Genomic DNA, 288,358 nt, shown 5'->3' with positions numbered 1-288,358 from the left:
TAAACGTCAGACAGACTATACATGTATATACTGAAATTGTGACTTATTCCAATAGGGTATACAAGTCTTGTCACATGATTTCATGGCGTGGTTCTCATTTTATGAGAATGGGTCCTCTTCTACCATTCAAAGGCATGGTGATTCGTCATAAACATTGCCTTGAGTGCAATATGTAAGAGCACAAAATACGTTCGTGTAAAGATACTGATAAAAATGATTAACATAAGGTTCTACATGATGAAAATGATGGTACGAGAATACAATTAATTCCCCTTGGTTTTCGTTGTATATGAATATAGTTCCAACTTTGGTAGTAGGTACCTTCCACATTTTTTCATATTTTTACTGGAAACTTATTTGCTGAATTTTTGCCTCTAATTGGTAGAAAATAGGTTAAAATTACATGGGATTTTTTTTTCATTAATTAGTTCTGACTAAAAGTTGTGATTTGGTTCAGTGGAAGAAGGTTAAAATTTAGGACTTTTAACTCAGTTCATTTGTCATGTTTACCCCATCTCCGAATTATATGTATTAATTTCAGAAAATGATGGTAAAATTTTCTACAATTTATATATAAAATCCTGTTTGTACATATCTTTAGGCCAGAGAAGTTTTATTCAGTTTGCGCCGGTGGAATTTTTTTAATCTGCTCAAATGTGTATATTGAAATGCACTTGAAAATTAATTGCGGTCTCGTGCCTGATAAGCATTTCGAGATCCCGGAAGTAAACAATAAAATTCAGATCGGACTTCGGATTTCCATACGTTCTACACCGATAATTCCAGGAAGAAAAATGGAACTAGAACGAGACTTACAAACCCTATAAACAACTGCGATATAGATGGTAATGCCTGTCTCCACTACCCGGTGTAAAAAATGAGAAAAGAAAACTAAGATAATAAAAAGCCAAGAAAAAATCCCTATTACAATATATGTTTTATTGTACGACTTGTGGACGGGTGAGCAGACGGACGAAGAGCGGTATATCATTATACGTCCGCCAACAGACCAATGTATTAACTTTTACCTTTCGTTCCGGTCTCGGTGATGTCAACATACTGATAACGGCCATAGCAATAAAGCTAAATATTGCTAGAATTGCCGCAAAATGTAAAAAGTCGACATCCTTGACGATAGATGGTCTGTTGTCAGCCTCGCCGCTACCACAGACTGGGGCTAAATAAGTAAAATCTAGAGCCATCCGAACTATACCTACGACCAAGCTTAACATCAAGCCCCAGAAAGCTCCCTGTAAATAACGAAAAATTAAAATGACTAACGATTTTCAATATCGATGTAGAATAAAATGGTTTGCAACATTTACAGATTTTATCCTTATTCATTTACTTTTATCAGGTTGGATATAATTCAATACAGGACTTAAAGTGCGATATGGTAGAAGCCTACAGCCTTTATTTTGTTTTAATTTCAGTCCGAACATTTTTACTAAACAAGAAAAAAGATAATGTTTGCAAAAAATATATGTCCATTTGGGAAGATATAGAGACGGTGTGCATTTTATTATTGTTTTGCTGTTTCATCTACATGTATACCACGGTTTTATAGCAAGCAAAAACATGGCATGTTTAAACAATTACACAAAATTAACAACCTGTTCTGTCAGTCTTTTCCAGAAAAATGCTAGAAGGAATAGAACACACATTGGTGGAATCAGATAAGACCTCAAAGCCTGCATATAAAACCAAAACATTCCTCCCTCAACGGCCTCCAGTATCGGCAGCCAAATGATACTGACCGTCACCAGTACCAAGACAGTTATCCTACCAACGATCATCAGCTCAGCCTGGGAAGCATGCTTCCTAAACTGGCGCCAGATATCCATAGTCATTATAGAACTAGCACTATTTAGTATGGATGTTAATGAACTCATTAAAGCTGCCAGTAATGCCGCCAGCATCAATCCTTTCAGACCTGTTAAATATACATATATACTAGAAAAAAACTACCATGAAAGGGCTACATCTACCTTATAAATATCACCAAGACTATAAAAATTGATTTTAATATACAATCTGCGTGAATAACGCAATAATTCTATAGCCCTATCTATTCTAAAGGTTCGATAATATTTTCAACCTGGATATTCGGGCTTTCCTCTTACACACCAGTACTGTTTGATGTCCTTGGTATGTCTCAATTGGCACACACTCCCCCGCCTACCTAATATGTGTTCTAGGATTTTGAATTAAATCAACTATCAAAGGAGATAAATGGTGTATCAAAGGAAATGTAATGAATATCAAATTAAATTAGGAAGGGTAATCAAGGGAACCAAGGTTACAGCGGTAATCAAAAGAATGTAATCCAGGGACAAAGACCAGACATGGAAAACAGACATATACAACAAAGAACATAAAGTAACTAAAATCATACATACAAAGTAACAAAAGTAAATGAGCAACTCGGACTCCACTAAAACCTGGGAGCATGGACCAGGTGCACCGGTAGGGTAAGCGTCCTCTGCTTTTCTAGAAACACCCGCCGTGTTGCTCATAAAAAGTCAAGTCCGGGGTAGACAAACGAGGAAAGGAAAACTATGACTCGTCGAATACATCGGTTTTCATGGTGCTGATGGATACACCATAACGATCCACGAGTTCATGATGATGACCATAAAACTTCTGTAGTGATGACTGTACAGGAAGATATACAATAATAAAAAACACCTGTTAATGACAGAACATGCAAGAATTGCCCCTCTGGTGAAACATTTCAATGCCTTGTGAAAAATATGTAGCTACAAGACAACCCTATATTGATAGCGGCTATAATAAGAATATTACAATACTTAATAATGATAGTAAATTTATTTGGCTGATGAATAATGAAGAGGCCAGTGTATACAGAAATATTTCCAGATTTTTATGTCCAAGTATATTTAACGAATGTGATGGCAAGGAAACTGAAAATTGCATTGACATTACTTGTGTTCGGTCATTGATTCTTCTATACATGTATACATAGGAACTGGATTGTCTTCCTTGGTATGTAGTCTCTATTGACTCTTTTGTGTCAGCTATATTCTCAATATATATGTATATATGCTTTGATATTGTTCTCTTAAGCTCCATGTGAGTTTTCTTTAACAAACTAATTTGAATTTGTGATTTCATCAAATACCTTTTGGTAATAGCCTCAGTACCAGTAGAGGGTATGCAAAGTTGCTACATCCGGCTTCATTATTGCAGAAATCTTTACACTTCTGAGGATCAGCACAAGCAATTTCATCTGAAAGGAGAAACGATGTTATTGATATGAACTGACAATTAAGTGAAATCATCACTACAAATGTTTTATGGTCGTCATCATGAACTCGTGGATCGTTACCGCGTATCCATCTACGCCGTGAAAACTGATTTGTTCAACGTGTCATACTTTTCCTTTCCTCTTTCGTCTACCCCGGACTTGACTTTTTATGAGCAACTCGGTGGATGTTTCTAGAAAAGCAGAGGACGCTTACCCTACCGGTGCACCTGGTCCATGCTTCCATTGTTTAGTGGAGTCTGAGTTGCTCATTTGCTTTTGTTACTTTGTATGTATGATTTTAGTTACTTGATGTTCTTTGTTGTGTATGTCTGTTTCCCATGTCTGGTCGTTGTCCCTGGATTACATTCTTTTGATTACCGCTATAACCTTGGTTCCCTTGATTACTCTTTCGAATTTCTTTATTTGTTTTTTTTACATCTGCCGCTGTACCTTTGTATGTAATGAATGATTTGTATCTTTATACCATTGTTCTACAACGGTTCATCATATATTAGTATTATAGTTCATTCCCAGATACACATTTGAGTTTAATTCTGATATGAACGATTTCTTTAAGTAAAGAACGCTCCTTTTTTCACTGCGAACATAGACAGAAGGTAACTTGTGTTTTTACAATATACCAGTTAACATGTACATAAATTTATTCATTTGGTCTCTACCCAGCGCTCAGACAGCAAAGTACTCCAAAACATTACAGTGTCGTTTAGCACGGTATAATTGGCAAAATGGAAATCCAGAGACTATTAACTTAGTTTATGTTTATAAAATGTTAATGTGTTAATAGACATTTACACAATCATAAACAATCTATACAATTCCACATATTAACAGAAAATCTTGCAAAGAGTCAATTTCATACATGTACACATTTCATATAATTTCATCTCAAAAGTACATACCGAATGACAAACTAACACTATGTGGTCTGTTTTTATATTAGAAATAAAAGTGCATTAATTTGGTAGGTTTTTTTACTTAAATCGCCTCTAATCATGAATTTGGTGGGTTATTTTTTACTTAAATCACATCTAGTCTATTTATATAAACAGCTACTTAACGGTAGTAGAGTTTAGAGCAGTTTATCTATTATAATGTACAAACTTGGATATAATATTCTGCTGATCATCCCAGGAACAACAAACAAAAGCAATCCTGTTATTTTCAGAACGGCACCAAAGAGTGAACCTGCCTTTGCATGTACCATATTCTTTGCCGACAGTGTCCTTTGAACTATCAGCTTAAGAAGTTAAAACATAAAAAATATACACAAAACTATAACGCATAATTCATTTTTTTTTTCATAATAATTTAAACACACAATGTCAAAAGCGAGTCAAAATTCAGTCCTAGCGACAATCAAGATGAATTCCAAAGTCCGGAGACGGAAGATTCTTAAATATAGTAATCAATAAAAATTAGAATGTTAACAGTAGGGTTCTTTAACGTGCGAGGAACGTGACATCTTTCCCAACACGATGCACCACTATGGTTTGCAGTTAGGTTTTCCGTATTATAGCCTGACAACCCCAGCATGTAATACGCGAGGGGTACCCCATTCCACCACCTGGGGCACACATCCCAGTTGCTCTGTTGGCAGAGCGCCCTAGCCCCCAGCTAGGGTTCTGAGCACTATTTAGTCGCCTTTTACGACAAGCTTAGCGTTGCTGCAGGCCTATTCTTTTAACACCCGGACCTGCACGGGACTATAACCGTTATAGGAAAGCAAAAACAAATGTTTCGGGGTTTAAGTAAAAAGGCATAAATGCTTTAAGTTTGAGAATCGTACTTAGTGTAGATCAAAATTTGGAAAATTAGAAAAAAATAAACACATACCTGATCTTGGCACCATACATACAAGCCTAGAAAGGAAAGGCCAGTTAAGGCACCAGTCCATGGAATGTCTCCAGTTTTCGGACTTCTGAAGATATGAAGGGCATCTTCCCGAGGCATTCCGCATGAGTAAAATGACTGATTTAGAAGAGTATAATTCGCTGCACTTTGCATGTACTTCGAGGTCATTGCATTCCATCCACCAACTTCAATCATGCCTACATGTATGTCAGTGATAGTATTATAGAAATTATTCAAAATATTTCATGTAACATTGTGATGGAAAACTTCATAGTCATATAACGTCATAAAACAAAAATTGGGAACATTGTATTGGAAGGTTCTATTAACAGTTTTATGAACTCTTAAAGTGACCGGTAACATTTGTGTTCTCATGTATATACTTGTTTAGGTTCAACTAAATATGCTAAATAATCATATGCTATTATAAAAGAGACCAGTCTCTTGTATGGGAAAGTCTGCAAGTGTTGATTTTAAATTTTGTAATTATTAAATATCTACTTTTTATAGTTTACTATAATGTGGTACTGGACATCGTGTTTGTTATAGAATTTTTTATTTTTAATGTCTCTGAGGTATATTTATATCATGGTGATGCTCCGTGCAGGTCCGGGTGTCAAAAGAATAGGCTTGTAACAGCGCTAAAATTGTCGTAAAAGGCGACTTAATAGTGCTCAGAACCTCAGCCGGGGGCTAGGGCGCTCTGCCAACAGAGCAACTGGGTTGTGTGCCCCAGGTGGTGGAATGGGGTAACCCTGGTGTTTTACATGCTGGGGTTGTCAGGCTATAATACGGAAAACCTGACCGCAAACCAAAGTGGTGCACCGTGATGGGAAAGATGCCACGTTCCTCGCACGTTAAAAAACCCTACTGTGGTATTCTCCCGGAGTAGGAACCATAGGGCTCCGCCACAGGAGGCTAAATTGCCCGACCCTACCCACCTCTCCCTATTTCCAGTGGCAATCAAAATTTGTCGACCCCATTGTCCTTGTGTCCCTTCCCATTTTTCATTTCATCATCATTTCATGTTCATTTTATCATCCACTTCATGTTCATCGCCTGAATATAGCTGAAATATTGCTGCTCGGGCGTTAAACCCCAACAAACAAACAAGTATATCGTGGTGATAAAAGTCTTACTGGAGATTGACCGGAAACAACAGAATTCTTACACACAATGCAAATGGTACTTACTGAGTATAAACAAAACGGTTGCACTGATCACTAAAATAACAGACTGTAGAGTGTCGGTATATATGACCGATGCTAGACCCCCTGAAAAAAAGGATGGGGAAAGTTAATGACGAAAGTTCCTGAATCTAAAAAAAAAAAAAAAAACACCAATTTTTAAATATGTTCATTTTGAGATAACTGTTATGTAATACGAATAAAAAAGCGTCAATCTGAAACTAAGTTTACTAGCAAAGCGCCAACGTAACAAGTAAATATGGTAACTTTCCATATATGGAATATGGTTATTGTGTGGTTACAATTCAAGATTAGTGATGACAAAGTTCTCTCCATTCTACAGAAAGCAATGGTCTATTTTACTAGTTTCTTATGATTAAATGGCAATTTCAATATAAATTGCACATTCGAATGGGTGAAAAATTAATATGTGTTAATCCTGAATATGTTCACACATGATTGTACGTTCTCAGATGAAATTCAGCGTAAAAGTGTATCAGAGGCTGAAAGCTAAATGTATTTATTTCAGGTCTGATAAAGGTAGCTAATATGCAGTTAGACCTCCTTGTCCATCAGAACATTGAACAAACTATGCTGCAGTGACTTGTTGAACAGAAGAAAGGACTGCATCTTAGGTGAATATATATAATAAGAAATTACATGTAAGTTGGGCGATTCGCAAAAAAACTAACAGAAAATAAAACTACAAGAAATATATACACAGTCGTCTTGTTTTGTTTGCAAATATGTATCCTCTTTAATATGTGACTGAACATGGTTACATTACATTAAAACGTAAGAGTTATTGAACATTATACAATTTAATTAATATATGTCACATACTATCGTTTAATATAGTATAATGTGCAATGTAACAATGAAGGAAATGACGACATGTGATAACCGTACGATCCAGACATACAGAACCACAAAACTCGTCTCAAATTAATCATCCATATACTATAAAGAGTTATAATATGTAGGTGTATTAGGCAAGTACCGATGTGCATAAAATTGATCCCTGGAACTATAGCTGTGAACATCATTAATATTGGTCGCTACGTACGTGACGAAATTGTGAAGATGTTTAAAAAAATGTTGGAAAATTAGCATTTATACAGTAAGAGATTTCTGGTTCTGAATTGATAATAATTCTAACACAATGAACAAAAAAAGATATTAAATCAAAGCATTTTTTTCCTTTTTTTTGAAAAGTGACGGCACATAGTGAATTTACCGTTAAAGAGATTTTCCCTAAATTTTAACTACTGTCTGAATTATTTTTACGTAGTTCGTGGAAGACTACATGATTGTTCATAGACTGTGGGGAAAATTTAAGTTCCTCTATAGCACCTGACAGAAACGGATCCATAACCAAGGACACAAGGTGGTTTGTTGTTCACTTGCCATGAAATAAAAATATGGACAATCATTCTTCCAATCTTAAGGGTTAATTGGCATGGAGATACATGTAACTGTAAATTGTACTAACCAACGATCGTGTAAACAGCCGTGACAGCCAAGATGATGACAACACACAGATACATGTTCCAATTCAAAATGTGTTGTAGAAAGATGGCACCAGAATATATCTCTATCTGTTCAAACAATAGTAGTGAAGATTTTAACAATAGGAGATGTAAGATGTATGATTACCAATAAGACAGCCTTCCGCCAAAATCCAAACCACAAACAAAGCATAGGCCATAAATCAAGTTGTAAAATGCCACAAAATAAAATTATGTGAAAGTATAAAAATTATCCGGATATTTTATTGTTTATATTTTTAAAAAAAAATCGGGCCTAAATTTTCTTAAATAAAAAAAGGCAAGATAGACTCCCACCTTTTACAAAAAGCAAATTGTTGCTCTTAGTCTATCCCAACATATTTTGTACCATTAACAACAGTTATTTTGCAGGTTTAAGTAAATAATCCATACTAAGACCAACTTGCAAGTTTAATAAATTCGGCTGATTAACTTTAGCTTCTCGTGTGTTTTGTCAACAGTATAGGCCATAAAGAACAAAAATCCTCGTCAAATTTTAACAATAACTATTCCATAACAATTGTAATTTTCTGTTTACATAAGGTGCTTTGTGTAATGGTCTATTGTATGGATCAATGAATTTCTACAGGTACATTGTGGTTTGTTTAAACACTGTGCAAGATATGCATTAACCTCTTTGTACTTCGCTTTCTTTATTAATACAACAGTAGTCTTCAACCATTTGTAAAATATTACCGATTTTGCTTTTTTTTGTCACATCTATGTAATATATGTACATACCGTAATATTGAATAAAATATAACCAATCAGTGCAAAAAATGATGAGTACATCCTGATTCTTTTCCCGCCAAATCTCTTCCTAAGGTACTCTGGCATGGTGAAAGCCTGGCAGTAAAAACGCCAAATGGTTGCAAATGGGTGCATTATATTCACATATATTAACATTATGAATATTTTGGATTAATTATTAAGTTTCGAAAGTTACAAACTTATTCAGGTTATTTGAAATGATAAGATGTCAGGTGCGTAGCTAGGCCTGTTTTATTTGTATGCAAAATTACGGCGAGGGGTCTTGGGGGGCGGGGGGGTCGCTCAAGGCCCCCAGTGAGTCATTACATAAAACCTTTATTTCATCTTTAAAATGTGTGTTTTTATTTTTGTTACTTTTTCCGAAAGTACGCAACTGCGTATTTGCGTATAGGCAGCTACGCCCCTGGATGTTCAAGTTCTGAAATATGACCTGAATATAAGAGAGAAACAGGCTTGTTATATGAAATGCCGAGTTCACAACACGTGGTTCACAATTATATGTATAAATATGTCTATAGCTTTAGAAAGGTTTCTTAAAACTTTTAGTTTGAAATAGATTAGGCAACCCTTCAATCGATAATGGTCAAAACATTAAAACGAAATCTGCTCTATCGATTTTTTTGTCTGAATGTTTACCAAAATGTTTTCGATATTACCTTTCAGCTGAACTGTTTTCAATTTTTGACGTTTAAACGAAATTAACATTCCCGAAACGTTTTTTTATGCATATTTACAAGGCATGGAAAGATACAGAAAGTCAAAGCAAGAAATATCCAAAGTGGTCATCAATACTATATATAGTGTGTCCGACGATACATACCCCACATGATATATAGACTGGAACAAAAATCCAACCAAGAGCTATCAGGAAGAAAACTGCCTGTGATAAGATACACAAAACATTTTTTAGGGGAATGTATGATTGGTAATTATGCTAAAATAAATGCTATACATGTACATGTAGTGGTGAAGGTCAAATATCCAAAAGCATGAAAATGTGTTTATCTTGTTATGGGCGAGTCACTACTCCATACTGATAAAATGGTATATCGCATTAGCCAGCGTTAAACCCATTGCAGAAAATGTTCAAAACAGTGTAAAATCAAACTTTTTTACTGTGCTTAATTGCATAAAGGGGTTGGGTTTATTGTTGAACAAACCTATGAATTAGCTTTAAAACAGCGAATATACCCTCTGATATTGTATTAAAATATCAAGGGATTTTTTTTCTAACTCAATTGTTTCAATCGATTACTGTATGTATTTATACTTATTATTTAAATTTATAACAATTTCCTTTTTCGCATGATTTCTTGCATGATTTCTGCTAAGATAATCACTGCAAGAACTATGCATGATCTATCTTGTGAAACCTAGGTTGAAAGCAAAGAACTTCTTACGTGCCACTCATAAATAGTAACTGCCAGACCAGAAGCTGCAGCTGTTCCTGCCAAACCAATAAACATTGGTGCGCCTATATTACTGGCGTAGATAGATGCTCCCACCTAGTGTGAAAAAATATATCCATGCATATAACAGGCTTTGACGAAAAAAGGTACACATTTCATTGGAAATCGTAAATGTACATGATGTATTTTGTGAAAAAAAGAAGAAAATGTGTCGAAAATGGATAGATATGATACTCTTCTGGTCATGACACCTTTTGTTACTTACAAATTTGTGATTTTCGTAAAGTGGAAATTTTTGCAGTGTGTCTCTATATTATTTCGTCATTGTTCTGTCATTTGTTTAAAATTTTACAATACTAATATATCAGCAAATGATGCTCTTTTTACTTAACACTTATACTTACAGCAATTCGCACTTCATCTGAGAAAATGCTTTGATCGTTGTAAGTACAGGATTTATTACTTCTACGTTTTATTTTAACAATGCTTCGCCTGTTATACTTACTGGAATCCAGTGCATAGTTTTTCCAGCCAGGAAATATCCAGTTGCATTGCCTCTGTTCGGTCTGAATGTGGACTACAATTAAAAAAAAGTATCACAAAATGAAAACTCTTTACCCTTATTTTGTTAGTGCGTGAAGGTACAGGTTGATATGATTTAAGTATTAATGCTCAAAATGGTTTGAAAGAGTGCGGTTTATACAGATTTTATATGCACGGCTTCCCGTGGTTCGTTATAAAGCGTCTCATGAAACTAATATTGTGGTACTACGCCACAAACCAATTTCATCAAGAGTTTGATTGCCGGTTCACAACACCTATAACCTTATCCACACTAAAGAGTTTGGTTGCCGGTTCATAACACCTATAACCTTATCCACACTAAAGAGTTTAGTTGTCTGAATATAGCTGAAATATTGCTGCTCGGACGTTAAACCCCAACTAACAAACAAACAAAGAGTTTGGACTTATGCAAGTTTTATATGGAAAGTAGGGCGAACGAAATTTGATATTTAAGTACAAGAATAAATTTAACTATATGAACCGCTATACAATACAAAATGGCCATTTAGGTCAGCATATTGAATGGTATAATTTGTGGAGATTTTAAGTCCCACCCCGGGAGATAAACAGATAATAGGTTTTTGATCATGAACTACGTAGTGCCTCCAGCCATGGTCGGGATACAATGTCCAGTGTTTAAAACAATCTAAAGAACATTAATACGAAGGTCAATCATCACTTAAAGAGCAATCAATTGAAGGACAAAATCCAGACACGAAAAAACAGACACACACAACATAGAACACTAAGTAACTAAAATAATACAAAGAAACGAAAGGAAATGAGCAATTCCGGTAGCAAACAAACAGGGAATGGGAGGTCTACAATCATACGCTCTACAAATTTTTCTAAAGTAGGCTGTTATATTTTTATTGCATTTTGCTACACAACAATTCTCATAAAACATACGAATATGTTTTTATCTATACTGCAAGACTACAATAGGTTTGTAATTTAATAATGCAGATAAAAAGTATGAAGCACAATTTATTATTTTAGCAATATCTCAATCATCCCGAATAAAAACGTTAAAACGATGGTCCATAACTTAAACTACATCAGATTTTCTTTTAACTTTCAGGGCTTAAAACGTGTTTACTATTGTTGATATTTATTATTTTGTATTTGGGTTATACGCTGCATTTGTTGCGGTTCATGCACCAAGTCCACTTCTTTGTCTCTCTAAATGATATCAACTTTAAAGTAATATTTGAGCATTGAAACTTGGGAACCTGTGTTGCTATCATTTATTATTGCAATATTTAAGGTGGGTTAAATGTACAAATCCTCCCAAGTGAGGGTTTTCAGTCCACCATCGCTCTCTCAGGAAGGAGTGAAGGTGGAATCATAACCTGACTCGGTAGGATGATTGTATAGGACATGTACAAAAACTAATAACATGTATTTTAAATAACAAAAAAATGACATGTAGAATGTGTCTACTTTGTTTATAGAATTTGCTATTGTTTATAGAAATTTACATCTCATGACTGTGTATTTTTTTTATTTTCTTACTTCTCACCGATTGTCACAAGATCGCTGTCCTTGTATCTTCATACAGTTTGGTGTGATATACTAAGCTGTTGTTACGGGTGTAAGAGAATAGTCAAATGCGTGAAATTATCCATAACCGTAATAATTAGCATCTACTTACAACTAGTGTAATTTATTGTTAGAAAAATATCTAAGACCTACCCAAATTCCAACTGCCAGAACCACGACAAAATACACTCCAATAGTGACATAGTCCTCCGTATTTAGTTCTTCCGCCATGTTGTTATCGTCCGCTAGAAGTTTTGTAAACGATATTTATTTGTACAGCTTTTTACTGCTGTCATTTTAAAGTCATCAAGTTGTAGAAGGTGTTTTTGTTCAATTATACCTGTAATTCGCTTCAATGGTTTCTGAATACTGATACTGTCTAGAGAGGGGTCCCAGTGATACACCTCACCAGAGGGTGGTCCTTTGGAGCTACTCATAATTTGCAGTTTATATTTCAGACACGTTATGTTTGTGTTCATGCATGAATTAAGGTAACAATTTTTACATTTGTCGGCCTATTCTTAACGGAACAGGTAAATGCTTACTGGTAAAATATAGATGTACAAGTGCACTAAAATCTAAATGTGATATATATATCGTGTGTATTTTTCGGATATCTGCCATGTACATGTAGTTTTAATCAACTGCACACGGTTTATAGTATTTGATCACTTTATCTATTACATCACTGGCTTCCATAATTTAAACAAAAGAAAAGTCTATATAAAAACCACTATCCACACTAAAAAAAATGCATGGGTCAGCAACAGATGGCAGTTTTATTATCAATAATGACTATTTACATGCAGTTACTTAATATATATAACTTATTTCGCCCTAAAACGTGCTATTTAAAGAAATTAATGACTTATTTGATATTAATTAATGTAAAACGTATATTAAGGCTATTTACTAATAGGTAGATCATCAAAATTTTAATCTTAGTTCATTTTCTTTAAGAAAAGCAAGATGGCTGCCAATGATGCAAATCAAACTTTTTGTGATATAAATATAGTGAATGGAACAGAGATGACGTCTTGGAGGTCAACCACACTGGAAAAGACTCTTTTGGGTTGTAACCCCCAACAAAGCTTCATTATCCACGAATTGTTAGAAATTCATGTACCTCGGGTACCCACGATGTAAACATTAACAAACATAAATATTCATAGAATGCCCCCCCACGAACCATGATTGCAATAATAAGAAAAATCATTTGAAATTTGAATTTATACACAGTGCTTCCTCACAAATGTCCGATTTCAGATCTACCGAAAGAATCACATGATATGATATATAGAAATTTCATTTTAAAAACTAATTGAACAAACGTATAACTCTGAAAACATTATTACGTTGTGTGGAAGTATCTGGAATAGCAGGACAAAATCGACGCAAGGGTTTGTTTGTTTGTTGGGGTTTAACGTCCGAGCAGCAATATTTCAGCTATATTCAGACGATGAACATGAAATTGATGATAAAATGAACATGAAATGATGGTGAAATGAAAAAGGGATGGGACACAAGGACAATGGGGTCGACAAATTTTGATTGCCACTGGAAATAGGGAGAGGTGGGTAGGGTCGGGCAATTTAGCCTCCTGTGGCGGAGCCCTATGGTTCCTACTCCGGGAGAATACCACAGTAGGGTTCTTTAACGTGCGAGGAACGTGGCATCTTTCCCAACACGGTGCACCACTATGGTTTGCGGTCAGGTTTTCCGTATTATAGCCTGACAACCCCAGCATGTAACACGCCAGGGTTACCCCATTCCACCACCTGGGGCACACATCCCAGTTGCTCTGTGGACAGAGCGCCCTAGCCCCCGGATAGGGTTCTGAGCACTATTAAGTCGCATTTTGCGACAAGCCTAACGCTGCTGCAGGCCTATTCTTTTTACACCCGGACCTGCACGGGGCCGACGCAAGGGTGCTCAACGGGTAAACTGATTACGCGGATATGATATTAATAAATATTTAATAACATGTTAATAAATATTTATCAACGTGTTAATAAATATTTATTAAATGTTATTAATTCATTTATTAATATCAATAAATAGATGAATTAGTAACATGTTGATAAATATTTATTCACATTTTGATAAATCATTTATTGATATCAATAAATTGAACGAATCATTAACATGTTAATAAATATTAGTTCACGTAATATTCAATCTTATTCCAGATTCTGCATGGTGGGCAATATCCAATAAAATAAGCAATTACAAACACTTCTCTGACCACGATTAAACCACCTATAGTGGCACCCTCTTTATCAACACGTTAATAATTCATCTATTTATTGATATCAATAAATGATTTAATAGCATGTTAATAAATATTTATTTACATGTTGATAAATCGTACAATTTATTGATATGAATGAATAATTAATTATTAACATGTTGATAAAAAATTAGTAACGTGTTCATAAATCATTTATTGATATCAATATTTATTTATGAACTTGTGAATAAATATGTGATATTTATTCATATCAAAAATTCATTTATTGATATTAATAAATGGGTAATAAATTCCACAAAGGCTTGCCATATTCGCATAAGTATGCTAAAGACCGTTACACATCGATTTCATCGATATACCAGTGTTATCCCCGTTTACACATATATACTACTATTATATAGATAGTATATGTGTGTAAACGGGACAAGACTGGTATATCGATGAAATATTCAGAAGTAAAGTTCCTTATTGTGATTTAGTCGGGACAGGAGTATCTTTACGAATATGTTAGAACGAGTTTCTCCGCAAGAGATGTCAGAAGGCTGTTACAGCTGTTTGAAAAAGACCAGTTCCAATTTCAATACAAATTTATGTAGGCTAGTGAAAATAAGAAAACGATAAATAAAATTGATAAAAATGAGTTATGCAGTGTATCCGAAATACACAAGCTCTGCAATCAACAGATAGATGGGTTGATCATCAAAATTTGAATCTTAGTTTAAATTGTCTTTAATTAATAACGTAGGGAAATGTTTCTCAAAAATCTTTGTCAGATATTGAAGTTGAGAATAAATACTTTTTTCATATCCAAAATGAGAGATTACGTTAAGATACTTGTAAAGTGTATACAAACTTTTACATTTGCTACCGCTAATCAAAACTGTTACATCAAAAATGTTCGTTTTTCTTCTTAATTTTCCTTGTGTGGTGCGATCGTATAGTAAACAGCAAGCAGTTGATCAGTGCAAGTGAGTTGATAACTTATTCCAAGGATTAATTTAGGACGAAAACTGTAGAGGACGACGTGTCTCATTTCACCGGAATTTTGTAGCATTTTTTTTTGTCCGCACCTGGCTTGAATTTAAAATGAATGTTTAAGTTCCGGTGTAAACAATGGTCAGGGGAAATTTCAGGAGAAGGAGCATAGACAGACAAGTCGTTAAAACGTGTCCTAACTGTGAAAAACAGGTGCTTTAATTGTTTCCATAATCAGCTGACATTGCATAAATTGATTCTTGTTAATTTATAAGTTAATGAGCTGTGCACTCGTAAGTTGTTCAAGTCATCAAGTCACAAGTGTAAGTTTGTAGGTTCCTATGGTATGGACCCTGTCATGCTAATTTCATGAGCAGACACAATTGATACTTCCACGAGGTAGATGCAACAATTTCCTGTTTAGGAAAATGAGTTGAAAACCTAATGTCTGTTAGTGTAAGAGTTTTAACAGTATAGTAGTATTAATTTACATGCACCATTTGGGAGTACCAACTGGGTATGCCCAGGGGTTTCATTATTTTTTTGCAATGCAGGTACTTTCGGTTTTGTAGGAGGTACTTTTCATCATTTTGTTTAATAAAAATATATGAAATTTTAAAATTCTGGAGGTACCTTTCAATAGTTTAGAAGGGTAAAATTACCTGGTACCACCTCTTAATGAAAGGCTTGTATGCCTAGAAAAAAAAACATGTTACACTCTATTCTTGTGCGAACCAAATTCCAACAGGCCTGGTGACCACACAAGGAACTCATAATTTGTGAAACTTTTTTCTACTTCTGCAGATTTGTCAAAAATTGTCACCCATACAAATGTACATGTACGTACAATGTTTATCTGACCATTAGTCATTTTTTTTAGGCAATTGGGACTTTAAGATAACAGTCACCAGATATACAGCTATTTATCCACATAGAACATTTGTTTACATCCTCCAATTCTGTTTCTCCTCACATGAAGAAGTGCTATAAACCATTATGATAATATTTTCATTCCAATAGTTATTCTTCCCAGGAAAGCTGACTACATGTACATGTATTTCTGATAATTTTTACTTTTTTATTATAGATCTGGCATCTTTGCCATGTATAAACCAATCCCAAAAGAATAATTACATTTGTACAAATAGCTTAATATGCTCAAGTTAAACTGTCATCATTTGCACATGATTTGCATTAATACTTCTTAATGTAAATTTAAGGGGTGAAATATACTAATTTTAGTACATAAAGTAGGCATGTTAAAACAAAATGGCAGCACTCATTTGGAAACAAAAAATAAAAACAGATATGCTTTCCATATTCATGATACATGTACCACATGTTATAAAAAAAGAAATTATATTTAAAAATAGTGCAGCATATCACTTTGAAAGAAAATCAACCTGAGGAGGTATGTTGCTATGCATTGTAGATAGTACACAAACATGCAATTTAATTCATTTGAGGTTTTTATAATACTGAAGTGAATGATAGTGTTTTGTGCTACATGTATTTCATTTTCATGGTTGTACTAAAAATAGTGTTTAAAGGATGCACTAGAAGTTGTAAGATTTGTGGATTTAGGTATTATCATGTGAGTAATATGTTAAGGGTAATATAAGTCTGACACATTGTCCACATCTGCCAGATACACAATGTATTTTCTGACACGGTGTCCACATCTGACAGACACGAAAATGATTTTCACACCTCTGATACATATGTAACTAAAATAAATGTACTTCTATGTCTGTACGCGTAACTTGATGGTATTGTACATTGGAACAGATTTTTTTATGTAATCCTCGACTTTCTTTTACCAAATACTTTTACCTTCCCAATTATTGTTTTCTAGAATGGTTGTTTGAAAGGTTCTGTTTCTAGAAGATTAAAAAAAAATCCCATGAAATACTGCCATATTTATCCTTTCCGCTTTATTTTAGTAAAATATGCTCTTTTTTGTTTGCAGATCCCAGTAGCTTGTAAGACATGTGGATGTGGTCATAAATTTGCTTCAAAGAATCGCAACAACTCAACGCCAAGTATAAAGACTGACGGTAAGTTTACACATGTACATGAATGTCACTTTGTTTCTTAGAACAATTTTGTTTTAATTGTTTATTATATATTGTATCTTTTTATTCATGAAGGATCGCCTAGTAACATGTAGATGTAAGAAATATGGCTTCCATTTACAGCATCTTTTTACATCATTATTTTTATCAGGTAAGAATCAGGAGCTAAATGACAAGGAAAAGTTTTTGTAAATTTTGTTTCAATATTAACAATATTGAATTTTTTGTCTTTGTAATGAGCACAAACAAGGAGAAGTTTTTGCTTTCTCCCTCTAGATTAGATATTGAGAATTATCATATAAAAAACAATTCAGTTTCAATATCTGCGTTGAATTTCTTGATAGATTTGTTAAGTTTTGATACTGACATAGATGAAACAAAATGTGATGTGCAAACACAGATTTTGATGTATGAATTTATTTCTGATACAATTTCTTGAAAATCTGTAGAAGAAGATGGGATAAAGATTAGAAGAACTGAAAGAACAAGGAGAGAAAGACCTGATTTTTTTAACCCTGTACTACTTGAAAACAAACGGCAGAGAAAAAAGGTTCACATTTATACATTGTAGCTCTATGTAAAGTTTACAGAAGTGCTGATTTTGTAAAAAAATGCTTTAAATATTAATGAAATTCTTTGTAGAGTTTTAAGTTTTAATTAGCAATTCAATCGCATACATTATACATATGTTTTACCTTTTTTATGGAACATCATGGCAATAGGTTTTTTAGTCATTCATGCTTTAAACTTTTTTTTACAAACTTGAATGAGAGAAAAAATGCCTATAATCAGTAATTACATTTTGCATGCATTATCTTGTCCATAGTTGACTCTCCCTTTTAGTTTTTGCATTGTGTTACACTCCTTCAAATGTTTAGGTTTCCAGCACACACGATACCTAAACGCATGCTAAACACCAAACACACAATAATCAAATGCTTCTATCATGTATTTAAATGAATACTTCCATTGTGCATTGAAACACACAATTAACTAACGCTCTCAATGTGCATGATAATGAATGCTCTTAACACAGGTTTAAATGCTCAATACTCGAACGCCTATAGCATGTTTTTAAATGCATTATAGATGAATGATGAAAAATTATATAAACAAATATGAATGAAGAAAGAAAATCAAAAATATAATTAATGAAAATACAAAAAATATAAAAATAACAGTTGAATAAATGAAATAATGAACGCACAAAAATAACAAACAAACAAATTGTGCACTTAAACAAATGCTCCTATTGTGTGTTTAAAATAGGAAACTTGAATGTTTCAAGTAGTGTATTTATGTACTATATTTTTCCCACCTCACAGTCTCAGCCTACAACGCCAACATCTGGGAAAAAAGAAGATACACTATCAACTGAAAATCCTCCAAAAAAGAAGCGTGGACGCCCTAAAGGTGTACCAAACAAAAATAGAAGTCATTTGTTAGAAGTAAGTAAGTCTGGGGATGATGAATCAGATGATGATGAAGAAGAAGAAGAGGAAAGTGAAAATAAAGTAGAAAATGAAGATGGTATGTTTTAATATATTTTATCATCCAGAAAAATAGATAAAAGTTGAAGGAAAGTTTGCCTTCCATTTATTTTATGAAGAACACATTACATTAGTTAAATTATCTAAACAACAAAACAAATAGATAATCCTAATTCCTTCTTTTGCATTGAAATTTACATTTAGTACAATTTTGATGAATTGTCACAAAAAAATATCTTGTAATAGTACTTAGTTATTGTCCCTTTTCTATGAGAAATCACTCTTCTTTGTATTGACGTAAAAAATTCTAGCACATAGAGAATGAAGTACAATCAGCTGTTTACAGGTAAATTCTGCATCAGCTGTTTACAGGTAAATTGTGCAGAATTATTAGAATAATAGGATATAATAATTATTAAAGTTACACAATGACTGCATATAGTTTATTGCCCATATTAGGTTTAGTTTTAGTAATTCAAGCTCCTAGAAACACCTTATATGTAATGCCTGATCATCATCTTTGTTCTCATTTGCAATTACATGAAAAAAACATTTTTTATACTTCAGAAGAAGAGGAAGAGGTTGATATGTATGCCAATATGTCACAGGAAAGACTGAAACAATTTAACTTTATACTGGATGACCTTAATAGAAAGTTTTTGGGTCAAGGGTCACAACCTAGATAGTGATTATTGTAAACGAATATTTATTGTTTGATACTCATTCATTTTTGTACCAAAAAAAATGAAAGTTCATGTTTATTTTTTCAATAAACAGCTTTAACTTTGATATTTGACCAGCAGCAAAGCGCATGGATTAACAATGAATTATGAGAAGTATCTCTGTATTGAAGAGCCCCGTGCAGGTCCGGGTGTTAAAAGAATAGGCCTGCAGCGCTAAGCTTGTTGTATAAGGCGACTAAATAGTGCTCAGAAACCTAGCCAGGAGCTAAGCGCTCTGCCCACAGAGCAACTGAGATGTGTGCCCCAGGTGGTGGAATGGGGTACCCCTGGCGTGTTGCATGCTGGGGTTGTCAGGCTATAATACGGAAAACCTGACCGCAAACCATAGTGGTGCACAGTGTTGGGAAAGATGCCACGTTCCTCACACGTTAAAGAACCCTACTGTGGTATTCGATAGGAGTAGGAACCTTTGCGCTCCGCCACAGGAGGCTAAATTGCCCGACCTTACCCATCCCCCCTTTTTCCAGTGGCAATCAAAATTTGTTGACCCTATTATCCTTGTGACCCATCCTTTTTTTTTCATTTCATGTTCATTTTATCATCCATTTTATGTTCATTGTCTGAATATAGCTGAAATATTGCTGCTTGGACATTAAACCCCAACAGACAGACTGTATTGAAGACTGGGTGCTGTTAATTAGCATATTCTATAAATCAACTTTTACTACTATTGTATTTATATATTGATTCATGTATACTATGTTTAGAGGTTTTTTTTTGTTGTTTGTTTAGTCTGTGTGTCTGTATGTTTGTCAATGGTAAATGGATTTCTGGACAATATCTGAGAACCTTATCAGGTATTGGCACCCCTCTAACCTTCCACACTTAAACAAACACAGATCATGGTCAACAATTCTCAGGTTTATCATAACATATAATAATTAGGTATGGGATGAAAGACTTGGTCATGAGACATTGACTCAGAATTTTTAACAAATAATTAAATTACAGGACATTCATACAATCAGTAAAAAAAATCATGTCACTGGAACTTTGAGGTATCTAAATGTGTGTGTGCAGGAGCTATATAATAGAAAACTTGTAAACTACATGATACAGACCTAAACAGTGACAAATTCAGGGAAAAGGTTCTGGCTTTTAAGCCCCCCCCCCCACCCTCCATACACACACACTTTTGTGCAAATATTTGAAATGTCCACTGTTTCATTTGGGCCACAATGTTGTATTTAACGGAACCAAAGACTAATATGTTCTCAAAGTTTCAAGTTGTTATGATGGACATAATCCAATCTGGGACAAACAGAGCCAATAAATCTGTAAAGAGTTTTTAAGCAGAAGTGAAATACTAATTGGTGTGAAAGAAAGCAATTAACATCACACACCCTCCTCTGTTTGATTTTTTGTTTTGTTTTTGTTTTTGTTTTTTTTTGTTAATGCTTGAAAATAAAAGAGCAAAAGTTAGACGGGACCCCCTCCTTTACAAATGTTTGGATCAGGACACTCTTTTAATGATTTCTGGATTTCACCCTGCGTAGATTAAGGTAATAGACCACCAATCCAACCAATGAGCATTTGGAATGTACACAAAAATTGTCCTATGCAGAAATTACCTCGTTTTCCTCATAGTGCTGTGAAAAAAGTTTTCATTTTATTTCAAAAATTGAAACTGTTTATGAAAGGAAAAACATTTTTGTACCTTTTATAAGTGCATTTTGCTTCTTTGCTGTAAAGCCTAATTTCCATAATGTTTTCTAAATATACCCCTATCCTATGAAAACACTGGGATTTCCTATGCTATTTATGGTTACAGACCACCAATTCAACCAATGAGCATTCGGAACGTACGCCAAAATAGTCCTACGCAGAAATTACCCCTGTTCCTCATAGTGCTGTGAAAAAAGTTCTCATCTTATTTAAAAAATTTAAACAGTTTCTGAAAGGAAAAACATTTCTGTACATTTTATAGGTGCATTTTGCTTCTTGTGATGTGAAGCCTAATCTCCATAATGATTTTTAAATATACCCCTATCTTGTGAAAACACTGGGATTTCCCATGCTATTTATAGACCCTTCACTTCCGGTGACCAGTACTGCACTGCAAGTCTGCTAACCCCACATGCCATTCTGAGGATTGTGAGCTGACATATGTAGAATCATGCTGATATATAGTCCTCTGCAGGTTAAAGTTAAGGTAAAGTCCAGAGAAGCCATTGAATATTGTGAAATTAGCATAGAAGCCTATGGAAAGTGGAATTGGTGGTTTTTAGCCTTATGGACCCTTCACTTCCGGTGACCAGAACTGCTAAACCCCCCCCCCCCATGCTATTCTGAGGATTGTGAGCTGACATATGTAGAACCATGCTGATATATAGTTCTCTGCAGGTTAAAATTAAGTTGAAGTCCAGAGAAGCCATTGAATCTTGTGAAATTAGCATTGGAGCTTATGTTGTTTCTACTTCTAGCCTTAAGTAAAAATAATCGTGTATAATTATAAAGTGTATATCGTAAATCCCCTGTACGAAACATTTTATTTATTCATTAACATGGTAGTAGTTCAACTAATGTGTTCACAATCGAATTTAAAAATTGTCAAGTGCCATTTTGGATAAAATCGATAATTACTTGTTTAGCTCATCTGGCCGAAGGCCATATTAGCTATTGACATCACTTGGCGTCCGTCGTCGTGGTTAACAATTTTTCAAAACTCTTCTCTGACACTACTTGACCAACTGGAATCAAACTTGTACGAGTGTTCCTTGTGGTATCCTGCATAGAACTGTCGTGGGGATTTTTTATCCGTCGAAAAACATGGCCGCCGTTACTAAAAATAGAACACAAGGGTCAGACTAGTTTTTCGCAGATATCTCCAAAATCGTTAGGTTTAGCCAAATTCTTTCAGTTGCTGAAAGGATCTTTATTATAAGGCGTACAAAAGTCTCCAGGGATAAAAGTTGTCGGACGACTCTGTAAGAGTTATTGCCTTTGAAAAGGGAAAAATGACGTTTTTTTTTTTACAGTTTTCAGTCAATATCTTGAAAACAATGATATAGAGAGAAACCTTCAATTAATGAAGTAATCCTTACTTATCGTAAGGTAAGATACCGAAGTCTTCTTGAATCAAAGTTATTGGACAACTTCTTGTTAAACTTATTGCCCTTGAAAGACAAAGTTCAACAAACGGTCGGCATTCCAATGGGAACAAATTGTGCTCCTTTACTTGCTGACCTATTTCTTCACTCTTATGAGGCTGACTTTATAGCCGATTTGATCAAAAAGAAAGAATATCGTTTGGCTAGATCCTTCAATCTCAGTTTCCGCTATATAGATGACGTATTATCTTTAAACAATCCTAATTTCGGGGATTTGATACATCGCATCTACCCAAAAGAACTTGAGATAAAGGATACTACAGACACTGTGAAGTCAGCCTCATATCTTGACCTACACTTAGAAATCGATGGTAAAGGAAAACTATTGACCAAACTTTACGACAAACGTGATGACTTTTCATTCAGAATTGTCAACTTTCCTTTCATATGTGGCAACATCCCTTCGGCTCCTGCGTATGGAGTGTTCATATCACAACTCATACGTTATGCCAGAGCTTGCCGAAACTACGCAGACTTTTTATATCGCGCTTTTATATAGGCTTCTGGAACAAGGTTATGTTGCTACAAGTTTGAAGTCATCACTACAGAAGTTTTATGGTCGTCATCATGAACTCGTGGATCGTTATGATGTATCCATCAGCATCATGAAAACTGATTTATTCAACGGATCATAGTTTACCTTTCCTCATTTGTCTACCCCGGACTTGACTTTTTATGAGCAACTCGGCGGGTGTTTCTAGAAAAGCAGAGGACGCTTACCCTACCGGTGCACTTGGTCCATGCTCCCAGTTTTTAGTGGAGTCCGAGTTGCTCATTTACTTTTGTTACTTTGTATGTATGATTTTAGTTACTTTATGTTCTTAGTTGTGTGTGTCTGTTTTCCATGTCTGGTCTTTGTTACTGGATTATATTCTTTTGATTACCGCTATAACCTTGGTTCCCTTGATTACTCTTCCAACCAGGTAAGCGATTCAACCTCTTGTTTATGATTTTATTTCCATATGTTATTATTGAGACTAACTTTTGCATAAGGGTGAAAATCTCAAATTTCTTACAAATACTCCGCATATAAACGCATATATCTTAAAATTAATAAACTACATTTTAATCGACGGAGCCTTCAGAGTGCCTACATGTAAAAAGACATTTTTCTTCGGTTATGGCATGCATGTCAAAACACGCTTAGGGTACCTACATTGTGTAGTTTGCAATATAAAAATAAAAAATATTGAACCAATGATTAATATTCAAACTTTGCACGGTATATTATATTTTATTCATTTTTCGTACATTTTAAAAAAAAATTAGCCAATTGTATAAAAAAATGTTTGACTATATTGTTACAGGTTACGCTATTTAAATGTAGCCAATACTCAGAAAGAAATTGACTTTTGAGACACTTACATGTATAAAAAAAAAACCACTAATATTTACATCCTAATACTTGTAAAGTTTAAGTATAAAACGAACCATAAGAATAAAACCAAATGATACTTTTAAAAGCAGTCATTAGGAGTATAATAAGGTAGATGCTTACATGCTTGGATTTGCTGAAAAAAAGTGTACAAGTATAGCTCTGGAAGTGATTGTTGATTTTTGAAGGAAAGGTGCAAATAATGAAACATGTATTCCAAGAGGTCAGTCTTCCATTTACATCTAATGGTAAATGATGAAAAAACTTGATGTCAAAGATTTCCAACGGTAATTGAGAGATGAATTAAAATTAGCCATTCGAGGTCCCTTATTTATAACCAAGTGTTATCCAACACATTTTTATGTGCAACGAGCATTCGTGTTTTATGTACAAAATTTAGAGATGGTCTAGAATACTGGTCTAGAATCCTGGGCTAGAATACTGCTCTAGAATGATGGTCTAGAATACTGCTCTAGAATACCGGTCTAGAATACTGCTCTAGAACCCTGGTCTAGAATACTGGGCTAGACCAGTATTCTAGCCCACCCTTTACCAAGATTAGAAAGTTTGTGAATATTTCTCTATATATGTATTTTAATCTGAATTTTAAGTCAACGATTTTTGCCGCTTTTAACATACAGATTAAACCGGTTTCCAAACTTAGACTTGATCGATTGTTGGGGTTTAACGCCCGAGCAGCAATATTTCAGCTATATTCAGGCGATGAACATGAAATGATGATGATGATGATGAAAAGAAAATGGGATGGGACACAATGGTAATAGGGTCGACAAAATTAGATTGCCACTATAGCTAAAAATTGGGATGAATGGGTAGGGTCGGGCAATTTAGCCTCCTGTGGCGAAGCGCAAAGGTTCCTACTATCAAATACCACAGCAGGGTTCTTTAACATGCGAGGAACGTGGCATCTTTCCCAACACGATGCACCACTATCGTTTGCGGTCAGGTTTCCCGTATTATAGCCTGACGACCCCAGCATTTAACACGGCAGGGGTACCCCATTTACCTAGGGCACACAACCCAGTTGCTCTATGGGCAGAGCGCCCAAGCCCCCGGCTATGGTTCTGAGCACTATTTAGTCGCCTTTTACGACAATATTAGCGCCGCTGTGGGTCTATTCATTTGACACCCGGACCTGGGGCAAGACTTAAAGGTAGAGCATGCTGCCGATGTTTATATAACAATTAGGTTTTAAGTTGATGCATGGTTTAAATGCAAGTTCCTTCTAAACAGTGTGAACATCAATAAGAGAGTTTGCCAATCTCATTAGTGATGTCATATAAACTAATTTGCATATAATTAAATGTCAAACTGGTTGGCAAATAAACAACTAAAAAAAAAACAATCGACATTTTCATGATAAAAATTCCAATTTTCAAAACTTTATAGCTTTGTTATTTTATATCCAATTTCGGTTCTGTAAAATGTTTCATTTAGATCAAATAATTCTCATTTTGTATGTGAATTTATAACTCTTCAAGACTTATTCTTCAAAAATAAATATGTTATAATATTTATATGTGAACCTCTATTTTCATATAAAGTTATAGTAAAAAAAAAATATGCTCATAGAGTCTAATTAATGAATTAATTTAAAATTTCCATATATAAAAAGAATTTCATTTGCAATTTAGGGAACCAAAAGAATTTTTCAATTATCTTAAAAAATGAAAAAGTTAGGATGAAATAAAGTTGACACCCCATGCCACTCAATAGATTTGTGACCAACCAAAACCAAATCACTAAGAATAAAGTAAATGAATTAATATACTTCCACTTAAACGTTGCGAATACCTTTGTTAACCCCGTGAATTATGACCACACTGTATATTTCTACAGTGGAATCAATATCAACATTGACAATCGGTATTTAACTTCCCTGTTTTTCTATGACACCATGATGACGAGTGTGAATACCTTCGAGCCAATATAGTGTTAAAAGTAAGTAAAACGATCCTCCAATGCTACAGACGACTGGTGAAGTATATCTCAGCGTTGTGTAACGTTTTTTTTCTGTTTATTTTTCTGTTGATTTGCGTTTAATCAATTATTTTTATTATTAGCCGGGCTTTAACTTTTTAAGGCGTACTTTCGTTTTTGAATAGGGACTGGTCTGTTGAAGCATGTTTCATGGTGTGCTGATTACATAAAGGAGAGGTCGCATGCATGTATATCATATGATTTTAAGCATCTCTTTAGGCGAAATGTTGTCATATCAATTAATATGCATTAAAATCTTCGTATTATTTTTAACACAATCGATGAAACATACACAAACAAATGCTAGTGTTTCTAAGGTTTATTCCTATATTTTGATTAGAACTCATACTCCAGCAATGCTGTAGATTGACTGTCAAGCTTATGTCTTACCCGGGGTGGGGGTGGTGGGGGCATAGGTGCTTGTTTCTGTCTATGTTGGGGAAATACTATCAAACGGGTCAACTATCAATGTCCAAGTAGAAGGCACTGATAGTTGACCCCAGTTTTATAGTATTTCCCCCAATAGACAGAAACAAGCGCCTGTTGGGGGTGGGGGGGGTTCTGGTCTCTAAATTGACGGGTGTTGTGATAGTTAAATTTTCATAGATATACATACCTTAATTATGTGGACAAATGGGTAAAAAATACAAACCCTTTGCCAGAGAAACATTCCAGTGATGCATACATAGCATGTAGATTATCAATTGGATTTCTAGTTTTGCAATAGAACATCAAATATACAAATATTTTATTTAGCTCTAACACAGTTACAATAAGTGGTTTTGGCCAATATTAAAATTACGTGAATTGAACATGTGTTATAATATCTTATTTTCTTTTTTTCATCAAATTTATGTCGTTACAGATATTCTTGTGAAAATATCCCATTCTAGCAAGATTCTGTAATTTAAAAAGATAATTGTTCACACCAAAGAAACTTGTATCATGCAAACAACTTTTCTGGCAAAATATTGTAAATAATACTCTACAAAAATTACACAGGTTTTAATCTTCCATTCACTTGGTTATATGGAAATATTAGTATTATTATCAATTTTTTTTAAATACGATTTAAGTAACTATGTGGCACCCTCTTTACCAATGTGTAATAACTGTATTTATTGATATCAATAAATGATTTAGTAACATGTTGATAAATATTTGGTTAGATGTTTTGAAATAAATTGTTTAATTATTGTTATTAATAGTTATTTATGACCATGTGAATAAATGTGTCATATTTACTGGTATCAATAAATGATGATTCTTATCCCTTCCAAGACAAGGAGATAAATTATATACACCATTTCGAACATTCAGCTGTAAACCTGTTTTGTCAGGATAAAACACTGTAGTTCTGTTACTCCTTAAATTCCCTTTATTAGGAACTTATATCTACAATTTACAACACACGTTGATCAAGATGCTTGTGATAAAGCTCAAGTTATCACCAGTCTTAGTCCAAATAATCATGCCATCTTGGGAGGCAAAATTTCATATTAAGGTGCCTGAAGCAAGCTGGACTAACTTAATTTTTTTTGTAATGCTTATGCTAATGCTATTTTCAAAGAGTAATCAAGGGAACCAAGGTTATAGCAGTAATCAAAAGAATGTAATTCAGGGACAAAGACCAGAAATGGAAAACAGACATACACAACAAAGAACATAAAGTAACTAAAATCATACATACAAAGTAACAAAAGCAAATGAGCAACTCAGATTCCACTAAAATCTGGGAGCATGGACCAGGTGCACCGGTAGGGTAAGCGTCCTCTAAACTATCTTTTAAAGAGAACATATTAGTCTTTTGAATTGGTAATTGTGACTGTTCTGATTATATATCATTGTCTGAAATCAAAAGGGAGCAGATAAGTTTTATTCCTCTTTGTCAGGTGTCTTATACACACAATATTAATGAATAAAACAGTGGCAGATTTAATTTGGGGGATTTTAGGGGTTGCAAGCCACCTGATTTGTTGGAAAATTTTGTTAAGTTGAGTAGAATTTTGGAAAAAATGAGCAAATAAGTGTCTAGACCCCCCTTCAAAATATCTGGATCAGCCCCTGCAAGAGCATATAGCAAAAGAAGTCAAGTTCTTTAGTCCTGTTCAAATGAATTTTAACCTTAAACTTGTAACAACAGAAATAGTTTTAATTCAAATCTATAGCACTATATGATATATCCAGTGATAAAATTTAAGGGTAGATACTTGCTAAATGCAATTTAGAATTTTGCTATTAGAAATTATATTCATTCTCCCTCATACACAGAAATACTGAAGTAAGCTTTTCCAACCACTATGGAAATTTACATTGCACTTCAAGGGGAGATAACTTTGCAAATATAGTGTTTGTCAATTCTCTGTTCTATTTCGTAAAGTGCATGTAAAGCATGATACTATGATCTATTTGCTCCTTTTTTTAAGTATTATGCATATATTTATATATTTAACATTTTGGGTCATTTTTAATTAAGAAATTGCTTATTGACTGCCTTTTCTATTTGAAAACAAAAATGTAAAATTTGATATTGTTCATGCAAACTATTTATCAACAGTTTTACTTCGTTAAAGGAATATTTAATCACAAAATGTAGCATTTTTACTACATCATATTCACTTTAACTTCATTATTTTGAAAAATTAACAGACAACATACTATTTGCTACTAAATCTAGGTTGTTCTTCGATGAAATATATGAAAATTCTTTTTACATTATAGATGATCCTCCTATTAATGCTTAAATGTCTTATATCCTTACATTTTATTTATCAGATGAAGCATACTTATAAATTTGTATCAATTCAGTCATTTGTACATTAACATAATATGTGATTTACACAACATTGTATTTCAGGTACAAAACAGTGGACTGTGTATTCATCAGGACTTAAAATGGCTTGTGCAGAAGTAGTATCAGAGTCATTGCTTGTTGCTGCTATAGATTTTGGCACAACATTTTCTGGGTATGCATTTCAGACACTGGCCAATAATAAAGAGGACCCTTTAAAAATTCATGGTTTTTCATGGACTACTGGATCAAATGCAGGACTGTCCCTGAAAACTCCAACCTGTGTTTTATTTGATCCATCAAAGAACTTTCATTCGTTTGGAATAGAGGCAGAGGATAAATACACAGAACTAGCATCAGAGGAGGATCATAAAAACTGGTTCTACTTCCGGCGTTTTAAGATGCAACTCTACAAGAAAGATGTAATTTTCTCTTTATATTAATCATTCTAAAAGCATATATGGAGAATTTGTCTTCGCATAAATATATCATTAATACCCAAAACAAAAATCATATGCAATATTAAAAGCATTAAAATTCAAGAAGATGAATAGAAATGTCTTCACACTGGTAAACAAAAATACTCATGCTGTTACTTCCTATTCAACATACTATGTTAACAAATACAAAAATTCTAAGGAGAAAAATATATTTTTTTTAAACTTAAATTCTGCGGTGATTACAACAGTGGCTGTTTTTTTTTAAATCAAACTGGAGTCTACCAAGCAGCTATTCTCTTTTTTAAATATTCAGGAGACTGGTATTCCACGTGATTTGATGTTAGAAGATGACCAAGGAGGTAAACTGCCTGCCATGAAAGTGATATCAGAGAGTATAGATTACCTCAGAAAACACATGAAGAAGGAGCTTGAAAAAACTGGTCAGGTGATCAGACCCACAGAGATCACATGGGTGTTGACTGTTCCCGCCATTTGGAGTGATGCTGCTAAGCAGTTCATGAGGGAGGCAGCGGTAAAGGTAAGCTTACTGAGCTTGCTTGTATCTAAAGATTCCAAATCTTTCACTGTGATGATTTTATGAGGTGATCAAACAGTGATGTATTTAAAATAAAACTGGATGTATCACTTCCAAATATTTTGAACCATTCATGATGCTATTTATTATAATGCTATATATTCATTATCATGCAAATCTTTGTTTATATTTACATAATCCCTATAAAACAAACTCTTCCATGAAATGGAATGAAGGTCTAATACTAGGGTCAAGCATATATAGAATAAGATCATTTATACAAATGATTGATATTGTTAATTAAGACATAGATAAAGGATGGTAAAGAAAAATTATAAACGTAAATTTCTGAGTTTGTTAGTGTAAACATAATTTGATCATAAAGGCTTGGCATAGGAGCTTATGTTGTATTGTTTTAAAATATCAATGTTAAATAAAGATTTTGTATATATCTGTATTTGTATGACTGGATCATATAATAATTTGATCATAAAGGCCAGTCCTTATTGAACCATAAAGGCTAGTCCTAATTTGATCATAAAGGCCAGTCCTAATTGAATCATAAAAGCTAGTCCTAATGTGATCATATAATAATTTGATAATAAAGGCCAGTCCTAATTGAATTATAAAGGCTAGTCCTAATTTGATCATATAATAATTTGATCATAAAGGCTAGTCCCAAGTTGATTATAAAAGCTAGTCCTAACTTGCTCATATAATAATTTGATCATGAAGGCCAGTCCTAATTGAATCATAAAGGCTAGTCCTAATTGAATCATAAAGGCTTGTCCTAATTTGATCATAAAGGCTAGTCCCAAGTTGATTATAAAAGCTAGTCCTAATTTGATCATATAATAATTTGATCATAAAGGCTAGTCCTAATTGAATCATAAAGGCTAGTCCTGATTTGATCATGAAGGCTAGTCCTAATTTGATCATAAAGGCCAGTCCTAATTGAATCATAAAGGCTAGTCCTGATTTGATCATGAAGGCTAGTCCTAACTTGCTAATATAATAATTTGATCATAAAGGCTAGTCCTCATCATAATCTGTATTTCCTGGTTACAGAGATTTGCATTCAATAAACATTGTATAAGTATACAACATACAAGATAAATACATTCAAAACATGATCATACACAAAAAAAAAAATATATATATATATGTATAATACATGCAGATCTCAGTATTTTTCATTTTTATTTTAGGGTGGCATACCTAACAGTCAGTTAATGTTAGCCCTGGAACCGGAAGCAGCTTCTATATATTGTAAACATATTCCTAGTGAACGAATGGTTGCTGGTGGAAAGTCACAGTTAAATGCTTTCTCCCCAGGAACAAGATATCTTATTTTGGATGCTGGAGGTAAACAAATAATGGTTAGAAGTCAATAGGTTACTTGTTTGCCATGAGATATTTTATGAATAAATATTGTAAATATGATCTTAGAATACAGCAAAATGTACATGTCTAGTAATTTGTATGTTAAACTTTTCAGAAATGTTAAGCTAATAAGGACTTTTACCTTTTAGATATCCATAACAAACTTCAATTTGTAATGTCAGATATAGAAATTGTCCCAATTTTAGCCAGTTGAGTACATAAAATGTTTTTTTTAGAGGAAAATATGCATTCATTTAGTATAATGTTTTAGTGTTATAATGTATAATACATTTTATCTTGTTTTCTGTGGTTTGTTTTATTCAAAGTGTCCCATAGCCATTATTGGCTGGCATCTTTTAGGATAACTATGTTCTTTTATTAATGTGTAATATGTGATGTAAAGGGTGGTGACACTTTAATTAAATTTCATTTGTTTGTTGTTGATAATTGTACAATGATTAGAGTTTTTGTTTTATTGGTAATTGTTTGTTGTCATTTACAGCTTGGATGTATATGTATGCAAGAACTGTGTGAATAAACATTTGTGTAATTATGGGAAATACAGTATTTTTTACATGAACACAGAAATCTCATAATATCTTTCCATTACAGGAGGTACTATTGACATCACTGTTCAGGAAGTCCAGTTCGATGGGTCAATCAAGCAGCTATATATGGCTAATGGTGGCGATTGGGGAGGTACCAAGGTTGACCAGTCGTTTGAGGAGTTCATGCAGCAGACTCTGGGGCGAAGTACCCTTAACCGTTTTCGTGAAGATGACAAAGGTGGTCATCTAGATTTATTACGAGAATTTGAGATTAAGAAGCGTTCGATAAAGCCAGATTCGACAGGAAAGGTTACCTTCAAAGTTCCAGTAACTTTAAAAGATGCATTTGAACATGAAAATCCAGGAAAAGATTTGAAAGATGCGATAAATAGTTCGTCAAAACGCGTGACGTGGGTCGGTGACAAATTGAGAATGGAACCAGACTCTGCAAGGGAATTATTTGATAGTCCTTGTGGACATATCATAGACCACTTGCAGGAAATATTTAGTAACCCAGAAGTAAGGGGTACTAACATAATTCTCATGGTCGGTGGTTTCTCTGACTCGCCAATGTTGCGGGATGCAGTCGAGAGAGCCTTTCCTGGAATGACCATTATAATTCCTGATGAAGCAGGATTAGCCGTGTTAAAAGGTGCGGTGCTGTTTGGTTTTGATCCTAGAATTATTTCTACTCGAATCTGTAAGGCTACTTATGGTGTGAAAACGAACTCCCCTTTCCAAGAGGACGTCGATCCGCAAGATAAAATGGTGATCGAGGATGGCGATATGTTATGTAGGGACCGATTCGACAAACATGTCGAAATCGGCCAACCGGCCGGCATTGATGAAGAATTCGGAGAACAAATTTATGTACCAGTCCGACCGGACCAAACTAGCATGAAGATAGAAATATGGACCTCTATACATGCAAACCCGCGATACACAACTGATCCCGGGTGTCGATATCACGGCGAACTTACCGTCCAAATGCCGGATACATCGGGTGGCAAAAGCCGAAAAGTCGGCGTTAAAATGATTTTTGGAAAAACTGAACTACAGGTACATGCTGTAAACAAACGGAGCGGAGCACTTGAGAAGGCTGAGTTTGACTTTTTGAAACCATCAAATCGCTGAGGTCATTTATTTCAAATGTTCACATTTTTATGTACTCCATTATTCCATAAGACCTTTAACAATTCGGCGCTAAAGAACGCTTTAAAGGATGGCCTTCATACAAGTGGTTGTTGATTCTGTTGTTGGTATTAAATTAAATAATTTGTATTTCTGAGTATCTATACATGTACCAACTAGTATCGCACTGAGACTTAGTTTATTAAAGACTACGAATCTTCTTTTCTTTGTTGTAGTTTCAGTAGACATACGTGCGTATGTTCTGAAAAAAAAATAAGTAGAGAATTTTTTCAATAGTCCCTAAACTCGAAAGTCCAAGCAATCAGATTGCTTCAAAACGAAGATTTGGGAAGCATTTCAATATATAGTAACTGTGCATTACCAATCTTCTTGTGCTACTAACAGATTTTTTAGATCATGATCATATAACTTGCGTTGTATTGACAATTGGTAACCTACTATGTTTATTTTGGAGAGCTGTGTACAGTGCTATGTTTTGTATTTCATGACATCATCTTATTGGTTCAACAAGGTATACTAATTACAATCGTTCAATATATAAAAGTAATTGAAATATTCCGGAAACTAATGCCCAATATAGCCTTGAAATTTACTGCTGCAATCACTTTAGTCAAATGAAATATGTGGTTGTAAGCTCAAGTGATTACATTGCCATAGTTCAGCATCATGTTTGTCTCGTAATATCAATACCCAATACCGACTGCCTCGAAAAAATAAGATTCTAAACCGTCTGCGAAGGCTGAGCCAATTTTGAAAGTGTAGGCAAACTGCTTTGCGAGGCTTAAAAACACTCGAAAGCGCGGGAAACAGAAGTTAATATGGGCTTCATCCGCTTTTGAAGACAAGGTCGGAACTTTTGTTTTCACATAATGTGAAAGTTGATGTCAAAACATACGTGCTTACGAGCTTAGAACAAAAGTAACGTAATTTTATGCAAATAACATCAAGACAACAAACAACAAGCATGAAAGTAACAGCAAATTGTTTTTGTTTTTGTTTTTTCAGACAATAACTCAAGAAGCATTATATTAATCTTTTAAATTATGTAATGTACCACAAGATGCCATAGCAGAAAGGAAGGCTGATATAGATTTTGGGGTTGTCACTTAAACCGTTCTGGAATAAGGAGGGCCAGCAAAAAAGCCTATTCATGATATCCCGACAATCACTTATAGGAATAAATGACATTTTGTGTTTTGATAGCAACTTTATCTCGGTTTATATCATGTGAGCCCACTATTATAAGTGAAAAGACCTCTTTGAAGTTGTAACAAAAGTTGCCGTACCACAACAGGAAGGCTAGATTTGATTTAGGGGATTGTAACCTGAACGATTTTGGAATTAGAAACAATCATTTTCATTATGTCTGAACAATAACTTGACTAAGTGAATTATTTACAAATCAAATATCTTTTATTCTTATTAAAATACACCGTAATTCCATATCAAGAAGACCACTATTTTAGGCAAATAATTCTGTTTTCAAAAAGGAAAACGGACACTTTGACAGGCGCTTTGACGCAGATCTATAGTAAGAGAGGTAAAACGTTAAAAGAACTAACCCTAACGTCAGAAATCTGACACAGGCTGAGGGTACAAATCTTGAAAACGAATGCTGAGTTGATTCATGAAGCTATCATGGATAATGTTGCTGCTCAAAATGCTGCTATTCTGAAATGTTCGAAACAGAATCACGGATACATCAGGATGATTTGGGAGTTGGGTCACTTTTTTGTTTGCAATATAAGTTTGTGTAGAAGTTTGCCAAACAATTGGCAAAAAGTGACTGGAATCTTTTCTTTTTTTTTGTCGGAATCACTGCCACCTTTTAGTCCTCAGCATGAGATGTGAAATCGGCTCTTTTAAGTGGTACTCCGCATCCCGCTTTATATTTGATGACTATCTCATACGGTTTTCCTTCCTAGCTAAATTCTAATGCAACAATTTCATAACAATGGTTTTCATTTGCTCTATCTATCGGAACCGATTCACAAATTATGCGTGTATGAATATTTCGTTAAGATGATTTGCATACAATGAAATGACTGACCTACTAATTGACAATGAAGATTATAACGAATTTGAAGAGTTTCTAAGTTAAGACTAGCGCGAGGACTTCATTCTGTATTATCAGCTTTCCTTTCATCTGTGACAATATCCTTTCAACATCTGCGTATGGAGTTTTCATATCACAACTCAAACGTTGTGCCAGAGCTTGCGGTTACTACGCAGACTTTTTGTACCGTGCTAGCCTTCTTACAGTTAGGACTCTGGAATATGGGTGCTGAATGATTGAAGTCATCACTACAGAAATTTTATGGTCATCATTATGAACTCGTGGATCGTTATAACAGTGTATCCATCTGTACCATGAAAAATAATTTGTCCAACGTGTCAAAGTTTTCCTTTTCTCTTTCGTCTACCTTTGGGCTTTACTTTTTATGAACAATATGGCAGGTGTTTCTAGAAAAGCACAGGACGCTTACCCTACCGGTACACCTGGTCCATTCTCCCATTTTTAGTGAATTTGCTCATTTACTTTTGTTTGTACGTGTTATTTTAGTGATTTTATGTTATTTGTTGTGTGTGCCTGTTTTCCTGTCTGGTCTAAATCCCTGGACTACATTCTTTTGATTACCGCTAGAATCTTGGATCCCTTGATTACTCTTTATGCAGTTTTTTTAATTGTCTTATGAATCTAAATATATATTACCTACTTTTGCATAACTTGTACAAAGCATATATCATACACATTTGTATATTTACTTAAAAGATGCTTATGGTAATTAATTACGGTAAACAATATTTACATGGAATTTAGTACAACTTAACAATAATTATCTCTATTTGCACAATGATATTTTGATTTTGATAATATACAAATGCATGTCTTGTAAAAAAACTAGCTTGATGATAATTGAAGAAGTGTTTCATAAAAAATACACCAGTATACACATGTACATTGTAAGTTTTTTTTTTCAAATGACTAAAAATGACTTACAAATACTGTTTGTAGCGTACTGCCATTGCATGCCATTGTCAGAATGATTAACAACGATTGCGAGTAGTGCAATCTCAATTTGAAAGTATAATGCATTGGTAGGAGTATTATTATTTTTTCTCTCTGATGAAAATTGTCTTTAACTTTGATAGTTTTCTGGATTTTAAAAATCAATGATTCATACCAATGAAAATATGGTATTTTACACCCTATGAACAACGCTGCCAAAATAAACTTGTTATAAAGTAAAGAAATACCGTATGCAATTAAATGGTTGATAAATATTACTCTCAATTCATGTATTGTAATGTCTGTTGTAACAATGCATTTTTTAGTGATTGAAGACATTAACAATTTAACTGGACATATTTAGATATAATTAATGCTTTGAACTGTTTAATTGATAATATTTTTATTCTATTTGGTAATACTCTATACGGACAGGTTGTGGGTATTCCAATGAAGACTAAATGTGCCCCTCTCATAGCCGATTCGTTTCTCTACTGTTATGAATCGCAGATCATGGCTTAACTTTTTAACAATACCTCAAAACATGATCTTTTGCATCTTTTTGAGTAATCAAGTGAACCAAGATTCTAGCGGAAATCAAAAGAATATAATCCAAGGAGAAAGACCATTTAATAACACTGTTTGATTTCTTGATGATATTTTGGCCGTAAATAATCCTTACTTCGAAAACTAGGTTCAACGTATTTACTTAAAAAAAAGTCTAACAATAATAATAATACTCGTACAACTTTTCTTGATTTAGAATTTACACCAGAAAATGGCAATCTTCATACTAAAATTAATGGAAAAAAAGAGATTATTTCGTTTATCCTATTATTGTTAGTTTCCTAGAAGGTGATATTCCTGAAGCACCATCCTGTTCCGCTTTGCTCGTATTTGTAATAAAGTGTTGAATTTTAATGAACGCATTAAATTCCTCACTGAAATGCTTAGACACCATGGGTATCAATATCGCAAACTTCTAGAATCAGTTACTAGTAAGTTTTTTTTTCCAGTTACAAACCTTTGTTATATAGTACTTGAAGGTTCTTAATTAAAAAGTGGAAATGCTTACCCAGATTATGATGGAAATTTAGTTCATAAAGCACATTCTATCAAATAATATCCGATGGGTTTATTTTACTCTTCTTAACAGATTTATTGGTACAGGATACGATTTTCAAATTATTTCTTTGAATCTTGTTTTCACAATTAGAGATATTCGACCCCTAATACATCCCTACGTAAAAAACTAAGGTATTTTTGAGTGTTGCACTACATCGAACCTAGTCTATCTAGTACTTGACTACTGCTCCAAATTGAGTCCTCTGGAACTGTAATGACCGATTATTTCTAATGCTGGTAGTTTTGATGGTGATATTCTTTTATATTTTCTGGGCTTTTAAGTGGATATCTCATTTTGTCTGTATGTTGTATGTTTAGGTATTCCATGGAGAGAATGAATTGGAGTGTATTATTGAGTGAATTTTATGGTGAGTTCGTATTTTTTACGGGGGACGATTAAGGTCGTATAAAACGAGTTTAACCCCAGCGCAGATTTCATGCACCTGTCCACAGTCAGCAGATATTGGTCATTAATGTGTCTTTGTGTCGTTGTATTGTTTGATTTTAAGAATTGTCATCATTCTGTTACCGTAGATTTTATCACTCTTGTTGGGCCTTACTTAAAGGAAGCCATTTTTTTCCCAAGGCTGGCTATGTTCTTGAACAAGCAGTGGAAAAGCGAAGGAAGATGCGTAAGTACATTCAACATGCAACTTTTTTTCCTGACCTGTTCCATGATTTGTATGGCAAAGAAGGAAAAAAATAAATGGTATGCATTGAAGACGAATGCATATTTTCAATATTAAAATGAGGCTTATCTATTTTTGATGATTGATACCGATAAATGTCAACCGTTTTTCTTGTCGTGGAACATCTGTTTCTGCTCTATTACCAAACCCCATTCGGTTTGGCTTACAACTATCACCAAGAGCTACCTCAAGAATTATTTTCACACACACACACACACACACACACACACACACACACACACACACACACACACATGCAATTAAGCTCACTTACTCGCTTTGTCGATATTCAACAATGCAGTTGTTAGATCTGTAAGGTTTTTTTTTCTTACACCGAGAAATTAAGGGAACTAAGATTATAACTAGAAAAAGAAAATACACATACACAACAGAGAATAAGAAATAACCAAATCAACACGCCCATAGAAACAAAAAGTAAATGATCATTCCGGACTCCACTAAAAACGGGAGCATGGACCATGTGCACTGTTAGGGTAACCGGACCCCGCCTTTCTAGAAACAACGACCGAGTTGCTTATAAATGTCACATCTGGAGTAGACAGAGGAGGAAAGAATAATTATGACATGGTGCAGATGGATACAACATAACGATCAAACTTACAAGAGAACCAATTAAAAGAGTAATAATTATATAGTTATTTTAACAAATTAATGGGAACTTGTCTTATTACAGTTAACGTTGTACCTTCAAATTGTTCTCAACATAAAAATATGTTGTTTTACACAGTTTGATTAACATAACTGTATCAAATGGTGAAACTTATTTTTAACAAGATGTAGCTTGAAGTGTCACATGAACATAAACTTACTGAATAAATATTTTTGTTCTATCTCAAAACTAGAGGAGGAAAACCATCAGTTATCAGATTTCGAAAGTAAGACAAATAGCTGTATTTAAAATATTAGAATCGATGAAAACGAAATCGTTGATATATTAAAGATTTTAAAACCCAACAAAGCATCGGGACCAGGTATTGTTAGTCATAGGATGCTCCAGCTTTGTCCAGAAAAAGTTGCTATCCCCTTAAAAAAAATTTTAATAAATCAATCCAACAATGCAAATACCCAACTAGCTGGAAGATGGCAAACGTTACTGCTTTATTCAAGAAAGGAGACCCCTCTTTGCCTTCAAACTATACACCAATATCGTTAATAAGTTGTGTTGGCAAAGTCATGCAAAGAATTATATTTAAACATGTATATAATCATCTATATAGTAATCAGCTAATTTATCAGTACTCAGTACCAATCTGGTTTTCTGCCAAAATACTCTACCGTGCATCAACTTCTTGATATACAGTAACATTTTAAATTGTCTTGAGAAAAAAGAAATTAACTGTTTTGTTTTTTGTGATTTTTCGAAAGCGTTTGATAAAGTTTGGCACAAAGGTTTATTAAAAAAGATTAAATCATATGGTATTTCAGGAGATTTATTTATTTGGTTTAAAAGTTACTTAGATGGTAGACGTCAAAAGGTAATGTTGAATACAGCATCCTCAGATGATTGCCAACTTTCAGCTGGTGTTCCACAGGGATCTGTACTTGGACCTCTTCTTTTTATTATACACATAAATGATATACCAGGTACCTTGACATCCTTGTGCAGACTTTTCGCAGACGGCACTTCCTTAAATTACTCAGATTCTGACAGTGAACAGATCCTCTCTGTAATCAGTCACGATCTGAGTGAATTGGATGAATGGTCCAAAAAGTGGCTGATGTCCTTTAATCCAGATAAAACCGAAATTTTGATATTCTCCAATTATGAAACTCCCAACTTCACGTTCTCCTTGAATGGAATAGACATTCCAATCAAAAACCAACATAAACATTTAGGAGTAACATTTAGCAGTAATGCCAAGTGGAACGATCATGTAGAAAATATTATAGCTAGTGTTAAAAAACATCTAAATATTCGTCGGAAGTTTAAGTATCAACTTACTAGAAACACTTTAGAGAAGTTATATTTAATATATATAAGACTTTTACTTGAATATGCACCTGAAGTTTGGGATAATTGTGGTGTATGTAATACCTCCAAATTAGAAAGACTTCAATTAGAAGCAGCGAGAATTGTCACGGGTTTACCTATTTTTACAAATATAGAAAAAAATATATCAAGAAGTTAATTGGGAACCACTAGATGTTAGACGCAAAAGAAGAAAGTTACAAATGATTTATTACATTGAACATAAAAATGCCCCATCTTATTTGCTTGACATAATACCACCCAAAGTACAATCCCTTACTAATTATCCCCTTAGAAACGGAGATGACATATTACAGCCATTTTGTAGATTATCTGTAACAAGCGAGTCTTTTTTCCCTGCTACTATTAAAGAATGGAATAAACTTGATGTATCCACTCGACAATTAGACACTATTTCCAAATTTAAAACAGAGTTAAAGAAGGATACACACAAACCACTAGTTCCTAATTATTATTCTATTGGTGAACGAAAACTGAATATTATTTTGACACAATTAAGATGTTCTGCTTCTTCTTTAAACCATGACTTATGTAGAGTCAATATCGTAAGTAGTTCTTTATATAGATGCGGAGATGTTGAGGATGCTCATCATTTCTTTTTTGACTGTCCCTTACACGAAAACACTCCAGTAATCCTTATGAATAACATTAGTTGGCTGCCCGATGATTTGCCATTTAATGTAAATCTTTTGACTCATGGAAATCCAAATTTAACTTATGATCAAAATGTTCGTTTAATAAAACATGTCCATAGATATATCAAAGAAACTAAAAGATTTTCTGCTGTTTGATGAAATTTGATGACATAATGATATGCTCATGTTTTCTTCACCATCACCACATTCCTCTCAACTCTCTTATTTTTTCTTTCCATTTCTCAAACTCTTCTCTTCTATGTCTTATTGTTCACTTTATTTTGTATCTAGTGTTTGAAAAATGTAATTGATGCATGCTCGGTTTGACAAAATATTGTACATTGCAATTGTATATGGGAGAGGACCTCGTAAGTATGTTTTACTTTTGTCCAATCCTTTTTGTTTATTACAAATAAAATATGTTTAAACTAAACATAAACTATATGCATGGATCATTACTCAATGTTTCAAGGTTTTGTAGATTCTGAAGATAAGAGATTAACTTAATCTAGCAATATCATAGATTTAAAAAAAACCCTTATATAAATGTACCGTTTGAGGTGACAGGAAACCTTAAATATATACACCGTACAATGCGGTAGATTTTAACGTAATATTGTAGATTATGCGATGAGGGATAACTACAATATCCACATGTAGATTTTAAGGTAAAGGGAGAAAGTAAAATGGATGTACTCTGAACTGAAAAAAAAGTATGAAAAAGAGAAAAGGAAATATTAACAGGATGAAGTCCGAATTGCCTGCTATGATCATCCTCTGTCAGAACGCTTTGATTGTTTTATGAATAATTGAACTTATTTAAACAGATCCGTGTTTAAATCATCAGATAAGGTGTCAGTTTCAAAAAGCAAAGTTTACATTATTTCTAGTAAATATCAGTATCATTCTTCAATTTTGCACGTGCCGCTAAATATAATGGGCATTCCAAACGGTAATGTATGACATCTTAGAACACCCAGCTGCAGGCACAACCTGGATCATTTACAAAATTAACATGGAATAGATCTGCATTCAGGGCACTACATCTATGTCGAAGTTTCGTGTGTAGAATGTTATATGGTCTACAACTTGTGAAATAATAAGAAGATAGGTTTAAATTTTGCAAATCGGTTTGCTTTTCTTTAATCTAAAAATGCTTGTACTATTGCGTATATTTGATTTCAGTTTGATTTATATTTATGGAGGCATATAACAGTGATGTATCATCAGCAAATAATCTGGACAGACTTGCGGTATTTTCGGCAATGTCATTAATTTACAATACGAAATATAGAGGTCCTAGCACTGACCCTTGAGGAACACCTCCTTTGATAGTACCTGTACCTGACAGAAAATTTCCTATCAATACCTTTTAGTTCCTGTTCGCAATACAATTTTCTATCCATTTTTGATAAACTTCCAGATACACTATATGTTTTTATCTTTTGAATTAAGCCTTTGTGCCAAACGCGGTCAAATACTTTCGAAATGACACAGAAAACAGTGCACATGATTTGTTTCTTTTCAAGATCTAGACTAATATTGTGATGAACTTAAATCAATTGATGAACTGTAGAGTGTCCATCCATAAATCCAGATTGGAACCGGTAAATTAGGGAATTACCTAACAGATCCGATGAAGCAGTGTAGCGAATAGAGTCGTCACATTCTGAGACGTTTGTTTAATATAAATTTGTTGTGACATGTATCATTATGATCCTCTATCCTACATAACAATACCTAAATGAGCTGTCCCGTACAACCATACATCGTATACTTACTTAGATTAACCCTACGAGGAGGAATGACCTGGCCAGCGAAAGCTATATTTTTATATAGCCTAGCTGGCCAAGTGGTCTAGGGCGCTGGACTTTTCGCAGGCGGTGTTGCCATAGATGTCACAGCGGTGCGAGTTCGAGTCCCGCGGAGGGAACGACAAAAAAATTTGCATCGCAAATTCCACGGTTCCAACATCGCTGGGACTTTTTCAGACCCTTCTAAAAGTTTACATTATCTTCCCTGTATCAATATGATCCGATGAAGCTGGAATTTGTTCAGGCGGTGCTGCCATAGATGTCACAGCGGTACGAGTTGGAGTCCCTTTATCCTTCTATATATAGAGATAGCACGTTCGAAGACTGAACCAACGCACCTTAACAATGAAATTGGTCTATATTTAGTTGGATCTGATTACGACCGTTTTTGGAAGAGTTAATACATTAACAGATTTCCAAGTAGTTGGATATCCACCAAACTTTCATCACGTTTATTGGAGGATAAAATCTAAAGGTTTTCTTTTAGGTACATGTTTCATCTTTATTAGATCTATCTACAGGAGACGGTGACCAAATGAATATGTGAGATTTTAGAGGCTGGAATAAAAGTTGAAAAAAAAAATCTTTAAATCATATATTGAAGGCATGATATTATCACTCCTTATTTTACGACTAATCAACCCGGACGTGAACCTACTTATCATTCTTCGAAATCCTGTAGATTGGTATATATATATATAGCTTTCCGTTTTCGTGTGCAGATTGCTATCTTGTAGAATGAAAAGAAAGTCAAGGGAGCATGGATTCAAACGATATTTAAAAATAAATCGAAGGATCATGACTAGACAAGGAAATAAGACAGGCTACAAAGAACATCAAAAAACGAAATGACCAAAATAATCGCACATAGAAACAAAAGTAAACTGACATTGACCCCAAGGGGACTTATACCCTCCGCAGCCGATTGAGCCCTGTAATTTGGGGGCAAATGTGGACATACGATTCATATTGGACACAATTTTTAATAGGTATAGACTAAGCACTTTTTATACACAATTTTGCTGCCATTCTATAACACCCAACTCCAAAGAGCAATCAGTTGTTGACAACACAATAACAGAATATGAATGCAAATTTACTTTAAACATGAATTCCTGGAATAAGCACACATCTCTATGGTAATCTAACACTCCATAGCGTTTCATTACAATCATGCAAGTCGTTGCGTGGGAGTTGAGGACGACGCATTAAACCAAATATTGTTGAAAAATGCCTTAGTCCATCAGCCATGCATCATTTCTACAATTTTGTCCAAACTCAAATATCTGGCAGTATGCACATCTTTATGTGGTTATATTGCATCCCAAAAAGATTCATAACAATGCCGCAAGCTGCTTACAAAAATAGTTGCGGATAGACAGACAGGGTGAAACCTAATTACCCCCCAAACTTTGTTTTGCGGGGGTATAATAAATACTAGGAGCATGGATCAGATGGAACTGAAGGTAAGCGTCCTCTGCTTTTTAGGAGTTTTGTTGTTATCATTCATTTTTGAATGACTAGCATTACATAATTATGATATCTGAACAATAATAGAAAATGTCAAGAAATCTTTATTTCAATATTGAAAAATTTCTTTAAATGCACCATACAGTATTATATCAGAACATTCTATAAATGCATTGTAAATCCTTCCATTTCTAATCTCCTTCCATTTTGAATCTAACAAGAAATGTAATCAATTAAATGTTACCATCATAACTATGGCAATGAATCTTTAAAGGTAGGGCTATGTAATCAAGGATCGAGGGGGAACTATCACTATTATCAATTATTGGTCAAATTTAGGAAATTCATGCCAAATTCCTACATACGTATATGATAATCGTCGTTACCGATGATCAAACCCAAGACCGCTTGCCAACTAGTCAGTGACAAATCCATTAGGATATAAAATGTATCCCGTAGCCAATTAGCTGACTATTTATATCGACTACCGACATTTCTACAACGCACGTAGGCCGTTCTATCACATTTTCCCCACACCACGATTTAAGGTCAAAAGCTTTATTAACCCCGGATGGTTTTTAATTTGGTGCCACATTAAGGGTAATAACAACATTACCGAACTGATGGTCAAAAGAAATAGTCAAAAAGAAAGTCCGTATAATAATATAGTCATCCTCAGTACCAAAGGGCAAATGTTCCGGTCTATTGCATCCAACCCATTTAATAACTGTTTTATTACCTAATTTGTCTATGAGATATAATAAAGAATGGAAATGGGGAATGTGTCAAAGAGACAACCATTCGACCAGGAATAGGAAATTGACCGCTCCATGTTTACGAATTGGCAGACGAGAGTCACGTCTACGATTTTACACACGAGTTTTTTTTTGTGTAAATTCCAATTCAATGAAGCGCTTAAAGCAAGTTCAACCAATCAAAAGGCTTAGATAAAGGTCACTATAGGGTCATTGCAATCGTGCAATAGTACATCGACAGTGCAATAGATCGCCCTGTCCTGAATAAATTTTGAAAACAGAGAAAAATATGTGTATATTTAATAAACAAGATAAAACCTTATAATTAGGTAATAAATGGTAATATCAGGGTTGGAAGTTGGAACCCACCGCAATGGTCCGGACTTGGTACATGTAACGGGAGAACATTTGCTCACCATACACATTGATACCGTCCCCACTACCGATTACCGAACAAAAGACTATGTGATGGTGACAAACCGATTCGGCTGAAGATTTATTCCTGTAGTTCAATTTTATTACAATGAAGGTAGGCCATCATATAATATACTGAATGAATGAGAGGTTTGAAATCAGGTTTTGAAAAGTTGGCGTCAGATCGACCATTGAGAATTAAAACGGTTTTTTGTACTTAATTGTAATGAATAATTTAGAAAAAGCTTAATGCTTTAGTATATTTCTGATTTTTTTTACGAGATTCTCCGGATCAGAATTCTTAAAAAATCTATGATATTCTAAAATAACCTCGTTTTCTCTTATTACCAATAATCTAGGAATAATTAAATAGTTCCACTTGATGTAAGAGTAATCAAGGGAAACAAGGTTATAAATGTTGAAACAATACCATTTAGAGCTTTATGTGAAATGTCTATATTTCATAATTGTCATAGTCCAATAGTTTCAAATGGGAAATTTCTTTTTTTTTCGTTGTTAGTTAATAATGCAATTTCAGTGTTGAGAGATAATCGTACATGAATTTATATTAAACAGTCCCCTTTCCGATTGTTTCTTCTTGAATCAAGCTGCTCTAACCTTTAAAGCCTTTGACATTAATGTGAACAAATCTATTAGCATTCTACATGACTGCATTAATATGAACACTCTCCGGAAATGTCTTTAAGAATAGAATAATCATATTAAATAGGACCATAATGTATTAAATTGTTTAATGATAATTTGACATCTGTAAAAGGAAATCAGGGAACATCAAAAGCATATGCATATCAAAACCCAAGAATTGAATCGCTATTACACTCGAAGTGGTGATGTGTATTTAAAGTACTGCATAAGAAAATTACAACATTAAAGTAATTTGAAAATTTTGTTTTGTCCACGAACCCCATCGGAAAAAAATGGAACATTATCCGTCTCAAATATTTGACTTTCTTGACGTTGTTAAGTGTTGAACTAATCACAACCGAGTGTAACTCGACTAACCCATAATCTATCAACACCGACAAACTACCTTAAAAGTTACATAAAAATTGGTAATATAATCGTGAGCATGCCCATGTTTTAAGGTTACAATCCCATTCGTCGTTCAGACGAATTGAATTGTTTTGATTCGTCTGTTATATTGTCACTGAGGATACTTGGGCATAAGCAGCTTCACTGCATCGTTCATTGGCCGTTGTCGTTATCATAATTTTATTTTATGTTTTGGCATGCGTGTCGCATGTTCTGTATTAAGTGAAAATGTTGGATTTACGTTTTTTAACTCTTTCAGAGAATTTAAGCAAAGATGTAAAATCATGAAATTCTTAATAAAGACAGACTCCGTTTATCAAAGACAACATCTAAAGGCGTAATGTTGAAAAATACAAGAACACACTTGAAAATCTGTACAAACCATTCAATCAAGAACTAGCTCGGATGTTAAAAGGTGAAAGATACTTGCGGAATACATAGTAAATGAACGTCAATAAAAACGAATTAGTTATTGGGCATGTTAAATACAAGATAATTTTTGTATGTTAATTTTTGTAACACAAATGAAGTGTTCATGGAGAGGAGTAACAGTGTAATAAATATCCGCAAGCCTCAATAATGGGATATTGCAGATAAATCAAAATCGAAGTACATGTCCAGATGGCATAAAAAATTGTTCACTTCACGTCAAAGACGGACAAAAGATAAAAGGAATTCCACGACACGGTAAATAAATCTAGTCTAACACCATGAAAACCCTGTTCATGAGGACGACCATAAAACTTGTGTAGTGATGACTTTAATCTTGTAGTGACATAACCCTATTCCAGATGCCCAAGTCCAGCACTGCAAAAAAAAAAAAAACCTATAGTTTCGGCAACCTATGAGCTATGATATAAAAACTCCATTTACAGGTGCTGAAGGAATGTTGCCACAGACGACAAGAAAGTCCACGGTACGACGCGAGTAGTCATCACGTTTGTCTTATAGATAAGTCATGAGTTTTCCCTTTCCACCGACACAAGGCCACAGGAGCCCTGACAATGTGAGGATGTCGATATATAAGAATGAATCAAGATGTGAGGCTGATTTCATAGTGTCTGTAGTCACCTTTAGCCCAAGATTTTGGGGTATATTTATGCTATGTATGAGTATCTTAAATCTAGGACTTCTTAAAGACGAAACGAAGATCAAGAAATTTTATGTTCGTCATCATGAAAGAGTAGTCAAGGGTATCAAGGTTATAGCTGTAAGCAAAGAGTAATCAAGGGAACCAAGGTTATAGCTGTAAAAAGTCAAGTCCTGGGTAGACAAACGAGGGAAGGAAAACTATGACCCGTTGAATAAATCAGTTTTCATGGTGCAGATGGATACACCATAACGATCCACGAGTTCTTGATAACGACCATAAAACGCCTGTAGTGATGACTTCAATCTTGTAGCAACATAACCCTGTTCCAGAAGCCTATGTATTAGAATTCTAGCCCGATACAAAAAGTCTGTGTAGTTTCGACAAGCTCTGGCATAACGCATGAGTTGTGATATAAACACTCCATACGCAGGTGCTGAAGGGATGTTGCCACAGATGGAAGGGAAGTTGACAATTTTGAATGAAAAGTCATCACGTTTGTCGTAAAGTTTGGTCAATAGTTTTCCTTTAACATCGATTTTTAAGTGTAGGTCAAGATATTAGGCTGACTTCACAGTATCTGTAGTATCCTTTATCTCAAGTTCTTTGTGGTAGATGCCATGTACCAAATCCCCATTACTAGGATTGTTTAACGATAATACGTCATCTACATTTGTATATAGAGGAAAGTGAGATCAAAGGATCTAACCAAACGTTGTTCCTTCGATCTGTTTGACAATTTCTGTCAGTTGGGAGTGTGATGGGGTGATTTGTATCCTGAATACATCTAGTAGTTTCTCTCAAATATTTATACAGGTTTATACTTTTTTATCAACTAAAATAAATTAACAGTAATATGCTACTAAGTAAGTACAAATATGCATGCCAGAATAATTTCTACAGTTGAAGAAAGAATGAATAATTATCATAAGTTAAAGGCTTTGTTCCAATGAAAATTAAAATAAAATTGACACCAGTTTAAATATAATTAATGTCATTGCTATGATAACTTACATCAATGATAATGACACTATCTAAGAAAATTGAGATAAGCCTTTGTTTCTTCTCCACTCTTCTTGTTTGTTGCTTTTACCTCGATTTCTGTACCACCAAATGTAAGCTGAACAGAAACTTTTCTCTTTAAGCCTCCAGTTGTGTCATGCATGTCAACATTAAGCTCACCTAAATAACTACAGGAGGGTTGGTCAGTATATTTAGGGTCTCTTTCAGTTGAAGTATAAACTGACACTGACATTCCTGTTTGGTCAGAATAACAAGGATTGTACACCTGTTCCTCGATTTCTTCGTTAATGTTTACCTGTTGTCCGATTTCAACGTGTTTGCTAAAGCAGTCTCTACATTTAGGTGTTCCTTCGGCCACGAATTTTTTGCTTGGTGGATGCACACCTTCTTTAAATGTTCTGGACACTTTAACCCCATATGTAAATTTGCAGACACGCGTTGATATAATTCTAGGATCGTACCCATACTGCACCGCACCTTTAAGAACTGCTAACCCCGATTCTTGTGGGACAATTATGTTTTTTCCTGGAAACCCCTTCTCAATAGCATCACGAAGCATTAGAGACTCGGAAAACCCTCCGACCATCAATATAGTATTAGTCCCTCGGACCTTGGTTTCATCAAATATCCCCTTTAAATGGTCGACAATGTGGTTACACGCCAAATCGAAGAAGCTTCTAGCTATCTCGGGGTTAACCCTCATTTTATCTCCAACCCATTTAATTTTCGAGGATGATATAGAAGACCTAAAGTCAGTCCCCTTTTCTTGTTCGAAAATTTCGCTGAGTGATATAGGAACTTTAAAGGTAACTTTTGCTGTTCCGTCCGGTTGAATGGTTCTTTTCTTTATTTCAAATTCCCTACAAAGATCCAAATGTCCTGCTTTGTCATCATCTCGGAACTTATAAACTGCTCTTGTACCGGCAAGTTCCATTAAGTATTCTTCAAATGCACGATCGACAGTGGTTCCGCCCCAGTCGCCACCGTTTGCCATGTACAGCTGTTTGATTGAACCATCAGTTTGGACTTCTTGTACTGTGATATCCACTGTTCCACCTAAAAATATACAAATTAATGAAAGATTTATCCAATATATGTATGCGATAACCAGACCGACAATTTCACGTTTCCACTACCGACCTGAACATTTTTCAGCACATCATTTTGTTCAGTTTTGTTATGATAGCAACGTTTTTAACATGGCCATCCGATATATATCTCCTAAGAAAATGCTTCGCAGAACACAAGCTGACATCACCGCAGCGGTAAAACTCCGAAAAATTGGGGCACATATGGATACATCATTCAAGCTTGATACAGCTTTGAATTTTAATTGCAAATAAGAATTTGTTTAAAATGAAGGTAGTCCATTTTTGGCCCAAATGGCACATTTCAGACTGTAGTGGTATGGCACCTTAAAATATAATATCAAAGAGATTAATCCACTTACGCTCAACTTGTTTTTTTTTTTAAAGAAATCAGACATGAAATACTTGTTTCTATCAAAAATTTGTATTTTTGTAAAATAGTTTTATTTAAAATGTATGTAACGTACAGCATGTGTAGTATACAATATTATTTTTGTACTTAATAAGTTTATCGCAAAATGTAAATCTATGCATCATTGATGTTTCTGGAATGTGCCTCTGGTAGGGGGACTGTATTTTCACTCATTTGTCGACCATGGGGTAAATCCATCAAAAACTTTCAACTACCGGAAAAACACCCCATCAATTTTCAGACCGGGTGCCCCTCCCTCCCCCACAAGTCGGGCTTTTTGTGAAATAATATCACAGAGATATGCATCATGGAGTTGTATGATTAATTATATACAAGATGTCCTTTCCCCTCTAATTCCAAAAGGATAGATGTCTTTATCGTCAAATCTAATACCAACTCGAAGTTCCTTTCTATTGTTTGGTTAGGTTTAGTCCAAATTTCCCCTGACCCTGCAACCCTCCTCTTTTTTATTTGGATATTGATATGTCGGGTTGGGGTCAGAACGATGTGCCATACAAAAAGTTGGAGATTTAGCGATACCGCGGAGTATAGCCCTTCAACCGCTTGTAACGACTTTCAAGTTGAAATTGTGCATGTCACACCTACCTAGTTCGATTCCGGAATCATTTTCCTGTATGCTGATACCAAATTTGCTACAAAAATTACATTTATAATTGAAGTTTCGATAATTTTCCTCAAGAGACCCTGTTTTGTTGACATTTTGAATCGTAATAGAGAGTAGGTGGAGCTTGTTACTTTTGGAACGGAAGGGTAGCGGGCACGTAATTTTTCAGCGGAATTTTGAAATATTCTGTTAGATTCCGGTTTTAAAAATCGTTTCTGCTCCGAGGAGGAGGGTTGCAGGGTCAGAGGAAATTTGGACTAGGTTAGGTTATGGTAAAGTGACCAATTAATATTCGAGTTATCAATACGAAATCGAGCACGAAACCCAAGCGATCGACACCAGTGCTAAACCATTCTAAGATAGCAATTTTTGCGGTCGAATAAGAATCTTCAGTTATTGTATAACACTAGCAAACCAGATCATATTAACAAAATAAATAATACGCATCGGGTTAATTGTAAATAACGGTAAATGTGTTTTATCAAGAATTTTAATATGGCAATTCCATTTATTTTCCTGTATCTAGCAACTGTATATAGAAAAGGGTTCGAATCGTTACGCAAAAGGAAAAACTCGTATGTACTAGGCGAAATAAAGCGAAAAAATGACCGAGTACTTCCGACCGATAATAGTCAAATTAAATACCGGATACGAGCCTCTATTTCATATTCGGATATGCCGATCAAATAAAAATAGTTTACTTACATTTTTTACATTTATGTATTTACATTCGATCTACCGATCCTAAATTGTGAAGCACTTTACAAGAAAATACGCTGTTTTCAAACCTTATGTAAACATAATTTTAGCAATATACTGTATCAAAGAATTGAATGGTACATTTTTCTAAGTTTCTTCGGCGTGTAAAGGCGTTGACCGTAGCAGAAAGCGATTTGTGTCCGAAATGTGCGACTGGTCGACTATTCCGTCTGTATCAAAGCCCCGGATGTGGCCAAACCCTTTCGGTTACTTAATTTTATTTTTATTGTGATATTGTCTGCTGTTTTGTAGCCACGCCATAACAAATAACCACCGAGTTCATGTAGACGTTTATTCGCGGTATCGTCAGAACGTGAAAATACGCGGAATTCGGAGAGATTGGCACTGTGGTATGCTTTTAATGCAATGTTTAGAATGACAGCTATTGGAAGAAAGATATTAGTAACAATCAGTGTGAAGGTCAATAGACATGTTGCCGTCTTTTACACGAGTACATGTAGCTGTATCCAGAAATGTAATTTTTGTATTGGAAATTTTAGTGGTGAATTAAATTTAATAGAATTTAATATACATAATGATTTTCAGTTATTTTTTTAAACCGTAACTGCAGACTAATATTCATTACCTTATAATGCAAATATATATTCGCCATTTCAAAGCTTGAAGTTCAAGATTAAAAGTTCTAATCTCTACTTTTTATATGGAAGTGTGGGTAGTTCTTGATATGTACATGTAGTAGAGATATGATTTAAATGTGAATGGCATCATATACACTAATTCTTAAAGCAGCTTTCTAAATGAGTTATATAATTATTGTATATATAATATAATAGTGTTTTAGTAAATGTAATATTGTTTTTTTTTATTTATTTATTTTTGAATATGCATTTACCTCCAGCATCAAGAATGAGATATTTTGTCCCAGGCGCGAACGCCCCAAGAGCCGATTTTCCACCAGAAGCCATACGCTCTACAGGTAAATGCTTACAATAAATACTGGCTGCTTCGGGCTCTAACGCCAAAATCAACTGACTGCCTGGAATACCTCCCTACAATAGTATAATGCAGTTTTCACCTACTCCTAAAACATTTCAGCATGTAATCTAAATATAAAGAGAATGGATATGGTATGTTAAAAAGACAACAATCCTACCGGGATGGAAATTGTCAGCTCAGGGCCACCCATTGGTCGTAAATGAAGGAGAGGAAATCCCCATACCACCGGACAGGCTGCAGCTGAATGCCGAACAACTGAAAGGGGGATATATTAAAACACAAAAGCATGTTACAAAAGTCCATAAAAACTAAAACTAGAAAGAAATGAAAAGACGAATAAAAATGAAAGTGAAAATAAAGAATATACATGAATGTAGAAACTAAGCAATCACCGAAAACAAGACATTTGACCTTATGTTTTATAGCAGACAAAAGAATGCTGCATTTTGGCCTGGTCTCCGGGCATACTACATATTCTTTGTTTGTTTGTTGGGGTTTTACGTCCGAGCAGCAATATTTCAGCTATATTCAGACGATGAACATGAAATTGATGATAAAATGAACATGAAATGATGATGAAATGATGATGAAATGAAAAAGGGATGGGACACAAGGACAATGGGGTCGACAAATTTTGATTGCCACTGGAAATAGGGAGAGGTGGGTAAGGTCGGGCAATTTAGCCTCCTGTGGCGGAGCCCTATGGTTCCTACTCCGGGAGAATACCACAGTAGGGTTCTTTAACGTGCGAGAAACGTGGCATCTTTCCCAACACGGTGCACCACTATGGTTGGCGGTCAGGTTTTCCGTATTATAGCCTGACAACCCCAGCATGTAACACGCCAGGGGTACCCCATTCCACCACCTGGGGCACACAACCCAGTTGCTCTGTGGGCAGAACGCCCTAGCCTCCGGCTAGGTTTCTGAGCACTATTTAGTCGCCTTTTACGACAAGCTTAGCGCTGCTGCAGGCCTATTCTTTTAACACCCGGACCTGCACGGGGCTACTACATATTCATCGTAATTGGTGGAATTCATATGCTACATCAGATTTCAGTTTTAAAATTGCTCTAGCACAATAGTATCCTTTTTATGACCCATATTTACTCTTGATTTCTTCATCAAAGCAGATTTCACGAAGATGCTGGTAGTTCTAATACACACTGCTAATGCTGCTAGTTACCTCAAGTAAGTTTTTTTTTGTTTTTTTTTTTTTTTTTTGTAAATACGATTTCATATATAAAGACCAAAATCACGAAATATAAGCAACGCAATGTTTTGGGTAGTAAAATTTCAAAACAAGTGAACAAGTGTACGAGTTTTTGAAAATTCATATACATTGTAGATTACAGAAATTTAATCTTTGGGGATTTTTCAAAATATTAAAAAAGCAAACAAAGCTTTGTCTATTATCTTTTCATCCGGAAATAAATCAAAACAAAATCCGTTTATACCAATATTATGATGAATTTATGATGCTATCAAGTAGTTTGTCCAAAAGGTGATGAGGTCAGTACTATACCTTCACGGCTGATTCCCTCATAAATTGTTTGGCAGGATCAGACCAGATGGCTGGAACTGTAAGAACCCACGTGATCTCGGACTTCTTCAATGGAATATCACGCTTTTCAATCTGCTGCATCAAATGACTCCTAAGGTAGTTGATACTTTCTGATATGATCTTTATAGCTGGTAAACTTTTCCCTTGGTCATCCTCTATAGGAAGGTCTCGCGGTATTTCCTATACAATAGAGCATGAAAAGACCATAAAGTTATTATTAGGTACAATTCAAATGTAAAAATGTCCCATGCAAGTCCAGGTGTCAAAAGAATAGGCCTGCCGCAGCGCTAACCTTGTTAACCCTGCTGTGGTATTCGAGAGAAGTAAGAACCTTTGGGCTCCGCCACAGGATGCTAAATTGCCCGACCCTACCCATCTCTCCCTTTTTCTAGTGGTAGTCGAAATTTGTCGATCCTATTATCCTTGTGTCCCATCCCTTTTTTCATTCCATCATCATCATCATCATTTCACGTTCCTTTTATGTCCTGCTCATCGCCTGAAATATTGTTGCTCGGGCGTTAAACCTCAATCAATCAATCAATCAATCAATCAAATGTAAAAAAGAGTGTACTGCATCTTAAAAATTGTAGATAAGAGTGCACAAAACAGAAATACAAAATCTAACTTTAATCTGTAAAATGTGTCATTTGTCTTATTTCATAGACAGTTTATAGATCTATAGTACAGTTGGCTTGAAAGTGTTTGTCTTCAAGCAAACTTACAGTCACAAAGCACATTAGGCCATTTTTTCTGCCTTTTTTCCACCAATGTATATACTTCAATAAAGCCTTATCCAGTTTTCCCTCACTAGATAGCAGTTTTTAAAGTTATAAAGGCAACACACAGAACTCATTGTGTCACATTTGTCATCTGTGAACCTAAGAATTTCACATATCAAGATCTGGGAAATCAAAATGGTTCTAAATGTTCGAATTTCTTCTCTGGACCACGTACATCATATGTACCACGTTTGGTCAATATCAAATTGTAGGGTGTTGATTTCTAAGCCCCGGTGGTGACCAAATTCTGAACATATAAAGTCCATAGGAGTTCTTATTTCTACTAGGCCAAACAAAAAAGTGATTTATTTTACCCTACCCACCATATTTTTCAGCTATAGTGTACCTAAAGGTTTTTTTTGGTCATCATTTTTCAAACGTATTGTTGAGGGAAAATCCCTACATACATATTTTTCCCAAAAGAAAGCACATATAAAGATCGCTAAAACGTACAAACTATATGACCTATCGGTACTTCGATTACGGGAAATAAGCACTGAGAATATAAAACTTAAAGATACTTCTGAGTCATAAATAGTCAGGTAAACTTACAAAAAATGCTGGGGCGAGATTTAACCATTGGACAGGCATGAAGAATTTCCGAGATTCCAGAGGCAGGCATCTGTATGCACAATGCGCATTGATTCATTTGGAAGAGTCTGATGCTGTTATACAAAACCAATGGCCAAACTTCCATTTTACTTACATGACTTTTGTACAGTTGCATCTTAAACCTCCGGAAGTAGTACCAGTCACGGTGTTCCTCTGCCTCTGCAAGCTGTGTGTACTTGTCTTCTGCCTCGTTCCCAAATGAGTGGAAATCTCCATGTTTGTCGAAGAGCACACAAGTAGGAGTCTTTAGGGAAAGCCCGGCTGCTGATCCCAATGTCCATGTATAGCCGGATATTTTTAGGGGGTCATCTTTATAATCAGCTTTAAAGGCAAACGCATATCCACTAAAGGTTGTCCCAAAGTCAATAGCAGCAACCAACATGGGATCGGACTTGGTTTCAAAAGCCATTGGAATTATTATTATTTTCTTACAAACCTAAAAGAGCAAGAAAAATCAACCTATTCACTAAATAAAATGATTCATTTAATTTATATTATATAGACCTATATGACGCTGAGTAAAACTCTGGGAATCTTTTAATAAAAGACATATATTATAAGTTATATTTCGACGTTTCAAAATACAAACAATGTGGCTTCCACAAACATTTTTCGTGTATTCCGAACAAAGTAAGTATATAACAAACCAAATGTTCCCGAACATATGGTTCTTTATACGAAGGCAAACAGAATATTCTAGTTAAAATTCTTCAATACAGCATCTGTGCCTTAGCTATCTGATTACTGAACTGCCCAATAAAGTTTGTAAAACTTGTACCCTGAAGACATGTATTCATGACAACCTAACGGATTATATGGCAGCTTAAATTTTAGTGCATAATTATAACTTGTTTGTAATTTAGTAGTCTCTGTAACATTTGTATGTTAAAACTAAATTTAAACTTACGAGTATGCTTCTGAGCAAGGAGTTAAGTAGCTGTCTTTGTAAGAATTATGCAAAATCTGAAAAATGTGATACACCCTAAAAAAGGCTACATATTTTTATTTTTGTAATTAAGTTGTTTTATGGGTCTGTACTATGAAATGTGTAATTATACATTCAAATCTGCCTGCTCTTAGGAGATAATCAACATTGAAAATCCAGTAGATCCTATTGTATTTGAGCGTCATTTACAGAGTTATCTCCCTTCATTTTGAAATCTACAGTGCATTCTATACAATTTTTATCTCCAAAGAGCACGGGTTATATGAAAAACCACATGTTAATTTCTGTTTACTATGACATTTCAAACAAAATATCAAAAATAAAAATATGTAGGCTTTTTACCCATGAATCACATTTTGCATGATCCTTAGCTGGAGTGCTACTTAAATACCTTGTTCAGAGTTAAGAGTCAATTTATTTTATTTACAAACAGCATAATTGCAAATTCATTATTCTGAAATGTCAGAAGCACGTACAGTCTGTGAGACTGAAAAAGAATTGATAGCAATTTCTGGGGGACTTAATTAGATATTATTTACCTTGTTTAACTTTTCCCGAGGTCAGATATCTGAGCTTGAAGCCCCTAAGACCCTTCTAAAATTTATCTTTTGGACTTCCGGTCCATTATATCTGGCGTAAATTTTATTGCGAGGTTATTCAAATGTTAGTTGAGGTTGTTCTTAAAGGCGTTCACGGACTTGCTTTCCACTACAGTATTAGGCAAATTGTTCCATGTATCCACTATTTGTTGTGAGAAACTGTATTTACGTGTTTGCATTTTGTTGGGTTAAATTTTAATAGCCAGTCATTGGACCATTGCACCGGTCTATCAATATCCCTTTGTAAAGTTTGACCTTCTTCAGCATTGTTAACTACTGCATACAATTTCATGTCGTCTGCGAAAGGTTTTGCAATATTTTTGCTACTATATAGTACATCTGGTAGGTCATTTATATAGATGGAAAACAGGATTGGGCCCAGAACACTTCCATGAGGTATACCGCTGGTGACTTGTGACCATTCTAAGTGGCTTCCATTTAGGACTACTTTTTGTTTTCTGTTTGATAAAAAATTATCCACCCTAGTAGATTCCCAGTGATACCATAACTTCCTAACTTATTTATGAGCTGTTTAGGAGGCACTGTGTCAAATGTCTTTTGAAAATCCAAATAAATTGTATCTATTGCATGTGAGCTGTCTAGTTTTTCTGTCCATTCATGATCATCAAGTACCTTAATTAATTGGGTAGTGCATGACCTGCCCTTCCTACAGCCATGTTGATGGTCAGTAAAGATATTGTTACTCTCCATGTATTCCATTAGTTCGTATCTCACAAATTTTTCCATGGTTTTCAGGCGCGTAACTGCCGTTAGGCAAAAAAACTTTTGCATGCACTTAATTTTGTCAATTTTTTTTTTGGAGATAAAATACATCCAGTAGAGGCATAAATGATGCTCTAAAACGCTATCTCCGCGGAACTTCGGGGGGGGGGGGGGCTTAGCCCCCCTGGCCCCCTACCAGGGCTCCGCCCGGGACCCCCTGCCGTAATTTTGCCTACACTTCAATTTGGCCTCAGCTACGCGCCTGGTTTTACAGATTACAGGAGGGGGCAAACTTATTGGACGGTAGTTTGATACTGTAGTTTTAGAGACCTTTTTGTGGATAGGTGACACATTAGCCATTCTCCAACTTGTGGGTATTTTCAGTTTCTTGACTTGGCAAATATTAGATTGAGGGGTTCTGCTAGACTCTTAACTATCTCTTTTAGATATTATTTTAAGGATTTTAAAAGATATCTTTAAAACTAATTATTTAGATTTTGATACATGTACTGTTCGAATCTAAAACAAGTTCACACTTTACTGCAAAATTAGAACTTTTCTTGTGAACTGTCAGAATACTTAGCTAGCTTTTCAATAGGTTGTTGCCCCGTGCAGGTCCGGGTGTTAAAAGAATAGGCCTGCAGCAGCGCTAAGCTTCACTCCATCATCATTTCATGTTCATTTTATCATCAATTTCATGTTCATCGTCTGAATATAGCTGAAATATTGCTGCTCGAACGTTAAACCCCAACAAACAAACAAACAATATGTTGTTTATCTGTATTTTATTGATTAATATTGTAGTCGCTAATCCATATTCATATAGTTTGCTTTGTCGCCTCCAAGCGAGGCAAAAACAATGCCTCAGCGAACGTTAAAATCCCATTATAAACCAATAAATCCATTTTTTTGGTCCAAGATTTACTTTAAAAAATTGCTTCTCATCAATATATATTTGGGTATGTCAGGGACTAGTCCCAAAGTATGGTTATCTAAGGCTTAGACTTACATAAATTTGGGTACGGACAGCACACCCCGACATAAAATAATAGAGTTACACCCTCCTACTTGGAACCTACATTGCCCAAAACACTTTCATTTTCGTAAAATCTACTTTCGGTTTCCGTAAGTATTCAAAAAATGACACTCATAATTACGTCCTTTAGAAGTTGATAAATAACACAAAATACTGATTTTAGAACAGAAACTTACCAAAAACACCCCTTTTATTGATCACTCCAAAATGTCAGAGACCCTTTTATCTCTTGGAATGCCAAACACTTAAAGTCACGTGATAGAAGAACGGTGTACATCATTTACCTTCCTGGTTGGTGTGGCGACGAATATACATAACAGTGATATTGTTTCCTTCAGTTCTCCGGTTTTGTAGGTAAGGTGACAAAATTGTATCACAGTAGATACAACAATGATTAGAATCACCCAGAAGCCATCTTAAGATAACTGATTATATGGTAAACCGATGTCGAAAGTGGACAGCGAGCATATATGACATCAATTCAAAATGAAAGTATTAATCCATTTGGGATTCGACACTGGAAATAGTTTTGACCACCACTGATTATTTATAGTACAACTAACAATTTTAAACTAGAACAGTTGATTGGTGCGGATGCATTGCATACACGTATAGTTTTTGTTTGTTACTTTATGCCTATGGACATATATGCATTACTTCGAGTGTCAGCGTACCAACAATCCTTGTGATTAGAAATAACTTTAAAAAATCCGTTTAAATAACCTAGCTAGAACCCCTGTGATTAGACCTAGCCTCTGTCCGTAAACATCTTCCCAGTTTTTCTCTCTCTCTTTTCTTCTTTTCTCTATGTTTAATACGGCACTGCAAAACATTTATAAATAAATGCTCCAGTGGGCTGACATTTTTTTATCCCGTTGGGGTTGTTATCTCTTGGACATACATATGTATATATATACAGCATACCTATTCTTTTTATATTTGCATGTGTTTTCGTTCAACGTGTGAAATCAATCACAAAAACAAGAAACATAACAACATTCATGTACAGCGCATGCTGATGATTACTTCAGCTAATTTGTGTACATCTGAAAACACAGAATTGAAGCATAGTTGTTATATTTTTGTATCAGACAAAATTTTAAAATTAAACAAGTAAAACACTTATATTTAGTCTCCCCAGACGTTTTTACTCCACTGTACTTAATCCCTTTCTATTTATAACTTTGTGATCCCCAAAAAAGCATGTCTGAATGCTCTGAAATTTTCCCCTCTGTTCGTCTTCAAACTTGCTTAGGTAGTTTGTCATAAAATCATGGAACAGTCCTGACCAATGAACTTTCCTTTTTTCAATGAGGATCTAAAGAAGAAAGATGCATTTAATTTGTTTTTGTTATTAAATCAACTTTTTCTACAATCTTAAATTTCCATTATCCTCATCTCAAGCCCTAAACAATCTTAGAAATACAGATATTTCGGAAAAAATTCTTACATAGTATTAACAAATTACTTATCATAGATATCTTGATATTGACTAAGCATACAAATGTAGTTTAATTTTGTATATATTAGGAACATTGACTGCAAATTCATTGCAATTTAACTGAATTGATGCAACATCAAATTCAATCTGCTAAAATGTTAAATAAAACATTTCTACAACTTGTCTTTGTACAGTAAATTCAGTGAGTATGGAACTTCTCTAGGGTGATCAAATTCACTTGTCAGCAGTATTTAATTGACACTCATTTGTTGGAGGTCTGTGTAGTGTGAGTAAAAAAACAAATATATGCAGTATGTACATTCATCAACCTATGCAGAAAAACTATAAAATACTAGGCAACAGGCTGGCCTCAAGCAAACAAAAAGTGATATGAAATAAAACGAAAACTGATGTTAGGTAATTGAAAACCCATACAACCACCATACTATACATGTATATACAACAAATTTATAATTGTAAGGAATTTAAGGCTTTATTGAAAAGGTTTCTAATCAAATAATGTCTAATTTGTATCTGTTCTGTGAATATACCTGATTTTTTTCCATTGAAGGTACATTCGTAAATGTCTTTAGTATTTGGTGTATAAGTACATTTTATAATTTGAGAATTACTTGTGTACATGTAGCATGGTTGTTGTGTACTTCAATGTGGAAGCACCAAATAATGTGTTTATTATTTTGCAATCAGTGTACAATGTGTCACATGTAATACTGTCATGTGTATTGATTTCAAGTAGTACTAAATAATAAATCCATTTTTTTTTCAAAATCTTAAATGAGTATAATTTTAGAGCTTACAGCCTTGAAGTTTCTTTACAGCTAATATTAAACTGTTGAAGTGTACTACCTAATACTTACTAATATATACATTTTGAATTGTGTTTTAAATTAAGATTCTTAAATCTATGTACTTTCAGTTCATTTTCATTCAATAATGGCTTGTGGGGAGACTATTTCTGAATCATTGATGGTGGCAGCAATAGATTTTGGCACTACATTCTCAGGGTATGCATTTGCTATTCGGAATGACTATAAAGTAGATCCTACAAGAGTGAGTGGTAGTGTTTGGCAAACCGGATCACAGCCAGGGCTATCCCTGAAAACACCTACTTGCATCTTGTTCAATCCAGATCATTCCTTTGTTGCTTTTGGAGGAGAGGCTGAGGACAAATACACAGAAATAGCAAATGAAGATGAACAATATGACACAAATGAACTTACCAGATGGTTTTTCTTCCGAAGGTTTAAGATGCAATTATATGACAAACAGGTAAAATGTATTCTTATATATAACTCCAATGTTACTGCATGTAAAATTGCTGTAGAATTTATATGCCTATTTCTTTCAGTTTTTATATGTCTGTCTAAGACGGGACATATTATGGTATACCATTGTCTATCTGTTCGTTGTCCACACTTTGGACAATAACTCAGAAACTCTTTCACCAACTTTTATGAAACTTTGATGTAAGTTCCCTTTCAATTTTTATAAATTTCAGATTTTTCATTTCTGTGTTATGAATTTTTTTACTTAAAAAAAGGGGATTTTCAAGTTTTCGCACAATAACTCAAAAACACTTTCGCCTACTTTTATGTAACTTAGGTGAATTTTTCATATCTATTGACGTAAGCTCCATTTTGATTTTTATAAATTTCAGATTTATCGTTTCTGTGTTATGAATTTTTATACTTAAAAAAAGAGGGATTTTCAGGTTTTCGCACAATTACGGTACTCAAAAACACTTTCACAAACTTTTATGAAACTTTGGTGAATTGTTCATATCTATTGAAGTAAGCTCCCTTCTGATTTGTATAAATGTCAAATTTTATGTTTCCATGTTATGAAGTTTTACTCTTTAAGAAAAGGCAGAAACGGCCAAGGAAATTTTATTCGTTGAAAAATCATTGAAAAAGGACCATTTGTTATGGTGATCAACTAATAAATATAAAAATTACTTGGTTACCTTGTCAGTAAAGTGTGTTTTGAACAAGACGGAAATGTATGGGTGAAAAATCATGTAGTCAAATTTGAGGTAGCCTTGACAGTGCCAAATTTTTTGTACATTTTTTATTTTCTTTTTTTGGGGAGGGTATTTGACAGGACTCATAGTATTTCTAGTTGATCATATACATTCATTAAAAGCATAAGGACAAATTAAAAGGGCAACAGGTTTACCATGCGCTTAAAGCGCAGCTATTTATTATGTTCTGTTGTCTTCTGAGTTGACAACCAAAGTGGAATAAGAATATAGTTGATTACTGTATATGACCAATTTGTATTTTATTGGGTTGTTCATATACCTTAGGAGCAAACTGGCAAATTCTTCCTTGCAGACACTTACTGCTGCGATATGACAATATTGAGTTACCTTACCCTGTAGTAACGTGTACATTTTATCTCTGGGCAGACTTGAGAATGGTGTTTACTGTAAAAACGTCATTTTACAGGATATCAGGCGAGATTTACTCTTGGAAGGCGAGAATGGAAACTGTATGCCTGCTTTAAGAGTGTTCTCAGAGAGTATTAAGTTTCTCCGAAACCATTTAGAAGAACATCTAAGGAACAAACCAGATGGGATGATCAGGGCAGATGAAGTTGACTGGGTATTGACAGTACCTGCTATATGGTCAGACCCAGCCAAGAAATTTATGAGGGAAGCAGCAAATATGGTGAGACTTAAGCTTCACTTAGTGACAACATTTCACACAGATTTCTATTTTTCTTCTTTTTTGAGAATTATTTTTAGTGCAAACCAGTCTACATAAGAAACAGTATAAATCACACATAATTTTGTAATAAATGTTCAGAAATACGAAATAGCAATTATGTATAAATATAGCAGATTTCGGTATGCTGGTATTGAACTGTTACACTTTCCTCTTTTGTCTATCCTGGACTTGACTTTTTATGAGCAACTCGGCGATGTTTCTAGAAAAGCATAGGATACTTACCCTACCGGTGCTGAGTGACCTGGTTCATGCTCCCAGTTTTTAGTGGAGCCCGAGTTGTTCATTTACTTTTGTTACTTTGTTTGTAATATTTTGGTTATTTTATGTCCTTTGGTGTGTCTATTTTCCATTTCTGGTCTTTGGATTACATTCTTTTGATTTCCTCTAGAATCTTGGTTCAATTGATTACTCTTACAACAAAACAACTATTGTTACAATATACAACAATGTATCAAATACAGTATTTAATACATCACATAAATTGGCTACATGTACTTGTTCATATTGTTAGAAATACTCATGGTCTTTTATTACTCTGACATATACAATGTATCATTCCATGACCCTAATCTCTATATGATGCTAAATGTTAATTAATTTAAAGTAACCATTTGATGAAAGGATATCTTTACCATTTGTAATTGTATTGTAATTTCCAAACTGCAAACTACATTATACATAAAATATTGTTACTCAACATTCTTGAAGAAGGCACATTCAGGTAATTGTCATAGTATATAAACAGGGAGGAATTCCAAACAGCCGCCTTATTCTGGCTTTGGAACCGGAAGCGGCTTCAATATACTGCAAAAACTTACCAGTTGACAGAACTGTCAGTTCTAGTGGAAAATCTACCTTGGACGCTTTCGCCCCAGGGACCCAATACCTTATTTTAGATGCTGGTGGTATGTAGAAATATTTCGAAAAAGTTACTCTTTCAAGGGCACAACTTTTCATGATCAAGTCAAATTTGAAAATTTATTTGTAAAGGAAAGAAGTTACTTTTTCTAATGACTGAAAATAAAAACAAAACATGTATATATTATATGTAGTTTAAGGCCCTATTCTGTTCATTATTTATATGTCAGTTGGCATTTTAGAGTATATTGAAGAGATGTGTAGAAGGACATTACAATGATAACACGTGTATTTGTAAATTGAAGTGGACATTTGAGTGCAAAAACATATTAATAAAATGAATTCAGTGCATGATAATCTTTCGAAATATTAACACTTTTTGTATAGGGCTGTGAACAAAATATCAGTGTTAGATAAAGATTTCTTTATCTTGATTGCTTCTGTAAAAATATAATTTGATATAAACAAGGCATAAGTGCAAAAATAACTATGTATAATGAATTTCAATACCATGGTTAATACATGTATTCTAGTCCCACCGAGACTACTAAATTATTTGTCATAGTTGGACTAAAGAATGGTGGAAATAGAATATTACAGGCTAAAATATCCTTTTTGTTCTCCTATGTCCTCTCAGTGCTTTCAAGAGGCTCACAACAACTTTCTAGGAAAAGCTGTGACTTTCTTCATACTAAAATTAAATTTCAGATAGTTTTTAATTATTAAGACAATTGTACCCACAGGTATACATTTAATTTACAAGGAAGAATTATAATTACTGACACAGTTACACATAGGCATAATTGGTAAAACCACATTTCACATCAAATGACTTTGGATTTGGAGTACATGTTCAGCCTATACAAAGCATAATATAAAAAAAATGATTAATTTCCTTAGGTGGAACTATTGATATAACCGTCCAGGAAATCAAGGAAGACGGAGACATAAAACAGATCTATATGGCAAACGGTGGTGACTGGGGTGGCACCAAAGTTGACAGAGCATTCGATGAATTCATGGAAGATATCGTTGGTCAAGAGACTATGGACCATTTCAGGAACACAGATCGGGCTGAATATCTCACTCTCTGTAGAGAGTTTGAGGTGAAAAAGCGTGGTATACGTCCAGACAGTACTGCCAAAATAACCTTAAGGATACCACTTACACTTGGGGACAAGTTTCGTGAAGTTAAGGGTGAGTCACTGAAAGACTCTTTTAAATCAAATAAGAATATGTCGTGGGTAGGTGACAAACTTCGTGTTGATCCGACTACCGCTCAAAAATTTTATGATACTACCTGTAGTGAAATTGTACGTCACTTGAGTGGAATTTTCCAACAAGCTCCTGTGAGAGACACAGAAATTATTCTGATGGTAGGTGGATTTTCTGAATCTGCAATGCTACAGGAGGCTATAAAAACTTCATTCCCAGATAAAACTGTGATCATTCCTGAGGAAGCAGGATTAGCTGTCTTAAAAGGTGCCGTTCAGTTCGGATATAATCCTAAGGTAATAAACCCTAGGATCAGCCGTTTCACGTACGGTATAGCCACAAACAAACGGTTCCGTCCTCACACAGATCCAGAAGACAAGAAACAGATTGTCAACGAAATTATGTATTGTCGTGATCGTTTTGGAAAACATGTTGAGAGGGGACAGCCAATAGAGGTGGGCGAGATCACGGATCAAAGGACGTATAATCCATTGAAAAACAATCAAAGGAAGGTGGTGCTCCCACTATACGCATCTCCCTCTGTTGACCCAGAGTATATAGATGAGGAAGGTTGTAGTTATGTAGGTGAGGTGGAGATTGACATGCCAGATATCACTGGCGGTAGTGAAAGGGAAGTAATCGTTGGTATGATTTTTGGAGAGACTGAGATAAATGTTGAAGCAGTTTTGAAATCGACGGGTGATAAAGTTAAATCGCGCTTCAATTTCCTTCGATAGAAACGTTAAAGTTCTGATGTCATGTAACATTTAACAGTAAAATATCTAGTGATAACTACTGCTTGTGATAGTTCTTTTACAGAAAAAAATATCACAGATTACATACAGTTGTACTATCATGGCATTATACTGTTTTGCTATTTATATTTTGTTTTGCATAACTTCAGCATGCATAATTGGTGCCAAAGCTACTGTAAATGGATGGCACCCAACAAAGAGGGATTGGATCACCTATTTTGTAAAATGTTACAGAAATATTATTTGATATCCATCAAAATTGTCTTAATGTCACCTTTCATAAATTTGCTTTTATATGTACATTTATGTAGATATAGCTATTTTTGTGAAAAGTAAAAATAGTTTTTATTCATGTTTTATCAGAAAATTGGTTACAGAAGAGAAATGTAAAAAAGAAATGAATACTTTGAAAGCTAAGCCTAGTTGAAGTAGAAATTGTACAAAAATGAAGATTTTTAAGCCCAGAAAAACAGTGACCCTGTTATTACATGTAGGAATTGATATATCATATAAAGATTTGTTTTTCCATCTGTTTGTTTTTCTCAATCTGATTTATGTTAATGTTGAAAATACACTCGTCATAATTAATTGAAAAGATAAAAAAAACCATAATGTTTAATTCCTGTGCCCAAATGTGTTGTCTTTTGGCCAAATACATAAAGCACTGATATATCTCTTTATGAATTTGCGTCATGTATTAAATGTAAAATTGCTCTGAATTTTGTATACCTTATTAAGGTTGACCAATTATTTCGTTAGAATAAGTACAGACCTAGAGCTAATTCATTATATAAACATACAATGATTAAAAAAAGTATATTGTTCAATTGATAATAATAGATGCATTTGTATGTTAAAATTTACTAATACATGTATTGTTATATTCCCAGTTTATTAGGAGGTATATAGTGATCATGGTGTCCACACCTTTTTTGTTACAGTTTTCTTTTATTTACCACACACACTTAAAATAAGCTTTATATCTAAGTATGCCATATTGTGGAATTCAATTTTAGACTGAAGCAACATCAACTTCCTTTTAGATGATTCTGTTTATGTTACAGGGGTGGAGAGCAGGAGTATTCTTAAGTGAGTTTATTTCACATTTTTTCTTGTTTTTAATAGAAGGATGATATCATTTTGTTGTATATTTTTCTTTCTTTTAATGACAACAATCGAATGAAACACAGAAAATAAATAAAAGTCATACATTATTAGCTCACCTTGCCTGAAGGCCCATGCCAGCTACTCCAATCACTTGGCCACCATTGTCTTTTAACTTATTTTCAAACATATTATTCTCTGAAGCTACTTGACATATTTTTATGAAAGTTGGCATGAATGTTCATTAGGTTAATTGAACAAAATTTGAGTTTAGATTTTTGTAGGACTGCAATTATTGCAGTTGTATGTTATGATGCTGTCGTTGTTAAAATTTTTGTTTCTGTGCAATAATGTAAGCTGTAGTGAAGCAAATGTCATGAAATTTTGATATATTGATACTTGCTGCTAGAGGAAGCTGGCTATTGAATATGGGGGTCACTGACCATACTGTTAACTCTACAAAAGGGGGTCAAATGCATGTTGATCTAAAATTTATATAAAAGGTTTATTTCTCATTTAATTTTGAAAATTCTTTTTTTTTATTTGTTTCTTACAAAATACTGTGTTGAGAATACTTACAGTATGATTGTAGCAGATTTAAAATAACATTTAGCATTGTCAGTCTGTAGAGACCAAAGTGGGGCAACACCTTAAAAATCAACCTTTTAAATTTTGATTTATGAAACTTTTTTTATTGGATTTCTTATGAAAATCCCAGACTTTCAATCCAATTTCAGATATCATTTGGTTTTTGAGTTATAAGGGGCTAAAAGGGCTGCACTCCGAAAAATTTTTGTTTCTAAACTTTTTGGTCCAACTATTCTTCTTTGCTTTAAAAGCTCTACAAAAGTATCAATTGGGTTGATGTTGAAGGATGACTTCTTAATTGTTGTTGCCCTTTAAAGAGGAAAAATAACGCTTTTGCCTTTTTGATGCCCCGCTACACTGAACGGCTAGGTATTATGTAATATCTTAGTTCTTAAAGTGTCATGTCCATCCATCTGTCCATCACCCAACAGTTTTCAAATGGTAACTTCAGAACAGATCAATGAATTGTTCCAGAACTATGTGCAGTTGCTAAGTACCATAGCACACAGTTTGAGTTTAGTTTTCAGCCAAGTCCAAAATGTTGTTTTCAAGTTAGTCAATTTTGAATGCTTTGACAACCCCTTTTTTCATCATTACATGGCAGGGTATCACTTAATGTTCCATTAATGCCCTATTTTTATACGATAGCAAAACATATCTTGAGTCAAATAGTGGTATCCCTTTGTCGTTGGCAGCTGCAGTGTATGCTTTGTCATCGTCGATGGTGTCTTAACTTTCATCTATTTACGAAAACTTGAGTAAAACTCTTTTTGAAATTAACATATTGTGCCGAGGGAAAATTTTGGTCTGATTTTGAAATTTAATTTATTTGATTCTTCACAAAATTCCTGCATCACATTTAGCTTATTTGATTCCTCACAAAATTCCAGCATATAATTTTCAATCAGATTTCAGATATCTTTTAAGGGGCCTAAAGGGGCCACACTCCAAAAAATTGTTTGTAAATTTTTCAAACATCTTCCTTGAAACTACTGGACATATTGATACCAAACCTTGGTTGAATGTTCCGTAAGGTATGATCAGTTGAAATACATGGCTGCCATTACTATTAATATAGAACATAGGGTCAGACAGCAGATTTTCACTTATATCTCCTAAACAATTAGATTTGGTTAGATATTTTGATGGGGTAAATGTGTTCAGTGTGATGAGAGCTATCAGTGGTTTAATTTTTGTGAAAAACTTTTAAACCATGTTAGAGTTATTGCCCTTTTCGATGTTTACTTTAAACAGTACTCAGAAACTATTGGACTGAATTCAATAAAAGTTGGTATAATTGTTTTTTCGAGTGTTTTACAAAAAATGACCACTGGGATATTTATTTGTGAAAAAAATGGTCACTAGCTGTTACTGAAAATAGAACATTGGAGTCAGACAGCAGTTTTTCCCATATATTTTTGGAGTCATTGCCCTTTCACAACATTTTTTTTCTATTAAGATATTATTACTTTCAAAAATTGTTCATTCAGCCAACGAAATGAAAATCAGTTTCCAGGTAAGTGATTCAGATTCCTTGGACCCTCTGAATGCATAACAAACAAACACACAGACCGAAGTCCATACATACAAGTCTTAAATAACGGTATAATAAAATGCTTAGCAGGGCTTTTAAGCCCCTAATTCTAAATAGTATTATCCCCAAACACCAACATCAATCCCAGCCTTCCCTTTGGGTTATGGCACCTTTGGTACAATTCTGAAGAAATCCATTCACTTTCACTCAAATTATTAGCTGTGTATCAGGAAAAGGCTGTTTCTAGTCCCATTTAGGCCCTTAAGTCCTAGGCAGAGTCACAATCTCCAAAATCGATCTTTTATGGTATGAAACCTAGTGTCAAGATTGCAGCCATCCATTCACAATGTTGTCCAGACATAAAGAAAATGCTTGTTTTTGGCCTCTAATTCCAAAACAATTTGAGTCATAACCCCTAAATTCAATCCAAGTCTTCCTTTTGTGGTAAGACGCTATGTTGTATAATTTCAAAGAGATCCACTGATATTTACTCAAGTTACTGTGAAGTGTCTATGGACAATGATGAAGACCAGAGTATGATTCCACCATACGACCAAAATAATATAAAAAATATAAAATATAAAAAAATACTTGACAATAAGTTGATATATATATATATTTATTGTACAACATTAACATTCAATACTTGTAGTTTCTTCCCTATCACAGTTTATCATCAAAATATAGTTGTATATGAAATTTGGTATCCAAAACAAGTATTCCATTACAAAACATATCCAACCTTTGAATTGAGAGTGTAACAATGTTACACATATACCTTTTACAGGCCATTACAGTGAAAATCTGTGTAATCTAAAACCTGGGTACTCTCAAACCCTGTATGACCCTTTCCTTTATGGGACACTCCAATGCATACATAGTATTTAACATTAATTTATCTAATTAAAATGTCACTGAATATTTCACTTGCCTTTAATATACCTGTACAGAACATCTAACTACCGTGTTTGTGATTTTGATGAAGCCTTATGATCGATCAGTTTGTAATGTATTCAGGCTAACCCCTGACAGTAGGATCAGGCTAACCCCTGACAGCAGGATCAGGCTAACCCCTGACAGTAGGATCAGGCTAACATCAGGCTAACCCCTGACAGCAGGATCAGGCTAACCCCTGACAGTGGGATCAGACTAACCCCTGACAGTGGGATCAGGCTAACCCCTGACAGTATGATCAGGCTAACCCCTGACAGCAGGATCAGGCTAACCCCCTGACAGTAGGATCATTATTATATTTTCTAGTCTTTAGTTTGCTTATCTGAATATTACAACAACCTGCTCTTCCTGATTATTTTCCAGTCCTAATTTGTGACAGACCAAACAAGTACTATTGTATCAGCACTACATCAGGAAGTAAAATTTCAAAAGTTCAGGTGTTACAAATTTTCATGATTTTCATAGGTTATTCCTAACAAAATTAATATAAATCATTCAGTGAATTAAATTTGATCTTCTTTGCCACACATAATTGGTAACCATAAATTAAAGTACTTCCACATTTTACATAATGAATGTTTAAGGCACAGATTTGTACTTTCACTAAAGATCAATGGACTGCTGTCTTTTTCACTTGCAAAATAAGGCCTTTGACATTTCATATCGAAACCCTACACAAAATGTACTGTTCATTCTAATGAAAGCCTTTCATCATATAACATTACCATACCTGTTAACCCCTCCCAAATAAGGGGAGACTCCCACAAAAATAAGAAAAGTTAGGAATCTCCCTCATAGAAATGTATGATTTGTGGGAGCTTTTTGGTTTAAATAACTACATTTTCAGTGAAAATACTCAATAATTGATTATTTACACAAAAAATAGGCTTTTACAAAAAAATACCTCACATTAGTTAATGACAATGGGGGGAATCTTCCAAATCGGCTGTTCCAAAGGTTAACAGGTAAGTGATACATTCATTTGTTTAAAAGTGTTAAGTAGTTTTATACAATATTTCATAAAATTATTATATTACAAAATTGTCTAAGGTTAAGAAATCAATGTGATTGTGAATTAACAAAAAGACAATTTCAGAGGTAACATGATGATTACAGGTATTAACTAAATTTTAGTAATTATAAATCAAATGGATCTTCTAGTTTGTTTACTTATTGACTTAAATATAGTATACATGTACATGTACAATGGATCTTCTAGTTTATTTACTTATAGACTTAACATAGTATACATGTACATGTACAATGGATCTTTTAGTTTATTTACTTATAGACTTAACATAGTATACATGTACATGTACAATGGATCTTCTAGTTTATTTACTTATAGGTTACAGACCACCAATTCAACCAATGAGCATTTGGAACGTACGCAAAAATAGTCCTACGCAGAAATTACCCCTGTTCCTCATAGTGCTGTGAAAAAAGTTCTCATCTTATTTAAAAAATTTAAACAGTTTCTGAAAGGAAAAACATTTCTGTACATTTTATAGGTGCATTTTGCTTCTTGTGATGTGAAGCCTAATCTCCATAATAATTTTTAAATATACCCCTATCTTGTGAAAACACTGGGATTTCCCATGCTATTTATAGACCCTTCACTTCCGGTGACCAGTACTGCACTGCAAGTCTGCTAACCCCACATGCCATTCTGAGGATTGTGAGCTGACATATGTAGAATCATGCTGATATATAGTCATCTGCAGGTTAAAGTTAAGGTAAAGTCCAGAGAAGCCATTGAATATTGTGAAATTAGCATAGAAGCCTATGGGAAGTGGAATTAGTGGTTTTTAGCCTTATAGACTTAACATAGTATACATGTACATGTACAATGGCTTATTTTGTTTTGAAGTGTTTACAAATATCAAAGTCTAAAAAAAAAACATCTAAAGTATAAAAAATCTCCCTTATAGCAATTCAACATACTTTGTAACTATGATTCTCTATTTTGTATCCATTTTTATCTATTTTATGCCCTCTCCCTCATCAGTTTTCATGAAAATGGCCTGCTAACCAAGATATTAACTTTAAAGGGCCTTAATTCCTTTAAATGCACTTGATATTATTTCTTTCCATTGTTTAAACAAAACAATTGTAGCACTAAATGTTTCAACCAAAACAATTCCTTAAATCCTTGAAACAAGCCATAGATGTGTTACAACTGCACTAAACATACAATAATGTGACCAACAATAAGCTGAGAGTAATACATTTACAAATCTAGTAAAGACAACAAAAAGAAAAATAATTGTCTATTTCAGAAAACTACAAGAGCATTATTAGCAAAATTAAATCTGTATATAAGATGTTAGTTCACAAGAAACAAAAAAACAATTAAAGATGGATACAATAAAATTTAGTGTGTGTGTAATAATCAGCCAAAATGGGAAAATCAGGAACATTCATGCCATAAAACCCACTGGGCTGACAACATAATTTCACTCATGGATGTATTCTCTCTTTGAAAATATCATATTTGATCTCTGCACCACTGGATTTGCTCAGGACTTTTTTAATATCCCGGTAATATTAGAAAAATTAGGTTTTTGACAGATTTATATGCCCTTGAAATGTTCATTTTCAGTGCATTTCACAGAAATTAATATGAATCAGATGTAACCTGTAAGAGGATGAAATTGAATATGATAGACATATCTAAAAATCATCTTGTCACTATTTTCCCCCCTCTAGTTGCTTTCTCAACATCTTGATGGTTCTTGACACTTTTTGTCACTAATTAGTGAGACCAGTATAGCTTAGTGTTCGTACTTCAGGCCAAAAAGACTGCCTCTTATGGTCTATTGGAAAGGAAAAACAAGTACTTTCTTTAAAATAAGATAGCCGATGCAGTAAAATTTTACTTTTAAGTTTCTACATTTCTTTCAAGAAAATAACACATGGAACACAATTTCAAATTTTCGATACAGCTTTTTGTAATGCAATTTCAAATTTTCTATACCGTTTTTTGAAACGAAACAAAGTTATCAGTATTTGGCCAATTGGGAAACAGAATTGCTATCAGGTGATTTGTGTTTCCATAGAAGAGCGTCCTTTAGGTCAAAGGGTAAAAAGCAAAACTATAACGACTGCGTCAGAAAAACATTTATGAATTTAAAATATTATTATTGGAGACAGTATAATAAACACTTTTTTTTTAGTGAAGAAGACATGAAAATACCAAACTCCAAGACATGACTTCCTGTCAGACTGAAATCAGGCTCTCAGTGCTTCCAAGACAACTTTATTTCGCATTATAGGTTACAGACCACAAATTCAACCAATGAGAATTTGGAACGTACGCCAAAATAGTCCTACGCAGAAATTACCCCTGTTCCTCATAGTGCTGTGAAAAAAGTTCTCATCTTATTTAAAAAAATTAAACAGTTTCTGATAGGAAAAACATTTCTGTACATTTTACATGTGCATTTTGCTTCTTGTGATGTGAAGCCTAATCTCCATAATGGTTTCTAAATATACCCCTATCTTATGAAAACACTGGGATTTCCCATGCTATTTATAGACCCTTCACTTCCGGTGACCAGTACTGCACTGCAAGTCTGCTAACCCCACATGCCATTCTAAGGATTGTGAGCTGATATATGTAGAATCGTGTTGATATATAGTCCTCTGCAGGTTAAAGTTAAGGTAAAGTCCAGATAAGCCATTGAATATTGTGAAATTAGCATAGAAGCCTATGGGAATTGGAATTAGTGGTTTCTAGCCTTATATACTATAATGAGGACTTCATCCTCTATAATTCAATAAACCAAAACGATATGGAAAAGTCTTACTTCCATGATTCTGATGGTGCAAATACCAGTAGTCAAATTAAACTTTCAAAATTGTGGGTTTTTTCACACCATGTTTCTCCCACTGCCTGATTCTTACAGAGACTGACACTTATTAAAGTATTACAATAAATTCAGAAGCAATAGTTCGCATTTCACAGACCAAAATGTTATTCAATTTGTTGTGAATGCAATAATATTCAGATACAAGACCTTCAAGTTTAAAATATCCATAATGATAATTTTTAAGCAATTATAATAGATTTTAGCACATGTTATACAATAATACAACATAATGATAATTTCTGAATATACAATAAAATGCACTTTAGATTTTCAGGTCTTACACAGTAAAAGCACTTAGTGACTACAGTATTATCTTTAGGCAACCATGATTTAAAAATGTGTGTTCTCTGAGTCCTCTTCATCATCATTGTTTTCCAGAAGACTATGATGATCTAAGGAAGCTGGCTTTTTCTTTCCACTGAGACGGGAGAGTATGCTCCCTTGTGTACTTCCTTCCCTACTGGTTCCCTCATATCCAATTCCTCTCTGTACTATTATCTCAGCAGTCTGGTCCTTCAAAAATCTCTCTGTATATTCTTGTGTAAGTAGCTTCTCTTTCTGGGGCTTCTTAAACCTTTATTATGAAATAAATACATTTACACTTTTGTGTTTATATACATGTATTTTGTATTTGAAAAGAAAAAAAGAGATATGGTTACCGTAGCATACATACATACCAGAATGTTGAATGTGAAAAAGGGACTTTAATGCTTATAAACAGAATCTGATTTATTGTTTTATGTCCATTGCACTGTGTCGAAGTTTAAATTATGTCAATAGTGTACAGATAAACAAAAAGAGATGAAGATCAATAGATCCCCCTGCAATCATTGAGCAGGGGTATAAAAATCTATCAAAATAAAAACCCAACGTCAATCTTTCTGAGACACGAACTTTTTCTCTGTTTGGTTAAAAATCAAGTTCTGTTTATGACATCACATCTTTTCAGGATATTTTGTGTATTAACACTTTTCATGCATTTTTGTACCAAAATTCTACGGTGGTTTTGAAGAAATGAACCCTGTCTGGTCTATTTTAAATGGCGAAGAAAGACAGAAGAAATGAATAAGAAGTACCAGGTACTATTCTTTTTTATTACCAGGTACTGTTTTTTTATTATCAAGTACTGTTTTTCATTACCAGGTACTGTTTATTTTATTACCAGGTATTGTTTTTTATTACCAAGTACTGTTTTTTTTTTATTACCAGGTACTGTTTTGTTATTACCAGGTATTGTTTTGTTATTACCAGTTACTGTTTTTTCATATAAATAATGAAGCAGACGTTACTTAAATCATCCATAATATCTAACAGTAATTAGCAATACTATATAGATTCTGGAATTCACTTACAACTTTAAAAGTAAAGATGATGTCACAACAGATACTGATGACATTGCCATTGCAGCTGAGGCCATCCAGGGTTTCAAGGTCAAACCAAGGGTATAGAACACACCTGTAATAGAATAGTGTAATAATTTCTTGACATGTTGTGATAAGGGACTTATAAGCAAATTTGCCTGTTTTCTGACAGTTGTAAATAAGTGTAATCTTATTTTGTACAACTTGTTCTAAAGTTAGAAACAGCCACATAATTCAATTTCTAAATGATTAAGAATTGACTTGTAACCAAACATTATTTACTTTAGAAGCATTTGTTAATAATTTTACTGTATATCAAACCATGTTATGTAAAATAACCTGGTTGGCCAAACAGAACCAACCAATCAGAAAGCTTGTTGGAAATCAAATTTAATTATTATTAGCAAATGCATAATCAACGTTTCTTAAAAGTTGATGCACAGTTTTTTTAATTTGTTACACCTTAAATAGAAATTTCCTTCCAACAAATGAAAAAATACAACTTTAATCTATACTAAATTCTAGATGTGTTGACCTGGATATTCCATTAACATGAATGGTTTGAACTAAAATTTAAAATCTCAGTTAACATCACTGTTTCTGTACATTTACTGAAGTGATTCTGAATTAAAATATACTTATTTCATTAAAACTCAACTTGATGACAATCCAGGCCTACACCTTCTAAAAGTGCAGGCCTACTACATTGCAGGTAATATTGTTAAGTGATATTGGCAATTTACTCCAAGACTGAGATTTAAGATTGAGGAAGTCTTTCTTCTCCTGTTTGAATATATCATAAGACCTTAGATGTTATAAAAACAGACAAATGGATGGATGGACAGAAGGACAAATGGATGGATAGACAAGGTGATTCCTTTATAACATCCAAAACTTCGTTTGTCTTGATGTATAGCAATCTTATGGAAATTCCTTGCATTAAAGTAATTTACTGACCTGCAGCAATAGGTATTCCCAACAGATTATAGACTGAGGCAGAGATAAAGTTCATTCTTATCCTCCTGACAGTCATCTTAGATAACTTAATCGCAGCTACTACATCTAACAGATCATTCTGAAATAATTTATATATAGACAGGTTATTGACTTGTTTATAGTCAAGCATAGAGGATGAGTAAAGAATTCATAAAGCAATTCCAGTAGTGTAACTTAAATGAAAACATTTCATGAAAGTACTAGACTCTTTAGAAGGGAGTAAGATTCACACATAATGGAAAACTATTAATGGCTCTTATGCAAAGTTGAATATTTCATTGATTTTTTTTTTATAAATGTGCCATTGTTTGTTTGTTTGCATGAGGTTTTATAAATAAAGAGGTCTAATATTACTTTATATAGTTGTTATACCCCACACAACAAATTTGCACTGGGTATAATGTTTTTGACCCATCCGTCTGTCAGTCTGTTAGTCCATCTTCAGTTTTCCATACTTTTTTCTAAACACTTGCAGATATTGACATGATGTTTAGTATATAAGTTCACCATGATAAGTTACAGGTCAATTTCAACTTTTGTTCCACTCCAATGATTTTTACTGTAATTACGGGCCTTGAACTTAGCAAAATTCACAGAAATAACAGTTTTCCGGTTTTTTTTCTAAAAGCTAGCAAATATTGACATGATTTTTGGTATATAAGTTCACCATGATAAGTTACAGGTCAAGATTAATTTTCATTCTGCTCTGATAATTTTTATCGAAATTACGGGCCTTGAACTTTGCAAAATTCACAGAAATAACAGTTTTCCAGACTTTTTTCTAAACGCTTGCAGATATTGACATGATATTTGGTATATAAATTCACCATGATAAGAATTTACTTTAGATTAACTTAAACTCAAAGAAATCACAGTCTGGAGTTTGAAACTACCATTCTGAGTAATAGAATTTAGTGAGAAGATAAAGGTCTAAAGCCTAAAAAACATTCTTATTCCTCTTTTTATCGGGGTCCGTCTACATGTATTTCTCTTACAAACAAATATACTTGAGTAGCCAACATGGGGACACGTGGGGTATGTGAGCATGATCACTAAGGTCCTTTAATTATATATTGCTTTGACTTCTGACAGCCTGTACATGTGCAGTGTGCAAGATGCACATAGTCCTTTTTGAAGACGGGAAAAACCGTAGTAATTTGAGCTTGAAAAGAAAGATGTTTAAAACTGACATACATGTACTATTGAAAATCATCTGAACTTGTCTCAGTCATAACTGTTAACGCTCCCTCTTTGAGGAAGTCTCCAATATGGGAGATGCAAATCTCCCTCTCTCATAAGTTTCTGCCCCCCCCCTCAATATATCCTCACCTTGATAAGTACAATATCTGCTGCTTCTACGGCCACGTCTGTACCAGTTCCTATGGCAATACCAACATCAGCCTGAGCAAGAGCAGGGGAGTCATTCACACCATCTCCAACCATAGCTACTTTTTGTCCAGTTGTCTGTAACTGTTTTATCTTCTTAACTTTATGTGATGGCAAAACTTCTGCAAAGACTTTCTTTATACCAACCTGAAAGAAAAACATATCCAATCTGAACTATTTGAATTTATTTTTCTAGATATTTAATCCTAATGTGACATTCAATTTCAATGAATATCATATATTTTTTAGTACAGAGCCTACAATTGCCCCCTTTCAAATGTTCTACATGTACTGATTGACATAAACTCAAATTGTTATTTTCACAGATATATCAACAGCTGTATTTAAAGATAAGTTTATTGTATTTAAAGAAGCCACCATCAATCTAGATTTAATGGTCTCAAAGGACAGTTTAGTAGCTCTTCTGAAAAATCATGATTATCAAATACATGATTGATGCCTCCAGGTCTTCAAATATAATTCATTCAATTCCTTTCTACACTAAAGAAGCCATAAGGATATATACAAATGTTTATTGATATTTTTCATCTTTCTATAAAAAAATGTCAAAAGCTCGTTTTAATGGAGTGAACTTATGTTTAAATCAGTGACATTAAATAAATTTAGAGCAAATAAGGTCAATGTCATAATATAAATGTGAATAGAACATTGATTTACCTGTCTAGCTATTGCTCTGGCTGTTTTCTGATTATCTCCAGTCAGTAAGATAACTTGTAAACCCATCTCCTTCAATGTAGATATAGCCAAGTGGGCCTCAGACTTAACAGTATCAGCTACAGCCAGCATTGCTATTAATTCACCTGAAAAAAAGAGATAATAATAAAAATCAGGTCAACATATCAAAAGATACCAAAAAAACCAAGTGAATATCAACACACAAAAGGAGATCAAAACAAAGCAAAAACAACAACAAAAATCATTTAAAAAAACGAAAACAACACAGAAAAGCCACAATGTAAGATAAATAAGTTCATTGGTCCATCAATCTACAGGTTCATTGGAAACAATATTTTCAAAATTCATATACCTCACTGGTTCATGGAATTTATCTGGTCATCTATTTGGTGCAAAGTCTATATATGATGACATAGGAGGAAAAACAACAAAGTGGAAATTGGTAGAATTGGAAATAAATAAACAGTAAAATAAAAAAAATGTAACAGTAAAATATGCATGGATTTGTAAAAGCAGAAATCCTTGACTCCACAGCAAAAAACACAGGAAAAATAATATCATTAAGTATCGTTTTTCATTCAAATTCAGTCATTTGGAAGGTTTATGTGAATTTTTTTATACAAACATATTGGCCACATACTTTGTCAAACTGAATCTTTTGCCAAAAGTTGTTCAAATGCAATGATCTTTAATGATTTAAATATTCAAGTTGTTGATACATGTGGCCAAAACTTGTTGCAAAGAAAAATGTAACGAAATAAAGCATTTTTCTCCAATTTGGTAAACTAAGACATATTTGCTTCAATTTGCACAAAGTATTCCATGTTATGCATGAATGAATCACAAAAAAAAATTACTGGCAAAATTAGCACTACTACTATGTAAAATCCTTAATGATTTAACCAAGTTTATTTTCAGGGCCAAATTTGATATAAACCAAACATCCCCCTTCATAAGTTAAAAAAAACTTATGTAAATAAATCATCATGAATTAGGAGGCCCTTAATTATGGGATAGGTGTAAGATTAAGCATTAGTCACAAGAATAAACAACAGCATAATTGAACTGATATCCTGAAACACAATACAAGTACCCATGAAAATAAATGCATATACAGTATTTTTTTAAGTTGTTTTAATCATACCATCAATAGCACAGAGTACAGCTGTATGTCCCTGATCTTCATGTTCTGACATTGTACTGTCCATCAGGTCTGATACCAGTAGACCATTACGGTTCATCCATTCTCTGTTACCTATCAATACTTGGTACTGCTGTGGGGCTGAGGCTCCTAACAGGTTAATATCTGGAACAAGATATAAAAAAGACTTATGACTGAAATGCTTGTGATGGAATTCCTCAGAAATTATCCCTGACAAATTGTACTATAATAAATCTCTATTCAGTTTTGAATTTTATGAGAAGCATTATGTATGATGTTCAGCCATTATACAAAGCCACATGATCTACAATTCATGCTGTTGTTCATACTTTTCATGAAAGGACTTCTTACAATGCAGTTTGAATGATCTTTTGTCGCCTGAATATAGCTGAAATATTGCTGCTCAGGCATTAAACCCCAACAATCAATCAATCAATCAATCATAGAATCTTTTGTGTATATATTTTAAGGTGCACTACCAACAGAAGATAGTAAAGGTACTTTCTAGTTAAAAGTTTCAAAATTTTTGTTGTATGCTTTTCTATTGCATAGACCCACCTTCAATGTGTATGGATGATCTGCCATCTCCTAATAAGTTATCTGTCTTGATTCTCAGACTGCCCATCTCATTTTTACGATTGTTGAGTTGTTCCAGATCTAGGTTGGTTAGGAGGGGTTCTATCTGTGACACAGTACACTTCAGTCCACAGCCAGGAACTGCCTGAAAATCACTGACTTTACCTAGGTTCTCTGAATCCAATGTCTAAACAAAAATAAAACACATTAAATTGATGTTCAAAGTATCACATTAAAATGTATCTGCACCACACAGACTTTGGATGGTTGTTATAACAATACATGAAAACATAAAAAAAATAAGATGACATTTTTGGTTTGAACATAGACAAAAAGTAAAAAATATAGGACTTAAAGCAGATGAAGAGCTAACTTGAGCTACATTTTAAAATCTTTAAACACAGAAAATTTGCACAAAGACATACAGTTCCTACAGTCTACATACCTCCCTGAACATCATAAATCATTGATAATCTTATTTTTGCGAATATTGAGGACCAATCAAATAGAGCTTAGTACTTCTACAATTAGAGTCAGTCTCCCCTTGATTAAATGATCAATCCCCCAAAATATATTAGAAACCCATCTATACCAACCTCTAAAAAATCAGAAACCTGTCTTAATGAACCCTTCATGAACCAGAAATCAGTCTATACCAATCCCTGTCCATACCAACCCCTAAATAATCCAAAAACCTGTCTAAACCGTGATTTTTTTCTCAAGTAACTTGTATTAATTTCAATGCAATTTGAACTTCTACAAAGCAAATATCTGCCTTAAGTGTACAGATCTATAAGACTGGTAAAACACAGTTAACTAACCTTTTTAGTATAACTGACAATGGCTGAAGCTATTGGATGTTCACTGCTGGCTTCAGCTGTCCCTGCTATGGCAAGTAGTTTCATTAGGGAACAAACTCTGTCATCTACAAACTTGGCGACTCTAGCCACCCTAGGGACACCATGAGTTACTGTTCCTGTCTTGTCAAATACAATACATTTGACCTGGAAATTTAAACAATGCAAAAATACTGGAAAAAATATTTCTACAAAGTTATACTTATAGTAAAATTGGTAACTATATATCAGTCACCCACTACTATTGAGAACTGAGTAAAATCACTACCTTTCTGAATTGTCTACCCTTGGCTATTACTTAACTGACAATGACACTGCTGAAGGCAATCTTAGTAGTCACAAATTAATGCAAACCAATTAATTTCTACAGTTCAGGATATCAATATAGTTTTGCTAGTATAGATTTTAATGACTTGTACGTCTGTTTAATAGTTTTGCCATAATGAAAGGATTTATTTTTCTCATTTTTTTCTTGTGCAAGAATTAGCAAAAATATATCACTCACAAAAATAAGACAGTTTACAGTATGACAATTTTTAATATATAGCCAATTACTGTAAGTTTATTAACTATTGGAGTATTTTGTAATGGACAAAATATGATAAGGTTGCAACTGCCATTATGGAAACTTACAAAATGGGAATTAAGTACAATGTTTCCTAATATAGCAGAAGTAAAAAGTGCAGTTTCTTCTAAAATGACCAAATCACAATAAGAAAATGATCATACTAGTTTGATTTTCAGTTAAGAACAAAAATTCTTGTCAAGGAGCAGCCTCAGATGATATAATTATTTTAAAGGTAACTATGATAGCTGGTTTCTTGTTTATAAAACATATATATTTATATAAAGAATATTATAAATTTAAGTTTCAGTGAACACCATCAATTTCGTTCAGCTTTTAACCTATAATGACATTTTAAAATGACATGTACTGACACTCTTTGGCTTGAAGTTCTCGCACAGTTGCCAGTCTTATGAGGGAAAAGTTTATTGTCTCAGGATGGAAAATGGGTTAAGTGCCTGCTAAATACAAGGATCAAATCAACAGCAATGTGGGCTTGGTTGTCTATATAAATCTTGAAATGTACCTTGTGTGTTGTCTCCAATGGCTCTCCGCCTTTTATAAGAATCCCATTTGTGGCCCCAACACCAGTTCCCACCATAACAGCAGTGGGTGTGGCCAAGCCCAGGGCACAAGGACATGCAATGCTCAGTACTGTTATAGCAAATTGGAATGCTTTCTGGAAAATCAACTCATGTCTTGTCACACCATTACTTTCCTAAAATTCAAAACATGAAGTGAAGAAATATCAACCTGAATCTTCAATTGTTATCTCCCTTTATAAACTATTCCGTAAGTGTTGAGTGCAACATATCTGAGTATAGATATAAATATTGATGGCCATACCAATGCATCTTAAAAAAGACTGATGAAATATTTGAAGTATGCAGGTCTTTAAGAAGCTGTCAAGTGTATGTAAATCAAAGTATTGAACAACCCCTAATTATTTTCAAATGCATCATATAAAATATATAAGAGTTTTAAAGACTTACATCAAAGTTTGGATCAATGTTGTAAATACTGACATAACCAACAATGACCCATGAAATCAATGTGATGGTCGACACAGAGCACACGAGAGGAACAAAGTAACCAGCAATAGTGTCAGCCAGCTGCTGAATAGGAGCCTTTGATGTCTGTGCTTCCTCTACCAGTTTAACTATCTGTGACAGAGTTGTCTCAGATCCCACATGAGTGGCCATGATCAATAACATTCCATTCTGATTTATAGACCCACCAATGACATCACTTCCTGTAAAATACAAAGCAGTAATTTGAAAAAAAAATAAAATAAAATATTTTACAGTGGTAGTTATGTAAAGCTGAATTGTTAGTATTATTTTCTAATTATCGCTATTTCATTTAAAATCCCTTTGATCTTGCTTTACGATAATTTTCTATCTCACACCTTGAATGAGAATGAAAATTATCGCTAGTTTCTTTGTCCCTGCATGACATACAAGCAACTGCGTAGGAATATTTGACAACCCAAAAAACCGTCTGTTTGTTTACTGCGTATGAAATAATGGCTAATTTGTGGCAATATTTTCTAGTCTACAATGGAAAATGATTAAATACAGTAACTTACCCGATTAGAATGAATAAATCCCAAAATTATTCCACAAATTTTAAACGTGACTGTCATAGTTAACCGATTTTTTAAAAAAAAAAAGTGTATCACAGCTGCACAACATACGTGACGTCACATAGCACGTCACTGAAAAAATAGTCCCAAAGGAAAATTTTGCTTATAAAACTTATGTATTTAGGTCAAGAAAACTGAAAATAAAAGAGAACTAATACCTTACATTTCAGCAAAACAGCGATAAACAATTTATTAAATATTTTTTTCAATTCAAGGGAGTTTCTCATGCTCACCTTGTTGAAAAAATATTAAATAATCTAATATTATCTGACATGTGCTAAAAGTGTGTTCCTAAAACAAAACTGAGAAAGAACTATCAAATTAACAAACCAGATGAAAGCAATACAGACAGGGGTACAATAAAATAAACTATTGCTATTGTATACATCCTTAAGTTACAGTCCCAGAATCGATCCATGCAACAATTTGACAGATCGATGACCGCTGTATGATTGATCACTGACGGATTGATTACTAATGACCTATCTGATCACAGTTTTGTTAAATAAAATGACTGATGATCTGTTAAAAATAAAACAAATGTAAAATAAAAGTATTAATCTACTGCATTATGTTTATATGTGTAAAATAAAACAACGGAATCTGTAAAATATAATGACTGCTCTGTGGTCACGTGATGCGATCACCAGTTTAATGGATCGGTTTGATGGATCATTGACTGATCAGAAACTGATTGGCGATTGATGACCAATCACAATTTTTGTTGCATGGACCAGTTCAGGTACTGCATATATTACCTATTGTTTTTACCACTGGCATGGCTTCACCAGTTATAAGTGATTCATCACATGTGGAGGTTCCTTCTATTACCCGTGCATCCACTGGGATCTTTTCTCCAGGTACAACCTTTAAAATGAATATATAACTACTGTAAAATAACAGTGATCAGTAGGTTGGTGTGTCAGTAAATAGGAAACAGATCATGCTATTTAGTGATTTTTCCCAATTAAACAAGGTACCATTATCAGTTTGTATTATACTGGATAAAAATCTTTTTTTTTTAAATAAATCATGAACAATTAAACAACTCAAGGGGTCATGCATGGCTATGAGGTATAAAAAACCAAACAAGATGTTGCACATTACATATTACTAAAAGTACTCCCACTTAACCATCTTCGGTACAAAGGAAGTAGAAAAGTGATGAATCTAAAAAGGGGAGGCATGATATAAATCATTATGTAAAAGCAAAATACTAAATATCTTATAAGCATTCCCTGCAATAAAAGATAAGGAAGCTGTTACATAAATTTCAATTACACATCACCTAAATAATAATTAAGTCTTAAAACAGCTGGAAGGTAATTGCCAAAAATGAAATGTGGAGGCATTATGCAAATCATACAAAAGCAGTATACCGAATATCAAAGCATTCCCTCCAACAGAAGCTGAAAAATCTGTTACAAAAATGTGTGAGTAATGAACTGATGGACAGAAATGGTGATGGCAATATAGCCCCACACATTATTAACTCTAAAGAGTGGAAGTATAAACAAGTTCTCATCATAATTTTTCCAATATGATTTAAAATAAATAGTTCAACTATTATACTCTATCAACAGTCATGGTGACCATGTTTGTTGTCTGATTGATATGTAACATTCAGGACGATGATAGACAAATTTTAAGTTAATCTGTTATGTTGTTTCAGAAGTGAAGATTTTTGAAAAAGTTTACAATGACAGAGGCCAGTTGAAAACGGCCGAAACATGAACCTATGGTCCAAGTGAGCTAAAAAGGGGGTTACAACTCTATGCTATCAATGGTAATATACCTTGAGAACATCCCCTCTCTGGACCAGATCAACACTGATAGTTGTCTCCTTCAGAATGTTGTTTTCTTTGTCAACATCACATAACACAGCTTCAGAAGCTTGAAGTGACATCAGCTTGGCCAGTGCTTCTGATGTTTTACCCTGGTAATAATTAAATGGCTTTTATTCATAAAATAATGCTTTGTTTTCTCATTTAAGGACTGCTGGTGTAAACATGAAGTCTTTGGTTTAACCACGAGAGATGTTCAATTATGAAATATAATCAAATGATATCAGTTACATTTTGTTGTAGCTTGCACTTCTACTTTTTACCACATTTATTTAAACAAGAGGCTCCAAGGAGCCTGAATCACTCAACTGGTTGAATTTTGCTTTACAAGGGCAATAAATTAAACAAGAAATTGTCCAACAATTTTGACTCAAGAAAACGTTGAAAGGATTTATCATAAGGATCATTTCAGTAAATGAAAGTCTAAATCTATCATAGTTTTCAAGACACTGGCTGAAAACTGTAAAAAAAAACCGGTCATTTTCCACTGTCAAGGGCAATAACTCTTATAAGAAGGCGTCTGACAAATTTTATGCCTAAAGACTTTTGTAGTCCTAAAAATAAGGATCATTTCAGATATTGAAAGAATTTGGCTAAACCTAACCGTTTTGGAGATATATGCGAAAAACTGTTGTCTGACTCCTATCTTCTATTTTTAGTAATGGCAGTCATGTTTTTCGACGGATCAAAAACCCCCACACCAGTTCTATGTAGGATACCCCGAGAAACATTCATACCAAGTTTGGTTCCAATTGGTCAAGTAGTTTCAGAGGAGAAGAGTTTTGATAAATTGTTATCGACAATGATGGACGACCACAACGAACGCCAAGTGATGGCAATAGTTCACATGGCCTTTGGCAAGGTGAGCTAAAAAGCACAATGATTTTTTTTCAACAATAACAGGTAGATGCGTTTCGCAGAGTAAAAAAATCTGTTTTGCTGGCATATGAGATAGAACTTTCCTCATTACTGTAATTAAAAGATATTCAATTATCAGCATTATAAAAAGCAAAGACTCTTTAAGGTAACTGAGATGTACACAAAATGAGTACCTTAGCAATGTGTTCAAGCCATCTTCCAAGGGAGATAAACACCATTAACATGGGGGTCGTCTCAAAGAATGTTACAGGACTGATGGGTTCTCTCAAAATCATAGCCACTACAACTACTACCACTGAATATAAGTATGATATCGATGTTGCCAAGACAACCAAGACATCCATGTTGGCTGCCTTGTGTTTGACAGCTTTCCAGGCCTGGATGTAAAAGTATTTCCCTCCAATAAACTACAAAGATAAAAAAAATATCACAATTCATATATTTTCAGTCAAAATTTCAAATGTTCAAAAATGTAAATTACTTACTTACAAAACATAGCAATTATAAAATTTATCTCAGAAGTGACACAACTTTATAATCCTTACAACACTTCCAAAAAAGAAAACTATTAAAAGTTAAGATAAATTTAGATGCTGTCATTGGTAGAGGTGATTCATGATGCAGAAATTTTAACAGAACAAACAATGCTTTTTCAGTCCACATACACCATTTTTTATGTAACTAAAGTCCTTTCAGTATTGTAGAGTAAACCATAATTCATCTCTGACTCAAATCAACTAAGTCAAGAACAGTAACTATTGAAATGTGCTAATTTCATGAACAACATACAGTACATGTATATAATATTGTTTTAAAAAAGCAACAAGCTAATGAGAAAGTAAGACTGGTAGCGTGGTCTGTCACAGTTGCTGAATAAGAAAGTAAGACTGGTAATGTGGTCTGTAACAGTTGCTGAATAAGAAATAAAAGTGAATTTTGTGGGTTTTTGATACACATGAATCACTTTATGCCTGATTTTTATAAAGACTTGTGAACTAACCCCTCCCACTGCCTAAACAAAACAATAATTAAGATTTCCAATAGAAAAACATCATGTTCTTGTTATCAATCTTAATTTTCTTGTCTTTATCACTATAAAACAGAAACAGAATCTACCTGTACAGGTGAGGCTAATAAAAACATCAATAGATTATCTAATGACAATCCAGGCATCAGCATGACTTGGTACATGTGTCCATTTGTCTTGGGCTTTGATGTTGTTGTTATGTTCTCTAGATCTGATGTGTTGCCAGGATTACTGTGGTCATCTGGAGGCTCAGCAAACATAAAATACATCATGATGGACATTGCAGGCACACCAAAGATCAGGGACCATAAAAATGAATTTCTCCATCTAAAAATAACAGAACAAGTTTTCATAACACTTAGAACATAAATGTTCAGATCAGTAAACATTTTTCTAGTTCTGAATATTGAATACTTTTTTTAAGGCATGGCTATCAATGGTACATAAATTCTAGGACAAACATAAAACAAAAGTTGTACACCATGTCTTGCTAAGAATACCCCATTTCTGTCAAAAATAGAAAATGGAGACATAGAACAAGTCAAGCAAAAGCAATAAATCTAATATCTAAACATTTCCTCCATAAGAAGCCGAGAAAACTGTTACAAAACATTTCCTTCAATAGAAGCCGAGAAAACTGTTACAAAACATTTCCCCCAATAGAAGCCGAAAAATCTGTTACGAAACATTTCCATTATGTATAACCTAAATAAATACTAAGACATACAGAAAACAGGAAGTAGATAAGTATCTAAGAATTCCCTCCCATAGAAGCAGAAGATTCTATTATATTTAAGTGTACAGACAAAGTGATTAAAGCTCCCACTCATTAGAGTAAGGATATAATAATGATGCAAAATTTAGCCTCCAAAATAAATTTTGAAGATATGATCAACTTAAGAAGCCATACCTATGGATTTTAATATGCATAATCCATATTTGATAGACCTTCTCAAATGATTGCTAAGAGAAAAAAACTTGTTATTAAGTCTATGCTTTAGTTCAGATCACTACTTTTCAAGTCTTGTTCCATTGTGTAGATTTCCACAAATGAAGACATTGATGTAAGTAGCTGTCTTTGTAAAAATCATGCAAAATTTGAAAAATGTGATACACCCCAGAAAAGGCTACATATTTTTATTTTTGTAATTAAGTTGTTTTATGGGTCTATACTATGAAACATGTAATTATTCATTCATATCAGTCTATTCTTAGGATATAATCAACATTGAAAATTCAATAGATTCTGTTGTATTTGAGTGTCATTTGCAGACTTATCTCCTTTAATTTTGAAATCTACAGTGCAATTCTATATAATTTTTATCTCCTAAGAACATGGGTTATATAAAAAATTCAATGTTTATTCCTGTTTACTATGGCAATTCAAACAAAATATCAAAAATAAAAATATGAAGGCTTTTAACCCTTGAATCATATTTTGAATGATTCTTAGCTGGAGTGCTATTTAATAGTCAGGGGGTTTATAATTTACATAATAGTGATTTTGTTCTATTTTTAAACAGTACTAAATTTTAATTTATTTTTCTTTCTATGGCAATATAATAGTCCTTTTATGATGAAGAACTTACTTTCGAATAGCATCTCGATGATCATATCTTGAGGAATTTTTATCTGTGTCAGTAAACAAGTCTGCATTGAATCCTAACCCCTGAATAAGAAAGCGAAATTTGAATAGTGATTTAAGCTGTTAAATATGAGACACATTTTGTGTGATTTTTATTCAATAACATAAAGAAGATTTAATATATATTAACAGTATAAAGTATAACTTTAATGTAAGTGACTGAAAAAAATGACATTGTTCAAATCTACTCTAATGCCGGACAGCTTATTCATTGCATATATCTGCCGAACTCATGTAAACATATTTTAGACCAATAAGCTAAAAGTTTACAAGAGCAATTCTATCTTATGATTACACATACCATGCATTGCACTGACTCTGTATGATTCATCAATTTTTGATTGGTTTGTGGTATATTCATAAACATTCCAAATACCTTTAAACTCCCTATTTTCTAAGCATTAACAAGCCATATGGCCGCATGTACTTTGTAACCTCTACTGGTTTTGTTTTATATTAAGCGATGAATTATATACAAATTCTAGCCTCTCAGTGCTACAATGTAACAAAAAATCAAACCAACCTTTATTTTCTCAATAATATCTCTGGGCCCTGTGATTTCAGAGTCATAAGTAAATTTTCCTTTGTTGGTTGCCAAGGCAACAGATGCAGACAATATACCTCGTTCCTTCATCACGTTAGATTCAATCAAATGGACACAAGAAGAACAAGTCATCCCTGTTATCTACAAGTATGGATAATAGTAAATATAAGGAGATTATTAAAGAATGAATTTCATTGAAATTATGACTATAACGGATTAAAATCACACAAGAATTGACTGTATGGTACAATTAGTATATCTAATTTGAATTAGATTGAAACTGGTATTGAAAATGCTTTTGAGATATTTTTGGTCTTAATTGAAGTACATTTTAAACCATTATGATGTATATTAATATACACAACTTTTTTTAAGCCCACTGTTGTTGTGTTTTCTGGTGATTTTTGAAAATATAAAACTGAACTATGGTAATGCCATGTGACCAGAGCCTAGCAAAATGTTCAGTCTTACTTTTTCTTAGCAGTCAAGTGTATTATAGATGTAATTCATTTACCAGGAATTCGAGGAGGAATTACAAAGCAATAGAAGAAGTATAAGATATCGACTAAAATTTAAATTGTGCCACATAAACTTTATGCAAGTAGGCAGTCAAATAGGCTGAGTAGAATAGTGATCACTTATACCCCTCAACACAACACTGGTCATGTCTTTAAACCAACTTATTTTAGTGACTTCTTTCTTTCATGTTTCATGATATCAATTCAATTTCGCTTTTAAATATTTTTGTGACTTACACTCTTCTAATATGAAGGCATTAAATGAACGGGCTTATTCATGGAAATTTATTTTCATGTTTCTCTTTTGCTCACAAAAAAAATTGTATTATAGTATGAAGTATCCAACACAAATAAATATTACTGCTTCTTCACCCTTCACATACCAGAAGTTCCACTGATCCTTTCCCTAATGATTCTGACTCTACCACAGAAGCATGAAAGCCAAGGTCTGTTACACGATTAGCTATCTGATTAGACAGTATATACTCTGGGTCATATTTTATCTCAGCCTTCTGTGCCATTAAAGCTACTAACACATGTTTAATACCTGTAATATAAAAAAAGTAAAATACATTAAACAAAAAATGTAAAAAAGCAAAAATTTGCTTCAATTAAGAGTGACAATTCAATTTCATTAAGCAAAAGAATATATTATAATGTATGCAATAAAAACTAGAAATAGTATGAGCAAGCTCACAAAGAGAACACCCCCACTTCAAATATAAAGTTAAATATATAAATCTCACTAACCACTTCCAATGTTTCAATTACTTTACATGTTAAAAAAGTAATTTTCGAAATTTCACTGTAAATTCCCAGGACAAATGATATCTTAAAGTAGCATACCATTACAAAGCTTGGAAAATAAGGCTTTCAAAATCATTATGCTAATGGTACAAATCTTCACAAAATTTACCTGAATAAATAATACTGTAAATCCAAATTTTCACCTTTTCTGCCAACTGACAGCATGGAGGCAAATTACTCACACATGTAAACAATATTCATACGCTTTTGTAGTAAATTACAAATACGATTTTAAAGTACACATTCTCAGCTTTATTTTGACTACTTTTGATCAAAATACACACAAATAATGCACTTATAATGGATAGTTCTAGGTTCAGTGTGTTTTTGGTACTACTTATGGGATTGTCATTTGACCCTGAAGTAGTTAGTGAGACCATAACCAGTGTAATTTAAATTATCGCCCTTTGGAATCCTCTGACAGGATCTATGTGCCTTCATTCAAATCTACTAACTTTCCTATAAAAATTAATAACCTGGAGCAGCTAAGGAGGAGTTGGGCTTAGGACCTTTCAACATGTAAAACACTTAAATTGTATTATCTCCCATAAGGGTCCTCTGACAGTAACTATATTCCTTAAAGCACATCTACATATGATGCGCAATCTCCAATAAAATTTCATCAAAATCCCTTGAGCTGTTTTGGAGGAGTTGTGGTGACGAGGTTTGTATATGTAAAACACTGAAGTTGGATTATCTCCCATAAGGGTCCTCCGACAGTACCTATATTGTTTCATGCACATCTATATATGATGCCCAACATTCCTTAAGATGTATATCAGTTCCATAACTGTACTTGAATATATTTCTATTTTCTCCTCTATAAATTCACAATGAAGGCATATCAACAGCCATTTACAATTATCAAACATTATTAACCTTCTACTTTCTTTAGATTCTTCTCGATATTATTAACACAGGAAGAACATGTCATTCCTGTTATATGTAAAAAGCACTTCTCATAGCCATCTTCCTCATCATTGTCATCCATCTTGGTCGATGGCTTAAATTGTACCGACCCTCTGTTAGCATCCATCTTTATACTTCCTGTACCACTGGTCCTTGACAAATTACTGACAGACCTAGTCACTGTTACTTCAGGCACAACAAAATGATCTTCAGAGGCTGAAAATAAGACATGCAAATAGTATTCAGTTACTGTAGTATCACTTGATGTGTCTTTACTCTTAGCATTGAATTCCATATTACATGTGAAAACTGTTTTTTTTAATTGTATTGAATTCTTATTGGTTTTAATAAACAAATATTATATTTTTTTTTATTTTTGCAGTGTATTTATTATCATGAATTTCACAATCATTAATTATAAATATGGTAACATTTAATGTAATGCAAACTAAAACATGAATGAAAAAATGTTTGAAACTACTAATTATATGTAAAGTAAGTAGTTTGAAAAATAAGTGCAATGATAATTCAAATAAATACCAATATATGATTAATACATGTACTTCCGATCAATAATTGTATTAGTTAACTTTCTGTTGATTGAAATTAATATTGTTTTGTATATTTTAAATACATTGCTGAATATATACATGTATATGTATAAGCACAAGTGCTTTAACTGTCAAGTATTAATTCTTCCTATTTATTTAATCAAATTTGTTCTCATTTGATTTTTATTGAAAGTTTTTTTTTAAACCCTTTGACCCATTTTGCACAGCCATATGGGCAACTGACCCCTTTTTAAATAACCAGCTTCCTCTAGCTGCAAGTAACAATATATCCAAATTTCATGACATTTGCTTCACTGCAACTAAACTTATTGCATGGAAACTAAAAATTTAACAATGACAACAACCACAGCATCGTTACTAAATACAACTGCAATTTTTGTGGTTGTATAAAAAACTTTTTTATCAAGTTTTAATAAGATTAGTACAAGTCTGTAACAAACTAAATAAAAAAATTTAGGAAATTATTACGAAATATTGAAGATCTAAATAAAGGAAAATCCTTGGACAAAAGAAATCCAAGAACTCCTGTAAATCAGGCATATTAGGTATTCCATGTTTCATTATCTATATTGTCAGTGTAAAAGGTGTTATGATAAACACTGAAATCAATAAAAAAAAATATTGCATACAAAAAAAATCATATCTGAATTTGTTCAATAGTTCACGTAATAACAACTTCCCATTTAGGAAGTACATGTCCGCTCTTTGAATCATGACTCAATAAATGTGACTTCCTGAAGACACTGGGTCACATTGTTTCATCACTAAGTTTTAATTTTAGATATTTGGGTGTAAACAGAGACTAATGTAAACTTCGTACTTGTATGTTAACCATACATGGTTATAGGGATTTCTGAACCTTTAAGAGGTGGCAATACAACATTCATCTTGTTATTCTAGATTGTTCGGCATCAAATTACTATATGTATTGTAGCAAATGCTAATTTTTTAGTTTTTTTTTTTCTGTAGTATAAGAAGATAAGTATGTAAAAAATAATATGAGGCAGGAGTAAGAGTACAAAGAGTAATCAAGGAAATCATGATTCTGGCAATAATCAAAAGAATGTAATCCAGGGACAAAGACCAGACATGGAAAACAGACACACACAACAAAGAACATCAAGTAACTAAATCATACATACAAAGTAACAAAAGCAAATAAGCAACTCGGACTCAACTAAAAATAGGAGCATGGACCAGGTGCACCAGTAAGGTAAGCGTCCTCTGCTTTTCGGGAAACACCCGCTAAGTTGCTCATAAAATGTCAAGTCCACAGTAGAAGAAGGATAAAAGGAAAACTGTGACACATAGAACAAATCAGTTTTCATGGTACATATGGATACGCCATAACGATCCAGTTGAAAATATTGATATTTTCACAGTTTTACATCAACTAGGGTTTTTTTCTCATAATTCAACAAAATTTTAAGGTTTAAAAAACATTCTGTTTTTGTTAAATATGTGAAACTAGTAAAATTCTTTACTCAGTACTGCAGGTTAACTTCCTGTCAGACTGAATTCGGGCTCTCGGTGCTCAAGGTCAAAGGTTAATCTTATATTGATAACCATTAGGAAGACTCCTAGCTTCCTCTATAAACTTTGAAAAATAAGTCTTTCATAGGGCTGGTCAGCAGTGAAAATATTTTAAACTGCCCACAATAGATCACTACAATTTGTTCGTATGATAAATATTTGATAGTACCAGTACTCCCAACAAAATCTGGACATACATATACAATCACACATCTTCACTAAAGGTTAAACCAAAATTTTTTACCTCCCTTGTTAAGCAGAAAACCACTAACTTCAATTGTTTTAAAAGACACATCTTAACTTAAGTATGCATTACCAGGTAATGACGCTTCAAATCCCATATCTTCTATAGCATCCCGCAGCATCTGTGGAGTTACCCTGTTTGGATTATATTCTATTTCACCCTTCTGATCAGCTAGGAAAACTTTAATAGACTTTACCCCAGGATTCTTTGAAATGGTCCCTTCGATAGTATTGACGCAGGATTGACATGTCATACCACCAATATTCACAACCACTGCTGCTGTTGCATCTATTCTAGCACCGGACACAGCAACCTTAGCTTCAAAACCCATATCATCTATCATCTCTGCAATGTGTTCTGGTGTTATCACCAGCTCGTTGTATTTAACTATTCCATTTTCCTTTTCCAAGTTGACCTTTATAGAAATGATCCCTGGCTTATCCTTAATATTACCTTCGATGTTTCTGACACAGGACATACATGTCATGCCAAGGATTGAAATCTCACATTCCTGTTCTGAAGCTCCAGATTTGGTTGAATTTCTCTCGGCTAGGAGATCAAATTCTAGCTCTACAGAAGACTGACGAGGAAAGGAGGCTTCAAATCCCATATCGTCAATGGCTTCTCTCAGGATTTCTGGATTAGTTTTGTCAGGATTGTAAATAATAAAGGCTTCCTTATCTGCCAGAGACACCCTTATTACATCTACCCCAGACTTTGTCTTTAGGTTGGTTTCAATATTCTTCACACATGATTGGCAAGTCATCCCTTCTACAACAATTCTTGTAATAAGTGATTTTGGGTGCTCAATAACATTGGCTTCAAACCCCATGTCATCAATACTTTCTGCTATTTTACTTGGTAAAACCTTCATTGGATCATACAATACAGTTGCTTGTTCATTTTCCAGAGACACAGAAATTTTAATAACTCCAAGAACTTCAGAAATGTTGCTTTCAATGTTTTTCACACAGGACATACAGGTCATGCCCTTCACACTGATTTGTGTACTAGATTCAGAGTTACTCCCCCTGCTTTCCACAACTGCTGGGTTGACTGTCTTGACTTTAGCTGGGAAGCCCATATCATCTATTTTTTCAGCGATAATTGGAGGTGAAATCTCAGTGGGGCTGTACTTTATAATAGCTTCCTTTTTCTCCAGAATGACCTAAAATATAGAAAAGGAAAATATAATTATGAGTTACCAAATAAGTTAAAACAAAAACAAATTTATATGTTATAATATCATGGTCAAGACAGTAATACATGTACACAGTTGTGCACAGTAAAAAGAAAAAAAATAACAAGAAGACAAGATACTTCCCTTCATCTTGGGAGATGTTCATCTAAATAATCCCAGTGAAATGGTCATTATACATTTTATTTTGGAAAGAATCTCACTCTCAACTGACAAAATATTTCACCTAGCTCAACAGCATAAATATTCATCTTGGTATGTAATTGAATAAAGTGTCAATGTATATGCTTTATGGACTATAACAGTAGACAAGGAAAACATGAAGAAAAATAGATCTAAATTTGTCCTAGATAACACCCTTGGGCCATTGTATCATGTTAGAAAATTTGGATGACATTGATTTGTCATAACAGGTCAATCCTGTTCAAATATTTCACATCATACAAATGTACTTTCAATTTTGATTGGACAACAATGATCATATATTATTGTCCTTGAACCCTGATCCATTATTAAACAAACAAAGCTAGAAATTTTATGATAACTGTGATTTGGTTAAGCTTGTCTATCAAATTTTCTCCTCCCTTTTTGATTTTCATTGTCCATTTAAGTAATTAAATGACATTGTGGACTACTTAGATGACATTGTGGATTACTTAAAAACTTCTCCCTCACAAAATATCTACACAAAGGTGTACCTATGGATGGTTTTAAAGTTCCTTTTGTTTCTTAAACAGAATAAATTGGCTCATTAAAAAAAACATTATAGAATATATAACGCCATAATAGACCTGCAGCATGCTATTATATTGTTCATGCTTGTATCCCTATAATACTCTGTTGAGTAATATACCATATATATCTTAATGAATTGTTTTGTTTTTTTTCATTTAACTTAAACAGGTAAATTTGTGTTTTTCAATTCATTGCAATAAACATAGGTGAGCAATTGAATTTTTCTGAGAAAAATGGAATCAGATTTAGTTTCTGCCCTAAATGACACAGATGAATGTACAATGAAGAAACTATATAATGTTTTAGAAGATTAAAAAGTGCTGTGTGTTTGTTGGTAATATGCTTCATGCTGATTGATGATCAAGATTAATTAGAAGAAATGCCAAAGATTTAGTTGGTACCAGGAAAAAAGCATCTGGTGAAGCCAGGACTCGTATGTATAAAAAGTTGGAAGAGCTAAAAGATAGGGACGAGAAGGAACTGGCTAGCTATAAAGCAGAAATAAGATATAGACCTTAAGGAAAAATCAGAAGAAATAATTATACACGAAACTGGAATAATAGATATTAACATAACATTTCAATCTAATTCATGTTTTTTTTCCGAACTACTGAGTTTATGACAACATACAATTCAATCGGAACTATAGAAATCAAACTTTAGAGATTGGATTATGTAATCATTAATGAAAATGTTTTTCCCTATATTTCAAAATAAATTTACTCGATGAGCTATGAATCTTGAATTTCTATTTCACATCACTGTAGGTATCTAGGTTATCCAGGTCATACAACGTGACTTCTCAATGAGTAGTCATTCGTCTATAACATTTACTTGATAAAGCCGAACACATTGTATATTTATTCTCATAGTTAGTGATTGCAAACTGAAACAGTAATTATTCTGTTCAATTATTGCATATTTTGAAATCTACTTTGAATTGTGATTACAGTTCAATTTCTTTATTATTTCAACATGGGCAGATGTTTCAAAAGAAAGCAGAAAATAAATAAAACTACTAACCATATGAAAGATAAATAAGCTCAATGCAAGAGAAAGTGCAAAGCTCTTGTCGATATATCAAAACAATACGTTTTCAATCTTACAAATAAGAAGCTAACAGATGATGAGTATATACTATTAGGAAAAGGACTGTAATTCATTCCTAAACTGTCGAATTGCAAAATTAGAAAATCAATAATGAATGATCTTAAAGAATATTCAAGAAAAATGAGATGTCGATATTTATTCAGTACGAATAATGATAACACAATACACCCACTTAGAATAAAATCATACTTCAATCCCATTCTGACTTGCAATACTTTAGGAAATTATCTTTTTCTGACTAAGCTAGAATTATCAAACATACAATTAACAAGTACAAGGTCAAACAGATGTCTGTGTTACAGTCATTAAGTAATATGTCAGATGTAATCTTCTCAAAAAGCAATAAAAGCACAACGATCTGCATTTTAGACAGGAATAAAGATATAAATGAGGGTTACGACAATTAGAAACAATGCACTACACAGAAACTAACTTTCCTAACCTATTGGAAGTTCACAATACGATCAAATTATTTATTGATATATTGGTTATTTGACAACCATGAGGTTGATGGGACAACACATTTTTTTTTCATGGCATAGATGCGAATGGGCCTAGACTAGGCAGATTATATTTATTGCCTAAAATCCATGAACTGGATGAAAACACTGTTAAGGACATAAAAGGAGAAAAAGCAAAAATAGATAAATTGCCACCATGCAGGCCTATAATATAACTCGGTAACTGAAAGAATAAGCAAATTAATTGATTACTTTCTGATCCCCATTGTAGAAAGACAAAACAGTTACATAAGAGACTTTAGACTTTATCAACAAAATCAAAACTTTAAAAGCAGATAGAGAGATTGTCTGTTGGTAGATCTAACAAGTATGTATACTAATTTACATTTCACAGAAATCTAAGACGCAACTGAAGAAAGCTACAAAACTAGGGCAGAATCAGATTACACTATACCATGCCCTAACCCAAAGTCTATTCAAACTATACTGAATTTTTTTTTGGATAATTTCTTCAAATTTAATGAAAAAATGTTACTGTCAAGTAATAGGAGCAAGTATTGGCTCTATTATGTAGCCCCGAAATTTGTGATATTACTGCATATAAAATTATCAAGCAAGTCTTCAACAGATTCGAAACAAAAAACAAAATATTGTTCTATGGAAGATACAGAGATGACAGATTTTTTATACACAATGGACCACAGAATGAAATCGAGTGTTTTTTTCGACATTGCGAACTCAATTCATCCATTGTTAAAATTTACATTCAACACATCAAATTCTAAGGCAATATTCTTGACACTTGTATTTACAAAGGTGAACGTTTTGAAATAGGTGGTAGATAGAATATTTGATATATGTAGCTACATAAAACCAACTAATACTCATCAATTCCTCCACAAATCTTCAATGCACAATACCAGCGTTTTCTCGGGACTTATAAAAGGTGAAACTATTAAGCATATTAGAAACAACAGTAACATGGAAAATTTGTTGAAAATACTTCATGAATTTAAGATATTTTTTATAAAAAAGAGGATATTCAGAAAATTTGATCAACACCAACATGGAGTCAGCTCTTTTGAATAGACGTTCTGAACTCTTGAGAAAAAAGGAAAGAGACACTAATGGCATCCCATTAGTTTTTATAAAAAAATACCACTTTTGCATGAAAAAAATTGGCAAACTAATTAAAAAACATTGGAAAGTGTTAATGAAAGATGAAGACTGTAAGAAAATATTCAACTGTCAACCTCTTATTGCGTACAGCAAATACAAAAATATCAAAGAATTTCTTACACATTCTCCATTGTGCAAGATCTCAGTTAGACCCTGACGAAACGAGGAGCAACTGCTAAGTCCTCCTTTGAGCTGCAGAAAGTGTAGGGTCCAAGAAGTGGGCATACATGGCTGATGGGCATCAACTTTGTAACTAGCTAAAAACATACTAGGTGTTATCAGATTGACCCAAATGTCATGTTGGAAGTAAACAAACAAATATATATATATATATATAACTTTGTAACTAGCTAAAAACATACTAGGTGTTATCAGATTGACCCAAATGTCATGTTGGAAGAAAACAAACAAAAATCATGACTGGCAATAACAGTCTGTTTTAAGCTTCAGTGAACCTTTAATTTTGGACCAATAATTTAGTGTTCAACAGTGTGATCAGAATTATTTTTGTAGGACTTCAAAAGCATAAAGGAGCTTTCAGCCAAGGATAGCATGTAACGTTGTCAAAAACCAGCAGAGCAGAGTGACCCTTTACTTAGATCCGTAATTTCTAAATGTACAATTACATAAATGACCTGTAAACATTTTATTTGTTAACTCTACAAAAGGGATAGGACACAAGTTTTACCAACTTATGAAGTCTTTTCCCAACAATAATATACAATGCATATATGAGAAGATTAGAACATTGAGGGCATGCATAAAATCATTATGAATATTAAAAAACACAATTTTGAATTAGATTTTACAAGACAATGAAGAAAAAAAGAAAGGAAAAACAACAGTACAATGAGAGAGAGAAAAAAAGAAAAAAAACAATGGTACAATGAGAGAGAGAAAAAATGAAAAACAACAGTACAATGAAAAATAAAAATTAAAAAACACCATGCAGTACAATGAAAAAATAATTAAAAAAACGAAAGTTTCAGAAAAATATGTACAAAACTGAAGAGAAACATTATTATTTTTTTTTGTAGAATGACAAATAATGGAAGACAATTTGATGGAAGGACAAAATGATTGAAGGATGTTATGATGGAATGACAGAATGAAGGAAGAGACAACAGGAGCATATCAAATAACTTTTTATCCCAGTTTTATAATAAGATGATAGTATTTTATATCAAAGACATCAACACAAAAATTCCAAAATCATTGATTTCAAAGATTACATTGTTTTATTTCAAATCATGTCCAAGTTCAAAAAACAATGTATTACAGAACTATTTTTTGATAGTTTTAAATAAAATTGCAATGAGCAGAGTGACAAAGCAATGTGTTCAGACATTTAATAACTGAATACTGAAAGTTTTGTCATAAGTGCAGATGTACTAAGATAACTGAATTTCACTCTAAAAAGTATGAATCAGCTCTTAGGAATAAAACATTAATTTATGGTTGAAGTACAAGAGTCTGATATATCAACTAGTCCTTCAAGTATATCCAATTATAAGTGTAGGAAAATGATACTATACTCATTCTGTCTGTCTGTCTGTCTGTCTGTCTGTTTGTCTGTGATCATAAAGTTAGTGTTTCCTACACCTTTCACTGACATGACATTACATCAATGCACTGTTCTGAAATAGTTTCTCTCAAGTTTCTGATAAAAAGAGGTAAATTGTTCATGTACAATTTAACACACTAAACCATAGAATTTAGACCACAAAACTAAATACACATTATAGGTGTATCATTTTCTGTGTTTTTTTCTGACCACAGTGGATTAATAAGCATGAAAAACAATACACACAGAAACACAGTCACATATTATCTTTCAATAAAACTGTAGAGGTGTATATTTTCATGATAATTAGTTGCATGTCTAGATAAGCATATTTTGATTCAGTCATTGTACCGTTAGTGTCTTATATCCAGAAGTTTATCTTTATTATGATTTTAAGTGGTTTTCTATAGGAAAGGTGATGAAGTACAGTATCATGTTACCCATGTAGGATGTTGTTTTAAGTAGTTGTTAAAGTTTTTGATTTATTGGAAATTGGTGCTAAGTTGGTGTTGAATTGGTGCTTAATTTAGGTCATGTAAGTTATGATAATTAAAATAGTTGGTGCATATTTGGTGTAAAATTGGTGTTGGTGTTGAAATGGCTTTGATTTTCAGTTTTAAAAAAAGATTGGAGATTCAAATTTAGTAGTGGAATAAAATGGGATAGGTGGTCAAAAAGGAGAGAAAAAAGAGAGAGAGAGAGAGAGAGAGAGAGAGGAGTATTGCAGATTTTATGTTTAGGAGTATACGGTTGCAGACTGAATGTAAGATTGGAATTTATTTTTATGTGGTTAAGGGATGTGTTTTTCGAGACAAGTGATGCAAGAGGAATATCATTTTTGAGAGTTGTAACTTGCCGTAACTGGAAGTTAACTCGTTGTTGTTGATGATGTTTGTTGGACGTTTTGACGTATACTTGCCTTAACAGGAAGTATTTATATTCAAGACAATACGTTCCGAGGTTCCGGACAATGGTCCGAGTTTATTGTGAATTATTGACGTTAATATAACTTGCCTTAACAGGAAGTTATCGTGTTCTGGACAATGGTCCGAGGTGCCGGACGGTGGTCCGAGGTCGTAGACTGTAAGTGTTGACGATAGTGTAACTTTATAGCTGATCTGATCAGAAAGAAAGAATATCGTTTGGCTAGATCCTTCAATCTCAGTTTCCGCTATATAGATGACGTATTATCTTTAAACAATCCTAATTTCGGGGATTTGATACATCGAATCTACCAAAAAGAACATGAGATAAAGGATACTACAATGTGAAGTCAGCCTCATATCTTGACCTACACTTAGATATCGATGGTAATGGAGAACTATTGACCAAACTTTACGACAAACGTGATGACTTTTCATTCAGAATTGTCAACTTTCTTTTCATCTGTGGCAACATCCCTTCGGCACCTGCGTGTGTTATGCCAGAGCTTGCCAAAACTATGCAGACTTTTTGTATCGCGCTAGAACTCTAACAAATAGGCTTCTGGAACAGGGTTATGTTGCTACAAGATTGAAGTCATCACTACAGAAGTTTTATGGTCGTCATCATGAACTCGTGGATCATTATGGTGTATCCATCTGCACCATGAAAACTGATTTATTCAAAGGGTCATAGTTTTCCTTTCCTCGTTTGTCTACCCCGGACTTGACTTTTTATGAGCATCTTGGCGGGTGTTTCTAAAAAAGCAGAGGACACTTACCCTACCGGTACACCTGGTCCATGCTCCCAGTTTTCAGTGGAGTCCGAGTTGCTCATTTACTTTTGTTACTTTGTATGTATGATTTTAGTTACTTGATGTTCTTTGTTGTGTATGTCTGTTTCCCATGTCTGGTCTTTGTCCCTGGATTACATTCTTTTGATTACCGCTATAACCTTGGTTCCCTTGATTACTCTTGCCTTAACAGGAAGTTATCGCTATATGGAGAATTCCTCGATTGCTGATGTCTGTTGTGTTGTTCCCCTGTACCATATGGATCCCATCCATATTAAGGAATCTGAGAACTTTTAAATGATAATTTGATTGAGCGCACCGTATATTTGAGTTTTCGTAATTTTCTGATGTCATTATAACTTTTCATCCTGAAACATGTATTTTATGTATAATCGTAATAAACTGTTGATTAGTGACAATTCTCTTTATTTTGAACCCGCCTGGAATTGTGAGCAACTTGGCATCAGTGGTTAGAACATACCAGCCAAAAGCTTTGCACATACTCCGCCGCCATGGCAAAACAGAAAATGTCAATGCATAAGTTCCTTTTGTCAAAATCCCTTCAGTTGTTTTGGAGGAGTTTGGCTTGCAGAAAAATTACTAACAGACAAACAGACTGATGGAAGGAAGGACATGGGCCCCTTCTTTAAGTCAAGTGGTAGTAGGTAAAAAACTGCACAATTATACATGTATGCAGTATTCTTTGTACGAGATGTAACTTTAACTCTTTGGTGTTAAAAGAAACTCTTCAATTTAAACAGATATAATACACTTCAATGAATACAACCAAAGCAACCAAAGAGAAAACAGAGAAAACAGGAACAGAAATGAAACACTACTAGATTCAAATTCCAGATATAACAAAAAATGATTTTTAGAAATCAACATTCCATCCAATATATATGTACATGTACAAACGCAAACATCAAAATACAGTTTTGATAAAAAACTTTACCGGAAGTTTGCTGTATCCAAAATTACTGAATGCCATGATTATGAATCTTTACTAATACAAAAATCCACTTGTATCCTGCAGAACTGTTCTTAAAATCCACGTAATCACATCACATCAAATTAAGGTCTGTTAAACACAAAAACACAGAAGGTTTACATGTTCCGCATGGCTGACCCTCAGGAAATGAAATACTTTGTACACACTAATCAGCTTTCTACTTAAATTGATGACTTAATTGTCACTAAAGATAAAGTAACTATTGTCTATAAAATATCCAATCAATCAACATTTACACACCCTTTGTTCAGGTAAATACTTTTACAAGCACATAAAGACAAATTCACTGTTCACTTAAATTGTCAAATTTTCTTTTCTTTTAATAGTGAAATATGTTTTCTCCTGGCCTGAGTAAAATTTAATGTCACATGTTTAGTAAAATTAATTTATATCCATTAAGAAACAGGGTTAAGGACATTAGATATACACGTTGCCATGAGTGTATTACAGAGTATCATATAAAATGTTATCTTCCTATTACAAACATGTACTTAACTAAATAACTAAGGTCTTATCTCTATAGTAGATAGTATTGTGCCTTGTCACAGGAAGACAGTGGATTAATTCTATGATCACAGAGAAGGTAAGAAGAATTTCATATTTCTCTGAAATTTCCAGGTAAGAAACTTATAATGTGAACATGGCAGGAAATTATCTTTTTCAATTGTTAAATGTGTTGCATCATGGTGGAATAAAATATACATTTTGTTTCTCAAACAACTATGGAATACAAAATGTAACTGGTTTAAAATGGAACATAAAGGGAATACATGTACATGTATGTAGATTAAATGAATGCAATGAACATCTTCTGAGCTTTGTAGTTAACATGGACAAATGTCCCATATATCTGTGTACATCTGTAATAATCCTCCCTTCCTCAGTTAATACAAAAGACCGTAAGTCTTACAAGTTTTGGAATGTTGAAGATAGAAAAATCGATGTCCAAAGCAGATTATATGAAGATGATGTATGCCTGATCAATATCTGGTTATCAATAAAGAATAATTTGTACCATTTATCACTTATACACCTGAATATAACAAGTAATTTGACTTGTAAATGACTTCAATTAAAAATAATACTATCCACAAATCATTGCAACTTCCGAGAATATTAAAAATATTACATGAACAGACATGTTAGGTACATTTGTCATATAGACTAGTTTGCTTGAATATAACTATATGAGACTTAAAGTTGAATAAGTCCCATAACTCCTACAAAAAAAGCAGTGTAGTGTGCACACCTACACTTCATGATAATACATCTTCAAACATTAGGAAGCAACACACCAAGTGGTTTCAATGGACATGCATTCAAAAGGGATTGCCAATTTCCATTTTCTTTGGTCACTTAAAAGCAGGAACAAAAACATAAGTATTAAGTTTGTACAGAATTTCACCTCTAACTCATTAATACTTAAATTGTAGGAGTTTGAATAAAATTTTTTATATTATGTATCATGAGCATGAAATATATTGTCAGTCTTTAGTTTAAAAGCTTTTTATATAGTCCATATATTTAGTTTCTTGTTAACTCAAAAAATATCTAAATGCAAATTGTAGTTTTGTGGTAGTTGTTAAGCTTTCAATTTACAGGTACTGGTTAGTTTTAAATTTGCCTACAGCTACTTACATTATATTGAAGAAAATCACAGATAAACCCTCAGGTGATACAGCTACATATTTTTGAAAGATTAAAATCTACTCTTTTTTTCAATTACAGAAATAGGTTGAGATCCTATGAGTTTAAATCTGATTTTGTCCATTTTTCCTACATTTTTGTACTTGATACAATCTTATTAACAAACAATCTATATATATTTATGCACACCTGTATGACAGACAGTTTACTTCTGTAAAGTGACTATAAACTTATTGGTTATGTGCATGATAACAAAAGTATTTAATTATAAGTCAACAAGGCTTTTCGTCAAGGAAGTCTATTTACAGACTGAACTTGACTTAGAGATCATTGGCAACCAAATTAATAACCAGGGTACATTTCAACATATAACTACAAAAATAACACTCTGCGGGTTATTCTCCTTGTGAAGTTTGCATTAAGATATCGCTCTGCCACCGATCATACTCCATGCCAAATATGTGATGTTTACTTTACGTACGACATGGGCATGTAACGATATTAAGGCTATATAATATGTGTAGAACTGCAAGATTTCAATGATTATATGATATTAACTATTTAAGTTTTGACACAGAGAGCTGGACTATTTTGTTAAATTGACCCAAACATTCGCATGGAGGAAAGCTCAATCGAGAATTACGAATTTATTTCTCTCAATCTGGCCCTTTTAATGAAGATGTCAGGAGCTTCTTATGATGGATTTTTGGAGCTGCAATGTACACTTTTTGTGTAGTAAGTATAGATTACAGTGGTGTATCCAGGGGAGGGTGCATGGGGTTGGCACCCCTCTTTTTTTTTGGAACATTTCATGTGTAATTAATTCGATCCCAGAAATTTAACTTCTCTACATAAAATGCAAGCACTGTGTACATATATGTTAATTACTACATGTACATAAATACTACAAAATGGTAAACACACATGTGCATACACGTAGCAAGAAAGGAAGTATTTAAAATAGTAAATAAACAGAATTGTTAAATTTTTATGATTTCAAAGCAGAAACATAAACAATGTCTCTGTTTCAACGGTAAGGATGAAAGGAGGTCATGTGGCATATTTATCACATTCAGTAGGTAATCTTGAACTATCAAAAAAGGAGGGGTATCCAGTGAAATAATGTAATGTCCTTGGGACGCGACTGGACACATGAGCCGTAACATTATACATACACTTGTACATGTACATGTTCCTAAAATCCAAACTTCCACACCGACCAAAGACCTTTACTGCATACCCTATATCATGCCCATAGACCTATATTGCATACCCTATATTACACCCCTTGACCTGTATCACATACCGTATATCACTCCTAGACATATCTCATAATAAATCAACATTCAGGTATTGATCCAGAGATTTTGAAATGGGGTCCATACATCATTACAAATCAGCAGGTAGCTAAATCATATCTCATAATAAATCAACATTCAGGTATTGATCCAGAGATTTTGAAATGGGGTCCATACATCATTACAAATCAGCAGGTAGCTAAATTCATACATGGAAGAAGCCTTAAAGCAATATCCTTAGCAAGCTTTCCATTTTCTGTATTTAGAAGGTTCTTGTCAGATAAATGAAATAACTTTTAAACTCATCACTTCAAACCACTTTTTATGATCTATCTGGTTGTGAGGGGATGTTGTTTTAACAATGACAGGTGAAAAGTAACCTGTTCTACTCTTTCTTCCATGTCTGTTACCTGTTAGTAATAGTTATTGAAACAAAGATGTGCTCATGAAATACACTGTACATTTTTGTAAAGTTTGTTATGTTATTTCAGATAAACTTGAATTATTTTAGAGAAAGAAATGTTTATTTTTTTCTTAATTAATACAGCTGATAGAAATATTAAAAGAATAAAACCTAAGTACACTGAAATATAGTAGATATATACTATATTAATATTTTTTAATGTAGGACAAACACTATGAACAATGACAGAAATATTATTTGCATATTTTCAATCAACCAGTATTGATCACTGTGGGAATATTGACCTGGTGGTTTAAAAACCAGTAAAAACCTGGTACTGTTACAACCACCTAACCTTTATTTTTGCCAGAATTTATGAATGATTTGCACGAAATTATATGTATATGTAACAATATTTCCCAATAAGAGGATGTTTCTCCATATTATATGGTTAAAATGCATACCTATTTTCATGAATTTACATTGTAATCTTCTGCATATATCAGACACTGTTGTGATTTTTTTCCTTGATTTCTTTTCAGTGGTTATCACTTAGAAGTTTCACTAGATGAAATGAGAAGAAAGCAAAAGTACAACAGACCATTTCTGTGCTGGGACATTATTTAAGCATGAAACAAAGTTCATGATTCTCAAGTCTGGTACATGTATGTGTAGCATGAAGCAGCTGTAAATGTATATGTCAACATCTCTTAATAAAAAACTATAAAAACATGAAGCCTGATTTCTTAGCACTTATACATTTGCAAAACATAAGATTTACTTGAATTGTAATCTTATACATATTTGTGAAACAATCATGCAGAAAAAATGAAAGAAATGCACATACAGTATTGAAGGCAGACAGGTATAAAACACTCAGCAAATAGTGATCCATCATAAAAAAGTGGTACTCATGGGGTTTGGGTTCACTAGTAACTTTTTTGTTTTGGAGAGAGAAAAAAAAGATGGATATATACTCAAAGTCCGTGTGAGATTAAGACATCATATTCCCTGTATTCACCACATATAATTGCTCTTCCAACTTAATTGGAATCTTACATTGCTCAAATCTATGAGCTACAAAATTGTTTTTATTTTAATGATCTTTAAACTGCATAGTAATTTTTACAAGTTTTTATCCTTGTTTGAAATGAAAAATTCCTTGGGAAAGGTAATTATTTATTGTACATACCATAGCCTAATCTAGGCAACAATGACAAGGACAAATTTTAGTTTTAATTTATCACAAAAAAAAATTCTACATTAAAGTGAGCACAAGCAAGGGAAAGTTTTTTTGCTCATTTCTCCCTTGAGATTGGGCCTTGGTTCAACTTCCTCCAGTCTGCAGGATTCATTTCTACTTCATGCATCTCCAAACCAAAATTTCAAGGTGTGGGTCCATTCTTACTTTGAAAATTCATCGAATATCGATAGTCAGTGATTCTCGGTGGAATCCATATTTTGTAAGAAATGCTGATTTAAGTATTAGGAAATTTGAGGACATCAACGTACGTGTACAGCCAGGACCAAAAGCAATAATACAAAAGAAGATCCAAAAATATATATTGATAATATTGATAAACAGACTGTATAAATATACACTGCATTAAAACAAATGGTTATTCTATAAAAGGACTAAGTTTTGATCAGTTTATTTAGCTTACAAATTGGTTACATGAATATTTTTGAATGCATTGAGGTCTTCCTTGACTCAGTGTCTCAGCACTTTGATATTAATTTTAACCATGGTTAAAGGGAGGTAATTCTGTCATGACTGATTTAACATCAAAGTCAGTAGAGTTAGCTCCCATCATCAAGAAAAAAAAGATTCTCTGAATGTATTTTGAATAATAGTCTGTTTTAAACTAGTATAACATAAGGAATGAATTCAGATTAAACAAATTGAAAGGAAATAGTATTAAGGGCTGATATTTTTTATACATCAGCAATCATGCCAGAGGAAATTCTCAAAACAAGAATCAGGGGAAGTGTGCCTCAATACTTAAATAGTTTATACTCAGAGGTTTCATTAAGAACAGTTCAAAAAGTGGAAATGGATGGTTCAAAACCACAATGGGCCCCATTCCCCCTTTGATAAATTTTGAAGATGTAGACAGTCCATTTTTTCTATTAAAAATAAAAATATGTTCACTGAAGAGATAATGAAAGCCCTGTACACTGATTCCTAATACATATCCCCTGTCAGTGTCAAAACTGTATCTAGATGGAAAAGATGGTTAACCTACATTTTTATATGAAAAAAGTTCTGGCTTCTATTCATTCCAATGTTTTGCTTAGTACATCCAAATACAGGTAGTTCTTGTACCACTATATGTTTATTCCACACAACTTACAATATACATAGCTTTACTTATTTCCATGCTTCATTTCTCTTTAAATCAGTGCCTGTCTCCCAAAGTTTTTTTAAATGTACTCTCCCATAGGCCATGAATCTTTTAATTTCAGCATTAAAAATGTCATCCTACAGTACAAAGATGTGTGTGAAAGGGTGATATGTTGTATCATAAATAGTTACTTCTACCAGAAAAGTATAAATAGTCCCTCCATTGAACCACATTTCAGTCTTACCTCTACAGAATGAATCCCCTGTACTGGAGTCATGTTGTTCTTGATATTTTTGACACATGACTGACATGTCATTCCTTCTATTTCTATAACTGTTGATTTCTCCATTTCATCTGGGTCTGAAAAATAGAGACAATCACTTTACAATACATAAACCTAAAAGTTCATCTTAATTTACATTCAACATTTATATAATAAAGAGCTACTCTTCATTTGAAAACTACATGTACATGTACATATAATATGTACATAACAGAATTATTTTTAGTTTTTAAATTAAATACTAAATTAACATGATCTGTTTACCCTAAAAATATTTCCAACACATGGATTGACATATTTTGTTTACTAGTATATGTGATACAATGCATTTCATTTGAAACTAACAGACCTGTTTATGCTACATATGTATTTTATGACAATCCGTATTTACTGTATTTTATGAAAAGAAACCTTAAAAATTCCAAATTTTGTAAAAAAAAGCATAAACTGTATTTAAAATTTGTTGAAGCTATGAGGAATCTGTAACCATCAATGTTCTAACAACACTCAATGTGTTACACCATGTCACTCACAATTAGACTAAAGCCTCATATTGATAAAATAAATGAACAAATACAAAAGGAAAACAAATTACTGAAATCCTAACACTTATAAACTATAGCCAGCACTCCACAGTATTGTAGAACTGCCTAATTTTGGTCTTGTAATCTGATGCTTTGTAACATTTATCACTTTAAAAAAATGTCAAGCATCTGTAAATCTATATATCTAGAAATAGCTCTAGCCAAGGCCTTCAGGATGCAGTAAAAATGTTCTGGAAAAAAATTACCCACAGCATATAGGGTTACCATAGAAACCATGCAAAAATATGCGAAAATTTGCAAAAAAGTTCATAAAATCAGGTTTAAAAATATCAAATTTCCCACAAAATATCTGCAATTTTTATTTCATCCCCTGAAACTGTTCAAACTTTTTCCTTCGAAAACCCCTTCCTCATATGGGCATCGCCGGTTAGATTTTGAGCTATTTCACCTTGTAATCCACTTATTAAATTTAGCATGGTGAAAAATTGACTTACTTTCACTTTCACAATGAAGTCAAATTGTCATTGAAAAAAAGCCCCTTCAACATTGAAAATATATAAAACATTGCAAAATACTTCCAAAAGTCCCCTTTTTTCTGAAAATGTTTGATCAACAATAGATTCTTCATTTTTAATCACTATAGCAACCACCGGTTTCCATTTATGTCATTTTTCATCCCTAGCCAAAAGTGGGAAACTAAACTAAACTGTGGAGTGCTGGCTATAGTGCTGACCTAATAAACATAGAAACAAGTCTAAACTGAACCCATTTTGGACTCTGAAGTTGGTCTAGACAGGTGTTCAGTTCAGACAGGTGTTCAGTTTAGACAGGTATTCAGTCTAGACAGGTGTTCAGTTTAGAACGGTGTTCAGTTTAGACAGATATTCAGTCTAGACAGGTGTTCAGTTTAGACAGTTGTTCAATTTAGACAGGTGTTCAGTTTAGACTGGTGTTCAGTTTAGACAGGTATTCAGTCTAGACAGGTATTCAGTCTAGACAAGTGTTCAGTTTAGACAGGTGTTCAGTTTACACAGGTATTCAGTTTACCAAGGTTCAAAATACATTTAACCTGATACAGACTTTTCTTAAAGTGTCTCGTTTACACAGGTTCTAGAGTGTGCACATATAGCCTACTGACATGCAGAAATTTATTGACCTGAGAAAATCATATCGACTGAGGACGGAGTAAGAGTTCAATAGAAATTTTTGAGTCAAAATATTTTGCATTGGCCCAAGTTCAAAAGATGTACTACAACTGATTATTTTATTTTCACAATTTTGGAATATGGGAATTTCTATATTAGGCTATTAATGATCACCAAATTTGTAACAATTTCTACGATAATATCATCAATGATTTAAGAAAGACAAGACTTATATAATATTATATATTACATTATAATATTGCTTTGACGTAATGTTATAGTTAATGGTAGCATTCATATACCTGCTGATCATTGGTACAGGTTAATAGCCAAGTGGTTTTTTTATGAACTATTTTTAGTAACAGGTTAACATCAATTCAGTCAACTAATGCTTTTGTTAACCAGAGAATAAAACAATCTTCACATATAAAAGAACATGTGACCCTTATCAAACCAATCACAGAACAAAATAGTAATGGGTGGGTGATATCTAACCTTGTGACAGACAGACAAATGACCAGAAAAACTACAAGAAAAGTATACAGGATAACTAAATGTTTTTGTCCTTTTATTTTGTATGTAAAGTCTGTTATAGATGAAGACAAACATTATACCAAAAAAAAAACACCCTCATAGTTTTTTTTTATTTATTGTACGACTTGTGGACAGACAATACACCTTAATGATACCCATAGGCAGGGAAATTTGGGAGATAATGACCCCCCACCCACCACTGGAAACAAGGAAGAGTTAAAAACTGTTAAAACAAGCTTTAAATTTGTTAAGCATTATTAAAGTCTGAAAAATTTTGCCTAAATAACCCACCACCCAAACCCCCCCTTAAAAAGGTCTGACTAAAGGCCTGGTAATATTGTCTATCCAAAGCATAAAAAATCAAATGTTTTCTCTGGTGATGGAGATGATAATACACTAGGTCAATTACTTACTGTACATTTCATGTCAAGGTCAGTATAAGATTAAAAGTTACATTAAGTATTCACATGTTTATATATCAAATTTAAAAGACCTTTCTAGAACATGAAAATTGCTTCATCATAGCATTCTGACAACAATCTATAAATAGAAACACTAATTTCCCCCTAGGATATAGATAAACTATCCTTTGTTCCTGGACTTCCTTATTGTATTTATTTCAAAACCACAATACAATGTATTAACTTTATATCTGTACATAGGCAAATAATATAAAAACCGATATAGTGGTCTACTGAGGGTAAGGGATCATTGATCAATGTACATGTTTACCTAAAGTGGATTCCAAAATTTTCTTCAAAACTGTAGGGCTATAAACATTTAAACTACATACATGTATGTAACTTTAGCAGAACTGCAACATACAATGTATATATAGCTTTAGCAGAACTGCAACATATATATAACCTTAACAGAACTGACAGACTAATACACATCTGCCCTTCAGCACATATAGTATCCCTGTACTCCTTTTTTCGGTGTTTAAAGTCCCATCATTGTGCCAAAATCAATAATATATATAATTCAGGAGTGCAAATTTACTTGTAAGACTTAAAAATGAAAGGTCCACCAGAGTAAAGTAAAAAGGTCCTGAATGACAGTAAATGTAAAGTATGGAAGGTCCTCAATGACAGGATAGTCCTCAACGACAGTAACTGTAAAGTAGGGTAAGTCCTCAATGACAGTAAATGTAAAGTATGGTAGGTCCTGAACGACAGTAAATGTAAAGTACGGAAAGTCCTCAACGACAGTAAATGTAAAGTAAGGTAGGTCCTCAATAACAGTAAATGTAAAGTATGGAAGGTCCTCAATAACAGTAAATGTAAAGTATGGTTGGTCTAGGATGTAGGTCAATGAAATTTCATTCAGAAAATAAGGGTCCTGGACTTTGGACCAGTAATAATTTGAACCCCTGTTTAATGACATGGGGATAAACAAACTGACGGACAATGTTATACCACACACACGATTCATTATACCTATATGTTGATCAATGACAGGCCAATCTGGAAAGTGTCAAACTATAGAACTACATGAATATCATGTACACGACCACAGAGGAATCAATGAGATTTAGACCCTCTTATAAGAAAATTTTGGGAGACAAGCAATAATTTAAAGTACTTGCAAGAGAAAAATGAAGCAAGGAGAAAGTAATCAACTTAAGAATCTCTTATACATGTACATGCATGACCACAGGTGAATAAAATATAGCAATTCATATCAACATTTCACTTTATACATGTACTAAGTTATTTGAAATTTTAGTAGCCTATAGCCATTTCCAGCAGGATATCCAGTGTTTAGGTTTAAATTCAAAATTAAATGTAAACATACAGGCACAGCTTTTAAAATCTTCAAAATATTTACCTACAGTGAATACATCATTATATTTACTGACTGTTGATAATTCTACCTAGTTAAATTTCAACTACTATATACATGAACCTACAGGTGATTTTCTTTTATACATGTACAATTGTATGTCTGACATACATATATAAATAATTTATATATATAAAAATTATCACCCCATTGATGCATGAAGAGTTTTAATCCACCCAGCCAAAGAGAATAGTATTTAACCCACATTGAGAGTACTACATGTCTAATTAATCACAATATTTTCCAATGACAAACAACAATATTCCATTAAGTAAACTGAATAGAAATGAATTCCAAAAAAAAAAAAAATACATGTAGATGTATATGTGATCCCTACCTGAAGACATACCGTCACAATTTCACATCCTTCTTACTAATGTGTAATTTATTCATCTGCATTCCTCGCTTGGATTCACAAATTTCATAACATTTATAATACAGTCGGGTATATTTAAACTTTGAATGAAAAAAAATTAAATTGACTTAATTCTGAGAATCAAAATTTGAAAAATTACGTCTTTATTCTTGAAATGAAAATGGTCATTTGTGATTTGACTGAGAGAAATTTGTGAATAATCTTGGTGGTTTTGTATAGAGAAAAATCATTAATATTTATAATTATGATCAAACATAGTTCAGTTGCCTCAACCCACATAATATATATACAGAACAAATTGATGGATTGATGATCCAGACTGGTTAAGAGGTTAACGTACAATTGTAAATAAAAAATATTAAAAACTACATTGAAGTATAAATAAATTTTACACAAAACCAAAATCCAACAAGTTTTCTACAGCCTAAAATAAATGAAATTCTAAATGAAAATTTACCTTTTCCAAAATTTAGTTACACACCTCCACAAATCAAATAAATATTTCTTCTAATTTAATACAATTCATACATAATCTCCACAGAGAATACCAAACAAACTAATAATATGATAAGAAATGTAGACACACTGGTGAAGAGTTTAAATTTCTAAATTAGAGATCACCACTGTTTATGTCCTAGACATCATATTTCATTGGGTATTTAACCAATTTCTATAGGTCTATAAATGTAGTGGGTTAATTTACAAAAGAAGTTCACTTTAGTCATTAACAAACCAGGATGTGTATTTACCACATTGCACACCTAGTAATCTGATAAAAAACTCATTTACACAGTCAATATTTAATTTTCCTATGATTTGCCTCTTGACATTGTCAAACTGATGACAAGAGATTAAACAGAACATTTACTTTATTTGAGCTGGGCTACAGACAGCTGTTACACTCATTACATATAGAACTATACACAATTAAAATGTTGATTGTTGTTTCATGACTACAAAAGAAAATTTCTGCCCATTCCCTTTGCAAATAAAAGTATTGATGCAATCAATGTCACCAATTTTCTTTACTGAAAAGAAGTAATGAAAGAAAAACTGCCTTATTTCAAAATCGATCTGTCCCTATTGCATCATACAGTTACAAAGACACTTTTGCCTGTAAAACTTTTTACTATAAACAAGCATTACAGGACCTATGCGTAGAAGCAAACAAACAATCCTCAGTCTAGTGACTGTTCCAAATCTCCTTTTGTTTACAACCCCTACTGTCATGTCATCACTGGTGATCTGAACATTATTCAAAATGAGAATCTCCTTAAAGTGAAATCTTCATAATCTTGCAGTTCAAAGTTCAAAGTTCAGAGAATTGCAATAAGTAAACTGGTACCAATATTCTAAAATCATAATGGACACAGTTGAAGATTAGAGAAGAAATAGGAACCAGAACATAACTCACTGTCAGATTGGGTAAAACAAGTTAGGTCTTTGGTGGGGTGCCCCTAAACAATCTCGTTATAAATTAGTGCCCTCAAAATACATTAAGTGCCATTCCTTCACAAATTTCTTAGGAAATCATTAAATGCATATACATATAAAAATAAGTTATGTTATTTCATCATTTTATCTTAACACAGGGCATCTGATACCACATTAAATAATACCCTGTCACATTATATTGTCTAGACGTTAATTATGGCATCTTTGTTTGTATGTCTGACGTTAAACCCCAACAAACAAACAAAGACGCCATAATTACCAAAAAAGAATTCTTTTTTATTCAAAGAAAGATAACTCCAGTTCAATGATTTACCACCTAATCTAATGGTCTCAGTATCGTATTAATTTTCCCATAGACTTCTATAGTGAAGTGGATATTTTTAGGATTTTTAAAAAAATATGTAAATTGATTCAATAAAACTTTCACTTATGTAGCATTTCTAAGGACATGTGAAAAAATAATTTCCCGCTAAGAAAATAGGGTGAGTCCACGAAGATCGGACAGAAAAGTAGTCTCGAACTATAAATAGCCATTTTCCCTACTTTCACTTTCGTTTTGCACTCACCAAACCAACCTTTTCAGTGGAACATTTTTATGATATTATGTTAGATTTTCTTTTAAAAAAGTTCTTCATCTTACAGTGTGATGTTTGCTCTATTTTATAAGTCATTGTTCATATCTTTTGACAAAATATTAGTTTGTAGAGAGGCAAAAAGAAAATGCACTATATTTTTATAGCATCCATGTTTTGACGTACACCTGCTCAGGGATATGCAATACGATACTGGTACCTATTACTAATAAACATTTCAATATAATCATAAAATTTGTTGTTTTTCTGCTAGAGTATTCATTTTCATACTGAAAATTCAGAACATCATTGCCCTGCTATAAACATGAGTTTTCTATTAAAATTTTTATATAGGTACCCTATTCCAGGCATGAGACTAATATCTCAGTGTTAGCCAGAAAATATTACTTTTGATAAAAAGCTGCTGCATTAGTCAAGCTAAGCAAATTTGGGGTTTATTCTGACATGGTAGATACATGAGCTGTACTATGAGTTCCAAATCATTATTTAATCCCCACTTGTGAGTTCCATATATGGAAATATTAATATCCGAACCTCCTTTTTTGTCTTTAACTCAAGGGAGCCTCTTGTTTAAAGTAAAGTATAATGACCGGTACAACCAACTGTTTTAAACTATAGATATGGTCATTTCAATTATAATAAATCCAGAAAAAATTATACCAATATCATAGTTTTAAAAAAATACAGCTTTTCATATGCAGAAAATACAGATTTTAAGCCATTTTGGTACCCCAGGCAGATACAAATGGACCTCAATGTGACAGGAAAAGGACTTTTTCTTTAAAACAGATAGCTATGATGCAAGAAATATAGTTTACTGGTATAAATATTATAATAACAATTGTCTGCTTTAGATACTTTTTGAAAAAATTCAGTTTTTATATGAAAAAACACCATTATTTTTCTTGCCGCAATAGAATCTGTCCATTTGAACCACTAAAAAAAGTCCACTAAAAAATTGGCTGTTGACTTTTGTGACATTTCTGTGTTTAAATCAACCACACAGTTATATGGCAACTCATTTTAGCTATTTATTTGAAAGAAAAACAAAAAATAAAAAAAATATTCATTTTTTCATATATAAGAGGCAATGTATGGAAAATGACTATTTTCAAGTCCTAACCACATACTTAAAATGTGTTGTAACTTGAAAACTATCCTTTATGCAGGAGTATTACTTGCTTTAGGTTACATGAATATAGATATGCTCATCATAAACAGTCAAGATAATAATTTTATTGAACTGATATTATACAAATTCATGAAAACAAAATGCATTTCCAAATTTGGTAAAGATTAACCATAAATGCAAAAAACCAGAGCTACCATAAAAAATCAGGTTCAAAAGTTGGCTAATTCATCTTAAAAGTGTTACCTGCATTGGGGTACTACTTTTTCAGCTGGTAAAGACCACTTGCTGAATATCCAACTTTACTTGAAAAACTGGCTTACTAGGTCTCAGTATCGTATTAATTTTCCCATAGACTTCTATAGTGAAGTGCATATTTTTAGGATTTTTTAAAAAATATGTAAATTGATTCAATAAAACTTCCACTTATGTAGCATTTCTAAGGACATGTGAAAAAATAATTTCCCGCAAAGAAAATAGGGTGAGTCCACGAAGATCGGACAGAAAAGTAGTCTTGAACTATAAATAGCCATTTTCCCTACTTTCACTTTCGTTTTGCACTCACCAAACCAACCTTTTCAGTGGAACATTTTTATGATATTATGTTAGATTTTCTTTTAAAAAAGTTCTTCATCTTACAGTGTGATGTTTGCTCTATTTTATAAGTCATTGTTCATATCTTTTGACAAAATATTAGTTTGTAGAGAGACAAAAAGAAAATGCACTATATTTTTATAGCATCCATGTTTTGACGTACACCTGCTCAGGGATATACAATACGATACTGGTACCTAATGTAAAAAATTCTTTCGAAGGTTATTGTTCCTACAGAATAATTGTTTATTTTCAAATTTGTGAGAACTTACATTTATTGAAAAATTATCAGTATTTTGTCAACAATCGGCAACCTGGCAACAAAAATGGCTGAATTTCAGTGGAATTTCTGGTAACGAATTATAAAATCGTTTATGATTGGGCTTCTGATGCTGGTTTTTATAAATTGAGAAATACATAACAAATAAAAAGAAAGACAACTCTGCCTCAATAAATGGATGGCTGAGGGTAATTATGATCAAATCAAAAATGGGCCTGAAATGACATTGAGTATAGTCACTTTTTATCAATCCAATTTTATTTGGTTAAAATCACTACTCTTCATTTATTTTTTATTAATAAAAAAATATCATAAATAGGATGGAGATTTTGACTGATAAGTGTGTTTAACATATTTAATGCATCTTGACATATTACTCCAAGAATTCAATTTTCTATTTGCAAACTTATTACTATATATTTTTCAAGGCAAAAAAAGAGTCCTTCAAATCTTCAATTGATTTAAAGACTACATGTAGATCATAATTTTGTTTGCAGAAATAATATATTATTATTGAGCTGAATAATTGCCAGAAACATACCAACAGGTTATAAAAGAAATATTGGACTATATTTTTGTGTAGCGTTCAGAGATAATAGGGAAGTTCCTCGGATGAAATGGTGACATAAAATATTTTTTTTCCTGAAAGATTAAAAACCTAAAAATGCAGCATGTTTATGTCACCATATAAAACAAGACAAAATGCTTCTTACAAAGAATCTATCACCATTAAACATTTATAAATGTACCACATGAACAGAGTTCAAAAGTTAGCCAAGAAATATTAAAAAGTAATTTAGGCCCATATCCACTGAATACATGCATAATTAAGTCATTGTAACTGTCACCAATAAACCCAACATATTACAACAGTATAGAAGCAAGTATGACTGTTTTCTATAGATCCTTTTGTCTTAACTGCAGGGCAGTTAATGAGCATGCATGACATGCATGCAAGGTTTAGGGCAGAACAAAAGAATTTTTCTTGTGAAAAGTATATTAGGCATGCACAAAGACTACCCCACAGTTAGGACAAAGGGGACTACTGACTGCAGTACAAATGTACCCTACAACTGTACAAAAATATAATATTCCCAGGGATAACTATATTCTCTCACCTTTGTGGTTATCCATTGCTAAATGTAAAGTAAAATATTGATTTTTAAAACTAATGGCACTCAAAACAGAAAATTGTATCAGAGATTTACACTGAAATGTTCTTTTTACAAACCAATATTATTCATTGCTAGAAAAACATTTCAAATGTCATCATAGTAGCAGTTTCTCTTGTGAGAGTGAAATGGTCACAATTTGAAAAAATCCAACTCAAAGCTTAAGACCCAAAAATCTGTAAGCAAATTAACACATTTGTAGGAATGTCAAAGAGTAATCAAGGAAGATCTTTGTTATTGTAGATCTTTTGTTCATCCCAAAGATTTGGGGCAGAACAAAAGAATTTTTCTTGTGAAAAGTATATTGGGCATGTAATACTATAAAACTTCAATACCATTGTGAAGATCAAATCTTCACAATTGTATTCAAGTTTTATATTTGCTCTGTATAAGGAATCCTGGACCAAAACCAAACTACATTTGTACTTGTACAAATGTACTACATGTACATGCATGTTCACATACTGTATGTATGATACATGTACTTTAAAAGGTGATGTAATTTCAAATTACTGTGTGTTTCAAGCTTTCATCCCTTAAATACTTTGATTAAAGACAATATTTTTAGCCCACAATCTTAATTTTATTTTTATATAAAAGACAAATACTCTAGCCACAGATGGAGTTATTGTACTTGTAATCATTGATCAGCAGTAATCACTTACATTTTTGTCCAGAAATTATTGTAATCATAAATCATCCAAAATCTGATTACACATAATTCAAAATAATCAATTACTTTTCAAAATACCCTATATTTTAAAATTTTTGATGGAATAATGCCCTTTGATCTTGTTTTTAAAAAAATATACTTCAGGAGGTGGCATTTCTGGCGACACATCTAGTTTTAATTCTTATGCAATTAAAAGGCACAATTAATTCATATACATGTAGTAATAAGATGTAATCATGATTACTTTACCATGGTACATGCACAATGTAATCATGAATTTAATCAATTATTTTCAGAAATGCTGTAATCATTAGTTTAATTTACTTTTACATTAGGTTAAGTTAATTAATGTAATTCAATCAACTACTTTCAAAGTATTCAAACCCTTCTCTGCATGGTGAACACAAGATGTTGAAATATACCCGTTCTAAATTGACGTAAAGTTCTATCTGATCTTCATGTAACTCAAAATCTCAGAGTTAGAAACTGAATTTTTTGTCAAAAAGACCCATCATAGACTTACATTGACAGCATTGTACAATTTAAGCAACTTCAGCCAAATTCATCATAGACCTGCATGATTTTACATAGACTGTCCGTAGGTCTACTGCTAAGTTCTTTCACTGAAATCTGTTTGATAATAAGGAAATGTGATTGACTGGAGAGTCGGTATTTCGGGTATCCTGAGTCCGAGCTCAACTTCCTCCAGCTGAAAATGATTATTGCCGATATTTTCTTTAAAATGAGGTGAACTTCTTAGATTTTTTAAAGAAATGTCAATGAGTATAATATAAATGTATTGAAATATTCAATTTAATGAGAAATAAATTTTGCTTTCAAGTATTGAAGAATATGTGTTTCAAAATGGGTATTTTAGGTATCCCGTCTCCGGAAAGGGAGATAACTCGATAAAAAAAAACTACCTAAATTAAAGAGTGCAATATCCGATCAGTGAGTTTTGTTGGATACTAAATCAAAATAGAGGTCGCTAAAATTTTCCAGGAAATGACCGTACCATAGTCGATTTTGTTATAGTCTTGAAGTTGAAATTACCTGCAATTAACAACTGAATAAAGGCTCAACACCTGGTTGGAGCTATACAACCCCCAGACAGTATCTTTCATCATTCCAAACAATTGATAGACGACAATTTGACAAGTATGTTTATTGGACTACTCTTAGTGTCACGTCAAATAGGTAAACTAAAAGTAACCGACAGTGACTAAGTATATTCCTTTGACATTTTTTTTCCACATGGATCTTCTTGACTTTTAAGGGTGTATGTAATTGCATATTTGTTGAAACCTGTAACAGTTTAGTTTAAACACATTTTATTACTTATAAAGTAATGGATCTGACACAAGTTATACCAACTTATGTAGTCTTCTCCAATATAACATATTTAACAGTAATACGAGCATGAAAAAACATGTACAAGTTTATTAACATTTTATCGACAGAAGAATGCATGGAAAATAAAACGAGATACTTCCACATACAGATGTTTCTTCCCATGACGACAATGGTGATGACGGTGACAATGTTGAAGTTCATGATGATAATGACTTGAAGACCAAACATTTAGCAACTATTAAGCTAGAATAAAACATTTATTCCACAGTAAACAACTGACAATTTCAGCTAGTAAGACATTCGATGTATATAATGAAGTTTTGAGGAAGCCTTCTCACATTGTGAAGTAAGTCATGTCTAGAGTCAGTATAAAGGGGGGACTTTCAAGGAAGTAATGACAAACATCTTCTCTATCATGCCCACATTGACAAATATAATTGTTAATGATGTTGGTGTGAAAAAGGTCGAAATTCAGGAATGATTGAAGCAGAGTATCACAGCTGCGGGTACAGTAAGTTTAGTCTTCTAGATCTGCACAAGAAATATTCTAGGACTTGAATATTATTAAATGATGTAAAACACGTTTGAATTTTAAAATAGTTTCTGAATTTCTTGTCGATATTTATAAAGTGCATTCCATTCACAGATAGTGGATTTTATGGATCTAACTCACAAACTCAAGCACCTGTATCTTGAATGTAAAAAGTCACGGAAAAAGTAACGGGAAAAAAGTAACAGGAAAAAGTCCACAGGAAATGGAGTTTGTATCGAAAACATCGGCTGTAAATGATAAAAATTATATATAATACTGAAATTAAATAATTTTATGTCATATTGGTACACATGTATTTTGTTGTTTGAAGAGTTGAAAGTTTATTTTTTTTAACAAACAATAAAATGAAAAAAAACTTATTTCATGAAATATGAAATTTGAAAACAAGTTTAAAAAATAACAGTTTTTTTATTGGCAAGGAAACCATTTTCTTTCATAATTTATTTACTTATAACATGTATTAAAAAGGGGAAAGCAAAATCTGTTTTTTTTTGTTTTTTTTGTTTCAGTGACTTTATCATGACTTTTTTTCCGTTTACAGTATTCTCAAGTGGTGTAAACTTTCATGTTGTTTTTGTCTATATATGGGTTTCAATACATACTGACGTGCATGATGCTTTGTTGAAAATATTTTTACAATAGACAGGGACTTTATATTACACTAATATACACTCCCTGTATTATATAATAATAATGATATTAAACAAAAGATGAAAATTAATTATATGATAAATAAGAATAGAAGTATTAATTTAGATATGACACTGTGAAAAATCCATCAACAGTGTGGGAAACCACCACTTGCCAGCTCACCAAATACGAGCAGATGTGTAATTTGGCGAGTTCTCATTAGCTTACACTCGTCAATTTGGCGACCGTCATTTGATTGGTGAGTTCCAAGGAAAGTTAACCAGCCAACAGCTTATTTAGTTAAACATCCCTTAACATCATACATTAAAAACATGTTCCCTACATATTAATAAGTTTAGCTTGAATATGTCAAGTGAATTTTGCACAATTTTATTGACTTGTAACACACTGTTTACGATCTGCCATTTTAATTTTTGGTAAACGGGATGTGCCGGTCCCGGTCTCATATTAGTAGTCAAACGAAATTATCTTGGTAATTTATGAAATGTTACATGTATCTTGCAAATTAGTTGTTTATTGTCAAAATAAAATTGAACAAGAAGCAAATGACAAACAATTTCTTGTCTTATAATGAAGAATCTGTTGAAATATAATTTTATTTTTAAAATATGAGTTCAGAAATGGAGTACTTTAAGTACTTTAAAAACTTCAACCGGAGGGAATATTTGAAAATGGAAAAGTTTTTGATAAATTTAGAAACAAATGAAAAGATAGTTGAAGAAAGAAAAAGAAAGGCAGAAGATAGTCAAATCAAGAGAAAACAGATGATAGTACAGACAAAAAAAAACAAAAAAAAATATTCCACTAGCCAGTATGGCAAGTTGTGAAAAAAAAATGGTTTCCAACACTGCATCAATTCGTATAAAAGCAAAAACATTTAAAAAAAATTTTCTAAAATGAGACAAACTAAAATTTTGATTTGTTTATCATCAGAAATTGCACGGTTTAATTTACGTAATTTTTAGATTGAGTTACCTCCCTTTCCCAAGACGGGATACCTAAAATACCGACTTTGAAACATATTTTCTTTGATACTTGAAAGCAAAATTTATTTCTCATTAAATTGATTATTTCAATATATTTATATTATACTCAACTTTTCTGTAAAAAATCGAAGAAATTCACTTCATTTAAAGGAAGATATCGGCAATGATCATTTTCAACTAGGGGAAGTAGAGCTCGGGCTCGGTAGCGAGTTGTTTCACCCTGGGTTGTTTCGCGCCGGGTTGTTCCGCCCCGAAATACCAACTCTCGATTAATTGTAGGATTTCTAAGGGCTTGGAGTGTTCTAAAGGGTATCAATTAGGAGTTCATTTCAAATTAAATGTACTACATAATGATGTACACATCATCACATGTGCTGATTAGTTTGACAGATAACTTTGCCTGTGGCTATGGCATAAGTTCAGTGGTTTTACTTTTGCTACTTTATTTCACACGTACTGGAATTTTGACTTTGACAAACAATCGAACTTCCTCCTTCCATAAACCGACGATGTGAGCATTTAAAGTACAAAAACTGGTTTGATTGGGTTGATCTATGTATATTGATGAAGAAAGTCCAAAACAGGAAGTTTCATATTTCACAATAATGACAAAACACATGGTTGGTATCAGACAAAAATAAATCCGATTTTTTGGAAAAGTAGTTGATTTTTCTTTATTTTGTAATAATCTAGTGATAGAACTTTTGAAATTTAAATGGATGAAAAAAAATAGATTATTTGATGGAATCTTAATTGTTATTGATAGATTAAATACAACTAATTCAGACGCACGAATTTCATTTGTTCTCCTTACCGATGCCGATTTTTTTATTTTATTTTACTTTCAGAAAAAATATTCCATAACACGAACATGTTACGTACAAATGTTGACAACAAGACGTAGGCCTACAAGATAACTGTGTCTGTTAATTTGAAGACCAGATAAAATGGCAGATTCTTATTCTTTTGTGAAAGGCGGTAAACTGAAATTGAAAGGACACAAAGAGAAAAAGTAATTTAACAGTTTAAACTAATATCAGGTTTATCTGTTCATTGCTGTTTTGTACATATCCCTATAATGGCCATCCCTAGTACCTATGTGTATTATCTAACCGGTAGTTTCTAAAATAATGTATGCTCCGCAAGGCTTTGGGTTCAACACAATACATTCTTCTACAATCTCCTGACCAACTTCAACGCGTTGATGATACATTACCTTTATATCTGAATATTGTTTCATATCAAAATAATCAAGTCAACACTGGTGATAGGCTATTATTTTAGCAATGGATATTAGAAACTTAAGTATATAGCATCCGACTTTCTAGTTCAATATTTTTTTATTTAGATATTTAAGTGTGTCATATGAAGTAAATTAAGAAGGCATTGACCTTAAGTGTAAGTGAAGCATGAAGTACACATGTACATGTACTAGATTCCTTTTTCCATACAGTAAACTGCATGCCTTTATCGTGTTTGCCGAGTTTGAATAGCATATATTCATAAAAAAAACTATTAATTAAACAGATCTGGGTTCAGCATAGAATGCTCAGAGTTTTTTAGACAGATTTCTTCAACTGGCAGCATTTTAACTATTTCTAAACCTCCACGTACTAGAGATCGCAATGTAGTGTTTTGCTTTGACGAAAGTTTCTCAAGTGTCATTACGATGAATGTTTAGACATATTTTATACATTTAAGAAACATCCAAACAAAAAGTGTCACAGAACTACGAATGTTATGGGATCTTTTTTTTAATTAAAAACTATGCCAGAATTTTTAAAATCGTAAATTGTCACTATGCCATTGATTATACATAGGTCTAGTAGGCTAATATGAGGAAGGCAATGGCGTTAAGTGTGAGCGAAGTCCAAAGCAAAAGTATCAGATTCGCTTTTCAACAAATTAGACTTCATGCCATTTATCATTTTACCTAGTTTGTTTATTAATTTTTCATCAGTAATTACTGGGAGACAACAAAAGGAATTCCAAATATTCAATAAATTACCAGAAGAACTGTTTTGGATTTGGCGTAGATGGCTGGCTTTTATCAAGATCCTTTCAGCTAGAAGTAGCTTTTTGAAAAACAACAGACGTCTTTTAAATGTTTTGTGTAGCCTGCATATTTAATGTATCTGAAGCTTCAATGAACCTGATGTAGTGTTTTGCCCGGACGAAAGTTTCTTAATTGTCAGTATGATGAATTTTTAGAATTTCTATACATTTAAGAGCAAGGTGCTCGCTTATCATAATATGTAGAAACCAGTGATCTGTTATCTGTGTATAGTTTATAATATTTACATTTTGTACATGTAAGGATTATGCTACATGAATGATCTTCTATGCTTTATCCAAGTAAAATATTTGAATTTGAATATCTGAATCTTTTACATGCACATGCTGTATCATTGTCCCCACTGTTATGACTATCATATTTTTGTTAGTCTGCCACAAACTGCTGGTTGAAATAAAGGCTGTTTCTCATTTTGTCCAAAAAATGGCTAAAAATAATACATTATAAGATGAACTCTTTCCCAATAGGTAGTCGTCATGGTCAGTAGGCTATTCTTTTCAACAGCATCCTGATTAAATGTTTATGACTTGCCTTTTCCTTGACATCCTCTCTAAAATCAAACATTTCAACAAATTCAAGGTTTTGTAAGGTTATTCCAAATTTCCCAATTTCAAAAAAGGACACAAATTTTCCCTATGAACAAGGATGGCAAATATCACAGGACTAAGATGCTGAAAATATTAAAATTGTTATTATTACTATTACACATATATTTATTATCTTATTCCGTCTGCACCATTTGTATATCAGAGACATGTACTTGTAATACTGATTTTTGTTACAGCATAATTGTATCATTTTTTTATCTTACAATACTATTTTGCCTTTATCTAATTCAGAAATCTTTTACACAGATGTTTATTAACTGTCAGTGATACATGTATATAACAGCAACTGAACTTCCTAATTCTTTACTTTTAGACATAAACACAAGAAGCATAAGAAGAGAAAACATGATGAAATAGAAACAGATATACCTGTAACAGAGGATGGAGACACAGCAAAGCATGGTAAAATAAATATTAGGAAGGTTAGGCAAATGGACATGAATGTGTATGTCTATGTCTAGTACCGATACTCTTCATTGTAATGTGATTTTGTTAAGCAAACATATGTACATGTATATGTAAAATATTGATGTTATTAACATTAAAATGCAACTGTTAGAAAACTTTACAAATAGAAAAAAAGATAGCTATAAATTTAAGCATGCATGAAAGTTTCCTTGCCAGCATGATCAATGAAAACTATGGGATCTGAAGTTCAATAATTCTTAAATCAAGGAGATTTTTTTTATTATACTAGTAATTTGAGATTGACAAAAGCAGAAATAAACCTTTAAACTTCTTCTACAATGTATGAGTGCTGAATATACTTAAATATAAAAAAAATATAGTGCATTCTTGATGAAGTTAATGGATGATGAAATAATGTCAAAAGTTTTTACAAACTATCTTTAAGTCTTATGCATTGATGCCAATTTGTAGATTTGTATTGAAGTACATATTAAATGATGTAAATTTTGTAATTGTTGAATAAATTTAATAAGCTTTTTGTGTATGTGATGATTGAATAAAACTTGTATTAAGTATATGTCTATAATATATATCCAAAAAATTCTTCTGGATATGTAATTTTCTGTTTTCTCTATCAATCAAATAAATACCAAATTACTGTTTTAGCTGGCTGGTGGTTGGCCAAGAAGTTTGACAATATAACTGGTAATACTGTAATAGAAATGGGAGATTTCAGATATATTGCTGCTCAGGATAATGGAAGATTTAAGCTTGGGCCTCAAAGAGCTGAGGGTTTGTAAATAATACATAATGGTAACTTTTTAATTTTCAGGGTAATACCAGAGTTTTTGTATTGATATGTAATAACTACTAGTATTTAATACCTTTGTCAGAATCATTGTTAAGAAACTTTTTCTTTTGTTTCAAGGATTGAGCATGATACTTTTATATTTCGAATGCAGCACAATAGAGATAATATTTATCTCGACTCAAGGGGCCACAAAGTTTTAAATGCCCATGGTATATTGTGTCTAGATTAACACTGACTCTATAGCGCCATGTTCATAACAGCTCCGTGTTTGTTGTGTTGATCCAGTTCATTTTCAGGAGAGTCCAGGGGACTCGTGAGAATTCTCAATCCAATTGCTTAAATTTACACTAGTAATGCGAGTACTCAACATGAAGTCAGTTTGATTGTTAATTTGTCCAACTTTAATCCCAGCTGTCGGCACAATAAAACAGCAACTCAAGACGATTAGTGCATGGTATGAACGATCAGCAAATATGGTTGATTAATACTTAAAATAAGGATATATATAGGTTATATTTGAAACATACTTTAAATTAGAAATCAAAGCTTTTTTTGGCAGTTGAAAATGACCGGCTGAAGACGACTTAACAGATCACCATCTCATATGGACAACACAGAGGAAGAATTTACTTCTTGTACAGCCAGTACACCAAAGAAAATAAGAATATTTCATATTCATTGACTGAAAACATTTCTGTGGTTGGGGAAAGTGGAAGGAGGTGAACAAACACGTATTATATGTAGGTGGTGCAAAGACGCTTAAAAAAAGTCTGTTTGCTACTGTTGGCAGTACAAACTTACAACATAAGACCCTTCACTTTTTTTGGGACCCTCTAAATTCCTTACAGGACTTGTCATTTTTGTGGCAAGTGAGTCCTGGGACTTGCAAATTTTTTTTTTGAAGGAGTGAGAACCCTGTATTAACAGGTTTTATGGTGATTTTATTGTTTTCACAGGTGAAGAGCCTGACCCCATAGAAATACTCACTGCTGTAAAGGTGAATGAGACTAAAATTGCCTTGAAGTCTGGTTATGGGAAGTACCTTAGTGTAGATCCAAATGGACATGTGATTGGTCGAGCAGATGCTATAGGTACCAGAGAACAATGGGAACCAGTATTCCAAGAGGTCTGAGATATTTCAGTCACAACTCTCTCCAATCTTAAGCTAATAAGTTAAAGGTCCATAAGTTCTCTCTCTAAGCATTAGTATAATCATTTGTCAGACAAGACTCTGATATAGGCTACTTTAACTGAAGATAAAGGCATGTGATCATAAAAATTACTTCACATACTATGAAAGTATTATTGATTGTGGGATACAAAATTTTGTGGTTTTCATGGGTTTGGTAGCCTACAAAATTTGATTCCCAACGAAAAGGAAATTTCTTATTCATTTGTATGATAGAGTTGTCAAATCCACAAATTCAAGAATCTACAAACTGATGTATTTTCCCTGAACCATGAAAATTTGGGCCCAGGAATAAAAGAGCTTTAACAGTGTGTATAAATTCTGATTTGAATTTCAGAAATACATGTAGTTAGATAGTTTTTCAGAAGTACATGTAGTTAGATAGTTTCAGATGTACATGTAGTTAGATAGTTTTCATAAATGCATGTAGTTAGATAGTTTCAGAAATATATGTAGTTAGATAGTATTCAGAAATACATGTAGTTAGTTTCAGAAATACATGTAGTTAGATAGTATTCAGAAATACATGTAGTTAGATAGTATTCAGAAATACATGTAGTTAGATAGTTTTTAAAGTACCATTAGTGTTGTCGTTGCATATTTTTAAGTATGTTATGATGGAACTTAAACTGAAAAAAAAATAAAAATAATATAATTACTCATCTTGTAGCTTATACTGTGCTGAAAATAACAGCAATATTTATGTATTAAGGGATTACATGTATTTTTCAGGAACTAATCTGAATGGTATAATTTCAGGGGAAAATGGCTTTAAATGGTTGTAACAGCTGTTTTATCTCATTTGATGATGATGGGGATATCATGTGTAATAATAAAAAGGCAGGAGACAGTGAAATGATCCAGGTATAGAATTGGTTCCCTGTAATCTGGCCTCAGTGCCACAAAACTTGTAAAATATGTACATGTAAGCCTGAGAATATTCTTAACTTCCATGATAACCCCAATCAAAGTCATGAAATTGATGATATCACAATCACAAACAGTTAAGAATTTTCTCAAACTTAAGTAATTTTTCTGTGGAAAAACTCGTTTGTTTGTTTGTTTGTTTGTTGGGGTTTAACGTATGGAAAAACTCAAATTTAGTGTAACCTAAAGCACTTCACACAAACAACAAATTTTCAGACAAAGCAGTCACTATGAACAGTTGTTACTTGTTTTTTTCTCTATTTTGACTTTGTCCTCATTGGAGTTGACTTTGAAGACAAAACATGATGGACATACGCTAAATTTCTGTAGAATTTGCTTTAATATGACCGTGAATTGACAGAATGATTATTATTGTATTTTTATCTCCATCTAACAACTGTAATAAACCAATATTGTAGTCTTGTCATTTCTTTTCATTTATTTATCAGTTTTTTAAATGGATTATTGATAGTTTTTTAATGAAAAGTATTGCTTGTTTTTTGTTTTTATGATGAGATAATAAAAATCTCCTATTCAGTGAAAGTTTGACGTCTGCTTTGAAGTTTGGGCAATGATCACTTCTCCAATATATTTAGTCAGGGTTTTATTCTTGAAATTGAGTCTTCTATTTAGGAGCTTTTCTGACTTTTTGAGTAAACTGTTCTATAATTTCATACTATTTTGCATTTTTAAATATGCTGATCTACTTTGGGTGGTCAAAGGGACAGAACTCATCAAGTTAAGGACATTATTATTTGTTTCCTTGCAGATAAGACTGAATGCAATGATAGACAAGGATCCATTAGAAGATATCCCTATTGAAGAGAGGGGAAAAATAAAAGATGCTGAAATAAATTATGTGTAAGTATATGACATTTGTACTGGTAGAAAATGATAAATATTTCCTGAATATTTTGTAGAATGAGTGATAAGAACAATATTCTTCTTGCAAATGGTCTTTCAAGTTGAATTTCCAATATATATGTAAAACAAAAAACAACTATTATGTACCCAAATTAAACAAGACGATATTAATAAGAACTGAATGCTGTAAATTTACAGCATCTGACAGTATATATTTATATATCTGTAGATTCAAGTGCAGCTACATGTACCTGTTTCAATGTTTGTTTTTTAATGCAGTGAATTTAGAGTTTTCTTTTGTAGTGTAATAATGTTAGGTATTTTGTAGTCTATCATAAAACGAGATAACCCGTATTTAGTACACCTTTAAAGTGACATCTTTGGTTTAACCATAAATGCCATCTGACACATTTGATACAATTCTTGTAACTCAGAAATACTTCTATGGATTTTAATATGTTTTTTTTTTTTTGTACAATATTTATCCTCATAGTAAAAAAGCTTCCTTTCATTTTACTTCATTTTTTTAAGATATTAAACTTTGAACATCAAATGGATAGAGTGCTGGTGTATTAACTCGCCTCTTTTTTGAAGATTGAAACATCCTTAAAAGGATTGAAGAAATGGGCATTTTCTTTTTGTGCCAAAAAGAGGCCTTTTGCGCCAGTAATGCTTTTGTGCCTGTTTGCTCTTGGATTTTCATAGTTAAATTGCTCCAATAAATTAATGATTCTGTTGCACCAGAATAAGGTAAATTTCTATTTGATATTGTTCTAGTGCTACATTAGATACGTAGTGTGGTCATTTTATGTTATTCACCATTTTTTAAAAATCTCTTTATAATTGGTTGTTCATCTCTTTGGCAAGTATAATTATAAAATATAAGAAATATAATATATATGTAGTTAAAAAATGTAGATATAAAGACTCCTCCTTTTTCTGGGCTTGGAACGGACAGCTTTCCCTGGTGGAGTTTATGTGAAAAAAAGTTATTTCAATGAAGCATGCAGATATCTTTAATCTTCTTATCCTTTAATTTATTTCATTTCTAACTCATTTCTTTATTTTATGATCGTTTTATTTTAGATTTTTACCTTTTTGATATTTAATTTCCTTATTTGTATTTGGCACAGAAAGATAGTCTGTTTCTGGTGGAAAAGGACCAAACAGAAAAAAAATTTGCGCATTTAACTACAATTTTTTAATTTATCAAATTGGTGCAAAAGGATGATACCCGTAAAATTGATACCTAAGAACTATTACAACAACTTCTGTAATTAGCACTTTGAATGCTATTGTTTTTCATACTAAATGCACAAATGCCAAAGAATTTGTGAAATTGAAGTAAGGTCAATGCTGACTGGTGTTTGTGTTTACTTGTATGTTTCTTTCATTCAGCAAAAAGTTCCAAAGTTTCCAGGACAGGAAGCTGAAGATAAGTAAGGAAGAAGTCAGTAATCTAAAGAAAGCCAGGAAAGATGGAGTGCTACATGAGTGTATGCTGGACAGGTATGTACTTCAATAGATAGGTCTTGAAGTTCACTTCTTTTTATGGTTGATAATTTAATAGTTGAAGAACCAGGATTCTGAACCACAAAACTTGAAAATTATTAATTAAAAGTCAGAGAATATTCTTAGCTACTACTATAATGCCATTTAAAGTCTTGGGATTTTGTGATGGCACAAACTGTAAAGAATATTCCCAAACTTAAGGAAATTTATAGTTAGTGGCTCTGGAGCCTGATGCTAATTGATCTTTGATTTTATGGTAACTTCAGTTGAGATGTCTCAGATCAAGATTTTAATGTCTTTAGTTCAGCCATCGATATCATATAACAAGTCATACTTTGCTAAAATGCCATATTTGTACTGCACTAGAAAATACTACATGTAGTTAAAACAATCAACAATCACACATCCCAACCAGACCTATTATTCTAAAGTGAAGTCAACCAGCTTTCTTCCTATCTTCTGAACTCAAGCCAACCAGATTTCTTCCTATCTTCTGAACTCAAGCCACCCTGCAATCTTCCTATCTTCTGAACTAAAGCCAGCCAGTCTTCTTCCTATCTTCTGAACTCAAGCCATTCAGTCATCTTCCTATCTTCTGAAATCAAGCCACCCAGCAATCTTCCTATTTTCTGAACTCAAGTCACCCAACAATCTTCCTATCTTCTGAACTCAAACCAACCAGCAATCTTCCTATCTTCTGAACTCAAGCCAATCAGTCATCTTCCTATCTTCTGAACTCAAGCCAACCAGCAATCTTTTTATCTTCTGAACTCAAACCAACCAGCAATCTTTTTATCTTCTGAACTCAAGCCAACCAGCAATCTTTTTATCTTCTGAACTCAAACCAACCAGCAATCTTCATATCTTCTGAACTCAAGCCACCCAACTGTCTTCCTATCTTCTGAACTCAAGTCACCCAGCAATCTTCCTATCTTCTGAACTCAAGCCACCCAGCTGTCTTTCTATCTTCTGAACTCAAGTCACCCAGCAATCTTCCTATCTTCTGAACTCAAACCAACCAGCAATCTTCATATCTTCTGAAATCAAGCCACCCAGCTGTCTTCCTATCTTCTGAACTCTAGTCACCCAGCAATCTTCCTATCTTCTGAACTCAAGTCACCCAGCAATCTTCATATCTTCTGAACTCAAGCCACCCAGCTGTCTTTCTATCTTCTGAACTCAAGTCACCCAGCAATCTTCCTATCTTCTGAACTCAAACCAACCAGCAATCTTCATATCTTCTGAAATCAAGCCACCCAGCTGTCTTCCTATCTTCTGAACTCTAGTCACCCAGCAATCTTCCTATCTTCTGAACTCAAGTCACCCAGCAATCTTCATATCTTCTGAACTCAAGCCACCCATCTGTCTTCCTATCTTCTGAACTCAAGTCAACCAGCCATCTCCCTTTCTTCTAAACTCAAGTTAACTAGCCTTCTTTCTACCTTCTGAACTGAAGCCAACTATTCATATCCTTATCTTCTGAACTCAAGCCAACCAGTCATCTCTATTTTCTGAACTCAAGCCAATCAGTCTTCTCCCTGTCTTCTTAACATAAGCCAACCAGTTATCTCCCTGTCATCTAAACTCCAGCCAATCAGTCATCTCCCTATCTTCTGAACTCAAGCCAATCAGTCATCTCCCTATCTTCTGAAATCCAGCCAACAAGTCATCTCCCTACCTTCTGAACTCAAGGCAATCAGTCATCTCCCTATCTTCTGAACTTAAGCCAACCAGTCATATCCCTATCTTCTGAACTCCAGCCAGTCATCTCCCTGGCTTCTGAGCTTAAGCCAATCAGTCACCTCTATACATTCTGGACTCCAGCCAATCAATCACCTCCCTAACTTCTGAACTCAAGCTAATCAGACACCTCCCTATCTTCTGAACTCAAGCAAATCAGTCATCTCCCTATCTTCTGAACTCCAGCTATTTAGGCATGTCCCTATCTTCTGAACTAAAGCCAACCATTAACATTCCTATCTTCTGAACTCAAGCCAAACAGCCTTCTTCTATCTCCTCTTGGCTCTACCAATTTTAAAATCTAAGGTATCAATAAGTTGACTCAATCAAATTGCACCTATAATACTTATACATATTTTCATACAAATTTGCATGATGCTTAAAATAAAATGCTGCATGCATAAACATATCAGTGTCATCTACCTTCAAGTTTGAAGCAGTTTATTACATTTACAGTTGATTTTTTTTTTCAGGAGAGAAAAGATGAAAGCAGATCGATACTGCAAATGAAAAATGGTGTTCAGTTGTAGATTAAGCCTGACAGTTTAAGGATTTGTTTATCTTTCCTGTGCTGACGTCATCAAGAGCCATTTCAGTGCTTACACCTCTGGTTTTTAAACAATGACTTTTTTGTCGTGTAATTTGAACCTCTATGGGACCTTGATTGTCATTTTTATATTAATAATTTTAAAAGCAAATATCTAATGGCATATGGAAGAAAGACCAAGATGATGATTTTCTCATACAAGACTTTAAGTCAAATAATTATCTGTGTTTAAAAAATTATTTGATTAAATTTGTCTTTATATTTTTACAATTAAAAATAATGTTTTTTTAATAGTGGAACACTTTTGTTATAACTATGTGTCAAGTTTATTTTTAACATTCCAATAGTTACAGTGCACAACCATATATACATAGAATTTTTCATTCAGTGAGGTCAAATGTAGATTTTTGGTTCTCAGGACCTGCATAAAGCAAAAGCAAAACCACACTCTGCACACATCCTCACTTTTATACACCCACTTTGTTACATCATCCTCAGTGTTATACACCCACTCTGTTACATCATCCTCACTGTTATACACCCACTCTGTTACATCATCCTCACTGTTATACACCCACTCTGTTACATCATCCTCACTGTTCCTCCATTATCTACTTCCTGTTTACTTCAAAATTTAGTTTAGCAGAAATGGTTGAGTAGGAATATTTTTAGCATGACATAGTGTGGGTTTTTATTGTTGCTGTGAGCAACCAGTATTTAAAAAGTACCTGGTAATTTTTTTTTGTGGCAATACAGTACTTAAAAGAAAAGCCTTATTGATTTACATGCAAATGACCTTGAAACCAAGAAATTGACTTATGAATGGCCTTACCTCTTGTTATGGAAGTACTATCTATAGCCCCTTTTGTGCAAAAGTGGGGTAGTCATTGAGCATGCCTGAAGCATGCTCAAAATACACTTCTGTGAGGAAAATTCTTGTTCTACCCAAGCTGTACCTTGCAGAAATGAAGATTGAGCATGCTCATAAATTTGCCACTAAAGGGTCTATTGAAAAGTAGTGTCATCATCAGAAACTTGAGGCTCTTAAGGACCTGAATCGCTCACCTAGCTTGAAAAGCTTTATTCTATTTTTTATAAGCAGCCATGATTTTTTAATGGATGAAAAATCCCAACACTTCACCTTAGGAACAATCAAATCACCTTTCATTGAATTATGTCCTGTAGTTTTGTTTCACAGGAGAAGATATTTGCTAGCAATAACATCTAAAATAACAAAAAAAAAACATCCAAAAAAGGCATTAACTTCAATATCATTGAACATGGATAAATGATTTTCACGAAAATTTGACCACAGAAAGATCTTCATACTGAACACTATCCCCCATATAAGATTTTGGCTAAACAGAAGGGTTTAATTCATCCAAAAAGTTATGCCTGACCCCTATGTTCTATTTCAAATAACAGTGGCCATGTATGAAAAATTACCAACTGTTATTTTGTGCAGGTTACCCCGAAAAAAAATTATACGAACTTTCATTGAGTTCTGTCCATTAGTTTCTGAGAAACTATTTTTAAAAGTAATATCATTTAAAACAGCAAAAATACATATGAAAAGGGCAATAACTCAGATAGGCAGAATACCTTAAGAACTAGCAGTGTGAAAAACAGCTCTCTGACCCGTATTTTCTATTTCTAGTAACAGTGACCATGTTTGTCTTCAGATAAAAAAAAAACGCATCAGTTTTGGGCAGGAAATACCCTAAGGAACATTAATACACAGTTTTGTTCTAATTAGTGCAGTAGTGTGAGAGTTTTGACAACTTGACAAACAGATGCCAAGTGATGGCCGGGTGTTTCTTGGACATCTGCATTTTGCTTTAACAGACTTCAGAAATTTCATTTTTATATAACCCTAGAAGCCTCATTTCTATTTAACATTGTGTTTTGTGTGTTTAGATAATAGTCATAAAGATAATATAACTCGTAAGAAATTTCAATAATAATATTCTACAATATTCTATACCACAATTTTCTGACTTTGATTGATACTTGAACTTTTCAGAAAGTAGGGGCAAAACAATGCATTTTCCTGATGTCCAGACAATAACTTGAATAATATTTACTTTTGGTCCAAATTTGAATTTTTATTTGGATACTTTATGAAAATCCAATCAGATTTCAGATTCCTCTTGTGGTTTTAAGTTAAAAGGAGTCAAGGAACCATGCACTAAAAATCAACTTCTAAAATTTTTTGTCCGATTTTGAAACTTTTACATTAAAGTTTTGTGCTATATTGTGTATAAACCAGTTGTGTCCTAATGGATTGTAAGTCCTTATGCTTAGGTGTGTCAAAAATTAATATTGTGTCCGTGGACACTTGCAACAACTGTACAGGGTTTGACCACTGGGGTTGTATCATGCTGTGCTCAGCCAAGCTTCTTTATTTATTTAGCTCTTGAAAAAATCAAATAAAAAATCTTTAGTAAGCTACTAAAATAAACATTAACCCCTTATTTAATTAAGCACTATATATTTCGTCTTATACTATTTTGCAAAGGCATGTGAGTAAAACTCTTCAGTATTTAGAAAACCATAGTACCCATGAATAAAGAAGAAGTTTGATTGAAAAAATCAAAACGTCAATACTTTACACATATGTTTACTGCTGGAGCAGCTGTGTAGTTGGTCAAGAAATGAAAGAGAACATATATGCACAGCTAAGCACCTAAATGCAGAGATAGTTAGGACTTAAAATAAATCTCAATACTTTGTAAAAATACAATTTAAATCATCATATTAATATGATGAAGAAGATGTCAAATTCTGGAATTTTTTTACTGACAAAATCTTCATCTAGTGTGGTGGACGTGTTTTTCAACATATCGTCGGTATTCCAGTAGGAATAAATTGTGCTACGCTAGTCGCTGACCTATTCGTTCACGCTTATAGGTTACAGACCACCAATTCAACCAATGAGCATTTGGAACCTACGCCAAAATAGTCCTACGCAGAAATTATCCCTGTTCCTCATAGTGCTGTGAAAAAGTTCTCATCTTATAATTTAAACAGTTTCTGAAAGGAAACACATTTCTGTACATTTTATAGGTGCATTTTGCTTCTTTTGATGTGAAGCCTAATCTCCATAATGATTTCTAAATATACCCCTATATTGTGAAAACACTGGGATTTCCCATGCTATTTATAGACAATTCACTTCCGGTGACCAGTACTGCACTGCAAGTCTGCTAACCCCACATGCCATTCTGAGGATTGTGAGCTGACATATGTAGAATCATGCTGATATATAGTCCTCTGCATGTTAAAGTTAAGGTAAAGTCCAGAGAAGCTATTGAATATTGTGAAATTTGCATAGAAGCCTATGGGAAGTGGAATTAGTGGTTTCTAGCCTTAAATGACTGATATTATAGCTGATCCAGAATTTGATTTCAGTTTCCCCTATATAGATGACGTATTCTGGTTTCTGGGATAAATACATTGCATGCACCTACCCCAAAAAGAACTTAAGATAATGAACACTACAGCCACTATGAAGTCTGCATCATATCTTGACCAACTAGTACATGTACTTCAAGAGATCGATGGAAATGAAAAACTCATGATCCAACTATACGACAAACGAGATTGCTTCCCATTCAGTATACCTCAGGGTAATAGAATATGAAGAAAAATATCTCACACGGCGAAATGGTAAAGGAACAACTTTTCTAGTATGCCAGTTGCGTTTAATAGTATAATGTTCTTTTACTAAGTTCGAGATTAACGAATCTCGCGTTATTATGTTAATGTATTAAGATATTATTTATGATAAATTTTCACTTTTCACTACAGTCTGTTGAAATTGTTTTGATCTCAAGACTTAAATCCGAATTTAACAGTTTTGTATAGTTCGTTATATTGTTGTCTTTTTTTTTCACCACTGTTTAAGGTTTGGGGAGGGTTAAGCGCTCACAAACATGTTTAACCCCGCCTCGGACTTTATGTGCCAGTTCCAAGCAAGAAATCTGTAGTCCAGTAGTTGTCGTTTTTTTTTTTTGAGTGGTATTCGCTTTACGTTTTTACTATAGATTAGGTAGATTTTCGTCTTTATATGAATAGTTTAACTTCATTTATTTTGGGGCCTTTTACAGCTTGCTTTATGGTGTAGGTTTTGCACTCATTGATTACCACGTGGGGACCTGTAGAAGTTTACTAGTTCGTTGCTTGGCTTAAGTTGGTGGATGACTGTCTCACTGGCAATCACACTACATCTTCTGTTTTATATTATGACTTATCTACACGACAAACGCGTTGACTTCTCGTTTCATATCGTCAACTTTCCTTCCATCTGTGACAATGTCCCTTCAGCACCTGCGAATGGAATTTTCATATCACCACTCATACGTTCTGTATAGGGTTACTTTGCTACAAGATTAAAGATATTACTTCAAAGGTTTTATGGTCGTCATCATGAACTCGTGGGTCGTTTTTGGTTTATCCATCTGCGCCATGAGAACCGATTTGTTTACATTGTCATAGTTTTCCTTTCATTTTTTATTTACCGCAAGCGTGGGCAACTCAGCAGTTATTTTTGTTACATTCCATGTTCTTTGTTGTGTGTGCCTTTTCCCCATTTAATCTTTATCGTAGGAATATATCTCCTCTAATTACTGGTAGAATCTAGATTCCTCTAGCTATACTGAATACTAAATACACTTTATTGGCACAAACCCGTCAACTATATAATGGTCAAGACACAATACAGATAACTGTTAGACATATATACAATGAACATGGTTAAACATTATAATACCATTAATAATTATGTATGTAACTATTGTAGTCTCTGTCTAACGTTCAAACAGTTTGATATGAAAGAGGAAATCAATAATTCAAAAAAGACATGTTGATAGTATTATCTCTTTGATCTTCGAGAGATTTGCATTTTAGAAAAAAATGTTTCTCTGTTTGTTTGTTTGTTTGTTTTTGCTTGTTTGTTTGTTTGGTTTTTTTTGTATAGTGTCGACAAATTTTGCCCTAGAAATAGGTAGGGATCGGTAGGGTCGGACAATTTGGCCTCCTGTGGCGGAGCGCAAAGGTTCCTACTCATATCGTGTATGACAGCAGGGCTCGATCTGTAACGTGCAAGGAACGTGGCATCTTTCCCAACACGGTGCACTACTATGGTTTGCGGTCAGGTTTTCTGTATTATAGGAGAGTTCTCCAATCTCATTAGTGATGTTATATTCACTAATTTGCATATCATTAAGTGTCAAATTGGTTGGCAAATTAACAACTAAATAAACAGTTAACAATTTCATGATTAGAATCCCAATTTTCAAAACTTTATAGCTTTGTTATTTTATATCCAATTTTGGTTCTGTAAAATGTTTCATTTAGATAAAAGAATTCATATTTTGTATGTGAATTTACAACATTTTCACTTGGAAAATAAATTTGAAATGATATTTATATGTAAACCTCTATTTTCAAATAAACTTATTTTTTTTAAAAATATGCTCAAATTGTCTAATTACTGAATATTTATTTAAAAATCACATGGATATTAAGAGTTGTATCGGCAGTGTGGGGAACCAAAAGAATTTTTCAATTATCTTAAAAAAAACGAAAAAGTTATGATGATTTAAAGTTAATGCCCCATGCCAACCAAAACCAAATCACAGGAAAGTGATGACATCACGAAGAACTCTCCTATAGCCTGACGACGGCACCAGCATGTTACACGCCAGGGGTGCCCCCATTCCACCACCTGGGCACACAAACCCAGTTGCTCTGTGGGCAGAGCGCCCCAGTCCCCGGCCAGTGTTCTGGGCATTATTTAGTTGCCTTTTACGACAAGCTTAGCGCTGCTGCGGGCCTATTCTTTTGACACCCGAACCGTACGGGACCAGTTTCTTTTGAACTAAAATAGTCAATTAGTTTCTTTTGAACTTTTTGTAAGGTCTCCTTTGCCTATATGATTACATGAAAAAAAAAGAACCAGTGACAACCTATACTTACAAGATATAAAAATATATAAAAACAAAATAAAACATAAAAACTGAGGCTAAAAAATACACCACACACACAAAAGGGTGACAGTATGAATGAATTTCTCAACTACCCTAGTTTTCTGGGGATGAAATGAAAAAGGGACGAATTTGATGGAAAAAATAATCTGAGGACCGATAACTCTTCTGGGAAAACAGCAGCTGACGGAAATGGGAGATCCTGAAATTACCCGTTTTATGAAGAAAGTTCTTGATGACTATTCTGCCATTCGAGGTTTATATCTACTCATATAAATGTACATTCACATACCCGAACTTTTTCCTTCAAAACTTCACTATGTTCTGTGTATGGGCAACAGGTCAATTATAATAAGTAACCTGGACAGATGGATTCTTAGTTTGAGCGTCATTCATTTGTTTCCAACACTGATGCTCCAATTTGGACAATTTGTCAATAAAAATGGGAAGGTAAATTTTTTTGTTTGTTCCTATTCTTAAAGTGGATTTGTTCCCCAAATGTCTCCTTGCAAAAAAAAAAAAAAACAATTAAGGAGAGTGGATTGCTTAAGGCCAATAAGGGGTCCTTTTGTAACAAAAATGCAGTTAATTTATTAGAAATCATTTGCAGATTATTAAAATGCTCAAATATATCATGCGTTATCCATTTGTTTAGTTTAGAGTCAGAAACATCATTGGAAGTCATCCCATTCTCAGTTTCTTGGTGCATTTGACGAGGTATACGTGGAAGACTTGAGAAGTCCAGAAGTAGCAGTTATAGAAACTAATTCCTGTTTAATTTTAAACTTGTGGTTTTTAAGCAAAGAGTTTCAAAAAGCTTTTAGGATAGTTGCAAGCAACCGGGTTGTTCCATACTGTAATTTCTCTAGGTAGGAGAATGGTTGCAGTCCCTTAAACAGGTGGATTGTAACTACCTGTGAGCTTTGTTGAAGCAAAGTTTTTTTAATACTAGGTGTCTCGGAAACTAGATGTTCCAAGTTTAGGTGACTTGGGAGCAATTTGATTAGAGACTAGGTGACTTAGAAACTAGGTTTTCGGGAACTAGGTGTCCCAGGATCTAGGTGCTCCAAGAAGTTGGGTTAAAGCCACGTGGTTACCAAGCACTCTACAGTTTAGTTTAGTTTCACACTTTTGGCTAGGGATGAAAAATGACATTAATGAAAACTAGTGGTTGCTATAGTGATTAAAACTGAAGAATCTATTGTTGATAAAACATTTTCTGAAAAAGGGGACTTTTAGAAGTATTTTGCAATGTTTCATATATTTTCAATGTTGAAGGGGCTTTTTTTCAATGACATTTTGAGTTCATTGTGAAAGTGAAAGTAAGTAAATTTTTTACCATGCTGGTACGAGAACACAATTAATTCACCTTGGTTTTTGTTGTATACGAATATAGTTCCAACTTTGGTAGTGGGTACCTTCCACATTTTTCATATTTTTACTGGAAACTTATTTGCAGAAGTTTTGCCTCTAATTGGTAGAAAATAGGTTAAAATTACATGGGATTTTTTTTCATTAATCAATTCCGACTAAAAGTTGTGATTTGGTTCAGTGGAAGAAGGTTAAAATTTAGGACTTTTAACTCAGTTCATTTGTCAGGTTTACCCCACATCCGAATTATATGTACAGTCGACTCCACGTAATCGCATATCGCTTTATTGCATATTTCGGTTATTAGCATAATTTTCTCCTGCACAAAACCATTTCCTATTATTCTATTAGGGAAAAAATCGCTTATTTGCATAGGCCTTGCAGGTGCATTTCGGTTTATTGCATAGAGAATTTTGCCTCATCCAGGTAAAGACAGGGTTCCCCAAATTCTATTTTAAGCCTTTGGGTCATAAATATGTCAATCATATTTATTGTTGTAAAACTATATTTATCATCAGGAGGTGTTAATAGTGGATTAAAAACATAATGGACATAAAAGACAATTTAAATGATTTCTAATTACATTAAAATAAACAAGCACCTAGGTGAACAATGACTTTTGACAACATGCCAAACATCATCTTATGATGCGGCTTGGGGTATTTTTTTGTCCCTATTTAAATTCTTCCAACTACAAATGATTATCAATGTAAATTTAATTTTCTTTAATGAGCTGAACAGTTTTTAGTGAGCTTGGGTTACTAGGCATAAATATCAACCGAAAATTAAAAGTCATCATTCATTCAGTACAATGTCTAATGAAATTCAACTACCCTAAGGTTCCCCATACTATCCACACTTTGTAGGAATATATCAAGGTCAATGACAGGTATAATACACAACTAGCAGTGTACAATGGTGATTGAACAGAGGAATAAAAACACACAGACCATTTCAAAAGCCCACAAACTGCAAACATTGATGAATATTACACTGAATCCTGGCTGAAATATGAAATATGGGATTTTCTTTCATAGAAAAGTCAGGAAATTACTTGACTATTTATAGATGAGAAACACATGGTTTTACTTATAAATACACACAACGTAAAGAAGGTCAATAAACAAGACAAACACAATATATATTATTATTTATTGATAAAAGAACAATACATTGAGAAGGTCTATAACAATTAAATGCCAGATCAGAAATGTTGAACAGTGATATCCCTGGTTGATCCACAGTGTCGTCGTCTGACCTGAACTCACACTTCCGGTAAAATCGTAATTTCGGTTATAAGAATAGCCCGGTTATTTGCATAATTTTTACTGGCAAATAGGCTATGCAATTAAGCGGAATCCACTGTATTAATTTCAGAAAATGATGGTAAAATTTTCTACAATTGATGTATAAAATCCTGTTTGTACATAACTTTAGGCCAGAGAAGTTTTATTCAGTTTGCGCCTGTGGAACTTTTTTAACCTGCTCAAATGTGTATATTGAAATGCACTTGAAAATTAATTGCGGTCTCATGCCTAATAAGGGGGTTGCCTGGGTATCAGAAATTTTATTTGCTAGTATTTGCTGGGGGTAATTTGGTGTTTACTTTCAAGAATTCAGTAAATCTACATGAAATAGTAAGATTTTGGCCCTTTATTCTCTATTTTCCAAAAATTAAAATAAAAAAATATGGTTTCTATGGGATTTTCCATTGAAATTGCACTTTTGCTAGGGTGCTAGGTATGAAATATAGACCAGTGGGGAAAATATGGTACAGTTTTGAGTTTTTCTCCTCTAACTATACACTAGGAACATCAAATCAACAAAAAACATACTTTATGAACAAGATTTAGGCAGAAATCTGACAATTTAGTGTTATTTTTATGAACCTTGTCGATGAAATGTGGCAAAATCAGGGGTTTTCACAGCCTTGTCTTAGGATCTACAAAACCACAGATATGTGTTTTATTGGTCTGAATCTTTTGTATTTGCTAGTAAATAATATAAATAATGTGAAAAAAACCTCACATATTCATTCCATTGATATTTATGCATCTAATATAAGTCACTACATGTATATACCTTGTGATGTCTCAGAAACACCTAATTTTAGAGTTCTGCATAAACTATAAGGTTTCAAAAATGAAATTTTTTGTAGAAAAACTGGAAAAATACAGCTGACTGCCTGCTTATGTACATAATAAGCTTAGAACCTTACATTATTTTACATTTGTTTCAGTTTTTTTATCATTCAAAAAAACCCAAATAAAGGCTAACTTTTAATATTGGACATAATCGCACTTGAACAAGCTCTGTACAGGTCTGGTTTAAATTGATCTGGAGTGACAGTTTTAGCTTTGAAACCACTTCTTATTGTTTTCAATGTACATTTGATATGTGTAGACCTCTTTATGTTTTAAGTTGATAAATTTAAGTCATTGTCAGCATCATAAAATGATTTTTCATATGTGTACCCCTATACATGGTCTAAAAGTGCATTGGCCGCATGAATTCAGAAAATGATGATAAAATTTTCAACAATTTATGTATAAAATCCTGTTTTTACATAACTTTAGGCCAGAAAAGTTTTATTCAGTTTGCGCCGGTGGAATTTTTTTAATCTGCTCAAATGTGTATATTGAAATGCACTTGAAAATTAAATTGTGGTCTCATGCCTAATGCTAAATTTGATAAGTGGATCACAAAGTGAAATAGCTAAAAATCTAACCGGCTGTGCCCATATGAGGAAGGGGTTTTCCAAGGAAAAAGTTTTGACAGTTCAGGGCATGAAATAAGAATTTAAGATATTTGCCGGAAATTTGATATTTTTTAAACCTGATTTTATCAGCTTTTTTGCAAATTTTCGCATATTTTTGCATGGTTCCTATGGTAACCCTATTTGTTGTGGGTAATTTTTTTCCAGAAATTTTTTACTGCATTCTGAAGGCCTTGGGTTGAGCAATTTCTAGATATATAGATTTACAGATGCTTGACAGTTTTTTAAAGTGATAGATGATACAAAGTATCAGATTACAAAACCAAAATTTGGCAGTTCTTATTTCAACAAAAGAGGTTCTATGAAAGTCTGTATTCATCAAATGGTGACAGTGGTTCAAATATTAACAGTTTTTTTTTAACATGATAGCAAGTTATATGATGAAGAAAAATCTTCATGTGAAGGGGAACTTACTTTCAAAATATGCACTGAAGCTTTGAAACAGATGTAAAATGGAAAGAGCCCAGGCTCTGAGGGTTTTACTGTTGATTTTTATAACTTTTTTTGGAAAGATATAGGACCCTTCTTATTTATATTTTTATTTTATGGGTACTCTTCTGGATGTTTTTCTGATTTTCAATGCCAAAGCATTATCACCTGTATTCCAAAGGAAGAAAAAGACAGGCGATACATTAAAACTGGAGGCTAATAAGTTTATTGAACACAGACATTAAGATTGCATCATCTGCTATTGCATTTAGGCTCAAAAAGGTTCTTTCTTCTATTATTAGTGACTCTCAGAAAGGTTTTGTGCCTAATCGTTTTATTGGTGAAAATACTCGCCTTCTCTGTGACTTGATGCATTATCTGGAGGAAAATAATGAGGAGGACTTATTATTACTTATTGATTTTGAGAAGGCTTTTGATTCTATTGAATGGGAGTTTCTAAAATCTGCTTTACAGAGTTTTGATTTTGGAGAATCTATTTGCCGATGGTTTGATACATTGTATAATAGATCTAAGTGCTGTGTCATAAACAATGGACACTTATCTTCTTTATTCAATTTAAGTAGAGGCTGTCGCCAAGATGATCCACTGTCTCCTTATCTTTTTATATTTGGAGTAGAATTACTTGCTTTTAAGCTTAAAAATAGCCCTCATATCAAAGGGGTTAGCTTTAAAAGGGGAGGGCCTATTGTAAGTCAATATGCAGATGATACGTTTTTATTGATAGATGGAAAAGAATCATCTCTTAAAGAAACCTTATCATGTTTAAGAGACTTTCATGGTGCCTCTGGTTAGAAAATGAATAGTAGTAAAACCAAAGTACTGTGGGTTGGATATAAGAAATATTCAAAGGATATTATATGCCCACGATGAGCAGCTTGATTGGTCAGTTTCAAATTTTAGATATTTAGGTATTGACTTTTCACTAGATTTGACCTCTATGGTCAATTTAAATTTTAAGAAAAAAGTGTTGGAGATTTCTAGACTATTAAAAAGCTGGCAACACAGGAAGCTTACTCTTCAAGGAAAAGTCATTGTGGTTAAAAGTTTGGCCTGGCTAAAACTGATTCATTTATTAATTACTTTACCCGATATTAATCAGAATTTTATTAATGAATTAGATAAACTGTTTTTTTTTTATTTGGGATGGAAAAACAGAAAAAATTAAGCGCAAAACACTTTTAGCAGACATACCATATGGAGGATTGCAAATGGTTTATTTGCCATCTTTTATTATTTATCTAAAAATGGGATGGGTGAGAAGAATTGTCCTTCATGAAAATGGGGATTGGCAGCAATTATTGAATTTATCACTGAAACATATTGGTGGTTTACGAGTATTTTCTCTTAATAAAGAGAAACTTCTCCAAGTTAAAGATTATATCAAAAACCCTTTTTGGAGGGATGTGATTTGTGCTTAAAGTTTTTCCGAACCAATTCTTAAATCTAATGATGTTTGTCAATTGATATTTTGAACTATGTATCAGTAGAAGATTTACCTTACTACATGTATGTATCAGTAGAGGATACACCTTACTACATGTATGTATCAGTAGAAGATACACCTTACTACATGTATGTATCAGTAGAAGATTTACCTTACTACATGTATGTATCAGTAGAGGATACACCTTACTACATGTATGTATCAGTAGAGGATACACCTTACTACATGTATGTATCAGTAGAAGATTTACCTTACTACATGTATGTATCAGTAGAAGATTTACCTTACTACATGTATGTATCAGTAGAGGATACACCTTACTACATGTATGTATCAGTAGAGGATACACCTTACTACATGTATGTATCAGTAGAAGATATACCTTACTACATGAGATGGGAGAATGCCAATATTAAATACATTTGTAACATAATGAATGCAGCAAGAAACAATTTTCTTCCTTTCCAAGACATCAAAGAAAAGACAAATAGCTAGAACTTTGTTAAATATTTTTCTTTGATTAGCTTTATACCTTCTGATGTTAAAAAATGTATAAGAGTTCTAAGTTAAAGATATCAATCTAGAAAATTTTATGCCATATGATGAATTTTTAGATAGAGTTGTTCATTGCAAGAAAGTAAAATTTATTTATACACAGCTTATTAAACAGCAAAGTTGTCTCCCAAATGAAAAGTTTTATAAGTGGGAAAATGAACTTAAGGTTGAAATCCCAGAATGGAATAAACTTTTTGTACTCAATAAGAAGTGTTGTAGAAATGCTTATTTGAATAATTTCCAATATAATTTTTTACACAGAGTTGTTCCTACAAATGTATTTTTGTACAAAATTCACATTAAAAATAGTGATGTATGTTCTTTTTGTAATAATGAAAAGGAAAAAGTTGGACATTTATTTTTTGATTGTGCAATCACCTTTAATTTTTTGCAAAATGTTTATCACTATCTGCAAAGGTTTTTTACAGGCTTGGTTTTGAAAAAATATGTTTTTCTTTTGGGTGATCCCCAAGAAGGAGTTTTATTGAATCTTCTATTGACTGTTACAAAGAACTATATATTTAAATGCAAACTTGATGAGAGACTTCCAAACTTATTAGGGTTAAAACATAAAATTAGAAGCTTATATGATATTGAATTATATATAGGCCAGAAAAATTACAAGGAGGAAAAAGTCAAACAATTATGGGCCCCTATTGACATCATTTTCCCTGTTATAACCTAAGTTTATAGTATTTTTTTCCTTAACCTTTTACAAATATATTTATATATGAACAAGTCAAATGAATATATTGTGTGATTTTATTCATTTAGTTGAATTTAAATGTGTACAGTGCAGTAGATTGTTAATAATAAGTTCTTGAATTGAATGAGAGTGTGTGAAAGTGATGGTGAGTATATATGATATTTTGTATAGTCTTTTTTGCATTAAATTTGATCTCTTGTGAAGACTCGGTTACACCTTAGTCATGTGGTGATGTATGAGTCTTTGTAAAAAGAATTAAAAGATAAAAAAAAATTAGGCAGTTTTACAATACTGTGGAGTGCTGGCCTAGTTGATTTGATTTGTATACGCGTTTGTTGCTTAGGTTTTGGGTTTAATTCGCAGTTCGGTTAATTTAGAACAATAAAGTTTTAACATGTGTCATAAATAATGAACCACCCCAGACTCTGTGAAAACAGATATGTACAGCATTTTGACTTATTTTGAATTAGATAAGTAATCAAAAACGTTACACTTTTAAGGGGTATATTATTGAATTGACCTGTAAATAGATCTATCAAAAAATCTATAATATATCATACATTCATTTTATAGGCTGAATTGAAAAAGAAAATCTGTCAAAGTATTTGTTTGAGATATATTGACATACAATTAAAAACATGTAATAAAATGCAATTTGTTTAAGATATATTTATGAAATATCATGATTATTATGATAATAACAGTATTGTTGAAAGGAAAATGAAATCCATACCAGGTTTTACAATAATCGTAAAATTCATTTAATTCTATCTGGAGCTTGCCAGTCAATTCTGCTAAAACAACATTGTCATCTGCATACAAAATGATAAAGAAAGTTTGTGGAAAGTCCTGTTATTCATTGATAACGTGGTAATCGTTTTCAGTCCAGATACATCTTAATGCCAGATAGACCACAAAATCATTTCAATATGATTGCAAAAATATAGAGCGTGACAAATTTTCTCTTTGCAGGACACCAACTTTCAGATGTTTGTCTGTTGTAATGCAGGCATGATTTTATGTTGTATTGTAAATAGTATTAAATGTTTTTCTATTGATTGCGCTAACTGTATTTTACGCCAAACTGCACGTCAAAATCAACAGGTACTGAAAAGTTTCTTTTTTCTACAATGTAAGTCCTCGATTAGAGAATTTGCAACAATGTGCAGCATATGCTGACTCTGCTTCCCAGATTTTGCATTTAGGTTTTATAAAATTGAAAGTCTACAAGAACACCAAACTGTAATCGTGTGAACTGTTTGTGTAAGTGCTATTATTGTGTATTCAATATACTGTAGTTACAGTCTGTTGTATTGATAATGTAATGCTTATTTATTTGAGGAAAAATTTTACAATAAATGATTTTTTTTTTTTAAATTCATATTAGTATCCCCCACATTTTATAGTGATTATTTCAGGTTTTTCCCCTCTTGGTGGCCCCTTAATTACATGTTTATTTTGCCAGTAGAGTTTGGGGAATAAACCAATTCAGTCTTAACTCTACCATAATTAGCAGACAGGTGATTTAATTATCATGACAATACCACAGGTGTCAGTCATTAATAATTATGATAGCTGGTTGCATGGTTTCTGTTTGATTAACTAAATAAAATTGAATTAGCTTGAATAATTATAGTACATATATGTATAGCACTTTGGTTAAATATTTAAGATGCACTTGATGTTAAATGAACATTAATTCAAAGCATCATTTAGCTTGATATAAATTTCTATGGATGAGCAGTATTAAGTCTTTGATGCTGTGAAGACAGCCAATCTCTTGCATGTGATTCAGAAACATTATATCACAAGTACCAGAGTACATGAATGTAAAAGCAACATGGCAAATAAAATATGATTTTTTCAGAGACCTAAATTGTACAATGGATGTAGTATTGCACTCATATTAGAAATCACTCCATAAGGCCACTCTAAGTTATTAATTTTCAAAAGATTAATAGGTTCCTAAACAGTCCTTAAAGAAGACTATAGATTTGTTATGTGAGTGAAAAATTCCTTATATATCATATACATGTACCTGTATGGATTGCAGAGGAACAACTGGAAAGATATAATGAATTTCTCTCCAAAGTGGAAAATAATGTAGGATGAGTGTAAAACTTGTATTTGTTATTTTCTTACATTCATTATTTCCCACAACTGTCTCATTAGCACAAGCACTAATTGTCTGTGATGTTTTTGATGCTTGTTGAAACATCTTCATGATATCTTTTTTTTTCAAAATTAATACTTGTATGAAATATGACATCTATGAAAAAGATTATGTCAAGTGCATAGTTTGTATTGCTTAGGCATTGGTCATTTCCACTGAAATTTGTAATTTCCTTGTCTGCTCTTTTGTCTGTCTTCATATTTTGTTAGCATCTATAGCTATTTGTGATCTGCTCCACGGATTTTGATTAAATTGTATAGGAACACATGGGTATTATACAAAGATACATGCATAAATGGTATATGGACTATAAACACCATTACAGAAATCTGAAAAAAATTATAGAAAGTAGGCAGTTTGAATTGCAGCTTACCGGTAGCTGAAATAAAGGACACATATTATTGATTAAGTAATATGTACATAATACCTTATTTCCCTGCCCTATTGCTGTATATATTTTGAACCATCTGATACATATTTTTTTTCTTTTAGGAAAAGACAAAGACAGTGGGCATTGTAAGTTTTGGGACTTAGTTGTTATAACAACAGCCGATGAGGAGCAGAAAAATGTGTTTGATGTACAACTCCATGAAAAGATAAAGAGAAATGAGTTACCTATGAATTTACCATTGCATATAGTGTCAGATCCTCCTGGACCAAAGATTGGTTGGTATTTAATGTCTCTGTTTTTGGTACTAGTTTTAACAGCTTTGTAAAGTTGATTTGGTCTTGGACTTCTTCTTGTAAAGAATTTAAAAAAAAATGAAATTTTACAGTAGGTCTGAACATCCTATAATCAATGTCATATTAAATCTGTATCATATGGGTTATAGATGTGTAAAAGTTTGTGGCAATTCATTTTCATGCACAAAATTTCGAAAAATAAATTGTTGATCTTTGATCATGAATTTTGGATAACTGTATCTAGTAACATAGTGTTCTTACACTTATTTTACAGGGAATGGAGGATCAACATTTACAGCTCTCAATTTCCTACACACTGAATATGGTGATTCCTTGTTTCAGAAGAGAGTTTTACTTCTACATGCTGGAGGACAGAGTAAAAGAATGCCAAGTGCTACAATCCTAGGAAAAATTTTTTCGGCTATACCTACAGGAAATCCTATATACCAGATGCTTGATTTTAAACTTGCCATGTATTGGCCATTCTTGCCAAAAATGCCATCTGGTGTATTTATAGCATGTTCGGATGATTTTCTTGTCTATGATCTCGGAGAAGAAGAATTGCCATGGAAGTTTGAAGGAAATGGGTTCACTGCTCTAGCCCATCCTTCTAGTGTTCAGGTAGGGACTCAACATGGAGTGTATGTTATGGATAATGCAGAAAAAATTGATACCACTAAATACACTATGAACTACAAATGTGTTGAAGTTCTCCAGAAACCAGCAACTAGTGTCATGTATGAGAAAAAGGCAGTGATGGACAATAATGATCTGAAGTTTCCCTGTGGAATCAAAGTCAAAGGCAATGTTGCTTACACTGATAGCTCTTTTTTCTTTGGAATGGATGTTGCTAAAAAATTGATAAATTTCTTTAAAGCAAATTCACCAATTTCATGTGAAATTGATGCTTATGGTGATTTTCTTCAAGCTCTCGGACCAAATGCAACAATTGACTACACATCACACATTCCAAATGTTAGTAACCCTACACCAAATCTAATACCAACAAGGGAGAAAATATTCCATCTTCTGAAAGGTACTCCTATCTCTGTCTTAGTCATGAATGCCTCTAGATTCATCCATATTGGCACCACAAGGGAGCTAACTCATCATTTCTGCTTCCATAAGCAATTCCAAGAGGAACTTGGTCTTGGAATGGACATTTTCAATTCCTGGACAGAAAACAAAGATAATCAGGACAACATCAAGAAGATGAGATTTTCTGACACAAACCAAGGATGTGTAATGCATTCATGTATGACATCTGATACAGTTATCTCCCCTGGTTCTGTGATCGAGTTCTTTCATTGTGATTTCCCAATACATGTAGGTCAAAATACTATCATAAGCAACTGTTTAATTCTAAGTAGTGAGTTTGAGAACAAAATGTCATCTTTTGATGTGCCTAGCAATCTGTTTCTTCATACTGTACCTGTCAATCACAAGAGAACAACAAAGTATGTCACTATTTTCTTCCATGTTGCTGATGATCTCAAAAAGCAAGGTCTACCTCAAAATGTTATTTTTTTACAGAGATCTCTTACTGATAGCATGGCGTTATGTAATGTTGGCCCAGAGGCTTTAGTACAAGATGGTTTGGAGTCTGTCAGTCTGTGGGTAGCTCCAATCTACCCTGTTTCTGATACAATGTCTCAGTCTTTCAAGCTTTCTCTTGACATCATAACTCATATTCTGACGGAATCAAATGAAGAATTAGATCTTAGTATTTATCCGCTTGTTTCTATATCAGAGGTTCTGAATATCAAAGACTACAAGGCCATGTTAGGGTTCAGAAACAAGTTGTATCAATCTATACTAAGTAGTTAACTACATTTATGAATTTAGGTCATGATTAATATTCTTGGGAAAACTTTGTTATATCAAATGCAATGAACATGAAAGTTAGCGATGTTACAACATATCAGGCATTTGATAAAACTATTTATTTTGTTTATAACCTTTTTGTTTCAATGACATTTTTTAGCTCACCTGGCGGTCAGCCATGTGAGCTATTGCCATCACTTGGCGTCGTCGTCGTTAACAATTTCTTCAAACATCTTCTCCTCTGAAACTACTGAATGGATTTGGATGAAACTTAATATGGTTGTTGCTTAGAGTATCCTTCACAGAATGACCGTTTGAATTTTTTATCTGTTAAAAAACATGGCCGCTGTTACTAAAAATAGAACATAGGGGTCAGGCAGCAGATTTTTGCATATATCTCTAAAACGGTTAGGTTCAACCATAATTTGACTTGGCTAAAAGTATTCAGCATGATGAGATCTATCTGTGGTCAAATTTTAGTGGAAATCTGTTGACCTATGTTGGAGTTATTGCCCTTTTTGGAAATTTTTTGCTGTTTTTGATGATGTTACTTTAAAAAATCTTCTCCTCAAAAACTACTCTACAGCATTCAATGAAAGTTGGCATTTTTGTTTTATAGGATATTCTTTGGTAGTACAATACAGTTAGGTCATTTCTGAAAATTTGGTCTCATTTTGTTGAATTGAAGCTATTTTGGGGCAGTCTGCACAGAAATTTCTAGTGTTTTGTCATAAAAAAGTGCATATTTTTGAAATCCTTGGTGTGTGGAGGTTCAAGTCATTCATAAGTAATTTAGTGATTATTGTTATAAAATCCAGTAGCCATGGTAACATAATGAAAAAAAAATATTACTGAGTTTTAGTATAAATCAGGGGAGCCTTTCCAAAACTAACAGCCAATTACTATGTTTTATAAAATATCAGGCACATAGCCACTACCACAGGATGAAAGCATGCATGGAGTAGGTGGAAAAAGGGTTAAAGTGATAAGACCCTTTTCGATTCATTCTCTCACAATTTTAGTTCCATAAGTTCGTGCGAAATAAGGTATTTTGAAAATCAGCCATCTGATGCTGAGGAGAGAAGCTAGTACGACAGGGGACTGAAACGTTCCGGATAATTTTTGGACATTTCTTTGCTGTTTTTGATGTGATTACTTTAAAAAATCTTCTCCTTAAAAACTACCATACGGAATTCAAGTTGGTATTTTTGTTTTATAGGGTATCCTTAACAAAATCACCGCTTGGATTTTTGATCGGTTTGAAAAACATGGCAGCCTTTACTAAAAATAGAACATAGGGTTGTACAGTAGTTTTTTTGCATATATCTCCAAAACCATTAGGCTTGGCCAATATCTTTCAATTGCTGAAATATCCTTATTTTGAGGCCTACAAAAGTCTCCAGGGATCAAAGTTGTCAGACGACTCCATGTAAGGGTTATTGCCATTGAGAGGTGAAAACGTAATCAAGGGAACCAAGGTTATAGCAGTAATCAAAAGAATGCAATCCAGGGACAAAGACCCGACATGGAAAACAGACCTACACAACAAAGAACATCAGTAACTAAAATCATATATACAAAGTAACAAAAGCAAATGAGCAACTCGGAGTCCACTAAAAACTGGGAGCATGGACCAGGTGCATCGGTAGGGTAAGCGTCCTCTGCTTTTCTAGAAACACCCGCCGAGTTGCTCATAAAAGTCAAGTCCGGGGTAGACAAACGAGGAAAGGAAAATGACTTTTTTTACAGGTTTCAGCCTATATCTTGAAAACAATGATAGACAGAATGAAACTTTCAGTTGCTGAAATTATTCTTATAAGGCCTACAAAAGTCTTCAGGGATGAAAGTTGTCAGACGACTCCATATAAGAGTTATTGCCTTGAAAGGCAAAAATTTAACCAGGTGAGTGATTCAGGCTCCTGAGAGCCTCTTGTCTTATAGTCCTGATTGTAAAAATATATATGTTTAGTATGTCCAAAAGACTAACAACCCCATCCGGATGAATATTGTCAGCTCAAGGACACCCATTCGTCTTCAACAAATCATCGATAAGTTTTGTCAGCAGAAAAAAAATAGGTTATACAATGTATGTTATAGTGGAGGTATTATTAAAATAACATGACTATAAAGAGGGCAAATGTCTGGATTAAAGTAAATGTGTCATTATCATTAAGTTCACTTGGGTGTTTTTTTTTGTTTCATTGTTAAAAGGAAAACTTTTTCATGTTTTTGTTGTATAAAATGCAGCTGAGGTACTACCATGTGTCCATCATTCATCTCATTTGAAACAACTTGGTGGATTTATACCGCATTGGTTAAAGTTGTATCTCAAATTCTTACCAGAGTTAGTGCCCTTGTGGTGCTAATGCTAAAGTATTCACTAGTTCAACTCCTTATAAAGCTCTTGAAATGCCTATAAAATGTTATTTTTTGTAGAATTTAACTTACATATATAGGAGAGAATGAATATCTCATTTTATAAAATGGTCCTAAGGAAAACGTTTACGAAGGTATAAATGATACAACTTCTTTCAAGAGTGATTACCCTTTATTAAAATGCATCTGAAAAGGTGAACAAATCAGACTCTTGGGAGTCTTTGTTATTATGATTTTATTTATCTTGTTATATGTAAATGGTGCTAATAAAACAGTCGATAATAAAAGTCGTGTAGTTACGTTCATTTCACATTTTAATCAATTTCATCAGGCTTACAAAATGGTATATTTTTCTCTGGATACTTCTCTACAATAGCCAGTTACTGTCAACACTCTGTGCATCAGATCAAGATATATCATTTGTATACCTTAGAAATGTCTGAATGGTAACTCATTGATTTGGGTGGAGTTAATGATGATCTGTAACAGAAGGCAATTACATGTATTTCCCGTTAAATGCATGCAAAGAATTACATAATATTGTGTGTCGTTAAATCGCTTTCTTGTATATTTTTTAGAGAATGTTCAACTAAAGTATATTCGTTTGTTTAGCAGTCTTTTATCTATAATTTGTTTGGAAGAATTTATAATAAAACACTGCTAAGACATAAATAACTCGGTCAATTTTGAATTCATATGCATACATGTATGATATCAGAGGTGGACAAGTTTTGGTCTTTTACACAAGGCATACCATAGCCTTACTTTAACTTCCCCGATCTAGAGGCCCTTTGGCGCGTTAATTTCTCTCTGTAATTATATGTAGTCACAAAGAAAGGACTAAAATTATTGTAATAATTTCAAGATATTTATCCTAAATGTTTGCTTCAGATAAACTTGTGTGTCCATTTAAAATATTTTTAACTACTATATCGAGATTGTATATCTTGTTATGAGTTTTTACTCGCACCCTTGAGAATTTATCAACTGCGTTAGCAAACTGTAATTGTAAAAGTTACATTCAGAACTCCATATAGTTAATTACAAGTACAGGATGATTTTGGACATGTTTTTTTTCTCTCTATTTAATCAAAGACAACACGTATTGGGTGGTGTCGTATTGGGTGGTGTAGTATTAGGTGGTGTAGTATTGGGTGGTGTAGTTCGATGACAAATGTCAGCCAAACGTATAATATTACATGTCAGTTGATCAACTTTAAATCTTGTATCTTTATGCACTCAGTCCCCCAATTGTATTGGTCTAATCTCATGAATGGGCAAAGTGTCAGGACAATGGTCGGACTACAAATGACATATCAAAGAATCTTTGCGATAAAGGTTTTATCTATTTTTCAAGATTAAAAACCCGACAAGAGTCTTCTTTTCAATTCAAATGAAAAACAAAATAATTTGAAACAAGAGCCAAGCCAATAATAATGTTAATTTGATGCATTTTTGATAAAAATTTAAATTATAAGGTCGTCCATGGGAGTAGACAGACGTTTAGACAAACACGTAGAAAAAAGAATGAACGGCACGTGTAGACATGCTAAGGATATGCGAAATATAGACTAAGAATTTTATCCTGATATCGGATTATGAAATTATTGTTACATATTCAGTGACTGATTAGCTAAATTTATATATAAGTAAAGATACAGGGATCACAATAGGTTTGCCGAAATATGGTAAGTAGCTTAGTAGTATCTGTTTACATGTATTTACTTTTGCCCGGTAGCAAGAAAGTCAAGAGAAAACTAGTACTTTCTCGCATCTAATTAGTCTTAAAAACCCTTTAGATACAGGAGAAACTCCAAACACGATTAAACACCACACCTTTTACCGTTCAAAGCTTACATAGTTTGAAATAATGTTAGTCGGCAGTATTATGTTTAAGCTAATAGTAATAAACGCAAGTACGTATACAAAAATAAGGAAAATGTTGATGAATACGTCAAACGAATACCTTTAATTCGGGGAAAAAATCTAAAGACTATACGATTCAGGAGCGGATCTAGACACTTTGAAAAGGAGGGGTGCCAGCCGGGGTTCGTCAGAAGAAGGGGGTGCTAGGACATTAATTACCTTTTTTTGTCAATTTTACACATGAAAATGACAAAGTGTGCCAACCCCCTGCACCCCTGGATCCGCCACTGCGATTGTCATGAATATAAATTCTTACATTTGCTGCAATAAACGACTAGATAAATGTACAATAGTGATGATAACGGTAAACCGGAAAGAACAAAACAAAAAACTGCATTTCCTGTTTGTAAGAGTTTCACCAATGAGACCAGAAAAAAAACTTCAATCTGTTTGACAATCGGTTAAAAGAAAATTTGTACCCTTTAATTTTCTAGTCCCCTTAAATGTTACATAGAGCATATATAACATCGAAATTTAGCATGCAGTAATAAAAGAAAATGTTCAATTATTTATTTATTTAGTCCGCGTGCAAAAAAAAAGAAAAAAAAACAACTGAAGCTGCAAGTAGAGCATATTGTGTGTATCCTTTCACCCTACCGGTGCACCTGGTCCATGGTCCCAGTTTTTAGTGGAGTCCGAGTTGCTCATTTACTTTTGTTACTTTGTATGTATGATTTTAGTTATTCTATGTTCTTTGTTGTGTAGATCTGTTTTCCATGGCTGGTTTTTGTCCCTGGATTACATTCTTGTGATTACCTCTATTACCTAGTTCACTTGATTACTCTTTCAACATGCCATATGATACCTTTCCGGACCTCTTGATAGCGCCCCGTTTTTTGTTGTTGTTTTGTTGTTTTGTTGTTGTTTTTTTTCTGTTGGAGGTTATATTGCAAGTGCTTTTAATTAGTGTATTTTGCCATGAATTTCGTATTTTCAATTTTATATGGAAAGAAAATATTTTATATAATTACATTGTATTTTAATATGCATGCAGATAGTATCCTATTCATGTTTTTATATTTTAGCACTGTATTTGGATTTTGATGTCACTAAATTGTCCTATTTGGATGCTTCTGTGTGTTTTGAAATATTTTGATATTTCAAATTTTAACCCCCACCCTTGCAATCCAACTATTTTGTTCTGTAATTTCTGTTTTAATTATACTTTTTTCACATAATCTCAGATATGATCATTTTCGTAATCATTTCATCAGCCTTCAAATTCAAATTTGTTTCTCGTGAAAATTTTTCAGAATTAGCTCCAATGACTAAACATCTGTTTAAATATTTTTCTTCATTCCACAACTCTTTGTACTTTGTCATTAGATAAAATGAAATTAACGGATTGGAAATAGATCAGATATTTGATGGAAGTTAATTGTTAACCACTGCCCATTATAAACAATAAGTTAAACCTCACACATGCTTGCATGTTAAGATAAACATGCTTTAAAATGAAATTACATGTCTATTTTCATCCTGTCTTAAGGCTTAATACAAAGATTATCTTATAAACAATGAGTCTTTTGTACATGTGCGATTAATTAATCCGTTTTTTTCCCAATTCACTGTGACATGAATAGAAATTATAGCTTTGTAAAATTCTTTGGCATTCACTGACATTCCATTTTGTTTTGATAAAAAGTGCGATTGTTCTTAAAACTGCTATTTGTTTGATTAAGCTTTAAGTTGATTCACGGAAAAGGTCTAAACTGATACTGAAGTCTAAACTGATACTGTAGTCTAAACTGATACTGAAGTCTAAACTGATACTGTAGTCTAAACTGATAATGAAGTCTAAACTGATACTGTAGTCTAAACTGATACTGAAGTCTAAACTGATACTGTAGTCTAAACTGATAATGAAGTCTAAACTGATAATGAAGTCTAAACTGATAAAGTAGTCTAAACTGATACTGAAGTCTAAACTGATACTGTAGGCTAAACTGATACTGAAGTCTAAACTGATACTGTAGTCTAAACTGATAATTAAGTCTAAACTGATACTGAAATATAAACTGATAATGAAGTCTAAACTGATACTGAAATATAAACTGATACTGTAGTCTAAACAGATACTGAAGTCTAAACTGTACATTACAAGCCAATTTTACCGACCAGGAATAGTCTGTAAGACTTACACATGGAATGGCTGTTATCAAAATAAAACAAAACAAAACAAAATAATAATCATAAAAAAACCAACCAAACAAAAAAACCGAACAAACTAAATAACATAGAATTCACACTTAAATTTAAGTTATAAACTGCAGATAAAAATTCTTCTGGAAGTGAGTTTAGTCAAAAGAGAAATTTTTGCAATTCAATCCTGAGATATTTACCTCTAAATTATTAACGTTTTCATATCAACATCAGTTTTAACGAGCATTGAATAACTTACTTTAATTGATATTAAGGAAACTAACGTTGGCGAGGTGTATTTTTTTAGACAAAATGCAAGGAAAGCAAGAAAAAAAAAAGCAAACCAGACAACAACATGAAAACCTGGGACACTGGTTAACTAAATATACATTGTAAATGAGTAAATGGAACGGAAAAGGTCTAAACTGATACTGAAGTCTAAACTGATACTATAGTCTAAACTGATACTGAAGTCTAAACTGATACTGTAGTCTAAACTGATAATGAAGTCTAAACTGATACTGTAGTCTAAACTGATACTGAAGTCTAAACTGATACTGTAGTCTAAACTGATAATGAAGTCTAAACTGATAATGAAGTCTAAACTGATAAAGTAGTCTAAACTGATACTGAAGTCTAAACTGATACTGTAGGCTAAACTGATACTGAAGTCTAAACTGATACTGTAGTCTAAACTGATAATTAAGTCTAAACTGATACTGAAATATAAACTGATAATGAAGTCTAAACTGATACTGAAATATAAACTGATACTGTAGTCTAAACAGATACTGAAGTCTAAACTGTACATTACAAGCCAATTTTACCGACCAGGAATAGTCTGTAAGACTTACACATGGAATGGCTGTTATCAAAATAAAACAAAACAAAACAAAATAATAATCATAAAAAAACCAACCAAACAAAAAAACCGAACAAACTAAATAACATAGAATTCACACTTAAATTTAAGTTATAAACTGCAGATAAAAATTCTTCTGGAAGTGAGTTTAGTCAAAAGAGAAATTTTTGCAATTCAATCCTGAGATATTTACCTCTAAATTATTAACGTTTTCATATCAACATCAGTTTTAACGAGCATTGAATAACTTACTTTAATTGATATTAAGGAAACTAACGTTGGCGAGGTGTATTTTTTTAGACAAAATGCAAGGAAAGCAAGAAAAAAAAAAGCAAACCAGACAACAACATGAAAACCTGGGACACTGGTTAACTAAATATACATTGTAAATGAGTAAATGGAACTAAAACGGTAAATCAGTGCGAAAAAAAAAGGATAAAGAAGTATGAATTGATAGAAAAAAGAAAAAAAATATCAAGTAAAAAAGATGGACCGATACAAAATATACAACAAATAGAGTTGTCCGGTTCAAAAAGATTTTACGGATGTTCTTGTACAATTTAGTAGTAGAACTGCCTTTGATAATATGAAGAGTAATTTTTCTGTAGAAAAATGTGTAATCAAAATTCTAGTCAACATACCAGACTACGAATTTTCTTTAATCCTTTTCTGATAAGCTACCAAGAATAGTTTATAAATCATATAAGAGAGATTGACTTGGGCTCCAGTTTAATTTTGTTGAAAAGTTCATTCCACTTAGCTATTTATTTTACATGGATCGTTACGAGACAGCAGTCATTTAATAATTAGAAGAAAACCTAATTCTTTCAGATTTCCAACTTTCTGTCCCGAGTTTAATAAAAACGTACACCTTTTAGCTATTTATGTTCGGTTGTAAAACGTTTCTATATGTTTTTAACAATTGTTCTTTTCATCTCTTTCACGTAAATACATATGATATGCATTTTTTACATTACATTTCCTATAAAAAGAATCGGCTCCTCCTTCACATTCAACATTATCACTGCCTTTTGATAGCGAATTACGTGACTCGATGTATAGTATAATATTTAGAAGAAACGGATGTGCTTTAGCGAGACTCGATCATTTAACCAGACTTTGCATGTTACATTTCAACATATCTGACATTTCATCGCTGAATAAAAGGTTCTTTCCATTTCATAAGTCATTTCGTACATGTTTTGGTGCATCTCCCCCAGAAGAAAAGATATTCATTGTTGTGTACTTTTTTCCGTATACATGTCAATTTCCTGTATCTGCTATTTTTTGTATTATAGAGTTACTGCATAAATATATCAATGATTGTTTAAAATTCATTTACCAAGATATGCGATGTATTCAACTTAAGGACAGTTTACGATTCATTAACTGCACTGTGCATTATTATCAGGCGCAGATTGTCCCGGATTTTGGTTATGTAATCATAACTTAGCAGGATGTTAAAACTAGATCTTATGCTTCCGAAGGGAGCTAAATGCTGAAGAAGTAAAAATCATAAAATGAGAAATAAGGATTCCGCTAAAAGGGGTTCCTGGTATGTGCTATTTCAAAATTTCTGTAATAAGCAGGCGACCCAGAGGGGAAATCCACTACGACAGTTTTTCTTTCACCAACAAACTCCAATATCCATCGGGAGCGTTCCATATTATCTTATTTTTTATTCCAATCATTTAGGTTGGGAATTTTTAATGGCGGACTTCGGACCGATTGACGGTGCCAAAATTATATACAAAATGATAAATGTTGCTCAAAGAGAACCACCAATCAGAAAGCTTATTACGAATTAAATTTTGCTATTATGGAACATTGTTCTGAGTGGTATATTTCATTTCATGAGTTTGTGAGTTCAACATATACATTAGGAGCGGAAACTGCAGAAGTATTATTATTTATACACTCCTGTTTCTGAACCTACCTCATCATTATACAGACTTGTGGCCATCATTTTGGATATTGGATCACATACTCATTAAACCTGTTCGTGGAAGAAAAAACGATCATTTCTACCACTATCGTTTGTCAACAAAGGTATAAATACAATTAATTTGGCCACGATCCTCCATCACAAAAATTCTTCCTTATTTCAAAGACAAATCAATACCGATTATTTCATATTCCTTTACTTCACCTATTGCATCCAAAATTTTGATTTTAAAAGGCTATTGCAGGACCTCGATATTGAGGACTTCAAAGCTAAACCACATGACTGTTCAAAAATGGTTCTTCCGGTTCTTACAGGAGATTAAAACATCATCGAAAACGAATCTCTCCGTAAGGTCCTTTCTGAAATTCCCAAGTACCATGAAACACGCTTCATAAATTGAAATTATAATTTTAAAGTTCTTATGGATGCCGTGGAAGACTACGCTAGAAAATGGATAAAACGAGAACAAGAAGACATTGATTCTTTGTCACAGTGGGTGAAGGCTGTGAGGTCGTTTTGAAACGTATGAAAGTTTTAAGTGGGTCAATGAGTGTCAATGCCATATCAGTTTTCAAAGACCCGATGTAGCAAAAACATTGTTGTCGTACCAGCAGACAAAGCCCAAAACAACATTGTTTTTGTCTGCAAAACGTTTTACACCCAATGTTGATTATCAGAGATAGACGTGGAAAATAACAGCATTAATAAGACATATACTCCACACTCTCCAAAGAATACCATAAATCTGTGCCATCCTTTTTTGGTCTCTTTACCAAAGACGATGATTGTGATCTACGTCTGGATTCCTAAACTCCACGAGGATCCATACAAACAATGATACATAGCTGGATCTGCAAAATGTACCACCACGCCTTTTTTTAAACTCTTAACTTCTATACTCACAGCTGCCAAAGAGGGTATCCAATCCTACAACGACACTTGTTACTCTCGTAGTGGTATTAATTCAACGTGGATCCTGAAAGATTCGAAAGATCTTTTGGAGACCCTCAATTCAAGATTATTATCAGAATACAATAACATTAAAACCCAAGATTTTTCAACTCTTTATTTTTCTATTCCCCATATTCAGTTAAAATCCCGACTCAAAAACATTATACATCGTTGTTACCCCAAAAAAGACGGTACACGTAGATACAAATATTTTTTATATCACAACTCATACGTTATGTCGGAGCTTGTCGGAAATACTGGGACTTTTTGTATCGCGCTACACTACTAACAGTTAGACTTCTGGAACAGGGTTATGTTGCTACAAGATTGAACTTCTCACTACAGAAGTTTATGGTCGTAATCATGAACTCGTGGATCGTTACGGTGTATACATCAGTACCACGAAAACTGATTTGTTCAACATGTCATAGTTTTTCTTTCCTCTTTCGTCTACCCTGGACTTGACTTTTATGAGCAACTCGGCGGGAGTTTGTAGAGAAGCAGAGGATGCTTACCCTATCGTTTCACCTGGTTCATGCTCCCAGTTTTTAATTGAGGCCGAGTTGCTCATTTACTTTTGTTACCTTGTATGTATTATTTTAGCTACTTTATGTTTTTTGTTGTGTTTGTCTGGCATGGTCTTTGTCTCTGGATTACATTCTTTTGATTTTAGCTAGAACCGTGGTTCCATTGATTACTTTTTAACTACAAATATGATTATTTAAGACAATGTCACCTGGAACAGAAATATTAATTTCAAATTTCAGTTATTTTTTTTAAATAATCGTAAAAAATTCAATTTAAATTTGTTGAACTGTTTGTAATATGAAATGAATTACCATTAGAAATATAAAAAATATAGAGTATCAAAGTTTCGGTCGGATTCGCTGATTGGAATTACCCCAGCATGGTACATGTTTAACATAATTACCATTGATAGGCATTAAAAAAGAAATGGGTAGGCGTATATTTGGAAAAGAAACCTTTATACCTAAATTTCTGTTTTTATCATATTTGAACATCCTTTATCTAACTTTGTTCTATATTAAATTTGATAGATTTTATCATAATAGCCCATGAAGAAAACAACGTTCGAAGAGCACATTGTATATCACACAGCTTTCAACAGTTTCAATTCATCTTACATAGTGATATGTAAACACAAGATAATTGTTTTCACAGTAGTATTTTTTTATCATTAAAAAAGAAAAAAAATATGGAAAATCAGTTACAATCCTTACTCTATCCTCAATCCATTTTTCTAAAACCCTTAACGTGAAGACCCTGCTGTATTTTATCATCTAACATCAGTACTATGCTATTTACTATGTGAGGTAGTATTATTCTAACGTTCCATTCCATCACAATCTCTACTGTACAATTTGTTTGACCGTGATAACACTGATTGTTTTACGGATGTATATATATATTTGATAAAACCAGAACTCGTTTTCCAGATGAAGATAGATTTCTGCAAGATGAATTTATTTTGAAAGCATAAACTGTCTGGTACAATGCTATCTCTTCATTAGATCAGTTGCTTTTTGATTGTTCAAATCGTTTCTGCAGTTTCTCTGAATATTAGTGATATTATATCAGGTATGTTGCCAGCCAAGTTATTAAAATTGCAACTACTTGTGGTATCGAAGAGAATCTAATTTCTTATTCTCTATCGGCTTGTAGCGACATATTTTAAAAATTAGAATGGCAAAAACTTTCTTTAAGATTATGAAGCCATTTCCTTTGTACATATCATTGATTCCTTTCATATCACTTTGGCGTACAAAATAAATTTGATATAAACGGTTGTGCCGTTGATCAAAAGAAAACACTCCCTACTCTCACATCAACGTTTAGAAAGAGTAGTGACAATTTGGGATACTAGTTTTACTGCAATGTTTGAAACGGTACCATGTACAATTTTCTACCAATACAAATTGAACTTAACTGAAATAAGTAACGGCTCGTTCTACCAATGTCAAGTAACCACAGTGTAATAAAATATGGAGAAACATATCTTGCTCAGGGAAATGGTAAAGCAATAACTCATGAATTAACTACATGTTCACGACAAATGACTTCTCGTTTCGTATTGTCAACTTTCCTTTCATCAGTGGTAACTCATACATTATGCCAGAACTTGCCGAAACCACGCAGAACTTTTGTGTTATGCTTACAATTAGACTTCTTGAACATGGTTATGAAACATAGGATACTCATCCTACCGGTCCATGTTCCTTGTTATTATTTTGGTTATTTCATATTCTCTGTTGTTTGTGTCTATTTTGTTTGGGCTAACCGTTGAATATTTCTTTCTTAAAGAGTAATCAAGGGAACCGAGGTTATAGCGGTAATCAAACGAATGTAATCCAGGGACAAAGACCAGACATGGAAAACAGACACACACAACAAAGAACATAAAGTAACTAAAATCATACATACAAAGTAACAAAAGCAAGTGAGCAACTCGGACTCCACTAAAAACTGGGAGCATGGACTAGGTGCACCGGTAGGCTCAGCGTCCTCTGTTTTTTTCTAGAAACACCCGCCAAGTTGCTCATAAAAAGTCAGGTCCAGGATAGACAAACGAGGAAAGGAAAACTATGACCCGTTGAATAAATGCTTTCATGGTTCAGATGGATACACCATAATTATCCACGAGTTCATGATGACGACCATAAAACTTCTGTAGTGATGACTTCAATCTTGTAGCAACATAACCCTGTTCTAGAAGCCTATTTGTTAGAATTCTAGCGCGATACAAAAAGTCTGCGTAGTTTCGGCAAGCTCTGGCATAACGTATGAGTTGTGATATGAACACTCCATACGCAGGTGCTGAAGGGATGTTGCCACAGATGAAAGGAAAGTTGCCAATTCTGAATGAAAAGTCATCACGTTTGTCGTAAAGTTTGGTCAATAGTTTTCCTTTACCATCGATTTCTAAGTGTAGGTCAAGATATGAGGCTGACTTCACAGTGTCTGTAGTATCCTTAATCTCAAGTCCTTGGGGTAGATGCGATGTATCAAATCCCTGAAATTAGGATTGTTTAAAGATAATATGTCATTTATATACGGAAACTGAGATTGAAGGATCTAGCCAAACGATATTCTTTCTTTCTGATCAGATGATTTATAAAGTCAGCCTCATCAGAGTGAAGGAATAAGTCAGCAAGTAAAGGAGCACAAGTTGTTCCCATTGAAATGTCGTCCGTTTGTTGAAAAACACGTCCACCACACTGGACAAATATGTTGTCGATTAAAAATTCCAGCATTTTGTAAACTTCCTCTGTATATTTGGAGGATGATTTGGAGTTATTTCTTACAAAGTATGAGGAATCTCTAACAAGAACTATATATTTGTTTCTAGGTGCACCAATTTTGTTTGGAAAAACAACGGTGTATGTTTTTAAGTCGGGATTTTAACTGAGTATGGGGAATAGAAGTATGCAGTGTTGAAAAATCATATGTTTCATACTATTATATTCAGATAATTAATTAATACCACAGCGGTAGTAACAAGTGTTGTGGTAGGACTGCAGACCCTCTTTGACAGTTGTGAGTATAGAAGTAAAAAGTTTTGAAAGAGATTTGGTGGTACATTTTTTGCAGATCCAGCTATGAAACGTTGTTTGTATGGATTCGTTTGGAGTTTTTGGAATCCAGTACAATGGGTGAAGCATAGGAATATGAAATAATTGGTATGGATTTGTCTTTGAAATATGGGGGAATTTTGTTGGTAACGTTTTTGTGATGGAGGACGTTAGCCAAATTAATTGCATCTATACCTTTGTTGACAAACGGTAGTGGAAGAAATGATCGTTTTTCGTCATCTTGACTTTTCACACAAACTGGTTTAAAGAGTCTGTGGAAACCAATATCCAAAATGATGGCAATAAGTCTGTATAATGGTGAGGTGGTATCAGAAAGAGTAATCAAGGGAACCAAGGTTATAGCAGTAATCAAAAGAATGCAATCCAGGGACAAAGACCAGACATGGAAAACAGACACACACAACAAAGAACATAAAGCAACTAAAATCATACATACAAAGCAACAAAAGTAAATGAGCAACTCGGACTCCACTAAAAACTGGGAGCATGGACCAGGTGCACCTGGAAACAGGAGTGTCAAGTCTTGTTTTGTAAAGGGAGTGTAGTAGAGTGAGAGGTATAGAATAAAGTTTGGTTCTAATGTGATGAAATCCAACAGGTTTTTGTATGAAATGATGGAGACCATCTATGGAGACATCATGTAACTTAGGTGACGTGTAGTGGCTATGGCCATGACTCCTTTCCCGTCTTGGATTTTTGTCAAATAAATTTTGAACCCTGGATTCCTTGATTCTTTTTAAAACATGAAAACATTTGTTGATGACTGATGTGAAGTTTAGTAGAGCATGTTATACAGGTATAACCATTGCTTCATGCGCTATGTGCTATATTTAACTGAATACATTTTGCATTCGAATACTGAAAACAGTTCCTGTTAATAGGATATTATTATTTGGGGAATTTACGTTATTGAACAACTTTATGAATCTCGCAGGATTATTCCTGACAGGGATTCTCTTAGAAGCTGAAGTTGGTAAAACCAACAATTGTTGTTTGCTGAACCTAGCCGAACGCGGCCAGATGATACCATACAAGCAGCTTGGCTGATGAATTGACGCTTTGGTGTATTGAGCGTGGGTTTGGAAGCGTTTTCAAACTCAACCTGTCTCAGAGGAACGCCAACTGAAAAGTCAAAGGTAATATAACCTAAATACAAGGTATGCAATTGGTGTGATCATCTTGGCGGATCTTTATTCATGAAACTATTTTGTACGCACAGGAATGGACTGAAATAACAAATTCCGATTCTCTAATAGAAAAAGTAATCAAGGGAACCAAGATTCCAGCGGAAATCAAGAAAATGTAATCCAGGGACAAAGACTCACTAAAAACTGGGAGCATGAAGCAGGTGCACCGGTAGGCTAAGCTGCTTTTTAAGAAACACCCGCCGAGTTGCTCTTAAAAAGTCAATTGCGGGGTAGACGAAACTAAGACACGTTGAAAAAATCAGTTTTCATGGAGCAGATGGATACATCGTAACGATACATGAGTCCATGATGACGACCATAAAACTTTTGTAGTGATGACTTCAATCTTGTAGCAACATAACCCTGCTCCAGAAGTCTAATTGTTAGTAATGTAGCGCGATACAAAAAGTTCGTGTAGTTCCGACAAGCTCCGGCATAACGTATGAGTTGTGATAGAAAAATACTCCATAGACAGGTGTTGAATGGGATGTTACCACAGATGAAAGGAAAATTGACAATATGGAATGAAAAGTAATCATGTTTGTTGTAAACTTTGGTCGATGGTTTTCCTTTACCATCGATCTCTAAGGTAAAGATATGTGGCTTCACAGTGTCTAGTATCCTTTACATCAAGTTCTTTGGAGAAGATACGATGTGTCAGATCCCCAAAACTAGGATTGTTTAACGATAATACGTCATCTATATGGCGGAAACTGTGATTAAAAGATTTAGCTAAACAATGTACCTTCTTTCCGAGCAGATCAGCTTTAAGGTCAGCCTCGTAAGAGTGAAATAATAGGTCATCAAGTAGAGGATCACACTTTATTTCCATTGGAATGCCGACCGTTTGTTGAAAATCGCGCCACTCTGGACAAATATGTTGAATCTCTACTGAGAACTATATATTTGTATCTAGGTGTGCCATCTTTTTTTAAGAAACAACTGGGTATGGGGAATAGAAGTATAAAGATTTAAAAAAAATCATAGGTCTTAATGCTATTATATTCTGATAATAATCTTGAATTGAGGGTCTTCAAAAGAACTTTCGAAATTTTCAGGATCCACGTTGTATTAATACCACTACGGGACTTACAAGTGTTGTGGTAAGACGGAGGGCCCTATTTGACAGCTGTGAGTATAGAAGTTAATAGTGTTGTAAGAGATGTGGTGTACATTTTGCAGATTCAGCTATGTAGCGTTGTTTGTATGGATTCTTGTGGAGTTTAGGAATCAAATACATAGACGGTATCATCGTCTTCGGTTGAGAGACCAAGAGGATAGCACATATTTATGATTTTCTCTTCTTTGGAGAGTGTAGTTTGAGTATTTTCTACGTCTATCTCTGATAAAAAAAACATTGGATGATATATGCTTTGCAGACAAAAACAATGTTGTTTTGAGCTTTGTTTTGTGGTACGCCAACATATTTGTCATGCATAGTAGACAAGGTGTTTGCTACATCGGGGTCTCTGACAATTGATGTAGCATTGACACTTATTGATCTACTTAAAACTTTCATTCGTTTCCAAACTGAAGACCTCACGGTCTTTACCCACACTGACAGAGAATCAATGTTTTCTTGTTTTCGTTTCATCCATTTTCTTGCGTGGTCCTCTATGGCGTCCATAAGTTTTAATTTCAATTCATGGAGCGTTGTTCATGGTACTTGGGACCTTTAGAAAGAACCTTACGCAGATATTCGTTTTCGATGATGCTTGAATCTCCCGTAACGACATGACCGGAAAGACCATATTTGAATGGAGAGTTTTTGCAAGAACAGTCAGGTGGTTTAGCCTTGAAGTCCTCAATCTCAATCTCAATGCTTAATGTTTTGTATGATGCATATGACGCGTATGCAAATATATGTATTCAAAAGTTATACGGAAAGCATTATCTAGTTTATATATTTTTATATGAAACGTATATGTACAATATAATTGATATTGCTATGCCTGTCATCAGTTTCCTTATTAGTTTATATCACATATTATGTCTTATGTTTTGCATGTTTCTCCTTAACCATAAATATAATTTTGTCAGTTTATGCATATAAAAATGAACGGGGGAATAAGGCTATTAGCATTGGAATTGGTCAGAAGTAGAACTTTTCAATGATGAAATTGGGATAGCTGGAAAGGGGGATTCTGGTTTTAGATTAGTAATTAGTAAACTATTTAAGAGTCAAATGGCATTGCAAGTAATTTTAACTAGCGAGCTTATGAGAAAAGGGATGGAATTATGTCTGGAATATGGTTATTGTGTGAGAAAAAACAACATTGAGCGTGGACCTTTGGGTTTATATACAAATCTACTCATGTCATGTCTGATTTATTTTATGACTGATAGGAAACGGGTGTTATTTAGATCAATGAGGTTACCGCAATATTAACACGAATAAGTGGCATATAAACCTTGATTAACATTGAATCTTTCTCTATTTTGGAATTTCTTTTAAATTTTTCATCTGTTGTCATTCGCCTGAGAAAATTTAAGCATACGCATTAGACAGGCTATTGACCTTTTAAATAAATGACTATATCATCGACAGACTCGTAATGATTTATTCAATTTCCAGGTGAGATTCAGTGCAGTAAAGTTATATATTACTACTATTTATTGTTTTATTTAACGTCTTTGAATAACAAAGATGACATTTAACGCTTATTTTTTATCCATTGCGCTGTTAATGAAGCCATTACGTAAGTTTTTTGTTGATACTAGCAGATCTGCAATATTAATCTCTCGATGTGATCTACTTTTACAATTTACAATTCAACTTTTAATTTCCATAGCTCTTTCTATCATCTGTCTGCCATTCATGACATCCTGAATTAATAACTTGTTTAGATGTTGTAGACTACAAGTTTCTTGTAAAATATCAACACCCACTTGGTGTAGTCGTTAGGTTTAATAAAGCAGGAGATTCCTTCTTCAATAGCTACCACAAATTATATTATTCATGTATTGAGTGGGAGTAACAAAAACGAAACAGAGTCGCAGTTAAAAAAAAATGTAGAAAGTCATTACAACTCGCACAATAATTATTTCCTGATATTGAATTCATTGAAAACATTTGGAATGATGACGAAGAAAATACAGGGGAGAACAAGCACAATTTAATAATAAACACCATGCGTTTGAACACAAAGGAACAAACGAAACAAAGAGTTATTGAATACATATTGGAAATTATTATAGAAATTTAAATTGCACAAACCTGTATATTATAAGCACAATCTATATACGACTATATACTATACTATGTCCAAATATTTATACAAACAACTTTTTATTGTATCGCAAAACCAAAAAGTGTGTTCATGTAATGCCAACGTTTCACGGATAACACGAATCAGATGATGAATTAGTACTTTCCCATATTGGCATTTTTTTTTGGGGGGGGGGAGGGGTTGTCTTTGTTTATTATTTTATGTTGTTCAGCAATATGAAGTGTCAAGGATTTGTCATTCATAGCATAAAAAGTGGTAATTCAAATAGTAAAACAGAACTTTATATCCGCCACTGTTGTCAGTGATTGGAAACAAACTAGAAGGAATAATAACTAATTAAATGTGATAATTGTATTTATAATGCAACAACTTATTTCCTCAATTTATATATAATCTTTCTAACAGATAATGTAGAAGAACCTACAACGTATTATGTAAGAGTGTTGAATGGTGGGGCGTTTTATAGACCGATTAACACGGACTTTCTGAAATATTTCCCACAATATAACAAATTAATAGTTTCCTTCGTATCAAAGGTATTCCATGCCACTATTGTGCCAAACAAAATAAATTTTGATTAGAATAAAGGATGGAATGACATGTTGGTTTGAACTGCTATTTTTTACTCTTGCTTTCATGTAACAAGTTAGTTAGAATTTGTTTATTATGATTATTATTCTTTATGAAAACAAACGTATTTTTCGTAACATCTTTATGTTTTTATCTTCAAAATCTATGTATATTCATTTTAAGAATAAGATTTACACACATCAAGCACCGGAAACAATAGTAGCTACAATACCAACTCTTCACATACCATCGACCAAACGTTGCCTTAGTATTTTAACTATGCATGCCTCAACACTGTTGTATTTTTACTAAAAAAAAATAACAATAATTAAAAAAAAGATATCCTCTATTATATTTGTCTCTAATTATATCATAAATGTCTGTACAATATGTTTGTGTGTAGATTATTAAGAACTGACTGCGTTTTTTCAGTAAGTGTCCAGAAGTAGTTTGTAGAATTATGCTTCAGACATACGCTGACAGTCTTAACGTAATTTCAATGATGGACAAGCTTGATAAATATCATGTCTAGTGATATAATAGATTTGTGTTTTTAAATTATTAATATAAATCTTTCAAATATATGATCGTGATGAAATTTATAAACCTTACAAAATTGAAGTTTACTGATGAATTATCTTAGTTAAACTTGATCTGATAATTAACCAGAAGAAAATTGCTCTTGTGTTTAAGATAAGGTACTACGACAAGCCTTAGGAAATATGATTTCATGAATTAATTTACTATAGGCACTGACATGCTTGTTGTCAGAAGTACAGCGTAGTTGATGAGACGAATTCATTTATTGACTTTGTGAACTTAAAAATGTTTCATTGACAGGCATTACAAAACTAAAGTTTCAGTCGATGAATAGAAATATAACTCAAAGTGTTTTAAAATATGCAAGCTTTGATTGTTGCTAACATCCGTGGGAGGAACCTCTTAATTTATTGCGATTTCACAACCAAATGAAGATACAGCATTAAGCGGAAGTTAACGTATGTTTCATCAAGCCAAAGTATTCTGGTCACAGCTGACACTTTTGTTAGAGTATAACTAGTGGGTGTTTATCTTACTTAAAATGTTGTTTTCAAAGACCTCAAAGACAATGTGCTTAACGAAATAAACGAATTATTCCTCAGGATTTAGCAAAACAGCTATTTGTTAAAATTATTGACAAGTCAGACGAGTTCAAAAATTACAGCTGGTTTTAAACTGATTTTAAAGAAAGATTCTACAAGTACATTTACTTACGGTAAGTCGTTTAAGATAGTTTGGGACTTAAAATAAAAAAAATAAAAAACTGTAAATCTAACAGATATGAATGTGTTCATTAAGAATATTCTTGATCACTATTAGTTTCTGTTCACTGCAGATAAGCTGTATCGATAGACCTAATGAAACTTTAATGAATACAACTATAGTTAATTGTAGATTGTGCTGAGAAAACAGCGATTATGAAACAAACCAGTCTGTAATAATATTAAATAGACAGATAGAACAGAACTGACGACGTGTATTGAAGCTGCAGTATTTAATAACAAATAGTAAAAAAAACTTAAAATAGGAAGTATAACAGGTGGATATTGAATGATTTCGGTCAGTAATTTTCTAAACGAATTTGTTAACGAACATCTTTACACTACATCGGAGGATATTATCATTTTTTATTGACATGCGCAAAATTCATGATTTTTACATTTTGTTTGCTCAAACTGCTTTGCTGGTCAACTTCATGATAACATGTTTTAATCATGATATATACAGATTTTTGGGCAATTGGGTTTTGACTCTGGTTTTGTCACGGGTATCTCAATTCGAGCCCGTTAGGGAGGACCTAAGATTCCATGAGAAAGCCTTAAAAAACTATTGCCTAACATTCTGTTTATCGGTAATATATATGTAATATTTTATTTGCGTTTATTGTATATTAAAAAATACAAAATTCATCTTCACTGCGACGTTACGATTTTGCACGCATGCCTGGTTTCAAACTGACCTTTTTGTTGTATCAAGACCAGTATGCTGTGACAAGCATTATCAATATGTGTACTTCAAAGGAAAATATCACAAATTACTGATACACATACACCTTTCCTTAAATTGTTACTGTATTTAAGTTTTGAAGGTTTTAACGCACCAAACCTAGAAAAAAATACAAACTGTGTCACTGCCATCGGTCCTTATATAATTTCAGGTAGATTGTACCACTAGTTCTGAAAGTGTGACTTCGATTAACAGAAGTGCTAACGAGAGTATAATATAATACCGTGGTTAAAGTATTCCTACTGATTTTAGGCTATCGATGTATAGTAACTGAAGTTTCTCTTTGATTTTAGATACGCTATGACACTGCTAATTGAACTATGATATGGTGAATTCAGATTATGGATGGAGCTCTAACTAGTGGAGTGATAATATTGTCATTAATTACACAGGTAAGACTATTTCCTTCATTGTTTACAACCTAGATAATGCAAACCAACATATCTATTCAACATTAATATTGTTAGAAAGTGGTCTAGCTTGTAAGTCTAGATTAAGACACAAAGTTGGATTTTATATATATTCTCTTTAAACGGATGACAAACACGTGCAAAATTAACCTTTTAGGAAAAACTAATGTTCATATAATCACTTCTTTCTGTTTTTATATTATTTTTATTTATTTTTATTTCTTATTTTGTTATAATCAAACGACTTACTCCTTTTGAATGGTATATTCATCAGCACCATGAAAACTGATTTATTCAACGGGTCATAGTTTTCCTTTCCTCGTTTGTCTACCCCGGACTTGACTTTTTATGAGCAACTCGGCGGCTGTTTCTAGAAAAGCAGAGGACGCTTACCCTACCGGTGTACCTGGTCCATGCTCCCAGTTTTTAGTGGAGTCCGAGTTGCTCATTAACTTTTGTTACTTTGTATGTATGATTTTAGTTGCTTTGTGTTCTTTGTTGTGTGTGTCTGTTTTCCATGTCTGGTCTTTATCCCTGGATTACGTTCTTTTGATTACCGCTATAACCTTGGCTCCCTTGATTACTCTTTGAAGCCATGCTATATTCAAATTTTGTAGATATGATGAAAAGAAGACGTCCCCTTATTATCAATTTGTTAAATGTTAAGTTTTTGAATGGCCATTTTTTTGTAAAGTAGTTAGTGCTCAGTTTGTGGAATAATCTCACCTCTTGTCCAGGTTTGCTTTGTAATCATTTCATCGCCTATTGTCGCTTAATGTACTGTAATACCGAAAATATCTACTTTAGAAATCTGTATCGTCCATACAAATATCTGAAAGCAGAGCAGCACTTACCAACTACTTTAATCGCAAGGGGTAAAATTACCAATTTTAACTAATGTCTCTTTAACAACAAGAACAGAAAAAATAGACCTTCTTACTTTAGATAAAAATAGACCTTCTTACTTTAGGTAAAAGATAGACCTTCTTACTTTAGATAAAATATCTCTACAAAATACTTTGTTATATCGAGCGAATGTTATATACCGTATCCTTATATAATTTATTGCATTGAAAGATAAAAATCCTGAATTGTAATCAGTGTGTGAGTTCTTTTCTTTCCTCTTGAAAATAGAAATGGACAGAAAGGAATTATGCCCGCTATGACATGGTTTGCAATATTTAGTATCGAGAGAAGTAAATTTCCTTTAAAATGCCAAAATTTATTATCTTGGTTTTTCTTTCTTGAAAAAAACTTTACAGATAGTAAGAAACCAGAAAGGATCTGTTAATTACAAATTTGAATCTGAACACACGACATATATGATTGAAAAAGGAACAGATACTGCGAAACGTAACAACCCGAATGCACCATCGTATACCATTTATAAAGATAATAAATATATACGGAGATCACTAAATGGTTTTCAGTAAGTCTCCATTGTGATTCAATTGGCTAATCCCGGCTTCAAGTGGGTTTCATGTGTTCAACATAGAAAGAAACGTAAATGGTTACAGGATTTCGGTGTACCCAGATTCATTCTCTCGGAGGTCTTCTGGTTTTTTTTTGTTTTTTTTTTTTTTTGTGTGTTTTTTTTTTCACTTTTCATGGTTATCAAATGATTTGGTCTTTTGTCCGTACTCTGTCTTCAGTCTAATTTGATATTTTTTCTTTAGATCTTAAATTCAATTTAATTTACTCTGTAATAAGATATTTTAGATAAAAGTAAGACGGGTGCAATACTTTTAAATGACGATTTGAACAGAAATCAAATCAGATGATGGCATTGCTATTATTTTTAAACAGAATACAAAGTAGCCATGCCTACTGATATATTTATAAGGTAACTACCAGAAACCTGTGATGCTTTTATCAAAATGATATTATTTGTTGCAACCGGAAATCATGTGACATTCACAATTATAAATTGTAGTATCTAATACGATCCAGATCTTGTTGACTTATAGTGTTCATCATTAACAAGAAGAAAACAGATGCGATCGGAAAAGTGAAAGTTTCAATCTAGAACAGGGTATCACACCTATTGCATATACTAGTAATATGGAAGCCTGTATGGTACACCCGATTTCTAGATATGGGCATGTGGTTTAAACAATAGCCAAAAAAGCCGTCATGATATATTACACGCATTTGGTTCATATAAAGTAGGATAAATTGCAAATGATTTACTAAGACAGGTCGACAAGTTGGCTTATAAGAGAATAATCTGACTCATGAAATTTCGACAAGACAGAATTTAATCGAACATTCAGACTTATTTTGAAAGAAAAACAACTAGAAATCGGGTATACCATACAGGCTTCCATGTTTTAAGGATGAAAGAAAAATGGTGATGTGCATTTTAGTTGCAACATGAAAATATATAACATGTCATGAACAAATGAACATACCGTTTACAGAAGTATCGTGATTTTCCTTTTACTCATAGAAAACAATTTAGCTAATGCTGTGTATTTGGGTCCCACCTCAAAATGATGAAAACGCCCCTTTTAGTGATCAGTCAGTATATCAGTGTGTACGTTACAAATCGTGCCTTTTATTTTGTTATTTAGCATGAGAGTACACAACTCAACACTTTAGTTATCTTTGACATAGAATTTTAACAATTAGGTCAAATTTGATCATTATAACAAATCATATCCAGGCTGTAAAATTTTTCTTTTGTAGTTTTAGAAAGGCTTTTGATATTCTACATTTGGGTAGACAACCGACAACCCGTTAAATGATAAGAGTCATCCATTTCTTTCGACTTTCGATTCATGTTTTAAATTTTTTATATTGTACCATTTTAAATCCGGGAAGAATAAAGTAATCTCGAACTTCGTCCGTTCTACTTTCGATTCATGTTTTAATTTTTTTATTTTTTCTTTACATCTGTGCTATCCTCTTTTGGTCTCTCTACCAAGGACGATGATTGTGATTTACCGTCTATGTACTGGATTCCTAAACTTCACAAGAATCAATACAACCAACGTGTCATAGCTGGATCTGCAGAATGTACCACCAAAACTCTTTCAAAACTTTTAACTTCTATACTCACAACTGTCAAAGAGGGTCTACAGTCCTACCAAAACACTTGTTACTCCCGTAGTGGTATTAGTTCAATGTGGATCCTGAAAAATTCGAAAGATCTTTTAGAGACAATCAGTTCAAGACTATTATCTGAATATAATAGCATTAAAACCTATGATTTTTCAACACTGTATACTTCTATTCCCTATACTCAGTTAAAATCCCGACTTAAAACATTAAACATCGTTGTTTTTCCAAAAAAGATGGTACACCTAGATACAAATATATAGTTCTTGGTAGAGATTCCTCATACTTTGTAAGAAATAATTCCAAATTATCTTCCAAATATACAGAGGAAGATTTTTACAAAATGCTGGAATTTTTAATCGACAACATATTTGTCCAGTGTGGTGGACGTGTTTTTTTTAACAAACGGTCGGCATTCCAATGGGAACAAATTGTGCTCCTTTACTTGCTGACCTATTCCTTCACTCTTATGAGGCTGACTTTATAGCTGATCTGATCAGAAAGAAAGAATATCGTTTGGCTAGATCCTTCAATCTCAGTTTCCGCTATACAGATGACATATTATCTTTAAACAATCCTAATTTTGGAGATTTGGTACATCGCATATACCCAAAAGAACTTGAGATAAAGGATACTACAGACGCTGTGAAGTCAGCCTCATATCTTGACCTACACTTAGAAATCGATGGAAAAGGAAAACTATTGACCAAACTTTACGACAAACGTGATGACTTTTCATTCAGAATTGTAAACCTTCCTTTCATCTGTGGCAACATCCCTTCAGCTCCTGCGTATGGAGTGTTCATATCACAACTCATATGTTATGCCAGAGCTTTCCGAAACTACGCAGACTTTTTGTATCGCGCTAGAACTCTAACAAATAGGCTTCTGGAACAAGGTTATGTTGCTACAAGATTGAAGCCATCACTACAGAAAATTTATGATTGTCATCATGACCTCGCAGATCGTTATGGTGTATCCATCTGAACCATGAAAACTGATTTATTCAACGAGTCATAGTTTTCCTTTCCTCGTTTGTCTACCCCGGACTTGACTTTTTATGAGCAATTCGGCGGGTGTTTCTAGAAAAGCAGAGGACGCTTATCCTACCGGTGCACCTGGTCCATGCTCCCAGTTTTTAGTGGAGTCCGAATTGCTCATTTACTTTTGTTACATTGTATGTATGATTTTAGTTACTTTATGTTCTTTGTTATGTATGTCTGTTTTCCATGTCTGGTCTTTGTCCCTGGATTACATTCTTTTGATTACCGCTATAACCTTGGTTCCCTTGATTACTCTTTCGACCGTCCACATCTCCTCTGTTACTGTTTTGCATTCTTTATATTGATATGTCGTATCGCGGAATTCTATTTTAAACTCTAGCGACATCTAGTTCCTCTTTGACAACTTTGTTTATATTTTGACCATACTAAGAATGCTATTTGGGATGGGATGCATGTCTTTATGAGTGAGCTTCGTTAACAGTGTATCCAGTTTGTTTAGTCTGTACCAAATGATGTTTGGACTACGACATTTTTTGTCATTAATAAAGGAATTTAAAATTTGACATTTTGGAACCTTCCGGTAAACCCCGTAAAATGTATTCATAGAATTTATTACGGGACTCAAAAAGATTCTTCTAATTTATATATGATTTGGACGACGAAATGCTGACTACATACACGCTGCAGTTGATTTCAACATCAAATAAGGGAACTGGGAGTAAACCCTCACTGCATAAAAAATAAGTGAAGTAGCATTTAAGTTTTTGAACGAAAAAAAAAATCATTATAAGTTTAAATGATTATAATCGTGTCAAATTTTAAAGTGTTCTTGACTTTTCCTGATTTCAATGGAGAATTATGACTCTTTTTCTTTTTATACTTTAACATAAAGATAACGGAATGAGACGTATTTTATTTTTGTTTTCTTTATCTCAAGAAAGTAATAAGTATCGTTTGTATTTATTTGAAGTCCAGTTAACATAAAGATATAGTCTGAAGAAGGAGCTTGTTGGATATAATTGAATAAGTAATGTTGATAAAATCTAAAACTCTTTTGAATGTTTTAAATTAATATGATTGTGTTCCAATTTTTTAATTTCTCATTAGGGTTAAAATGAGGCGGGTGTATTTCCTTTTGATATTTTTTGACGAATATACAAATAAAAACCGTCTGAATCAGCAAACAGTCGGATATTTTCATTTTCGAAATACATTTCTTTCTCATATGTTAGATATATATTTGTATGTGCAATGATGACATAGATGATCATTAGAGCTTTCCAAAGTATAGTAATTTGGTGAAAAAATGATATTTTTACGATTCCAATATGCATTGTATATATTGTTATCTTGTCCTTTTTCTTCCTATTTGTTTGGCTTACGAGTATCAAAGTCGACTTAAAAGCTGTAGTTTCTTTAATAACACATTGCTATGAGACCTTTTTGATGGTAAGCTTCAATTTCCATTTGCTCTTTGCTACGGTATGTTAACAAGATTGCAAAGGAAGTCTCTTATGTACAATATTCAGTTTGCCAACTTAACCTGGACAGTTGCTATGAGTAATCTCAAAACAGTAATGATATCATTGTGGGGGTTGCATTTTCCAAAATAAATAATAATCAAAGAGAAATCAAGGGAACCAAAGTTATAACGGTAATCAAAAGAATTTAATCCAAAGACAAAGACCAGACATGGAAACAGACATACACAACAAAGAGCATAAAATAACTAAAATCATACATACAAAGTAACAAAAGCAAATGAGCAACTCGGACCCACTAAAACTGGGAGCATGGACCAGGTGCACCGGTAGGATAAGCGTCGAGTTGCTCATAAAAAGTCAAGTCCGGGGTAGACAAACGAGGAAAGGAAAACTATGACTCGTTGAATAAATCAGTTTTCATGGTTCAGATGGATACACCATAACGATCTGCGAGGTCATGATAACAACCATAAAACTTCTGTAGTGATGGCTTCAATCTTGTAGCAACATAACCTTGTTCCAGAAGCCTATTTGTTAGAGTTCTAGCGCGATACAAAAAGTCTGCGTAGTTTCGGAAAGCTCTGGCATAACGTATGAGTTGTGATATAAAATCTTCATGCGCAGGTGTTGAAGGGATGTTGCCACAGATGAAAGGAAAGTTTACAATTCTGAATGAAAAGTCATCGCGTTTGTCGTAAAGTTTGGTCGTTTTCCTTTACCGTAGGTCAAGATATGAGGCTGACTTCACGGTGGCTGCAGTATCCTTTATCTCAAGTTCTTGGGGGTAGATGCGATGTGTCAAATCCCCAAAACTAGGATTGTTTAAAGATAATACGTCATCTATATAGCGGAAACTGAGATTAAAGGACCTAGCCAAACGGGCCTCATTCTTTCGGATCAGATCAGTTATAATTACAGCCTCATAAGAGTGAAGGAATAGGTCAGCAAGTAAAGGAGCACAATTTGTTCCCATTGGAATGTCGACCGTTTGTTGAAAAACACGTCCAACACACTGGACAAAATGTTGTCGATTAAAAATTCAAGCGTTTTGTCTCTGTATTTTTCTCATTTTTCTCTGTATATTTGGAAGATGATTCGGAGTTATTTCTTACAAAGTATGAGGAATCGGTATGACAGTTGTGAGTATAGAAGTCAAAAAGTTTTGACAGAGGTTTGGTGGTACAATTTGCAGATCCAGCTATGAAATGTTGTTTGTATGGATTCTCTTGGAGTATAGTTATCCAATACATAGACGGTGAATCAAAATCATCGTCCTTGGTAGAGAGACCAAAAGAGGATAGCACAGATTTATGGTTTTTACAATCTCTTCTTTGGAGAGTGTGGTATAAGTATAGGTCTTATTATTTTCTACGTCTACCTCTGATATAAACATTGGATGTAAAGCGTTTTGCAGACAAAAACAATGTTGTCTGCTGGTACGACAATATATTTGTTATGTATAGTAGACAATGTCTTTGCTAAACTGATGTAGCCTTGGCACTCAATGACCTGCGTCAAACTTTCATTCGGTTCAAAATTAAAGACCTCACGACCTTTAACCACTCTGACAGAGAATCAATGTCTTCTTGTTCTTTGTTTTATCCATTTACTTGCATAGTCCTTGACGGCATCCTTAAGAACTTTAAAGTTATAATCCAATTTATGGAGTGTGGTTCACGGTACTTGGGACCTTTAAAAAGGATATTAAACAGAGATTCGTTTTCGATGACGGTTAAATCTTCCGTAACGACGTGACCAGAAGGACCATATTTGAATGGAGAGTATTTGCAAGAACAGTCAGGTGGTTTAGCCTTGAAGTCCTCAATCTCGAGGTTCAGCAATAGCCTTTTATAATTGAAAATTTTGGATGCAATAGGTGAAGTATAGGAATATGAAATAATTAGTATGGATTTGTCTTTGAAATATGGGGGAATTTTGTTGGTAACGTTTTTGTGATGGAGGATGTTCGCTAAATTAATTGCATTTAGGTTACAGACCACCAATTCAACCAATGAGCATTTGGAACGTACGCAAAAATAGTCCTACGCAGAAATTACCCCTGTTCCTCATAGTGCTTTGAAAAAAGTTCTCATCTTATTTAAAAAAATTAAACAGTTTCTGAAAGGAAAAACATTTCTGTACAATTTATAGGTGCATTTTGCTTCTTGTGATGTGAAGCCTAATCTCCATAATGATTTCTATATATACCCCTCTCTTGTGAAAACACTGGGATTTCCCATGCTATTTATAGACCCTTCACTTCCGGTGACCAGTACTGCACTGCAAGTATGCTAACCCCACATGCCATTCTGAGGATTGTGAGCTGACATATGTAGAATCATGCTGATATATAGTCCCCTGCAGGTTAAAGTTAAGGTAAAGTCCAGAGAAGCCATTGAATACTGTGAAATTAGTATAGAAGCCTAAGAGAAGTGGAATTAGTGGTTTCTAGCCTTTATACCTTTGTTGACAACCGGTAGTGGAAGAAATGATCGTTTTTCGTCATCTTCTTCACTTTTTTCACACAAAGTGGTTTAAAGAGTCTGTGGAAACCAATATCCAAAATGATGGCACCAAGTCTGTATAATGATGAGGTGGGATCAGAAAGAGGAGTGTTAAGACTTGTTTTGTAAAGGGAGAGTGTAGTTTTGTACTTGTTAAGGTCGTCTATGTTCTTCAAGTTTTATTGTAACCACTTTGAGTAAGATATGGAAATCACAAGTACGAAACAGAACAATGAAATATTGAAAGGCAATTTCTGAATTGTTAAATTTATTGATATCTTAATTTATGTGCTAGACTTGTTTCAGTTTGTTAAGCAAATAAGAACATTTGGCTTTTACAGCTACAAGTTAATAAGTTGTCACACTGCAAACATATTTTTATTAAGGAATTCAATTCTCAACAAAAGCAATAAATGAAAACTTTATACTTGTTTAACTGATCGTTTGAACTAAAATTTAGTTGCAGGTTTTCTTTTGTTTTGAATGTTTAATTTGGAAGTCAATGTCATGAAAGCTTGTTGTCTTTACCTTGACTCTACCTTTGAATTTTGTTCTCATGATGGATTCTTTTGCTTTAACTTCCTTAGTACTGTGCCATTTTAAAAAGGACTGACGTGAATTGATATTCAATGTGAATGTGTAGAAGTTGAAGTGTGGTCTTGGGTGAGGATATTAAATTTCAAATTTATTTCATTTGCCATAGTTTCTAATTAAATTGGAAAACTGATGATAGTTCATTTAACATTTGTGAAGCTTGTTCGTGCATAGAATACAAGTTCGCATTTCGTATACTATTTACTATTTTCAATTTTCTATAAACGTTCTAAGAGTGCATTTGAGTATGTGAGACAGATACAGAAAACTAAAAAAATATGTGTGGAAGAAAAATAAATATTAGAATCTTGAAATATCTTCTGATTTCGAATTATATTAATTTATAGCTAATTATTGGTTCGTTTCAGATAGCATATCATATATTTAAACAGTAGTTACGATTTGAAGTGAAATATATTATACATTAAAAGTCTCTCTCTCTTCCGTTAAATATCGTCTAATAATATAAAAACATGCTTAAATGCATGTCTTTGCTACAAGTAGTTGCAAAATTGATTAAACTGTAGATAACTTCAATAAATAAGGCTGATTAATTTCTTTTGTATATCACTAAATTGTTTAAGTATAACCTTCATTACTGAAGATAGATGTCGTATATGATTGTTATAAGCCTGAATTTATATTGTTAATTTTCCATTTGCTAGTTTTACTGTCTTGTTTACCCCGTAATTAATATCTAAAAGTAATATTGAGTGCAATTGCAGAGAATTTGCAACATCTAGTATCATGTTTGAAAGATGATATTAACATGAAAGAGTTTGTACGTGAAATGACAACATTTTTCCATTGTTTTTTTTATCTAAATATTATGATTTTCCACACAGGTGATAAGTGTTGATACTTAACCCGTTGAATACAAACGTGTACACAATGCCTTAAAGGACATGATTGTCACCTCTGCATGTAATATCTATGGAATCTCGTTTATATGTTTAATTGTTTTTTGCTGTATCTTTAATTCATTAAATGGTGATTTTGTGGGCAGAAAAAAAAACATATGGAACCAAGATTTGTGCGGAAATCAAAAGAATATATTCCAACGATAAAAACTAGACCGGGAAAACAGATACACACAAAAAATGAAATAACTAAATTAGCACAAAAAAAAATGCACGGCTTTGTTGTTATATCGCAAAAGACCAACGCGGGAATATGAGGGACTTCCAATACCACACTACGTCTGCGTAAAAAGTTCAATCAATTACTACCGGTGCACCTGGTCCATGCTCCCAGTTTTTAGTGGAGTCCGAGTTGCTCATTTGCCTTTGTTACTTTGTATGTAAGATTTTAGTTACTTTATGTTCTTTGTTGTGTATGTCTGTTTTCCATGTCTGGTCTTTGTCCCTGGATTGCATTCTTTTGATTACCGCTATAACCTTGGTTCTCTTGATTACTCTTCCAAACTGCGTACGTCATTTCCGAAGTAAGTCACTTCCGACAATTTCTAGCCATAAATGTTTCACAATATATACGTGTATAATATGTATGTTCAAACAAGGCAGTCTACCATGTTTTTTTTTTCAATTAATATTGCTGATGTGCGATATTTCTTAAGAAAGTTATCCGTTATGATTTTGTTTTGTAGCATATAAATCTTTAGTTTGATAATGTTTACAATACCTACTCTGAACTCTAGGGTTAGAACACTTACTTTAAAAATGTATGAACAAATAGATGTCTATAATATTCATAATTCTCTGTATGGTATAGAGAAGACACCACAACCGTTACAATATGCATCCGATTGTTAAAATGTGTAAAAACTACTAAAGCTTTATTTATAAAATAAAGTGGGTATTAAAAATTCTTTTGGGCGTTTAAACGTTTTCGTTTTCCTAGCAGTTCAAAAGTCATCAAAGTAGTGGAAACACTGTCTGTTATTCATGACAAATATATTGTCGTATTTGCAAACAAAACCCCAAATTACCTAGTTCATTTATGTCTGTAAGTAGCATAACATTCATTAATTAGTAACGGAGGTAATTTTTTATATATTGAGCAGACCTTACACTAGCTGCTATCAAAGACAGAGGTTGCAATAACTTCTAGTTAGTTTTATTTTCATTTACTTCTCTACAAGGGCTGTCGACTGTGATTTTCGGTCAATGTATTTGATACCGCAATGACACAAGAATCGTTATAACTGGATAAGTGTACTACAACACCTCTTTTCAACTTATTTTCATCCATGCTTACAGTTTATCGTCATTCTTACACTTGTTTCTCACAAAGCGGAATGAATTATCAAACATAAATGCGGATTCTAAAAGATTTGATAGATTCAGTGATATTATTCAAACACAACATAACATACTTGAAAGAAGGTTCTCTTCAGCATTTTAGAGTGAAAAGTGGTAAAAAAATCCACATTTTACTGTACTGCTTATACATTCCAGGGGAGTAAAATGTTTGAAACATCTATTTTAAGGATTTATTTACTTATTTAGCCATTGTCTGAAACAGTTTGTTTGAATAAAAGAAGAAGCAAAGAGTTCTGATTAGAATAATTCATTATCCGGGGACAGCGTCTAGACCAAGAAATCAGACAAAACAGTATGAAAACACAAATCAACTCATTGAATACCAACAATAATTAATCAATAAATGGGGTGCCTGGATTCCACTAACATCTGGAAGGGGAACAGATGTGCCGGAAGAGAAAGCGTCCTCTGCTTTTCTAGAAAAATCTACGGAGTTGCTCATGTGATAAAACAGTGTCGTAGTTTCCTTCTTTCATCTTACTTTTAAAGTAATCACAAAAGCTTTGTATACCTGTTACAAGATTACGTTGTTTTAATAGCTTATTTGTAAATAAGGTTAAGCACCTTACACAAGATTCTTGAAGCTTCGGCAGGCTCTGACATAACATATGAATTTTGCTAAACGTTTTCAACTGTAGTGTTGGTGTTTTTGTAATTGTATTATCTCAAACACTTGTTTTTTTAAATCATCTGGTCAAAACACTGACTGTACAAGCGCTTCATATCATTTTTTATCCTTGATTATACAATGATATTGGCCTTTATTGCTACACATTTAAGTACCTTATAAGAAACTCAGGAAACTCATGAAATACGATTTGTTCATTAAGATATGACATTTTTAAATTGAAAACTGCATTAAGACTGAAAAGGACAAATATAAAAGACTTTCAATTGAATTATGATCTGTGTTAATAACTTTGAAATACATTTTGACTAATCTTACCATCTTGAATCAAAACTTTTAAATCAAATACTTAGATACACATATTTTTTTGCATATTGACACACGTTTGTTGATTTTGTTGCATGTTTTGGTAAGTGACGAAATCGGAGTTCACACGGTGATATACGTGTAGCCGAACCGTAGTTGTTGGTGGTCCAGTCATAATCTGAATGATATATTTTGAGAGTTATGAACGACAATCAACAAAAGTTGTGAAAGGGTGGCGATATCTGTATACTTGATTATTTGGATTACTTCATTACGTAATAAATAGATGCAAAATATCTACTACACGTCAATCAAAAGCGAATGTCTAACTGAAATGCTGACGGTTATCAATAACATTTGTATCCTTGCTTATACAAACGTCCTTCGTGGTTTTAAAACGATGGTGTGGTTTTGATACTTTTAATGGAGACAGAAATCAAATGCTTTCGTGACTGATAAGCAGGTGCTTCGTTTGTGTATTTCGAAACATAACTTTTGAGTTCAAATTTTTACGCCATTGTTTAAACTGCAAAAAAAAATACGATCGAATATCTTATTGAACCATAATTTTTACTACCTCAAAATGCCATTTTTGTTGGTGGTCCATTAGGGTCTTTTTAAATGCTAAATGCTTTATGCCAAAACAAGTCTAATTGATTTCACAGTCATTCAAGAGGGATATGTCTTTTACAAAATGCTTGCCAAAGTACATTTTCGGACTGTCAATATTTGCTTATTCAATTGTTAAACTTAATAATGCTACGCATATATGTCTTCACATTACGTACAGTTTACCTTCATTACACCATGGCCATCTCTGTTATAAGGCATGCCTATTTACTGCAAAAACACACTGAAATTTTAATAAATTACGTCAGTCTTTTTTCTTTTTGCTACTCAAACCTGTATTTGCAAAACGTCTCAACTTAATTTGTGTAATAGCAACTATGTGACATATCACAGTTACAGCTTCAAAGTTTTTTTTTCTTGTTGACAGGTGTTATCATCAGGTATATTTGAAATGGTAGTTACGTCAGTGTTCAACCCAAACGGCAGACGATTAGATGGCACGTGCTGTAATGTTATGTCTGACGAACGTTGTCAAGATGAGTGCAGGACGTTCATTACTTCATGTCTTCTACAGTACACGTCAGCAGTTTCAGATGACCCAGATTGTATATATGGGAACAAAACCTCAAGAGTCATAGGTGGCAATGACATAAGAAAAAATTTCACAGACAACTCTTCTTCACTGAGCATGAGTTTCAAATTTTCATGGCCGGTAGGTTTGAACTTATGCTACAAAATTAACTTGGGTTTCATACCTTGGTTGACGGGGCATTTTTACAGTTCTAAACTTTAAGAGAGAATTTGGTGTTCTGTTTTTTTTACATTTTTCCAATTTAATACTGCCGTTTCACACAGCTGTTAAAGGCAAGTATCCCTGTGGATATATCTTGAATAATATAGCCGAGTTTTTTTTTTGACAAAAAGCCATGAATTATCATTAGACTTCATTTCCGTCGTATTTCATCGTCAGTTTGAAAGCAGATAAGTCTTTTGGAGTGTTTTCATTCTTCTTGCATATTTCATATATATCTTTTGATTAAATAATGCAATTTACTGTAACTTCATCACTTGATATGTTATTTTTTTTCAAAATGTTATCGAGCTGATGTGAATTTCAAGAGAACATTTTTAAAGCAAATACAAACTGTTTAAATGTTTTGAAAATGTTTGATCAAATTCCACATTATAAAATACTTTCAATGCTATTAGGTGTCAGAATCTGTAGGAATCAGGCAGTGGGTGAAACATGGTATAAACAAAACCACCATTGTGAAAGTTTAATTTGACTTTTTGCACAATTAAAGTCAAAGAAAAAAGACAAAATTTTCCATATCCTTTTGGTAAACTGAGGTATTAAAACAGTGACACAGAGATCAAATAATGGTCTTTTTAAAATAGAGAAAACATCTTTGAGTGAAATCATATTGCCAGACAGCTGGTGTTTTGTCATGCATATTTCTAATGTTTCCCATTTTGCCTGATTCTAACAAAAACATGCTCTGCCACTTTGCTGTTATTGGTTATATCATATTAAATGTTGTAGATTTCAATTTAATGTTTAGAAATTAATTTAATGAATAATTCTAGTTTTACTGCTTAATTTAATCATCATAATGAATTTCAAGGATATATTTTAACAGATCTCATTCCCAGGTAATTTTTACTTCTGATTTTACATTACTATCTAGTAGTATCATGCCGGGTAAATAATGCAGCTTAAAATATATTTATGTTTTTTGTTGTATAATCGTTTTCATTTAATGTGGTTTAGTTGTTTATTGCTTCCAATCGATTATACCCGCTCAACTTGAGATTAAACAGTGAACTAAAATCACGTAAACCTATAGTATGTGATATGTCCAATTTCAAAAGGTGCACAGGGTTATTACTTCTTAATTGTCATTGATAAAAACTGCGTTTGATTTTTTTCTAAACTATAGATAAGATATGGGGTTAAATGTTAAGATTGCAACAATTCACATATTATATTTTTTAAAGAATATATTTTTTGTACATTTACGTAACGTATAGAATAAGAAACAAATTAAATCGCCACTTTGTCATTGATAAAAAGGTTATCAGAAAAATTATTCTCATTACGAAGTGTTGTAAATGTCAAAAATGATATAGAGCACAATTTAGATCCCATGGAGATTTCTTGGTGTGTCTGTTACTTCACGATTGTTCACTATTTTAATGGAGAAAAAATGCAGAGCAGTGTAAAAAATGCAGAGATTGTATCAGGGTGCAGTTAACTATTTCGATTGACTCATTTACGTTAACGTTCAAATCCACTCCTATTTGTATTGCAAATGACCTATGACCTAGGGCTGAAGTTCGAATGTCTAAGCTGTAGGAAGGGAAAAGATTAAGATTGATTATGTAGCAATAGTGAATTTAAACGAGACTTATTATTTCACTTTTAAGATTATTATAATCAGCAGGGCAAAGGCAACAACATAGAAGACAGAGATTTATGAATTATTTACATTTACAATTCTATTTATAATGTTTCGTATAATATAAAAAGTATATGGTTCTGTTAATATTTGTTGACGCCTATTGCACATACTGTTTTCATCAATACAGTGTCAACATAGAACTCTGTAACTTCTATTCGGCGTATCAGTGCTGTAGAAAAATATTTATAAAAGATGCAAGCATATATCATATTAAATAATTATCTATCACGTCTGGTATACCATTTGATCGTTTTCTGTTAACTGCATTACAAGAGCACAGATAATCTCTTGTCTTGTTTGACGAGATAGTTGACCAGATTCATATAATGGCAGGATGTAAATATTGGATTGGATATTCATTCAGTGAAGATTAGTTAAATAGTTGAACATACTTCAGTTATGCATTTTAATCACTTCAAGTTTAATTAATGGAAATAAGTTTGCCAAATTATCAAATTACTTTAGCTGTTGGGGATTAATATTGAAAATTGTGAAATTATAAATTTATATGAAACCATTGAGCAAGTAATGAAGAAATTATGTACCATATAAATGAAAAGCCGTCGATCGCATAGGAAACGTTATGCTTCTAGCGGCGTTTAGCACTCATATTTGGAAGGTCAAGATTGACTTGACCGGATTGCTATCACCTGTCAACAACAAACCTGGTTACGATTGAAATGTGCATGCTTGTTCTTTGGAAAAAAACATGGTGGTGTGACATAAAACCTCTCTCTGATCTTTAATTGATTTTCCCTTTACATACTACATTTGCAGAAAATTAAGATTGTCTAATTCACTAATTATGCTAAGGCTGTGTTTTTGGAATTTGATGTATTTGGAATGAGTAATCAAGGGAACCAAGATTCTAGCGGAAATCAAAAGAATGTAATCCAGGTACAAAGTCCAGACATGGAAAACAGACATAAACAACAAAGATAATGAAATAAACAAAATAATACATAAAAAGTAACAATAGTAAATGAGTAACTCGGACTCCACAACAAACTGGTAGCATGGACCAGGTGCACAGGTAGGGTAAGCGTCTTTACTTTTCTAGAAACACCGGCCGTGTTGCTCATAAAAAGTCAAGTCCAGGGTAGACGAAAGAAGAAAGAAAAACTATGGCACACTGAACAAATCAATTTTCATAGTGCAGATGGATATGCCGTAACGATCCACGAGTTCATGATGACAACCATAATATCTTTGTAGTGATGAATTTAATCTTGTAGCAACATAACCCTGTTCCAAAGTCTAGCTCGATAAAAAAAAGTCTGTGTAGTTCCGAAAAACTCTGGCATAACGTATGAGTTGTGATATAAAATCTCCATAGACAGGTATTGAATAGGATGTTGCCACAGATGAAAGGAAAGTTTACAATACGGAATGAAATGGCATCCCGTTTTGTATAGTTTGGTCAATAGTTTTCCTTTACCATAGATCTATAAGTGAAGGTCAAGATATGAAGCTGACTTCACAGTGTCTGTAGTATTCTCTATCTCAAATTTTTTAGGGCGGATGCGATGTATCAAATCTAGGATTGTTTAAAGATAGTACGTCTATATAGCGGAAACTGAGATTAAAGGATCTAGCTAAACGATGTTTTTTCTTTTGGATCAGACCCGCTATAAAGTCAGCCTCATAAGAATGAAGGAATATGTCTGCAATTAGCTGATTACAATTACAATTTTTTTCCATTGGAATGTCGACCGTTTGTTGAAAAACGCGTCCACCTCACTGGACACATGTGTTGTCGATCAAACTTTCCGGCATTTTGAAAACATATTTGGAAGATGATTTGGATCTATATTTTTTTAATGTATTTGTACCATGGAATCTCTACCAAGAACTATATATTTGTATCTAAGTGTACCGTCTTTTTTTGGAGAAACAACGATGTATAATGTTTTGGAGTCGGGATTATTTTACTAAGTATGGGGAAAAGAAGTATAAAGAGTTGAAAAATTATAGGTTTTAATGATGTTGTATTCTGATAATTATCTTTAATTGAGGGTTTCCAGAAGATATCTCGAATGTTTCAGGATTCATATTGAATTAATACCACTTCAGGAGTAACTAATGTCGTGGTAGGACTAGAGAGCTTCTTTGGCAGCTATGGGTATAGAAGTTAAACGTTTTGAAAGAGGTTTGGTGGTACATTTTGCAGATCCAGCTATGTACCGTTCTTTGAAAGGATTCTTGTGACGTTTAGGAATCCAGTACATCGACAGTAGATCACAATCATCATCTTTGGTAGAGAGACCAACAGAGGATAGCGTAGATTTATTGTTTTCCACTATCTCTTCTTTGGAGAGTGTGGTAGCAGTATATTTAGTATTATTGCTCTTATTTTCTTCGTCTACCTTTGATGATATATATTGGATGTAATATATTTTGCAGACAAAAACAATGTTGTTTTTGGCTTTGTCTGTGAACATGTTTGTCAGGTATAGTAGACAGTGTAGACATCAGTGTCTTTGAAAACTGATGTAGCATTGACACTCACTGACTGACTTAAAACTTTCATACGTGTCAAAATTAAAGACCTCACGGCATTTACCCACTATGACAGAGAATCAATGTTTTCTTGTTCTTGTTTTATCCATTTTCTTGTAGTCCTCCATGGCATTCATAAGAACTTAAAAGTTATAATTCCAATCTATTGAGCATGGTTCACGGAACTTGGGATCTTTAGAAAGGACCTTACAGAGAGATTCTTTTTCTATGATGCATGATCTCCCGTAACGACGTGACCAGAAGGACCATATTTGAATGGAGAGTTTTTGCATGTACAGTCAGGTGGTTTAGCCTCAAAGTCGAGATCCCGCAATGACCTTTTATAATTAAAAATTTTGATGCAATAGGTGAAGTATAGGGATATGAAATAATCGGTATTGATTTGTCTTTGAAATACGGGCAGAATTTTCTTGGCACTGCGCATTTCAGTATTTTTGCCGATATTCTTGTAAAGTTTAATCCACTAGATTGTAAAATTTTCGCCTTTATTTTGTACGATATGACCACCCGTTTCTATCAGGTATGACATTGGTCGATTCATTGATAATCTTTGGTGTTTTTTTTTGCAGGCATTGTTTACATTAGTAGTTGATGCAAGACATGATGCTGATCAATCAATTACATTAAACGGTAAGAAATTCTATCAGAGTTTACTTTCCTCGCGTCAAAAACTATACAATGTTAAAACAAACTGAAAGATTTATTGCCAAGCAAGTAATTAACCTTTATTCCTTGCCAATCCATTTGACTAGATACTGTCAATTTACTTTACAAATTGTTCAAACCCTACTTGATATATGAAGCGTTTACGACCTCTCATTAAGAGGATTGTTTTTGCATTATTTAGCGAAAGGATTATTACTTGACTTTTATTCTGAACTCTTATCGAGTCACATGACATCTTATGTGTTTATAACAAGCCAAAACAACCACAACATACCATATATATAAACGTCTCAGAATGTGACGACTCTATTCGCTACACTGCTACATCGGAAAAATTGATATTGGGAAGATAGCGTAGGCATAGAAGGGTCTGAAAAATTACTGATGCCACATCGGTACGAGTTCGAGTCCCACGAAGTGAACGACCAAAAATTTGCTTTGCAGATTTGACAGTTCTAACAACGTTAAGAATTTTTCACACCCTTCTATTCTTATGTTATCTTCTCTGTATCAATTTGAACCGATAGAGCAGTGTAGCGAATATAACAGTCAACAATCACTCTTACGGGGTGATGGATCGTTAAAAACGATGCGAAACATAACAATAAATTAAATAAACGTCTAAATATGTTTAACATCACCAGAAGATGGTAAAATTTAATTAGAATATATCGGATAACTGATATCCTTCCTCAGCATAAAACTCATAAAACTATATGAGCATAAAACTCAAAACTTCACGAGCATAAAACTCACAAAGTTCAAGATCAAAACAGATTCAGAAGCTGAATCACGTACGCTGTGGGTGATTGTACCTTTATCAAAGGCTCACATAAGCAACTGATAAGGAGCCTGAATGAAAATAACAAAGAGGGTCTTTTTATCAAAGTGACAATTTACTGTGGAAAACAATTTAAAAAAAAAGAAATAAAAAGTCCAAATATAGTAGTACGGCGTATTGATGTATAGCAAGTAGTTCTGTACCAGCCTTAGACTAAGACCTAAAAATGAATTATTTTTTCTCGATAATTCCATCTGGAGAAGTTGTTTGCAATTTCTTCATCTAAAGCTTTCCCGGGATACTCTTTTACATTTTGACCAGTTTTTATTGTGTTCTATGATCGTAACAACAATGTTGTGAAGATCTTCCTGTTTGTGTCCGGCGGATCTAAGATGGCGACTTAGAGGGAGATCTAGTTTGCATTTGTAGTCACTGCAATGACCATTCATACGCCTGTTGAAAGGTTGTTCTGCTTCGCCAACGTACTGCATACCACATCAGTTCGAGATGCTCATTTGCTTTTGTTGCTTTGTGTGTATGGTTTTAGAAACTGTATCTTCTTTGTTGTGTATGTCTGTTTTCCATGTCTGGTCCTCGTCCCTGGATTATATTCTTTTGATTACCGCTATAACCTTGGTTCCCTTGATTACTCTTTCAAATTTATGAAGAACAATAAAGAAAGAAAGGTATATGTGAATTCAAAACAAACCATTTGGGTAAAGTCTGTAATCATAGGGATTCAGGCGAATCTGACTACAGTTTGAAATGCACGTATCTTGATAATTCATCTAGAAGTTGAAATAGAAAATTCTACATTTTTATTGACACAGATAAATATAATAGGAGGGGTTTTAATTAGTGATCTGAATGAAAAAGTTATGATAGAGATTAAAATGGAAGATTGTATGGGATTTCATAACGTCTGAGTCCTTTCAAAATTAATTGAACGAATTATATGATTTTGTAAACACTGACGGACGTTTTGCATTTACAATCTCTTGATTATTTTTACAAAAATGAAATCAGGTATTAATAATTTCCTGTAAGAAGGAGTTTATCCTATCTTTACAACTCTGTTGAACATTAGATGTTTGTAAATTGTTATTCAAAGAGTCAGTTATGAATGAAACATCAATAGTGGTGGCTGATAGACAGGGCGTGCATCTGGTAATAAATGAGTTACTATTCAAAACAGAATAAAAACTTCTTGTTAAGTTGTGTTTAAGTGTTATTAAGTGTTATATTTAAATCGGAAACATGCATTTTATTATTATGTAAATCTAATCTGTTTACGAAATCAATCTGCAGTAGTCATGGAGAAATTATTAAAGGAAATGGAAAACTCATTTTGGGTGGATTTGATCTGTTAATTGATTATCTGGTCATTTTATAATGAAAGCTTGGTATAAATATATATCTGTGATGTTTGGTAACTTCAAAGCTGTTTCCCCAGTTTCTGCAGTATAGATTTAAGTACCATTCCATGTAAAATCCAGATACTGCAAATGGTCGGGGTGATACAATGTTAAGATAAAATCTACCGAACAAACGAAGCTTCTTCGGTATTTTTATGTTACTATAACTCTTCTGTATACACATCTGTATATTAATAAAAACCATACATTCATCTTCCAGTTAAGGTAACCAAAGCAAAAACAATGACTCTTGCAAAGTGCAAATTTCATTACACAATCTACATAAGTTTTATCTGATCAAAAGTGCAACAACCCAAAGATATGACAGACTGATTTCTGAATCAGTAATAAATAGTTAGATTTGAGGGTTTTTGGCCACATATCATACCCTTCCTGATATCCAAAGACAACTGTCAGTGAATTAAACAGATACTTTGAAAATTCAAAATAATGTTGAATAATTAATAATTCAAATTTTACATGTGACATTGTCTACAAAAATAAGATAGAACCACAGTTTTCTATCATTTATGATAGTTTTCGAGAATACAAGACTTATGTATTTACCTTGTCGTTGATCTACAAGTGTATAATGCACAGGATATTGACATATTCTTTTTAATCAACCTTCAAAGAAATTATTTTCAAAGTTTCTAGTTAATTCATTTAAATGCTTACCATTTGTTTCCTTATATTGAATTCTGCAGCCAGTTAAAGTTTGTGCGTGTCTCTTTAGCATCAGTTTTAATGACAGAATCAATATGCCTTGTTCCCAGTTGTCATAAGTTATGATGACTTGTATCTATATTGTGTTTACAGATTCCTCTCCAATCATTATTAGAAGTATAGTTAGTAGGACATTACATCCACCGTCGTTTTGGTACACAGAAACGACAACATCAAATGATAAAGTACTTCAATACTCATATAGAGTTATATGTGACGATTTTTATTTTGGATCTGGTTGTGAGATTTTTTGTCGGCCCAGAAACGACAGTTTTGGTCATTATGTTTGTGACCAAGATGGTACTAAGCTCTGCTTACCTGGATGGGAGGGCGAATTCTGTCAAACCGGTAAGTTTAAAAGCAGACTTTACTAGTTATTCAATATAAAATAGCACCAAATTTTAAACCCCCTAAATTCCTTATTTTTGGATGTTGAACTTCCTAAGCATTTGACTCTAATGCTGCTAATGAGAAGTTACTCCTTGAAACACGTGTACAACATATCAAAACCCTCAATTTCTGTATGATATGGTATTTTGAATTTATAGAAATAATACTCCATGGTACTAAGCTTAAATATGTTCTATAGTTAAATGAATTTAAGCTTTATTTAATTACATTTGTATAATGAACACAAAATACAGAAACCATTATTATAGAGCACAATACACTTTATCTACTTAAGGAAATTCATTCTATATTTGTGCATACTCTTTATACTCTACTTATTACAGCAAAGTGTTGGGATAAATGTAATATGTCTCATGGGATCTGCTATGAACCATTCCAGTGTAGGTAAGTACCCAGTATATTGGTTTTATACATGAATTGTTGTCATTTGATTGGTGTTTTCAAGGAAGGAAAATAAAGGATATGTATCGTTATGGATAATAACCAATGTCATTCGTGCTGCGGAAACGACTACCGGTGGGTTAATTTTTTTTTTTTTCAAAAAATATATTACCCTTCTGACAAATATGCTTTGCCAATTCACAGTTAAATTCATTATCAATTTGTAGTATTGCTTAGTATAAAATAACAAATTTACAGCATCTATACATTCTGTAAACAAACTACTTTTGCAGTTGTTTAATTGGTTGGGAAGGTGAATCATGTGACCAATGTATCCGTAAACCAGGCTGTCGTCATGGTTACTGCCATAACCCCTGGCAGTGTATCTGTCACGGGGATTGGACGGGTCGAAATTGTGATATAGGTTTGTACAAAACTGTATATAGTACACAACATGTAAATAACTCGAAATGTTGACCAGCAGGACGTTTTACCACAAAGTGTGGGATTGTAAAATATAACAACAACACTAATAATAAATTATTAAACATTTTTAATGAATAAAAATGCATTTTATCATGTTATTTAACAATCTAATGAGTGCAAAAAGTATCGCCGTTTTATGAAGACAGAACCCCAAAACACCTTTATTTCATTTTCAAAATCGACGTCAAGTGACATAAAAGTGTGTAAAGCGGGTTCCATCCCAAAGGGCTACCTTGGTCCCCTTGATTACTCTTTCATAACACATGTAAAATTATAAATAATATCGGTAGCTGTTAAAACAGTTTGGAATAAAAAAAAATTAATGAATCCCTTATATGTCGGTTATAAAAGCTCTTTAAGAGCTTATGTTGTTTTGTTACATACCTTGCCGACTTTAAATAAAGCTTATTTGATTTGATGAGATATATATTATGCAGTTCATTTATTTTCTAGAACAAATTCTCAATACTTCATATTTTGTATAACTTAACTTCTTAAGATAGTTTATCATGTTGCCCCGCTAAAAACTAACACCACCAATAATAAAATACCAACGTTTTCATTAAACATTGGAGGATTTTTTAACAAGATCGGTGGTATCATGCACATCACTGGATATGTAGGCTTCAGGGTATATGAATTTTAAAACAAATTTGTTTTTAAATGTATAGATTTGTTCTATAATTTTATGTGTCAAAAATATAGTTGTAATAGCCCGCTTTACTATTGTGTAACAAGTTGATGTGTAGAATACTGTACTACGAAACATAAAGCAAAGTCTCAGGGATTATTAAAATATTTTTTTAATTATGACTAAAACATTTCGACTTTAATGAAATATTACTCCTAGCTATAATGCATTTTAATGCAGTTTTACATATAACACGTTTGTAATATTAATTTACGGTTCCGCTAAAGAAAATACGGTTTAGATATGACCTCCTCAAAATTACAAAAAAAAAAAGAAGTTCACTTTTTTAGTATTCTAATTAGCGTTTCCAAAATCAAGTATTTAAGAGTTTTGCTTGTTGATGATAATCTCAGAAACACATGAGTTTATCTTAAGTATGTTTCATGGCCTATTTTAGAAGCAAAACTCATCTTGCAAAGTTCAAAATGCATAAAATATCACCATTAATTTCATGCATTTTAATTATTTCTACGATTTATGATGGTTTCTTTGAACTAGTGTAAATTTGTCTTAATTTTAAGCATGTTATACAGGTGTTATAGCATGGAAGTGAGTCAGTGTTAACAATCATGAAAGATTCATTACTTAAGGAATAATGTAAAAAGTTCAACCGAACTTACATAATACATTTGTTTCTTGTCAATGTAGATTACGCCATTTACTTGGTAAATAATTGATATGACGTTTGGTTCTTTATTTAGTATCAACGGGTACGCTTTGGATTCTCGTCACCCACACTGGCTTGTCATCATTCTGAACTATCATAACTTAGGATAAGCTATAACCAATGTATTTTTAAATAACACTATAACAATGAAGTTGAAAAAGATAGCACTTTCCGTTACACCCTTCATTTCGTGCGTTATTAAGCTAGGATATCATTTCTTCTAGCAGATAATTTGACTGTCTTTTTAAATATAAACCACCAAAATCCCTCTCAATAATTAACACATTGTTAGCCAATCATTTACACGATGTGAGTGACGCTGACCAGCAGCTGACTGTTCCTATACTTGGTTTGATTTTCGTTTTCGTGCTAACATATATACTCAATACTGCTAGAACTGGTTTGCACTCATATATGGTATTTGTAATACATAACGATCTGAGGGGTTTCTTAAAGCCCTTGGCTATCATTTAGGGCCTCTAATGGACTTAATGGACTAAATTAGTTGTCATGTGACCATGGTTTGTTGTAAATCATGGTTAAAAAAAAATTGCTCAAATAAGGGGTGAATTGCATAAATTACGCCATTGGTGCAATAAAACAAATTTTTAATCAATAAACATGTAATTTTACAGCAAGAGTATATTAATCAGGATTCCCATGTAGTACCCTTAAAACTTAAGCGTGTGATAAGGTGATGGTTTTGGGAAAATTTAAGAACTCATAAAATGGTCGTGAAATCAAGAATAAAAACATTTAAAGCGGTCAAAACTCGACAGTCTTAACAATGAACATCAACTAAAATCACATTCAGAAGTCTTAATGGGAAGTGTTGGAGTGCCTAGACTGTACCGATAAAAGCCTTTTGGGTATTGATGAATGACATTGTTACTGCAAGCGTCTGTCTATGGGTAGTCTTGCAGCACACGCTGTGTTGTTTCTAATGATGGATTAATGAAAATGTTGTCGATCACTAAATTAAATTGTGTTAATTCTAAAGTGGAATTCACACTTTTTAATCAAAAACTATAATATATCAGGATTTTCTTGATCGTATAAACAAAGATTGCATATATTGAAGAATTAATGCAAATGTGTGTACCTACTTTTTCTATTGCCCAAATTGTATGAATCAGCTTCTTTCTTTTTCTTTTGATTCAATGATTGTGATTGTTAGTAGATATCAAGACTATGCTTTTATCTCAAATGATAAAATAATCTGTTAACAATAGCATTCTTTTTGATGACAGAGATTACACATGTAGGTTTCAACACTATTCCTAACTCTCAGATTAGCCTTTCAATAACTCCTTCTATTTTACTCAGTTTTTTTTTTGTTTCCTTTACTATAAACTATTTTCTTTTACTGGAAAAGTAATCAATTTCATAAAGTAGTATTATCGCGTTGATTTACAAGTTAGAAACGGGTGGTACACGTATGTTTCTTCTTTTTCTCCCAGCAACAGGAAGAAACACATCTGCAGAATGTGTTACCTTACGGCAGATCAAAATGTGCACAGGTGCAGCTCGCCCAACTGTCAAAACACTGTTTGTTGTACAAAGTCAAAGTGTCAGCTTCTTTTTTGCAATAAGAACGCAACTATTGTAGCTCTTGATGGGTTCGTCTGACGCCCACAAATCTATAACGTAACTTTTCATATCAAATATTTGAAGAAGTTTGTCCCTTGCAGTGTTGCTTACATGATCACCTATTTGATCAATGTAGCAAACTATTTACTTCATCATATTTTTAATTGTAATTCGTAGTTGCGTATTAAATGTTCTATGCATCTGTTTGCATGTTGATTGGTAAAATCAAAGAAAATCGTGACAGACATATAAACAACACAATGCAGCACATCTGCAACTCCATCATGGAACAGATGCGCCGATAGGGAAAGTGCCCTATGTTTTCTAAAGCACCCAACGATTTGTTGATGTCTATGGTCTATTGAAGAGGCAATTACAATATCAATGATAAATATACAGTACATACTAAATATCCTGGTTGTTAAAGGGAGACACTCAAAAATGTGGCTTTCCGTCAAAGCAATACGGATAAAAAATCCGTTCCAAAACTTTATCCATTGCAGGTTAATAAGCGAATAAATCTGTTTCACAAACTTTTTAATAAAAGATTTTAAAAATATTTAAATGATTATATCAACTACATAATTACGAAAACAATGAACATACATATATATGTTGTAGTATACATACTTATTTTTTCCCTTTTTTTTTCAGAGATAAATTTTTGCACCAAATATGAGCCTTGTGAGCACGGAGGGACATGCCTTCCTGATATAAAGGCTAATTATACATGTCAATGCAAGCCCGGATACTCAGGAGTCATGTGTGAGGCTGTTTTGTGTAAGGAAGGATACTGCAAAAATGGTGGATCTTGTTCGGTACGTTGATAGCCAATTTACAATTCAGAAATTTATGTAATCTGGTCGGTCTGTGACCAATAAAAATGTATTTATCTATATTTTTTATAATTCACTTTTTCATATTATGTAGATGTTATCATTTGTAGTATCATTTTGAAGATAAACCTATTAGTTTGACGACTTGTGAACGTAATTATCTGTGGGCTTGAATATTTAAGATGGGCTGATCGTCATACAGGAAAATTTTGTATATAATGTTCATGTCACGGTATTTCCAGAACACAAATGCTGATTGTGAGTGCACCGACAAGTATTACGGTCCTCACTGTGAGTACCGGAAGTTGACATGTGAAGAGACTGATTGTATGAATGGTGGGACATGTATTGCTACGCAAACTGGAACAATATGCGAATGCCGGAAAGGATATACGGGGGCAAACTGCAAATCTGAGATAGACGAATGTCAATCTAGCCCCTGTAAATATGGTAAGTATCTTTAAAAGTTATTTTCCAAAGGGTATTTGCAATATTTGTGATGAAATTACCATTAAAACAGATGAAACGAACCGCCACTGATAGATGCACGACTTTAGTAAATGTTCAACTTTTTAGCTTACATCTAAACCAAAAGTAGTCTATTCATTATAGAAAAAAATTCGACCCAAACCATGAACCAATTTCAACAGTGAATAAACTCGAAATATATATATATTTTTAGTTTCCTCTTGAATCTTGGTTCCCTTTATTCTTCTTTGAAATATTTCAGCAAATTAGATTCGAACGATCGTATGTTGCAATTAGATAAAAAGTCATGGTTTACCTTTTAAAACGTTCTTCTCTGAATGTATCAAAATTTAAATAAATATCTACGAGGTGTGTAGAATAGAGTTCGTGTTTATAATCAAGAAACAAATTTATGTGAACACCGGAGCACTGTTAAAAATCGATCATGTTATAGTTCGTGTGCAGAACTCAGAACGGCACACCTTTATTCCTATTACATATGTATTTGGTGGTTTTTTTTGTAAAGTCAAAAGCAATGTTGGCTTTGGCCACATAAATGATAATGACACCAGATGTACGGATTATACTTTGGTCTATATATCTTGGTAATACTGAACCAATGACAACCAGAAAGGTTTACTGTTGGTTCTGCTTGACTAAATAAATAGGTTACAGACCACCAATTCAACCAATGAGCATTTGGAACGTACGCAAAAATAGTCCTACGGAGAAATTACCCCTGTTCCTCATAGTGCTGTGAAAAAAGTTCTCATCTTACTTAAAAAATTTAAACAGTTTCTGAAAGGAAAAACATTTCTGTACATTTTATAGGTGCATTTTGCTTCTTGTGATGTGAAGCCTAATCTCCATAATGGTTTCTAAATATACCCCTATCTTGTGAAAACACTGGGATTTCCCATGCTATTTATAGACCCTTCACCTCCGGTGACCAGTACTGCACTGCAAGTCTGCTAACCCCATATGGCATTCTGAGGATTGTGAGCTGACATATGTAGAATCATGCTGATATATAGTCCTCTGCAGGTTAAAGTTAAGGTAAAGTCCAGAGAAGCCATTGAATATTGTGAAATTAGCATAGAAGCCTATGGGAAGTGGAATTAGTGGTTTCTAGCCTAAAATCACAGGCACTTGGGGCCAGGATTTGTTTTTTTTTTCCTAAAAAATATCATTAAAAATATCATATACTTATAGATGAAAACTAGACATAGTGTAAACAGTAATAAATAGCAAGCGGACATGTCAGAGAACATGCATAATAACTCAAATATGGAAACAAAATGATTTAATGATATTTTTTAGGAAAATTAAAAAAAAAATAATCCTGGTCCCAAGAGCCTGTGAACAAAATGGCTGTCATTGGCTTTCCACGTTTCAGATAAGTCATATTTTGAAACTACATATAATTGTTGATCTATTCGACCAGGACTTTTATGTGACTTACGCGGTTGAGTTAGTTGTTGTCAGTTGGAAATAATTGTTTGATTTATATTTGATTATCGACTAATGATCATCAACCATAATATATAAATATATGAAATAATGCCTGTGGATTTTTTTTGGTTTTGTTTTTGTCTCTTTTTTTATTTCATTTACCTCAGCTTAATATGATTAAAAATCAAATATGAATGTAGATGCTTGACTTCTTCCGTATTTTTACAGGTGCAAAATGTAAAGACGGTGTCAATGGATTTATCTGTGATTGTGCCGAGGGATATATGGGCCGAGACTGTAGTATCATTAAAGACCCTTGTGTTGGCATAACTTGTTTTAACAATGGAACATGTGCTTCATCGGAAAATGGATTGTATGGCACGTGCCTTTGTAGACCTGGGACCACGGGACAGCGATGTGAAGTTAAAATTGATCCATGTAATGGTATCGAATGTAAAAATAATGGCCGATGTACAACTTCCGATGATGGTATTAGATTCCAATGCATATGTGAACATGGCTATAATGGTGTCTATTGTGAAATTAAAACAGACCTGTGTCGGTATATTGAATGTGCTAATGGGGGTACTTGTAAGAGTTACGACACACACTATATTTGTGTTTGTGACCCCCATTATACGGGGAAACATTGTAAGATTTTAATGATGCCCGCAGACCAAACTATTACCAGTGATCCAAAAATCACTAGAATACCAATTGTGAAAGACAACGCTGTATCTTTGTCTCAAATCTCATCTTTAACTCTCTGTTTGTCATTGGTTGTTTCGTTTATTGAGTTTTGTAATTTTTTGTAGTTGTTGTCATTGTTGAATTAAAATAAACTAATTGTACTTAAAATTTCGAGAATCAATATCCGGAAAAATCACTACTTTTATTTCATTGTACTAGAAATATACAAAAGGATTTCATTATTACTTTTTATTTCTTTCCAAATGCGGTAACCAGCTGTGAGAGTCCATTATTGATGTTAGTTTGCGTTTGAGTAAGGCCTGTCTGTGCTTGACCGAATGCCCATGTTGCAATCTGTTCACTGCAATTCTTGGCAATTTCCATAATCTCTCCGACAAGTCTGTAATTAAAAACATAATAATTTTATACGTTGCCTTAATTAATTACTTAAAACTATGCATATGCGCGTGACTGTATTATTTAAAAAAAAAAATCACGATGAGTTTGCAAAGTGCACAAAAAATTAAATTTATTTATATAGAACATAAGATCCAGATTTAGATTACAATACTTGGTTGGTAGGTGATTGAAGTACCGTATTGATTTGATAGAGTCATGAAGAGAACCAAGATTTTAGCGGAAATCAAAACAATATAATCCAGGGAAATAGACCAGACATGGAAAACAGACACACACAACAAAAAACATAAAATAACAAAAAAAAAAAAATACATACAAAGTACCAAAGGTATATGAGCAACTGAGAATTCATTTTATTTACCATTTGACAATAATATTGTAAATGCTCTTAATTCTGTTTTAATCAGTTATACACATGTAAAGCTAATTAAAAATGATCGAAGTAAAATCCCAGCCATAAGCAGACTAGAACTACAAAAATAATAGAAACATAGAAACAAAGTAATAAAAAACAAATCGTGTTTACTTTTAAATTTATTGTTGAAATCATAACTAATCGTTATAATATGTCAAAATTAAATATATGAATGTGACATGAATTGACCTCGCTATAACTCCTAAATAGCTTCACAGATTAAAATGTAAATTTGACCACATAAAGACCTCGTGATGCTGAACACTTTTACTTAGTCAGAATTTGGCTAAACCTAATGGTTTTGGAGATATATGCAGAAAACTATTGTCTGACCCCTGTGTTCTATTTTTAGTAACGGCCGCCGTGTTTTTTGACGGATCAAAAATCTAAACACAAGTTTAGTGCAAGATACCCCAAGGAACATTTGTACCAAGTTTGGTTCAAATTGGTCGTGTAGTGTCAGAGGAGAAGATTTTTGAAAGAAATAGCAATTAAAATAGCAAAAAAACATAAAAAATGGCAATAACTCCTAAATGGCTTGATAGATGAAAATGGAAATTTGACCGCAGATAGATCTCATCGTGCTGAACACTTTTACTTCAAAAGAATTTGGCTAAACCCAATAGTTTTGGAGATATATGTGAAAAACTACAGTCTGACTCCTATGTTCTACTTTTAGTAACGGCGGTCATGTTTTTTGAAGGATCAAAAATCTAAACACAACTTTGTGCAAGATACCCTTAAGAACATATGTGCAAAGTTTCGTATAATTCTACTTAATGGTTTCAGAGAAGATTTTATAAAAAGTGTTAACGGGCGACGACGACGGACGCCAAGTGATGGCAATAGTTCACATGGCCTTCGGCAGGTGCGCTAAAAAGGAAGGAACTATATTGTCAAAAAATAAAATAGCAAGATCGAATACTTCATCCCAGCCCCCCCCCCCATAAAAATCAAACGGTTGCTCCTTAGGGTGACAATTTCATAATTTTACTGAATCAACCGAATGGTTGGCCTGTTACTGTTTCTGAATTAGAAATAAAAGTAAATTTCGGGGGGTAATGACAATCACAAGATCTCCTGTCTGATTTGATTTGCTATTTATCTGTCAGTACGAAAAATTCAGAAGCAGCACAACATCATGTACTTACTTTGGGTTTTGGGCAATTTTTCTGACATTGTACGCGGACCAAATCGCATTCCTGTTGTCCATGAGTATATCACAGAATCCACTGGAGATGAAACAATCTGAGACTTTCTCTTCCATCTGATGTTTAACAACCTCACAGCTCAACCTATCTAGTCTGTATAGTTGTTTCATGTGTTGTGTTAAACACTTTCCTGTATCAATTACAAATTTCTGACCCTAAAATAGTCAGACATTTAGATAGTATGTATCATGATTTTTGTCTTCCCTATTATTTGATCAACATTTCGAAAAGGAGGCCTGTCTTTGCATCATTCATTTCTGCACAAATTATCCCCCTACGGTTCATGTGTACTTGTATAAAAAGTCATTTTATTATATACAGACATTGCAATTAACCGAACAAAACTAAACATAAATATATTTTAATACATTTAAATGTCAATAAGAACTCTCTTTAAATCAGATAAAAAGCAACAACACAAAATTCTTAACTAGAACAATACCTGTGTTGTAAATTTGTTTAGATAAAGAGGCATGTGCATTTTCTCACAGTTGTACAAATCATATGTTTTGGGAAAGCCACATTGTCCACAAGTATATCTGTCTTCGAAGCAATCATAAAACGTACAATCACCAGCATCGGCCTTCGCCTCGCATACCGGGTCTGTAGCTGCAAGTAGAAGACACATACAATAGTGATTGTATATTGTATTCATAAAGGAAATGTGTTCTAGGCTATCAGTTGCTTAACTTGCCTACATTTCACATACCATTCAAAATACAGCAAAAGTACATGGAATAGCTACCAACATCAAATATGCCGTCCATATATATATTATAGTCGTAGTGTTTTGGGAGTGGAAGCAAGCATCTTACAACCCAGTTACCCTTCACTGCCTATGACGATAAAAACAATCATTACTGTACAGCAGTGTATGTCAAAAACCAATTTTATCTTAATGTTTTTGTGGTCCTGTATTTCTGTCTGTGTCTCCTTGCTTGCACTTCCGCTTTAGTTAAGGTTCTCCTTGATTTGCATATAATGAACAAACACACAAAATGTTATATCTGAATAAAAGTTTGGTTTTTTTTATTTAATTTTTTTTTTGTAAAGGAGCTGTTGGTGTAAGAAAGCTAATATTAAAGTAATGTTCTTACCAATTAGTGGGTCTTTAAATCCTGATGAATCTGTACATTGGAAGGATTTCCCTGTTATTTTGTTCAATATATCCAAAATAAAGCCATGAGACAAGGCCAGAGTTGAGACAAAGAGAACCACTGCTTGTGTTTTCATTGTGTCTGTGTTAAATGAATAGACAAATTATTTCAAAATCTGTTTTATATACCACTATTGTTTCTCGACAGTTTTATTACAAGAAGTTGGTGATTAATTGTTGTATTTTTCGTCATTTTAGAGCCGAAAACAATGACCTAGAAAACATTACAAGGGGTTTAGGTAATACATTAAACAATAATGACACACGACATCCATTTAACAGTCGGTACTGCATGTCGTGTATAAGTACCACCCCGAGGTCATTAGTGGTCGCACTGTACTGCTGTGGAGCCATTTTATACATCGTAGCTTCATTGTGTAACGTAAATATGAGCAGCACACACGTCAAAGTTAGCGATAATTCATTCAAAACAATCACCAAATGTGCACGTATACATACCATCATTAACCATCACTCCACCAAAACAAAAACAACATAAATGTTTTGTAGTGTTCTTCGAGTTTAAACATATTTTATTGAAAAATAACACACATTTAGAAAATTCAATATACAATATAAAAATTACGAAAAAAATCAGAAGGAGTTGGCAACAAGCTAAGTGTTGTTTTGGGGTACGGTATCGAGTAGTATGGTGAAAGAGTAATACAGGGGACCAAGATTCTAGCGGAAAGAATGTAATCCAGGGACAAAGACCAGACTTGGAAAGCAGACAAAGAACATGAAGTAACTAAAATTAATACATATAAAGTAACAAAAGCAAACGAGCAACCCGTTGTAATTCATGCACGACGTATTTGTAATATTGATAAAGAGCTTGAATGACTGTTGTTGTCACTCAAAAAATGTTCAAAGTTTGGTAGTTGTATACTGTGAAAGTACTTTAATTCGTGGAAACCAATTTTCGTGGATTAGGGAAGAAACACAAGTTCGTGGATTCTTTAATTCGTGATTTTGAGGTTTTCATTATACAAGTGAAAGGGATTCTCCTTTTCGTTGGGAAGCAAATTTCGTAGTTTGGCCTACCCACGAAAACCACGAAAATTTGTACCCCATGAACAATAATACTTTCATGATATATGATGACGTGAAAGACGAGATCATGCTACTTTACGGGTGAACAAACAAATACACAGTCAGTTCATAGTTATCAATATCCTGTCTAAAAACGTATTAACGATAACTAGAGGATGATTTTTACAACCCTTTCCATCTTAAATTTGCAATGTTCCCGTCTTTCATTTGCTTCAGTTAAAATAACAATTTTGGTCTGTTTACATACAACATGCAATCGGAAAACTGCTACTAAAGCCGAAAGGAATTTCACAGCTCATAGGTTATACCAAAGCCTCCCGAAGGTACAGGGATTTTTGTTCTGTAAATAAATGCCTAAATATAAACTGTTAGAACACTGTTATGTTGCAAAAAGTCGTCAATTAAGAAGTTAAACGGTCTACATAATGCACTTGTTGGTCGTTGAGGTGTTGCCATTTTCACATTAAAAACATATTTATTCACATTGCTGTAGTTATTAATAATTCCTTTTTTACCAGCTAGGGTTTGACATATTTGAGCAACTTGGTATGTGCTTATAGAGAAGCATAGATGACTTACCTTCACGGTACATCTGATACACACTCCCAGAGTACTAGTAATAGTACAGTCCGACCGGTGTCCCCATTTTATGCTCATGCTTCTGCAATGCGATTGGGTTCCCTGTTTATTCTGCCGCAGTCCGGTCGGGTTCCTCATTCATTCCAATGCTGCTTCATTCCGGTCAAGTTTCTCGCTTATTCTTAAGCTTCTGCAATCCGGTCGGGTTCTCAATTTCATTCTTAATGTTCTGTGTGCATTCTTCACATGTGTGTTATTAATGGTATTTTGTATGTTTTATGGGTATACTTAGTACCCAGATTACGAATATTTTGTTCCTATCTATATAGTTCTAATAATGGACTCCTTGCTTCTGTTTTTTATAATTTCCTTGAAAGAGTTTGACGCAACTTTAATTTGGCCGCAACCTTAATTTGGCCGCAACCAGAATTATGTGACAGCAGACGGTTGTTATATATCAAAATGAAAATAGATATTTTTTTTACTTATCATCATGGTGGTATATATTTCAATGTTTATATTTACATAATTTAGAAATTTTTGATTCTGTTTATAAGTATCCAAAGTTTTCGACAACAATTAAGATTCCATGTGTGATGGTCCGAAGCCCCAAAATATCTAGATCTGTACACACTCTTTCCGCCATTTGTAACAAAACGTGCAAAATCGTATTTACATATAATGCCAGCGGGTAATTGAAAGATATGAATAGCACTGTAACACAATTTATAAATTTATATTAAATGCCAAAGGAGTAGAACGTAGTTCATGGAAATTCATAATTTGAATACAACATAAAAATGGTTGATCAGATGCATAACTCGATCTCTATTATGAAAACTAGTTGTTGAAAAATAGAAGTACTCGATGGAAAATTGAATGGAAGGAATGATGAAAGGGAAACTCCATGTTTGGCTAGTAGAACGCCACCTTTTTAACCATGATATGTCCATTGCAAAACCGAATATAGAAAAAGCTACGAAAAAAGGATAATATAAAACAACGATAACAAACACGAATGATCAACTGTCCAAAATAAAAACAAAAAAGAACACAAAACAATACAAACAAACAAACAAAACACGAAAATAAACAACCACAACAAAACAAACATAACCAGAAATACTGTGAGCAATGCTCACTACATATATACCCCAATCCCCCAAAAACACCAATATACACAGAATTCTTAATTGTAGGCTTGGTACAGAACCCACCCCCGCCCCCCATTAAAAAAAAGAAAAAGAAAAATAGTTTTTGAGATTAAAAGTGTCAATAAAATTCTAATATTTTTCCCTAGTTAGGTCTTTGCTTCTTTGATATAATATCAAAGTGCATTCTTGTAATATTCTAAAAGTGCTATGTACATGTAACCTTTCAAGTGTTTAAGGCTGAGTGAATGTCCTCAGTGGTTTCATGGTTTCTTGCTAATAACAGAAATTTAGAATAAATTAAATAATATGTCATACAAATTTAAACTGTTAACTATATAGAAATATCTTAAAAGCTCATCTAATTACTATATCACCAAACATCATTCCTTCCAATGGGTGCTGAGAAATCTGCGACGGAAAATTTCACACTACATGTTAAAATTCTAGGTCGCTCGCGATCGGAAAACGGGAAGTAGATAACCAAGAAAACTGCAAAGTGGAGACATAGTACACATCATCGTGCGTAAGCCATATAACAAATATCTAATCATTCCTACGAGTAGATGTCAAGAAATCTGCGACAGAAATATTTGTTACGCACGGACGGACGAATTGACGGGCGAATCGACACCCCATTACTATATATCCCCACTTTTCAAGCTCGGGTATAAAAAATAGCGACAAAAAATGTACATTTCCCTATCAGTCAAGTCTCCTTGGTCTTTCCAAATTTTAAACCTGACACTTTCATTAGTTTACCGTAAATAGTTTATCAACCTGTTATTCAGAATTCCAAATTTTGGTTTAAATGATATATCAATATCGGTGTTTCATATCTTTTCAAACATTGCTTTAATTTGAGATCATAGCTTTACCAACTTTATCCTACCGCTTCTGCAAGTAAGAGTATTTAGATAACTTGGGCTATTTTGAGTATGCTTGTTTTTTCATTCAAATGTTTATACAATGAAATGTATTAAACATAGGCCTGTTCGAATGAGATTATTAAAATAAAAGCACATTATATGGACAAAAGTATTAGGTACGAAATAAACTTGTGTCGACATGAACAAAGCATATTTAACATTATTTCCCGCTCCACCTCCTTGTTTACCACAAACTCCATTTTTTGCCAAAAGACACACGTGCCCCGTAAAATAAACGACATATCAGTAAAAAAGAGAGATTTGGTACACGTACTTTTAGTGAAGCAGTACACTTATTTGAAAACTGTTATCAGTAAGTATGTCTTGGAAGTTTGTTTACCCTGTTACAGTGTTAGGTCACACTGACACAGACCCATCGAAAATTCCATAAAAGCAGAGGACGCTTACCCTACCTGTGCATCTGGTCCATGCTCCCAGTTTTTAGTGGAGTCCGAGTTGCTCATTTACTTTTGTTACTTTGTATGTATGATTTTAGTTACTTTATGTTCTTTGTTGTGTGTGTCTGATTTCCATGTCTGGTCTTTGTCCCTGGATTATATTCTTTTGATTACCGCTATAACGTTGGTTCCCTTGATTACTCTTTGACCAGCAGGACATTTGATCAGACATCTGAAAACTTTGTCTGACTGGAACTAAAACTGTCGGGCCTTTCCTGTCTTTGCTAAGAGTAATGGCCTCAAATCTGCTTCACATTCGCAGATTTGGTAAGACATCTTAGATATCTTGTCAGATGTTCGACTAGTCAAACGGTACAGCACATTGCGATTGGTCTGGTCACAAGAGTCTGAAATACTATGAATATTTGCTGTAAATCAGACATGATTTTCTTCTGCTTTAAAGAGGAATACCACTTTTTCGAATCAGGAATTTATAGTTACGGTTCTTTTTTTACATTATGTTTACTAAAGATTTCGACAAGTTCCCTTTTTTTGGTTGGCCCCATAAACCTTTGTCTGTGTAAATACAATGTTGTCCTAAAACAAGTGAACTCTACCATTAAGATATTCTCTTGTCGAGAGAAGCAACATGTGTTTACAGCATACATTGTATGTTGGTAAGATTTCAGGCTCCTTTGGTTACAAATGTAGGTGCAGTAGTGGCCATCAGCTGAGAATATTTGCTATTTTCATGTTTTGTCTGCCTATAGATGACTTTCACATTTGCCATTTACATCAATTCTGGTGGAAACTGGTTTACAATTTTATACGCCCTGTGCAGGTCCGGGTGTTAAAAGAATAGGCTAGCAGCAGCGCTAAGCTTGTTGTTTAAGGCGACTAAATAGTGCTCAGAAACCTAGCCAGGGGCTAGGCACTCTGCCCACAGAGTAACTGGGATGTGTGCCCCAGGTGGTGGAATGGGGTACCCCTGGCGTGTTACATGCTGGGGTTGTCAGGCTATAATACGGAAAACCTGACCACAAACCATAGTGGTGCACCGTGTTGGGAAAGATGCCACGTTCCTCACACGTTGAAGAACCCTGCTGTGGTATTCGATAGGAGTAGGAACCTTTGCACTCCGCCACAGGAGGCTAAATTGCCCGACCTTACCCACCACCCCCCCTTTTTCCAGTGGCAATCAAAATTTGTCGACCCAATTATCCTTGTGTCCCATTCTTTCTTTTCATTTCATGTTCATTTTATCATCCATTTCATGTTCATCGTCTGAATATGGCTGAAATATTGCTGCTCGGACATTAAATCCCAACAAACAAACAAACAAAACAAACAATTTTATACTTGACAAACTAGTTTATCATTAAGTGTCATATTGGGTGGCAGATTCTAGGGGCCTCATATTGCAGATGATCATGATGTTTCAAAGACATTTTTTAATCTGACATAAACTATTAACAATATCATGATTAGAATCCTAATTTTCAAAACTTTATAGCTTTGTTATTTTATATCCAATTATTGTTCTGTAAAATGTTTCATTTAGATAAAAGAATTCATATTTTGTATGTGAATTTATAACACTTTTACTTGAAGAATTAATTTTAAATGATATTTATATGTAAACCTCTATTTTCATATATAATTGTTTTTAAAATTTTATGCTCATATAGTCTAATTACTGAATATTTATTTAAAAATTCAATGGATAAAGGGAGTTTTATTGGCAGTGTATGGAACCAAAAGAATTTTTCAATTGTCTTAAAAAACGAAAAAAGTTATGATGATTTAAAGTTGATACCCCATGCTACACGATGAATTTTGTAGCCAACTAAAACCAAATCACAGGTAAGTGATGACTTCATGAAGAACTCTCTGATACTGTAAAGGTACTTATACATGTATATGTGGATACCAAATTTCATGGTTTATTTAAAAATTGAATTCTGGGCAATTGACAACTCTAAAAACAAATGGAAAGTTTCATTTTCATTGGTAACCAAATTTCATGGTTTACCAAACCCTTGAAAACCACGAAAATTGGCACTCCATGAACAATGATATTTTTTCAGTAAATCAAATTATGTTTCTGTTCCCTTGGCTCACATTGCAATGACTTCTATTTTATGCATGCTGACCACAGTTGACCTTTATATTATTGAAGAACTTTTCCAGATCAGAAGTGAATATGATGCTCACCTGTACTCAGGGTCACATCATGCCCAGACCATTAAAATTCAAAATAAAAATAGAACATCAAGTTTATGCCACTTCCCCATGTTAAAAGTTTTTGAACGACTGGCTTAATTATATCAAAAAAAGATATACATGTATCCCTATAATTTGAATTGTTCAAATTGGACATTAAAATCAAGCGTCACAATGTTTACGTTGTTTATCTGGTCATGATTCTGTTACCTATTAGCCACTCAATTTCATCCATTATTCTTAGCAGTGGGAAAGTGTTAGGAAGTACTTGCTTGACAGTTTTTCAGACTATGCACAGTGTTAATATGTGAACCTCCCATTATGGCGAAATTTGATGAATTTTTTCTGCCTTTTTAGCATGTTAAACTTCATTTTTTTTCTGTAGCATATGCTATCATTAGTACATATACATTACTTTAGGGGATGGTGGAATGAGGTCAGAAAAACATGCTTTACAAGAAGTTGGATTTACTGTGATACTACACAATTCCGCGCCTCAAACCCTTATAACAACTTTCGGGTTGAAATTGTGCATTTTACGTCAACATCTGTATATGTACCTTCTTTCTTTTTGAATGGAAGGATAGCAGACACATTTTATAGACAAAATTCTGTTAGAATTACCATGGAAATTAAATGTGTGCTATTGTTCAATTATGAAATGGTGTTAGCTCAGGATGTTAAACTGACCTACATATATTTAGGCATTATAAAGACTATAAATAAAATTTGACACTTTTCTGAATAATAACTGTTGTGCTCCTAAAGAGTAATCAAGGGAACCAAGGTTATAGTGGTAATCAAAAGAATGTAGTCCAGGGACAAAGACCAGACATGGGAAACAGACATACACAACAAAGCATGCTATTTTCTTGGAAAAAGAAATCCAGTCAGACAAGCATACTATATACCTAACATGCTTAATATGATACATGTATATGGCCATTTTTACTTGACATTTTTCATGTTTCTTTTGTATATCAGTATCATAGTTTCATGTCATATGATAACAAAAGCATGCACAATGTACATGATGGTAAACAATTTAATGGATATATAGTAGGTTTATTGTAAGGAACAATTTCACCTTTTCACCTGTACATTGACTGATGTTTTTCTTGAATTTTTGGAGAAATTAGAAAGATGCAAACTTAAAGATAATTTGATCAAATATAAAAGTTTGAAGTCCTGGTATTTCAAATAGGAAAAATATGAAAAAATCAAAATATTAGTAATATATGTGCAAGAAAAGAAATGAATGTACTTGTATTTTTTAGATCATATTTTTTAAGTTATATCTTTAACTTGTCTATGAATTGATTTCAATTTTAAGAGTTTGCATCTTTCATTTCAGATCTATAGAAATGGAGTAGACACATTCTAATTTTGTGACAGTGAAAAGGGAGAGATAATAATGAGTGTTCCAAGACTAAAACAAAGTAAATTTTATGAAGCCTTGTCCTACATTGACAATGAGTTCAGTGACCCCAAAATTACACTTGAACAGTACCCTACTGATACTAAGACAACTTCAGAACTGATTCACATGATACAAGCTCAGTATGGGGACATTGAAGGACGTATGGTTGCAGATCTTGGTTGTGGAGTTGGAGTATTAACCATAGGAGCTGCTCTACTGGGTGCTGGCTACGTTCTGGGAATTGATATAGACCAAGATGCATTAGATGTGTGTCGAGAGAATGTTGAGATATTTGATGAAGAGTATAAAACTATTGATTTACTTCAGTATGATGTTACAAAACTTTATGATGAATCTGTCGATAGTAGCCAGCGAGATGGAGCATCTTGTACACATGTTCATAGGTTCTACAAGTGTTTTGATACTGTCATTATGAACCCACCATTTGGGACAAAATACAATGAGGGAATAGATATGAAGTTTGTAAAAACTGCTTTGGCAATGGCTAAAAACTCTGTGTATTCATTTCATAAAACGTCAACTCGAAGTTTCATTGAGAAAAAAGCAAAAGACTGGAATGTTGGAGTGACAGTAGAGGGACAAGTCAGATTTCTTGTAAAGAACATGTACAAATGTCACAAATCGAAATCAGTTGACATAGAAGTAGATTTTGTCAGATTTTACCACATAAATTAAAAATGAATAGATATAGATTCTATTTCTATATTAAAACTCTGCAAATTTGTATTGTGCGATTTTATTTAAAAGCATGTTATGTCAATCTGTTATACATTGTACTGTGTGATTTTTGTTACATGGTAAAGATTATCTTAGTATTGGACAAGAACAATTAATGGGAAATCAATCTGTCATCTTGTTTTTAAGTTTAATAATGTAATATCATAAGTCCTTATCATATGTATGAGAATACTAAACAAATAAAAGGTTGTGGAAAAGTAAACGAAGGAGGGGTCAGTAACTAATAGTAAAGCTCATTTTTTTTTTACAAAATAGTCCCATGTAAGATGATAATTAGAAATTACTGTTTGCAAACTAGGACCCTGCGACTAAAAGCCTTAAGCCCATTCCCTAGGCATAGGTTCCTTTTAAAAACCTTGTCACTGTGTAAGATATTTTGTCTTTTTAAATGATTGCAAAAATTTTAAGGGTGTAAAATGGTATGTTGTGGTCCTTGTTGTCTGTAGACAAATGCCATGAGTATGGATTTCTGAAATTTTACCATAATGTGTCATACTACAATAAGAAGGCTGGTATTAATTTTGAGGTTGTGATTTGAAATGTTAGAAGGAAATGGAGTGACAGCTGGCTAGTTCAGAGCCAGAATAACGTGTAAGAGTCAGATGGTGTCTTTACCTGCTTGCTGTTTCTTCTCTGAGCTAGCTTAATAAACATTTGCTCAGTATGTCCAATTGTTGAATTGAATTGATCAGGAATTCTTGTCCTGAAATGTTTGAAAAATATATGCCATGTGGATGAAAAAGGGGGGGGGGTGAAAACACAATTACTTAATCAGTCATCATGTATTCATGATATAACCCATTCATTGTCTTTAATTAATTTTCTGCCCTACAAAACATCAACTAACACAATGAAGAATTCTACATACAGTGTATCGCCAATGTCATGAATGTACAATGTAATATTGAGTATTGAAAGAGAAATCAAGGGAACCAAGGTTATGGCGGTAATCAAAAAATTTGGTCCAGGGACAAAGACCAGATATGGAAAACTGACATACACAACAAAGAACATAAAGTAACTAAAATCATACATACAAAGTAACAAAAGCAAATGAGCAATTTGGACTCCACCAAAAACTGGGAGCATGGACCAGGTGCACCGGTAGGGTAAGCGTCCTCTGCTTTTCTACAAACACCCGCCGAGTTGCTCATAAAAAGTCAAGTCTAGGGTAGACGAAAGAGGAAAGGAAAACTGTGACATGCTTGACAGATCAGTTTTCATGGTGCAGATGGATACATCGTAACGATCCATGAGTTCGTGATGATGCCCATAAAACTTCTGTAGTGATGACTTCAATCATGTAGCAACATAACCCTGTTCCAGAAGCCTATTTGTTAGAATTCTAGCATGATACAAAAAGTCTGTGTAGTTTCGGCAATTTCTAGCATAACATATAAATTGTGATATGAACACTCCATACGCAGGTGCTGAAGAGATTTTGCCACAGATGAAAGGAAAATGGACAATTCTGAATGAAAAGTCATCACATTTGTCGTAAAGTTTGGTCAGTAGTTTTCCTTTACCATCAATTTCTAAGTGTAGATCAAGATGTGAGGCTGACTTCACAGTGTCTGTAGTATCCTTTATCTGAAGTTCTGTGGGGTAGATGCACTGATCAAATCCCTAAAATCAGGATTGTTTTAAGATAATACGTCATCTATATAGCAGAAACTGAGATTAAAGAATCTAGCTAAACGATATTCTTTCTTTCTGGTCAGATCAGCTATAAGGGCAGCCTCATAAGGGTGAAGGAATAGGTCAGCAAGTAGAGAGGATCACAATTTGTTCCCATTGGAATGCCAACCATTTATTGAAAACTGCATCCACCACACTGGACAAATATGTTGTCGATTAAAAATTCCAGCATTTTGTAAACATCATCTGTATATTTGGAAGATGATTTGGAATTATTTCTTACAAAGTATGAGGAATCTCTACCAAGAACTATATATTTGTATCTTTTTTTGAAAAACACTGATGTATTTTAATGTTTTTAAGTAGGATTTTAACTGAGTATGGGGAAAAGAAGTATACAGTGTTGAAAAATCATAGGTTTTAATGTTATTATTTCATACATTTTATGTAATTGATTTGTATTCTCAAATCAATTTAGTACAATATATTATACTGGTAATTAAAGAAACAACACTTTATTATGGATTATAATGGGCTGGTATTTACATCTGTACTAGTCTTGAAACTTTTAAAATTGTTGGGCTAATCCTTCCTGTTTGTTTAGTCATTTTAACAGAGTAAAATGCTTAAATCTTGGTATGTACAACTTCTTGGACTGCCTGCTTTATATCTAGTTCTGCAAAACTTTCATACTGTACAGACTTGTCTTTAATTATTAGATTCAGGCTTATAAATAATCCAACTTTGTTAATATGAAATATTTAATAACCTATACCTGTACTACATGTATTTTAGCCAGAGCTACTTTTCATGACATCAAAGTGAATGAAATACATGTAGGTAAAATCCAAAAGTCATACATGTAAAGATGTCAAAATAACATCATGTAAACATCAGAAATACTTGTGTTAAGATCAATCATTTGCATTTCTTGTAGATTTGCTTTTATGAGAAATATAGTATGTCATATACACTAGTTTAGTTTAGGAACTACTGGGTGTATCACCTTTCAACATTTATATTCACCTGTATTACTACATGTACTAGCTGTGCACACCTGTTTTGATATTTACATGTAATATATGTAGTGTATATATCTACATGTATATGTGTACCATCTCATCCATTGTGAACATTTTTGCAGGACAAGTACATGTATTATGAAATGGAAACAGATATATGGTATTATTTGATGTTGTTGCCTAGCACTCTGGTTGTCATGGTGATTTGTATGTTTATTAGATGGCTTGGATTGAAATTTTACCAGCATAATTAAAATTAAGGGTAAGACTTTATGGTGTTTTTATCTATTTCGTTTTAATTTTATTTTGTTTTTACTTATTTTTTTGGGTTCATATTCTTTTTCTTCCTTCTTTTTAGGGACAGAAGCTTTTAAATTAAAAACAGACTATTATCTCTAATTCAAATCATTTCTGCTTACCAAATATTCCATTGGAGATTAAACATGGTTTCACCATTTTCTGTGGGTTTCTAGATTTTTTTCAATGAATCTACATGAATGTATACAAGTACAGTTATTTACATTTTTTTCATGGATGTTATCACAACTGCTTTAAAGTGGATAGTCGCCAGGTTGTCCCATAGATGTTATTATAACTGCTTTAAAGTGGATAGTCGCCAGGTTGCCCCATAGATGTTATTACAACTGCTTTAAAGTGGTTAGTCGCCAGGTTGTCTCTTAGATGTTATTACAACTGCTTTAAAGTGGATAGTTGCCAGGTTGTCTCATAGATGTTATTACAACTGCTTTAAAGTGGATAGTTGCCAGGTTGTCCTTTTCATATGTTCTTCTTAGCTGTTTGATGGAGTTTTGTAAAACTTCTTGGGAATGATAATTAAATAATGTCATTGGTCACCTGCTATTGTGATTTCTGTTCTAATTGAAGGATTTCCATTACTGAAACGTAGATTTTGCCAATGAACTTACTTTGTCATGTTTGTAGATGGATGATAGGGAGAACCCACTTTGTAACTGCAACTTATTCTCAAAAGTTTGATAAATTTCAATGAAACTTTCAGAAGAATGTTATAAGGATGCTGGGTATCTGTTTTAATATTTTTTTATTTATATTTTTATGATTTGTTTTAGGTAACAGAGAATAAAAGACCAGCAAAGTACAGAAATATGGATTTTGAACTTTCAGATTGGGCAGTGGATAGCAATATTTTAAAGTTGGACAGACAGCTGTTTTCAGAAAAGGTAGACACAAGTTTTAATTTGTACAATAAACTTTAATTTTTACAGGGAGGTCAAGGTAATTTCAGCAAAAGAACTGATATAGAAATTTCATGTTATTTATTTAAAAGCTTTTGCATTATAATGATTTTCTCTTTGATCTAAATGGCATTGGTACATACATATTATTTGGAATGGAAATGGTGAATATGTCAAAGAGACAACAACCTCTCTAGAAGAATGTTGGAAATGTCAGCTCAGGGCCACCCATGGGACTTCAGTGAATGATGAGGAAACCCTCACACCACAGGGCAGGCTGCAGCTGGCCTCAAAACAACATTATAGACCTGTACTTTTGATGCTTCTAGAGTTGTATGCTTTTAAATGTTCATGGGTGATATTTTTGGGGATTTGCCGGGTTAAACATTTTGCACAAGTGAATTTCACTGTCAGACATTTTATATTTAACAGATAAATCAAGGAAAGTTCGGCACAAAGTATTTTTTGTGGATATTTCATGACCATTATTAGCGAAAATTACCCCCATGCTATAATTTCCATGCTTATAGTATATTAAGAGCAACTGTTTTAAGATATATATACTTCTGCTTATGTTTTAAATATATGAGGTAAAGCTACAAACCACAGGGATTGTGAGATGAATTGATCTACTTAGTATTCTGAGTCCTGTAATGCATGTATCAGAACATGACATTGTGATAAATTTACTTCTTTGTTATTCAGAATCAGCTGACAGTGCCAGATGTGCAACAGAAAATAAAAAAAGACAGGAAAAGAAAAGGTATCCAGGAAAAAGACCAATCAAGGAAGAAAATTAAAATTGAAAGTGAAAGTACAATTCAGGGAGAAAAGAGTGTAAGAGAGTTGAAAAGAGACAAAAGAAGGGAAAAGCTTAAAAAGTTGAAGGAAAAGAAGCTTATGAGAAATGACTTGTTCAGTCAAGAACAAGATGTTGAAGGTAAAACTGATAGAAATATTAAAAAGTGTAAGACAAAAACAAAAAACAACATTAATGAACTAGGTTTGGCACCTGGGAAAAATGTTGAAGAAAAGAGGAATGAAGGAAAAGAGAAAGGAAATAATAAGATTGGCATGATTAGTGAGTCTACCAACAATACTGAGGGAGAGAAGAGGAAGAAACAGAAAAAAGCTTCAAGCAAGAGAAATAAATATAAACATTTAGATGAGGCTAGAAAAGCTCATTGTGGTGGTGAGGTGAAAGATTTTTCAGATCAGAATATTTCTTTATCTAAAGCCCAAACAGATAGCAAGTCTTGTAAAAAAACAGACGCTTCACCTGTTGGAGAGAGGTTACAAGAGACTATAAAGAAGAAACAAAAAAAGAAGTCCAAACTAAATTCTTCCCCGGGAAACACAAATCTTAATGATGGAAGTGAAACAGACTTGAAAAACAATATTCAAAATTTTAAGAGTGCAGTTGACGGAAAAGGTAAATATTTTTTGGAGAAAGGAAAGAAGCAACTGAATATTTCCAAATTAAGAAGAATACTTGATGATAAGGATAAGAGTAAGGAACCTGACCAGGTACAGTCTACTGATAAGAAAAACAAAGGTAAACCTGTTTCACTGAGGGACAAAATGATGGGACAACTGAAATCAGCAAGATTTAGGTAAGTGGTAGGTCTGATTAGTATGCAATAAATTTTTATAAGTTTATCTCTGTTAAAACAATAAGTTTATATTCAGTTTCACATTATAATGATTTATATAGCATTTATCTGCTTTTGAATAAGTTAATAAGCAAACGAATTAAGCACCTACATCAATTTATCACCTATTCTTTCAGGAAATAATGAAATTCAATTTTTATCATTTTGATACATTTGAAAGAAAAAAAGACAAACTTTACTAATTCCATTGTTAATTGTAAATTGATAATGAATAAAAAGAATTATCCGTTAATTGTTTTAATTAAAATTTTACACTGTTTCCATTGATTCACCTTTTACAATTACCATACAACTTCTATAAAAAGTGTATCATTATAATATTTTATCCCATATATTCTGTTTTGACCCTCTCAGTATACCTGTATTAAAACATGAAAACAAAAATAATAATAATGAAAAAAAAGGCTACCACAATATAAAGAAATATATAAAATCAGTCTTAAATATAGGAAAGTTAATCTTCTTTCAGAGTTTCGTCTTGGAAACATAAAATTTTCAAAATCCTAGAACACTGAAAATCTTCATGAAGTTTTGTACATCAGTAGTTACTGATTAATTCCACATCATTTGATTATATTTGAAGGTACATAAATGAACAGCTATACACCCAGACTGGTTCAGAAGCTGCTATACTGTTTAAAGATGACGAAGAGGCTTTCCAGTGTTACCATGAAGGTTTCCAGAACCAAGTGGATAAATGGCCGACTAATCCTGTCAATATTATCATTAACCAGATCAAAGCAGGGTAAGGTTAACCTTTTAGGCTATTTTTTTTTTCATCTTCTGTAAAACCCTATACCGTGATAGCATTGATATGGTGGTTAGGAATTAACTCTCTGATGTAGAAGTTGTTAAGTGTCTGTTATTTCTTACATTTTGTAAACTGCATTCAGAAAAACAAGCAAATGTATTGATCCCATACCCTTATGATTTTAAAGTACCCTGCTCCACAGCGACCAGATGTTACTGTATTTCATTTATGCAGCAGATTTTAGAGAAACAAACAATTTTAAGTTAGAGTCTTGATACCCTATAATTCATACACTCTGATGATCTCACTGCTACCAAACAAAAGAATATTTTACTTTTACTGGGATTGGGTAAATATTGGCTATTTTTTCATTTCAATTCTTCCTCATATAATACATTTATAATTACAGATCTGATACAGCAGTGGTAGGAGACTTTGGCTGTGGGGATGCTAAGATTGCTAGAAGTGTTAGAAACAAAGTATATTCCTTTGATCTTGTAGCTTTGAATGACCATGTCACAGTTTGTAATATTGAAAAGGTAAACTTGAATGGTCATCATAAATGAAATTACAATGATCCCAACATGGCAGAAGGTTAAAGATATGTTTTTATAGACCATGGTTTGAAAGGTTACCCAGTCTTCAGCAAATTCTTTACATAATCATGATTATCTATCTCTCTGAAAGTTCAGGCAAAAAAAAAGATAGCAGTCTTGTTTTCTGCTACAAATGTACCAACTAGAAGAAAAAAAAGTTGGTAGGTTTGGAAAGAAAATTTACATTGAGTTAATGGGGAAAAAACCTAGACTTTAACGGTGCTATAGCCACAATTGCTATAAAATTTTCAGGGTAGGCACAATAAACTAGGGTATTTTGGGTATGTTTCTTTTGTTGCTTTATTAGAAGGTGCTTGGTTTTAGTACTGATATATTAACATATAAAGATCGTTTTTCCAAACACTTATAAGAAAGGTTATCCTTTCAGAATGGTCACGCAGGCTCGCCTTAACTTGTTCTCTTAACCAATGAAACATCTTAAAAGTGACAGCATCATATACATATTCAAAGCAATGGCAAGCGAAAATTTGACATCACTATGTGCAGGTTTCAAGAAATCTCGGCACTCTCTAGGAGAACTAAACAAAATATATATGTAATCACGGAAGAAACTGGTACTTATACTCACTGCAGATCAAAGATCTGGTTATCTTGCACTCATTAGAGAAACTATTGGTCTTTTCACTCGTTCCGCTGCACTCCATGCCTGTAAAAGACCTGTGAAAGATAACTTGATCTTTAATCTGCACTCATGCAAGAACCTATCATTTTTATTTCTATTTTTTTTCAGGTACCTCTACAGGATAATACCCTAGATATTGGTGTTTTTTGTCTGTCTTTGATGGGAACTAATTTGGTGGAATATTTATTGGAGGCAAATAGAGTCATCAAGACTGGGTAATAATATACATAGTTTTATTCATGTTAAAAAAGACATGCATGCTATTGTCTGTTGTAAATACAATACTAAAATAACATATTCAATTTCATAAACAAGACAAATACCACTGAGCCTCATCCAATTCATATTTTTAATACATACAGTCTAAAATTCATTAATAAAAGTACATTAGCTACTCTTTTAATCATTATGATATTCTGTTTAGGCAAATTACTATTACTATACTAAAATTACATTACAGAGCTACTATCTGTATGTTTGTGAGAGGCTTGGATTTTATTTAAAATTTGAAGAGTATTTTGATCATCCTTTAGTGAAAACAATATGCTTGGTATATCAAATTTTACTGTCTGAAAAGTCTGAAATTAGGAGATAAAATTAGGAACATGAATATGACACTCTTGAAGAGGGATTTAAAATTAACCCTGCTCCTGTTATAAAGTGTAAAGAACTTTGAAACAATTTCAAAACACATGTAAGGGTGCAATAAATATTTCTTTTATATTTCTTAAAGACAAAGGAATTTCAATGTATACAGAATTTACATTTCAGTTACTTTCAGAACAGATGTTGTACTTAGTGTTATCACGTTATAGTGTATTTTTGCCCTGAATGATGTCAACTTTAACCTCTCTATTTCTTTAAATGACAAAAATAACAATCAATCAATTATGTGCATAAAAATAGATCGACATCCAGGTAAGTGTAAACATTGAAAAACAGACAACTTTTAAAAAGTTGCTAAAGAAATACATCTGTAAATTTAGATGTGTTTACTTCTACAGATTTTCCATATTTTCCACAAATTGTCACTGCAAATTACACTCTGTTGGTTGTGAATAAATCCATAGTACCTGTATTAAAATTTCACAGAGTTCTAAATTTCCATAAAATAGGAAAAATACGGATATGTCATCAAGTTGTATAAACAGGTCGGTGAGTAGTATAGTGTAAATATTACACACTTTTTCTTGCAAATATTGGAAATCATTGAAACTATGTGAAATCAATACGCAGTACAAATAGAACTCGTTGATGAAATACATATACATGTACAAGATTTCAGAAAAAAATCACTATAATGTGAAGACATTTTGCACAACAGCAGACATTATTGTTAGTAAATTGGTAACAGCTCAAGGAATGATGTTATTGACTTCAATTCTGATAACCTTCCAAGTGGAAAACAAGGGCATTTATTAAATCGAGGTTAATTTTCCCCAGGAGTGTTAGCAATTCACAATAATGACAAATTAATAAGTAGAAAGTGACGTATTGGGTTTATAGACTGTACTTAAGAATGTTATTTGGCCAGTAAAGGTTTCAGACTTCCTTAGATATAAAGCCTGAACTCAACAGAAAGGGATATGATTTTTTTCATTGCCTGCCTGTTACAATAATAATAATATGCCCTCTGTAACTTTCTGAAATAACATGTGCCTGCCTATCAATTTAAAATTAAAAAAAAATGATATTAGATATGGCATAAGATAACTCTTTAACTTTATAGAGGTATACTGATAATAGCTGAAGTTACAAGTAGAATTCAGAAGATTGGAAAGTTCATCAGAAACATTGAAGCCCTTGGATTTGAAGTAGTGAAAAAGGTAAGAAATAATTACAATATCCAGTCATTGAGAGAACTATTTTAGTGCTAATTTTTAAAACCTTCAGGTGGACATATCCTCTATAGTATTGTTGCATAAAAATTGAGATGTAAACAGAACGGGGTGTTTTATTTCATCAGGGTCTTTATATTACTAGTACTGTATTAATATTATAAAGTCACTGATTTTATAGAATTAGACCTTAGTCCTTACTGCATTTATTATTATAAAGTCCCTGATTTTATAGAATTAGACTGTAGTCCTTACTGCATTTATTATTATAAAGTCCCTGATTTTATAGAATTAGACTTTAGTCCTTACTGCATTTATTATTATAAAGTCCCTGATTTTATAGAATTAGACCTTAGTCCTTACTGCATTTATTATTATAAAGTCCCTGATTTTATAGAATTAGACCTTAGTCCTTACTGCATTTATTATTATAAAGTCCCTGATTTTATAGAATTAGACCTTAGTCCTTACTGCATTTATTATTATAAAGTCCCTGATTTTATAGAATTAGACCTTAGTCCTTACTGCATTTATTATTATAAAGTCCCTGATTTTTTAGAATTAGACCTTAGTCCTTACTGCATTTATTATTATAAAGTCCCTGATTTTATAGAATTAGACCTTAGTCCTTACTGCATTTATTATTACAAAGTCCCTGATTTTATAGAATTAGACCTTAGTCCTTACTGCATTTATTATTATAAAGTCCCTGATTTTATAGAATTAGACCTTAGTCCTTACTGCATTTATTTAGTTTATTTTGATTTAAAAAATGGACTGATTTTTTATCAGAAAACTTTCAACTATCTTCATTCTAATTATACAGGGAATGAAATTTCTATGATTGATTGATTGTTGGGGTTTAATGCCTGAACGGCAATATTTCAGCTATATTCAGGCGAGATTTCTAGCAAACTGCATGTTCTCTATTGATTTCCTAAACATCTGCTTGATATCATGACAAAATCACGTAATGTTGGTAATGTATGCATTTAGTGTTGCATCAGGTCTTTTCTTTACCATTTGTGCTTATTTTTTCCATTTTCTATTTGTTATCCAATTTTTCTGCAAAAAAAAGTCACATGACAATTATTTAAGTGTAAACAAAGGTCATCCATTTTCTTTTACAACTCCTGCATTTTAAAGTATTTCAGACACTTCCTGCTGGAGTAAAAATTGTCAGTTATATTTTATATATTTTTAAGAAGGTAAATTAGTTTCTAAATGTATCATATGGTTCAACAGGGCTTTTAAGCTTGCATATAGCCATGTGCATGTGGCCAGGGTTGTGCTTACTTGTGACCAAGTGTTGTGTGTTTGTTTGGCTTAATATATTTACATCTGATTGATACCTTCCATGAAAATTTATTGGAAGGGGTGAATGATTAAATTGATCGACATAAATTAGTGTCTTATTACCTTTGATTGGCTTCAGTCGTAAATAAGTTAAGTTTAATCAGTTTGTCTGTTAACTCCGACTTGATGTAACAGTTGCTTGGTTGGAACAGGATGCCCCATTGATGAAATACTTCCTGTCAATTTGAATATACAAAAACTTGGAGCCAAAAATATTGCCAATATGTAATTTTGCACCAGATCAAATGAAAAGTCCCAAAGTTTGATATTGGCAAAAGCCAGCACAATCTCTGTATTCTATTTATTTGGAAAATCCAATCTAGAGACATCAACTCTTTTTAAAGAACAAAGTTAAGCATCAGTAGTGCAACAAAGCAATATGATCATTTCTCAGGATAGACTGTTAGAGCCCATGTCCTTGAAATGAAAGATAATTTTTTCTTGATCTTGTTGTATGATATGTCTCCTTTGAGTTTGGTTTTAGCTGTTTTATACTTCCTTCCATCATTGGATACATGTTGTAATGATCCATCCCAACACATAATATACAGACTACCATTCTGTAGGTTATATGATTAGGTTTAAATGGTAATTGAGTGGTGAACAATTTGTCACCAGCAGGACTGTAACAGTTCAGAGTATTGTACTAAGAGTAGAAGTGTATTCGATTATCAGATACATGTAATAAACCTGGTACAATGTTCAATTGGGTTGTTTGTACCACCTGTTCTGTCTGGTGATCTATGACATATAGTTTACTATCATCACTCGCTTGTTGTCTGTTGTTGTTATCTCCCCATAACACCACCATCTTTCCATCTCATGCACTGTGAATGATTTATATTGCTCTTCATGGTTAGTCATACATTATTATACTTTTTTTGCTGTAGAAGTTAAACAGTCACTGTATGACATGTACATGTATTCTGTCTACCTGTAATCCCTCTGCATCACAGATCAGTAGACTGAGTTTAATTGGTAGTCATAACACTACTCTACCATTATCCATCATCACTTTCTGTTTTGACTTCAGCAGACAAATCAATTTGATGGTGGAAAGTAAAGATGTCCTCGCTATGTCAGTAGTGTTTTATTTTATCTGTTAAGGGAAAAGTCTAGTGACTGTATCAGTTTGTATTCATAAGCATAGTAAAAAAAGAACTAATTAACTGACTTTGAATCAGGATACTAATGATTAGAATTGAAATAAATAAAGTATTCAACCGAAATATGAGTTAGGACTTAAGAAGTATTGTATCTTCAGTTGTTGGTTATTGGATATAGATAAAGGATAATCAAGGGAACCAAGGTTATAGAGATAATCAAAAGAATGTAATCCAGGGACAAAGACCAGACATGGAAAACAGACACACACAACAAAGAACATCAAGTAACTAGATCATAGTAGCAAAAGCAAATAGGCAACTTGGACTTGTACCAACATAACCCTGTACAAGAATGTAGCAACATAACCCTGTACAAGAATGTAGCAACATAATCCTGGACAAGAATGTAGCAACATAATCCTGTACAAGAATGTAGCAACATAACCCTGTACAAGAATGTAGCAACATAACCCTGGACAAGAATGTAGCAACATAACCCTGGACAAGAATGTAGCATCATAACCCTGTACAAGAATGTAGCAACATAACCCTGTACAAGAACGTAGCAACATAATCCTGGACAAGAACGTAGCAACATAATCCTGTACAAGAACGTAGCAACATAATCCTGGACAAGAACGTAGCAACATAACCCTGGACAAGAATGTAGCAACATAACCCTGTACAAGAATGTAGCAACATAACCCTGTACAAGAATGTAGCAACATAATCCTGGACAAGAATGTAGCAACCTAACCCTGTACAAGAATGTAACAACATAACCCTGTACAAGAAGCCTATTTGTTAGAATTCTAGTGCGATACAAAAAGTCTGCATAGTTTTGGCAAGCTAACTTTGGGTTCATTTACATTGAACCAACAATAGGAGAGTTCTTAATGATGTGATCAGTTACAGGCAATTTGGTTTTTGGTTGGCAAAAAATACTGTAAGTGGCAAGGTGCATCAACTTCAAATCATTTTTTTTAAGATAATTGAAAATTAGAAACTTCAAAATACAATGACTCAGGAAAAACAGTGTAGAAAACAAACATAAACAAATAAAAAGACAATAACATAATGGAAGCAACAATTTTTTTCATGTGGATCAGATCAGTCAGTGTCATAAATCGATAATTTTCATCATTTCTAATTGACATGCATGCTTTATTAATGTATTTGGATACCATCTAAGTAGTTTGTAGTTATGGCGCATGGACAAAATACTAAGTTAGGTTATAAGAAAAGAACAATGTTGCTCAAAGAAGCTGAACTATTCAGCATTTCATACAAATTAAACTAACGGTATTCTTCTATGACCACAAGAAGTTCATTGAGGACTTAACAACTTCAGGAGCTCTTTGTTTTAGACCCACATTCATAGGATCTTGAAACTTAGATATTCAGCTGTTGACATTTAACATGCATCACTAATACTTAGTATTATGCTCTCAGTAGTATTTGAGAAAGAAGCCCGGTGCATGTGAAAGCTGTAGCTCATTTGTGATGTCTATTACTTCACCATTAATTTTAAATTTAGTGCCGCAAATGTGTATGAGAATTATTGCTCTGGTTTTACAAATTTTGGTGTGTACAATAACATTTACTTGTATCATTTCTCTAATATATGTTGATACTGATCAATGCTCACCTCATCAAGTTTGTGATGCATCCCCAGCAGTTCAGCATTGTACTTATGGCACAGATCCAGATCTAATGGTCTCTGTTCTATTCTTTAATGGTCATCATGTTTAGAATTGTCTAGTTGACAAACATACATGATTAGGTCTGCTCAAACAGTTCTGTTTTCATGGTCTTCTTGTGTTGTGGCTCAAACAGTTATTTTTCAGTGTTCTTAGGTTTTCGATAGATCTGATATCAGTGTTACTTTGAAACTGGAAACAGTTCAGAAGAATTGGACTAGATAATGTGATGCCTAGGTCATTTAGCTGGACAGACCTTGCTGAATATTTACAATGATAATGATGAATACCAGGCCAAGGGTTCTCAGCATGAAGAAGATTCTATTGGTAGTAGTTAATAGGAAGAGGCCATGGTTAACAAAGTTGCTTGCATTGTTGTAGAAGTTGATATTCTTGTGCTTAAGATGATAGAGGGTATGGAGAACAGGTTGACTTTGGAGGAAATGACAGTACATGTATTCGTTCTGTAGTTTTGTTATGAGAATGTGTTGCACAATTTCTATTATAACTGACCCTACTACAAAATATCTCCATCTGTCTTCTCTCTCCATCTTGAAATTGGATATTAATACATACAAAACTTGAAGATACATGTCTTTATACTATAAAGCTTATAGTTTTGATGTATTAGGTCTACATTAAAGTTTCTTATTTTATGAAAAATGTACATTGTACTATGTTTCTTGAATGTTGCTTTAAATTTAATGTTGTTTCCATTTGCAATACCTTAATTTCATGCATTTGATTCATAAAAATTCATTTCTTCTATTTTTCTTGTTTCTTCTTTTTCCAGGATACAAGAAATTCAATGTTTATTATGGTAACCTTCAGGAAGAAGGGACGATTAAAAGAAGACATACCAGACATACAGTTAGAACCATGCATTTACAAAAGACGATGAAATTTTATTTATAGAAACTCTTCTTCTAAAAATAATCAGACAATGTAAAAAAAGTCATGATTATAACAAGTGCTTTAGCTTCTACCATACACTGCCAAATGTGCCACATATGATAATCATACGGTGCTCGATTCATATGATAATCATATAGTAATCATTTGACAGTCATATGATATTTAACATATGATGGTCATATGATTATCATGATTCTCATGTAGTAATTTTGACTTGAAAACATGAAAATCATATATTTGTGAAAAACATATGATAATCATATGATAATCATGCAATTATTATATGTAAACTAAAAAATGTAAAACATATAATTATTACATAGTGCTCCATTTATATAATAATCCATATGATTCTCATTTGTGGCACATTTGCCCGTGTATATTACTCACCTAGTTGCCATTGATTTAATTTTATTTTCAAAGTTTAGGCTGGTGTTGTTCCATTACCTGAGTTTACTTAATCTTAATAAAAGACAAATCAACTTTTTAAATAAGTTTTGTTTGGACATTATTTATAAATGTGAGTCATGACATATTATTGATTTGATGGTTGTGTAAGAAGAGTATGCCATAATTACAAAAAAAGTTGTTCTAATCATCAGATTTTGTTATAAAAAGTTGTAATCTATCTTCTATTCCTCTCCTACCGATAAAAATCATAATTGCTTATGTTCTAAGAATTACAAGTGAGTCCTGTTTTTCTCCTTATTTGGTCCTAGAGGTGTAACATTCTTTAGCATGTCAGAATTCTAGTGGTATCTAGTGATACCTGAATTTGTAGATCGAGGAACAATCTTACATATACATATACATGTAGTGTTTCTCTCCATACCATGAATGTTTCAAGCTTTTAACCCTCCTTCAGCTGTTTTTGTTGTATTATCAGTTCCAATGTATGAATTTTTATAAGAAAGTAAAGACAAATGCTTGAAAAAGTGGCAATTTTCTATTTTCATTTTGTTTAATAAAAATTTGATACCACAAAAAGCCGCAAGAATATGATAAGATTAATGTCTCAAAAACATCCTTTAGTTGAATTGCTTACACAAGCAGCTAGGTCGTAGCTTGATGCAATCTGAAAGGCCTAACCCTGAGGAATTGGGGCAAGTTTGGACAAACCATTTAAGCATGATAAAATGCAATTGTAAATTTTACAAATTTTCACAAAGACACATATTCAACTACTGAATAGTGCAATTTTCAAATTTATTTGAAACATTTTAGTTTTTGGGGCTGATTTTGATATTTTCTGAACTTAAACTTAATGTTTTAGGAGATAACTGCTGTCTGACCCATATGGTCTTTTTCAAGTTAAGATGGCTATGTTTTTCAACAGAGCAAAAATCGCCACAACAGATCTAGGCAACATTCACACCAAGTTTGGTTCTAATTGGTCACGTAATGTCAGAGGAGAAGACTGGAAAGTAATAATAGCAAAACCATTGAAAAAGGGTGACAACTCCAACATGGCTTAACAGATTTACACAAAAATTTGACCACAGATAGATCTTATTATGCTGAATACTTTAACCTATGTCAGAATTTGGCTAAACCTAACTACTGTAGAAATATATGCAAAATTGCTATCTTACCCTTTTTTGTCGACAAATCAAAAATCCCTACATCAGTTCTAGGCAGAATACCAAAAGGAACATTCATACTAATTTTGATTCTAATTGGTTCAGTAGTGTCAGAGGAAAAGATGTTTGAAAGTTATTCACAACAAATGATGCCAAGTGATGGCAATAGCTCACATGGCTTTTCCGGCTAGGTCAGCTAAAAATCTATTTAAACCATTACATAGGCTTAGTTCAGTAGTAATTATGACAATAACACCGCCATCAAAAGAAGACAGTCTTTTCTTATGTATATATAACTAACAAACATAGGGAACCAGACTGATTATTTATTTACATGTAATGACTTTAACAATATCTTTTCAAACTATAAGAACATTGTATAAAACATTATGTACATACAAAACAGAAGGTATGTTCCTCAATATTACATACACTTATAATGTATCTATGATAATGAAATGCGTGGCATGTCAGTAGAACTAGCATATACTGCTCAGAACATTTTGTTGAAGTTAATATCTCAGTGTAAAAGGTTGCATTTCAGTGTTAATTGACAACCTTACAAGGTTAACTACAGGTCAAGACTACCGTAACTGTCAAGTCTTAGTAAGAATCAGGTAGTTGGTGATTTCATTGCATATGAACATTACTTTGACTTGTAATTTGATTATTTGTTTCATCAGAATTTTTTTCAAAACCATTTTGGTGAAATGAGCTATAATTTCATAGAAATACACAGCATAAGAACATATCGCTTGCAGATAATTCTGTCAATAACCTCAATTTTCTAACATTCTAATGAAATATTTCAAAACATCTACAGTGATGCAGAGATATAAAAGTGGTCTATTCAAAGACAGAAAACTTCCTTGAGTGAAGTATTTTGTCAGATCAGCTAGTTTTTCATATTCATCTTTCTATTCAATTATTCCAAAGACTTGTACCTAACAATCAAATATTTTTCTAGTTCATTTAAAGTATTTATAACAAAGCTCCCTTTATTTTTCTTTATACCACAGAAGAATATCACCAAATTATCAACTACAATCAAACAATATCCATCCATTATATTCCTAGTGTTTCTAAGAGGCAAACTGTACTCAAATAAGATGTGTAAACTATCACAGTTTTCATGTGCTATTAATAATCTGAAGACCACATCAATTGAATTGTTTCCGACCTAACCCAAACCTCTAACGTAGGGAAAGCTATTATTTCAAAATATTAACCTTTCATATTTCTTCTGAATTCCAAATACACCTTTAAATAATGACTAGATGTATCTTTGAATTATAAATACCATCACATCTTAAATTTCTCTCCACTGAATGAAAGAATGGAATCAAACAGAAAAGAAAATTGCACCAAGTTAAGCATTACTATATATTGCAACATATTAATACTAGCCACAATTTCAATTCAAAATTCATATAAACAGACAAGTTTATAAGTACATATAAATCAAAAGATAATATCAGTGAGTCACAATTAATGACAGTACATTTTTATCTCCCTTCTCCCTTCTTTTCCCAAATGATCAAAAATATAACTAACAATAGAATAATAAAGTTAATAGAACTAACTTGTGTTACAGAGATAATTGAGAAATTGGTCCATTCAAGTCACTAGAAGGAAAAGTTATGGAGAATGATTTGTTGTCTCTAGAGATACATGATTTTTATAATATTGAAAAATGTATAAATGATAAGGGCTGGTATCAACCTATAGCAATATAATTAAACTTTTAAGAACTTCTGATATATAACAGTATAATTTTCTTTATACCATGCACACAATTTGCAGGAAACAATAATACAGCAAAACCTGTCTATACCAAACCCAGACAATCCAAGACCTGTCCAAACCAAACCCTGAGAAATCCAAAAACATGTCTAAACCATATTCAACTACTTAAGGTCCTTAATATCACTTTAAGAAGCATTCTTTATAAAAATCAGACAGGAGGTGATTAATGTGTGTCAAAAATCCACCGAATTCAGTTATATTTCTTGTTCAGAAACCATTATAGATCACATAACCAGTCTTGGTTTTTCATTTGGGGTTGCATTTTTTAGATAATACTTATATAGATTGTACATGAAATTAGCTTTTTGCAATAGTTGTCATTCTTGATTTGGTTTCAATTTGGTTGATTATAGTGGGAGGTTAAAGTGTAATTTTCTCGAAAGTACAGATCTAAATACAGAAAGGACTACTGTCACATAAAAATGAAGCATATGTAGACCAAACAAAGGATCATTGGTTCCATGGGTTTTTCTACACCATGAATCACCTTACCATCGGCAGTGTCTGAATTTTATATGGACTGGTACTTAGCATATTTTAAACCTTTGTTAAATGAACACCTGTCTTAACCAAGCCATTTTTAAAGTATAAAAGTTCAGTTTGGACAGGTTTTGTGTATTTAACTCATAAACATGCCAATTTACATCGACTAGAAAATTTCTGCTTCACATTTGAACTTTAATGGTCATTCTCTATGAATGTAATTGCAAAACTGAATTTTGAAAAATGAGTGTACAAGAAATATGTAAATGAAGGAAGGTAACAATATTAATATTGTGTCTATCAAGTAATTACACAGGTTAAAAGAAGAACAGGTATGTAAACATATAATTCATTTTTTTTTCTATAAGCAATCACAAAACATAACAACTGAAAACTTTGCAAACATTCTAAAGCAGTCAACTGAATCAATGATGCACTAAAAACCATCATGTTATCCAGTAAAACATTATTACTATGCCTAGTTTTTAATTCAGCAGTACACATTGAAAGCTCATCAAAAGAGATTATTGCACAATGGCACTGAGTTTTTAATGCGAAAGATTGCATTTGGACTTTCTGTGAAAAACAAATTTTGATCATTATGAATTGAAGAACCTTAACAATTATTTCCCTGCTTTGTGAAATTCAGTTCTGGATATGAAACAATTTCAACAATTTGTACAGGAAATGGAGCATATTTCCAATTAAAAATCAAAATGAAGTATTGTGTTTGATATATACACTTTAGTAAAGAAATTCCTGGTATAAGAATATACTTCAGACTTACCCTAAGTAATAGGAATAATTTATCACAATTTATTTCATATGAAGAATGAGCTATTCTTATAAGTCAAAAACGTGCATTTAAACATCAAGGCAGCGTTACCATAGAGTAATGCTTATATCAGATTATCCAATGAAATATACTGTGAAAGTATTTTAATTCGTGGATTAGTGAAGAAACAGAAGTTCGTAGGTTTTGAATTCATGATTTTGAGGTTTTCAGTATACACATCAATGGAAATCTCCTCTTCGTTGGGGACCGAATTTCGTGGTTTGGCTCACCAAAGAAAACCATAAAAATTGATTCCCTAGAAACAATAGTACTTTCACAGTAAAACATAAAAAATAGAGGACGTCATCAATAAATTGACTTCAACATTGATAAAGCCCTTGGCTGCGACTCGAGACATCATCAAAGTTTAAGGCAATACTACTGTTCCTTGAGTAGTCAATTTATGAAAATACCTCTACATGTTCTGTGAAAGCACTATTGTTTGTGGGATACCAATTTTAATGGGTAGGCAAGACCATGAAATTTAGTTCCAAAGTAAAGGAGATTCAAATTGATGTGTATACCAAAAATATTAATTTAGACAGATAGAAACCATATATAGTCATTTTTTATGGAGACTATCACTGCATTTCTTTTCTTATCATAAATTAAAAAAACAAAAAACACTTTTGTTACATATGACTCTGATAGCCTACTAAAACCTTGCATTATATCAAATTGTAATTTTATTTCCATTTCTAGAGAACTTAGTGGTGGGAAAACATTTTCAATTTAAATGTTATGTTTTGAATGTAACAGTCTAAATTACTTAAAGAATGTTTATAGAAGACAGCAATCTTCTCATCATTTAAAATGTAATATATAAATACAAACTGATTGGTAGAAGAAAATTAAACCACGATGAAAAGCTACTAACCAAAACTGCCTGTACAGACTCCAAGGAAAGAAAAAAAAAAATTGAGTCCTAAAATACGAATTTAAACATGATTTACCCCATGTTACTTTATTCAAACACAAACTTAACCAGTGATCATAATTAAAAAAATTGACAGACATAATCACAAACTGAAAATCTATTTACTTCTCAATCAAACAATGCTGACGGGAGATAATGACAATGACTTAAGGAATGACCTATAGGATACATAAACCCGATTTCTATATGCATACTACATTTGTTTGGAGGGTATAAAACATTAGATTAACAAATAAATTATTCTCGTGACTGATAAAACAAGATATATCCAGTCTCCGAATTCTTCTGTAGATCTGAGGGCAGTCCATAGAAATCTTCTATTGTTGATGGATCAATTTTCTGAAACAGAGAAAGTTAGACTGAGATGCTTTTACAAGTTTCAACAAGATATTGTATGACTTCATTTCTTATTGAATTTCTTTTTTTCCCTGTAAAGAATTGTATTTTTTTTTACACCAAAGATTTATTGCTGGCTGCCATGAGTAGGTCTATCCCAGAATGTTTTATACTTTGATACAAATATTGATATACTATTAAACAAGAGGCCTGAATTGCTCACCTGGTTAATTTTTTTGTCTTTCAAGGACAATAACTCTAACAAGCAGCTGTCCAACAATTTTGACTCAATCAACAATTTGGTAGGACTTATCAGAAGGATCATTTCATCAACTAAAAGTTTCATTCTATCTATTATAGTTTTCAAGATATTGGCTGAAAACTGCTAAAAACATAATTTTTTGCCTTTCAAGGGCAATAACTCAAACAAGTTTAATCACCACACACTTTTGTAGGTCGTATCATAAAGGTCATTTCAGCAATTTAAAGTTTTATTCTATTCATCACAGTTTTCAAATATTGGCTGAAAACTGTAAAAAAAAAACAAAAAAAAAAACATAATTTTTCACCTTTCAAGGGCAATAACTCTTACAAGGAGACGTCTGACAATTTTGATCCCTGGAGACTTTAGTAAGCCTTATAATAAGGATCATTTCAGCAACAAAAAGAATTTGGCTAAACCTTATGGTTTTGGAGATATATGCAAAAAACTATTGTCTGACCACTATGTTCTATTTTTAGTAATGGCAGCCACGTTTTTCGACGAATCAAAAAAGTTTGGTTCTAATTGGTCAAGTAGTTTCAGAGGAAAAGAGTTTTGTATAATTGTTAACAACGACAGACAACGACAGCCTTTGGCCAGGTGAGCTAAAAATTGAAAGGACATTCATAAATTTGTATCACCAAATAACATTCACATTATAAAAAACAAAGAATAGGGAATTTTTCAATCAAAACTATGATGTTGCGTACTACATTGTGCCGAGAATACTTCAATGCAACCATTTCTGTCAAATTATGTTATATGGTAAACAAGGAAATCTGGAAAGGAGCTACACTCTATAGAGTGTGGGTATTATGTAACATGTATGTACATTATAACAGTAGCACTAAATTAATTCAATAAATCACTGTTTTCTATACAGTAACTAGAAATTGATTGATGAACATGTCACTATTACCAACTATTTCACTGATATATATACTGCACATTATCCAGTTAACACAATTGAAATGATGCAAGTGGAAATGACAAGTTTAAGAATGGAACCCTGTTTTTGAACAAAGTATTTCACAATACTTTTCACCTTACAACTAGAAAACCAGTACCCTATACTTCATCTGGTACACCAGAAGCCCATACTTACATCTACAATATCATCATCAAACAGTAACCAGAAGCCATCACTTTTAACTATACTGATATAATGTCCTCGGTTAAGACTGCTACCTATATGTATCACAACAGCTACTAAATCATACATTCTGTCTGGGTTAAAGGCATCATCTGACTGTAATAATAAATACATATCATTTCTCCCAATCTAAGCCAGTGATTAAAAACATATGTAACTATCAAATCATAGGGAAAGTGACTTAATTACTGCGAGTGTTTTCCAGCAATTTTACATTATCCAAGTTTTCTACAGATTTCATAGGAGAAACTGATTCTTCTTCAGTCCATTTTTAATATAAATTACTTCTCCACTCTCTATTGTAAAGTTAAGATTTTATTACGCTCACTAAGTCTCAAATGTTGACCACTCATTACAGAAGGATATATATATATTGATATATATATACAACGTCTCAGAATGTGACGACTCTATTTGCTACACTGCTCCATCGGATCAAATTGATACAGGGAAGATATATAAACGTATAGAAAGGTCTGAAAAATTCCCAACGATGTTAGAACTGTCAAATTTGCGATGCAAATTTTTTTGTCGTTCCCTCCGCGGGACTCGAACTCGTACTGCTGTGACATCTATGGCAACACCGTCTGCACAAAGTCCAGCGCCCTAGACCACTCGGCCAGCTAGGCTATATAAAATATAGCTTTCGCTGGCGGGGTCATTCCTCCTCGTAGGATTAATCTAGGGCTGTAACTTAGTACACGATGTATGGTGGTACGGGACAGTTCATTTAGATGTTAATATGTAGGATAGAGGATCAAATTAATGATGCATGTCACAACAAATCAATATTATACGTCTCAGAATGTGACGACTCTATTTGCTACACTGCTCCATCGGATCAAATTGATACAGGGAAGATATATAAACGTATAAAAAGGTCTGAAAAATTCCCAACGATGTTAGAACTGTCAAATTTGCGATGGGCAAATTTTTTTGTCGTTCCCTCCGCGGGACTTGAACTCGTACTGCTGTGAAATCTATGGCAACACCGCCTGCACAAAGTCCAGCGCCCTAGACCACTAATATTGAACTGTCCCGTACCACCATACATCGTGTATTAAGTTACAGCCCTAGATTAATCCTACGAGGAGGAATGACCCGGCCAGCGAAAGCTATATTTTATATAGCCTAGCTGGCCGAGTGGTCTAGGGCGCTGGACTTTGTGCAGGTGGAGTCCCGCGGAGGGAACAACCAAAAAAATTTGCATCACAAATTTGACAGTTCTAACACCATTGGGAATTTTTCAGACCTTTCTATACATTTTGCTGTTCTACAATGTCTTAAAGTGTAATACTGTTATATGGTAAAAATTGGATACATGTATCAGTATCTTTGACATTTTTCCATTCCATTATTCTTACAACCTGATATTATTTATCTCCAACAATTCAAATAATGTTTTATCAAATTCAATGAACACTACACATTAAACTTAGTTTTCAATGTCTCAACAGAATATCACATCTCCTTCTATGGTCCCAGTATAGTATCAGAGCTACAACAAAAGATGAATGGTCCCAGTATAGTATCAGAGCTACAACAAAGGATCAATGGTCCCAGTATAGTATCAGAGCTACAACAAATGATCAATGGTCCCAGCATTGTATCAGAGCTACAACAAAGGATCAATGGTCCCAGTATAGTATCAGAGCTACAACAAAGGATCTATTTGCCCAGTATAGTATCAGAGCTACAACAAAGGATCTATTTGCCCAGTATAGTATCAGAGCTACAACAAAGGATATATGGTCCCAGTATAGTATCAGAGCTACAACAAAGGATCTATTTGCCCAGTATAGTATCAGAGCTACAACAAAGGATCAATGGTCCCAGTATAGTATCAGAGCTACAACAAAGGATCTATTTGCAGAGTATAGTATCAGAGCTGCAACAAAGGATATATGGTCCCAGTATAGTATCAGAGCTACAACAAAGGATCTATTTGCCCAGTATAGTATCAGAGCTGCAACAAAGGATATATGGTCCCAGTATAGTATCAGAGCTACAACACAGGATCTATTTGCCCAGTATAGTATCAGAGCTACAACAAAGGATCAATGGTCCCAGTATAGTATCAGAGCTACAACAAAGGATCTATTTGCCCAGTATAGTATCAGAGCTGCAACAAAGGATCTATGGGCCCAGTATAGCATCAGAGCTACAACAAAGGATCTATTTGCCCAGTATAGTATCAGAGCTGCAACAAAGGATCTATGGGCCCAGTATAGCATCAGAGCTACAACAAAGGATCTATTTGCCCAGTATAGCATCACAGCAACAGCAAAGGATCTATGGGCCCAGTATAGTATCAGAGCTACAACAAAGGATCTATGGGCCCAGTATAGCATCAGAGCTACAGCAAAGGATCTAATTGTTGTACATGTTTAAAAGTTTGGTGTCTCTTAATGGATAAAAGTGTTTTCTACTAAATTTTCTTGCTCTTAAGAGTGGTTAAATATCATAATTTTACTGGCCAAAATATTGTCACAAGGCAAAAAAGCTAAACTCAATTCTATAACAATAATTGTAGATAATCTGCACCATTATTGTTTGAACACTTACTGTATTAAACAAACGCAACTCCAAAGGAAAGACAACTCGGTATGAAAGTTTTGTAAATCTATTCATCTGCTCCATGTATTTAAACCTTTTTAAATGTAAGGCTAATATCTGAGGAAGTTTCTTCACCCGCATTCTGAAAATAAATATTTTAAAGATGATGAAAACTCAATATTAAATTATATTTTTTTCAGTACAATTCACCTATATAGTTACATAAGAATAATTTTTAAAATGTGTTATTTTTAGCTTTTATTAGTGTTCTCATTGGCCTAAGATAGTTGAAATCATCATTACTAATCATGTAGTAATTTACTTGCCAAGAAATGTGTGTATTATTTTTTGGTTTAATATTACAGTACAAGGAATATTTCCAGTAAATATACAATACATGTATATTGGTGGAAAATATCAAATTTATTTGAAGAACTTTAGAAACAGTCAGATTGCAAGGGTTCCCTGAGCTAATCTGACTGTTTCAAAGCAAGTACAAATAAATATATTGATATGTTCATGTATTGTTTTTATCTTGCAACTAATTTTCTAAATAAAACAAGTGAAATTTGTCAGAAATAGTTAATTTTTTTCAGCATTCTTTTGAGGGTGGCAGTCAGGGAGAGCACTTTCAAAATTTTTACCTGTTTTCAACATTGCTTATAACTGAAAAGGGAATCAGGACACGATATTATGCAGTGGAGGAATGGAGCTTTGTGTTATTCAACACTCTTTATTTGTATAGTAGAAAGTTTAGTTGTAAGATATAAATATTTAACACCATCAACTGAAAAAATATGATCATTAACAGTCTTTGACAACCAACTAATGTATAATGACAATGTTTTTCAAAGACCCAAGTTTTACATGATTAACAATAAGACTTCAGAGCATTAACAATAAGACTCCAGAGCATTAACAATAAGACTCCAGAGCATTAACAATAAGACTCCAGAGCATTAACAATAAGACTTCAGAGCATTAACAATAAGACTTCAGAGCATTAACAATAAGACTCCAGAGCATTAACAACAACAGATTTTACCTTTTCTGAGCCTCCTGTTTACTACAACAGACTTCACAATAATATTTCTGTTCTGCACACAGAGTTTCTGTACTACTAAACCCCCGTAAACAGTGTGTGATAGATGTATTTTGTTCTACGTCCACCGACAGATCTAAGAAGTCTTCATCTTTACTGCTCACCTGTAAAACATCAACTTTTCTTCCAATTTTGTTTTAATACAAAATTAAATCTTATTTGATAAATGGATGATTTATCATCTGCAACATTTTTCAGTGTCCAACTTTTTAGGATGTTGAAATCATTTATTGAAGTATAAGATTTATGACCTGAAACATGTCCAAAAAAAAATAAAACACATGTAATGCACATCATCCTATGTGCAATTATATCGGGACATATGTTACGAGAACAGGTATGGTAAAACCACAGGGCAGGCTGTGTATATTAATATATTTTGGTATTACTCACAGTTTCACAGTTGAGACATCTAGTCTCGTTAGTAAATGTACCCTGGAATAATTCTTCTACCCATGTTGGTTCTGATTTACTCTGGTTTTCACAGTTGTTTACATTCTTTGGTTTGTTTCCTTGTTTTTCTGCTGAAATGAATGTATAGTTTTCACTGCTCAGATATTATAATGTAGTCAGTGATGATTTAGTCAGCTTTCAATAGTTAATGATACACCAGGCTTTAACGTCAGCTGGAATGTTCTACTTGAGAAAATTTGTGTTTTCTTTCACTAACTAGCCTGCTATATATGATGAAATAAAAATATACATGCAGTGTTCTAGGATTTTTCTAAAGTCATGGTTTCCACAGAAAAAATTCTTCACGAAGATTAACTTTCCCCCATTTGTAGTATGCTTTTCAAACTTAAAAAAATCCTTAAAGTGACGGGGAAAGTAGAATCCTATAACACTGACAAGTATTTCATAATGTAATTTTTCCCCCCAAAGATGCCACCAAATCTCAATTTCACCAAATATTTAACTTAAGCACACTTTTATCAAACAATTCTACATAGTCACATTTTCAAGTATATATACAAATATTCACTTAAAAAAATAAATAATAACAGATAATGAAAAAGAATGCTTTCTAATTCTAAAATCTAGTTTCTAACATTACCTTGTAACAATTCAGAAACTCTATTCAAAAGGTAGTTCAAGAACTCATGGGCATCTTGCTGCATGTAATTGTCAAACAATTCTGAAAATGGACAATAAGGGTTTTTATGGCCCTAAAACTATTAACAGTACATGTGCACATTAGTTAAGTATAAAAAATACATTTAAGAATTTTACATGCACATGAGTTATCTCCCATTTAGAAAAATTATCTTTCCCTCAAGCTTCAAGTGTTTATTTTTTGGGTAAAATCCATTGATAAATAAGAGAAATCCCAGTGTTAATTTTTTTTCAATCTCATAAAAGAAATCAACAAGCTTGTCAATTCTTAATCTCAATAAAAGAATAAACCATCAGATATCTCTTATGATTTTATCCTTGATCAGATTAGAAATGTCAAAATACAAACAGATTTCTCTCTCTAACTTTATTTTTACATTTAAACAGAAAATCCTGAGTGTTCTTGAAATTATACCAGTAGGATAGACACATAAATCTACATGAAAGGAATATCTTATAGCTGTATTCCATATATTGCAAATAGGAAAGTTTTACAATGTAATATTTAAATACAATCATATACAGCAACACATCATCATTTATCAAGCCTTTTTTCAAAACAAAATAACAAAAAACACAGTGTGCATGTTTATGTCAAAACTAAACAAACCATATTCTTTCCTTAGTCTTGTGATAAATTTCTTTGGGGCAATTGTTCCCACTTTTTTCTTCTGTGTAGCAATACTATAAAACAGATCAGCTAGGCAAGTAAGAAGTGTCTCTTTTTTGTTATTTTTCTGGTGCTGTTTAAACTGTAAAACTTTCTCTCTAAATGGACGACAAAAGTACAAAGCCTGTAGAACAGAATTTCCATAGCACGTGTTTCCAAACTGAAATGAACAAACCAAAAAAAAAAAAAAAAACACATACACAAGTAAGAAATATGAAATACAAGGACAATACACCTGGTTATTATATGTAATAATTTTAAGCTATAATTACAAATGTAAATTAAAAAATAGAAAAATTAGATCAAATTCATGTTAAACTCTAATGTCAAACTTTGTTAAACAATGTTTTGAATATGATACAATTCATGATATTTGGACTGGTATTCATTAGATGTTAAATTATAAGAAATGTTATTTTAAAGGGAAATTAGACAAAAAAATCGAAATTTTGTATGTTGTTTCCTGCTTAAAAACTAAAACTATTCATTTCTGGTTGAAGTAGTGAACAACTCAGATTCTGGTATGATTTTATTGTTAATATTATGAATAAAACATCACTCATTATTAAAATCTCTCTGAAGAGTGTAGACAGGTATGATGTTTGAACCAGTGCCTAATCTAGAGAAATGTCTGTGCTCACTTCTCCCATTTTTCTTCGACAGAGAGGTTTTTGTAATAGATTACATAGACCAAAATGTCAATATTGATATTCTTCAAACAGAATTTACTCAAACTTCTTGTCATTGATGTCTAGATTAGGCCCTAGTTAGAACATTTCTCATGTCTCTTCTTCAGAGTAATCATGCTCCTTACACCACATGTACATGTATTTACCACCTTTCTCATTAAATATACTAATGTACTTACATTAACAAGACCAAAGTAATGTTCATTGGCTGGCAACTGCTCTGACCCAATTTCTTTCTCCAGCTGGGAGGGATTGTTCCCCTAAAATTAATCAAAATCAAATGTATGTACAAGAGTAATCAAGAGAACCAAGATTCTAGCAGAAATCAAAAGAATGTAATCCAGGGACAAAGACCACTTATAAATGTAAATTAACTGATGAATTAATGAAGTGTTCCTAGGCCAAACAAATATTGTTCCCTGCTACCAGAACAAAAAATTAGGGTTGGTAGGTTTGGAAATTATTTTATTTTTCAATAACATTTTACATTGAGTTAATGGAGAAACAATCTACACTTTAACAGTGATTGAGCCAAAATGGCCATAAAATGTAGGGTAGGTAGGGTAGCAGGAAATAGATATATAATTTTTTTGGCTTTGTCGAGTCATTATATACAAATGCACAATCATGTACATATATAGAATTATGCTTTGCAGCTCTACAATGTATAAATTGTAATCTTACTCTTAACAATTACATCCTTTGTTTTTTTTTTATTAAAGTAAGGGACCAGTGTCAAGTGATGAGACTTGTATTATTAGCCCTGATTATACTATTGTAAGCCTTTTATGCAATGTTTTGTGCTGTGTCAATAAGCGTATAGGTACAGGCCTTTCATTAAGAGGCAGTACCAGGTACTTTAAGCCTTCTAAGCTACTGAAAAGTACCTCTAGAATTTTCAAATTTCATATAGTTTTATAAAAGAAAATGATGAAAAGTACCCCCTAAAAAGCAAAAGGTACCTGTATTGCAAAAAACTAATGAAACACCTGCAGATATAGAATATCATGTATTGGTTAGTGTACTGAATACTACATGTACAATGATCAGACACAAATGTAAACCATAATGAAATGAACAGCTGGTTTAAAGTGCAAAAATCAAGAGCATGTATGCCTATACCCTTTACTTTTGTTGATTAAGGTTCCATAACTCTGACACAAAAAAAAAACAGACAAATAACTGGGATATTAACTAAAGGAACCGTTTATCCATTAAGATACATTTGGTATGTGCAACAAATGATCTTTATAATAAATCAGGTACCAAATTGTAAATTTCTATATTTTCATGTATGAAAGTATTTTTGTAGTTTTCCAAATAATTGGATATTTATAATAACCTTCTGGAAGGTAGAAATGTCAATTCATATTTAGCATTCATGTAGTTATGTCATGAAAAGACAACAACACATTTATCTCTTCATATGACTGAAACATTCAACAATTGATTAAAAGGTACTGAAACATGAACTTTTTTGTTTAAAAATAAAAAAATGTGGTTTTGAGTTAAAAGATCTTAGTAAAATACATGTACCCAAAATATGCATACATGTAGAGTAAGAAGTTATATTAGACATTCAGTTGACACAGCGATTTGTTTTGTACTAAAATATTACCACTAACGAATTCAGTATATGAGACAAATTGGATCACGGACTGCTCTAACAACAATGTAACATGTACCAGCCCTCATCATTTTCCTGTATTTAAAAATATGAAAACTTCTAAATCTTAAAGAGTGTTTCAGGAAGCACTTGACCAGTCTCACATATTATATACTGTAATGTTCCTGTAAGTGATGACTTGGCCAGCTTGGAAATGCAAGACTACAATGTACATGTATGTGTAAAGCCCCAGGATAATTAACGTATTTCAAAAACACCCTTGAATTATGAATTGACTCATTTCAAATCTCTACTACATGTAGCTTCTTTGTTTTCAAATTAAAAGTAATTAAAAAACATACAATGTATCAAACATCTGCTCTACTATAAAATGTAAAAAAATATCATTTCATGCTTTAGACCCTCTTCATACAAATGCCCACTGTTTATACATGTAAAATATGTTGATTCATGTATATTTTTAATATTCGAACTCTATTTCCAATTGATTGCAAGATCTATTTTCTATTTTTCACCTATTTTCTTATTGGAACATTCAGGCACTTCAATATGTAAAAATGTAGATAAAGTGAGGTGACACTTAGTAAGTACTTCCATAAATTTTAAATAAAAAGACTTTAAGTGGATTCATAATCTGTTGCAGCTACATATACATGTACAGGTCTCTAATCTTCTTTGTAAAAAATGTACATGTGAAAAGGAGAAGGCTGATGCAATAACACTGAAGATGCCAGAAAGCATGGTAAATAATTACATCTTAGGCAAGCATATAAATGTGTATTATTGACCACTATTAATTAAACATACACATTCATTGAGACTGAGTGTCTTCCAAATTAAAATGCAAGGGTCTGAAACATGAATGCTCAAAATGCAGATAATGACCCTCACCAAGATCTAGCTTGCTTTGTATATTTTAGTCTATACTCAATTAAGATTTTTATGCAGTACCATCAGCCTGGGCTGCAGTAATCCAGGAAGTGGCCGAATTCACACAACAAAAATAATGGTTCTGAGAGTAATGGACAGATTCTGAACTGTTTTGCACTGTGGGTTATTGTTGATGACATTCGTGATTGGTCAAAACATTTATTACATGGCCACTGCAATGACACAACCCTGTTTACGAGGACAGAATTTGAATTTCTGAATTGGTCTGTTAGGAGGAAACAGTTTGAAATTTTAATGTAGGCATAGAGCATGTCTTTTAGGAAGTGTTGCATATAAGTATTTATCAAAACTTCATCCACAACAACATGATTGTGCTTCTTCAACTACGTCATTACTCGAGTACAAATATCCCCATCACAGGCAAAGCCTAAATTGAAAAACAACCACGTCGAAGGAACCTGGTGTTAAACTATAGCGGTGTAAATCAAATTTCAAAGCAAAGCCTCAGAACAAAGTCCTGGATTTTCATAATTAAAACATTACCATCTTCATTCGGAAGTGTTATTTTACTGCAAATATCTGGTTTGCAAAATGTTTCACCATTTTGACATTTTTCAATTGTAAAATTAAGACCGAATGCGGACCGGATTTTGAATGATAGTTCGGTTCGAATGGCATTCGGACCATATTCTTCCGTCACTTGACAGAACTAAAGAAAAATGCAAACTATTTTCCCCTTGAAATACTCATTGAAGACAACTAGTTTTTATCATGAGGTGTAAAAATACAAGTTAAACATTTATTTAAAAGATTTGAACTCTGAACTTCATTATTTTGAATAAATGTTCAAATACTTGTATACTGTATATCAGGTATTTTTTACACCTCATGAAAATCAGTACAAACAAAAAAGTGAAGACACTCCCAAAAATACATTTTTTCGAAACCCAAAAATACTGAAATACTTTTGCACCCCCAAAAAATCAAAAATTCAAAATTCTGAGCCGAAAAATGTCTCAGGCTCCTACTCCTATCGATACCACAGCAGGGTTCTTTAACGTGCGAGGAACGTGGCATCTGTCCCAACACGGTGCATCACTATGGTTTGCGGTCTAGTTTTCCGTATTATAGCCTGACAACCCCAGCATGTGACACGCAAGGGGTACCCCATTCAACCACCTTGGGCACACAACCCAGTTGCTTTCTTTGGCAGAACGTCCACGCCCCCGAATAGGGTTCTGAGCACTATTTAGTCGCCTTTTACGACAAATTTAGCTCTGATGCGGGCCTATTCTTTGGATACCCGGATCCGCACGGGGCCAATTAGAAAAATACTAAAGAACAGTATCTATGTATAACATATCTGTACTACATTATGACCATAATGTGATCGAGTGGTATTCATATTTGATAGAAATAGACAAAAAAAGAAGAAAAAATGTTCAATTTCAAATAAATGTAAATTTCGTGCATTCATTCATTAATTTCCATTGTTAGTGTTAATTTTATAGTTCTGTATATCAGCAGAATTGCTATTTAGTAGGAATTGTAAAGTGCATGGGGTTTCGATTAAGAAAATCAGCATTTTATTTTTATAGTTGGTCACTATAAATATTTCTCTGTGATGTATAGTGGGTGCGCATCTAAAAAAAGTGAATATATGGGGGTCCTTTTGAGGGAATATGAATTTAACGGAAGATACAACTAATGGCCCATTCATATCGATCTTGACTGTATTTTTTTGTTCAATCAAGCGAAAAAAAATTATCGTAAAAAGACCGATATAATATGTCAAGTACTATATAGCTTGATCGTGAATAGAGAACGTTTTATCTAGGATAGAGAACCACCATAATTATTGAAGTGTTACACGGAACATTAATATTTGATATTTAATATATTTGATATTAATGTCTGTCAAAATGATGTCATATGCACTGTAATATAATACGCGTCTTCCAATGTTAGCCAACGTCTGGATCCGCACCGGCAGTTTCACAAAACTCGTTCAAGGCAGATAACACTTACCACTGCCTGTAAAAAACGATGTTTAAAAACAAATCACATATATTTGAAAATGTAAACGAAATATATTGATTTTTTAAATCAGCAATTTTTATACACTACGCGTGCGTCTGGTTGCAAGTTCTCATTGTCTTTTACAAAACAATAGTATAGATAAAATAACAATTCTATGATAGTGCAAGAGGAGGGTTAGAAAATTGTGCACCGTGAACATAATATTGTCAACTTAATATTTCAAAACATTTTCTTTTTTACCCAAAAACACGCGTTATATCTGCAGCTACTCATTGTTGCAAATAAGTGCTATCAAATTTTAACGAAAGTTTAGGTCAGGAATTTATGGCCTCCGTATGTCCTGTTACGTTTTCACCTTTAGTTTATTTCATTTTGTGTTACTTGAGTACATATAGGGACAACTCTTTCGCTGTACCTGTAATAATTTTTTGGAGGTCAACTGCCGATTGCCCTTTGGTATGTGGATATCCTCGTCGTTTATTGAGGACCAATAGATGACCTTGAGCTTACATTCTGATCCCGGTGGGGTTGTTGTCTAACATACACTACACCATACCAATTCTCGTTATAAAAACAGCAATCGTGGAAATGAGGTAGACACAGCGGAGAAACAAAAAAAATAAATAATCAACAACAAAACGTGAAAAAGTAGAACAGATCTTGAATAAAACTCAATAATTTTGTTTAATTGCTGGGTCAAGAAGAAATTAAAGAAATAGGCAAATCAGAGAAGGATTACCAACTTGTCAAATAAAGGACCAGGTATAAACTGGGACGACTTCATATGTATTGATCAAATTGCGCATGCTCAGGTCTTTTTCTTTCCGGCCACCAAAAATGTAAGATTGGTGCACGTGTTTCTCCAATAAAACTACTTTTAACAATGACTGTATAACATTACCAACACCATTGAACTGTAAATTAGTTGATCTAAGGCCTTGGTCCATCAAACAACATGTTATTTTTTTTGGAAAATTGAATTAACTAACCTATTTTGATAATGCAGCCTTGTTCATCCATGGCCAACAAGCTTTATGCTGTCGTATTAAAAGAAATGACGCGAACGTGTATGTCTGTGTAGACGGTTAGCATGGCATCTGTTCAAACTAATCATGGAAGGTTTAAGAAATAGAACATTGTACGGCACATGGATTCATCTTCCTTCTGGGTAGTTGAAGTTGAATATATGCCCTATACTCGGCGTCACATAAATAACATACTGTTAAAATTTGAATAAAAATATTTTCTACGACTTTATTGAGACCTACCGTCGTTTAAATTGTCTTAAATGACTTGCTCATTCGTTTAGCCAAACGGCTTCTCCCTAAACATTGAATCGTTAAATTCCGGTCAGATTTTAATTCTAGGTGCCAATATTTACATTGTAAAAAGTCGGCCATGTTTACAGTGATCGGGTTGCTAGGAGATGTTGTTTACGTTTAAATCATGGTTTGTCCAAAAACCGAAGAACCCAGAATGCATTTCGGCGTTATTTCGGATATCTCGGATTTATTTTATGCGAACAACGTACAATACCGAGAAGTTAATCAAGCAGACGATTGTCACCGGAGTTCAACGGGAACTTACGAACATCGTTTGTAAACAAATCGTCCCGTAGAAACCAACATGGCGGATATTAGTGTGGGATTTTCCCGTAAGGATTTGTTACGCATGATTTAAGCTAAAAGCGACTTGTTCAGGGAGAAGCCGTTTGGCTAAATGAATGAACAAGTCATTTAAGACAATTTAAACGACGGTAGGTGTCAATAAAGTTGTAGAAAATATTTTTATTCAAATTTTAACAGTATATTATTTATGTGACGCCGAGTATAGTAGCTCTTGATCCTTTTCCAGCCTCGGATTGGCTACAATAATTGGGCTCCTATGATATACCTTATAAAGTGTTAGTAAGCAGGCATATGATAAGTAGAAGATCACTTTCTAATTTAAATCTTCAATCTGTGTTGTTATCGATAATAGAAAATAGCAAGTTTCTAAATTAAACCAGGCCAATTCTACATGTTTCTCTATTATATCGACATTAATCATAAGGTAAATGCATGTTTATGGAAGGGCGTTCCAGTACTCAAGGATTCCACTTTCTCGTCACCTGGGGCAAGTGAAATTTTTGTGCAAGAATGTGTTATTCAGTTCCAATTTCCTTTTGGCAAATGGAAATCTAAAATGTTAAGTCCTAGAACACTGCAATTACCCAGGTGTTAATCACAGAGGAGACTGTTCTGTTGCTTTAAATAAGACCTTTACAAGTAGGTAATTCCATCAGAACTGTCCAGAGTAATCTGGGGAATCAAAATGGAATAGACATGGAAAATATAGGAGCTACATTATGGTAGCTAGATTTACCTTCCATATGAGTTCTACCAATTATAACATTCTGTTTGATGTGTGTATTCCACATGATCTATATGGTGCTACCTATATTCCTTTAGTTTGGGGCTTACATATAGGTGTTCTTCCCCGGAAAATTTTGAAAATCTAGAGTGCAGGATCTTGGTTGCTCTGAGTAGATTTTGATCACTTACTCTTGATGCAAATATTCCAATTTTTTGAGCTCATTTTGCTTAAATTTAAAAATTTGTGATTTTTTTTTATGTGAAGCAAGAGTTCGGCCTGATCACACCTAAAAGATAACGTAAAGTCATTGTAAGGTGTTGACATTTGCTTATACACACCATCTATATCTTTTTAAGTAAAATAAGATATTTTTCTGTACTTACACTGTGACAAAAAAGGATTACGTCCATTACCAAAGCACCGAATTAACCATTATTAAAGTTTGTTTATTCATTGGTACTGCCGATCACTACAAAAAAATGAATTTATCAAGGAAACTAATCTGCATTACAATAAACACCAAGATTGAAGGATTTTGATGCAATTTTTTATGTATAATACGTGAAATAACCAAATTTTTTCTTTCGATTTAATTTTTTTTTTGATCAACAAAATAGCCGCGCCAATGTCATAGTAGATGGCGAAATTGCTGGTCGCCGGCACTTATTGAGAACCCTGTTATAGAACAAATTTGGGAAACGCTTAAACTGCTATTTATGCCACAACAAGAACTGTAGGGTTTAAGTGCTAAAATAGCTATGTTCACAGCATCTGAGCAAAATAATGATGGTTATTGGGAAGGATATTGTAAGAGGGGACCAATTTCAGGTTTTTTCGGAGATTCTCAAAATTTTAAGGGGTCATTGTTAAATCATATCAGTGTCTTTTACATGAAAGGGCTATTTTCTTTAGAAGGGGCTAATGGTCCAAGGCGCCCTGCCTTCCCAATCCCTGCAACATTTAGAAATTAACTGTTTAATATTTATCTGACACTAGTGAAGTTCATACTTGTTAACGTTTTCATAAATTCAGTGTTTTTTTCTAGAAGTCAACATGACCAACACAAAGGGTTACAGACGTGGAACACGTTATATGTTCGCTAGACCATACAAGAAGAATGGCGTGATTCCTCTGTCAACCTACATGAAAATATACAAACGTGGAGACATTGTTGATATAAAGGTATATCAAAAATGAATTGCAAATGCAGTTTTTCTGGTAGAGTAATCAAGGGAACCAAGGTTCTAGCTGAAATCAAAATCATGGTAATCCATGAACAAAGACCAAACATGTGGTGTATATTTTGAAAATACTAGCAGAAGGTGAAATCAGAAAGTTTAATTTCAGTTTGACAGTCATGGATTTTTTAACTTTAATGATAAAATGTGTAAAAAAGAAATTGGAGAACAAACTTATGTTACAAGGGTGGTTCCATTAAAACATATAAGGCACTGGGGAGGGTATTGGGCTGAAGACTCTAGAGAACAAATAAAAAAAAGTTGCATGTTTTGATAGTTTTGTTAGGGATATATTGTTTTTTTTGTCATGTCTGTCTAACATTTGTTAGCCCAACTTTGAAAATACTGTACCAAATTTTGTTGGTAGTGAGGACATTATTTTGTTAAATATATTACCAGGAATTTATAAAAAGATGGACAAAATATTTTATGATATGCTTGGTCTTGTTAAGCATATCTAACTAATCCTAACAGCATCATACCCTGAATTTGCAGCTAAGGTAACTCAGTGTAAATACATGTAGTTTACTGTCTTTGCATTTTAACCGAGAGGATTTTATTTAATTTCTTAGGGTCATGGAGCAGTTCAGAAGGGTATGCCACACAAAGTATACCATGGCAAAACTGGACGTATATTTAATATAACTCCTCATGCTGTTGGTGTTATTGTAAACAAACGAGTGAGGTATGCATAGTTTTTAAGTTTATTGTCTGTAGTATTAAAGTGTTGTCACCATTTCTAATCTTGTTGTGGTTGGCTTAGTATCTCAGTAATAGATGAAAATACTCGCTGTAGAAAGTATAAGTAATAAATAGACTCCATTTTATCATTTTATACCATAGGCTTGTCATTTAAATATCTGGCAGAGAGAATGGATCAATGAATTTAAAAAAAAAAATTTAAACTTTGCACAGTTATTTAGTACCATAAAATACAGGTTAAGTTCAATTTTCAGCAAAAGTCAAAATGTAGTTTTGAACATATTGCCATTTTCCTTTTTCACCATTAGGGTGGCAGGGTATCACTTAATGTTTCATTTATGACCTAATTTTATCATAGACTATTTACTTTGGGTAAAATAAGTTGACATGATAGTACAATAATTTTAATATGATGTTCTGAATATACTTTGAGACCACAACTGTATACCAAAATTATACTCACTTTGGGGTCAGGGAAAAACTGAATTTACTTTCCTGTGACATTGGAAATAGATTGTCATGGTTTATAAGGTTGGTTATTTGTTTAACTGGGTTATACCATGGTTATGGTCTAAAAACTGCATTTAAAATGATGAGAAAAGGCATTGTGATTAGTCCATGTAAAACATCGTTAGATTCTGGTTATTTACAGCATGATGTAGAGAATGGATTAAAAACTATTTTTCTGTGTTAGATCATTACAGATGTAATGTGAAACAACAACATATTGAAATGTAAAACAAATACTGTATACTAGTTATCAGCCTGTTAACTCACCAAGTATATGGTGCAACCTTATATCAAGCTATAAATACTAATGTCTTAACATTTAAAAAATTAATCAACAAAAATTATAGGAAAAATTAGAAAGGACCAGTAAATATCATTGAGTTACTTCCCTTTCCAAACCACATTTGGTTTTAAAGTAAGCTTTTCTCTTACTACAGGAACAAGATTTTACCCAAAAGGATAAATGTGAGAATTGAACACATTAAACACTCCAACTGTAGATTGGATTTCTTGAAAAGAGTTCAAGAAAATGAGGAAAAAAAGAAGGAGGCTAAGGCACAAGGCACACCATTTAACCTCAAAAGACAGGTATAAAGTAGTAATGAAATAAGTTAAGTAAGAGTAAAAAAAGTGCTAATACTGCCAGAAGATATAAGCTGCAGAAAACCCACTTGATGCCATACTTCAGTCCTTCCTATATGTAGATCTGTATTTTTAAGTAACCCATATATTCCTCCACCTTCTATATCACCCAAATCAAGTAGATAATTCTTGCAAAGTACCAATTTCATTCACCAGTATCTCACAAGTGACCCAACCAAATGACTAACTAGTTATGTGGTCTGAATCTGTTTCTGAATTAGGAATTCTAAAACATTTTGCAGGTTTTTGACTTGCACACATCACTGCCTGTTTTTTATTTTTATAAAAAGGACTTAAAAGTATTGTACCAAAATAAGTGTAAGTAAACATTTGAGATTTGGAATTCAAGTTGGGATCAGATATGGTAAAAAAGTTTGTTTACTCCTCTTCTCTAAACTCAAAGCCAATAGATATCATTCTCTTAGGATGTGTTTGGTTTAGAATCAAATGGTTAATAATTTAACATTTCATAGTAAAAACAAACCTGATTGTTGTCCACTCTGCTTTGTCAAATCTAGAGGTAACTTTTTTTTTCTTTTTACTCTATATTTACTTCTGATTTTGCTATTTCCACTTTTTGTTGTTGGCCATGAAAATAAGGTCTAAATATAGCTATAGAGATTGAGCATGGGGTCAGGCTAGATGTAAATGATCAAAACCAATATGTTAACATAATACAGTAAAAGGTACCCATAATCTGTATGGTGCTCATTCTTCAATATAGAAGTCATTAGTCCTGTTACGTAATGTATTTCATTTGAATAAGTAGTTTAAAAAAATCATAAGATTATGCAGGTACATTTTTTGGATATTTATCATTTAAGTAGCTGTCTTTGTAAGAATCATGCAAAATCTGAAAAATCTACCTACTCGAGATGATCAACATTAAAAATCCAATAGATTCTATTGTATTTGAGTGTCATTTACAGAGTTATTTCCCTTACCTTAGAATTCTACAGTGCATTCTATACAATTTTTATCTCCTATGAGCACAGGTTATATGAAAAATCAAATGTTAATTTCTGTTTACTGAAGCATTTTAAACAAAATATCCAAAATAAAAATATGTAGGCTTTCCAACCATGTATCACATTTTGCATGATTCTTAGCTGGAATGCTACTTAAACTATGTCTAAAATATTTGTGATTCTAATGCTGTTACGAAAAAAAAACATAAATGATCTATAGCTTTCCTATTTGTTATTTTCAGCCCAAGGAGCCCAAGGGCAAAAGATTTGTGAGGACTAAGAGAAATCAACCACAAGTCTTGGAACCAATTCCATATGAATTTATTGCATAAGACTAAATATATTGGTTTCACTAATTCTGTGTTAGTTTTATGTATTGTAAAAAGTGATCTTCATAGGGTTCTTAAATAATGCAGTCTGATTTGTTTTGTTTGTTTGTTGGGGTTTAACGTCTGCGCAGCAATATTTCAGCTATATTCAGACGATGAACATGAAATTGATGATAAAATGAACATGAAATGGTGACGAAATGAAAAAGGGATGGGACACAAGGACAATGGGGTCGAAAAATTTTGATAGCCACTGGAAATAGGGGGAGGTGGGTAGGGTCGGGCAATTTCGCCTCCTGTGGCGGAGCCCTATGGTTCCTACTCAGAGAGAATACCACAGTAGGGTTCTTTAACGTGCGAGGAATGTGACATCTTTCCCAACACGGTGCACCACTATGGTTTGCGGTCAGGTTTTCCGTATTATAGCCTGACAACCCCAGCATGCAACACCCCAGGGGTACCCCATTCCACCACCTGGGGTACACATCCCAGATGCTTTGTGGGCAAAGCGCTATAGCCCCCAGCTAGGGTTCTGAGCACTATTTAGTCGCCTTTTACAACAAGCTTAGGGCTGCTGCAGGCCTATTCTTTTAACACCTGGACCTGCATGGGGTGTGCAGTCTGAAATGGAGTAATCAGATAGTCTGACAGGTTTTTGTGGGACCTCTATTTGCCTTTTCATACATGTCAAAAAACTGCATCGTTGTTTGTAGAGTAAGGTTTTGAGGATTTTGACAATTTTACTGGTACAATGTTGATGAAATCTGATTTTTGGTGATGTTTGGAGCTCCATTGATTTTCTCATTTCAGATTTACAGGACTAATGAATGCCCAGTAAGGGGGACTGTGCCCAGCTTTACAAAACCTTCCTCAACTCAAACTTAGGCCTAATAAAACACTTGAAATTGAAGATTTTAGGAAAATCTCAATTTGAGATTTTCATATGAAACAAGACTTGACTTCAACAGGGTCTTACTTTCTGTCTAGAACAGACATGAGTTGCTCAAGGTCAATTTTGAATGTCAGGACCATCAAATTTGCAATATTAAGAAACAATGAGGTTGTATTTAAAGTTTGTTTTAGAAAATGTACTTCATGAAAGGCTGTGTTTTTGTATGATGAACACTAAATAATCTACTGCTACAACTTGAGGTCTCGAAAATTTTCATTATAGATAATTTTTAGATAATAAAGAGTAGCTATCTTGGGGAACCTACTTCCTGTTCAAAGTACCACTGTCAATATAGACAATCTTAAGAAATGTCAGTTTGGAAGAAGCCTAATTTTGGTGTACTTGTGTACTGCATCTTTATTACACCTATCTAGTTGTATCAAGCTACATATGTATAACTGTTATCATCCTGATGGTATGCTCAGTTACATCAAATGTAAGAATTTTTGTACAGATTTTGGCTTATTTGACACTAGTCAGTTGCAGCTTACATTTATAGATATGAGGCAAAATAAAAGATGGTGGAATAATTGTATCATGCTGTCCTAGTCGATAAACATTTTGTGTCCAGACACTAACTTGATCAAAAATGTGCATGAAGCCCTGGAGAAAATACAGAAACGTTTACGATTGGTGGATAATAAAGATAATTTCATGAAAAAATTGTATGAACAGTAAGGAACCAAATGTATTGAATTTGAAAGCTAGCAGCCCATATATGTGTATTTTATGGGACACTTTAGGCTTGGGGTGACTACTGAAAAATGTTCGAAAAAGTATTCCCCTTTTTTGAGCCTTAATTTACGGACAGAAACGTCACATGACATAGTGGTTTTTATTTCGAAATTTAAAAGCTATATGGGTGTATTTTAGCGACATTGTTAAGTTAGAGAATTTTCACTCTGATCTATTAAGTTTTAGTGGAAGTGAGGACCCCCATACAGAATTTGCCCTCTTGTATCCTATAAATGGAAGGGTGGGATTGATATTGGGCGGTTGTGACTTGGTCTGTTAAGAAAACGAGTAGCCTGAATCGCTCACTTGGTTATTTCTTGTCTTTCAAGGGCAATTACTCTAACATGGAGTTGTCCGACAAATTTGACTCAAAAGAAGACTGGTAGGACTTGCCATAAGGATCATTTTGGTTTTCAAGAAAATTTCCCCGAAGATAGATCACGTTATTCTGAACACTTTAACCCCTATGACAGAATTTTGTTGAACCTAACGGTTTTGGAGATTAATTGGAAAAACTTTTGTCTGACCCCTACGTTCTATTTTCATTAACAGCGGCCATGCTTTTCGACGGATAAAAATTACCACTGCGTTTCTATGCAGATAACCCTAAGTAAAATGAATATCAAGTTTGGTGCTAATTGGCCAAGTAGTTTCAGAGGAGAAGAGTTGAAAATTGTTAAAAATGTGATGGCAGCAGCTTACATGGCCTCTTGCCGGGTATGCTAAAAAGTGATGAGAATCAAGCATGTTTGTAATGTCCGGAAAATAAACTTGACTAAGTCAAAAGATCTCTTTGAAATTGTATCCCACAGTGCCATAATACGATACAATACTGCCAATGAGTCAAGACTGTGATTGACTCATTGAGTTAGGGTGTTGCGACTTTAACCATTTGTGTAAAAGGTGCCACTTAGATTCTTGTAAAAAATAAATCCAATCAAAATTCAGAGAAGTTCATGTCTATACTTGCCCCTTCTTTACAGGGTTCCACGACGTCTGTGGTCTTATCAAGTTTAGCCGGTTTTTTTTTGTTTTTTTAATTTGTTTTTTTTTGGGGGGGTAGATGTTCATGCATGATGAATATAGTAATAAAGTAGTTAGTGCAGGATGTGAAAGTTTCGGAAATAAACCTATTAATAAAATGTAATAGAATAAATAAATACAAGTAGGAGAACATTTAGGGTGAATGTGGCTGTTTAAAAAATACACAATTTTACCTCTTCCAAGAACTAAACGTTCGGGAAAAGATAACCAGGCCAGTGGCTCATAGCGAACCGCACGAAGTCCGCGATTGCTTAGTGAAGCTGTACAAGTAATACGGTTTACCAGATACTGCGTACCCATTTTTAATGAAACATGACTGACTGTTTTACGACACATTAACATGTTATGCAGACGATGACTAGCCACACAATAAAACGACTTCGGTAAATGTTCTTGTGACCTGTCATCACTCTTCACTCATACTCTTATAAATGTTGTCAAGATAGTTTCACATTTTAACAATTATGTTGTGACCGAAAGTAAAGAATTAACATGGGCAAACAAAAGGCAAATCTCGCCAGAGTGTATATTTAATGGTTGTCTAATTGTTCCTTCCTGAATCTCTACCGAAAACTTTAATTGAAGTATGTGTACTAAACACCGGATGACATACCAAAAATCCTAGTTTTAAGACACCGCCTCACGAACCGGCGAGGTATGTGATTCCCTACGAAATGATGCGCCTCCGTTAACTGAAGAGCGGATCTGATTTTTTGAAAGCTTATTAGCACTGTTGTTTAACAATTTATTTCCACGAAATACATGTTATATTTCATTTTCAGCAAAATACAAAAGGTAGTTGTCGAGTAAGGCCATTTTGAACATTTAATTGTCGATATCGCTTTTTGTTGCATTAATATTTTTTCCGTTGAGAAAATTGATTCATGTTAGATTAAAGACCAAAAATTTCCACTTTTAAAACATTGATGCGCTTTATTGGTTATTGAGTATTTATAAAAAAAAAAAACTATTACATCACTCAAGAACGTCGATAGAACTTGTCATCCCATGGACTTGGAGGTCAATGTCCACAATCTTCCCTAAATCTGAAAAAAAACTTCCTTTTCTAGGGAAACAAGTCTAGTATGAAACAGAATGCTCATCCACAGTATACATGTACAAACAACAACAAAAAAACTACAAAATTTATATTTTGGGCTGCTTAAAGCAGACAAGCTCTTGGGTCTACATTTAAGATACATGTATATGTAAAACAAATTCAAGTCACATAGATGAAAATTTATTCTTCTACCCCTCACATTAATTTCCTATACTGACTCCTGATTTCAATTAAGAAATGCTAGTGTTGTCAAACTTTCCGAAGCATAAATTAAACTGTATACAAGAATGGTTTCCATGGCAATGATAGCATTTAAAACTTACATATACTTTTAGGCTGGTGTGTAAAAAATCAAATATTGACTTGTATGAAAAAAATAACAGATATTTGAAAGCATGAAGAGAATGGTTCTCACAATAGCACAAAAAAGCATGTGTGTACTCAGAAATACTTGTAGAAAAGCATGTGTGTATTCAGAAATACTTGTAGCATTATGTTCAGTGTTTATTTGATATTTACATGTGAAATCTTGCAGAACAAAACAAAAAGTAAATTTTGGCAAGCTTTTCATTCAAAGCTACACCTGGGTATTAGGAAAGCTCAACAGAGTCCAAACTTATTGTTTCTGTTTTATAGATCTGGAATGCATCAAACCTTTAGATTCAATTAAGTAATAAGCCAATATATTCTCTAAGGATAGAAAGATTCTAAATCAAGACACAAGTTTATTTTCGACATCTTTAATCAAATTCGATCTACCTCACTGCTGTTCTACTGTACATCTTGAGATTATTTTTTCTATAAATATAAATAATTTTTCTTTAAACTTGAGTTTGATACAAATCAAATGCTAGTCTCAGAGATTCATCGTTATTCTAGCTGTTTATTCTGGTACTTGTTATCAGATAGTGTAGCCTGCTTCATTGTGTAAAAGTGTGGTAGCACATATTTTAAGGCTGTGCTAGGGACCACTCGACTAGCCACATATAAACATACCTATGTCGGAGTTCATAATGTAAGTACTTCAAAAATGTTTTGTTACCAGCGGCACTAAGGTCTAAGCGGGTCTAGTAGCCGATCGACTACGTTGTCTCTTAATTCGCCCGTCACGCTTAGGGGTACATACTTTTTTGTAACCTGTAACTTAAAAATATTCAATTCTAATATGACGTTCTTCAAAGCTCTTTGGACCACAGCCATGGTAAGTGATAAATATATGACTAACATTTCGCGCGACACATAAACTGCGTATAATAAAAAATATTAAGAAACAAGTCCTATTAGAATCGAAATAAATCACGGGAACTCCATTTTCTCATTGTTTTACCACGGGCTGGCCATCTATGTCGTTATTTAATCCCTCGCTATCACTCGTGGAAACCAATGCGATATGGATGGCCAGCCCGTGGTAAAACAATGATAAAATGGGGTTTCCCATATTTATTTTTTAAGTATAGATAATATTATTAAAACTTTGCCCAATGTTAATTTTATATTGAAGACGCGCACCTACTTTTTGAAAATGCTATGTCACTCAGTTGTGGGTGGTACCTACTTTGTGTAATCGGCAACTCAAAGCGTACTAAACAAGTTATTTATTTTTCAAACTTCGTGCTGTGTTTATGTTATTACACATATTGAAGATGTGCACCTACTATTATAGGAAAAATTTTAAAAAAATATTTTCTATACATTTAGCATTTTTTGGCCACTTTGTATGCTGTGGACATTACCTGCTTTGTGCAATCTGGAAAACTAAAAAATGAAACCAATATAACTCAAAATTTGCACTGTGTTTTTACACATTGAAGCTAGCTATGAACATCTTATTATGAAGAATTTTTCTACGTGTTTTTAACATGTTGAACTTAGCCATTTTTTTTTCAGTAGTATATGCTATCATTGGTAAATTATTGTATTACATTTGTAACCCACACATGTTTATATACTTATTGAAGATACTTATGTGCTGACAAATAAATTACGGTGACGCAAGTCCAGACATGTATAGAATAGGCCTTCAGTTTTAATATGATAATTCTGTTTCCTACATTGTTTATGTCTTTGCTTCCGATTTGCACGTTTTGGGTCATGTCTTGGGGTCATATACTTGGATGCTGACGTATTTTGATGCTGCGGTATACTTTTTGCAGATGTTTATTTAGTACACAAATATTTCTATTATTAATTTGGGGAGTGTCCTTTTGCGCCAATTACATATTTTAGAGGTAACATTTGGGCCATAAATGCGCCAGAAAGGTGGACTAATTTGTACAGGTATTTTGCATGATATTAGTAATGTACCATGAATGTAAGAAACATGTATGATATGCAGGAATACACACACTATAGTTATAAGAAAATGATCAAATGATGTATTATCTTTATTTATATAGCAGAAAAAAATAACATCTTAATGGATTGGAGATAGTAGTATCAAACGAGGAATTATATAATATTGATAGTAAATACATTTTCATAATCTGTTATAAATGAATTTAAATACATAAACACATAACAAATCTGATACGAGTGCTATGTACTAGCAAGAAACTTGCACATACATCCATCTTAATTCTGCAAAAGATGTTTGATTATTTTCAAGGAAAGTTACATACACAATGATTCGAAATGCAAGCAAATAATACGCAATAAATCAAAAGCTCAGAAAAGCTAAAAAAAAGTTCAAATTACAACTTCTAAAATCGTTATTCCTTCCAAAACGCCCTTGTGTTGTGAAGACCGTAGATGGAAGCCCTTCAACTAAATTTGACCAATTATGGATATGAATATCTAGAATATAAAATATTTTTTATTTACGACAAGGGTATGCTTTGGTTCTCGGATTTTCACATCATTGTTATTTATAAATTGCTGCTTCAATCTTCGATGTAAAGTAGCGACATTAATAGAACAATGAAAGTATATTATGAAATTCAGCACTTCATTGTACAAATAAGTCAATGCTAGGTAATTCCATGAGTAAAATATACAACTGACAGATATATAATGTTAATTGTATCAGTAAACAATAGTTCAATGCCACAATGAATATTTTAAAAGTGACCTCCATTTTGCAGTGCAAGATATTGAACCAGCCCTCTGCGTGGATTTTCCAAGAGCGAATTTTAACCTTATGTATCAAAGCATACAACATTTAAACCTATGGAGTTTAGTTTGATTTATCGATTAAAATGATATTCAAGTAATACAGGCAATCTATATTTGGTAAGCGCAATCATATGATTTTTATGGGGAGGGGTGTATGATTAGATTGGAAAAAATGCAGGACGATGTTGTATGGGTAAAACAAACTAGGCTGAACAATTGGATAAAATAAAAAGGCAGGATGCAAGTGGCAGACAAAAATCAGCATTTGATTTAAACGAAAGGTCAGGCCAGAAACTTTACTGGAAAAAAGAACCATGGTTACTCCCTTATGTTGATGTTACCGTTCATAAATGTCTGTTTCCATAGAAATATATTGATCGCGGCATAATAATACATCAAATAGCAACTTTAAGTCGTACAATTAAAAAACAACGCAAATGTGGTATACGGTATATAGCGACTGAAGCAACACGGACTGTATAGAACTATGTGGTTATAAACTGTTAAAATCCGTTAGGTTCCCGAGAGCGACTTAAAACATGCCAGTTGTTAATACACGTTGCGAAAAATCAAAATGTCTAAACATTTATATTTTTATATACACATCGTCCAATCAAGTCTGAAGTTTGTTTCTTCGAGATAACAACATCGAGAGAAGCAAGTTGGTACATTTATGAAACAAGTATCAAATGTTTCATCGCCTGATTCAATGACACATTCTGTTTTAACCTAATTACAGAAATAAACGTAATTGGCATTCATCGAAAAAGTATTATGTTGTGGTTTTATTTCTCTGTCCATTCTTAACACCTTATTTATAATGGGTTCTCAGCAAAGCTATGTGTATAGCTACGTGTATACTGGTCCCCCGTTATACAGAATATAAAAAAAGAACGAATATATGGTGAAACGCAACAAACCCTAAATGCAATATAGTAAATACTTTCAAAGACCAATAAAAGGTCTTTAATATGTGTAAATACATCTTTAAGTAAGCTCTGGGCGGCCCCAAAAATAAAGTAATAAAATCCACGGTATAACTGAACGATGACAATTCTTCGAAATCAAATTAAAAAGTATTATAACGACAAAAAAAAATAGGCGGACAGACGCATGGAATCTGAGGTTTGGTTAAAGTAGTTATATAAAGCCTTAACCATCCCGCTTTAATGTAAGGTAAAAAATGAAGATTGATTTAGAGTGATATTGTAACGCAATCACCTTGTCCGCTCGTTCAATCACACCTCCGTCACAGATGTCTCCACATTTACTAGAGAAAATGGGAATAAATAATTTATGGCTTCAGGTTATTTTCTTGTACTGCGTCCTCCCCTACAATGACATGTTTACTGTACACATTTGCTTTTTCTTAGATGTCTCTTTTGCGCCACAAACCTTTTTTCTAATTAAATTGTTTGAATTACGCCAGAATTCGGGGTTCATGTGTGCAAGCTTACCTGTACCGCTATTATATATAATTGATACATATTACTTGAACGTATGCAGAAGAACAAACACCGCTGCATTCAGGAGCAGACATTACAACTTTTTATTTTGTGAAATTTAGCAAGTATGCGAACGGTGAAATATGTATACTAAGTTAAAAGTTCAGGCATTTATTTTAAAAATTCTTGTCTTTGATTGTATTATTTCGGTTTATCCGTATATAATTTTACTTATTATGAGTACTGACTTCGAATGATTTGAAAATTATTTAGATATGTATGCCTATCTGAAGGCCTATTTAAACATAGAAATCAATCAGATTATTTATTCAAATGACTCACTCCAATAGTATATATACTGCCAGTTCCAAGGCCGGATATCGGAGGAGTGGAGTCATGTTATCTCGAATTTTCTTCAAAATGTTCGAAATTTTACCATACTTCATTATCGAATACAATAATTGTCTAATTGGTGCAAGTGAGTGGCGCAAATGATACACTGGCATACATAAGTTGTAGCGCAAAGGGACGCAAAACTACCACAGACGAATATCTCCCGAAAACTTCCGTTAAGAACTTCATAGCTTTAACAGGGTGATCTGTTATTATATTTGGTATGTGAATTGTAACTCGTAGACTTGTATGGTGTATGCGCTTTACAGTTTATTGAAATGAAATATATTGGTTTACATAAGGACCGGTCAATATTTATTTGGGTGTTTGGACCAATTGCAAAATGCAAAGGGACACACAATTTTTTTTAGTTTACATTCTGATAGGGCTCCAGGTGTTTTTGATTTGCAACATTGACAGGACAGTACATGTAACTCTTTTTAATTTATTTTTTTTTTTGTGATAGGACAGTACATTTAACTTTTTAATTTTTTTTTGTGATAGGACAGTACTTTTTTTATTTCATTGAAAATAAGACAAAATTAAGGTTTTTTTAAATGAAATATGAAATGCACCTGTCTAAACCCCCAATAAGTATTGACCGCGGTCCCTTATTTGTATACACGTTTTATTACAAGTTATAATTGCATACCGGAAATGAATTTTAACATTCTTCTAGTTATGCGTTGATTAGATCAGCTGATCTGATGTGTAGAATTTCAAAGTATTGAAAGTAACCAATCCGATTATCTGGTATTGACGGTCAATACCAACAATTCGGAAATCAACTTATTGGTGAGTTATTTCCCTTATAAAAGCGCATCGATCACGATCGGTGAATTTGACATCATCGTTTTCATTAGCAAATGACAGAAATATGTCCGACTGTAAACTGCCACAAAATGCGGGAGAAATGATTAAGGAATAATACAACAAAAATCAAAACACTAAATGAACAGAATAAAAACAAATATGAAAAATAATGTTTATCATAAATGTGAAATCAAGGGAAATATGATATTGTTGAGAGCACTCCAGTCGAGTTAACCCTTTTATTTTCAGTTTGTCTGACTGTATATGTCATTTCCTAATAATGCATATGTATTACAAAGTTAGTTTATTAAACATACTACAGATATCATGTATGACACCTATAAAAGGTAAGAACACAATACAATAGAAAAGGGTCTGAAGCAAAAAGGAGTATATATTAGAGTATGGTTCTTAAATGCAATGAACAGAAGAGTAAAAGATAGTGAGGGCAATGCCATCCAATGTGGACTACACTAAGGTTGTGATATGAACCAGAAAACGGATATTGCGCCTCGCCTACGGCTCGGGCAATATCAGTTTATATTGTGTTCTATATGCCTACTCTTTTGCACTCCGCATTTTGTGATAATCGCAATCATTTACTATTCTGTAAGTATCTACATGTAGTATATTTATCGGTAATTTGAAAATAACAAGTCACTTTACTACCAGGCATTCATTAAAAAGAAATTGCGGGAGATCGAATCCGCTCCCCAAAACATCCAATGAAAATTCGTTACGTCACTGTGAGATTGAATGACTTTGGTGACACCGTACCACGGTGCTATCCGATCAATCCAACAAATAAAGCCTCTAAAAATATTCTTTTTTATTAAAAGATAAAATTTTGACTTTTTGTAAATACAAAAAGAAAATAAAATGTTACTAATAAATAACCGATAAAATAGTACTAGGCATTTGTTTGATACTTGCTTTCTTACCGAATATCCCCTGATAAAGCCAATATCAAAATTGCTTAATATTCTGTCATAGAAGCAGTGCTCACAGCATTTTTGTAGATCTATAGTATGTAGAATACCTGTAAGTATGCCACTGAGTTTTTCTGATGTATTTTTCCTTTTTTTTGTAGGAAAATATGTTATTAAAGTTTTTTCTTGCTTGTACTAGAGGTAATAGGCTAAATAAGCATTTTCTTCAAGACTGCTACGTAGTCTTTGTGCATGTCCAACATGTATATATACGATGTAACCAGTTGTGTTTTACATGCAGCGGACTCGTGTATTCCGAATCGTTTTGTTTCTATTCAAAAGCGACTCCTGCATGGCTTACAAGCGATCCGAAAAAAAAATATTAGGTCGAAAAACCGTATTCATGCTATGGCAAAATCTTCTAGTAGACCGGCTAACTGGATCAAATTTTAGAAAATAAGAAATAATGTGACGTCACAAGTTAGACCCCCCCCTGAGAAATATCGTTCAGATTTACTTAGTCGTCTTGGTGGACAATCTGCAATAAGATATCAAGTATAAAACCGTAACAGTCATTATATTTAGACATGCCATCATTTAATTGGTGATAGATTAATATTCGACGTCGTCGAAAGAGTAAACAGTCTTTTTTTATAACGAGACGAGAATATGTATGGTGAATATGTCAAATAGACAACAATCTCACCAGGATGAAAAGGTCAGAAGGTCAGTCCAAGGCCACCCATTGGTCTTCAATGGACGACGAGGTACCCCTCACACCACTGGACAGGCGGCAGCTACTTTGCTCTGCAGACACAATAAGATGACACATAAATTAGATTGATTGATTATTGGGGTTTAACGTCCGAGCAGCAATATTTCAGCTATATTCAGACAATGAACATGAAATGGATGATAAAATGAACATGAAATGATGATGAGATGAACAAAAGGGATGGGACACAAGGATAATAGGGTCGAAAATTTTTGATTGCCACTATAAAAAGGGAGGGATCGGTAAGGTCGGGCAATTTAGCCTCCTTTGGCGGAGCACAAAGGTTCCTACTCATATCGAATACCACAGCAGGGTTCTTTAACGTGCGAGGAACGTGACATCTTTCCCAACACGGTGCACCACTATGGTTTGCGGTCAGGTTTTCCGTATTATAGCCTGACAACCCCAGTATGTAACATGCCAGGGGTACCCCATATCACCACCTGGGGCACACATCCCAGTTGCTCTGGTGGCAGAGCACCTAATCCCCGGCTAGGTTCCTGAGCACTATTTAGTAGCTTTTTACGACAAGCTTAGCGCAGATACAGGCCTATTCTTTTGACACACGGACCTGCACGGGGCCACATAAATTAGAAAATATCGTTATAGATGAAAGTGATGTCAAAGGTGCACTTTGTATTTCTATGTATATATTTTGTATCAACATAGCCTCCGGAACAGACTCCATAAATCCTCGACTTCTAAAGGAGGCCTCGTCTATCTTAAAATACCCCTTTTGTAAACTATTTTTGATATGTCGTTATCTTCGCCTTATATCCCGAATCAATGGAAAAGGCCGAACGTAGCATTTGTGTTCAAAAATGGTTCACCCGGGCCAAGTAAAACACTATAGACCTATCTCATTACTTATCGTTATTTCAAATTGTATGGTGAGGTGTGTAAATAAACATATACTTTACTTTTTTAATACAGAATTAATTACACCCACCCAGCCGGGGCGACTCTGCTATTTACTTTATATCCGACCATATCTCGATGCTTTAGAGAACCGGAAAGAAATTGGGAATACCTTTTGTTACATAAGCAAGCCATTCGATCGCGTACTGTACAGAGATCTGTTATTCAAACTCCAAAACTACGGTGTATGTGGGAATCTGCTACACTTGTTCAAATATTATCCTTCTGGGAGGGAACAAAAGGTGGTTATTTGTGGTGGAAGTTCTGACTGGACATCCATTGGAGCTGTTGTTCGCCAGGGCTTCACATTAGGATCCCTGCTGTTTTTGTTATTTATTAATGATATCGTTAATGCTTGTGTTAAAATGTTTTCAGAAAACACGAGTATTTATATACATGTAACAATAGACAATCCTGCAAACGCTGCTGATATGCTAAACAGAAATCTAAAAAGATTCATAACTAATCAGTGGTTAGTAAAATTTAACCCACAATATACGGAAACGATAATCACATCCCGAAAACCGTTAAGCTAAATTCATCCGTCTATTTCTATGGATGACTAAAACTTTCAAGAGGTTTCTTCAGAATCTCATAAACATTTGGGCATTTATCTTTTTCAAGTTATGGTTCTTGGCATGACCACATTTAATATGTTGTTAAGAAAGCTTTTACTACAGTAAATTTTTGCGTAAGGTGCGTTTTGTCATCGATAGGTATGTTATGGAGAGAATGTACTTTTCTTATATGAATATGGTAACGTCATTTTGACAAAAACACACCTAATATCTAGTAAACACGTTAAAGAGTGTTCAGGTAGAAGCTATGTGCATTACCATGGGAGGAACACAATTAACGTCATTAGAAAAAAAATCATCAAGACACGGGTTTGGAGACACTTTCGGCCGGAAGGGACAAACAAAAACTGTTGTATGTTTTTAATAATGTATAAATTGTCAGTATTGATAAGGAGACAGATTAATAAAATCTCAGTTTGAATCCGAATCCTGTTGGTCAAGCTTTGTTTGTTCTACCTTTGTACATGCGTTTGACATTTATAAAAATATGTTTAAATTAATGAAAAACTTGTTTCTAAGTTATGCACCTTACAAATTAATTTTCATACACCAAGAGCAATATAGGGTCGATCATTATGACGTCATATCTATACTGCCGCGACGGCCGGCCCTTTTGGGCAAAAGTGCTCTGATAATATTAAAAAAAAAAGAATTCTTTTGTTCTATACCAAGCCCTATACCTAGCAGAAGGATATGCCACACGTGCTTATCGACTGCAAGCTGTTAAGATGTTAAAAATCTATTGGTTTACTTATTTTAACGTTCAGTCTGGGTTCTCCGTCATTTCAATTGGAAATAATCAGAAAAAAATCAGTTAATTAAAAACCCTCGGTTTTAACCGTTGGAAGGGATTTTGAATAGCTATGCAAACGGAATTGACCTTCGACTGTGTTTGACCGCTAAATCTGATTAAGCTTATAAAACATACAACCTGTCGTCTGCTACCAGAATCAGACATACTTGATTTATTAGTGATTGTTTCACTGTGGTTTAATGTTGTTTTTGACCAATGTTCAGAAAGATTGTTATGTTATCAATCATATCAGTTTCAGACCTTGAAAGATTAAGTATGTTATCAATTCTAAACTTCATAAACTGTAAAGTCAAGGGCATACAATTAATTAAGTGTTAAAAAAAATCAAACAAAAAAAGCCATAGATGTGGCATACATACAGAAACCACGAAAACAAACAATAATCCTCTTAAATTGACGTCATTAACGAATGGGGTCTCCAAAGCTAGCTTGACATCTTGGTTAGACTAAATATAAGAGAAATTGAAGATATCCCTATTCAATTCGACAAAATTATAATTTCGTAACTACTGTAGCGATAAATGAAACTGTATGATTGGTTATTGGGATAAATGTCACTTTTCTTGTGCTGTGTTTTTGAGTCTGGTCGATTTTAATCATTTAATGACGTCATTCTATGAAGTTTTTTTTTACTTTATTGGCAAATTGATTGACAAAAATTAAATCATCTTCCGTAAAATTTGACAAGTTGTATGTTTCATTACATATGAATCAGTTTCAGACTTTTATGACTTTGCTCAGCTTGAAGTGATGAATTCAATAATTCACGTTTGACGTTGTTATTGATTAACTCGACATACCTTACTTTATTTTAAAAGCCCGCTATTACGCGTACACAACCCATGCCTATTCAGTAATGGACGCTGCTAGTTTAACAGTGATGATTAAACCCGACCGTAAATGTCTTGTTAAGTATTAACCCATATACAGTACTTACTCTGTCGTACAAAACCTGCCATTATCGTTCAATCAAGAATTCTAGTTAAATGGATGTGCATCTAGAAATAATTGGCCATCGATTGAGGCTTGCCAGAGGCTGGTAGACATTTTTTTGTCGTGCAACGTGAAATTATATAATTCTTTATTCCTTCCAGCTCTGAGTCTTATAAAAAGAAGTGGTATTTGTCCTACAAAGTTCAAAGATTGATGAGTATTGATATTTTCATCTATGTAATAGAATTTCACAAGAAAACTGATTTGAAGTAAAGGTGTACTCTTCTGCAAGAAGGAATAATACAAACAGTCGAAAAAATCAGGGAATTTTTACCATTTGATATTCGTTTGATATTTATTTAGAATTTACATTCTTAAAAGTAGCCAGAAATGAATATCAAACGAATATCAAACGGTAAAATTTTATCGTTTGATATTCAGTTTGATATTGAAAAGTTTGAATGTCGAATATCGAACATCGGATATCCAACGTACTAGATCTCGGTAAATACTTCAACAAAACATCAGCAACACAACATGATCATTTGTAGCATTAGTATTACTGAATTGTGAAAGATACCGCATGAAAATCTAAGATCAAAGTAGACTGATATTAGATTCAAAGAACTACATAATAAATATGTAGATTCAACAAGATCATGAATAAAATAGCGCATTAATACGAGAGGGGTATAAATGTAAAATAGGGAAACAATATTCTGCATAGCCTGAGCCTAACCCCTTTTTGTAGGCGGAGGAGAGACGTAATCTTGTTCATAAAAGAAAATTTGTACGTTAAACTTTAGTGATGTACAGAGCAATACATTTATCAAAACTATAGTATTACTGAACTAGTTGTTGCGCTTTAAGTCTTAGATACGGAAGCGAGATGAGATACCAATATACGCTGTGATGCTCACAACAAAAGAAACCAATCTGTTAGATAACGAATCAAAAATCCCATAATTGATTAGCACGATGTATAAGTATTTAGTTTTATTTCTGAAAGCAGTTTCAAAGCTTCACAGCAGAAAATAGATAAATATAATTTGCACTTGATACGAATGATGTTGTGATTTGGGCGATAAGTGTGTTTCCTTGTACATGTCGGTTTTGATACTAAACAATAGCACAGTTCCTCTACTGTCGGTAATTAATACAGCAGCCAGGAACTATACATCATACATCGAACTTCACAAGCTGCGATTAAATCGAACTATAACTCAAAGAGATCGGAAGTATTTGCTTCAAGGAACCACAGAGGGGCTTATCTATGCAATGACTAGAAGAATGTTTTCTAAAGAAACACGTTGCTATGTGGTTAAAGGTGCTACTCTTCCATGGCATTACTACTGGTGAAAGTTTGAATTTAATGACGTAAAAAACGAGGTACGTACGGTTTATCAAATAACGCAAAATTAAGTGCTTTCTCGCGAACAGTGGAATAACTACGTTCTGTTTTGTAAGTTGTTAGTGAAGTTTTTAACTTTTTAAGAGGGAAATAATTATCAGGAAGTAAAAAGAAAAAAACTGCACGTTATCTATATCAGCGAATAGGCACGGGGTTTTTTTATCAAACAATTGTGTGATTTCTATTTTATGCAAAGATTAGGAAAATAGTTTTGAAGGTTTATATTGGTATTTTTAATTAGCAGCTATGGATTGGTTCCGATAAAGAGGAAAATACGGTAACGAACCGAGTTTCTAGGGACAAGTGTTGATATGAATGCTGAGATTTTATTAAAACTGGTCGAACGATAATTAATGAAAAACAATCCTATTGGAACAATAAAAACAAGTGTTAAACGAAGTTACATTCCTGGTATTCAATCATAAAGGTTTATGTTCAAAAGGCGTTCATGCGATATTAGTTTTTTTTATGAAAGTGGAAACATTTATTCAGGCACGTAGATTACCTGAAAAGAACAATTTAATGTTTGAAAGGAAACCATCATCAACAATAAATGTATTTGATAACATAAGAATGTTTTCAGTGTGTAAAGGAAATCTACAATTTTTGTGTTATTTGATTTGATTAGAAAAATTAGGATTTATCTTACTGAGATAGTTTCTATGTTATTTCTTTGACTTCAGAGAAAATTAGCGTTTTTTTTCAATTATGATTACGAGGTAATTTCCTCAAGTCGTTGATAAATTAATGCATATCAGAAACCTCCTTTCCGCAGAAGAACAATTAATATGGGAAGAAGATTGCCTATAGTGTATGATACTGCGGATATCGAAAATGGAACACATATATTGTCAAACTTTACAATAATCACAGTTAATGAAACTGAAAAACTGATAAACGCCAATTTGACAGCTGGAATAACAACAACAACAACAACAACAACAAATCCAAACATTGATGTGTACACAGGTCCACCTCCACAGGGACTTCCGGTTCCGTTACTCATCGCAAGTCCTGTTGCAGCCGTCTGCATATTGATATTCGTCTGCATAGCTTACTATTGTCACGCACTTCAGCTGGATGCACGCGCGCGAGAACTGTCGATGAAAATGACAACACAGGATGTTAAAGTACAAATGACCAATTCTATCACAGAAACTTCTGTTTTATCGTCTTGTGAAAATAACCTTGACCTCCTATCTACTCCAAAACGGAAAAGTACAATAACTATTAGGACACCGTCACCATGTAATTCGTTTGCGTCTCTAAAGCCCCCGGGACGATCACCACGACCGTCTATGAATTGGGGCACGTTTGGGGACCAGGACGTTCTAGCATTATCAGCATCAAGGCGGCATTCCACATTTCTAATATAGATTCCATCGTCATCATTTTCTTCATGGCTGGATTAATTTATGATATAACGGGATTAACCAGGCGCTACATTCTCAGGTTGTGAGTACATCAATCTTCCATTTTTAAACAACAAAATGAAAATTTAAATAAGATTTACAGGAGTTGCACGTGGCATGTTAAAATAATCAGCCACATGTTTAATGTTTGAATGCAGTTTAAATAAGTGTGTTTAGACAGGGTACTCGCTCTATCATGTCTGCTGATTGATGTAAGTCTGAGTATAGAATAATGTAAACAATATAATCATTTTCTCTCTCAGAAATAAATATATTTTCTCTAACTCTGTTGCATTAAATGAGTCGCTTTCAAACACAAAAAAGAACAAGGCAAGGAGATCATGAGTGATAGACCACATATATACGAATTTTTTTAAAATGCGAAAGAAAAATATTAAAGGAAAGTATGTTCTTTTTTCATTTTCCTTCGATTTTTCTTAGGTTTTGTTTTTCTGAAGATGGTGTGCTGTGAGCATGAGATTGTGAAAACCAGGCTATTTTGTATTTTCTGAATTCTGTGCTAAAAGCACGTCATATTTACATTCGTAGTTATCTCCTGTATTGATGATGAAGATGACAATAAGTTTCTGTACAAATTTCGAAACTATTTCATTGAATGTTAAAATTGTTTTTGTGTAATTTGCATCCCATCCCGCGGTATTCATTGGTCGTATTTCAATGATTTGTTTACTCCTTTTACTTGAATGCATGGCAAATCTGACATTCATACATGTATTCGTGTTTTAGTTATAATGGCACAAATAGACAAGTCACTGTCAATTTTAAATGTTGAACCCACAAAAGTTTCTTACCGAGATAGCTATTTGAATTAATCATTACGTAAAGTTATCAAATGTGACATTAACCGAATATGTACACACAGCTGCATTCTACAAATTGCATCGATTTTTTCCAATTTCTTCAACTCGTCTCTGATGTTAAAATCCGAATTCATGCCATTAATATGAAAACGATCTCTACTAAAATTATAAATAGTTACATAATGTTTATCTTATTCCATATTTTATCAGATGTTAAGACATGTGCGTTCCCACTGACCTTTATTTACGTCAATAAGCTTTATAAATATTACTGAACATTATTTGGTTTGTCTAAAAAAAGGTTTTGTTGTACCAACGTGTTATGTGAAAATCATATGATGGATAACTCTATTCCGAAGGCTACGTGGGACTATTTTAGTATAGCGCTTGAAATGGCACATATGAAAGCACATATGTGAGATACCAAAAGCAACACTGCAGCTCCATGTTCATCTATGTGTAGAGGAGTAACCAAGGGAACCAAGATTCTAGCGAAAATCAAAAGAATGAAGTACAGGGACCAGACATGGAAAAAATAATTAGGATAATGCCTTGTTTCTTTTTGTATTTGTTTTAACAGAATGCTTTTTAAAATGTTTATTGACTTCTTAAGAACTGCTTAATCTAAAATAAAGCCAGACTGCATTGCTTTCGTATTTAACACAAAAAATTAATTAAACGTCAGAAGGATTTCTGGACTTACAGGACGGTCAATGAAAATGGACGAACGCGATTAAATATTTGTAATACGTTGATGAGAATGTGATGCTGTGCATCTAAAAAATGTAATATGGATGAAGAGCATAAAGATCGTTATAAAAGGAATATAAGAATGCCCAATATCAAGCCAATCTATCCTCCGTAGATAAAACTACACTGGCAACAATAATAAAACAAAATGAACGAACAAAACAAAGAATTAAACATACTACGCAAATCTGCAATTACGGTACGTAGCCATGTACATGTAAGAAACAACATTGCACCAAGGTCATGACTTTAAGCGAGTGCATTTTATATTGGAGGTTATTCCATAATTACATGTAGGAGGAAACATGTGTAAAATTCGAGGCGGTTAATAGTGTTTTATAGTTTTTCGTACATAAATTGTGCAACAGAAAAAAAACATTACAAATAAACGAGAAAAACACTGCTGATACATGTACCCAAACAAAAGCCAAGTAAAATATCACAAAAAGAAAGATATAGGAATAAGTACATTGCTAATTACTGTAATTTCATATTATTTGTAGTTTGTATGTTTGTTATTTTTCTCACAGAAAATACATGTATATTAGGGTAGGTGAGCGGCTTGATATTTTCTTTTTTTTTTAGGATTATTTTAATATTTTGATAAAATTTCGGTCGAAGACTTCACATGAACAAAGATAACCTGTAAATACTATGTAAAGAATGAAATACTATTTAGATTTTAATTTCATTTGGACTTAAATGAAGTTGTATTATTAATTGTCACCATGCTTTGCCACCGTGGAATTCAGTTAGTGTAAAGCTCCCGTACTCTTTGTATAATATTATCAGTGGCAATGCACCAATTCACAACATAGAGTTGGATCCATTTAAAGCTTCCTTGTAATTAAACCAGAACTGCTCTAGAATACCGATGAAATGAGAGCAATAGCTTACTTTAAACAAACGATTGAAGTAAGAGAGATTAATGTTACATAAACAATTAAGCCGTGTTCTATGTGATGTCAGAAGTGATATATTATACCATCACTTGTCGGTACGAAACAAAGGTCAGGCGGTGAAACATTTCTGCTATTTCACTTAACACTTGCTCAGGTACATGTACATGTATCAGCAATGTTTTCTTATTTCTCTGTAGTTTTTTTTCCAGTTGCTCTTTTTATGTACTAATAGCTACAGGTGCAATTGTTATCATTAAAGCATGGCATGATTGAAGCCAATAATTAAGTATTTACCAGCCAATGTCTACTTAAACTGGATATGCTCAATTGCAGTTTTATCTACAATCATGTACTTTTAACTCAGGTAATACGTTTGTAAGTGAAACTCTCAGGATACAAGGAAGTTCTTATTATTACTTATTAAACACAGTAACGTAAAACGTTTAGTAGTTGTATAGTGAAAAGTACCGGTAATTGCCTACCGAATTAAAGTCGGGAGTTTATGAAGTATACACATTATTTTATCTACGCGATTCACTCTACCTACCTATCAAAATAATTTGTACTCATCCATTTTCAAATCAAATTTCTTCGGTTGCTTCTGAGATGTGAATAAAAATTTTGCGCTTACAAGAAAAAAATAATCTTATCCCAGACCCCACCTCGGGATAAAATTGTCGGTGCCTTGTTATGTACTGTACGACGACAAGATAAAACACCCTTTAGTCATCGTGTTGTCTTCGTTACAACTCTTGTTGATAGAGATATGATAACTTTAAACTGGTTTAAACTAACTTGGCAGTTATATGTTTCTATAATGAAGTCAAAATAGGATGACCTTTATTATTGTTAAAGGTCAACGGTAAACAATTAAATGGATATGTTTTTCCCAGAACAGAGAAAAAAGAACTGATATGATGAAACACAACAAATGCACCAGCGCATAACCTAAATACATAATAGTGAATACTTTCATAGACCACCAAGTGTAAACGTAAAGGCACCGACAACAAAAGTAAAAAACGACGGTAACAAAATAATGACACAACTAAAAAGTAATATAAAACAAGAACACATTAATGACCAACATCTCCTGACTGTGGACAGGCGCATTAAATCTGTGGTGGGGTTAATTACATAAAAAATGAATTGAAACAACAAACACATGAAGGCGACTGATGTGGATTAGATAATTAAAAAAAATTAAAAAAATGCAATGAAATGTAATGAAACAAAAAAAAAAAAAAACAAAAAAAAAACATGAGTACACATTGCGCTATAGCTATTCTAAATAACCATGCACAAAAAAACTATAGAAATTAAACTCATAATTTTGGATTTGTGCTATGCTATTATTATGATAACAATTAACTTGTTGACAGTACATTCAAAGACTAATCTGTTAAATGTTAATCACATTTTATAATAATGATGATAAAGATATTTTCAATATATCTCTTAAAATAAAATAAATAACTCAATTTATATTCAATATAAATCTTTAAAAAAAATATGCATACTATTACATGCTTGTATCTGCTGGTAAAACTAATAAGGGGTAGGCATTGCCTAAATCAGAGAGCACCGTTAGCTTTACCGTACATGTACCGTATGTGCGAGACTCGTAAAAATAATAAAGGACATTACAAAGAGGGGGGTCGACCAGGATGAAAAAATTGCTTCGCAAGTGCAATATTTTTATTTATATTTAAGCAGCAAGCAAAATCAATATTTCTATTTGAAAATCTGTCTTGTTAACTATTGGGCGAGTTTTTTTTCAATAAAATAATAACTTGACCACCCCCCCCCCACAAAAAAAAAAAAAAAAAAAAAAAATTCCAACCCAAACCGTTCGCTCTTAAAACATACAGGTAGATTTTTCTGTAGATATCAAATATGCACTGTAAATATCGTGTATAAACAAATCCTATCGTCATTCAATCAACAATGTATAAAACAGAAGTTGCAAATTTCGTTTCAATAGAATTGGAACAGATATTTGTGATAAAATATGCTGAGGAATACATACCTTTTTATACGACTGCAACAACTGCGGTCGTATAATGGTACCATGGCGTCGTCTTCGTCAATGTCCGTACACTCCATGTATAGACAATAAATTGAGTATAATTGTATAAATTTCTATGAAATTATAGCGCAAGGTGCCATACCACATAAGGAAGCTTTGGAATGATTTTTAGGATTGTTATATAAAAAGTTTATGAATTGTAGGTCAAAAGTGGCAAGAAACAAGCATTTTCTTGACGTTCGGACATTTAAATGGATTTCTCCCTCACAGTTTATCAACATTTTAATCAACAGGATCATTCAATCCTCTCTATGAAACGTCGTTTTCTTGACAAAAAATGAACCATCTAGCGAACAGTCATGTACTAAGTAAAAACCATTGTAGAGAAAGTGAGGAATACTGGATACGCAGACTAGGTACTGCAATAAATTACGGGTGCAATGATAACATCAAAAGTATAGGAAACCTTATTAGCCAATATGATAATAACATAAATGTGATGAATTTACTAGACAAAAATCTAAGACGGATAAGGAGTCATGGCCATCGCCATTATATATCACCTAATATGCTCCATAGATGGTCTTCTTCCTTAAATAGAAAAAACCTTAAGTAGGTCAAAGGGTGTCAATGCTACATCAGTTTTTAAAGACCCAAATGTAGCAAAAACATTGTTTACTATAAATGACAAATATGTTGTCGTACCAGCAAACAAAGCCTAAACCATCATTGTTTTTGGCTGAACAACATATTACATCCAATGTTTATTATCAGAGTAGGACGTATAAAATAATAGCAGTGATAAGACATCCAAAGAAGAGATTGTGGAAAACCATAAATCTGTGATATCCTCTATTGGTCTCTCTACCAAGGACGATGATTGTAATTTAGCGTCTATGTACTGGATTCATAAACTCCACAAGAATCCATACAAACAACGTTTCATAGCTAGATCTGCAAACTGTATCACCAAACGTCTTTCAAAACATTTAACTTCTATACTCACAGCTGTCAAAGAGGGTCTCCAGTCCTACCACGACGCTTGCTACTCCCGTGGTGCTATTAATGCAATGTGGATCATGAAAAATTAGAAGGATCTTTGGATACCATCCATTCAAGATTATTATTAGTACACAATAGTATTAAAACCTTTGATTTTTCAATTCTGTATACTTCTATTCCCCATACTCAGTTAAAATACCGACTCAAAAGTATTATACATCGTTGTATCTCCAATAAAAAGACGGTACACCTAGATACAAATATGTAGTTCTTGGTAGATATTCCTCATACTTTGCAAAAAATAAATCCAAATCATCTTCTAAATATACAGATGTTTACGAAATGCTGAAATTTTTATCGACAATATATTTATTCAGTGTGGTGGACACTTTTTTCAACAAACGGTCGGCATTCCAATGGGAACAAATTGTTCTCCACTACTTGCTGGCCTATTCCTTCACTCCTATGAGGCTGACTTTATAGCCGATCTGATCCAGGATTGGGGTAATTGAAATTGGTAACTACAATCAATTACAACTAAATGCATTTTGGGAAGTAATTGCAAAATATCAGTAATTGAAGGTATTTTCAATTACAAGTATTTAAAAGTATTTAAATACTTTTTGAAAAAAATAAATGATTTTTCTTTCTAAAATACTTGTCAGTTACATTTCAATACTATTTAATGATAAACTCGTATTCTGATACTCTTTTCTGGTGGTAGTAATGTAAGATAATAGGGCAAGGTTGATCAAACAATATGAAAGAGTAATCAAGCAAACCAAGATTCTAGCGGAAATCAAAAGAATGTAATCCAGGGACAAAGACCAGACATGGAAAACAGACATACACAACAAAGAACATAAAGTAACTAAAATGATACATACAAAGAAACAAAAGTTAATGAGTAACTCGGACTCCACTAAAAACTGGGAGCGATGACCATGTGCACCGGTAGATTTTTATGGTCGTCGTCATGAACTCGTGGATCGTTACGGTGTATCCATCTGCACCATGAAAACTGATTCGTTCAACGTGACATAGTTCTTCTTTCCTTTTCCGTCTACCCTGTACTTGACATTTTATGACTCGAAGAAAAGCAGAGGACGCTTACCCAACTGGTGCACCTGGTCCATGCTCCCAGGTTTTAGTGGAGTCCAAGTTGCTCATTTACCTGTGTGACTTTAGAAGAAAAAAAGACAAAAAGGATGATCGTTACGTAAAATAAAGCATATGTAGACAATGAAAAAAAAAAGATATTGTTTGGTCGGTGGAATATCTTCAACTTAGATCACCACTGACACCTATTTGTATTGGTACTTAAATCGTTCTTCTTTTTTATAGTGTCAAACATTGAGCAGTCACTTCTTATGTTAATCTAATACGTTAGAAAAAACGTTTGTTTTAGAAAAAAATACCATCCTATAAACAGTCCCGTTCTAAGTAAAAACTATCGTAGGGAAAGAGAGGATACGCAAACTAGGTACTGCAATACCTTACGGATACAATGACAACATCAAAAGTAGAGGAAATCGTTTTAGCCAATATAACAATAACTTAAATGTGATGAATTTATTTGACAAAAATCCAAGACAGGAAAGGAGTCTCGTGATGTCTCCATAGACGGTCTCCTTCCTTTCATACAAAAATCTTCACATTAGAACCAAAATTTATTCTATACCTCTCACTCTACTACACTCCCTTTACAAAACAAATCTTGACACTCATGTTTCGGACCCCACCTCATCATTATACAGACTTGTTGCCATTATTTTGGATATTGGTTTCCAGAGATTCTTTAAACCAGTTTGTGTGAAAAGTCAAGATGAAGAAAAACGATCATTTCTTCCACTACCGTTTGTCAACAGAGGTATAGATGCAATTAATTTGGCCAACATCCTTCATCACAAAAACGTCACCAACAAAATTCCACCATACTTCAAAGACAAATCCATACCAATTATTTCATATTCCTATACTTCACCCATTGCATCCAACATTTTTTAATTATAAAAAGCTATTGGAGAACCTCGGGATCGAGGACTTCAAGGCTAAACCACCTGACTGTTCTTGCAAAAACTCCCCATTAAAATGTGGTCCTTCTGGTCACGCCGTTACGGGAGATTTAACCATCATCGAAAGCGAATCTCTGGGTAATATCCTTTCTAAAGGTCCCAAGTACCGTGAACCACGCTCCATAAATTGGAATTATAACTTTAAAGTTATTATGGATGCCACCCAGGACTATGCAAGAAAATGGATAAATCGAGAACAAGAAGACATTGATTCTCTGTCAGAGTGGCTGAAGGCCGTGAGGTTTTTAATTTTGAAACGAATGGAAGTTTTAAGTAGATCAGTGAGTGCCAATGCTACATCAGATTTCAAAGACCGCGATGTAGCAAAAACATTGTCTACAATACATGACAAATATGTTGTCTTACAAGCAAACAAAGCCCAAAACAACATTGTTTTTGACCGCAAAACGTTTTATATCATATGTTTATTATCAAAGGTAGACGTAGAAAATAATAGCAGTAATCAGACCTATACTGCTACCACATTGTCCAAAGAAGAGATTGTGGAAAACCATAAATCTGTCCTATCCTCTTTTGGTCTCTCTACCAAGGACGTTCATTGTTGTGTATGTCTGTTTTCCATGTCTGGTCTTAGTCCCTGAATTGCATTCTTTTGATTACCGCTATAACCTTGGTTCCTTTGATTACTCTTTGATTTCTGCAAGAATCCAAACAAACATATGGCTATCGCAAATTTACAAATATGAATAAGTGTTTGGTAACATGATATATTGTCGAATACTTAATGTTTTGAAAGGTAAGAGTTCAAACAAAATACGGTCAATACACCAATAAACTAAGTAACACTAACTTAGACAAAACTAACGAAACAACCAGAACTCGCCAACAAGTGAAGTTTCATTAACAGCTTCTATTTTATATTTTGCAATTTAAAACAATCTTTGTACTATTTGACATGCATATGATATATATATATATTACATTTAGACAATATAAAAGATATTGTTTGGTCGGTTGAATATCTTCAACTTAGATCACCACTGACACCTATTTGTATTGGTACTTAAATCATTCTTCTTTTTCATAGTGTCCAACATTGAGCAGTCACCTCTTATGCTAATCTAATACATTAGACGTTACCGTCATAAAGCATTTACAAAACAATAGAATGTCATTTTCAAAATTTATAGAATAAAAAACAAAACAAAAATAGGCGACTTTCAAGTAGAATATGTACCTTGATATTGTTCAGATATATTATTCAGTCCTCCTTTTGGGCTCGGGAAAAACATCTTTTATGAAAAATTGAAATATGCAGCCGATCAAAAATCGTGAAAAATAATTAATATTTTTCCTATATGACACTGTTTGAAGTATGAGTAAGTTCAAAAGGTAAATCTCACTGATGTGAAAACTATCTATCTTCTTCACAAAATGTCATTGGTAATTATAACTTTCATAACTGTCAGTATAAATAAATGGTAATGAAGCTTTCAAGCGATATCATCTCAAGTCTGTAAGGCAATATTTTGATGTAAACTTTCGGCACTTAATTAATGCCTGATCGAAACAACTTAATTTTATCTAACTATCCATCTTCATGGTTGACATCTTGAAATTTAAAGAATTACAACCATATTGTCACGTGGAACGATACGCTGGTCAGTTGCATTGCCAGTTAAAGTGAGTAATGAACAGCAGAATTGGATAATAAAAAATTAACGTTTTTAGTTATAAGTTAACAAAACAATACGATACTTTGTAATAAATACATGCACAACATATTTATATGATACAATGTTTTCATCTGAATTTAGACGAACATATTTCTGAAAGACTTCAATTGAAATAATAATGAAGGGAACCAAGTTTCTAGCGGAAATCAAAAGAACGTAATCAAGAGACAAAGTCAAGACAAGAAAAACAGACACACGCAACAATTCAACAAATAACCAAAATAATACTTACACAGGTACAAAAGTAAATGAGAATATTGTTATTGTAGAAGAGTGTCATCGAGATATTAAGGAATCGAAGAGATTTCCTTAGAAAGCTGACATCTATATTTTTAAATTGCAATGATATATGATATGACAAAAATACTGCAATTGTTCTTTTCTTTAAACCTGCTGCTAGAGGTAATGATGTTTTTCGGTAAATCCTAATTTCGGGGATTTGATACATCGCATCTACCCCAAAGAACATGAGATAAAGGATACTACAGACACTGAAAGGTCAGCCTCATATCTTGACCTACACTTAAAAATTGATGGTAAAGGGAAACTACTGGCCAAACTTTACGACAAACGTGATGACTTTTGATTCAGAATTGTCAACTTTCCTTTCATCTGCGGTAACATCCCTTCTGCAACTGCTTATGGAGTGTTCATATCACAACTCTTACGTTATGCTAGAGCTTGCCGAAACTACACAGACCCTAAATTGAAACACTGACATGAAATTGTCAGTAATATTCAAAATTAATATTATTTTATAGGAATAAAATCATTGAACAATTATATATTATTACGTACTGTAATAATTTGTAAACTAGTAACAATGATCATCAATCAATTTGAGTACATTGGTAAAGGTACATTATAGTATTCAGTCATATTGATTGTCAAATTTGTACTCCTGTCATAAATAATATATGAATATATATGCATATCAAAGCTGAAAAAAATGTCAACCAATGTGTCTTACAGTAGCTATGACAATTATAAGTATATAAAAAAATATACATAACCGTTTATATTATATTGTTTATCGTATGTAAATATTGTATATTGTATCTTTGGAGAGGGCTCATATAGGCAGTGCCTATTGCCCGATCCTATTCAGCTCTATGCTGAATAAAGTATTGTTTTAACTATAAGTAAATTAGCAACCCGGGCTCCACTAAAATCAGGGAGCATTTACCAGATGCACCGGTAAAGTAAGCGTCCTCCTCTTTTCTAGAAACACCCACCGAGTTCCATATAAAAAGTGAAGTTCAAAGTTCCACGAAAGAGGAAGAAACTACAACATGTTGAATAAATCGGTTCTCATGGTGCAGATGCATACACCGTGACGATACACGAGTCCTGGATGATAACCATAAAGCTTTTGTAGGGATGACTAATCTTTTAGCAACATAACCCCGTCCCAGAAGTCCAAATTGTCAATATGAGAGACAAACGTTTGCATTGCAATGATCTCAAGCACCATTTGATGAATGGGGCGAATAACATTAAATCGAAGTTCATCAAACATCCGTTTAAAACGGAGCATTTAATCACAGTATTGAGTGAATTTGTTATGAAATTAGTGCTGAATATAGTTAATTAGGCAGAAATTACCGATGCAACATCATAAGAGGCAATTTGGAGACATCTTAGACGTACATGGGCACAACGTGAAAGCAGAGAACAGAGACAACGTAAACAATGTACTAAAGAATATGATACAATTACATTAAAAAACTTAAGATAAGGAAAACAAAACACACACACACACACACACACACACACACACACACACACACTAAAACAAAATACTTGTAGTATGTATTCCTTGAGTGATAACAGATGCTGCAGATTTTCTACACCAGCGACATCTGTCACATTGCAAAGGAGTACAATCTTCTAAGTGTCAGTTTCGGTCATTTTCAATCTGTCAAAAAGTGAAATTTAATTAAATATTTCTTTTATATCTGTTAATCTTAATGACGACCAAAATACTTATGTAGTTAGTTATGATATAAACGTACTTCCAAAATGATATAAGGTCTCTGGGATACGGGATTAGATTGTAAATTATTTAGGTATTCAAATTCATTTAAAAGTTACAATTTAAAACAAAGATATATGAATCAACTAACAGTTCATGGATCCATACATTAATTATTTTTTTATTTTAATCATTCTGATTATTTGTGTTTTTGTTTGTTTTTCTATTTGACTCACGTTATATTATATTCAAATCGTGTTTCATTTTTGGTAAAAATTAGGAATGTTTCTAATTTTTGAACTGGTTTTACGCCATAACCTACTAAAATATTAGGAAGTTCTTTATAATTTCATTTCTAACGGATTCTAATGAACGGTATATTGTACGCATATTCTTACTTATTTGAAAAAGGTTTGACACATTAAATTATTTTGCAAAACATTTTAAAATTTGACATATGTAGCATGTTTCATTTGGAAAGCACGTAATTGCAATGTATGGACCAACGAACTATTTTTACACTGCTAATAAAATAGACCGTAAAGAGCAGTTTAATATTTTGCTGGCATAAGTAATTAGCGCCACAAACATGACAAAAAGAGACGCCAGAAGGTCTGCAGATACATTTCAGCAATAAGTCATATCAAGTTGAGAGACTTACTATAGTAGTAGTGATTCATGTATAGAAAATCCCATTTAACAAACGATTCTTTTTTTACGTAAAGTTTTATAGTTCTGTCTGTATACTATAAATTTATTTTCCATTAAAATAAAACAAATCAAACCAAACGCAGAACGATAAAACTTGCATAGTGCCAACTGTACACACAAAATATATCATATTTATCTGAAAGGTGCAACAGCCGATGACAAACTGATTATGTGGTCTTTAAATGTTCTGAATAAAAAACAATAGTGAATTGGTTAGGTTTTTGACATGCAGGAATAACCGTCTTACTGATTTTCTAAAGACGGTTTCTTTATAACTATACATTGGAGTTTTTGTGTCTCTATTTAAGGCTTACTACTACACTATAGGTAATATCGGTATGAGCCATTAATTCCGTGGGTTATCAATCTTTAACTAAAATAAAAGAACTAACTTACAACATAACATAAATGCTAATGGTAATCACATGTTTCTGAAAGCTCTAATATGTATCAAAAACTTATATTTGCTCATAAAGACGAACTTGAAACCATCAACAATATATGCTGAGTTTTGGATAAATCGCTGAATTGCAAAAAGTAAGAATGATGTTTGTAGTTAATTCAATTTACAGCAAAAGCCCTCCTTTGCATGACTGAAAAAAATGAAAGAAAAATAAATGTCGTAACTACCGTCGACAAGAGAAAACATGACCATCCTAAAACGAATAGTTATCTGAGTATATATATATATGTGCAGTTGAACATGTACTGAACTTAATATGCACCAGTGTATGTCCTAAATATAACATAATAAATACTTTCGGAAATCACTTAAAAAGGCCTTCAACAAGTGAAAACATACTATCAGCTTTATTTTGATGTCTTGTCTACTTGATGACCTTTTCTTTTACTCTTATAAGGCTGACTTTACAGCTGATCTGATTCAAAAGAAGGAACATCGTTTAGGTAGATACGTTAATATTAGTTTCCGCTATATAGACGACGTATTATCGTCAAGCAACCCTAGTTTCGGGAATTTGATACATCGCACCTTGCCCAAAGAACTTGAGACAAAATATACTACAGGCATTGTCAGCTCCATATCTTGACTTACACTTAGAGATCGATGGTAAAGGAATGGTAGTTTGGTATTGACCAAACTATATGACAAACACGATGACTCTTCATTTCGTATTGTCACCTTTCCTTTCATTTTTGGCAACATCCCTTAAGCATCTGCGTATGGGGTTTTCATAACACAACTCATACACTATAAATAATACAAGTAAAAGCAGAGGACGTTTACCCAGCCGGTGCACTTGATCAATAATTCCAGTGTTTAGTGGATTCCGAGTTTCTCCTTTACTTTTGTTACTTTGTATGCATTATTTTGGTTTTTTTTATGGTTTTTGTTATATGTGTCTGTTTTTGATGTCTGGTCTTTGTCCCTGGATTACATTCGTTTGATTTCTGTCTGAATCTGGGCTCCCGTGATAACTTTTTGACTAAAAAGTTCTGAGTATGGCTAATCGAAGTTTTGCATAAACCCACACAAATTATACTTTTTTACCATGAAATGATATACATCTAACATGTCCTTAACTTTTGTTGGGTAGACGTCTTTATTACAATAGAAAGTATAAACTTGATCATAATCAAAAGTTTCTATAACGCAGAGGTCAAATTTAAAAACTGTCAAATGTGTCCAACGTTAATAATCAAATATTGTAAAAGTTGTTAATGGACTTACTTAAAAATGGACGATATAACTAGAGGCTAGATAAATTAAGTAGTATGTTACCATAAGTAGTATATAAACTTATGACATTCATATTTTAATTGATGCTGAACCAGGGTTTGTCAAGTCATGTCTAAAGTAATAACATGCTATTATTTTATATCTACAGATAGGCACAGGATGGCACATTTTTCTCCCAATGAAATGTTTACACAGTAGTTGGACATCATAATACTGTAAGAACTTAGCAAACATTTGTTTGATGTGTTTTAAAATGATAGAGATAAAGAAAATTGAAAAAGATTTCTTTATAACTTGTTTCCAAAAAATTAGGAACCTGCATTCGCTAAAACGCCCATCAATTGCTCCGGTATAAATTATGGACAAAATGGATAAGATTTGTTGTGGATCTCTTTAAATAAATATTTCAACGGCCTTTTTAAGTGTTTTTTTCTGTAAGTAACACAGTGTTGCAAGCAAAACACAAAAGTCGCCACAACCGGCAACATTCTGAAGCTGCCATTTAATTTAGTATGAAATCTTTGCCTGAGATGTCAATTTTCATTGAAATCCAACAAAGTTTAAATTTTGCCGATTTCGGCGGCCATTTTGAAAAAAATGGCGGCTTTGAGATTAAATCTGAAGCCGCCATTGAATTTCGAATGTCATGTTTACACTAGATATCAATTTTCATTGAAATCGAACAATGTTAAAATTTTGTCGATTTTGACTGGCGGCCATTTAAAAAAAATGGCGAAATTCTAGATACTCTATGATATCAGCAATACTAGAACAGCTTTCTCAGTTATTTTCATACATCTAGTGAGTTCCACTAATTTTGTAGAATTTTTTTCTTTTTTCCGGGTTTTGTTTGGCGGCCATTTTGAAATTCCGGAAGTGGCATGCACACCCCATGAGCACGCTTGATTTTTGAGCCAAGTATGGTATGAATCGAATAAACGGTCTCCGAGAAATCACCAGAACATCTTTACGTGCAGAAGAAGAAGCTTAATAATAATAATAATAATAATAATAAGTTTTAAGTTGTGCTTGCAAGCAAGTCACATAAGTCCCCTCACGTTCCCCAAATATTCTCAGAACACAAAATTTTGAAATCTGCATATAATATTAAGCTAAAATAACATAAAATTTTGATCATTTCAAAACTTTTTCTTAATTGGGGCACGTTATTTGAATGGCGGCCATTTGAAATGGCAACCATCTTGGATATTTCAAAATATGCATTTAACCAAGGTTAGATAATTCTATATATATAATAAAGATATCTAAAGAAGTTTTTCCTTAATTAACGGAAAAATCTAAAAAAAAATCAGCTATCTTTTCGTTTTTTCGTTATTGTATATGATGACCTATCCCATAAATTTTTCGTTACCATGGCAACACACGAAATATCAAGCCACTTTTTGGGACAATATTAAAGAGATCATTAAACTCTACCACCACACTAATTTTCAAGTTGATAGCTACTAAGATTTATGAGATGGCACAGTGTCCTATATTATGACCAATACCCCTTTTCGACCAAAGCACATCTCCTTTTAATTTTTTTTGAAGTGAATATCTATGGGTTAACATTCCAAAATATTTGAATTTAGCATACAATGTTAAGGCTAAGTATTAAGTTTCATAAAATTCTGAAGACATTGACACAATTTTTCCAAGGGGGCACCTTACTTTCGATGGTGGCCATGTAAAAAAATCCGTAATGTGCATTCAATTACATTTAGATTGTTTTACATAGCTGTTACGTTTGTTGAAAATATCTCAAGTCATTTATCTACATAAACAAAGAAAATGTAAAAGAACACAAATAACGGCGACTTTTTTGGGGATTTTTTTGTTACCATGGCAACACAAAACATAACGATCCATTTTTTCTTGCATAACATTGTTGAGCTCATCAAACTCTACCACCACACCAATTTTTAAGATTCTGACCACCTAGGTTTCCGAGATACCGCAATGTCCTAAATTATGACCCACCAAAGCGCCCCTCCTTTCAAATTATTTTGTGCCGTGCACATCTATGCGGTGAGGCCAAACTTATCAGCGAGTTTCGTTCCAATCCCTCGATTAGTTCCTGAGAAAACGTGCGGACAAGTTCTTATGTAAAAAAAACGTACAAAAACAACAAGTACCCGACACTTCCTGTTCGGGGACTTAATAATAATAAGAAACACAGTAAAAGTAAAAAGTCTCCGCCACTTCATATGGTCGGTGACTTAACTAGAATTGCCATTGCGAGCAATCGCGAATGTCGCCTCCGGCAACTGTTTAAGTTCCCAATTTTAATATTGTATTGTTATGCCTACTCAACCCCTTTGACAGACCTATTTTTAAATTTGTAGCTTGTTATGTTGTTGAGATAATGCAATTTCATAGATTGTGACCTGCGGCAGCCATTTTCGAAAATGGCGAATTTTCGTCAGAATTTTTATAAGGCTTCCGAGGTCTGACTGGTACACATTACATTACGATCAAATTTGTTCAATGAATAAAAAATTTATGGCCGTGGGAAAAAAGTGGATTTTGGGACCCATGAAATTTTCAGTTTTTTGTTGCCATGGCAACTAACAATATATCGATTCACTTTTTTGCTTTATTTTATTACGCTCTTTACACTGTACCACCATACCAAAATTTAAAGTTTCTAGCCACTTAGGTTTCCGAGATATTGCAATGTCCTAGATTATGAACGTTGGTAGCCATTTTGAAAATTGCGGCATATTGGTGAAAAAATTTATGCGAATTCCGAGATATTAATAGGAAGCCTACTAAATAAAAAGTTATAGGTGTGATAAGAAAGTGGATTTTGGTATCCTTGAAATTTCCAGTTGTTTCGTTGCATGGCAACTGGCGACGTATCGATTCACTTTTTTTGCTTATTTTTTTTAGGCACATTGAGTTCTACCACCATACCAAATTTCAAGTTTCTAGCCACCTAGGTTTCCGAGATATCGTAATGTCCTAAATTATGGCCTATCCCCCTTCTCCGCTAAAGCGCCCTTTCTTTCAAATTTTTTTTGTGGCATGCACATCTATGGAGTGAGGCCAAACATCTTAGCATGTTTCGTTTGAATCCCTCCATTAGTTTCCGAGAAAACGTGCGGACAGGTTCATCGTTAAAAAAACTGTGCAAAAACAAAAAGTTCCCGACACTTCGTGTTCGGGGACTTAATAATAATAATAAGAAGAAACGGTGCAAAAAGAATTAGTCGCAAAACTTCGTTTTGGCGACTTAATAATAATAATAATAATAATAATAATAATAAACGGAGCAAAAACAATAAGTCGCAAAACTTCGTTTTGGCGACTTAATAATAATAATCAGAATAAGGTATATTTTATATATCATGGTCGTTTTTAGACTTTAAAGATACATCCATAATTCTCGATTTTACAATTTATTTAGTTTACATCCATGTTAAAATCAGACATTTTTAAAGTAACAGGAAAATGAAAAACACGAACGTGGAAAGTTAAAAGTAACAGTCCATACAAAAAATGACCGTGCCATTTTTTTTTCATTTTAATTACACTTCTTCACAATACTTTTACTGGAAGAAATGTCTTTTATGTGTTATCATGTCAGCAAATGAAAATTGTATTTTCGAGTGTATTGACTGACTTTAATGTTAACACTAGCCAATTCAGATTAATTTAATTATCTTACATATTCCATTTAAATGAAATCGATTGATATTTAATCATGGCGTGCCCTGTATATAAATCAAAATTTACATATAAGTAAAGTAATGATATTAACTTGCTAATTATTGATATTGCCTTCAAATTATATTTCAAGTTCCAAACATGAAGGTCTATTTCTCTCCTTTTGTTAAAAGAATGTATTTATTGTCTTGATATCTCGTAAGAAAATATAACTGCATAAGATGCAGACTTGTCCGTGAATGAATTCATTCGGACATATTTTTTAAGTAATGGTCTTTTCTTACTTGTAATAAAGCTCTGTACACATAAATATTTTCGAGGGATGTTGTGTTTGCAAGATCGTCGGGCAAATGTTTCTAGGGGGTGTGAATTTCGAAACCAGACGTCATGCGGGCTAATTCAACAAGGACACAATTGATTGGGGATTATTTTCGTGAATATCTTGCGATGGTAACAAACATAATGTCTAAGAAAAAATGTCGTTTATAGTATACAAATAATTCATTTTTCATAGATAAAACATAATTATGTTGTGATTAAATAATTTCTGTTACTATTGCATTTTATTTTACATCCAGGTTAGAATACTATGTTTTGCCCTCTCTGTCTATGTATCCTGTAGTCACACAAAAAATAGATTCAGATATGAAGATAGAAGGTTAAGACGGCTACCGTTTCAGCCAGAAAAAAGAAGCACGGGAAGACCACCGTTTCAACCAGACGAAAGAAGCCCGGAAAGACCACCGTTTCACAAAGAAGAAGCCCGGGAAGACCACCGTTTCACCCAGATGAAAGAAGCCAAGGAAGACCACCGTTTCAACAAGATGAAAGAGGTTTAGGACGACCACCGTTTTGAACAAGAGGATAGAGATTTAGGAAGACCACCGTTTAATTCAGTTGAGAGAGATTTAAGACGACCACCGTATCAACAAGAAGAAAGAGGAAGACCCCCGTTTAATCAGTTGAAAGAGATTTAGGACGACCACCGTTTCATCAAGAAAAAAGAGGTTTAGGAAGACCACCTTTGAATTCATTTGAAAGAGATTTAGGACGACCACCGTTTCAACAAGAAGGTAGAAATTTAGGAAGACCACCGTTTAATTCAGTTAAAAGAGATTTAGGAAGACCACTGTTTAATTCAGTTACAAGAGGAAGACCACCATTTCAACAAGGAGAGAGAAGTCCGGGAAGATCGCCGTTTCACCAAGAAGGAAGAAGCCCTGAGAGACCACTGTTTCACCAAGAGGAAAGCTAGAAAAAGAGGTCTTTATGATAGATTATATTTAAACAAAAATAATGAAATGGTATGCACAATTTTGTTGTAACTTTTTATTCACACAGTGACATTGAATAAATCAATTTTATCAATTTTAAAATATTTTTTTTCTGTCTTCTTTTTATTTTACATTTTACACTGTTTCTTAAGTAGTTACAGACGAAAACAAAGTTCTTTACTAAAATTGCATAGAGGTATCAGTTTGAAATGAATACTATAGGTATAACAAACTGTTGTTCAGAATCATTGATAGTGTTTTATGAAAGATAATTAATATGTAATGTTTTATATGACAGCTCATATGTTATTATAGACCCTATTGCAGTTAGAAGGTTATTTTTCTTTACGTTCCGTGCTCAATTTTGTACGAAAAATTATTGAAATAACTTTATGTTGCCAAAAAACTAATATACAAAATAGGCGATGTGGCATGATTGTCAATGAAAAAGTCCACCAATGTCAAGTAACGAACAATTACATGTCTACAGGTCACCACACGGTCTTCAGTGATGACAAAAACCATACTAACAGCATGCTTTAAAATGCCTAAAAAATAATGGGAAACTATTCTTTAAAGACGACAAGTCATTACTTCCAAACTTTTAAGGTCGACATCATTAGCGAGTTTATCGTTATCGTATTACCATCTTCATCTTTAGAACCGATTTGTTCATCATATAAAATACTCCACAGGTGTTTCCAGAAAAGTAGATTTTTATGGGGACCGGTTTGCAATTTTGTTTTTGTTTTTGTTGTATTTTTTTTTTGCAGTTTTGTGGTGTATTCGTTTTTTTTCACTTTGTGTTACTAGTATTTATGTTGTTTATGTCTGGTTTCATGGTTTAGTATTTGCAGAACAATATTTTTCCGCGTTTTACTTATGGTCTCCTCGATTTTACTTTGTCCTTGATAGGATTTATATAAATAGAAACAGATATGACAAACATCTCATTTAATTGACTGTGTTTTAT

The 288,358-nt window shown here is 33.2% G+C and overlaps 15 protein-coding genes and 1 pseudogene across 29 annotated transcripts in view; 10 read left to right on the top strand and 6 right to left on the bottom strand.

Moving 5' to 3' along the window:
- The window catches only part of LOC148604220 (sodium/glucose cotransporter 4-like), a 15,597-nt gene extending 2,957 nt beyond the window's left edge, over positions 1-12,640 (bottom strand). The window contains exons 1-12 of the mRNA XM_088551170.1: positions 12,314-12,640; positions 10,560-10,631; positions 10,046-10,150; positions 9,466-9,525; positions 8,616-8,720; positions 7,820-7,925; positions 6,334-6,414; positions 5,123-5,337; positions 4,391-4,526; positions 3,143-3,250; positions 1,614-1,933; positions 1,029-1,250 (exon numbers count right to left, since the gene is read on the bottom strand). Coding sequence (XP_088407296.1) covers positions 1,029-1,250; positions 1,614-1,933; positions 3,143-3,250; positions 4,391-4,526; positions 5,123-5,337; positions 6,334-6,414; positions 7,820-7,925; positions 8,616-8,720; positions 9,466-9,525; positions 10,046-10,150; positions 10,560-10,631; positions 12,314-12,391 — 1,608 coding nt within the window. The 5' untranslated portion in view covers positions 12,392-12,640. The remainder of the gene's footprint in view (positions 1-1,028; positions 1,251-1,613; positions 1,934-3,142; positions 3,251-4,390; positions 4,527-5,122; positions 5,338-6,333; positions 6,415-7,819; positions 7,926-8,615; positions 8,721-9,465; positions 9,526-10,045; positions 10,151-10,559; positions 10,632-12,313) is intronic.
- A 2,821-nt stretch (positions 12,641-15,461) lies between these two features.
- LOC148604219 (uncharacterized) lies at positions 15,462-19,740 on the top strand. Its single transcript, XM_088551173.1, has 5 exons — positions 15,462-15,599; positions 17,356-17,443; positions 17,911-18,011; positions 18,787-18,991; positions 19,519-19,740. Exons 1-5 carry the CDS (start codon positions 15,525-15,527, stop codon positions 19,635-19,637), a joined length of 588 nt encoding a protein of 195 aa, XP_088407299.1. The 5' UTR covers positions 15,462-15,524; the 3' UTR covers positions 19,638-19,740.
- A 6,111-nt stretch (positions 19,741-25,851) lies between these two features.
- Positions 25,852-33,229, top strand: LOC148604218 (heat shock 70 kDa protein 12A-like). The gene is made up of 5 exons (XM_088551172.1): positions 25,852-26,141; positions 29,038-29,393; positions 29,725-29,949; positions 31,155-31,311; positions 31,942-33,229. Exons 2-5 carry the CDS (start codon positions 29,076-29,078, stop codon positions 33,009-33,011), a joined length of 1,770 nt encoding a protein of 589 aa, XP_088407298.1. The 5' UTR covers positions 25,852-26,141; positions 29,038-29,075; the 3' UTR covers positions 33,012-33,229.
- A 10,640-nt stretch (positions 33,230-43,869) lies between these two features.
- LOC148604217 (heat shock 70 kDa protein 12B-like) lies at positions 43,870-58,523 on the bottom strand. 3 transcript variants are annotated; one of them, XM_088547646.1, is made up of 6 exons: positions 58,392-58,461; positions 55,819-55,874; positions 55,006-55,347; positions 53,482-53,700; positions 51,856-52,012; positions 43,870-49,174 (listed from the first exon to the last, which is right to left on the bottom strand). In XM_088547646.1, exons 3-6 carry the CDS (start codon positions 55,318-55,320, stop codon positions 48,126-48,128), a joined length of 1,740 nt encoding a protein of 579 aa, XP_088403772.1. In that variant the 5' UTR covers positions 55,321-55,347; positions 55,819-55,874; positions 58,392-58,461; the 3' UTR covers positions 43,870-48,125. The 3 variants fall into 3 exon arrangements, with proteins under 3 accessions (XP_088403772.1, XP_088403771.1, XP_088403769.1); XM_088547645.1 differs by lacking the exon at positions 55,819-55,874 and having other exon boundaries at positions 58,392-58,523; XM_088547643.1 differs by lacking the exons at positions 55,819-55,874; positions 58,392-58,461 and adding an exon at positions 58,189-58,299.
- Positions 58,437-66,448, top strand: LOC148604216 (heat shock 70 kDa protein 12B-like). The gene is made up of 5 exons (XM_088547647.1): positions 58,437-58,569; positions 60,594-60,946; positions 62,125-62,346; positions 63,152-63,311; positions 64,165-66,448. The coding sequence occupies exons 2-5, from the start codon at positions 60,611-60,613 to the stop codon at positions 65,214-65,216; spliced, it is 1,770 nt and encodes a 589-aa protein (XP_088403773.1). The 5' UTR covers positions 58,437-58,569; positions 60,594-60,610; the 3' UTR covers positions 65,217-66,448.
- Positions 66,449-73,294: 6,846 nt separating this feature from the next.
- LOC148604215 (copper-transporting ATPase 1-like) lies at positions 73,295-122,479 on the bottom strand. 6 transcript variants are annotated; one of them, XM_088547636.1, is made up of 22 exons: positions 122,343-122,472; positions 117,616-117,633; positions 107,963-108,078; positions 93,125-94,220; positions 90,674-90,919; positions 89,371-89,534; positions 88,449-88,610; positions 87,870-87,949; positions 86,370-86,607; positions 85,427-85,660; positions 84,326-84,466; positions 83,289-83,397; positions 81,878-82,137; positions 81,412-81,603; positions 80,285-80,467; positions 79,446-79,650; positions 78,870-79,031; positions 77,708-77,850; positions 76,973-77,176; positions 75,605-75,722; positions 74,639-74,741; positions 73,295-73,860 (listed from the first exon to the last, which is right to left on the bottom strand). In XM_088547636.1, the coding sequence occupies exons 1-22, from the start codon at positions 122,383-122,385 to the stop codon at positions 73,617-73,619; spliced, it is 4,461 nt and encodes a 1,486-aa protein (XP_088403762.1). In that variant the 5' UTR covers positions 122,386-122,472; the 3' UTR covers positions 73,295-73,616. The 6 variants fall into 6 exon arrangements, with proteins under 6 accessions (XP_088403762.1, XP_088403763.1, XP_088403767.1 ...); XM_088547637.1 differs by lacking the exon at positions 117,616-117,633 and having other exon boundaries at positions 122,343-122,479; XM_088547641.1 differs by lacking the exons at positions 117,616-117,633; positions 122,343-122,472 and adding an exon at positions 112,904-113,096.
- LOC148604214 (protein FRG1-like) lies at positions 102,470-132,856 on the top strand. 2 transcript variants are annotated; one of them, XM_088547648.1, is made up of 9 exons: positions 102,470-102,608; positions 122,734-122,897; positions 124,881-124,969; positions 125,642-125,767; positions 126,743-126,912; positions 127,735-127,839; positions 128,672-128,763; positions 130,165-130,275; positions 132,492-132,856. In XM_088547648.1, the coding sequence occupies exons 2-9, from the start codon at positions 122,833-122,835 to the stop codon at positions 132,526-132,528; spliced, it is 795 nt and encodes a 264-aa protein (XP_088403774.1). In that variant the 5' UTR covers positions 102,470-102,608; positions 122,734-122,832; the 3' UTR covers positions 132,529-132,856. The 2 variants fall into 2 exon arrangements, with proteins under 2 accessions (XP_088403774.1, XP_088403776.1); XM_088547650.1 differs by lacking the exon at positions 102,470-102,608 and adding an exon at positions 103,648-103,697.
- A 5,835-nt stretch (positions 132,857-138,691) lies between these two features.
- Positions 138,692-153,198, top strand: LOC148604213 (fucose-1-phosphate guanylyltransferase-like). 2 transcript variants are annotated; one of them, XM_088548069.1, is made up of 3 exons: positions 138,692-138,808; positions 148,520-148,693; positions 148,986-153,198. In XM_088548069.1, the coding sequence occupies exons 1-3, from the start codon at positions 138,745-138,747 to the stop codon at positions 150,536-150,538; spliced, it is 1,791 nt and encodes a 596-aa protein (XP_088404195.1). In that variant the 5' UTR covers positions 138,692-138,744; the 3' UTR covers positions 150,539-153,198. The 2 variants fall into 2 exon arrangements, with proteins under 2 accessions (XP_088404195.1, XP_088404196.1); XM_088548070.1 differs by lacking the exon at positions 138,692-138,808 and adding an exon at positions 138,819-139,002.
- A 1,222-nt stretch (positions 153,199-154,420) lies between these two features.
- Positions 154,421-200,704, top strand: LOC148604212 (delta-like protein D). Of its 3 annotated transcripts, none has more exons than XM_088548065.1 (10): positions 154,421-154,599; positions 171,675-171,773; positions 184,651-184,935; positions 189,775-189,835; positions 192,887-193,141; positions 193,528-193,588; positions 193,879-194,009; positions 197,674-197,837; positions 198,098-198,305; positions 200,004-200,704. In XM_088548065.1, the coding sequence occupies exons 2-10, from the start codon at positions 171,723-171,725 to the stop codon at positions 200,588-200,590; spliced, it is 1,803 nt and encodes a 600-aa protein (XP_088404191.1). In that variant the 5' UTR covers positions 154,421-154,599; positions 171,675-171,722; the 3' UTR covers positions 200,591-200,704. The 3 variants fall into 3 exon arrangements, with proteins under 3 accessions (XP_088404191.1, XP_088404190.1, XP_088404193.1); XM_088548064.1 differs by lacking the exon at positions 154,421-154,599 and adding an exon at positions 169,962-170,590; XM_088548067.1 differs by lacking the exon at positions 154,421-154,599 and adding an exon at positions 170,805-170,934.
- Positions 200,700-203,832, bottom strand: LOC148604211 (uncharacterized). Its single transcript, XM_088548068.1, has 4 exons — positions 203,609-203,832; positions 202,954-203,120; positions 202,452-202,666; positions 200,700-200,865 (listed from the first exon to the last, which is right to left on the bottom strand). The coding sequence occupies exons 1-4, from the start codon at positions 203,742-203,744 to the stop codon at positions 200,715-200,717; spliced, it is 669 nt and encodes a 222-aa protein (XP_088404194.1). The 5' UTR covers positions 203,745-203,832; the 3' UTR covers positions 200,700-200,714.
- Positions 203,833-207,554: 3,722 nt separating this feature from the next.
- On the top strand, positions 207,555-227,618 carry LOC148604208 (uncharacterized). Of its 2 annotated transcripts, XM_088547449.1 has the most exons (9): positions 207,555-207,692; positions 214,962-215,101; positions 215,928-216,038; positions 216,759-217,666; positions 218,310-218,471; positions 218,887-219,016; positions 219,825-219,931; positions 221,446-221,542; positions 226,510-227,618. In XM_088547449.1, the coding sequence occupies exons 3-9, from the start codon at positions 215,964-215,966 to the stop codon at positions 226,615-226,617; spliced, it is 1,587 nt and encodes a 528-aa protein (XP_088403575.1). In that variant the 5' UTR covers positions 207,555-207,692; positions 214,962-215,101; positions 215,928-215,963; the 3' UTR covers positions 226,618-227,618. The 2 variants fall into 2 exon arrangements, with proteins under 2 accessions (XP_088403575.1, XP_088403577.1); XM_088547451.1 differs by lacking the exon at positions 214,962-215,101 and having other exon boundaries at positions 207,566-207,692; positions 226,510-227,122.
- LOC148604210 (rRNA N(6)-adenosine-methyltransferase METTL5-like) lies at positions 211,415-212,116 on the top strand. The gene has a single exon (XM_088550124.1). The coding sequence runs from the start codon at positions 211,415-211,417 to the stop codon at positions 212,114-212,116; it is 702 nt and encodes a 233-aa protein (XP_088406250.1).
- LOC148604209 (uncharacterized) lies at positions 223,294-223,922 on the bottom strand (annotated as a pseudogene).
- Positions 227,619-228,523: 905 nt separating the features above from the next.
- LOC148604207 (ubiquitin carboxyl-terminal hydrolase 46-like) lies at positions 228,524-243,311 on the bottom strand. Of its 2 annotated transcripts, none has more exons than XM_088547452.1 (9): positions 243,215-243,311; positions 240,333-240,413; positions 239,405-239,624; positions 238,736-238,816; positions 238,075-238,205; positions 237,625-237,785; positions 236,589-236,721; positions 233,976-234,119; positions 228,524-232,611 (listed from the first exon to the last, which is right to left on the bottom strand). In XM_088547452.1, exons 1-9 carry the CDS (start codon positions 243,221-243,223, stop codon positions 232,510-232,512), a joined length of 1,062 nt encoding a protein of 353 aa, XP_088403578.1. In that variant the 5' UTR covers positions 243,224-243,311; the 3' UTR covers positions 228,524-232,509. The 2 variants fall into 2 exon arrangements, with proteins under 2 accessions (XP_088403578.1, XP_088403579.1); XM_088547453.1 differs by having other exon boundaries at positions 238,075-238,202; positions 243,215-243,299.
- A 4,775-nt stretch (positions 243,312-248,086) lies between these two features.
- LOC148604206 (large ribosomal subunit protein eL21-like) lies at positions 248,087-251,482 on the top strand. Its single transcript, XM_088549501.1, has 4 exons — positions 248,087-248,248; positions 248,877-248,989; positions 249,954-250,104; positions 251,369-251,482. The coding sequence occupies exons 1-4, from the start codon at positions 248,120-248,122 to the stop codon at positions 251,456-251,458; spliced, it is 483 nt and encodes a 160-aa protein (XP_088405627.1). The 5' UTR covers positions 248,087-248,119; the 3' UTR covers positions 251,459-251,482.
- A 15,457-nt stretch (positions 251,483-266,939) lies between these two features.
- Positions 266,940-269,062, top strand: LOC148604205 (uncharacterized). 2 transcript variants are annotated; one of them, XM_088549627.1, is made up of 2 exons: positions 266,940-267,344; positions 267,611-269,062. In XM_088549627.1, exon 2 carries the CDS (start codon positions 268,155-268,157, stop codon positions 268,740-268,742), a length of 588 nt encoding a protein of 195 aa, XP_088405753.1. In that variant the 5' UTR covers positions 266,940-267,344; positions 267,611-268,154; the 3' UTR covers positions 268,743-269,062. The 2 variants fall into 2 exon arrangements, with proteins under 2 accessions (XP_088405753.1, XP_088405754.1); XM_088549628.1 differs by having other exon boundaries at positions 267,608-269,062.
- Positions 269,063-288,358: the final 19,296 nt, after the last annotated feature.

This window comes from Perna viridis, chromosome 10 (genome assembly GCF_037379345.1).
Source record: "Perna viridis isolate PV_CMFRI_1.1 ecotype Kerala chromosome 10, ASM3737934v1, whole genome shotgun sequence".
In the NCBI taxonomy this organism is placed as follows: Eukaryota; Metazoa; Mollusca; class Bivalvia; order Mytilida; family Mytilidae; genus Perna; species Perna viridis.
This window is presented reverse-complemented; position numbering and strand designations above follow the sequence as displayed.

Coding starts and splice junctions, on each gene's coding strand:
- LOC148604206 (XM_088549501.1), top strand. CDS start 248,120: ATGACCAACACAAAGGGTTACAGACGTGGAACACGTTATATGTTCGCT. Junction 248,990..249,953: donor ATTGTAAACAAACGAGTGAG/GTATGCATAGTT, acceptor CTCTTACTACAG/GAACAAGATTTTACCCAAAA. Junction 250,105..251,368: donor CATTTAACCTCAAAAGACAG/GTATAAAGTAGT, acceptor TGTTATTTTCAG/CCCAAGGAGCCCAAGGGCAA.
- LOC148604216 (XM_088547647.1), top strand. CDS start 60,611: ATGGCTTGTGGGGAGACTATTTCTGAATCATTGATGGTGGCAGCAATA. Junction 60,947..62,124: donor TGCAATTATATGACAAACAG/GTAAAATGTATT, acceptor GTCATTTTACAG/GATATCAGGCGAGATTTACT. Junction 63,312..64,164: donor CCTTATTTTAGATGCTGGTG/GTATGTAGAAAT, acceptor TAATTTCCTTAG/GTGGAACTATTGATATAACC.
- LOC148604207 (XM_088547452.1), bottom strand. Junction 239,625..240,332: donor ATTACTTTGGTCTTGTTAAT/GTAAGTACATTA, acceptor TGTTCATTTCAG/TTTGGAAACACGTGCTATGG. Junction 236,722..237,624: donor AAACAGGAGGCTCAGAAAAG/GTAAAATCTGTT, acceptor ATTTATTTTCAG/AATGCGGGTGAAGAAACTTC.
- LOC148604215 (XM_088547636.1), bottom strand. CDS start 122,385: ATGGAAGGAGGAAGTTCGATTGTTTGTCAAAGTCAAAATTCCA. Junction 84,467..85,426: donor GGCTTGAACACATTGCTAAG/GTACTCATTTTG, acceptor AATTATTACCAG/GGTAAAACATCAGAAGCACT. Junction 75,723..76,972: donor CAGATATTGTACTTATCAAG/GTGAGGATATAT, acceptor AAATTATTTCAG/AATGATCTGTTAGATGTAGT.
- LOC148604212 (XM_088548065.1), top strand. CDS start 171,723: ATGGATGGAGCTCTAACTAGTGGAGTGATAATATTGTCATTAATTACA. Junction 197,838..198,097: donor AAAATGGTGGATCTTGTTCG/GTACGTTGATAG, acceptor CGGTATTTCCAG/AACACAAATGCTGATTGTGA. Junction 198,306..200,003: donor ATCTAGCCCCTGTAAATATG/GTAAGTATCTTT, acceptor GTATTTTTACAG/GTGCAAAATGTAAAGACGGT.
- LOC148604218 (XM_088551172.1), top strand. CDS start 29,076: ATGGCTTGTGCAGAAGTAGTATCAGAGTCATTGCTTGTTGCTGCTATA. Junction 29,394..29,724: donor TGCAACTCTACAAGAAAGAT/GTAATTTTCTCT, acceptor TTAAATATTCAG/GAGACTGGTATTCCACGTGA. Junction 29,950..31,154: donor TGAGGGAGGCAGCGGTAAAG/GTAAGCTTACTG, acceptor TTTTTATTTTAG/GGTGGCATACCTAACAGTCA.
- LOC148604217 (XM_088547643.1), bottom strand. CDS start 58,221: ATGTCGGGGTGTGCTGTCCGTACCCAAATTTAT. Junction 52,013..53,481: donor TGAGGGAATCAGCCGTGAAG/GTATAGTACTGA, acceptor ATACTATTGTAG/GGAGGTATTCCAGGCAGTCA. Junction 49,175..51,855: donor TCTCATTCTTGATGCTGGAG/GTAAATGCATAT, acceptor GTATATTTTTAG/GTGGAACAGTGGATATCACA.
- LOC148604211 (XM_088548068.1), bottom strand. CDS start 203,744: ATGAAAACACAAGCAGTGGTTCTCTTTGTCTCAACTCTGGCCTTGTCT. Junction 203,121..203,608: donor ATTTAAAGACCCACTAATTG/GTAAGAACATTA, acceptor TTCTACTTGCAG/CTACAGACCCGGTATGCGAG. Junction 202,667..202,953: donor TAAACAAATTTACAACACAG/GTATTGTTCTAG, acceptor TGACTATTTTAG/GGTCAGAAATTTGTAATTGA.
- LOC148604214 (XM_088547648.1), top strand. CDS start 122,833: ATGGCAGATTCTTATTCTTTTGTGAAAGGCGGTAAACTGAAATTGAAA. Junction 125,768..126,742: donor TGGGCCTCAAAGAGCTGAGG/GTTTGTAAATAA, acceptor TTGTTTTCACAG/GTGAAGAGCCTGACCCCATA. Junction 130,276..132,491: donor CATGAGTGTATGCTGGACAG/GTATGTACTTCA, acceptor TTTTTTTTTCAG/GAGAGAAAAGATGAAAGCAG.
- LOC148604210 (XM_088550124.1), top strand. CDS start 211,415: ATGAGTGTTCCAAGACTAAAACAAAGTAAATTTTATGAAGCCTTGTCC.
- LOC148604219 (XM_088551173.1), top strand. CDS start 15,525: ATGGTCAGGGGAAATTTCAGGAGAAGGAGCATAGACAGACAAGTCGTT. Junction 15,600..17,355: donor GTCCTAACTGTGAAAAACAG/GTGCTTTAATTG, acceptor TTTTGTTTGCAG/ATCCCAGTAGCTTGTAAGAC. Junction 18,012..18,786: donor ACAAACGGCAGAGAAAAAAG/GTTCACATTTAT, acceptor CCCACCTCACAG/TCTCAGCCTACAACGCCAAC.
- LOC148604213 (XM_088548069.1), top strand. CDS start 138,745: ATGGGAGATCCTGAAATTACCCGTTTTATGAAGAAAGTTCTTGATGAC. Junction 138,809..148,519: donor TGACTATTCTGCCATTCGAG/GTTTATATCTAC, acceptor TTTTTCTTTTAG/GAAAAGACAAAGACAGTGGG. Junction 148,694..148,985: donor TCCTCCTGGACCAAAGATTG/GTTGGTATTTAA, acceptor CTTATTTTACAG/GGAATGGAGGATCAACATTT.
- LOC148604205 (XM_088549627.1), top strand. CDS start 268,155: ATGGGAAGAAGATTGCCTATAGTGTATGATACTGCGGATATCGAAAAT.
- LOC148604208 (XM_088547449.1), top strand. CDS start 215,964: ATGGATTTTGAACTTTCAGATTGGGCAGTGGATAGCAATATTTTAAAG. Junction 218,472..218,886: donor ATTAACCAGATCAAAGCAGG/GTAAGGTTAACC, acceptor TTATAATTACAG/ATCTGATACAGCAGTGGTAG. Junction 221,543..226,509: donor GATTTGAAGTAGTGAAAAAG/GTAAGAAATAAT, acceptor TTCTTTTTCCAG/GATACAAGAAATTCAATGTT.